The sequence below is a fragment of the Calypte anna genome, chromosome 6 (assembly GCF_003957555.1).
Source record: "Calypte anna isolate BGI_N300 chromosome 6, bCalAnn1_v1.p, whole genome shotgun sequence".
Classification (NCBI taxonomy): domain Eukaryota; kingdom Metazoa; phylum Chordata; class Aves; order Apodiformes; family Trochilidae; genus Calypte; species Calypte anna.
Genome location: NC_044252.1, coordinates 18,775,815 through 19,028,245, shown reverse-complemented (window position 1 = coordinate 19,028,245; position 252,431 = coordinate 18,775,815). Strand labels below are relative to the sequence as shown.

General features: G+C 38.1%; 6 protein-coding genes across 9 annotated transcripts; 4 read left to right on the top strand and 2 right to left on the bottom strand.

Annotated features, from left to right (window-relative positions):
• The first annotated feature begins 13,133 nt into the window (after nt 1-13,133).
• Nucleotides 13,134-19,462, top strand: SLC35G1 (solute carrier family 35 member G1). Its single transcript, XM_030453665.1, is given in 4 exon segments — nt 13,134-13,175; nt 13,177-13,411; nt 17,443-17,623; nt 17,875-19,462. Coding segments are annotated over 4 exon segments (1,218 nt in total). The 3' UTR covers nt 18,635-19,462.
• Nucleotides 19,463-32,708: 13,246 nt separating this feature from the next.
• Nucleotides 32,709-56,766, top strand: LOC115598521 (proline-rich protein 36-like). Its single transcript, XM_030453233.1, has 3 exons — nt 32,709-32,839; nt 35,195-36,427; nt 56,371-56,766. Exons 1-3 carry the CDS (start codon nt 32,709-32,711, stop codon nt 56,486-56,488), a joined length of 1,482 nt encoding a protein of 493 aa, XP_030309093.1. The 3' UTR covers nt 56,489-56,766.
• On the top strand, nt 56,742-181,585 carry PLCE1 (phospholipase C epsilon 1). Its single transcript, XM_030452952.1, is given in 35 exon segments — nt 56,742-57,970; nt 96,996-97,281; nt 124,639-124,955; nt 137,761-137,772; nt 137,774-137,857; nt 137,859-137,923; nt 139,652-139,682; nt 139,684-139,911; nt 140,589-140,797; nt 144,112-144,778; nt 145,202-145,384; nt 146,261-146,378; nt 146,784-146,943; nt 152,318-152,440; nt 152,522-152,658; nt 153,633-153,871; nt 154,822-154,883; nt 154,988-155,153; nt 156,946-157,053; nt 157,464-157,580; nt 157,663-157,821; nt 158,069-158,192; nt 161,799-161,923; nt 162,637-162,754; nt 168,027-168,158; nt 169,317-169,607; nt 170,383-170,546; nt 171,475-171,736; nt 172,635-172,753; nt 173,727-173,855; nt 174,598-174,807; nt 176,478-176,639; nt 176,799-177,017; nt 177,738-177,950; nt 179,329-181,585. Coding segments are annotated over 34 exon segments (6,894 nt in total). The 5' UTR covers nt 56,742-56,782; the 3' UTR covers nt 177,918-177,950; nt 179,329-181,585.
• A 1,215-nt stretch (nt 181,586-182,800) lies between these two features.
• On the bottom strand, nt 182,801-199,829 carry NOC3L (NOC3 like DNA replication regulator). The gene is made up of 21 exons (XM_030452951.1): nt 199,755-199,829; nt 198,125-198,332; nt 197,621-197,744; nt 196,221-196,378; nt 196,053-196,109; nt 195,050-195,180; nt 194,236-194,397; nt 193,408-193,501; nt 193,019-193,194; nt 192,671-192,799; nt 192,100-192,231; nt 191,650-191,730; nt 190,957-191,057; nt 190,434-190,506; nt 190,293-190,356; nt 190,135-190,206; nt 189,008-189,189; nt 188,632-188,760; nt 187,922-188,019; nt 186,008-186,092; nt 182,801-184,442 (listed from the first exon to the last, which is right to left on the bottom strand). Exons 1-21 carry the CDS (start codon nt 199,761-199,763, stop codon nt 184,314-184,316), a joined length of 2,394 nt encoding a protein of 797 aa, XP_030308811.1. The 5' UTR covers nt 199,764-199,829; the 3' UTR covers nt 182,801-184,313.
• Nucleotides 199,830-200,230: 401 nt separating this feature from the next.
• On the bottom strand, nt 200,231-244,111 carry TBC1D12 (TBC1 domain family member 12). Of its 4 annotated transcripts, none has more exons than XM_030453475.1 (14): nt 243,864-244,111; nt 227,902-228,025; nt 221,045-221,101; nt 214,766-214,881; nt 212,971-213,053; nt 211,362-211,479; nt 210,930-211,036; nt 210,220-210,300; nt 207,399-207,493; nt 206,605-206,676; nt 204,599-204,727; nt 204,172-204,281; nt 202,209-202,467; nt 200,231-201,952 (listed from the first exon to the last, which is right to left on the bottom strand). In XM_030453475.1, exons 4-14 carry the CDS (start codon nt 214,855-214,857, stop codon nt 201,884-201,886), a joined length of 1,215 nt encoding a protein of 404 aa, XP_030309335.1. In that variant the 5' UTR covers nt 214,858-214,881; nt 221,045-221,101; nt 227,902-228,025; nt 243,864-244,111; the 3' UTR covers nt 200,231-201,883. The 4 variants fall into 4 exon arrangements, with proteins under 4 accessions (XP_030309335.1, XP_030309331.1, XP_030309333.1 ...); XM_030453471.1 differs by lacking the exon at nt 243,864-244,111 and adding an exon at nt 242,191-243,020; XM_030453473.1 differs by lacking the exons at nt 204,599-204,727; nt 243,864-244,111 and adding an exon at nt 242,191-243,020.
• Nucleotides 243,246-250,450, top strand: FGFBP3 (fibroblast growth factor binding protein 3). The gene is made up of 2 exons (XM_030453230.1): nt 243,246-243,756; nt 249,945-250,450. Exons 1-2 carry the CDS (start codon nt 243,724-243,726, stop codon nt 250,377-250,379), a joined length of 468 nt encoding a protein of 155 aa, XP_030309090.1. The 5' UTR covers nt 243,246-243,723; the 3' UTR covers nt 250,380-250,450.
• The last annotated feature ends 1,981 nt before the right edge of the window (nt 250,451-252,431 follow it).

Sequence of the window (252,431 nt, the reverse complement as noted above, 5' to 3'; positions counted from 1 at the left end):
TGGCATGAAAATCTAATACAAACTCAAAGTTTAAATACTGTTTTATTTACATATAACTTGTGCCTCACTTGTGAGAAACCAGTTCTGCTTCTGAAGATCATTTGGTGCAGTTCTGGAAGAAAGCTCAAGTTGATTTTAGAAAACTTTGCATTTTACCTTAAGTTATAGAGTCTTGTGCTCCTGTGCCATATTTAAATTATACCCATGAATGCTGCATATGTTTATACACATTTCTCACAGTTCTAGCATTCACAGATGTTGATCAGCATATAAGACTTATCATACCATGCATGTCAGCTAGTCACACAACCTAATTCTGCAAATTGGCTGCTACCTGTGCTCATAGAGACCCCCAAAATGACAGAGCCTTTTGGTGCTGAGAGCACCTGCAGCAGAAAAGTTAGGAAAAGACATATAATGTGTATTTTTAGAAGCTACTCCCAAACAGTATACTTCTGTTATAAAAAATAGTGGGATTTTATATGAAATTTTATTTGAAAAGAGGAAAAAAATCCCATGTGAACAATGCTACTCTAATAAATTACATTTTCTGATGGATTTTTTTATCCATAGCTGCCTATGCTCTGGTTAGTATTTGGCTTAGTAACTACCTATTCCATAAATATTTACTGTGTGACCAGAAAGATTTTAAACTATGTTTCACAGTTGAAACTTCCCATTTTTTCTTAATAAATACTTTTCCAAAAACCATCTTGAGAAATCATCACTTACTTGACAGGTTTCCTTTATAATTGTTTAGCTTTTATATGAGCATGATTTCAAGCCTCACACGAAGCCAAATATCTTTTATTTTTTGTGCTGTCTGCACATCTGTGACTGATAACTCATTTTGTCCATTGCTACTTCAGTCTACCTTGCATGATAAAGAATGAGATGAAAAGTCAAGAACCAATCTCCAGTCTACCAGCAAATCACAAATTGTTTGCTACTTCATCTTGGTCTTGTTTCAGTCTTTTATTTAGGGTGCTGTTGAATTATGTGCACTGATTTCTCTGATTTCTCCCATTATACTTGCCCACAAACACTCTCTATCAAATTATGTAGATAATGGCTATGTAGTCTTCTCATTATGGACACATTAGGGACATCTGGCTGAGTTTAAGTGGAGTTGGATAACCATGCTAATCTCTTACCAACATTTATTTACAAACACTATACCCTAATATATTGCCTCACAATTGGATCTTGAGAAGGTCATATTTCATGGAATTTTATTTCAGAGCCAGCCAGCTACATGATAATTTTTCTGACTTAACCTATTCTGAAATAATGTGATGGCCCCATGGGAATTCACTGTTAACTCCTTGGTTTAAAGGAAGAAAAACCTGCAAGTGTGTCAGTCACAAGGATTTTATATTCCCAATACCTGGAATAGTGCCCACAGTACAAGGGAGGGTGGTAAGGGTAAAACTGCTTGCTGAAGTAAATAACTGTGCAATCAGTTTGGTTGTTCCTTCAGGAAATTTTACCAGTAGTCAAGCTCTAATGATTTGGGAAGTTCTTAATGCCTATGCCATTTTTGGAAGGTGAACTGAAAATACTGGATTTAAAAGACTGAATTTAACTCTGTTCTCTTGTGAAAATCCCTGTAGTCAATGTCTGTCAGGTAGAGATTCACAAGGACTACAGCTCGTTTCCTACTGTACAAGTATAGCACTCTACTGCACCACATAAAGAACTGGGGTATTTTTAGAAATGAACTCATAATCCTTAATGGAGGAGAGTGTAAAGTCTCATTAGGTGGCTCCCTATGCTGTTTCTTCCTAATTTCACACACTGGACATTTCACAGCGTCTCTGACCATAAGGGCATATTCTGTCCTGGTTCTCTTCTCAGTATTCCTTCTGGCATCAATGGAAGTCCCAGAAAAAAAAACTAAAATAGAACCTTTTATCATATGTACATTGCTACCTTTTAAATAGATTGTTTTTAAAAATCTACTTTCAGGAAAATCTGTTTCTTGTGGCTGACTGGTTGTGTTCTGTGGTTGTAATGGATTTTCTAAACTCCATAATAATTTTGTTTATGACTAAGTATGTAAAGTACTAGAAGTATTACAGAAAATGGTGCTGAAGGCTATTAATGGATGCTTCTGATCCTTGATGCTGCTTAGTCACATTAATATCTAAGACAGAAAACATTGGTAATGGATTTGTATTATATTCAGAACACTACTTCATGATGGTTTTAAAGAAACACAAATATAAAAGAATATGCACTATTCTTGGAAGGCTTATATAAAATACATTCAGAATGCCTAATATTACATCATGTGTACTTTTTTTTTCCTTTGTTGTAATGTCCAGGATTTGTTGGGTTTTTGTTCCTATTTGTTTTCCACTAAAAAAATATTTCAAAATACATGCTTCCTACTAAGTTTTCAGCAAGAAAAAACTCATTCTGTAAGGTAACAAACCAAACAGAAATAGGGACAAATTGTATTATTGGTTTGGAATAGCATTTTACTTATAACTTCTCATGATTCTCTTATTTTAATTCTTTATTTAATAACAGCCACTCAGAGTACACTTGAGGATGAGAAACAGTTATTAGCATAGTTAAGATGTTATATGCTTTGATATATTCTAGTCGGAAGCTAAGTTTCTAACAGCTGTATTTATGTACATGAGCATTACAATATATTGTGTTAATATTCAAGGGGAAATAAAGAATATCCAAAGGACACAAGGAACAAACAGTCCTCAGGCTGTTGTTGAACACTACTGATGATAGCACCCAGAGAAAGCAGAGAAGTCAGCATGCCAAAAATGCAGACAGAATATGAGGCCACAGCAAATCTGAAGAGCCCAGGGGTCTTCCCTTTTAAGGAAATATTTTTCTTACCATGAAACACGTAATGTGTTCCTTCACAGCAGACCCCTGAAAATCCATATGATCTGTCTCTTCTGGCCAAATATACCAAGAATCTTACAAATGTGGTATGCTACTATGATGATCTCAGTTTGTGGCAATTTATCCTTTTGACATCTTCCTATTACATCAGCTTTACCAATGATGACACCAATGTAGAGGTAAGCAGGCAACTGCCCACTGAATGGGCCAGGGCCCTGCATGGGCAGGGCAGAAGTTAAACCAGGTTCAGTGGATGAAAAATCCAAACCTACACCTCTAATGGACTCAGCTGTTAATGTCTCCCTTTCTGCCTAGCAGGTTTTCTCTCTGGTTTGTTAGTAAGTATTGCAAACACCTGCAGCTACCTTTCCTATGCCTGCAGGGCTTCTCCCCTCACCTTTACTGATCTGGAGACCTAAGCATGGTAGTAAAGCTATGCTTTAGAGTCCTATTGATTAGAGTGGCTAAGCATGTTTTTGTGGTCAGGAACTAACCAATAAATGTTGAGGAGTTTGATTCCTCAAGACCAAGCTTGGGTACACAGCCTGACTTATGCTAATGGCAACTTTTTTTCATTACTGGTGACTGAATTCTGAGGCCTGATGCCTTGTCTCTCTTTACAGCCCACTTTAACAAAGCGCTAGAAGGCCAGCATAACCCTATTCATATTCAAGAACTTTTCTGAAATTAACTGTAGCTGCAAAAACCTCCAGCATGCTATACAGTAGTGGCTGTGTATTTGTGCTTTGAAACTGAATTTCTCCAATCAGTTGTGTTAGTGTATTCTATCTTCAAATGTGTTATAGTAGAGAGCAATTTGACCCAAATATGCATATTTATGTTCATCTAACTGTGTATTTATTTTCCAAATAAATTGAAGTGGATGATGGCAATAATTAGACTACTTTTTCCAGTCTCCCATACCTCAAATTAGTTTTTGCATACCCAAAAGTTCTTTTCAACTCAGCCTTACTTTATGCTTCCTACTGAAATATTTCAATAGAAAAGGACTTTCTGACCCATTCTTACTTCCTGTTAGAAGGCCTGGATAGTGACAGCAGTATGTTAGCAAGTTGTCAACCTGCCCAGATGGTGAATATCCAAGAATGCTGAATGAGCTTCAGAATAAACAGGCTGATCTGCTAAGAATACACAGTCCTTCATTAAAAACCATTTATGTGCAAAAGAACAGAAAGTAACAAACAGTGTGTCTATTTTTATAAAACTTTGCAGAATAATCAGCAGTTTCAGACCAGTAAGATACTCATTTATATCTGGTTAAATATCAGAAATGATAATTGAAAATGGAAGGGTAAAATTTCAGGAGAAAGTAGGTAACTAAGCAAGTAGGTAACAGGACAGACTAGTGAAGTTCAGGGTGCAGAAATACAAAATATTATACACAGGAAAAAAACACTTGCAAGGTTTAAAATTAGCTCTAGAGAAGGACAACTTGACATGGTTGTGAGTAGATCAGCAAGACACTGATTTCAATATACGACTACAAGAAAAAGCAAATAATGTTACAAGATGTGCAGGACAGCAGGGAGAGCTCTTGTTGAGAGCAAGAACATGGCATTCAACAAAGACTCCTGCATGGATAAATTACATTAGAATTGTATTTCTGTATTTTAGTACTTAAAATAATTTCTAATTACTAGAGAAGGGGAGGTTCTTTGGACTTCTGTCAGAAGCATCTTGCTGGAGACATTTTGCTCAAGAGGACATCCAAGTAGCCGGATGATGAATGTGCTGCAGTGTGGCATTCCCTATTTTCAATCCTTTGAATCCTTCTCCATTGCTGAGAAATTAGCTCAGCTTTGCTGTTGAGTTTCACTAAGTGATATATATAAGATATACATATGAATTAGCCACTCAGAAACATTTACCATACCGAGAACACAAACACTGAAAAAATCTGGAAGATACCAGCAACATCTGGTTCAAGGGTGTTGACAATTAGAAAAGTCTAGCAAACTGTTCACAAACACTTGAAAATGTAGTTGCACAATTTTGGCTGGCTTCAGCTATGAAAGTCCTGACAGACATAGACTCCCTGGGGAAGAACAGAACTCAGTTCTTTTATAAGCTTATTATTAAAAGTTTAATATTAGAGTTGCAGAAATACCAGTTGCAAAGTACCTTAGAATTAACCAGGTAGTAATATTGTCTTGTGAGGTAGTGATTTCTAAAATACAAGAACAGATTGCCAATTTTGGAAACAAACAAACAAATAAAAACAAAAATTAAACAAACCAAACAAACAACAAAAACCCAAACCAAACCAAAACAAAAAACCCCAACCAAACAAAAAAACCACAAAGAAATTAACAACTCCAAATTTCACAATTTCCAAATAACTGTGAAATTGTAAAACCCTGTCCTGCTACCTTTTGTCCTCCATATACATCAATATAATGATCCTGCCCATTCGGGAAGAACACCAGTAAATCCATTGCTCCAGAGTGCAAAAACAGGAGAAGAAAAAACACAGAGCTGAAACAGAAACAATAGATTGTGATCAAGAAATCTGTTTAGTTTTGGAAGGTTTAATTGCACCCGTGAATGTCTAAATTGTCTGATATACAAAAAACTACTGAAAAGAGAACTTAACTTTAATGTTTACATTTGAATGCATTAGCTATCTGGATTATAAACTGCAAACACCAATAAAAATCCACTGCTTTTAAATAATCCATATGTGCTGGCATTAGTCCAGTCTTAAATCCTGTCTCAACCTTCTCCTGAGCACTATTTAAGATAACAATAACTCCTTCAAACTAAATTCACTTAAAGGCTGAGACCAAGAAAAAATAACTGGTACAGTAGCCGCTAGGAAAGCTCTGCCTTTCTACACAGGGTTCTGGAATACATCAAACTGCAGCAGCAGTACTACAATCATACTGTATTAACTTCAACCAAATAGGAAATAAGTATTTGTTCCAGAATTGCAAATAATTTCAGAATTTCTGCAGTTATAGGGAGAGCAGTGACACTATCAAAGGACCAAAGAATAAGAAAAAAGGAAGTTAATTTCAAGTATTTCACAGAAAATCCTAGTACTGGGCCGGTTGTGACTGCTGTCTACAAGTATGCATAAATGTAACTATGTGAAATCACAAATTAATCAGTTAATTCAACGATGTGAACATTCAGCTATGGTACAGTGATATCACTATATACATACAACCAGAGCCCTGTCAAGCCATTAAATTGCAAAGTCCTGTTTTCCTGTCTGAAAGTACCTTGCAGCCTTCCTTGTGCCTGTGCAAGAAGCACGCAGCCCAGAAGCTGCTCTTGGAAGGAGCGAGCAGACCTATGTGTGCCTCAACTGTGTTCCTTGAGTACAGCTTCAGACTGGAGGCACTCCTCCCAGAGACAAGGCCAACTCAGCAGGGTCTTGAGGACTACAGGTCCTGCATTTCGGAGCATTCCCAGTTTTGCTGGTATTTCAGAGGGAGTAGTCAGCTTGTGTGTCATCAAAATCAAGCTCACTTAGCGTCCACTTGCTGGGGTGCCAGGAACAGATTGCAGAGATCAACACACTGCAAAAGCTTGGTCAGCCCATTCCTTAGGGGCTGCCACGCTGGCACTGTTAGCAGGATCTGAGCTAGATGAGGTTATGGGGATGTAAAAATAACCATTTGGAGTTAGACCAGGGTTCACGTGCTCCAGTGCCCTTTCTACTTGGCCTGAAGAGATGCTTATAAAAAAAGAGTATGAGAATTAATGTACAAAGATTTCCCAGTATACCCTCTATGCCTTCAGCAATGGAGGCAAAGAAACTGTGCTTCCTGCCTTAAGGAAGTATTCCTGTGGAGAGCTCAATGCCCAGAATGAATACATCCTCCATGCATGGCAGCAGCAGGAGTTTCTACAGCGAGGAATGCTGCCCTGCGTTTCAGCTCCTGCAGGTAATAAAGCAGCACTAACTTCACTTCAAAACCAATGAAAACAGGACAGACTCCACTTATATCTGTTGCTCTGACAAATGGAAAGGATTTGTAACCCATAAAAACAAGTTAGAGTTGCATTTCAGATCGCTCTACCTTTTAATATACCGGTAGAAGCAAATCAAGAGGCTCAGTTGTCCTCACATGTTGCAACAAGATGAGAGGTGCACAGGCTGAATCATGGTAGTGCTTTGTAAATATCATATTTATTAAAAATACCATTCATATACAAATATATATATGTATCATAGAATCCCAATACACTAATACCGATCCATCACATGTAACAAGGTTATGTATGTGATACGTAATTTTTATTCTGGAGAAAAGTAGAATAATCTTTTTCACATAAGGCATATAAACAAATTCTTAATAATTCACAGGAATCATTAAGGAATAGGATTTTTTTCCACATTCATAGAAGACAGGAGTAAGGAGACCTGAAGAACAGCCTTCTTGACCTGAAGAGCATCCCCAGGCAGGTATCTTACAGAACTGAAACTGTACTGTGAAGAACCAAGAAATTCAGTCAATTGAAATAGTTCCCTCCCCTTCCACAAAGATAACCTACAATCAGTCATTCCTATTGATGAGAGAAACCCAAAACCAAACAGTTAAACTGACAGTGAAAAAATATAATTGAACAAAATATTTTATTTAAGCAGCTACAAATGCCATTTTATAACAAAACAAAACAAGTGTGAGCAATTTCTATTTTCCTGTACTCCATGGGAGCTCTAATACTCAATGACACTCAAGCTGTACTTCTGCTGTTTGATTTTTGTCCTGTATTGCCTGCCAGAAAAGAAATGTCTGGAAAACCACCATGAACTTCACAGTTATACAATTTTTTACTTGTCTTTTCTCTACACAGTGCTGACTGCTATGAAGAAGGAAGAAACTACTTCCCTTTGTTTACTACCAATTCTCTGAGTAATTTAGAAAATTTAGGTATTTCATTATTACATTATTTCTATTCTTAGCATGATGTGGAATCTTAACTGATACATGCTGTTCTTGAGTGGACACAAAATTATTAAAAAAAAGGAGAAAGACTCAGATAGCTGTTTTATTAAAATATTAAAATAAAAGAGAGGGGGGCTGCTTTGCTTTTTTTGTTTGTTCATTTTGTTTGTTTGTTTTTCCCAAGATATACTGGATTAACAGCCTTTTCAACATGCTTAAGGAGACCAAAAAAATTACATGATATTTTAAATTTAAGAATCATTAATTTAAGATCTGCATAAATTCTTCAGATGTTTATGTAAAATACAAGAAAGAAAACACTAAGCTTACAGTGTTCAGTGTATCTGGAAAATTATTTTTAATTCATCTTCTCATGAGTGCTAGCTAGGGAGACTTGGTTGCTCAGCAAACAGTAGTTAAGCCATGTGAAGATAGAAACAATGCTACATGACCTTTATGTGGCCAAAATCAGCTAAGCAGCACTTCTTTAACATAGGATTGAAAGCACACTAACAAGTATAGAAGCAGAATTTTAATATTGTCCTACTTACTCATTATTTTTCAGAAGTAAAAAAAAGAAAAAAAAAATTCCAGAAACCACAGAATTTTTGTGTTACATTCATTTTATCTGAATGTACTTGTCTTGATACCTTCAGTCTTCTGAACAGCAACTGCTAATAGAGCAATCTGGAAAAAAGCAGTAAAAAAAAGTCCCAGGATCTCTCCATTACTCTCACACTGTAATTTTAGGATTCCCTGTATTACAATGTTCTGGACTATTGCCTATTATTCTGGTACTATTCAGTACAACCACCAACTCAGGAGGAAGAAGACTGTGATACAGACCTGTGAACACACGCTTTGACACAAGATTAAACATTTGTACAACAGTTGTCTACATACAAGGGGAAGCAATTTATGGTGATGGTAAAGCTGAGTATCATTCACTGTCCACCTTAACAGGGAAGATGAAGAATACAGAACTCTTCTAGTACAGAAGATAGATATAAAAAAACATTAAGACATGCAATTGAATTCTGATGGAGCAGCAGCAGCTCAAACAGACCAGATCTTCACTGAGCTGTGAGACTACAATGGCTCATTCAGCCATTCAGTTCATAAACATTATTTTTTTAATTTATTCTCTTTTTACTGAGGATGACTGAACTGGAGCACACTGACCAGGGAGATGGTGCTGTCTCCATCCTTGGAGATATTGAGAACTGGGTTACAGGGACACAGTTCTGAACTCTCGCTGACCCTGCTTTGAGCAGTGGGGTTCAGACTAGACAACCTTTCAAGGCACCAGATATGCCCATTAGTGTCAGCTATTCTATGACTCCTAAACCACTCTAGTTTGATCAGAAGTTTGAATGAATGACCAGGACAATGAAACTCCTTGGTGCTGCAATAATCATCTGTTTTATGGCACTCAGGTGCAGAGGTAAACGATTATTACAATGCACTTAAGAGATGGATCCATTTCAGAAGCTGATAATTATCTTTTTTATTTTTTGTTAAACCTTTTCAGAAGGAAAGGAACATTCATTGTGTTACTTCCTTTGCACTAGCCTATATGAGTTTTAAGGAATTTATAGCTAGACAACATAATTCCCAAATTAAGATCTTAAAAATGGTTTTACAGAATTAGCATTTTTACAGAATAAAAGCCATCAATATGGATTTATTTTCATTCAAATCTTCTACTATTTTATAGCTTGAGCAGTACAAAACTGTGCTGACATAGCCATGTCAAGATCAAACTGAGATGTCACTAGAGTGTTCCAGGTGTAGAACCCAGAAATCCAGCCTTCGGCCTTTTCTGCCCAGGCTCTGCAGAGCCAGTGCTTATGGTAGGTCAGAAAAAGGAGAAGTAGTTCAGTTCCAGGGCTCCCTGGGTTTATAATATTTAGTTCTCACTAAATCTCTGAAAGGCTGTGGTATTTCAAAAAGCTTATTAGGATATCTCAGCTGTAGATGAAAGAAATTATGTGACAGTGGATAAAGTTCTTATAATCTCATAGAAAACTCCCACGGTTCTCCACATAACTCAGATAATCACTTTGTCATTTGCACCTGTTTCTGTTAAGAGTGTCTGAAAAGCCAGCAAGAGGAGCTGGAGACAGCACTTATAGGCAGGGAGATGGAAACCAAATACCAAGGCTCCCTCAGTAGGCATGCAGACCCAGACCAGTGACTCCTTACAGCACATTATTAAGTACCTGTCAGGTCTATGACTCAGTCTGGAATGAAGCACTGACAAAAACTGTATGCCTAAATTCTGGGTGAGGATGAGCAAAGTACCTAAGATAACTGTGTGGAGAGCTGTGACTATGCTGGAGAAGGTGGTGCTCTCTCTGTGTTTACAACAAACCAGAGAAATGCCATTCTAGATGGTGCTGCAGTTTCATTTTCAATGGCCAAATTGCTCTTGTTCACTAAAGCTTATGAACTTTGGACTTATGAATCTTACAAACTTTGAATCTTATGAATCTTATGAACTTTGGACTAAGGGAAGATACTAAAGGAAGTCCTTACTCCTCTGCTGTTGGTTGCAAGCTGATAATGTGCTGGAGAAGCAGCTAGTTCTGAGGCCACTATTACACAGATGAGGCTTAATCTGTACTCAAAAGGCCTGCATAAAACATTGACCTGTCACATTTATGCAGCTACTTAATTTTCCAATCTAGGGCAGCATGACTGCAAATTACATTTGTCTACTGGTTAGTTTGGGCAGCTGCAATTGCTCTGTCATTTTGGAAGTGCTCTCTTTAATCAGAGAAGAGAGTTGTATTTTACAAGCAGAACTTGGACGCTCTCAAGCTGAGACAAGCCTGGCAGTTTGACCAGGAGCAAACAGAACACTGTGTGTATCTTGGCATAAACAAACACTGCCTTTGGATATTGCCTTTCAGAGCCAGACATGGTGGTGGTGGGGAAGGAAGTGGAGGAGGTTGTTGCAATCTCTTTCAAACACTCTACAGTACGGTATTTGGCACTGTGGCACTCAAAACTTCAGGTTTCCTAATGGCAGAATTGCAAAAGAAATACATAATCTGCATATTTTAACAAAGTATATAAACAAATTTTGTTCAGTATCTGTACTATGGACTAAAATGAATGTCTCTTGTTTCCTTCACTGAAGTTAGCCAGCTGGCTCTGCCATTGCTGGGTAACTCACCTGATGACAGCAAAGACCACTCTGTGATGGTGTGTGCTCTGCAAGCCTGCTTCATGCTCACCTGCCAGGAGATGTGCCACTTCCCCCTGGGGACCTTGGGATTGCCACCCCAAAGTGGCTGGTGAGAGGCAGAATCTCTGCTGTCTTTCTCCAAAACTTCTCTGGGAAGGTACAGCTCTAACTGTGTGTTGGCAATTCATGGAACATGGACCTAAAAAAGCTGCCTTGTATTACAGAGGTGTGAGTTTCTTGGGAAAGCAGTGGGCTGTCAGGTGTATTTGCACTTCCTTCTCCTAAATCGAACCAAACTCTGAGGGACAGGGAAGTACATCAGGCAAAAGTAACTTATTGTTGTCATTCTCCCCTTTGCAGACATGCAGCTGCCATTGTATCTCCAGAGGAAAGACCTAAGCTAACCTAACCTAAGCTACCTAACCTTTTACTAAAATAGTAAAAGCTCAGTAAAGCTTTTTTGGACTTTGTGGAGAAGCATGCTGACTGGAGCTTTAAGAAAAGTAATTTATATCTAGTGAAACAAATATTTACTGGTTTTCTTTACAGCAAGAGGAGTTCAGATAACGTAAATCTTAAAAAGAATCTTGGTTTCAGCACAAACTTTTAAATGGATTTCTTTTCTCTAATAACTGATATAACATGTCTAATTTTTAGTTAAGAACAATTTACGTAATAATTCTGGTCATATTAATCAAGTGCTAGCTCTGAGATAATGAAATATTTATGGCCTCTGGTGTGTTAGCGTGAACTACAAAATGAGGCAGAGACAAGGAAAGCTTGAAATAGCTTTTATGAGGTAGCTTGAGGGAAAGCTTGAAATAGTTCGTGTGAAATAGTTTGTATTTACCATTTAGTACTCATTTTGTTGAAGCTGTACATTATATATTTCCCTTAAGAAATAAACACTAACTTATGCAGCTAAAAGATTAGTGATCATAAATCACTTAATTGAATAGAAATTCCTCCCCATTTTAACTATTGATAACAGCTTAACTTGCACAAAAAGGAAGAATTTTAGCATTTAAAATTTATTCTGCTTGTTTTTTTCTGCACTCCGGATGTGTAAAAAGTGGCTACTCCTTCACACTGTATTTCTTTGCACCAGCCCGCCTTTCAGATTCCCCTGCCCAAAGCCATAGGTGGCACTGGATTTTTTCAAGGAAAACGTGTCACCAGACGGTGGTAAAATGATTTTTGTACGCTACTAATAATCCTGTAAGGCTTTCCACATGCACACAGGATTACTAAATCGCCCATCAGGTTCCCATTTCCATTCTGACCTCTATGAACGCAGCTGGTGCAGGCAGCTTCCAGCGAGATGCTGCTGCCGCTGCTCACAGACACGGCAATTAAATGGTAATGGGCCCACTGAACGAAAGCCGAACTATTTAAGTCGGTAACGAGATTGGAACAGCAGGATTTCAAACTGTGACACAGAGTATGGAGAAGCTGTCATAAAAGCCTAATTAGCTCGGTGCAGATCCCGCCTAAGTAGCAGGCTGATAGCGGGTACTGTGCGGTTATCACTCCCATGCGCTCTAACAGTTACATACTTTTATTTCAGGCGCTCAGATGACACAACAACGCCCCGAAAGAAACTGCGCCATCATTTGCCAGTTTTATTTCCTTACAAGCTCACCACTTCGAAAGTTGGCCAGCAGCAGCCGCGCCTGCAGCCGCCCCGCCGACCAGCGCCCCCCTGGCGCCACCGGCCGCGCCTTTCGACTCCCAGCTGGGCCTGGGGCTAGGACCGGGACCGGCCCCGCTCCGCTTTCCGGCGAGATGAGAGCTCCCCCTCCCGAGGCTCGGTAGCCTCGCTTCTCCACGCCGCTTCCCGGCGCGGCTCAGGCCCCTCTCCCGGTCGAAGCTTTCCGCCTCCCGCGAGTTTTCCTCTCAAGGAGCCGCCGCAGTCTGAGAGGCTGCTGGGGAGAAGCTGGCAGGGCACTGCCTCCCGTCCCGGGAGGGGCGTTTGACTCCCTCTGGGCTTTCAGGCAGGGATCTGAACTGGGCTGAAGACCAGCAACCCGCCTCACTTCAGGTGGGGGCCCCGACCCGGTGGTGCCACCCCACCCCGCGGTGCACAGCGCCAGCGCTCCGGGGCGGGGGAAAGGAAGGAGCCGGGCGGTGCTGGGCGGGGGTACCGCATGCGCATGAGGCCAGGTGCTAGCCGGCCGGTGAGGAGCCGGTACCTCCCGCGGGCAGCACGGCGTCCTCATGGTGCCGTGTCAGGGCTCCGAGAGCGTCGCTGTTCCGGCAGCGTGCGGAAATGAGCCAGAGGTGCCGCTGAGCCGAGAGGACGGTGCGGGTACGGGGCAGCCTTGCCTGCGCCTGGATCCCGGCATGGAGGCGGCGGGCGCCGAAGAGCGCCGCGGTTGTGGCTGCTGCTCGGGCTTGTCCTGGCCGCGCTGCTGCAAGGCACCTGGTGAGGAGGGGGAGCCTAGCAAGCGGGGCAGGGGGGGCTGCGCTCTCCTGGATGGGCTGCCCGCTTTCGGGTTGACATTGCCGGCAGGGCGGAGGAAGAGGAGGCGACCCCGAGGGCAGCGGGGATCATCGCACGCGGCGGCGGGGCGCGGAGGGAGCTCGGGCGGCCTCAGAGCGCGCCCGGCACCTCTGCCCGCCCCGCCGCCGGTTGCTCGGGGCGTCAGGCTGTAGTCTGGCCGCCTCCGAGCCGTCCCCGGCTGTGGCGGCTCACAGCTGGTGCCCAGTGAGGGACATCGGTCCCCCTGCGAGGGATTCGGCTTCGCCGTCCTCATCCCTCTCCTCTTTACCGGACTAGCCGGCCCCTGGCGAAGAAACCGAGTAACGCGGGCGGGACGGGCAGCCCGGGTGCCCGTACCCATGCTCGCTTCAGGCCCGGGCTCGGCGCTCACTACCCGGGAGCGGGCGCAGCGCTCCGCTCACTCCTATGCCTAGGGGTGGGCTGCTCCTCGATCGCTTCTATGAGAGCTTCGGTAGCTTCTTTTCCCTCGGAAAAATAGAACTTATGTTGCTAGAGTTTTAAAGTAAGACTTGGCAGGTTTGGATAAAGGGAGTTGCCTTCTGGCAGTGTGAACTTCTGGCACTTTGAATGTGTTGTGAAGGGGTGAGAGTGCTGTTCAACAAGTCCATGTACTTGCAACTGTGACTTTCCTTGGTAATTCTTACCTTGCTTCAGTGTTAATGTTTGCTTTATTTTGTCTTAATCTGTTCTTCACTTGTTGGTCATTTTGAATTGTTAAAGCCACAAACGTACTGTGAAATACCCAATTTTTTTTGTAAGTTTAACATGGCTTTCTTTCAAAACATAAATGCTATCTCAAAGTAATTTTTGAAGTTACCTGAAGTACTTTAGCATGTGTAAATTTTAAACAACTTCAGTGAAAAATGTGTTTCTCATTAAACGTGGATTATAATTGACTTTCCAGCAGAAAGTGGATAAAATGGTGAACTTACTTAGCTAGTGACTGCAGAGAGGCCAGAGGAGAGATCATAAACTTCACCAGTGAAATTTGTGTTAGTATCACTTCTGAAGAAAACTTGGGAAAATAAAAACAGTGTTTGAAATCTTTGCATTTATACTTTGGTTTCTTTGGTAGTTTGTCTAGCAAAATGTTGATTGAGTCAATGGCTGGACTGTATGAATCATACCTTAGATCTTGTCTGCATGACCATGATTAGTTCATATGTAGGCTGTTTTGCTCCTGGTGCTTTCCTGAAATGTGAGAGACCTGATCTTCTGCTTCTTATGGTGTGAGGAATGGATCACCCTCTTCTGGCATTCCTGAAGGTGTGAGAGAATCATCTCACTGACCATCTTCCCATAGCCAATACTCTTTCCCCAAGACACATGTATGTGAGAAGTGTGATTTTCTTCACTGTATACATTTTGCAAATATAAAAACTGTTTGAAGAAAGCATGACATGAACGTGCAAACTAAAATAATATACTCAGAAAATGCTTTGCAGTGGGAAGTATTTGACTAGATTCCTGAAACAGGAGTGGAAGATTGTTTGAAAACTTTACATGTGAAGATGGTCAGGGAATAAAACCGGACAACCAAATTTTGAATCCGTAGCCACTCATAAAGAGAACTTGCGTACTACTTGAAACTCTGTTTTTAGAATGCTTCACTTTTTAAAAGCAGCATGAGTGCCTGAATAGTTTGTTGAAATTGGGCTAGCGTTTGGAGGCTTAATATTTTGTGGGGTGGGAATGTTATCTTGACCTAACTTCTCTTGACAACATATTTTGAAATAAGTACTCTTCAGAACTGTAATTCATTTTTTTGGTGGAAGAACTTGTACCATTTTATTTTTACAAGGAAATAAAACACTTTCTCATTTCACCGAGTATATTCTTTGGCGATATAAGATGTTGATGGCTTAAATTCTAGTATTACTGTTTCTGATCAGCTTGATATATTGGGTAGCTTACAAAAATTAGTTCCTTCTGTTTTTTCTTGGTTCCTTCAGATGCAAAGCTTAGTTCAGGGTACAAGACCCTTTCAGCTTACTTTGCTTCAATTTGCTTTGTTTTACCTTTCAACACTTCCATTATTTAGATTGGCTTCATTCTGTAGTAATCAGACAGGCTATCATGCCTGAAATAAAACTTAATAGTTCTGTTTGTTCTGTGTTCATCCATAAGCCAGCCTGGGTTTGGATTTCCCATTTCAGTTATAGGCCAGGCTGATTCTGCTTGCTTTAATATTGGACATGATGTTGATTTTGTAGTTCTGTTGTGTGACTGTGTGGATTAGGATGTTACGCAATTCAGGAATATTTTAAAAATCCACTCTGTTTCATAGTTGATAGATGTCCCAGTCCAGTGTTCAATTGTGTGAAGTTTTTATACTCACTTTTATGTAAGTTGCTGTTGCTAGATAGAAATATTTCACGTAGAAACTGTCATTCAGCTTCAGTGTGACAGGATTCCTTGAAAAGCAGGCTTTCTGCCTACTTTAAATTCTGGTTGCAATTATAAAACCTGGGCCTCTAAAACTACTAAAGCCAGAACCAATGCTGCACACAATGTATCAACCAAAGGCTCAGCTCTTGGGTGGAAATACGCAGTTTTTCAGCCTTGAGTGCTGATGTGAAGGAGGACCAAAATGGTTTGTGACAAGATTTATTAATTAAAAAAAAAAAAACAAACTAACCACACACCCAAATTTAAAAAAAAAACAAGCCTCAAAGCCATATTTAGTTGCTAAGCAACTCACAGCAGTGCCCTGATGATTGTTTTAGAGAATCTGTAAGGCTCATATGTTCCCACACTAATGTGAGATGAGGCACCCTTTTATCAAAACACTGCTTCAGGGACTTGGAGTTCTCCCTCTTATCTTTAGACTGTGTAGTAGAAGAAAAGGCAACTCCCCATTTTTACACAGGCAGAAAGAAAAGAGATAGTGAGGTAACACCCCACTCAAATTCTTAGATGGTTCCCTTTTTTGTGGTGTTCACCTATAGGTTCAGCGAAAAGACTGTTCCTCCTAAGGACCAAAGTAGTAACAAAAGGCTGGTTTCTTCCCAGACAGTGCTGAGGTCAGCAATTAACTCACTCTGCTTTTGGTTTGGTTTTGTTACTTGGTCTTTTTTTAGTAATTGAAGGTAGGGACTGGAATGAGGAAGATTATGTCCCTGAAGAGAGCCTGAGGCAATGGGGAAGCTTGAGTTAGAAACCATTGATTTGAGAAACCACTTCAGAAAGACAGTAGGACAAATAAACATAAGCTAAGGTAAAACTAAGGTCTTCATGGAACTCTGATAGGCCTGCTTAAAGTGCTGATACCTATGAAATTAATCACTTAAATTTCTTGCTTAAAAAGGTGTTTGTTTATTTGAAGAAAAGATTTAGATTCTTATAGCAAGTTGAAAGTGTTACATGAAATTTCTGCAGGTCTAGGCCAATTTAGTGTGATCTAGTGGCAAAGTAAATGTAAGGTATAACAAAAGTGAGGTCTGTGCAATTTTTATGTGTGTGTGCTTGTGAGAAAAGAAACAATAGGTTTTTATGAACCTTATTTAGCATAGTAAATAATCAGATGATTCTCAAGGTAATAAGTTTGTGTTTCAGTGTCTGACCGTGGACCACCTTGCAATTGGTTGCATTTATTGATCCTTGGGCAGTGGTCAGAATCATATGATTAGTCCTCTAGTGAATGGCCCAAATTAGTGAACAAGTCTGATGCCTCCAATAACTAAAGCCTAATAACTCATATAGAACTGTGAGAAGTTTGTATCCAAAGTGTTTGAGTTCATCTCTTATCTCCTGTTTTAAGAAAAAAAAAGGAAACCTGTGGTGGTCAGTGAAACTTAACTTCAAGGTAGGTCTGCTAAATATGTGTAGTATTTGAATCTGGTTTTTTTTGCCTCCCCTGTCCTCTACCACAAGAATAGCTTCAAATGTGTAGAGCTATCTGACCTGAGAAGTCTTCTAATAGATCATTATTAACTGGAATTTATCTGTTGCAGGAACAAAGAAGAAAGATGCATGTCCAGGACTTGGTCTGTTTTATACTGTACTGTCTGCCTTCCTCTTCTCAGTGGCTTCTTTGTTTCTTAAAAAAATAGAAGATGTACATTCAGTGGAAGTGAGTGCAATTCGATGTGTTTTCCAAATGGTGTTTGTACTTCCTGGTCTAATATACTACAAGTAAGTGTGGAAAATGTTTAAAGTTACTTCTTAGAAATGCACATAGAATTATCACTCAAATTATGTTGCAATATTATTTTAACTCAGACTTGTTTTGCTTTGTATTAGTTTTTAGTTTCTTAACAAAATTCAGAAAACTGAAAATCTTTGACTCCCTGGATTATAGAGGCTTCTACAGGGATTGTATCAAATGTATTGATTTTCCATGAAGTTATGCTCAGTAACATTAATGTGATATTTCTGTTTTTCAGAACAGGGTTTTTGGGACCAAAAGGTAAAAGAGTTTTTCTTTTCTTCCGAGGATTCCTTGGCTCTAGTGCAATGATTCTTCTCTACTATGCTTTTCAAGTCATGCCACTAGCTGATGCCACTGTCATAACTTTTAGCAGTCCTGTTTTCACATCGTTGCTGGCATGGATCTTTCTCAAAGAGAAATATAGTATTTGGGATCTTCTGTTTACTCTCTTCGCAATCACTGGAGTGATTCTAATTGCCAGACCACCATTTCTGTTTGGGTCAAATGTTGCGGGGATTGAAGGAAGTTACACAGATCACCTTAAAGGAACTATAGCAGCAATTATGAGCACAGTATCTGGAGCTTCCACTTTTGTTATAATAAGAAAGGTGGGAAAATCTGTACATTATTTTTTGTCAATTTGGTATTATGCAGTCATTGGTTTCATTGAATGTGTTATAGCATTATTTGTTATGAATGAATGGCGTCTGCCGTATTGTGGTAAAGATAGGGTTCTTCTAGTATTAATAGGCTTGTTAGGGTTAGGGGGTCAGATATTTCTCACAAAAGCTTTGCAAATAGAGAAAGCTGGACCTGTAGCCATAATGAAAACAATGGATATAGTGTTTGCTTTTATTTTTCAAATTCTTTTTCTCAATAATCCCCCACCTTGGTGGACTGTGGGTGGTGCCCTTTGTGTGGTAGCCAGTAGTTCCGGAACTGCCATCCGTAAGTGGCGACAGAGCTTGAAAAAAGCAAAGCAGAATGAAATTTAACAAGACAGACAGTAATACATTACAGAAACAAGTGATCTTGATATATATAAAAATATTTATTTTGATTTATTTTAAGTGTCATTTACCAAATTGTAGTACAAAGTCATATCAAATAACTTGATTTAAAAACAAAACAAGCAACCAAAACTGACGTTTCAACAACTGGTTAGGTCTATGCTTTTCTTTCTCATAGTTACGCATGCAATTATGAGAAGTAGAAAGATATTTAAAAGTGGCTTGCTTCCTATCAAAAGTGGACAATAGTTGTTTTTTGGGTTTTTTCCTAAAGTTTGTGATTCTCCACTTCTTAGACTCTTTATTCTGCTGAACAATGGAAATCAGTCTCCTAAACTAATTTAATGAATGATATTCTGTGCTTGGTTACCAGAGGGATTGCAGTGCAAAAGTTAGAAGGGAATGACAAATTAAAATCCTGTAGGCATCCAGCTTTTAGAGAACGGATAAAGCTTGCACATTTACAAGCTTTCTGATTTTTTTTTTTCCCCCCCCCACAGGAATGATGCCAAATGTTCTTTAAAATTTTGATTCTGAAAGAACAAAAGTATAGGTATTTCATCTTTCCAAGTAATATCTACTGAAAGCTAACACGGGGAAGTTATCTATTGGGGTTGCTTTCCTTTTTTAAAAAAACTAAGTTTTTGCACTTGCTTTACAGATACAATGAAACAACATAATCACCTTTATATTTTTTATGTGATTTTCCCAATAAACATTTCTTTAGTTGCTGTACTCTCAGTGTTGAGAGACTGTGTTAAATTGTATACCACTCATAAATTCTTGTGGTATGGAATGTTATGCTGTAGCTGCACTTTATTCTATGCAAAATATTATATTTTTAGGTATTTAATACAGGTTATTTTCAATGCTGCTTACCAACCTTTTTTCTGTATTCTTTTGTACAAAAAGCTCTTTTTGAGACCAAGTTTAAGTCGTCTTGGCCTTCATCAATTAAGGAGAAGCTTTACTGTAATTCCTCCTATTAAGTAATACAAGACTGCAGAGTAATTTCAGTTTCAAAGAAAATGCAGGTTGGCGAGGTCATGGCAGATATTCTACAGAACAGGTTTGAGGAGAGCTTCGTGGGAGTGTGAAGCTGTGCCTACACATTTCATGATGTGGAGGTGGCACTGGGGGCAGCTTCAGCCCCAGTTCTCCAGCTGGCCCTTTGAAATCTGCACTTAGTCACTTCTCTTACACATCATCTCACTTTATCTTGAAACCTACAAATACAAAGGAAAAAGGCTTATGTTATTGATCTTGGTGTCCTCAGTGTTTGAGGAGGAATGGGTGATTTTCCCAAATAGATACTTGAGATTATAAACTGGGGTTGTTTCTTCTGCTCAGCCATTACTGCAATTGAGCAACAGCTTTAATGGAAGGGAGGGAAAATAAACTGCATTTTTTTACTGCTTCACTTCATATTTGAATTGACACTTACCAAGGTGTGGTTCCAAAGCAGTTCAGATTGATGTAAACTTGGGATGTCAGCTAGTCCTGGTCCCTCTGTTGGCTTAGTGCTTGTGTTTCTGTGGTTCTGTGCTGAACTGGCCTAAGGGGTTGATCCAGCTATTTAACTTTTTAGTTAGGTTGTTGGAGAGGACAAAACCAGAGTAGTCTGGACTTGACAGTGTGAAAACATTAGGAAGGGGAATTAGATAACAGTTTAAATTCCAGCGGATGAATGCTGCTTTGACGTAATATGTGGATCCTTATACTGAAAAATCTTGAGGTCGTATGATTTCAGTGAGTTGTGTTTACACTTAGAGAACAGCAGGCTACTGAAGGAAAGATTTCTTCTCCTCAACACGTAAGTGCAGAAAATAAGCTCACCTGAAATCAGCACCCTGGTACAGTGGTTGGTAATTTTCTCTCAAGTTCTTGCAGAAACTCCTTTGATATACTTCCATACCTGTAGTGCCCAAACTTCCAGATGTTTCTTGGCTTTTTTTTTTTTTTTTTTTTCTTTGCCTGAACCTATAGGGTCTCCTTATGGAGTCCATGTGCTTATTTCTTTCAGCTGTTCCTTAACTCAATACTGAAGTTGTTAAAATTTCAAACTTGATTTTGATCCATCTTTTAGAGAGTTGTCTGGCTGGTGTGAGAATGAAGGACTTGACTAGGGTTTCTCTAGTCATGAGGCATGATGAGCTGGCTTCTGTAACTAGCTTTTCTTGATGATTTTGGGAACAGAAGACAATTTAAGCTATAAGGTTTTTTAACCACCTCAATTTAAAAAATTTTCTTCCACTCAAATGTAGGTTGAAAACCTAAATTGCAGTTGAAGAAAATGAAATTATGCAAGAACATGGTTACACTAAAATTCTTGTTTTCTTGATTCAAATTATTTCTTAGAATTTCTGTTAAGATGGTCAATATTTTTTTCCTCAAGATTCTAGCAATCTGAGAATCCAAAGCTAAACTGACTGAGCCTTGATTCTTGAAGATTCTGATTTTTCCTTTTTTTTTTCCCTTTTTTCATTTTTTTTTCTTTCCTCAGATTTTTACTTTGAAATCTTTTTCAGCTTATTAAGTATTAATAAAGCAAATTTCTCAGGGTCAAATGTTATTTTTTCTGAGCTTTGAGTCTGAAACACATTATTAATGTTTATCGCCTGTTAAGTGTCTCTTGAATTTCAATGTATTCAATGTACTTATTTCAGTAGATTCTGAATAGGAAGAGAGTTATTGGTTGTTCTGCACATAAACATAGGGTAAAAAATTCAGTTGTTACCGATGCATTACAAGCATATTTCTTATGTCCTTTACTATGCAAAACACTGTAAACATCTGTTGTCTCCAGTGGGACTTTATAGCCCTAAAGCCTTACCTACCTGATTGTACCTATGTGTTTTCACTGTGCAGCAATTTCTTTCAGGTTAAGTTGGTTGTTAAAATATGCTCTAAAACCTCTAAATAAATCTGCTCTAAGAATTTGACAAGCTCATTGTGGAAACAAGGGCAGTTTACACAGTTAAAATTTATTTCCTGCATTTATCTAACACCAGGCATGAAGTCACTACTGTGTAACAGCATTGGTGAAATAACTAGTTTAATGTGTCATTTTTCTTCTGAAATCTGAAACCAGGCTCTTTCCTGATTCCAAAATCTGTTCCTGTATGAGAGAGCTTGATGGCTTTTCCTGTAACTGAGAATGGCAAGATGGTTAATACTTCCCTTTATCATCATTTACTATAAACATTTCCTCCCTCTCTGACCCCTGCTACCCCCCATAGTATTTTCTCTTGAGCTTTTGTTCAAGGGCTGTCTGAAGAAAGTTTATTTCTAGAGATGCAGCCTCTTAAAAGTTTCTTTTGTAACTAGCAGTAGTTAATCAGAAGGAGTCTGTTTTTCAGTTCCATTAACTACAGTAACCATGTCCCATAAGGGCAGTAGAAGAACCATCTCTATGCATGTGTTCAGGGTTGGCAATGCTGACAACAGATGTGCAATGCTGACTTCACCAGGATATTGTGCTACCAATAGAATGTTTCTATCATTAAAACTGCCTGTCCATCCAAAGAAAAGTTGTGGCTTTATGTTCCTGCAGGTGCAGGTAACTTCAGGGTGGTATATACATAGACTTCTGTGGTGAAAAAACTTCTGTGTATCAGAATGAGTAGTTTCCTATGTTACATGAGTTACTGTTTGACAAAAAGGGGGTAAAAATACCTGTAGCATTAATTAAAGGATTTTCACTTTCATAGAATCATAGAATCATAGAATCCTTGGGGTTGGAAGGGACCTCGAAAGATCATCTAGTCCAACCCCCCCTGCCAGAGCAGGGCCACCTAGAGCACTTCGCATAGGAACGTGTCCAGGTGGGTTTTGAATGTCTCCAGTGAAGGAGACTCCACGACCCCCCTGGGCAGCCTGTTCCAGGGCTCTGTCACCCTTACAGGAAAAAAATTTTTCCGAATATTCAACTTGAACCTCCTGTGCTCCAATTTACACCCATTACCCCTTGTCCTATCACTGGTCACCACTGAGAAAAGCCTAACTCCATCTCCCTGACACTCACCCCTTACATATTTGAAAACATTGATGAGGTCACCCCTCAGTCTCCTTTTCTCCAAACTAAAGAGACCCAGCTCCCTCAGCCTTTCCTCATAAGGGAGATGTTCCACTCCCTTAATCATCTTAGTAGCTCTGCGCTGGACTCCTTCAAGCACTTCCCTGTCCTTCTTGAACTGAGGGGCCCAGAACTGGGCTTTGTCCTATATATTGTTAAATATATGTTGAATTATATGTTTTGTAGAAGTTACTGGCTTTGTTATGTAGTAGTATATTTTTATAAGCAATTCTTATATATTGAAATGTTAAGACTATTTTCTTAAGATATTTATATTAACCATTGCTAATAAAATGAGCTTGAAGAATTTAATCTCTGGTTTGCATTGGTTAGTAGAACATATTTGAATGTTGTGACTGCAAAATCTTTGTGAAAGAACTGTTAATCAAAGAGTCCTTATAGTTATGAACATGCCTCAAATTCTAATACTACTAACATGCTGTGACAATCAATATTTGTGCCTTACTACAAGCTGGAGAGGAAAAGCAGCTCAGTCAGCTTCCATACGACAATTTCTTCACTGGAAACACTGTAGCATTGACATGTCAGTAAAGTTAAATTTTCCTGTGCTCAAGTGGCAATTTGTTTTTGTGGTGTTTTTTGTTTGTTTGTTTATTTGTGTCTTTTCTATATGTCATGATTTGGATTCAGGCCTTGTCCCTTCTGTCATAAGGTGACACTGAATTGATCCCAGCGCTTTCCATTATCTAGTTTTTCAATAATTGCATTAATTTTTCACCAAGGAGGAAAAAGCAGAAGAAACTTCTCATTTGGAAAACTGTAGCAAATATTTAATTATTTGTGCAACAGTGCTTCCTCCTGCAATGCTGCCTGGATTTGTCAGAGCAGAAGAAAACAGGAACTGGGTGAGGGTACGAACCTCCTGAGAGCTTTGTGTGTGTAACGGATCTTTATTTCTTGGTGTCACTTAGCAATGTAGAGGGGAAAATCAATGAGGGAAGAAAGATAATAGGGAAATACTAGCATTGGACTGTCTATCCAGCACCCTTTTCTTCACCTTATGCACTCAAAAAAATTACTTACTGTAGGATGATCTGACACCATCTTTTTTCTTAGGGTCTAGAGTAAAGCAAAAAGTTCTTCCAACAGAGTTTACTGTGCCATGCACAGGCAGGAGAAAACTAACTGTGAAAGAATTTTATGGAGAAACTTTGTGACTTTTTCATGGTAATTCTGTAGGTTCTTTAGAAGAACTAAGTACCTAATAATAAAAACTTAAGCTTTAAGAGAAGTGTGCGGGAGAGCATCATCCAAACGCTTCTTGAGCTCAGGCAGGCTTAGTGCCCTAACTGCTTCCCTGGGGAGCCTGTTCCACTGCTCAACCACCCTCTGGGTGAAAAACTTTTTCCTTATATCTAATCTAAACTTCCCCAGCACATCTTTCTTCCATTCTCTCGGGTCCTATCATCACTCACCAGAGAGTGATCACTCACCAGATCACTCACTGCTCCTCCTCCTTCCCTGGTGAGGAAGCAGTAAGCTGCAATGAGGTCTCCCCTGTCTCCTCCAGGCTGGGCAGACCAAGTGCCTTTAGCTGCTCCTCATACAGCTTTCCCTCTAAGCCCTTCACCAGCCTCGGAGCCCTCTCCAGTGACTCTGTCCTTTTTGTACTGTGGTGCTCCAAATTGCACAGTACTCAAGATGGGGCTGCACCAGTGCAAAGTGGGACAACCACCTCCCTCAGCTGGCTGGCAGTGTGGTGCTTGATGAGCCCCAGGACTCAGTTGGCCCTTCTGTACTGAGCAAAATGAAAAAGAGATTTGAGTTTTTTGCCCTGCTGCTATAAATTGATTCTGTGGTCAGTGTGAAAGAGGTGGAAAGAAACCCCATGTTTTCTGGTCAGCAAGTGTGAAGTTTCATTTTTATCCTGTACTGTGATTGTTCTGTCAGCAGGTGGAGCTATGTTTCTGAATGTATTTCTTAATGCCTAAAACCTGTTAAAAATCCAACTCCACAATTAGATTATGGAAGTTACAAGACAGTGTGATGTACACTAAGTATCTAAATTTAAATAGGAGTCCAAATGCTATTGGAGCACTTAGATGACTAAAGAATCCTGCTCAGCATCCCCCTAAATAATCTCTTAAACTCTTTGATGGTTTAAACTGCATCTTCCACTCCCTTTCAGAGCAAAATACTCTAGAGGGTATGGAGGAGGAGTTTAACCATGCTCTGAAATGTTGTCAGCTTTCTGTTGCCCCAAAAGACTGAATTCAGCAAGCAAGGTGCGAGTGCCAACCATGACTGCCAGTGAATTGGGAGGGGATATTGTAAAAAATTAGGCAGCTCATCAGTAATGATATTGCAGGATAAGATATGGTCTGTACATCTAGCATATGTCCTAAGCATTCTTTGAAGCAAAATAAATGAAAAAAAAAAAAGGGGGGAGGGGGGGGGAGGGGAGGACCATAAGTACATGCTTGGTATTAAGTTATTTGCAGTAACTTGTGATGAGTTACGATGAATGTAGGCTAATATTTCTAATTTTGCACAGAAGTGGAGTATGTGTGCTGTCTGAACAGCTAATCAGCATGTTGGAACTATTGCCTTCTTTTTTTCTCCTGTGTGACCAGGGGATTTACAAAAATATTTTCTGATTTTTGTTTTGGGGCTGAGGTGAGACCTGTACATAGTCCTTGAGCAGGTTCTTGGTGCAGGTGCTGAGGTACTGAGGCCCTGCACATCTCGAAGCTCCTTATCCCCAGGACCCTACTGCCAAATATTTCCAATGCTGGGGTTTCCCAGCAACTGTGTTGCTCTGGTCACTAAAGCATAGGAGTATGGACAGGACCAGGTGTGCTGAAAGACTCTATGGTCAGACCAGCCAATTAAATGAGAAAGTCATGCAAGCTTTTTAGCATAGATGCACCATGCTTTAAGTCTGATAGATCTGTGTGTTATTCCAACTACAACTCAATGTAAGGAAGGGAAATACTAGAAAGGGCAGAGTTGATACATTTAGGTACTACAGTGAGCTAGAAAAAAAATACTTGCCAACCTGTTTTCCATTGGAAAGTTAACTGAAGGATAGGTGGTGTTCTATTTAATAGGAAGTACTGGACAGTTTTTGGGAAGCTAAGCAATGTTAAAGAAGAGAAATACCTTTCAAATATTAGTTGGAAAGGCTGTGTGGCAAGTCCTTTTTCTTATGCTATGAAGTGTACCATGAATCAGATATTAATATTTACTTTTTACTTTCCCATTTGTGATTAATTTCTTCAAACAAACTTTCCTTTATTTTACCGTAAAAACTTCTCAGTCACTATTGAGTTTTGATAAGGAAGTGAAGGGAAAAGATGTATCCTTTTATAAAGTAATCCTGACTGCATCATTTTTTCACTTTACCAGAAATATTTCATGCCAGCGTTTTTTAATAGATATCTGCTCAATGTCTTCATTAAACAACATCTTTATATGAAATAAATAAGGGCTTATTTTCTCCTTTTAGTAGTAACACACATAGGAATTTATTATGGAAACACTTAGCTGGTGTTTTTTACTCTTGACATATGGCAAAACATTTTATTAAATTATTAAAAATGGTGAGTGAAAAAGAAGTACTGCAATCTAAAATCTACCAGAGGACTACAAATACCAAAGTAGTCTTTTCTACCCCAGAAGGCTGGTTTGTGTGTGTAATTCATCTCACTAATCTGGTTTACATGCTGGAACCTTGCAGTTCAATAGTTCTTAATCTGAAATAAAGATGGGTAATATCAGTTGATGATGTTACCAGCATAGTTGGGCTATGTTATATTTGCAGGGAAGGAAGTGAGTTGGGACTTTAATTTTTTTTAAGCTATGCCAACTGTAAAATGTACAGATTAACCATATTTCCTGCAACAGCAAAACTTGTACCTTTTAATTTAAATGCCTACTGTGAATCATCTTGATGAACCCAACTTGGGAGAACAGCTTCATGTGTCTCAAGTTCACTATGAAAGGAAAGGAAGGGAAGGAAAGAAAAAGCCAAAGCATGGGGCAAAAAAAATCTTTGACTAGCAAGTACTCTTTAGCAAAACTGTCCCGATGAAGCCTTTCTGTGTGAATTGGTACAGATTTAAGGAGGAGAAGGGACAGTTTGTTCTCTGCTGATTATATAAGAATAACCTTGACGCTTTGTTGCTTTAGATTACAACTCGTATTCCAGGGTTAGCATGGAAGAAAATGGGAAAGCTAGTATTAGATGCAGTATTTTGTTTCTGTAATAGGCCTTCCTTGAAACCTGTAAACCTTGGTTTTGAGGTAATAGATGCTCTTTATGTTACTCTGTAACACTCTAAATGCCAACAGTTTTATCAACAAACTTATGTACTGTTCTCCTATGGAGACTATACTTGAGAATTTGATTCAGCTCTTTTACATTTTCTAGAGGACAGTATTCTCAAGTTTTGTGGTACCCACAGGTATTTTATAGCATGTTTTTCTAATTTGCCTTTTGTCTCCTTTTATTGGATATTTAGAGCCTCATTTACAGATTAAAACTTCCTGTGTCTTTACCAACTGGTTTCTTTTGTGAAAAGACAGATTTCCTCTATCATATGCTTAAAAATCTATTCCAAGTGGTAATTAATGAAAAAAAGCTTTATTTGCATTTCAATTTTCCCATGGTGCATTAGGAATTTCTAGGCAGAAGCATGAAGGGTAATGCTGCACTTTTAAAATTGCAGCCTAGTTCTCTTCAGGTTGATGGATCTTTTTAGGTCCCCTAATTTTGGTAGATATCCTAGCATGCTTACATACAACTTGCTGTGTCTACCTTCAGTTTATCAGTTGAGCCTAGACTGTCATCTGTCCAATGTGGAAGTGAAGGTGGATACTTGGGGGGGTGGGAGTATTGTGTATGCAATTAAAACCCACAGAAAAGGGAAATACAGTACTACAGGTTGGTCAGGACAAAGCAAACCAATCCTAATCCTGCATGCAGTGAAGATTAATATGGTTTGGAGATGATCTCTGTCAAATGTTCCCATCGATGGACTGTTCACTGGAAAGCCAGTAACATTTAAAACATGCTAGCAACTTATGAACTGGAAATCAGGAGGAGATACCAACGCTGCACTATCTTCAGAAATTGTAGGAAATTATGTTTTTGACAAATGGTGAATTACTTATTCAGTGTTGTCACCGTTTGAACAGGAGGAACTAAAGCAGGAGGGTTTCAGGCTCTGAGAGGGGTGGAACGCAAAGGGGGAGGAAGTAAGCCAAAAAAGGGGGTTGCTTTCAAATGTAAAATTAGAGAATGTAGCCTGTGTTCAGTGGTGGAAAAGATGGATCCTTCAGTGTATTAACTGTCAAATGCTTATTCCTGAGCTTTTTCTTTGACAGTATCAAATGTCAAAATAGTGGGCAAAGCAAGACCATTTGTTACATATCCAGAATTCATGTGCACTAGCAAATGCAAATCAAAGCTGGCAGAAAAAGTAGTAGTTGGTTGCCCATTGGAATGAACAGTCTGATCATACGTTTTCTTTAACAAATTGGCTTTTTTGTCAGAGCCAACAAACTAATGGTTTAAATACATATTGGAATCTACTTCAGTTCAATAGTTTTTTAATGAGAAAACCAAAGAGCAGCATGACATTGAAAAACTGAATTTGAAAAAGACATGAGGGGCTGGGCTCTTTTAACCACTATGTTGTGTAACCAAAAACCACCTTGATTTCCTGAACATTGTGTGAATTATGCTTTCTGTTTGGACACCATCCAGCTGCAAGTCAAATGAGGGATCCCCAAATGTGAGAGTGCTAAGGATGACATTGCCTGGGTGCTATATAACATGGGATGCAGGTAACTAACTCAAGATAATGCCTTCTAAGATTTAGTTCACAAATTGTCCAGCAAAAACTGCAGATCAATCTAACCCTGTGAATGACACTCCCAGTTTCAACTCTTCTTTCAACGTCATCAGCTACAATTTACTCTGCAGATTAACTTCCTTTTCCCTTTCTAATCACAGTTTGCTTAACAGTCACACAAACCCCTGTGTGTGTATCACCTTTTTCTAGAGTATTAATTCCCCAAGCCAGTTTTGGGTGCTGATTTTAAAGCACTCTTGTTCCCAAACTGCATTTTCCAAGAGCAGATGTAGCTATAGTAATCTTCCAGCTAGCTAGTGGTATTACTAGCAGACCAAAATGCATTACACATAAGGTTATTCCTCAAATTGTGTAAAATGTGTTCTTGCAGTTACTTGCACAAGGTGGGAGAATATAATATGAAACAAACACTTGATTGAGACATTCAGAGCATCTGAATCTGGCAATATGTTTTTACTAGATTGAACAATGAAAGTTGGCAGTTATTTAAACTCTACCCTAGCTGATAAAAATGATAAATTAGTAACATAAGCTTTTATAGCTGTAGCCTTTACTAGATAAAATTTAATGCCCCAACCTTAAACTGTAGTAAGCACAACCTCAATGTCTACTTTCAGGATGAGACAAATAATGCCAACATTATACAAAACTGTTCTGCAGCCTTTTTACATTAGTAATTTCAGCAACTAGAGTTTTTATTGGGAAGCTAGAAGTAGTTTGAATATGCTTGGCTTTTTTATAAGGTTTATAATGTTTCCTCTCAAGGAGTCTTAGAAGAATCTGGTAATACTGAGGTTAGTACTTTGCAACAGGTGTCAATTTCTGCAAAATGCATTTATATTCTGATATTATTAATGAAGGTTGAGTATTATAGACGTGTAAAAGTCTCATATTTTGATACTAAGATTGTATAGCATGAAGTAGGATTTGCTTTTTTTCAGTAATTAATTTTTTAATTATTTAAAGATTTTTTAAATTAAAGATTTTTTAAATTAAAGATTAATCTCAATCTTGACCTGATTATCATTCATCTACAGGCAAATTCTTTAAGAATATCAAGAGATATAGCACCAGAAAATCAAACAGCTGCAGACATTAAGCTTTTGTGTTTATATGCCATAATAGTTAACACATACAATGGCTATACTAAAAATACATGTTGTTTGTAGCACAAAAGACAAATTATATTAACGTCAGAGAGCAGAATTAAGTCCTAAAAGAAGGGCAGTTTATTGGAAAAAGCCAACAAATTTTTTGTCAGCTTTATGTGGTTCCTTTGCTACATCCTCCCTGTATTCAATAATTAAATGTTTTGATATGTGTGTATTACATTTTTCTGCAAAGTAATAATTTTTTGCCAAATATCACTGGAAAACACTAGAAGATTTTTACTTAAACTTTTTACATAGTGAGTACTATGAAACATTCAGCACAAAATGAAGTATGTTAATATTAACAGAAAAAATAGTCACCTACTTTTAAACTACACGTCTTCTAATATTGCCCACTGTGGTGGCACCCAGATTTTTCAGCTATTAAAAGAAAAATAAACAAATTTTTAATGTATCTTGTGACCTTAAGTGTTCTGGCTGGTTGCCTAAACAAATTCTTGGTTTGGTTGTGGAATTAAATTAAACATATATTATGGTAGGTTGGTAGTAAAGGAAATGAATGTTAAATTGATGCTGCTGACTGGTTGTTGTTTAGACATTGGTGTTAAGGACAATCAAAGTATTAAAGATTTTATTGTGTATTTGATGAACTCTAAATCAAAGACTATATGAGGAAACAAAACAGGCTTCTCAGTACATTTTAATTATGGCTGTATAACTTGATCTGAAATGTCAGTGTTTTATTACTTGCCACTTTAATATCATTTATATTTAAGTACTCGAACCCCCAAATTATCATAGGTTAATCCATTAATGGATATGTATTTCCTATCTGGTTTTTGGTTTTGTTTTTTTTTTTGGGGGGGGGAGTTGAGAATTAACAGAAAATAAGTTGTCGTATTCCATTTTATTTAATTTACTTACTTTGTTTACTTCATTCAACTACTAGTACTTTGACTTCCATTGTCCCTGAACTGTAATATGAAGTAAACAAGAGTTGTTCCTCCAATGTTCTGAAGACTTGTATTCTAATATAGTGTCTCTTTTTGACAAAATTGTGATGCAATAATGGTATAGCAAAAATCAGTAGTAAAAATACAGCTAAGTTACATGATGGGAATACAGCTGAGGCATAAAAGGCTTTCTTTAATTTGATCTGTATCAAGAGTTACTCCACTGAAGCATGACATTTGTCAGGCTAAAACTTGTATAGCCAAGAAAGTGATATTGTAATTTTTTTTCGTTGTAATTTTTTCATATTTATAATTATTTGTCCTTATCAGAAATCCTCTTTCTCAGAGAAGAATGTGGGGTTTACTCTAAAACCTTTTGAATCTCTTCCAAAGACTAATCGGAAGGCTACTAACTATTTGAAAATGGATCAGTTGATGTCAATTAAAAAACTCAGTTAAGTATTTCAGCTTATGAGGCTTTTTAGCAATTTTTAAATTTTTTTTACTTTATTTTTTTTCTTCTTAATTGAAAGCATAAAGTCTTTGAGCATGTTCATTAGGTTTTCAGAATTGCCTCCTTAACTGCTGGTGTTTCTCAGATAGGCAAAACCAGACTTCATATCAGGTAAAGTAACATTTAATGTGTAGTACATGTAGTACAGTAGGAAAGTTGATAGGACAGCAGGCTTGATAAGAAATCTTCAGTCCAGAGTTAATAATTCAAAAACAATTTCTGAAATTCAAGTAGTTTGCCTTCCATATGTTTATTATTTTGAATCAGTATAGATTGTACTGGTTCTGATTATTTATTTATCAAGCAATCACAATGAAATAAGTCTCAAAATTTTTCCCTTTACTAGAATACTAGTTTTCTTATCTGAAACTGTCTTTCTGTTAAAAATCTCATAGGGTAAAATAACCTTCTGATTAAAACAAAATCATGCTTTATAGAGAGGCATAAACTTCCCTGACAGAACAATTGCTACCAAGTGACCACAAGCTGTGCTTGTATAGAATGGTAATGAGTGTAATGGAAGAGATGAATTAATTGCAGATAAGGCCTATGTGCTCCTTCACAAGAATAATTACTATCCATTAGTAAATCTATGAGTATTTTGCTGTACTGGAACCAGAGTGGACTTAAGAAAACACAGTACTTATTTTCATGTGTTTCTAATTTTCTTTCAGACTTTCTGTTTGCCTGTGCACAAGCATGAATGCTTATCTTTAGTCCCAGCTGAAGGGTAAATTTTGGAGCAAACCCCAAGGATAAACCTTTTGGCTATTTTTTAAAATTAAAAGCATATTTTAAGTGTTTTAATGTAATTCATTAAATAAATAGTTTTAAAATATTGCTATAGAATACCACAATTAAAGCAAAATATTCCTTTACACGTGGTACCACAGTGTTTATGCAGATGATGTACAGTTCAGACTGCGTGTGGAGAAAAAAAGCCAGGTATTCTTGTGTACACTGTAGCTACTTTTTCTTCCTGATGTTGGGAAAACTGTACGAGTAAACTCGCATTTCTTCAGTTTCCCCATCTGTATAATGTGAATAATACCATCTTGCAGGAATGTGTGGAATTTATGATTTATGCATCACTCTGAAGTTCATCTTGAAATAATTTTTTTAACCCAAACTCCAGATAACATGGTCAGTAGAAGACTTAGCTGGTAAGAGCTAAAAGACAGATCCATATTTTTTGAAAGTAATTTATTTTTCTTTACCACAAATACTACATGGAAAATCCCAGGTCAGTGAAACTTAATATCTGAATACTCACCTTGTATGTTTATTTCTGTTGCTAGTGAATCTAGCAATGTGGTATATCTGAGCTGGATGTGTTGTCTTTCTATACGGTCAAGCCTGATGGAGTAGGGTACAGTGTGATGACTTCCAGCCACTTCTCATGAAAACATGGCAGACACTGCATTACAGTGAGAAAGAAAATAAAATTGAAGCACTCTCAAAGGACTTTCTGCTTGGCCAAGACTGTTAAAGAGGAATCTTGACCCACAAATCAAGTGCAGTGCAGCAAAGGATAATTTCTTCATCTGGATAGTGCTGAGGTTGTCATGCAGCTTAAAATTCACTTCTGCGTGGGAAGAACTCGAGCATGGGAGCCCCCAGCAGATGAAGTGGAGTCCTGGATGCTCACAAATGCCTGCACACTTCCCACACCTTGGGAGAAAATTAGTTTTGAAAGGTCAGTGACTTTTTTTGAGGGGAGTTATTTCTCTTGTGTGTACCACCAGGAAGAGGTCCCAAACTGATGAATCTTGCAGTAACAAAAGCAGATTCCTTGCATAACTATTTCAACAGGCAGCTTTCCAACCTGGCATCAAGGAAATTATGTTCTTCTCGAGTAAATCTGCTTGCAGCATCACAGAGGTTCATGTATTTCCGTTGGAATGGAAAGAATATGGCTAGTCTCAATCATAAATGTGTTAACTAAGTTGTAATTTCATCTTTCTTGTGATCTACGTATAACTTCTGACTTGTTTTTCAAGAAGGAAATCACATTGAAAACATTAAGTAGCAACTTACATAGTCAGATATATCTAGACATATTACTGCTTCATATTTATTTTTTTCTCAGCCTGCAGTGCATTTCAGGAATGAAATTTCTGAACTATCAATTGCACAAATACTCTTTAAGAAGACTGCAGTCCTGCAGCTTTGCACTCCTTGTAATATCTTCTTTCCTACAGTATTCAGAGAGGTAAATGTCATCCCAGAAAAAAATGAGCATCAAATTAATTACCACCTGTCATCTTTATATCTGACTTACAGCTTTCACATTGCTGTTTTTTATATCTTCCATCATCACACTGCTAAAAAAAACTTGCCATTAAAAATTCTTCCAGTATCCTCTTGAAACAAGGAAGTCTTCAATGTACACGTGGGGAGCTGGATCTCAGGATCCTTTCATCCTTAATGAAACAAATTTCTCAAGCATATTATTGATCCCTGATGTGTTAAATTGTCCCACTGACATGTGCCTGAAGTTAGACAAATGCCTAAGTTTTTTATTGCATCAGGGATACGGTGATTTCTCCAAATATTCCATTCTGTAAACCAAATCACTTTATTTTCAGTACAGGGTATTTTTATTGTTGGAGTTTTGCAAGCTGAAAAAAATAAAGCACAAATACCTAGTGAATGAAAATTTATATATATTTTCCACTGGAATGATGTGATAATAACTTTCCTGTACTCCAGTTCTGGAAAAGCAGAGAGAGACTGGAAAAAGCTTCCATGGAAGAGTTTCTGATGTGCTCGGAGGATAATTCATTGTCACTATTGCAGTGCTGAAAACTTACTGCATTATTTGTTATGAAATAGTTGCTATGCCTCTCTCTGACACTAACAAAATGTAAAGTACACTGAAGTATTATCAGCTGAATGTATGGGTCAGTATGCATAATACTGTATTGTGGCATTTTTATGGGGTACCATGTACAGTGAATGATACTGGGGCCACACTGGTGGCAAAGGGATTACTGCATTTTCTGATGGAACTGGATTTTATCCAATATGAACTGTATTTCAGTATAGAGTGATCAATATTACGAGTTAATTATATTAGTTCAGACTGGTCATTTCTCCTATCTCCTAAGCAATAAATCATCTTAATGCTACGCTGCTAAAACTATTAAGGTGCTTTACTATAATGAATGTATTTTCTCTCACTATTCTAATAATCAGAACCTGTAAGGCACTGAGAGAGTCAGCGTAGGTAAATGTAAAGCCAAGAAGTCAGCAGCCTCACCCAATTTATTAAACAACACTGCCCCCTCCCCCCCCCCAAATCTCCAAACATCCAACCAAAAAGCAAAAAAAAAAAACCCACAAAAAAACAAACCTAGCCAAACAAACCCCAACTCAAACAAAAAAACCCACCCAACCAAGCAAACAACCTTTTGGAAAATACTTAATATTGTAGACTTTCAGTGGATAACTTATTTTTTTATGTATTAGTTGAAGTGCTAATACACTTTCTCAGCATTGATTACTATCTACAGGGCATCAATACTATTGCACTTGTACTGCCCTCACAAAACAATTCTTGCCATGAGGTGTGGTGGTCGCTGAGATAAGAGAGTAGGATATATAGCAGTAGATCTGACTTCCAAACTTTCACATTTGCTCTTCCCTTCGAAAATAGTACAACAAATTCCTTGTACTGTAAGGCATTGAGTTAAATTAACTGTAAGTTTTACAACCCTGTAGTGGGACATCATCTCCACATACCTTAGTTACGAGAATTGGTGCCCTTCATATAAAAATGTCCGAAATAAACCTGTATTATTTATGGCCAAATTTCGCCTGTTTTGGGTTTTGGTTGTTTTTTTGTTTTAAAGAAGAAAAAAAAAAGATAAAAAAAAGATAATTCTTCCTTTCAAATCAAAGTTTAGGACACTGTTTTTCTTTTCGTTCTAAAGATGCATTGTACAAAGATGCACAGCTGAGTTCATCGAAATCGTATTTTTCCGTACCGCCGATGGAAACAGTGCAGCATTTCCAACCCCCTTCCCCAGCCTCCGCTCTCTCTTCCCAGAGATAATGGCTGGCAGCGGAGCACAGGGGAGAGCTTGTGGGCTGCGCTTCTCTACCCGCTCCTGAATCGAACCGTTGTTCCCCCTGCCGCAGTGGCGGAGCTGCTCGGCGGCAGCGCACCCCCGGTAACCCCCACCCCTCCTCCCCGCACCACCGCTGCTGCTGCCGCCGGCCGTCCGGGCGCGCGCGGGGGGCGCGGAGCGGCGGGTCGGGGGCGCGCGCTGACATTCCGATGCGGTGAGGCAGCCGCGTCCCGGCCCTCCCCCGCCCCGGCCCGCGCACGGCGATGGCGCTGGACCGGCTCCCGCAGCCGGGGACGGCTCCGTTCCTCAGCGGAGCGGAGGCGCGAGGCTGGGGCGCTTAGGCGAGCGGAGGTAGGACGACGTTCCGCGGAAAACTCCAGCAGGCAGCTTCCCACCAGGGGAGCGTGCGACCTGCGGCGGGACGGGACCCGGGGTGCGCTCGCTCGCTTCGGTGATCCCCTTTGCGGGCGTCGTCTGCTCTTTTATGAAGCAGTCAGGCACAGAGGGAACCGGGGAGGAGTTGGGGGGGGAAGCCTCTGGGTTTGTAGCTTAGGAGCACTGCTGCCGGCAGGGCGACCCGCCAAATCCGCACGACGTGGAGTTTGCTCAAACGCCGCCCGGCGCGACTGGAGCGGCGGTGGGCGGCTGCCACGGAGCACACGTTTCCCGAGGCGCCGGCAGACGCGGTGCTTCGGGCGCGGGGCCGGGCCTCGGCTGCCGAGGGGCTGCAACCCCAGCGTGCGTTTCACTCCCCATGCCCGCCTCTCTCCTATGCTTGTGCGAGCGCGGGGCTGCCGTCGGGCAAGACGAGGAGGAGCTGCTCTCAGCAGCCTCGCCCGCATCTCGCCTGTCTCGCGAGCAAGCACGTTCCCAGCGACCGATCCCGGGAGCGACCCTCCCGGGCCAGAAGTTTCCCCCCTGCCCCCACGCCACCGAGGAGGGGAGGTCCCGGGGGAACACCCCCCCGCGTTCTCTCTCCCAGCGGCTGACTCAGGCGGCCCCGCGGAACCTCCCTCCCTCCGTCCCTCCCGGCGGGGCGGTGCGCGCACCCAGGCCCCTCCCCGCCGAGGTAGGCGCCTCGCTCGCGGTGGTTGTGGAGCGCTAGCGAGTGGGGGTGGTCCTGTCCCGCGGATCTCTTCACCGCCGTGGCCCCGTCGCCGCTGGAGTCACCGGACGGCCACAGGAGGAGGATGTCGGGGGGACGCTGAAAGGTGCGTCCCCTGTTTGCCCCCGCCCGCCTTCACGGGCTTATTCTTCGACTCCTGAGCGAGACTGGCGCTTCTCTTAGGGGCTCCCGGGGCTCGGCCCCGGCATCTCCCGCCCCGGCGGGGAGCTGCCCTGTGCGGCGGTGCCCGAGGGCGGGCGTGGGCTCTGCGTTCGGCCATGTTCTGCAGTCCCGGGCCGCCGGCGGGAGGACGCCGTGGCCCCCGGTGCCCGTGCCCGACCCGCCTGACCTTTGGCTCGGGAATCCCCCTCTTTCCCCGGGAGGGGTTCAAGAAAGTCCCAAATGCAAAGCAAACCGGGTTGGGTTGCCCTTATTCCACATGCTGTAAATGATTATAAATTCTTCTTTATTATTATTTTTTTTTTTTACCTGTTATAATTGTACAAGCAGTTGTTACTTCTTTACATTAACGCCTGGCTAATTGTAATCTGACGAGCAGTGTAGCTCAGAAGAGATCTGGTGTTGGAAGGAGGCTCTGGTTCTAAGTGCCAGGGGTGCCTGTCTCTCCCCACTGTCTCGGCGAGCCCCTCTTGCGGGCTCTAAGCAGTCTCTGTGGGAGCTTGCGGGCCCAGGCACCCAGGCACGAAGGGCGAATGCATTCCTTCCAGCTCCAGACTTCTTTGGCGTGCTCAGTGAAGTGTGTTTGAGTTACAAAGACTCTAAGGCTGCAAACACTTAACAGAAGTAGTTTCACTCAAGTGTTTGTAGGATCAGAACCAAAGTGGCTGAACGTGATGCTTGTTGGTTCTGCTGCACGCTCTTGGGATGCCACCAGCATGGGTGATAAGCAGAAGAGCCTTTACAGGTGTCTGCGAACTAGGCTTCTGATAGAGAAATGTGTAAGAGCTGGGTAAAGTGGTGGAGAAATGCACAGAAGATCTGCAGGCAAAGGTTTCATAGCAAGGCACTTGTGAGAGGAGCAGAACTGGGCTTGCTGTTGTATTTATATGGAAAAAGTTTGCTAAATATTTAATTGCTTTACATTTTATATACCTGTGTATTTGAAATGGGGTCAGAGAACCTGCCAATTATGCAAAAGCCATTCAACAATTACTGTAAAGCATTGATCATTGTGTGGTTTTAGAAGACATGCGTTTCCAGCTACAAATAAACATCTTTAATCTGTGGCATCTCATCCTGTGAACTATCAATGGCAACCAACTGATGTTTGTGATACTTAGAAAAACAAAATGAAAAACACTTACACAAATCTGGGAGCAATGGAAGAAAGGGGTGAAAACAGAAACAGACATGACATTTTGTGTATTAGTAAATACTTCAGAGAAAAAAGCCCAAGTCCAAATGTCCAGTCTGTGCATAAATCACAAAGGATTACTACAATATTTTTTTAATAATCTAAATAGAATTTATTAATGTTCTGCCATATTGAGCTATTAATCTCATATACTATAATGTGATCATTCTTACCTTTAACTCATGGCTAAGAAATTTGTTATGAAAACTGTGACTACAGGCCAGGAAGTGTGGCTCCTGCCCTCTCGATTCATATTAATTTAATGTGATGCATCTTAACCTATGTAAGTGTGGTGTTAAGCCAGACTTCCTACAATTTAATAAGAAAAAAACAAAACAGAGGAAAACTTTAAGTTCAAGAAACTTGGAAACTCTACTGCAGAATAAAAAAACCCTGAAAAGTGTATTCACTGGAAATCTGGCAAGTTCATGAGAGAGATTAGAAAGTTGAAGTTTAGGACATAGGTAAAATGAGAAAAATAAATGTATTTAGGTTCAAAAGAATGTTGTGAAACAATTTGAGCACTCTTTGTAAGTACTTGTAGAAGTGAGTATGTCTTCTATCAAAGGGCTGTTCTTTTAAGAGAAGTATTGATATTAAGAACATTAAGATCCAGTGACTAGAACCTGTACTGAAATTGAGTACAGAAGCAAGGCACATTGAACACTGACAGTTGTCACTGTCACAAAGGATTGTGGTATACTTAGAATTGTCCAACACATTTAGCTCAAGTTAGTGGCTTTTTTTTGCAGAAGAGCAGCTGTAATTTAGCAATTGTTCTTGGATTGGAAAGAAGAATTAATTAAAGGAAGATGAGTTATAAAGGAGGCAGGAAGCAATTAATCTATTATTTCATTGTAAGTCCCTGATTTGCATATATACAAAAGTATTTCTTAAAGATTTTCTTCTTTTAAACCACTAAAGACTGCTTTGGAACAAAGGCTGTAGTTTTGTTTTCTCTTTGTACCATACCTACCACAAAAGGATATTGGCTGATGACTGTGAGCCCTACACTTTATAAATGGCAGTTACAATGTTACTAGCAATAATTCACAGCTTTTTTGTTTCCTGTATTTTTCGAAAACAGCAGTAATTGAAACATGGAAATGAATCAGGCAGCTCCAGCATGTAGATGCTTACTCTCATGCCTCAGTGCAGTTCCTTTTGAGTTACAGCTGTAATTTGATTATGCAGACAGCAGGTTAACAGCTCTCTGTACCTTTAGTATGCAATCTGATTAATTTTTAAACAATACTTTTCATCATGGCTTTTTTTTAAAAAGGGCACTAGCATGTTAACATGAAATAAATATTTTTCCTTAGGTTAATACCATCCCTTCTTGAGCCTTCTTAATCTAATTTAAAAGAGAGGTGTTGCACATGTACTTGAGGGCCTACATGACTAGCACACATTACACGAGAGCAGTCCAGCTTACTTTGTGTGCTGTTCTGTTTGTCTTGGCAAACCTATATGTAGATCTGCTTCTGGGTGGGGTTTCCATAGTCATTCTTCTGCCAGATATTGGTCATATTTCATACTTTGATTTTTTTTTTTTTTTTTTTTTTTTTTGAGCAAAATGCCCATCTGCTGAAATGAGACTTGTGTTTAAGAACTGAGGAGAAAGTTATTGTGGTTTTTCTTTGCATTTACTATATTGGGAGCTCTCTAATATTTTTTTTCTGTTTTTGAGACATTTCATTTTGATTTTATTTGAAACAATGGTATTAATTTGTAAATGTGTCACTGTGGGATCAAAGTCTGATCCTTGGCGTTTTCATATACTCTGTCATGGTGATATCTCTGTGCAGTCCCCTGGATTTCTGACTGTAGGAGAGGCTGTAGACAAGCTGCCTCTCTCTTTGATTCTGTAATTCATGTTAGTAATTTTAAGATAGGCCCAGTTATTTCTGAATAATCCAGCATGTTCAAACAAAAGCTAGATGTGCCATCAGTTACCAAAAACTGATATGCTACAGAAACTAGAAGGGATGATCTCAACTCTCCACCAGAATTATCTTTCTTTCAGAGTCCATGACATTACTCCAGTTTATCAAGTGTCAACGATTGTGCCCCAGGTAATATTAGCTCTCAGTGAATCACTTGAAGTAACAGGGACCCACACCTTGTGGAATATATGGCATGCCGCATGCAGCAGCCTTCTGTGTTCTTTACATCCAAAACTTACAAATGCCAGCATAATTTCGAGTATGGATGCAGTACAGGCTTGAATCTTGTTCAAGGAACTGTATTCCGTGGGCCAATGTATTTACAGTAATATTTCACTCACAGGAAGGCCAAGTAGTTTAAATAGGCTTTCAGCGCTGGGATACTTTTTATTCTACATTGCTATCAGTAAGTAATATTTAATAATTTGTAATGACATTTTCAGTGGAGCCACCTTGTGACAAAAATCAAATTGGATTTTTCTACTTGTTGTAACATTTCATTAGTAATTAAAAATTAAATACTTGGGTATTTTCAATATTCTTTATGTTACTCAGTTGAATGTGTTAAATGAGACACAAAAAGTGGAGATATGGAGTTCGAAGTCAGAGCTACCATTTCAAACATTTATTTTTGGGCTAATGGTTTTATTCTATTAGTATGCACAAGTGCTGCATAACTTGCATCTAAGAATAGTGTGTTTTCTTAAACAGATGACTCTCCAGTTGCATTGACCTTGCCTTGTGCAGTAGGACCTTGCTGTCTGCTGTTTTAGACAATGCTCTGATGTGAGACCTCTCCTCCCACAGTGTTTTCTCTGCCCATGCTACAGAATGCGGCAAGAATGCTGCTGCAGTGATCTCTGGTATTTGAGGTTTTTGTTACACTGCATCTTCTTTCTAACATTTTCATAATGCATTCCATGACTCACAAAACTCTCTTGCTTGGATTAGATTAATTTCTTTTTGTGTCAGTGCAAATTTCTTTTAGCAGTACTTGGGGAAACCCAACTTGGTTTCTCTTTGGAATTCAGCCAGATAAAGAGGTATCATGTAGCAGAGCAGCCACTGTTCTGTGCACTACCCAGAGTTTACATTAAAGAGCAACCTGTGGACTTCCTCTTGAGGAGCTTTCTTGGTGTGAATACCTCTTTTTGAGTTCCTTTAGGGTTGCTATGTTTGTTTTGGATTACAGCTATGTACCAAATTGCAAAAAGAAAATGGTTTTATTGAAAAATAAAACCTATACTTTAATATCCAGCCTGAATTGCTTCCTGAAGACACTGTTCTGGTTTTGGTCTCATTTTAGCTTTTGTCATCGTCTGACATTTTTCAGAGATCTATTTTCAGCCAGGTATTGTTCAGTTCAGGAAAGTATGTTAGAATGCATCTATAACAAGTTTGCTTCATTGGTGGGCAGAGTTTTCTAAGGATTGGTTAGGATTTTTCTGACTTTTACTAGAGGAAGTTATACTTTTGATGACTTTCAAATAGATGTTACGTGAGCATAAACTGAAAGCTGGTGGGAAATAATCTAGTTGCAGGTATTTCTTGCGAAAGCTTCGAGTTTCTGCTCACTCTGCACCCAGTTTTGTTCAACAAGCTTGTGGGATGAAGTAAAAGCAGAAGAATATCTATCCAGGGCTCCAGTCCCCTAGATTTCTGAATGCAGGAGAGGCTGTAAACAAGCTTCCTCTCTCTTTGATTCTGTAATTCATGTTTCCTCTGTAGCTACAGCATTGGCTGCTTTGCTGTCACATCTTGAGTTGCAAAGGTGTCAAAGGATATGTGGTATATAATGCTTCTTGAAGTCTTTTATATTGTGGTACTTCCATATTATTGTGATACATATTGCATTTTTTCAGATGAAAAATATGTCTTAATGTAGATTCTTTAGAGCCCTTGAAATTTTTCAGTGTACCTGTTATTTTTTAAATAGTCTGTCATTTTCCTTTCCCCCCCCTTCCCTGGCAATAACAAAGTGGAATGCAGTGTGACCTTTGCTTTGTTGTGATTGCAGGTTTTTTGTTTGTTTTTACTTTTCTTAGCAGTTTATTGATGAGACACTAATAGAAACAATAAAATCCAGCAGTTAGCTGTTTATGTTGGAAATATTGTCATCCTAATAACCAACCGAAATGTTGCTGATTTGAATATACATCTATTCCTATTCTGTGCTTTATTTCACATAGTATAAACACGATATTCTGTTTTGGTGTTGGGGGTGTTGTCTCTGTAGACATAGAAAGGAAATATGGAGAAACTTATTACAAAAATAATGGTTTCTTGTGTGTCATCAACTGAAACCTCCAGAATAATCCCATTTAGAAGCATTCTGAGTATCATTAGCCTGCATAAATAAAATATTCAGGTTCAATTATAGAGCTTTTTTCTTTATTTTTACAGGACAGATTTTGAATGTAGTTATCACTATTTCATTATCTGTCACTGTACAACAATTCCACCAAGTTATGCCATCAAATTAAATACACTGTTGTTTGGAGTAGTCTTCATATGACTATAAGTATGTAATGGGTACACTTAATGGTTCAGTTCTGCGTTTTGTTTTTGTTTGTTTTAAAAATATTCTGTCCTCCTTAAAGATACAGCTGTTGTAGGGAGGTAATTACTGCTTGGTGCTCCCTGCCCACCAGTAATTATTCCACTTTGGAATTTTCCTCTTGCTCTCAGGTCAGCTGTCATCTAGCAGAAGAGCTCAGTCATGTCTTCCCCCAGTGTTGTATGACAACTGAACTCTTCCTGAAAATGGAGAATTATTGTAATTTGCTGAAAAAAAAGGGAAAAGTTCACTGTTCTTCTTACCTAAGTATTAAAACTGTTGTCTGTAATCCTGACTCATATCTAAAATCAGTTCTTTTACTTCTATACCTTTGAAAATATGGGCTCTTCTGAGTACACCATGTTATAGAAACCAATATACCCTTCTTAAGTCTTGGGTATATGTTTAATGTAATATGCCCCTGTTACAGATTAAGTCAGGGAGTAGTTAACATGAAGGTGTTACCATGCAACTAATTAAGCAGAGATTTAGAAATGCCAGTTGCATGCATAGCATTGTCTCATATGTGAAAGGTTGAGAGGTTTCCCAACTTTGGAAAAGTCAAATGTTGACTTCTTGTAAGGAAAAGTAAACCTGGGATCTTCTGTACTGTGTCTGTTAGGGTTTTTCTGAATAGATTTTTCTTGCCTTTATTGAAAATTATATTAGCTTAGCCCAAATCCATGTGGCACTGGATGCTGTTCATTTCATTGGGTTGCTTATTCCATGTTGGCAGAAATATGATATGTGTAAACATACAGTTTTTGCTCTCCAGTTGTATTTAAATCTGCAATTAAAGCAGATTTCAGAGACTACACTACAATATTGGATTGCAGTACATAGTTGAACTAACTTACAGTATGAAACAGATTTTGATTTTTTTTTTTAATATGTGAAATTAAAAATCTGTGTTGGTTTTTTGGTTGTTTTTTTTTTTTTTTTTCCTAAGCCAGACTAGTGTTCTTGGTACTCAATCAAAAGACATTTGTAGGTGAAGATCTAGAATTTAAACTTGTTTGGGAATACAGTTCAATCCAGAAATGCACTACTCTGTTGTTTCCATTCCCATCTAGCTTTCCTGAAATAAAATGAAAGTTAAGTGTACCCTGCTATTAGAATGTTGTTATTAAAAATCTGGCTTTAGTGGCCAATTTTGATAAATGGTAAGAGTATATTGTTAATATTGTTCTTTCCTTTATGTGTTAAGCAGATATTGACAAATGCCAATCTAGTTGCACAGATTAAATTTGTTTATAATATACTTATGGAAATATTTTGGATTTCCAGTGAAGAAAAAATATTCTTATAAAATACATTTAGAGCCATGAGTAAGAGGGGTTTATAAGTCTCTTGAATTATTAAATGTGGAAGTGTTTTTAGTGGCCAGCTGAATTTTTTCGTTCCAACAAATTCTGAGCTATGGCAATTTTTTTTTTTTAACTGATTTTCCATCTCACTCATTTATGAACAGTTTTTTTGAGAATATTTTGCCTATTGTGATGCTCATGCAGCAAGTTCTGGAACTTTGCCTTCATACTTCTTATTTCTGTGTAATAGAAGATGTGTAGAAAAAATCAAAGATGTTTTGGGATATAAATGGTCCTTCCTAATAAAATTGTAGATATCTTTGCTAGAACCAGAAAAAAGAATGGTTAATTTGTGATAAATGGATGTTTACAGTTTAAGTACATTTTCATGGGTTATAGTCCTTCCAATCAAATGCATCCTGGCAGCATGCCAACAAAGTGATTTTATCATGAAACTGTACTGTCAGCACCAACCATTCAATGCATCAATTTCCAAATCCTTGTTATCCTTCCTTTTTTATGATTACTACTTTTACAAGTAGTAATTAGCTCTTGTTTTGATAACTAAATGGTCTGGTTTTAAAGCTGAATAATATGAATAATTGTATAATGGTACAACAAAGGGCTTCTAGAAAAACAGTACATTTTAGAAATTAATTCTCCGTAGTATTTGAACTGTGATTCTACTTTTGCATGCCAGGTTCATTAGTGGTTTGTAAAAATAATTCCCTAGACAGTAGGCTATAAAACTGGTCAGTGTTAAAATATGCAGTAACGTCTTTCAAATGGCTGTATAGTACTAGACTGCTCTGCCTGCCCAAATTCTCTTTCAAGGTGCAGATCGTAACATCTGGTTGGAGTTTTGCTACCTGATAGGCATAGGTATGCTAAGGATGCACAGACAGTAAACAGTTTTCATCAGGTCTTCACATCCACTACTCCAGAAGAAGCAAGTTTTTGTGTTTTCCTAAAGTTTGCAGATGTCATTCTACTTTTCCAACAAAGCTTACTTTCATGTTTGTGTCATCCCTTCATGTTGTTCCCTATACCCTTTTTTAATTGCATTATGCAAGTTGATACTGCATGGTTGCATACCTTTAAGGTTGATATCTTTACTGATGTAAAGGTTCATCCCTAACAGTCAGCTGCCCTGTTGTCTTGGTACATAGAGCTGCTTATTGAGGCTAAAGTATCTGAGGACAAAATATAACGTGCTGCACTTAGGCTGGCAGAACACAGTATTATCCTGTCTAACAGCTTTTGTGCAGCTCTGAACTTCATCTCAACCATGGACTTTAAAGTTGCATGGAGTTGATTTACAAGTTACAAGGAGAGCTGTAAAAATTGTTGAGGAAGGTGTGTGCACAGATTTAAAGGAGGGCAAAATTGTTTGGTGTAACAGCATTTGAGCTATGATAGCCAGTAAAGTATCTGATCTGTACATGAGTCTAAACTCATGTTCCTTCCTCCAGCTTGACATGATGCTCTGATTATTTTTCTTTGGTTTTATACTCCCATTCTCAGTCTGCTGTCAACTTTACTCTGTTCCCTTGAGCTCTGAGGATGCTTTCAAGAATAGCAGAAAGCCACAGAAAGCCACAAACAAAAAACCCTGTTCACTTGCTATTCTTGCTTGAATTTACATTTACCAAGGCTGTCCCAAATATTTCAGGTGCAGTAGGCTCCATGAAATTAATGGATAATTAAAAAAACCCAAATGTCCTGTTTTCCTGTCTGCTTGTTGGTCTTTCTTAACCATCTTGCTTACAGTAAAGCTCTATTCTGTTAGCAACAGTATGCATCCCAATAAAGATCTTAAAGTTTTAATTGAGACAGAGACTGTCTCAACTGTTGCAGCAAATGCAAAGAAAATTGGCCATGTTTCCTTCTACTTGCCTAAAAAGCATGAAAGCTGGGGCCCTTCCCCTCCCCTTTCACATTAAAAGGGAAGCTCTGATCTTTCTGTATACAATTTTTGCAAGTATTGTGAGCTTGTGTAGTTCAGTTTGGGCTTTTTCCTTTGATTATCAGTTTGCCTGTAATTTTTTTTCTTTAGTTACAGTCTTAAATATCATAGAATACCCATCTGTACAGTAATAGTTTTTATACGTGTGGCTTGCCTCTGTTATTATTTCTACTAAATCTAAAGACCTGCTTGCTTCATTTTTAAAAAATATACAGACTGTCATCTGTACTATTCATTGTGTGTTTGTGTGTAGCCACTTTGTCAGATGCTTTAGGAGGTCTACAGTAGATTTGGGTTTTAAAGGTAGACCTTGCCTTTTCTAAACTTAAATTTAGTTCTTCTGATTTGTTTTTTCTTAAAGGTAGGTGAAAAGGGAAAGCAATATTCAGTAGGTTATTTTTTTATTGCCTTGGAAGCAAATAAAAAGATATCTTGTACACACAGGGGCTCTGAGTGTGACATAGTCCTGGCTAAATTATTAGGAGTAGGTCTAAGGTAACTTAACAGTTCACAAGGTAAATTCATAATACAAGAAGTGTTCAAGTGTTTTAAAAAAAAATGCAACACACAAACAAAAACAACAAAACAAAACTAACCTTGAGAGTTTAAGGGGATGCCAATTGATTTGGAAAGAATGGAAATGACAAAGATACGCAGGAGTAGGATGTAACTGGTTTGAGGTGTGGCAGTTGCATTCCTGAGAAGACAGATAAACAATATTTGATTTGAAATCTGAAAGGACAGGTTAGTCTACTTTCATTTCCGTATGTTGGTTTTATTTGTTGTTTCTTCATGGGCCATAATATTATCCATGAGCTTTACTCTAGATGTATATGTACTATACTTTTTCCTACTCACCTCAGTCCTCTCACATGATTTGCTTCTTACTTGTTGGTTTTGTAACAGAAAGTGAAGTATGGGAAAGCTGTACCGTCGACATTAGAAACAAAAACCTCCATATAGTATGCAAGGTATTGGTTGGGAAAACAGAGCTTCCAATTGCCTATTGCATGCTCTAAGTTCTGGTACAGATGGTGATACCCTCACTGAGCTACAATTTTAAAACACTTTCTAGACATGTCATCAATGACCAGTTGTGGCAAGCCATTGATGCTCATTGCCTTAAAAGCTGTTTTGAAACAGTTCTGTGTTTTTACACTGTTTTGAAACATTACACAGGTTTTTGGTTGTACACAGAGCACTGTTGCTAGCATCAGCTGTTGTTTTGTTCCAAACTATTTAGATTGCGTGGACCGTGAGTTTTCATCACTGCTTTGTGTCTTAAAAGTCCTTAGGGATCTTTTCTTATGCCAGTTATTACCTCATAACTCAGCTGCCTGCTAAGGTCATTGTTGAGTGATCAGTCCTGCAGGTGAGCCTCCTGCATCTAGTCTATAGGTTTTTCCCCCAGTGGAATGAAGTCAGTGTTGTCATCTTGCCCAGGAGAAGTCTGATTACCAAGCCTATCACTGCTCATTATCTTTCAGTTTGCTTTCAGGACTGCCCCAGTAGTGTTCGATTCAGTATTTCAGAGTCTCTGCTTTTGGCCTTGCTGGTGAGATGCAAAAATCTCTGTTAATTGTGGTGTTTGGGTGTCACTTAATAATCAAATTTCCTCAACTTCTTTGCATCTTTCATGGTGATAACATGGATGTGGTTGAGGTGAGGCCAGAGATCTCCATTGTTGGGCACCAGGAGTATGAGCTGGGGGCAGAGGCTCTGTCACAGCCCACTCATGCTGAGAGCAGCACCAGTGGATGAGTTGGGTCTGGTGTTCTGACAGTCTGGTCAAAAGGTTGGGAGCAGCAAAGGACAGAGCCTGGGCCCAGAGCTGCCACTAACCATAGCTCAGCCCAGGACTGAGCTGAAATGGCTCCTGGGGCCATTGGTGGAGACTGCAGGTGGGGCTGGGTGTGGCAGTTAAGGACTTGGTGTCCTTGGGGCCCTGACACCCCCTCTGAGGGACATTTGTAATCACCCTGACCTGGGTTAACATCTCATATCACCATTGTTAGTTGCAGCACTGGTTGGCATCATCATGCCCAAGTACATTGCAGAAGACGGATTCGTTTCATCTTGCTTAACTGTTACAGCAGAAATAACCTTGAGCATTTCAGCATGCGTTTGCTGGTTCTTTATCTTTTACAGTCCTTTTGTGGTTGGGTCCTTTTGTGGTTGGGTTCTTTGCTTGTTTAATTGTGGTACTGATTGTTTCCTCTCTGGTCCCTTCTCTTCTCCACTCAATCTTATGTTATAGCTCAGGCAAACGTATGTGCTTCCTCCCTTCTAGGACTATCTTTTGCTAAATATAATGTTATTAAGTAATGTGATAGCAGCAGAGATGTACAACCACATGGATGCAAGCTAATCTTTCTGCTTGACTGAGAAAGTGTAGCCTATGCAATTAGTGCTTATTTTTGCATAATATGTTATTGCTGAGGCATATGAATATTCGAATGTATGCTTATCTAGTTTAGGGTAACACACCCCAACAAGATTCCTTCACAGCATTTTCAGATTTTAATGAAGCTGTATTGTTTGGAGACTAGCAGAGTTTCTGGCTCATACTGCTGCTTATGTCAAAATAAAAAAGGGTGTTCCAGAGAAGGAAGTGTCCTTTTCCAAATTATGACAGCATTTTTTAGCTGATTTGTTATGGAAATAGCTTTGCAAAGTCACGCTGTGTGTCTGTCTTTTCTTCCAACTTTTAACTTTGCCTCTAGCAATCAGATTTATTATGGAAGAGCAGATCTCAAAGTTACTAAAGACCCAACAGAGTTCATGCAAGTATTACTGAGGTGCAGCAGATAAGTCCTATAAATCATTCTGGCTCTGAAGAAGTTGCTCTGAGAGTTCATACATGAGCAGAGGGTCCAGATAGGAGAAAGTACTTAGTATTACCCAAACTGTAATAAAAGCTTCAGCTGGAACTGGCATCTCCTTAGACATCATGATTATTTAGAGTTCATTACTTCTAGAAGTAACTAAGGTATATAATGATTGGCTCATCTGTTCTGTTTCTTTTCAGTGTACCTTTAGCTGCTGAATATATGGACATTAAATATTCTCTGAAATACTTCCAGTAATTTTATCAAAAACTTCCTGGTGTTAAAATTGCACTTCATGTATTCAGATGAAAGTACAAGAACTTTTGAGAAATGCAGTAAACCTTCAGTAAGTGCTTTTTTGTGTAAGATAATATAGAATTAGCTTTTGCCACACTTTCTTATCCCAATTTACTAAATTGTTAAGACTGTGGTAGACTAAAAATCTGGGGCAAAGTCCCATCTTATCAAGGGAGCAGATTTTCATGTTTAGAATTCCAAGTTCTTACTATTCTTTAGTCAAGGAACTTGACCATACTTCCCAAGAGTGAATTGTTTTATGATGGCTGCACTTTGGTCACTTATTATTTTATCCCAAAAGAAACGATGCAGTCCAAATGCATAAGCATAAGCCACAGTTTCTTAACAGGAATCTCACAAGTAGTCAGAAATTCTAAAGGGTTATTTTCATAGTGACTCTGAAATGTAACCAAGAGAAGCAAGTAAATCTGCTTTTGCTCAGCAAGGATATTGATATTTATGGCAATTATTTTTAAGAACCTCAAATAAAGGACTGCCTAAATGTATCATAATCATATAAGGAAATGTGTTGATCTTCAGGTATGTTTCTCTTTCAAATAAGTTAAAATGTTTAGGAACTACAAGCGGAGCTTAAGGAACATGAAAGTTGTGAGTGTACAGCTCTCAGTGTCTGGCTCCATTTATCTTAGAAGATGTGATGGTGTATTATAAAAGAAGCCTCCTAATTTTGATGCTGCATGTATTTCCACCCTATTTATTTATTAAGGTTGAATTACTAGTATGCATAGTATTAATTACAATTATGCTTACAAGAGTTAAAAATCTTTCATTTAAAATTATGCCTTGAAATGTATTATGTTAGTAATGCTCTCTTATGGTAACATCATGAATATCTTGCGAGATGGTGAAAAAATAATTTGCAGTTCTGTGGTGGGCTGCTGTTTGCACATTTAATTGTGGGAAGAGCCAGCATTGGAGAGATTACTTCATGGCTTGAATGAGTCAGATGTCTCCCAGGGGATGATGTGGTTGAAAAAGGCATTGTAGGCAACAAAATGAATGTAGTATTGATTTGCTGCTACTTGTGTAGTGCTCCCTTCAGTGTCACAGTACTTAATATGTAGAAATGTTAGAATAGTAGTAGGATAGAAATTGTTTCATGTATTTTCAGGTATGCTTGATCAATGGGCTTCTTAAAATGACATCTTTCTCAAGCAGATAAGTAATTGCCTTCTAAGCAAAATGCCCTGTTTTTTTTGTCTTGCATTTTCTATTAGGTATGGTCATAATATGCAGATGAAATAGCAGATGTTCAAAAGAGAAAGTAAAAATAATAAAAGACTAAATATTATGATTCCTGAATGAGTGATATGAATAGGTCAGGAATGGGATACAAAGAAATGAAACAGTGGTGCAATGATTTAATGTTAGTCTTCAGCATTTGAAAGATTTTTCTTGGCTTTTCTAGAACTAAAGTGTTTCTAGAACTAAAGACTGACAACTGATTGAACACATGTTCACATACAGATTAGCTTTTCATTTTAATTTGAAACATATACTGAGGTTTCAGACTTTTGCAGTAATGACAGCTGAGCAGTAATACATATAGTATTACTCAAGTGGTATTTTTAATAGGATTACTGTGACTTAGCATAATATGAATAAAAGTGATATCTTGGGTTTGTAGAAGATAACCTGTAGTGATGTATGCACCTCTCCCATACCATCAGACATTTTAGTAGTCAGAAATATTTTTATTACAGGTTTGTTTTGTTCTCACCAGTGTGCCTAGTATTACAGCTAACACAGCCTACTGAGAGAAACGGAAATGAGGGAAGACTTGGGTGCTCGGATAAGAAAAATATCATGAGGAAGAACAGACAAGAAAAGGAACCTGAGGTGTTCTTGTTGCTCATTGTGTGACCTGGTTCAGAGTAGTTTCAAAATTTTGGCAAAGTGACAGGTTTTTTTATGGCAAGGTGCCATAACAGTTTGTTGAAATATGTCAGTGTGCCACTTAAAGTCCCTTAAAGACATTGTTTCTTGTTGGGCAGAAATGCTAGATGGGCTCAGAGGGAAAGGCTACCTCCCAGAGGTGCTTTGTTGTTAACTGGAGCTAATTAAGAAGGGGTTGCCAGGGGCAGAGATTCCTGCTAGAGAGACAAGGATTTATGCCTTGTGATGCTAAGCTGTCTGGTATTGTTTTAGGAGTAGGGAGGACGAGAGATGATGGTGAGAGGATATTTGGGAAATGTCTCTACTGTGAAGCTGAACAGTCAGTTACAAACCACTGAGCTAAGGCTTGGAGATCCTCTGAATTAGTCTTTTTTAATTGCAATGTTCAGATAAATAAATCTGATTTTATAGAAACTGATATGCTGGTTTCTATCACTGTTGAAGTTTGGATCCTAGATCAGGAGAAAAATATTGCTGGAAGGCGAAGGTGGTGGAGTGTGGTTGGCATGCTGTGAGGTTTGAACCACTTCCACTATTCTGGAAGGGTCAGTCTGCTGTAGCACTGGGCCAGTGGCTGACTGACTGAGGCATTAACTTCTCAAGGCTTGAAGCAACTGATTTAGATAAGCAGCATGCTTTTGTCAAGTTAGCATCTCTGAAAGCATCTTTTATAGGTGTAGTAGGAAGAGAATAGGATCAAAGCATGAAACACCAAACTCTGATAAGCCATTGTGAATCTGTGGTTGGATCATTTTTTTGCAATTGGTTTCCTACTTACTTCCCCTTTGCATTGAAGAACTTGTCTGGCTTTCCAATAATGTAATTTTTCCTGCTCACATACTGAGTTTATTTGTGGTAATGAATCTCTGAAGAGAGTGTGATAGAAACTAGAATGAAGGGAGTACACCCTCTTTAGTGGTGGTATTCGTGTGTAGTCCCAGGTTACTGTTGACATTTGAGAGTTGGAAACAGTTCATGTTTCAGATTGGCAGACTTTTGGTGTGGTAAGCAAGTCCTCAGAACAGTAATGTTTGTATATAAACATTCCATTTTGTATTAACATTTTGAGGCCACAGAAATGATTGGCAAATTACAGGAAATACATTAATTTGTGCTATGTTTTATTATTTATATTTGATGACAACAAGACTGAAATTGCAGCTTTCAGATAAGGTCACTGTGTGAAATTCAAGTAACTACTGAACAGAAAGTTTATTTAAACAGCTTATTGCTGATCAGGTCTAGAAAGAAAGAATGCAAGAACAGGCACTGACAGTAAGATAAATCCAGTCTGGGGTTCTTTCAGTGCATCTCCTCATAGAGAAAAGGAATTTCTGCAAAGAAAAAAGGTTTAGCTGGTATGTGGCAGTAGATTCAGATCCTGCCTGATGCAGTGATGATGAGGCAATTGAGAGGCTTCACCATCTGCAAATATTTGACACATAGTTTTGCATTGCTTGAGACATTTAATACTTGATCTAGTCTATAAAAAGCATATAAACTAGAAAAAAAATCAACTTGACAGGCTATATACATGCTGTAGTTCTTCAAGATTTTTTTTGTTGTAGAAATGCAGACACTGGTGGTAAATCTGAGGTTCTGCTCTATGATGCTCTATGAGAGATAAGTTGTTACAGTTTTCTTCTAACTGTTCAAATAGGGCTTGTGCACATCTTGAGAGATTCTTAAGAATCTGCCTATTTCCTCGTTATGGTTTGCCCATGGTTCTGTGGGCAGAAGAAAGGTTTAGAAAACTGATGATAGTACTTCTGTGGGTTAGTTTCCCAAGAATCTCTCATTGATTGCTTCTCCATTAGATGCTTTGTAAGTATTTATTAATCCAAATTATTACTAATTTTATTTGCTTGGGCTTTTTTTGTGTGCATGTGTGTGTGTGTTGAAATGTCTTTTGTTTGGGATAAATAGCCACTGAATAAGTAGCATATGGAATGAAAGTTGGAGAAATAGCTATAGATGTCCCAGGCCTTCACCAGGTTCCCTGGGAAGCTTCCATAGCATCCTACATCCTACATTTGCATTTGGCATCTCTGGCAGAAAGCCTCTTTTATAGATAATCACAATCTGTACCATGAAATCCATCCACTATGTGCCCCTCATGCAGTTGCTGCTCTTTCCCACAGTCCAGCCAACATCCTCAAATATTCATCTAATCATCTTTTCCTTGACACCCTAGAGTTGGAAGGCTTTCTGATGTACCACATTGTGTGATGGTTTTGATCCTTCATATACTTTTCCTTAGGCTAAATAATGGTGTAAATCTTAGCATACTGTATTTTTTTTCCTCTGAAGCAGAATTCCTGCTGATTTCAAAAGGAAATTACCTTGAGTAATTAATTACATGTTAAATTATACTGAATTAATACACTTCAGTAGTATTTGTTTATGTTGGGTGTTTTATGTAAACTGTTGTAGACTTGAATCCCAGATGGCTGGTGAAGAAGGAATTATTAAACATTAATTGTAATTCATACTTACTAAAACTAGTTTGCACTTTTAAGTCTTAAAGTGTACACAGCAGAGAAAAAAAAGAAGTAGATAAAAGAGTTTTGTGTCACATGCTTTCAGACTTACTACATTTGGTGAATATGTGTGCTGAAAGGCTGCCAGATTGGTTTTTTTTCATTATTTGTTTGCCTTTGTTGGCTGAACACTGCATTCAGGATGATTCACTAATGCTGGATCCAGTTTCTTTTATTTTTTTGTTTCCGGTATTGATAGAAAGAGCACATCACATTTCTGACATAACTTAAGCCTTGTAAAATGAAGCACTGTAGTTATTAGTGGATTTCTTCAGCTAATCTAGTGGCTTCAGCATGTGTTGAATACAGAGCAGGCTTAGCTGCCTAATTCATGTGCTTCTTTATTCAGATTTGACTGTGAATCATTGTGGCTTTAGCTAAATATGCACAAGGAAGAATATGATTTTTAAGAATTTCAGCTTTTTTAATATGCAGATACATATGTATATTTATATGAGGATACTGTATGAGGATCTAGGCTTTGGGTGCCCATATGCAGATACATAACTAAGAGAAACCACAGAAAATGATTGTTCTGCAATTTTACGGTATGTTACAAAATACTGTTTTATTGGTTGAGCTTGTGTTAACACTTCATAATGTACCTAATGAATTCCAGCAGTTTAATTAATATGCTGGGCACAGTGGATTGAAATTTGTTGATTACAGTGGAAAGCAGAGTCTGAGATGAATGTAATGGGGAACACATGAAACCTGTGTCATCTGTTCAGCAGAGCTGCAGCTTCAAATATTTTTGTGGTTGCCTGTAGATCACAGGCTCTGGTGTCATGGTTTTCACTTGCTATTTCATGAGATTTGAACATAATTGTAATTTAATTTGTATGTTCAAGGTGCATTTAAACACAATAACTAACATTATCTAGGCAGAAGCTACTATGGAGATGTGTGGTCCCTACCAGGCATTCCTAGTGTTTCCTACTTGTGGAAGAGGGTGACCATGTGGCCACAAGGTGAATCAATTAATTTGGATATAAAAAATTGTTTCCTGACAAATCAGCTGAATCTGCTTAGCTTTGTTGACTCATGATGGAGAAAAGGGAAATGGGGTCTGAAGATGAAGAGTGAGGGGAGAAGCAAGTCTGCCAGCTGTGGTGGCAGCTACCTGCTAGATTGATGTAGCTGAAGCATAAAATTACATTTAGAGATTGCAGAAATACATAAAGCAACATCAGCCACTTTTTCCACCCTTTCCCTTGCTGCTTGTTTTCTCCCTTGTAGTTTTGAAGCGCACGTTAGTAGAGTAATATATGAACTGGATTTGGAAAATAATCTATCTGTGAAGTAACTTGAGCAAAAAAAATTCTTGAGATGGATTAGTTCCCTATCATGTTGCAATGGTCATGAGAGGATGGGAACAGCTGGACATAAACAGGGATCTTCTTAAGCTGACATTGTTCTTGATGAGTTGGATTTCAAATATAGGCACAGATAGATAAGGAAGAGTAATGCTGGTAGAGAGAAATGGGAGAGCCTGTGGCCTCTGGAGTTGAGAAGAGAGGTGACCCACAAAAAATTTTTACTGATGTTGAAAATTTGAGATAAAGTTTCTAGAGAAAAGAAGAAGATACGAGAGAAGCAGTTTGGGGAGGATGCATGTAGTGAGTGTCCTCTCTAGTAAGGGAGAGGGGGGAGAATGATGTTGAAGGAAGTCCTTGCTTCAGAATGAGCTTTGTGGGCAGTCTCAGATATAAAGGAACCTCAGATTTTAGCAGCTTTCTGTTTATAGAAGGAAATCCATGATAGCATATTTTTAAAATTTCCTCCATAAATAACAGTGTAAAAACCAAGTTAATGTACATGGCCTGTTTTGTGATCTCAGATTTTTTGTGTGCTCTTAAAGTTGCATAATGGGGATGTCTTTTTTGCCTTGTGGATTAATGTTGTTTTGTAAGAATTTCAAATGGTGACCAGTAAATTCTTTGCAGTGATAATTCAGTCCTTTAATTTTCATTCCTGGTTTAGCAATATTACAGGGAGTACATTTATGAATGTATTTTGTTGGCTTGTATTTTCAATGGGTTGCCTAGAAGTTTTCTAATGCAAACAGGAAAGATGTATCAGTAGACTGAGATGTTCTGATGAATGAGTGAGATCCTTCAAAAATCATTATTGAGGGCTATTATTAATACATGTATTTTATCATTTTACATGGTTAATATAGCAACAAAGAAACCTCTGAAAAAGACAACAAATGAAAAACAGGTGCTTCTCCTTCTGGCTCCTCCTAGGTGTTTCTCCTTTGATCGTTACAATTGTAACATCTAACATATTACAATTGTAATGTGTGTAGATTTGGACTCAAAGGCACAGAATTGTAGAATCATAGAATTTTCAGGGATGGAAGGGACCTTTAAGATTGCCTAGTTCCAACCCCTCCTGTCATGGGCAGGAACACCTCCCACTAGATCAGGTTGCTCAGAGTCCTGTCCAGCCTGGCCTTAAAAACTTCCATGGATGAGGCTTCAACCACTTCTCTGGGCCACCTGTTCCCAGTATTTCAGCACCCTCATGGTGAAGAACTTCTTCCTAATATCTAAAATAAATCTACTCTCTAATTTGAAACCATTCCCCCTAGTCCTATTACTACCTGACATCCTAACAAGTCACTCACCAGCTTTCTTGTAAGCCCCTTCAGATTCTGGAAGGCTACAATAAGGTCTCCTCAGGGCCTTCTCCTCTCCAGACTGAATAAGCCCAATTCTCTCAGTCATATGGGAGGTGCTTCAGCCCTCTGATCATCCTCGTGGCCCTTCTCTGGACATGCTCCAGCATGTCCATGTCCCTCCTGTAAAAGGGGCTCCACAACTAGATGCAGGACTCCAGGTGGGGTCTCATGAGAGCAGAGTAGAGGTGGAAAATCACTTCCCTCGACCTGCTGGCCACGCTTCTCTTGATGCAGCCGAGGATCTGGATGGCTTTCTGGGCTGCAAATGAAATGCAGCAGAATGGTTGCTAGAAGAAACAAGGTGGAAGCAAATCTAGGTGGATTGCTTGCAGTTTTCTTCAAGTGTGTACTGGCAAAAAGTTACCTAAGCTGTTATCTGGGAATCTGAAGAGGATGGAAGACAGAGAAGAGGGTTGGGAAATGCAATTTCCCCAAAATTGTAAAGTGAGACTTTAGACTGCTTAAAATATATTTTTTTGAATTCTCCAGGTCTCAGCATAATTAACGTCTCTTATATTGTGCTCCTTCTCTTTATGTTAAAAAAAAATCCTTTCTATTGTAGCTGTGATGGTGGCTTTTGTTCAATGGATTCTCTACAATATATTTATATTTTTTTTTTCTACTTTACAGAAACCCAGCTTTTTGGATGCCCTTTGGGTGGGGAGATGCATCTTTGGTTTGGATTATGTGTTTGCTCATCTTCTGCAATCTGAGGCAACAGTGTGTGAAGTGTGCATGCTACATGTGACAGAAGAAACGAGCACAGAAACAAGGCAAATGGCTACATCATAAGAAGCTGATTTAAATATGTTTGTGTTTCATGCCACTAATCCAAGGCTGGGAAAGCCTAGTAGCCCAACTGTTAAAAAAATTACTTTGTTTTAAAACCCAGGTCAAAACCAACGAGTAGTCAGTTTATATTTTACCATGTGTTCCCTGATTATTTAGCACTGGATCTTTTATTACACTGAAATAATGGTGTGAGGATTGGTAGGCAGCATCCCACCTCCCCCTATTCCCCAACACACAGGACTGTGTCAAGATGACCTCTGAGGAAATGAGAGCATCTGTTCTTGTCTCTGTGGTAGAGGGTAAAGTGATACCTGCTCGGTCAGCTGGAGATGAAAATAGTGAAAATGCTTTGGACACCAGTGTTATAAAAAGACATACTGCCAGTTTGGGGAGGCAAACCACACGCACTCTCTCATACTTACACAGACTAGAAGAAGAAAGTCTTCAGGGCTCAGTGCCCAAAATATTCTCTCTGGCAAAAGAGCACTTGAGTAATGACAACAGTAATGAAAACTTCTGGGAGAGGAACAGCTCCATCCCTGATTCAGTGGAATCTCTTAACATTAACTGTGACATTGTACAGAAAAACTACAAGAGTAATATCCCATGCAGCCAGTTGTATAAATCTTGTGATCCCTTAGCAGGGGAAGAGGCACGCCTGGAAACTGGAATTCCTATTTCACTGGAAAGAGCCATGCTTGCTGAAATTCAGTTGAAAACAAATGGACCGTCATTGAGAAGCCAGACAGCAGTAAAAAAGAAAGACAGCAGTGATACTGACCAAGTGGCCTTTTTTCACTTTCATTGTTCTAGTGAAAGGAATATATCGGAGGCTTTGTGCAGTTTACACAACAGCTTCATTTTGGATGACTGCTTGCAGGCAGTAAGTGTTGGCAATGGTAACACCACTGGTTCTCCAGCTTGCACTTGCAGATTAATGGAGTTGACAAATAACTGTGAGAATGAAAACAGGCAGCAGTTGTATGAAGACACTTTAAAGGATAAATATTTATGTTTGGAAACAGCACCACGAAAGGTTAAATTGGCATGCTCAGGTCACAGCTTCTGTGGAAATAACTTCACTGGGAGAATGCCCTCAAAGCCCTTTCTGAGCCATTTTGAAGACTGTAATGATAACTGTGAAGAAGAGCTGGAAGAGGATTTTTTTAGAAACAAAAAGGAACGCTCTACTTTATTAATAAGACGTTTCTGTAAAAATGATAAAGAGGTTAAAAAATCGGTTTATACGGGAACGAGAGCAATTGTTAGGACTTTACCTTCAGGGCATATAGGAACTGCTGCTTGGAAGTATGTGGAGCAAAGGAGAAACAACAGTGGCTCGAAGCTTTCTAGGATTACAGCAGAACAGCTAACTGTAATTCAGCCCTTGATAAAACAAGAATTTAATTCCTTTTTTGAGACATCTTTATGGTATAAGGTAAGCTTTTCATAATATTTGGTCTTTGTTTTATAAACATTTCGATACCCTGCAGACCTTTTATATTGGAAAACAAAATTCAAAAAAATTGGGAAAAAAAGCCTTTGACTACTAAACAGTAAGTAACACTGAATAGGGTTGTTCACATAACTGTAATACTGAATAGGGTGCTTCACTTAACCACATTGAACCTCATGCTGAATACTTCTTTTTAGAAGAATGTACTCTTATCCTTTAAAAGTTATTTTAGATTAAAATAGGCATGGGCTAGAATGTTTAGATTTTATCTGTATAAAATGTGTAAATATATATGTATATATACACCTATATATACATGTATATGCATATATATCTATTTAAAATATAGAAGGGTACATATTTATACATAGATATATGTATAAATTTGTATCTAGAGAAATAATTTGTATTTAAGTATGGAATATACCTAGATACATGTATAAAAATATATACACATTTGTATTTTAGGTAGAAATGCATATAATATTTATATTTATACATGCATTAAAATACATGCATTAATATACATTATAGGAAAACATAGATGAATATATATATGTCATATATATGTCACATATATGTGTATAAAAACTTTTTTTTGATATATTATACTATAATAATTCCATGGAATATAGTCTATGAAATGCTAACTGGCAGTATTTTATCCCAGTGGAATATTTTGTAACTCTAAAAATGAAAGCTTAGTATTTTGCCTAACTTACTAATATTTAGAAAGCTTCTACACTTGCAAATAATTAAAAAGGAATTATAGTTGAATAACATATATTAATGTGTTGATATTGTCCTGATGTGTGTTCTCTTAAATTAGATAGTACAAAAGATTCTAAGTTCAGAATGAACTCATGAATGCATAAATAATTACTGTAGAAGTGACATATCACATCCTTAATAAATTATTTTAAGTAGTTAAAGATTTTCTTTGTTGGTAGAAATTAAATAGTTATTTATGGAATTTATAAAAAGAGATTTTGACCACTGATTTTTGAGGATTCATCTGAAATGTACCTACCACAAAAGAAAGGCCATCAGGTTGATCATAGCAGGAGAAAATCAAGAAGAGAAGAGCTTAGAAAAACAAGGACATGTGATATTTTTCTGTTAAAATGTGTGAATAAAGGATGGGAGAATAACCAGGGTGAAGGAGAGTGTGATGAGAAAAGCTGTGCTTATAAACTAGCCCTGAAAAAATGTAGGTCAAAAACTGGAAGGAATTTCTAGTAGTCAGTGCTCAGATGGCAACAGGGCTGATATGGAGTAAAATGTATTTATTTGTATAGAATCACAGAATCATTTAGGTTGGAATCACTTAGGTTTAAGATCATGGAGTCCAACTGTAAAATTGATGGAATGGATTATATGGAATTTCATCAATGAAACAGAAGAATGGTTTTGGTAATTGTGAGCTCCAATAATATCCTGATATCCTTCTAGAAATATTTTTCTTGCCTTTAAATAGTTGATTGAATAGTTCTATGGGTATATGAAAGTCATGTTTCTGTACTAGGTTGCAAAGCTTTGTTGTGCTCTTTACTATTGTGATATTCACTGCCCTGGTCAGTGAAGCATAAACTCACTGGTACAGCACGTGCCCTGCATGAGGGTCACCAGTGTCCACTGCTGCTGCATAATACTAAATGTATATAGGGTATCAGGACTTTTTTTGTAGTACACAGAAATACTCAGAAATAAATGTAATAAATACTCACTGAATAGTTATTTAGGTATGAAAAGTTCTGCCTACAAATGAACAAAAGATTAGCAGGCACAGTAAAGCAATCTGCATTACAATGCACAAAATGTTTCCACGTGGTTAAGGAAAGCTTAAAAACACATATTTCTAATCATTTATTCTTCTGAATGGTGACTGCAAAAGTTTTTTCTTATCAATCTCTAGTTAATTTTTTGATGTATATTATTCTTAGAATTATTTTTCTGTTAACTTCCAATATTATTTCTGCAGTAATATTTCTATGACTTATGTTACTTACTACATACTTCTATTACTTATTATTAGTGTTATAGATGTTTTTTACCCTAGAGAGCAACTCAGTGGATGTGACAAATATATGGACCTCTTGAGCATATGTGCTGGGTTAAAACAATGTAATGAATAGGGGACATTTGTAGGAAGATTTCATGCTAATAATCAAAGGAAGAAAGAGAAAGTAGTAAATGAATGTTGTAATTTGTTCTTTCTTTCCCCTTATCTCACTCTTTGAGCATGCATTCTGTTTGGAACAACTAAGTGAACAGTAGTTCCGTTCTTCAAGGGGAAAAAAACTTGGAGAAATTAAGTTTTCATAGCAGTACTGGTGTAACACGGAACAATAGAGACCTTTGTGTTTTAAGTTGGAAAATGTGGGTCTCATTTGTGCATATCCCTTACATAAAATTTCTAATGCTAATAAAGGAAAGGCATTGAACTGTTGTGTTACTGAATATTTTTTTTCCTTTTTTCTTTCCCTCCTGTGGCTTTGAATTATATAGAAAATACATTAAATATATTTTTAATGTAGCATACGACTATTATTTATAGATAGAAAGTCATAGAAGTATTACTGCAGAAACAATATTTGAAGTTAACAGAAAAATAATATGCACATTTAGGCTTTTTTGCTCTGAACTTAATGCATATTTTGTATGAAGAGAGAAAATTTTAATCTTGAATATTTTTTTCTAATTTTGCATGTAGTTTTTGCAGCTAAATACAGTGCAGTATTTGCCCTTATCAAGTGGATGTGTAACCTGGCTACTGATCTGTTGTATCTACGAATCAGAAATGTGCTTGTATCTGTTGGAGCAGTGCCCCTCACATTGGTACATGTTAATGGTGTTGTGAATACAAAGAATTTGTCACAGAAACCAATCGCCAAGTGCAAGCCTTGGTGTTGACTTTGCTTGGCCTGGCACAATGTTTCTGAAACTTGGGTTCAGCTCAGCTGCATCCTATTAGCAATCTCACTAATTGCAAAAGTCAGAGTTTCTGGAGTCCCCGAACTCTCTGTGTCAGTGAGATGTTAGGCTCATGGTGCTGAGGTATGCTTCTTATTTTCCTGATGTGATTGTGTTTCAGCAGTAGTGATTCTGTAATACAACAAAAGTAGACAGGTCCACTGGTGACTATAGCATTAAATTTGAGCAGCTCACTAGACTGCTGTGGGGGGATTCTCTCAAATCAGGTAAGTGACCTCAGGATTTCTAGAGGACAGCTGCAAAAACATAGTTGCAGTGCCTGGTAGGCAAATTCCTTCCTTAAGCTTACTTTGTAGGCATCAGTACCATCTTTGCTGTGTCATCACGTTCCTGATGCCAGTAGTTTCAGGTTTAAGAAGCAAGAATTCTACTGGCTTGTTAAACTCTGCTCAGATAGAAGTTTGCACGCTGATGTGTGCAGTATGTGTGTTTGCACACTCTTCACAGGTGCTAGGGAACTACTGAAATGCCAGATACTAATAAGGCACCAAATAAGAAATAATTCTTTGCCCCACATCTGTTTCAAGATAGAACAATTATTTTACTACAGGTTTTTCTTGTAGAAGTAGAAGAAGAAGAAAAAGTTAATTTAATGATTTGATATAGTAGTTCGCATCTGTTAGCATCAAGTATTTTTTCGATGTAGCATCTGTAATATTTTTATGATTCATGTGTGAAATCAATGTAATGCAAGGATTTGTAATTATACATAGCTAATACAAGGTGTCTTATATTCAGTTTGGTTTCCATAAAGTTTAGCTATAGTCAGTTGGGGGCATCTGTTAAGAAACAGCTAAGGAGAGAAAAAGTGAAAAAAAGTACTATCCTGGTTTATTAATATGATATATAAAATAGTCATCTTGGGTAATACTTTTAAAGAAACAGACAGACACAAATAGTTTTCATTTAATGGGTGGTATTTCTCTGGGTTTGTTTGTTTGTTTGTTTAGAATTTAGTATTGGTTCTGAATATATTCAGAATGAAAATCAGTATTTTGTAATTATTAGAAATTTTAAGTTTGATCCTACAGAGAGACTGATTTCCTCCACTCTGTTGTTGTCCCCCAGTACCTCTAGTCACTGTATCTTGATGTCACATTCTGTTCTGTTATTTCTGAAAATATGGGTACATGGAATATTTCAATTTCAGTTATGGAAATGATGTCTGCTTTGACAATTGCATTAAGTACAGGAGCACTTTACATGAAATGCTAACATACAGTTAGATTTCTGAACAAAGGAAGTGGTGCTGTAAATTCAGAACATTGCTTTGGTTGCTTTTCTCAGGTGTTGGGTTAATTGCAACCTTTTGTTTTCAATATTTTGTTAGAACTAACAGTATAACCCTGGTTTTAATCTCAGAATATCTTCAAAGATATAATTTTCCAGGATATTCAAACCATAATTTCTCTAACCAAGAGGCCTGTGTTGATTCTTAAGAAATGAAACAAAAATGTGAAAGCATCTGATTTACCCTCTCTGTTAATAGCAATAAACATAAAAAGTGGATGTGTTTCTGTGATCTGATTTGGTAGAACGGACACAAAACTTGGTAAAGTAGAAGCATGAACTTGTCTGGCAATAGGAGTCTTCCTAGTGAAGGTATCCTGACAGACTGAGAAATTCACAATCTGTGAAGGAGCCTAAAAGAAAAAAATTCTTACAGGCTTTCCCTTCTTGGTTCATTTTAATTGATTCTGTAGGAATTTCAGGTGTGGATCTCCCCTGATATCTTTCTTCTAGGATTGTGTGGTTTTCCCACAGGTTTTTCTTTTTTGCTCTTTATTTAAAATGATTGATTTCTTTAAATGGATTTTCACCTCCTATTTTTTATGCATACCTAAAATGTAACACTGTTCTTTATGCTAAAAGTTTATGCTATAGTTGTACTTATTATTTTTAAAGAAAAAGATAGTTTGTTATTCTGTGTTGTGGATCATAAACAGATTCGGGGGTGGATTTTTTTTTATTTTTATTTTTTCCATTTGAAATAAAATTTCTTTTCCAACATGCTGAAAGGGATTTACTGGGAAAAAAATGACAAAGCAAATGATCTGCAAGTGGTTGAGGTTTTCCTCTACTCAAACAGCATTTTAAAAAATCTGACTTTGCATGAGTATTTTGCCTGTGACTAATACTGCCATGGTTTTAGACATAAAGGTTTATATTCATATGTTAAAGGAGTTAATAGGTATGGATGAGCTGTTTTTTCTTTTAACTGGACCCCGTGGTTCTTGCTTTTTTGCATAAAATTTGCAGTCTTTTTGTTTAAAGAAAAACTAGAGAGCAAAATTGGCTATTTGGGAAAAAATCAGGGAAGCAAAAGAGAAGCCAAATAGGCATGAAATTATGTTTTCCCTTTAGTAAGTGCTGTAAAAGTGAATTGAACTTTGTTAAATGAAGCTCTATACTTGTATTTGCCTTCGGTTGAATCAATCCAATTTTAAAGGTTAGCTTTAAAAACAGAAATCTTATCCTCAGTCTGTAGAAGTACTTGGATTTATTACCATAATGAGCGAGTTAGAGATAAATACTTTGCATTATTTTGTATCTGTCTTGTAGCTTTAACTGCTTTAGACCAAATTATGAACAATAAGTTTTAGCAGTGAGCACACTTCAGTATTCAGAGCCAATAGTGTGGGAGTCTTGGCAAGAGCAATGTATCATGCCTTCACTTTTTCCATATTTTCTGACTTTCCTTCTAGTGACTGTTCATTAACTGTAAAGAACCATGGAGATCTGTTTTAGAAAAATCTCCCTGCAGCACATTAAAGAGTTCATTTTAGAGTGTTACAGTTGGACACACTTCTAAATTCTTTCTCATTTGAAAGTAAGTTATCTCCATTACCTGTTGAAAAGTTTGAGTTGTTTACTCTGGTATGAGTGAACAAAAACTGTGCTGCATAAAGATCAATCTGTTGGTGAGTGAATAATTAAAATACAAATTAATGAGGTTTCATAAATGTTTTAATTTATCTTGCTTTTCTATAACCCTTCAATGTCTTTTATAAAGAAGGTTTTCTGAAATGGAATAAACTTAGGTTGACAATACTTGGTAGGCATTTATCTTATTGGTATGAAATTTCAGGAAGGACTTAGAAGAAAAATCTCTGCTGTAAAGTTTATACTTACCACAATATTTAAGGCCCCCTCTGTGAGACATGAGGCCATTTGGTTTCTCTTATTTGTGAAACACATGGTTAGGAGCTGCTGGTCACAAAAAATTTTGCTTGAAAATGCAGACTGGGGACAGCTTGAGTAAAAAAAGGAATAACAATCAAACATAATTCAGCTGTTAGGTGCTGTCCATGTGCATTTGAGCTGGAGTATCAAGGGACAGGAGAGCTCTGAGGGTGCTCCCACACCAGCTAAAGCTGATTACATCAGTACAGCAGTTGGAACCAGTGTGACTCGGGGCAGTGTGACAGCATACAGGAATGTCAGAAGTGGAGAAGTTTGGAAACATAAACATTTCAATCCTGGCATTTGTAACTACTTTTTTTTTTTCCTTTTCCTTTCCTCCTTCTAGTAATTTCACTAGAAAATTAAATAGAAGCTATTCCTTCCCTATGAAACACATGTATCAGACAGTGCTTGCATTGCCATGCAAAAAGTGTGAAAGTCCAAATTTTAAAAATATTTTAAAGTGTTGTCATATAACAGTAATTTTTGAAGTGAGACTCACTTTTGAGGTGCACTCATCAATCCCTTACCTGAGTAAGAGAAAACAGTGTTGGATTTTTTGATTGGTTTGTTTTATGATTCTTATTTACAGATAGTGTTCTTCTCATTTTTATGAAGTTCAGAAAACTCTTTTAATCTCTGGAATTATTACACTTACTGTAAAACCTTAAGATTTCCTTAGTAAAGCAAATACTCAAATAGCTGCAGGTAAATTTGTTGTCACAGTATGGTAATCTGCAACAGTAGTGACAATGTTTATTTTTATCTTAAAATAAGCACATGCAGTTGTTGAAGAACTCTGAATAATCTTATTAACTCTTGTGAAAATAGATTACTTTTCTCTTTTTTTTTTCCTCATTATCTTTTCCAGTAACTGATCCAATGCCTGTTGAGTCTTGCCAGCATGTGGACTTTTGATCCTCAGTAAAAAATGTGAGCTTCTTTTAAGATAACTGAAAGTTATTCTTATGTACTCTTCATGATCAATTTTTAAAATCTTCATGACACTGTAAAAATTGTTTACTGAAAATCACAACAGATACAGACTTTCATTAGTAAAGTGTAGGCAAAACAAAGGGTGTATTATTAGCTGCTCTAGTTTCATGTTACAGCAGTCTTGGTTCTTAAAGGGTTTAGGAATTCCCTTCAAGTATTAGAGAACGGGTGAAATCCTGGTCATACTGTACCCTGTTTAAAATCTCCTATTAGGATAATGTTACTTGGAGCAGAAGAAGAAGCATGTGCAAAACGCAGCTATTGGCTTCATGGGAACAATAATTTTATGTTAGACATTTTAATGAAGAGATACATGCCAAACTTGCAGAGTTTTAAACCTATGGTTATAAACTAAAAATGTTGTCTATAAAAATATGTATAATAGATATAATCAGGTTGGATTATGAGCTTGATATATAAAACTTTCTTCAGTACCCTTCAGTTGCATAGGCTGTTTACTGTTCATGTTACCACACTGCTTACAAGCCCTACTTCTGGACTTGAATCTGTTATCCTTGCAGCTCTACAAACAAGTGATGATCTCATCTTTTCTATAGTCTTAGAAGCAGTTAGTTTTTACTGAGTTCACTCAGGTTTTGGAGAGGATAAACTTTGCCCAAATGCTCTCTTTATGCTTTTTTGCTAAGTATTCTTTCATCTCAGCAGGCTAAGTAGCTGTGCTGCATTGTTGTCTGCAAAAGAGACATATCCTGAGTTTCCAGGGGGGAAAAAAAAAAAGAAAAACATTTTTCTACTATTTTGCAGTTCAGACTGCAAATATTTCATAAAGTGAGAGTTACATGCATAAAAGCAAAGAGGTATGTAGCCAATCAACACCTAAATACTTCTAGGATGAATAAAGGTCTGAATGATAATTCTAAATAGTTTTTCTTCTAGGAGAAAGAAATGTATCTGAGCCATGGAGAATTGTTCTAAGTGTGATTGTGAGTGGGACCAAGAAAGAGACCCTGAGAGAAAATTGCCATCTGCCTTTTCAGGTTTAGAGTAGGAATTTCTCTTGAGTAACTTTGCAAGCTTAGAGCATGATGCTGCAGACCTGAGGCCATTATAGCTCTGACCCTGTGCATATGCAAGATATTTTACTTTTTATAAGTACATGGTTGCCATGGCAACAATACTGGACTTCCTGTCTTTTACAGTTTTGGGATTATGCTAGGTGGTTTGTGTGTGTAAAGGTAGATATTTTAAAGAGAAAGAATATTTCATGAATGTTCAGAATATTTATCTGTTAAGAAATTAACTTGCATCCTGGCTCACCTATGTATCCTTTTGAAACTTACCTTACTTAAAATGCAGTCAGGAAGAACTACAGGAATGTAAAATCTTTTGCAACATTAAGATTTCACTGTAATCTAATGGTGTACCGGCAGCATAAATTAGGCTTTGGTCTGTTAATACCAAGTCATTCAACAATGAGGCTCAACAGGTTGAGGCTGTAGAAAAGAAAGGTAGAGGTTATCAACAAGCAGGAAATACAACATGGGTCATATTTAAAACAGCAGTGTATTAATTTTTTTACTCTCTGGCAGTTCAGAAATAGAGGATTTTTGTTGCTTTCCTTTTTTTCCCTTTAACCAGCAGGTTGGAGGTGAGCTAAAATAACTCGAATGCTTCAATTGAACTACAAAGTTCTTTAGGTTTTCACCTTTAGAAGACACTGGTGAATCATTGTATGTTTGGTTTAGTTTGCACAGTGTTTCTTTGATCTAGCGGTTGTAAAGTTGGTGGGGTTTTGGGTTTTTGGTGTTGTTTTGGTTTTTTTTTTAACACATTTTTGTCACACTTTAGCTCTGACCAGCTGTTTCCTGTTTTTTTCTCCCAGTAGCTTAGCTGCTAAGGAGATAAATGCATCTTAAGTTTGTGTCTGAATTAAAATTACCTTTATGAAATGATAGGTTAAAGTAAGTAAGTTGGGCACCATTAAAAATAATGTATAGTGAAATTCAGAAAACAAAGTGTTGTTTGCTGTGCCTAGGTCTTTCATAGATTACAAAGCTTTTGCTACACAGGAAGCTCTTTTCATACCAGACAATTAATGTAGCATCGGAAACAGTAGGTGAAGTGGGGTTTGGGTGTGTGTGATGGAATTTTTTAAGCAGTTTCAAATTTTTGTGTTCATGTGAGAATATTTTGATTTATCAGATCTGCACTTCATATAACAATCTGACCATAACATCATATTTGTCCTGTTCAACCTCTCCTGCCTCCTCAGCTTTTGGACTGATTTGCATAGAGAATATGTTCATTTTTGTAGTAATAGAAAATATTTTTTAATTTTAGAACTGAATTTGTATATGTATGTTTGCAGAATAAAGCAGGGCAGTTTTACCAGGGAAGGTGGTTCATCTTTACCTGTCAGTTAGGACTGGCTTGTGCACTTTGTTTCTTTTTTGTTCATGGTGAACTTATTCCACATCCATATAGCAGCTATATTTCCTCCTGGATGCAGACAGCTTTCTTCAGGACCTTGAAATGAGTTATTTACTAACCTGAAAGGTATTTATCTATCTACTGTTTATCTATCTACTTTATGTAGAAGTAAGGAAAATATTGCACTCTGTTTTCAGGATTGAGGGTGTCACAGTGGAAGATTTTGGAAGGATCACTTATGCCTTCTTTTTTTATCCTAGTGTAACAGGCTGTTCTGTGGAATACAGCATCACCTGTCCCTTGCTTTGCTTTAGTCTTCCTGGTGACCGAAGTGGTGAGATCTTATTTAGTTTATGCTCTCTAGCATTATAGAAAGGCACCCAATCAGAGATGACTCTATAGGATGTCCTCTCTCACGGTCAGTGATCTGTGCTGGAATGAGGGCTTTAAATATTCCTATTAGTCCAGTTCCTATTAGTCCAGTGAGTAGCAGAGAAAGAGCTGGGGTTTTGTCTCTGGTGAAGGTCCCAGCACCTTCCAGCATGCATTAATTCCCCTAAGGTTCTCTATCCCTCAACTGGTTTTTGTTTTTACAGATTTATAGGCCTTATCCCATAACATGTTAAGAGCTCTACAGACTTACACAAATGCCAACCTTAACAGCATTTACCTCAGGTATTGTCCAGCTGTTGCTGTATGAAAAAGACTCGCCCCTGCATCTTGCACTGTACTCACTTCCCTATGGCTTTTCCAGGCTTCTTCTCCCCACATTCCTTTAGGGGAGAGTTCCCAAGTTCTATTCTCTCTTTTCTAGGTTCTGGACTTTGGGAATCTCCTTGGGGCTTCCCATTAAATTCTGTGAAGGGAGTACCAGACTGTTCCCCTCGCCACCTGGAAAACTTCTCTTTCATAACTCCTAAATAGTTTTGCTCTCTCTACTTCATGCCTATCAAAAGCTGTCTGTTCTTGTTCCCCAGTTCCAGCCCTGAATTTACCTTCACCTTGCTTTCTGTTCCCTAGACTGGTGGTCCTTATGGACCTTCTTTTATCCTTCAGAACAGACTTCTCAATGTATTTCTCTTTAGTTCTCTGTTACCAGATAATCTTTTTTCATGCTGTTTACCATCTCCTCTTCAGCTGAGTCTAATAATTAGAGCTGAAATTCCTTCTTCATGCAATTGTGTGCTCTTACTGAGCACTCCTGCTTCTATTAGCCTCACATCCAGCTTTGTTGAGCTCATACAAATTTACATGTGACATCTGCACCATTTCTAGTTATTTTGATTTTAGCTTTTTTTGGTCCTGTTCATTTCCATGTGCTTGTTTTGGGGATTTTTGTTCCAGTGAAGGTTAGTAAACAGCATTTAAACTTCACATTGGATGATTGATATGCACATTGTAGCATGAGACTTTTAGACTGAAACTGGCTTTCCAGTTTCCCACTTTTTAATTCAATAAAGGATGTGAAAATTGATTTAACAGTATTGGGCAGAATTTGCTAATGAGATATGAGAGGCAGTTAACAGAACTAGTGAAAAGGAGCCAGTGTTCTATGAAAAACTTGGAAGGAAAGTAAAAGAGAGAGTTGACAAAGAGCTCTTTGAGTTTTGGAACTTCAGCAATGTAGAGAGCAAAAGACAAGAACAAAATCTGATTTCCAAACCTAAACAAAACTAAAGGTTTTATTGTTTTTCTATGGACCTAAGACGTAAGTAAACCATTGCTAGTAGTATGGTGATTTTTATGTAAAAAGGATGCATTTTCAAGTAGAAATAAAAAGAAAATTAGAAGAATTTGGAAACAGATTGTTAGTCATCATTTGGTATCTAAATCATTATGAGCTGAGGCACACTGGCAAGGACTGATGTGACAAGGCCAAGCATGAGTGGCAGGGCTCAGAAATTGGGCTATTTTACTAGTTATTTTGATTTTAAATTAGGTGATGTTGTATAGATTTTTTTTCCTTCCCTTTCTTTTTTTTCCTGGGAATATTCTCTTCTGTGGAGAGTATCTGATGAAAATATCATGCAATTTAAAAAGTTCACATCTGCAAGCAGAATTAATGAGTCTCAAATCTGGTAAAATTCAGTTTCAAATTCTTATCTGCTGAATGAAATGAAAGAATTCATTGGAATTAAATTTAGTTTAGGAAAGCTTAGAATAGCTAAGTCTCTCAGAAGACTAAGATGAGACATATGGGGCTGCTTCCAGTTGGCGGCTGGTCACCAGCGGTGTCTCCCAGGGATCAGTGCTGGGCCCAGTCCTGTTCAATATCTTCATTGATGACTTGGATGAGGGGATTGAGTCCATCATCAGCAAGTTTGCTGATGACACCAAGTTGGGGAGAAGTGTTGATCAGCTGGAAGGCAGGAGGATTCTGCAGAGGGACCTGGACAGACTGGAGAGATGGGCTGACTCCAATGGGATGAGCTTCAACAAGGCCAAGTGCCGGGTCCTGCACTTTGGCCACAACAACCCCATGCAGCGCTACAGACTGGGGACAGAGTGGTTGGAGAGCAGCCAGGCAGAAAGGGACCTGGGAGTCTGGATTGACAGGAAGCTGAACATGAGCCAGCAGTGTGCCCAGGTGGCCAAGAAGGCCAATGGCATCCTGGCCTGTATCAGAAACAGCGTCACCAGCAGGTCCAAGGAGGTGATTCTGTCCCTATACTCAGCCCTGGTAAGGCCACACCTTGAGTACTGTGTCCAGTTCTGGGCCCCTCAGTTCAAGAAGGATATTGAGGTCCTCGAACAGGTCCAAAGGAGGGCAACCAAGCTGGTGAAGGGACTCGAACACAGATCCTATGAGGAGAGGCTGAGGGAGCTGGGGCTGTTCAGCCTGGAGAAGAGGAGGCTCAGGGGAGACCTCATTGCTCTCTACAACTACCTGAAAGGAGGATGGAGCCAGGCGGGGGTTGGTCTCTTTTCCCAGGCAACTCTCAGTAAGACAAGAGGGCATGGTCTTAAATTGTGTCGGGGGAAGTTCAGATTGGATATTAGAAAGAATTTTTTCACGGAAAGGGTGATCAGACATTGGAACGGGCTGCCTGGGGAGGTGGTGGACTCTTCGTCCCTGGAGACATTTAAAAAGCAACTCGATGTGGCACTCGGTGCCATAGTCTAGTGACTGTGTCGGTAACTGATCAAGGGTTGGACTCGATGATCTCTGAGGTCCCTTCCAACCCAGCCTATTCTATGATTCTATGATTCTATGATATCAGAAAATGATCCCCCAAAACAACAGGGAGATGATGTGAGAAAGCTTTCTTTGTACAGTAATTATCATTATACTTTTTTGAAGGTAAAATTCACGCTTCAGTATTAATAAACAAAATAAAATAATAGGTACAGTTTTTATATGCAGGCATGTAAATCAGGCACCAAAAATTTATGATTAGTCTTATGATTTTAGAGGTGCTGAATGCCTTGTATTTCTCATAGTCAGACCAGCAACATTTAGAAATCTCAAGGAATCACAGGTTTTATATTAGGAGTCCAATTTGAAGATTTAAACCCAAATTCCATTGAAACACTCTGAAAATGTTGGCAAGGTTTCTTTCTGTTTGACTACAATATCTGCATAACTGTCCTCACTGATTTCCAGTTCGACTTAACTAGCATAACACACACACACATATTAGTCAGATCATAGGTAAATGAGTATCTGATACAATACCTATAATGAAAAAAATCTTTGTCTTCCTGCAGTCCTCTTGACAATACACCTTCATTGGAGAGCCTGGACAAACAACAGCCATAGAAGAATCCTTATACAATATTTATGCTGACTCAGGTCTCTGCAAAGACAGTTTCACAGGTATAACTTACCTGGTAAAGCTGTATTAGCATCTCTTTGCTAGGAGAAAAAAAGGCTACAGTTTCAAAACAGGTCATAAATAACTGTATTGTAAATGTGGAAATTAATTAATTTTGCTGTACCTTGATTACACCACCTATCAATTTGTTGAAACTGTACACATTCTAAACTATTACTGAATTATGTACATCATAAGAAAAAAAGGAAAAATCTGATCTTCACCCACGTCACTTAAGTTTGACTGTATTTGAAGCACAATGTGAGGCATATGCCATCTGGTGGATAGTATTATTCATACAGTTTTGTATCTTGATACATTTAACCAGCAGCTTCTATTAATGTTTTTAATGCATTTCTGTTCTATAAAGCAATATAGCTTTTAATTTGCATTGGTAGTAGTTGTTTAGTTGGAAGTAAAGGGGAAAAAAAAACCCTGGAAACTGAATTCCTGTGTTACCTGAAAGACAAACATAATTCCAGACTTGGCTTTGGTGTAGGATTAGTGAACAGGATGCTTAGAATAAAAAACCCAAACCCGAGATGGATAAGTAACCATTTTCTTCCACTTCAGAATTCTAAATGTTTAAAAATTTTGCCAATTAGTCAAAGATCTTCTCTTCACACACCACCTCAATTGCTGCCTAAGTGCAGATTAGGCTCTCCTTGACATGGTCTTTGCAGTGGAACTGTCAATGTATATTGGTTCTGATGGAGAATTTGTTATGTCGGTGGGTAGTTTTTATTCTTTGCTCTTTTAGTGTACATAGAATCTAATAACTTCTTATCTACTGTAAGACTGATACATAAGCTTTCTCATTTTGTCTTTAAACTGATTGAGCCTCACATATTGAATTCTTTTGTTTCCTGAAGTCATTCTTACCATATTAGAAAATAATTATGTGTTTCATACTGTGATTTACTACAGATCTGATCAAATGAAAGCAAGTTTGTACTTAGAGTCTGAAAAGGAACGAATTATTCAAATACATTGTAATCAATGCAGGTGTGAAATGGAATTGTCATCACCAGGTTATGTTGCTATTCCATTAGCTACTGTAGCAGCAAGGAGAGAGCTGAAACACAACACAGTGGAAAAACCGAATCATTCTATTGCTTCTACATCCTCCTTATTTTGCAGGGCTAGTTCAGGTGTCTGCACTGTGCTGAAACACATTCCCAGCTCTGAAGGTTTATTAGTTTGGTCACAGTGCACCAACAAGATGGAGTTATAATTGCACATGGAAACATTCATGGTTAATTTTATTACTTGAAGTAACTACTTGGCTACTTCAGAAGTATTTAAAAAGAGTCTTGTTTACATTAAGTGGGCCTACAGTAGGATCAACAGACTTACTAGTTGTGACTCCAGACTTCATTGTGCTGGTATTCTAACCAATCTAACTGATTTATTTCTCAACATGCAAAGATAAATAATCTTTAAAAATCCAGAAGAACAAACATTCCCATTATCTGCAAAAATTACAGTTGAAATGTTTTTGCACTGTGGTGTAGAAGAGCTTTTTGTCTGAGCTAATCTGCTTTGGCACTTCTCTGTGTCAGATATTTCATGAGGGAGCAGCATGTACCAGCTCACCCTGTGTTTAGCTGTTCCACTGGTTGGGAAGCACCTGGTCAGTAAGGTAGTGCTAAAATGGCTACAGGTTTATACTTGTGACATGGGCTTGTATTCTTTCAGGAAGACTTGTTTGCTACATTGAGAGTAAATGACCTGTATTTTGCTATGTATCTTACTGTGTCTAAAATATTTCAGATGATTTTTTTAGGCTGAAAAATCACATAGCACTTCAAAAGGTTCAACAAACACTGGTATCTGAAGTTACTTTGAAAAGATCGTTTCCTGGCAATTTCTAAGCATTTTCCACATGCTGCTGTTGTGCTCTCATGAAATGCTGAATGAGCATATCATATGAAAAAAAATTTTTTTTTCCAGTGTGATTCAATGAAATGAGAAATGTAAGTGAATTCTGGCCCCAAACAGCCTAGAGATGGTTAAAACAAACAAACAAACAAACAAACAGAAAGTGAGGTGGGATAGATATGTTTTTCTAATGTTTGATGGATGGAGAGAAGTGTTTTAATGGTGTTTAAAAGGTATTCAAAGATTCCTTGAGGCAGTTTGTGGGGACTCCCATTTCCATTTTCATTGATAAGCTGAGCAGAATTTGTCTTGGTTTCATTTCCAGTTTCAGAGCGCAGTTAGGGAGGCAGTTCTGGTCTTTTTCACTGTAAAGGAACAAGCAGGAGAGACAGGCCTTTTCACAGACTTTATGATGTCCTGTATGTCAATTTGTCTAAATCTCACTTTTTATTTAGAAGAATATGATCCTTGGTTTATATGTCAAAAATTACTTCTCTGAGATTTGCACCCCCCACTATCAGTTTTGGGGTCTTTACATAATGGCTTAAGGTAGGGGCTTTGTGTTTTGCTGACTTATACAAACAATTCCTTGAGGTGATTTTTCCAATCATAGAGCCAACCTCCCTGACTTTCTTGTGCTTAAATGGCTTGAGAGAGAGAATATTTTCCTTTGGATAGTCTTATGTCGTGATAGTTATATTTTTATTAATATCAACAGACTTATTCTGTGCAAATTATCTGAATAGAAAAGATTTATTCCATTTGCTGAGTATCATTACTTAAATTATCCTCTGTGTTCACATACATATTTGAAAAACATTTAAATATCTCTATTTATAAAAATGTCTTTCTTGGCAAAATTATGAAAAGAAACTTTTTTTTGTGTAAAGGAAGTACAAAGACTAAATAAGATAGATTGTATAAAAGAAGAATTGAAAATATTTTTTTTCAATCTCCACTGCTATGCATTTCAAAAAGTCCAGGCTTTAAAGTAAAAATATTTACAAAAAGTTAGTCAAGCCACAGTACAGTCTATGATCTTCAAACTCATTGGAATGTTACTCCTCGAAGTCTTCACTGGCAGATTTTAAAATGTTGGAGTTCAGATTTCTTTTGGAAAAACCTGATTGCCCATTTTACTTTATACTAAGTTAATAAGATGGTGGGCAAAACTTTCTTACTTGTTTGCACTATTGGCATGGATGTAGAAAACCATTTTCCTACCAGCAGGTGGAATCAGATGAAAATCTGAACTATTAAACACGGCGTGTAGCTGAATGTTCTTGTTTTGCTAGAAGAAATCACCTGAGTAGCTCCAGTTTTCCAGTTTGCAAAGAAGTGCAGCTTTCTAAAGAAACCCACTTAACTCAGAAGAATGCAGATTAGGTGGATATAAAGTTAGCATTCATATTTTAAGAAAAGTATGGCTTTAATACTGGTTCCTTATGGACATTTTTGGATAGTACTTCTGGATAGATTAAAAATGTTCTATTTATTTGCCTCTGTCAGACTAACACTTTGTCTTCTTATAGTCAGGTTTTGGTATTTTTACTTTTCCTGAGTGAAAGAAAATCCTGTTACATATTAATATCCATAGCTATCCAGGGGGCAGTTTCTTCTGTTCAACAGAACCCTTTTCACAGAAGTTTAGAATTAAAATCTTCAGACTAAAAATACTGATCCATATAATGGGGGAAAAAAAAAAAAAAGGATGCCTAAAACGTAGGCATATGTGAGATTTGTATTTTATTTCATAAAACCATTCTGATAATTTTTCTACTTGTTTAGAACTAGATTTATTTTAGAATGAATTTCTTATGAAGAAAGTTGGCAAGACAGTTTCTCTTTTTTATGTGTCTTAGAAGCACTTCCCTTAGAATAGGGGAAAAAAGAAAAGGGAATGAGTATTTCTCAGTTACATTGTGTATATAAAGTTTTGGCGGTTTTGTTTCTTTGTTAATTTTATGTATAGTTATTAAGTTAACAGGATTGTTGTATTTGCATGTACTTTGAAAAATCTGAGTTTGTGCATAAAACTGTCTAAAAGTGACTGATTGATACACCAACTGATCTTTACCCAAACCATCAAAAGAGGTATGGAATCTCTTGTAAAGATCAGGCAGTAAAGAAAGGCTTCTCTTAGCTTTGTTATCATGCCAGTTGATGGAGAATTGTTCAGTAAAGACATACTGGAAAACTTAAGTTACAGGTTTTCCTTCAGATTCTCCTCTGAATACTTCTCATTTTGGAGATGTTATGTAGTTACATACCTATTTTCTCCACTTCTGCTTTGTTCGTAAAACTGTAGTAGTATTATGTACTGATTTTTATCCTCCTGGGCATTTTGGACAGTATGAATAAAATTCACCTACCCAGTACTTTTCAATAAGCATTTCAATAAATTTTAGAAATTAAGAAATATGCAGAAAAGAAAACATTAACATCTTTAGTGGTGGACATTCCTGTCAAGGCTTTAATGTACACTTTCCAGTTAGTCTTTGTCAGGAATAAAAAAATGCAAGTTAATCTTCAGTCTGTTTTTCTAAAATGGTCCCCTTAATTTTTTATTTCCTTCCTTTTTACCAGTGATTTTATGAACTAAAGACTTCCCATTTATGATCTGGGAGGAAATAATTTTTCAAGGGAATGTTTCTCTCCTTTCACTGAGGAGAAGCTTTCCAGGGATTTCCAGGGTTTGGATCAAATCATACAGAATATTTGTGATGGAAAGCATAGGTACTGGAGCTTGCAATGTAGCTCACACTTTCTCAGTGAAAGGACTGGTGTACTTGATGTATTGCAAATGTGTGTCCTGGTACAGATGCATGTTCCAAAAAGTCTAAGAAGCTAAAACCCTTTTAAACAAACTTGGACATATTTCATGAAAGGTATGTAGAACTTATAGCACCAGAGTTCTTCATCTGGGGTTTTCTGATTTGAGACAGATCTGGCAAAGAGACCAAATAAGATATGTTGGATGCTGTCTTTGTTGGCCCATTTCCCACCCCCACAGCCCCTTTTTGGTTTTCCCTCCAGGCTGTGTACTGTACCATTCCTTGCAGATGCATGGGCTCTCCAGTTCTATTCGTACAGAGAAGTAGAGATCTAATGTGATACATGTTTAATGATTTTTTGGAAGTAGAGTTGCTTCCCCCTGTAGCAGAAATTTTCTGCTCTTTGCTGTGTCAAAGCAGGTCATGGTGAAATTAAAGCTATTTTAGAATAGCTCTTAATTAAGAGGTCATATAGTCAGTCTTCCAACAGAGATGGGTTTGTTCTCTTTGGAAGGAGAACAAAGATGAGCAATAGTGCACCTTTCCCATTTTTTGAAGAAAATCCTGCAGCTGGAGCTAATGTCATCTTCTGCACCACATGTGCCACATGTGCTGGCACCATGAACTCTAAACCATCATTTCTCAGGCAATTTTCTGTGATTTGTTTACCTAAAATTCCTTGCCATTATTGAGAAAACATTACTTCTCTTACTTGGACTGGAAGAGCAACAAATAAGAAAAAAGCTTTTAATGTGGATTGAGGGAAAGAACATTATTCGTCTGTTGGATTGTGCAGATGAGTAGAGTTTCTTTTCATGCTATTAGGTCCATATGTCATGGCACTGAAAAATGCACAAAAAGTATTTAACAGTATTTGCTAACCTTGTGCAAAGACAAAGAGAGCAAGGTTGTCTTACTGGTGCCTGACTCCTGACTGCTTTAGGCCTGTCAGCACCTACTCGTGTCCTGACTGTGATACTTGGAGTTCCTGATGAGATTTTAGAAACAGCTCAAGCCTGAAAGCTTAAATGAATGTAAACTTGTCTGTCTCATTCTTCAGGTTTTTTTGCTTTGTTTTTTTTTTTTTCATGTGTAGAGAGGCACATTAGGGTGCTGTGAATTTCAATAGTTTGACAAGCCTGTTTGTGGAGACAGGAATATATTCAGGGCCATGGGGACATGGTGATCTTAAACTCAACTGATAGGAGAGCATTGCAAAATTATATGTGAAATTTAGATAGTGTTTTGATCATCTGCATGAACCCTAAGTTCCCAAAGAGGAAAGAGAATTTCATTGTTTATTTGCCAAAAGTGCATACTTAAAATGTATTTGAACAAATCTGTTGGATTTTTGTTTTGTTGGAACTGCCAAGAACAGATTGTCTGTCTTGAAGTATTTCTTTGCACAGTGGATCATGCTGCACATTAAAGAAGCTTAAAAGAATAAAGCAGTTTGTGTACTAGATGGTATCAAGGTTCACACTATTTGGATAATGATGTGATCAAAGACACTTAGAGTGAAGATTTTATTATGGACTACAAGAGTTAGGAATTTTCAGTTCAAATTATGACTTTCACACAGGTGCTTTGTTCTACAAACAATTTTCAAAGAACACTTTTGCAGCTATTGTAGAGTAAAATCTTTTAAAGAATGTGAACCATAGCAGCCTATAACAGATAGGTAAACCGTACGGATTCTAGAGCTGGTTAGCTAAATCCACTGTGTATTTGCATATTTTTAAGCCTTTTTTTTTTTTTTTAACTTCAGTTGGATTTCTTATCAATTACATTTTTTCCAAAACTTACTTACAAATCATTAATGTGTCCTTTAGAGTGTCCATAGGCTTGAAAACATCACTACTTTATGAACTAAACGCCTGCAGATGCCCACTAAATGCAAACAGACTTCAAATTTATTTTGGAGCAAGTTCTCTTGTAGTTAAGAAAAGCAATTAAATCTACGTATCTGAACTTGGTTATATTCCCTAGTTTGCTTATTTGGAATGATTGTTGTTGTCTGAATTCGCAGTGGGAATAAAAGCTGCCACTGGGACTGGAATTATTAAGTCAAGGTGGCATCTTTTCATTAATATCTCCCATGTAAAAGTGAGGCTACCTGCTGTAAATAAAGTGGTTTTAATGAGATAGGTTTGTCATGTAAGGTGTCCACTTTCTAAATATTAACAGGTAGAAAATCTGTAGGTGTTTCTGTTTCCAGTAAAATATTTAGCAGGCCAGTCAAGGAAGTTTTTTTTTGTAACTTGTAGTTGCAAGACTATCCCTTAATGATAAGGGATTTCTTTGAGGAGCTACTCTGTGTAATGCAAACTTTGGTGTGGTTAGAAGTGTATCCAGCACATTTTTGTAGGAGAGATATCTTTAAATATTTGGATGATATGTCTCTATCAAAGACTCTCAGTTTTGACAGGTTCTCTTCAACAGTTAACCAGTAACTAGAAAACAGAGTGGATGTACCTGCTACACTGTCATTCTACACACAAAACCAGTCATTATCAGGCATAAACTAGGCAAAGAGGAGACTACAGCTATCTCCCTAACTCATTTACCCACATAAACACTCTTTCCAGGTGTACTTTTTCTGTTGCCCTTTTGCTCACATGTCACTTACTTATCTTTCTGAATAACATAATGAAACTGATATATGTGGAAGAGGTGTTCACCCTGTCTTTTCATGCTTGGGAATTCCATATAAAGACTTCTGTTGTTATTGATACTATGCAAAAGCATTGTCTTCTAGACACAAATCCTTAGAGTAAAAAAGAAGCAAGTTTTAGAATACCTGGTGGTCATATTTTATCAAACAAAAATACGTTTTTGCTGGCAGTAGCAGGTAAGAAATTTCTTGTGACTTTCAGCTCTTGAGAAAGTAAGCTACAAGTTCGTGTTAGGGAATTTTGGGTACCCAAACAGGTGTTACAATGTCAAGGCAATACCTGATAATCAATGATTAGAGTTATCCCCCATTGTTTTTTCTAAGTAAATTCTCCACAGGTAGTTGTTGTGTTATATTTCATTATTTTCAGAAAAAGTAAAGGTAATGTAAAAAGATATAAAAAATGTATTCCAGAAGGTCATGTTCAACCTATACATGCATGTGATACTGTCTTTCCTTCCATTCTGAAAACTATTATAATAGATATTATATATATAATGAGAAATTATATTATATAATGAGAAAACTATTATAATACCAGAGCCAACAGTACTTTAAATGGCTGTAATGTACTGATCTTTGGAGCATTTTAATGACAAAGCATTGTGGATTTTGCAAATTTTTTAAAATAAAACTGAGCTATTTCATGCTATTTTTCTATCACTTGCTGTACGTGATGTTATATTTAATAGCGGTGGTTCTGAAAAGCATGATTAGTACAACAATATTAAAATTGTTTTGGTTTTTTTTCAGAAATAGTTGTATCTGTTTTATGTGGACAGGAGTAGTCATGAGCAGTGGCCTCTGCCCTGTACCCTTTTTCTGTAAATGTTGCTGGCTGGTAATTATTGTAAGAGCTGCTGAAGGAACCTTTTTAGGTTTTTCCTGATACTTGGATCTTTCACGTTATTTACTTTTTAAACACTCTAGCATACCTTTTCATAGTTTTTCTTCTGCATTAGTTTTTGCATAACTGTAAGGGAAGGTATTTTAAAGACAATAAAGGGCGAGTCATTATTTAAAAGATGTTTTCAGATGATGTGCAACCATCACTTTTGCTGCACTGTTTCTGCTACCCAGTGTCTTTCCTACTTTTACCTCTATCATCATTACCTCTAAGACATTTTTTTTTCTTCTGTGACCAGATATTCTCACCTATTGTTGCTTTTCAGTCAGTGTTTGTCCCCAGATGAAGTTATTCACGAGCAGTGTTTGAGGGTAAACTAAATAGTAACAAGACCTGCTTCAGAGATGTTAGCTCAGGTTGTAAGATAAGGATTTATTCAAGTTTATTTGAAGTGTGACCCACTTTAAGGAGTCTTCCTGAGGAATGTAAGTCCATGAAACCATAGAATACCCGATGTGCTTTTGTACTTCCTTGTTGGCTCCCTCATCCATAATCTGAAAGAAAATGGATATGTAAGGCTGCTTTTTTCAGTTTCTGCACTAGGAAAAGTTCTCTTTTCGTGTTCCTTTGTGAGTCTCTTAAAGTAGCATACAATCATCCTTGGAAATGTTGTTTGCAAAAATTACTTGTGGAATAGGCCTTTCCTTTCTAAATTGTGCCCCCTTGTGAAGCAATAGTGGGGTCACTGGAAGTGGACATGGCAGCATTGCAGCAGAGCAGTGTGCAGCAGCCTCAGCAGTAGGCTTGGGAACTGTTTCGAGAGGACAGTAATTAGAAATAATCTTCTTATGTTTATGTAATTTGGCTCCAAGTTTTCTTCCTATTAATCTGTATGTTTGCTGCAATAATACAATTGTATTATTAGCTTAGAGATGAGAAATCTAATGCGAGAAGGATTATTTTACCTTTACTCACAATGAGTTTACAATATGCCAATGACATGTTTTTCTGTACTTATAAACAAATTTTATAAATTACTTAATTGCTTACTGTAAAATGTTTTTTCTATAAGCTCATACAATAACAACAGTCTAAGGAAGTTCTTTCAGATAAATTTAGCACGCCATCATTTCATTTGTACTAATGTAAACACTAGTTCCAGTACATCAGCAAAATTAAATATTAAATATTTCAGATTTTATTATCTTTGTGGTTAAACTAAAATGCTTGCAGAGTTTTTAAAATGAGCAGATTTCCACTGACTGTCGGAAAACTGGGCTTGTAGGAGCTGCAGAGGTGAGGCAGCACCATGTGAAATGCAGCAACGGGATTAAGATTTGGCAATCTGCTTCTTTTTTTCTCCAGTTTCTTAGACAGTCCCTGCCTGAGCAGACTGTCATCTTCTAGTGCTGAAAGCTAACTTGCAGTTTCTGCTTGGTTCTGCTTATTTCAGTTTCTATACAATTTTGTTATTTTTCCAGCCTCTTGATGTGATATGGACATGGTGAAGCACAAGGGGAAAAGGTATGGTTCATGTAATATAAAATTTTTTTTTTTTTTTTTACTTTAGGAATAACAGGGAGGTTTTCCTTCTTCAGAAGGAAGAATATAATGCTGCAGGAAAACATATTCTTGGTATATTAAACAGGATATTTCTTACTGGAACATGCTTGGTTTTCAGTCAGTAGTTACCCTGCAGATTTAAGCAATCCCACAAACTTCTAAAATTCTGTGTTGTTTGTTTTTATTTAAATCAGGCATACCGCCTCTGGATGTTTTCTAGCTTACTGTGTTTATTATAAAGCCACTTACAGAATCCTTGTACTTAAGTTATAAAACTTGGTTAAACTGTCTACTTGTTTACTTAGAAACGGGTTCTAATTCTAAATAAGGTAATATAATTACAGGCTTTTCTTTTTCTTCCTTTTTTTTTTTTTTGTTAACATACTTAGATATAGTTAATGAAGTTGGCATTAAAGCCCCTCACTGCTACTGTAGACTAGTGAGTAAATATTGCTTGTACAGTGATGATTTATAGAAAATGCTTGCTACTTTTTATTACATTTTATTAAAAGCTTAAAGTGAATAGATAAATCTGGATTTTTTTCTTAATATTAATTAAGAATATAAATAAAAGCAAATTCTGTACCTATGACTTTAGCTAGTGTAATAAAAAGAAAAATGTTTAGTAGAAATACAGTCAGGATAATGTTTAATTATTATGTATGGTTTCATAACACTAAAAATAATGGTTTGCCTTCCTCTCCTATAATATGCATGTGAACTAAATTACAGGCAGCTCACTACACAGTAGTGGTGATAGTAAGAGAATTGGTTTCTTTTCTCAAACATATATTGTACTTCTAAATAGTAAAAAAAATAAATAAAAAAATACATATTATATATATTGAAAATTGCAGAATTTGACTGTACTGGACTAGTTTTCCAGTAAAGTACTATGTTTACAGTAAAGTACTATGAATCCAAGAACCTACTTGTAAAAATAATGTAATAATGTCTTTTTTTGTACCTAAACTGTGATGATCAATAAGAGTAAGTTGTGATGGTTATACCTAATGAACAGATGTTCTGTACCTCTGTGACAGTGTCTTATTTTCGTTACCAAAACCATCTTATTTTATGGAATAGTATTTGTTTCTATCCTTACTCCTTCTAAATTCTCTACTAATTTTGGGAGAGGCTGTGACTGAAGAAGTGTCATTTTTGTATGTTATTTTAATAATATTAAAATAGTGCCCAAACTTTCCTTCTTAAATTTTGATAAGCAACTAAACTTCCTTTATTGCTTAATTTTCTGTTTTCATGTGATCTTTGGTAGAGCAATCTTCATAAGCAGGTTTAATTTCAGAAGAATGTACTGGTACAGTTTGTAAAAGTAACTTTTAGAATATAAAGACTCAGTTTCTAAAAGGATTTACAAGTACATTTCTCATCTGGGAATTACTTTTTTTCACCACAGCGTTACCATTTTCTATGCTGCTGTGATAATAGGTTTGTATATTTTATGTAGATTGTGAGTTTTGGTGAAACCTCTTATTAAAAGCAGATGAAAACTTTACCTTCTGTGGGAACAGATTGTCCTTGATATGGTACTGAGAAAATACGGGTCTGGAAATTCTCTCTGCTTGTTTTTTCTGTACTAGAGTAAAGATCAATTAGATCTATATAACCTCAACAAAGTCCTCTTTTTCTGTTTTTTTATTCATTATGCCACCTGAAGTTTTTATCGTAGCACTATCTGAACAAAAAAGGGCTCCTTCTTATTCTCAGAATTATGCTACTGCAACAAAAATGCCCTCTAAAGATTTTTAACACTGTACTTATCAAATTAGGACTATTTGAGACTTCAGTGAAATGTTATCCTACTGCTGGAGTTTCATGGAAACATAGATTGCTTGTAGGGTTTCTTCTATGATAATTAATTAAAACAAGAGGGCAAGCAAGCATTTTTGATGGGGAGGTAACAAACCTCCATTTCAAATTATCTTCCCTTAAATATGTGAATATTTTAATAGGTTTGTGAAAACTTGGTGCACTTAATTTAAACAAACATTTATTCAGTTCTCCCAAAGCTACTGAAGGGCATTATTTCTCACTCAGATAACACTTTTGAAAAAGCTGAAAGAGAGTAAGATTTATCCTTTATTTTGAGTGGTTAAGCATATATATAGGTCACCTATGCATGTAATTCAGTGTCATATAATTGCAATTTATAAAAATGGTTGCACTGAGCAGAGTGGCTATGAATTTTGGTGTATATACAGCTGTTGTATATACAAAATTTAGTTGAAGCTAATGCTAAAGCAAAATAAATCTCATGGATGACTAAACTGTAGTCCCTGGGTCTGTAACAGTCCCCAGAGGAAAGTTAATTTAAAATATTTTTGTTCTGGTCTTAAGCCAGATGCCTTAAATTCTGAAGATCAAGCCTTAAGTGACATTCCACTCCAGTGGGAAAAAGAAAGGAGAATATGTACTTTGGTTCTGCAGAATTACATGTTCTTCATTAACAATTAAAAAGTGCAATTTAAATACTGAGTAAGGCTCTCTCATTCCCACTCCCTGTTTGGTCACTCTTTGTCATTCTCATTCTCTCTTAAAAGAAGTAGATTTACTTTAAAAACATCTTTACAGTGTGATGAAGGAATTAGAACTATTGAAAATATCAGAACATTACATTATCTATTTTGTGCATTTCAGGCAAATAGAACTGAACTAGAAGTACACTTGCTGGGTCATTTTACTGTGTTGAGATCTTGAAATTGGTTTACAAAACTTCATTTGGAGGCAGTGAACTCACCAGTTTTAATGTAATCATAGAAGCAATGTAATTTCCTCTTTTTAGATTTGCATGAAACTCAAAAACTCGAGTAAGAATTACTTCAGTAAATAGTTTTATTCTAGTATACAGGTGTATGGCCATTCGTGTGTATTGAATATCCATCCTCAAAATGATGCCATCAAGTAATAATATGATGTGAAATTTGAATATAGTGTATTCTGCAGGACAGCTGTTTTTTTTAAGGTAGCATTTAAACACACCAGCTGGACACAAGGAAAAGGGGATATGATTTCCTTAGGGTCACTGCATTGTGTATTACCTGTACAAGCTCTCTTATTTTACACTGGCCTAAACTTCAGATACATACATACATGCTATAGATAGAGCATCCTGAGCAGTAAATCACTTGGTATGAGTCATGCCATGCTGGATTTACCATGCTGGGGGGTTTTTTTTGTTTGTTTTTTTGGGTGTTTTGGGGGTTTTTTGGGTTTTTTTTTTGAGGCATGTTATTATATGCTAATATTATATGCGTCATTAAAAAAGTTGATTACCTATTTCTAGGTAATAAAAACCACAAACCCTTAAGGTAGAAAATGCCTCTATGTAGCACAAACTTATTTTGTTTCATGAAATCATGTTCTGTATCCTGACCTAGAAGTCTATTAAACAATTCAGTCATGAAAACTCTTGAGAATTTCCTGGCTTCTAAGTACTATCTAAAATAATCTTAAATTATTCATATGGCCCCATGACACCAACAGTTTAAGTACAAGCAAACAAATAGGCATGGTTTCAGCATCTACGAAATTAGCAAATGGGAAATAGATTTCCTGTACTAAGGAAAATGCTTCAAGTTGCTCTTTTATTAGCTATATGTCATGGGTAGGATGCATAAATTTTATGGCTAATAAAATGAAATACATTAATAATATGCCCACTGATCTTTACAACAATACCAATTACAATTGGTTATAAATGAAAATACTTCAAGATACAGCAAAGTTCTGTTGCTTTTCAAGTTTCTGAAGTACTTATGTTTCTGACTGTAGATCCAAACTGTAGACTGTTTCTGATAGATTCAGAAAGATCTGCTTTTGATTTAAATCCCCAATATACAGTACAATAAGGTCTCAATAGGAGTATGCTACAAATAATAGTGATTGTGTAAATATGAAGACGTTTTTATGACACGTACTTTGTCCTTGAGCTTTTGACAGGTTTACTGTAAGCGTGAGACCTTCATAAGCAATTCTAAATATTTCCTTTAGTTTATTTAGCAGGGATGTAACATTTCTCTATGTGAAAACTTAATTAATCACTGCTTTTTCTCTTCCAATTGATTAGGGTCATTTGACTTTTAATATCAAATATGGAGGCACAGAGACAGAGTAGACTGTATCCTTTCTGAATCAGTTATGTAAGTGTGCATAATGAAATAGTGCTTTAAGAGAATTGTAAAAGGCAGAGTTTTGAAGTAGTTATAGCAAAGTTCAGCAGATAGATCAGATTGTAGAAAGAGGGTGACAAACTGAACATCTAAGGGCTGATGAGATTTGATGTCTTCAACAGCTGTAGTTTTTAGGTGTTTTGTTCTGTTTTGTTGTTTTTTTTTTTATTTTCTGAAGATGGCATGTTGAAAGATCTTTTTATTGGTTTCCCCCCCCCATATTGTAGGTTAACCCTCTAATTTACTGTAATTTTGCAGTTCAGAAATATCCAGCTAAGGTCATCTTTCCGAGTATTTTAAAGTAATTAGTTCAGATGTGTGGGGATGCAGTTATTTTTAAATGTATGAGTTCTGTGGAACTCAAATGTTCTGTTTCCTCAAATGAGAAGATTATGGTTGTTAGCAAGATACAAAACCATACAGACTTCTGCCTGTATCTGATGTGTTTGGGATTTTTTGTTTGTTTGTTAGAGAAAATCTAGCTTCTCTAATTATTCATATAGAATAATTGTTGGGGGAAAAAAAAGACATTGGAAGTGAGCACTTGGGTTCTGCATTGAATATTCAACATTCACATGTCTTGAGTATGCCTGTCACATAGTCAGTTTTTCAGAAATGAAAAAAATGAACAGTGATGCCTGTTTGAAACCTTTAATGACTTAATCAAAATAAATGTCTACCTTTGAAGAAAGTTAGACTTTAAGTATTTATTATATAGACCTTGAAATGGCTTCTGTTAGTATTTCTCAATATTTCTTGCTTGCGTTTGGAAAGCTCATGGATTCATTTTATTAGAAGCATCCCACTGCAGTTTGAAGTTCCAAAGGCATACAAAAACCAGTGGAATTTACAATGAAAATGAGCCTCTATTGACTTGAAATTATTTGATCATGGCATATTTAATATTCTAACATTTAAGTGGTTTGACTGTGGATGAGGTCAGTCTGCTCTCTGACATGGAGTTTTCAAGCCAAATTACTGTTTATTCTAAGTAATGTACTTAGTTACAATAAAACTTCTCTACTGAAAAGCCAAATTGCTAGTCTTCTGTTTGAAATACTTCTTGTAGCACAACTGACAAGTTTTATATTAATGGAAAATCTTTGGGGTTTTGTCAGTGAAAGGTATCAAAAGTCATTATTAAATATATATTTTAAAAGTAATACAATTTTAGAACAAAAAGTATATGTGATGATCAGATGTTCAAATATGAGGCCCACATCAGACTAGTAAAACTATCATCTTTTCAATAAATAACAGTGTGCATTAGCTTATTAGTTATGTTTAGAATAGATAGTTCCTTTTAGAATAAAGTTGAAATAACACAGATGTTTGTATAGAGTATATTAAATTTAGTTACCAAGACATCAAATTGTTTTAAAGTGAATTTGTTGATAGAAGTTTGGAGCAAGTAAATAAGCACCCATTAAAAAAAAAAAAAAAAAAAAAAAAAAAGATTACTGGCTGCACAAGAAATTGACAAGAGTAGAAGAGTTAACAGAAATTTAGTTCAGAATACTACGTTGAGAAGTAGTAGAAAAAAATAAAAGTATGAGTTGAACTGAAGATATTAGCAAGAGAGCTTACTAATCAATTAGTAACTATTAAAACAAATATTTTTCACATACACTTCTGTGCCAACAGAAATAAAAATAGCTGACCCAGATGGCCAGAAAGTGATGTTTTTGGCCTTTTCTGGGAAAGAAACAGAAGTCTCACTGGCATGGACATTGTTTCATGTTATAGAATCATAGAATAATTTGGGTTGGAAGGGACTGCTAAAGATCATCTCATCCAACTCCCCTGTAGTAAGCAGGGACTCAAAGGTTGATCTGGTCAACTCAGAGCCTCATCAAGCCTCACCTTGGAGGCTTGTTGAAAATGTTGCTGAAAAGTTATGTGAGGAGCTCCTATGTTGTGTTTGGTGTCATCCTTTCATTTTCTCCTTAATCAAACTGAATTTTCAAGAACAGTTTTTCAAATGCCAGTTGTTGTCTTTTGTCAGCCTCCTTTTTAAGTCTGAAGATGATTCTTCTTAGTAGTTATCTTGATCTAAAGTGTATTACCTGCCATGAGAAGTAATGAGCACTGTTTTACTATTCCTTCTCCACTGGGACTGATAATTCTTTAAAAGTAGGAGTTACTGGGTGTGGACACACTGTGGTAAGTCTGTGGCTCATTTATATGGCACCACCTTTTATGTCTTCCAAATCTGTGAAGTCCATCTTCCCACTGGTAATGGCTTTTAAAATAATTAGTACTGTTACCTTACAGAAATTTAAAATTAGTAAGTAATATCAACAATGTTATATCAGAAACAAAACATTCCATTTCTGGTCGTAAGTAAATATGACTCTGAAATCCAATTTTTTTTTAAACTGTATCATCATTTTCTTATAAAACAAATGAAAAGACATGGGTCATGTACCAGAACTGCATGGGGATCGCTGATACATTTTCTGAGGAATGCTGAGTTACACAGGTTGCCTCTGCATGATGATGCTCATTAAATTCTGTTTCTGCTCCTTGAAATTATCTCATCCTCGACAGGATGCAGTTCATAAAAAATATTGGCTGGCGAGGTAATGCATATTCTGTAATTACAATTGAAGCTGTGGAAAGTTCACAGAACCTTGGTTAATTGATATTAATATTTGGGCACATCTGTGTTTGTTCACTCTTTTGGCAACCTTCCAGCTGCCACTGCTTCTGCTCCCCATGTTACCAGGCTGGACTCATCTGTTTTCTTGTGTGTCCTCTGCTGCTCTGTGCCTTGTTGCCTGGTTACATCTTACTGTGTAAAATTTGATACATGGCAAAAATTGCAGTTGAATATGTGAGGATCATTGCTCTGTAGCATGGTACTCTGTCTTGTACTCTGCAGCACTGGAAAGATATTCCTAATTTTTGAAGAGGTTGTGAACGTTTGGAAAACATCTGAAAACAAACATTCCAAGAAGTATACTGAGAAGACGCTTGGTGGAAGGGTGGCCAAAGGGGATAGGTCACTGCAGTGTATTGTCTGAGTTCTTAGAACCTGAAGATTATTTGTATCTGGACCTCCCACACTGCCTGTAACCACAGACTTTATTAGAAAAGCCATGTGAATTAGAGTTTATGGTGAATATACTAGAACAAGTGTTGACTCCTTTGATGAAGAGGTGCCTGAAGAGTACTGTTCTTCCCCTGTGATGTGCTGTTTCCTTTAGATGTGTAAGGGGACTGGACAGGCTCTGCTGCACACACCCCATCTGCCAGTCATACACACCCTGCCCCCAGGAGGGCAACTTCCTTTTGATTCAGTAAATTCATTCCTGTTGTAAGGAGAAAGTGGTAGTGTCTGTGCTAGATTGGATCTTGGCATGGGCCCTGCCTTGCAGATTCTGGGCATAACATAGGGTGTTTTCATTCCCTTTTTTTATCTTCTTAAATGCATTGAAATAATGTACAGAATGCAGAAAAAAATGCCTTACCTTATGCTAAAGGAAATAGAGTTCCTTTTTTTTTTTTTCTGTTACCTTTTGCTTCTGTTGTCTGTATTCAAAGCACCCTCAATGCAGTGACACTTAAGTTGTGTCTACCCCAGCATCTCCTCAGAAATCTTCCCCCTTTTTGGTGCTTCCACACTGCTCTGCTGCAGCAGTAAATAAACCTTTCCATTTCTTGCCTTCTGAAAGTGGTTGCTGATTTGCTTCTTTACAGTGTCCTAGACAAAAGACAAAAAATAGTTGTGAACCACACCACCATGAACATGCCTGAACCACACTATAGTAAATAGTGGATTTGTCAAAATCTGGGTAAAATTGTAGTGGTATTGATTACTGTGTGTATGTATCTTGAGCAAAGTTTTCTCCGTTGCATTGCCAAGACATCAGCATTCCTTGTATGTTTTGTGATACATGTCAGGTTGTACCATGGCACTGTGTTCTCTTATTTCCTAGGCATTTTTTCAAACGAAGCTTTTCTGCAGTCTAGGGATATTTTAAGGAATTTTTCCATTACAAAAATTAGCATCTCAGCAGTCAAGTTATTCTGTTTAAGTACCATGTGAAAATACATAGAGCAAGATACAATCAAATTGAGATGCAGAAAACACTGTTAACCCCTGATGTTCTGAACAGTGTTTGCACAATTACATATATTTCTGTAAATATACTGCAAACCTATGTCTATAGGTCCAACTTTTTTTGCTCCTGAGTTGCTACTGCAGCTCTGAGATTACCTGCATTGCAGATCTCCTGAGGCTGTTTGTCATCCTCACATACTGTAGTGGATGGTGAGCATGTCAAGCTGTGTCTAAAGAGTCCTTTACTGCCATTTCTTGAACACAAACGCAAACCTGCTCCAAATGGCTGTGTTCCAGTAAACTGGAACCATCACTTTCTATCACCTTCAGGTAATGACAGTTCTATCAGTTCAGGAAGGATATCGAGGTCCTGGAGCAGGTCCAAAGGAGGGCAACCAGGCTGGTGAAGGGACTCGAGCACAGACCCTATGAGGAGAGGATGAGGGAGCTGGGGCTGTTCAGCCTGGAGAAGAGGAGGCTCAGGGGAGACCTCATCGCTCTCTACAACTCCCTGAAAGGAGGTTGTAGCCAGGTGGGGGTTGGGCTCTTTTGCCAGATGACTTTCAACAAGACAAGAGGGCACGGTCTTAAGTTGTGCCAGGGGAAATTTAGGTTAGATATTAGAAAGAATTTCTTTACAGAGAGAGTGATCAAGCATTGGAATGCGCTGCCCAGGGAAGTAGTGGATTCTCCATCCCTGGAGCTATTTAAAAAGAGACTGGATGTGGCACTCAGTGTCATGGTCTAGCAACCACAACGGTGGTAAAAGGGTTGGACTCGATGATCTCTGAGGTCCCTTCCAACCCAGCCAATTCTATGATTCTATGATTCTGTGATTCTATTTCTCCTATGGGTAAGGCTGTGTGCAGGCTAAGTGGTAGGTGTCATTGCTGAACTGCTGTCAATTCAGTTTTGCAGGGCAGTTGTTGGCTTGCAGAGCCAGACAAATTGTTGGCTATGAAGATGGGCATCACGATAAATACATTTTTGTTTTATTTTCCTTTATTTTATTTTTATTTTAATCTGGGATGGCTCCTGATACTTTACGAATGGTGCCTGTTAGCCAAAAAAGATGGGTCATGTGATGCTGGGAGAGGATTTGTGGGAAGCTGCAAAACTGCAGTTACTTCCAGAGAGCTGTTTCCATTGTGTGCTTAGAGAGGAACTGTGCAATACAGTGTCTTGAGAAACACGGAATCAGGGAAACTTGGGATAGGTAGTGATTTCATGCAAATTTGAATGGCAGTACAATTTACTAAAGCATGTGGACAACTGTTTTTCATCATTCTCTTCATCATGAATAGTGAGTTAGGAATCGAATTTAATTGACCACAAATTTTATCCCATGCCCTACTTGCCCTGTAAAATATGAGAGCTTTGTAAGACATATCAAAGAATTTGATCAGCTGCCCTTGGTGTGTGCCACCAGGAAGATAATATTCTAACAGCCCACACGTCCAAATGTCCAACAGTCCAAATATATTTGTTTGTACAAAAAGTCTTATGTACTCCAGGCTGAAATATATTTAAAGCTCAGATTACTTCAGTTTCTCTAAAGGATTTCTAAAGGCCTCACTTACTTGGTTGCTAACATGGCAAAACAGCCCTGACTAAGCAGCCCTTTCTTCTGTTTGCAACATCACCTCTTTCAGATATTCAGCTTTGAATAACTCTGCATAACTGTTTGAGATAGGGAGCTCTACCATGTCTTTAGAATCTTAAATACATGGTAGAAGAAAGGACAGGTATATACACTATTCTAAACGTAACATAAAATGCATTTAGTATTTAATGTATTTCAGTTCTCATCAGTGATGTAATAAAAAATTTTTACAGCAAATTAATGCTTTAGAATCTCCATGAATTAGGTTTCCCATTTCCTGAAAATCAGAAAAGCATTAACAGCAAACTTGTGGCACCATGTTCTTTTTCTTCTATGAAAGTGATGTAGGGGTAATCAATGTTTGATCTTTCTGACTGCAGGAAATTTGTATTGATACACATTTGAACTGAGTACTTGGTCAGCTCCAGTCTCTGGTGCTGTTATTTTCTTTATTTTTTTTAAATGTAATTTTGTAGGTGTAACCCTTGGAATCCATAGTTAATGCATAAAATCAGGAAGGTTCTGTCCTAAAACAGATTAACTGTCATGAAACAGATAGATAAAATAAAGTTATCAAAAAATTATTGTAAATGTATCAATTTGTTGGGGGAAAAAAAAAAAAGGGCATTTGTTTATATTTGCAATTTTACCAAAGATTTGACTTTTTGCAGGGGAAGTTTGAATCATACTGAAGTTGCATACAAATGTTTGCTGCTGTTAAATGTGAAATATTTTTTCTTTTGGACATGCCTTTCATCTACATTTTCTTAATTTAGAAATTAATTATTTTTCAAAGTTTTAGTTGGTCACTTCAGTAGTAGCAATAGAAAGTATGGTAAAACCATTTTTACCGTAACTTTTAAAGTTTTCCTTTATGAAAAGAGGCTTTTTCTCTTGACATAGAAGACATAAATCAGTACAGAATTTGATTCCTTGCAGTCTCCTTAATCAGATTTTTTAGTGAATTTCTCTGCAGAGATGCCTGATCTTCCAGAGAGCACAGAGAGGAAGCTGATGAAGGAAGCCCTGTAATGAGATTCTGTGGTGCTGTAAGCAGTGAGCTTGTACCACCAAGGAAGCCTTCCCAGCAACGGGCCTCCTGGCCAGCACAGTGCTGAGAAATGAGGAATTTGTTGGGAGCTTGTGGAGGTCAGAATGCTGCAGTGCTTCCCTGGCACTGCCCTTCAGGGCTCTGTACCTGTCATGGTTACTGATAACTGGAAATGGAAAGTAAAGAAATGACTGTGTGCAGTAGTGCATATTTTTTTAAATGTGAACTAGTTTCAGAACAAGGTCACTAATTATTCGGTATTGATTTAGAAATTTGTATGTATTCACATGATCTGACTTTAATCCCAGATCAGTGGCAGACCTTTTTTCAGAGATTTCCTGATTTTCAGCATTCTGCAGATCCCAATTGACAGCTGTTTGTTCCAACGTATTTAAAAATAAGGTGGTTAGCAACTTAGCATTGTTTGGAGAATAATTGAGTGATTGGTTCTCTCATAATGAACTAGATCAAGGGATAAATGTTAAAAATTATTATGTCCAAAAAGACTTTTGCATTTTTAGCTAAAGAAATATGCCTTGGGCTATGGCATCGCTCTTGGATAATTTTGCATGATATTTTGAGATTGCTTAGATGAACAATTTTTCATCAATTAACAATTAGATGAATAATTTTTCAGTGTTGGGAAAAGTAATGTAGTAATAGAAATTTAATTTGGAATTATTTTTATTTCAACTTTTAAATAACACATTTTTTTCAAAAAGTGATAATAGTAAGGAGTAATGGGAGAGTACACTTTCATTTTCTTTTTAAAAAATCCCAACTGTGCAACTTCATTAGAAAAAACATGACAAGTGCTGGCTCTAGGTAGGCATTATCTTTACAAAAAAACATTTCTTAATGTATTCTGCATTTGTACTTCAGTGCTGATTTTGAAATATCGTGAACTAATCTCTGTGGGTATGGTCATAACCTGAATGAGATAAATCTGAGAAAACCCAGGATTCTTCAGAATATTATAGACTATCAGCATCACCTCTTCTTTAAATTTTATTGAATAATGCTCAGAAGCACAATGCTGGAGTGCCATTTCGGAAGACGTGAAACTGAAGTATTGACTGACTGCATCAATGCCTTATTCTTTTATTCAGAGCAAATTCTCCTTGTAGTTGTGTTTCTTCATTCAGCCCTCCCGCCCCCCAAGTTGATTTTATATGTTCCTTTCTTTCTGGCCAAAGTGCTTTTTGCATAGCAGATGCTGTTCTAATCCATGCTATAAATATTTGAATTGCTGTGTTGTTGAATAAATGCAGGTAAAAGTGGTTGGAGTGGTCTTTGGTCATGGACCTCCAAATGAGCACTGTTAGCTTCATTTGTTTGATATTCATGAGGGATTTCTTCTGGAAAACTTGCAGTGTCAAAAGAAAAAATCATCATCAGATTTACTCATTTTAATGATTTTTTTCTCAGAACAGAATGTATTTGGAAAGAGCGGCATTTTCTGTGATGTTTTTAATTCTGTTTAAACTCATATGTTCTCTAAAACCTTTGTGTTTTCAAAGGAGATGTTTAAGTGACCTTCAAGACTTAATGTCCTGAGAGTTATTACTTGTTAATATCCCATTCTGGTTTACAGTCATTTAAAGTTGCTTTGAGAACATGCAACAGATGAAGGCTTTGTGTTGCAGAAAGGATGTTCATGGGCTGTTGGCAGCCCTCCGTGACAGAAATTCTCTATAGGTAACCAGCCAGAAAATCAGACTGGAAAGCATAGTACCAGCTGAGCAGATCTATATATCTATATATCCATGAGTTTGGAGAGAGACTGGTCAGAAACAATGCTATGAATTTTTAAAGTCCCATTAGAGCCTACTTTCTACTATTGTTATAGCATAGTACCAATAAGTATATCTCTTTGTTGTTATTCTTTAAAATGAGCTCCAATATTCTTCATTATTATTGTCAAGTGAGAGAAATTAAGCCTGCTGCCAAATACTGAGAATCTTTGGTCTGTTCTTAATTCCAGTTTTTGGGTTTTGTATGAACCAAGCAGCTGCTAGATGCTTGGTGCAATTATAACGTCCCAGATTTTAAGCTAAATACCTGAGGCAGAAGAAATACGAAAAGGGAAACAACAGATTAGGAAACACGTACGTATAGGTTTAAGTAAGAAGCCAGAACAATTATTTTTATGGACTGCTATTTCCAGTTTGTATTTCCAGCACTGGTGAACTCCCACTTCATTTTGGGGGAATATCTGTCATAAACTATAATAATAATGCTAAGGCTGGCTATGATTTCTGCTACATTTATGTGGTAAACTCTAAATCTGGAACTCTGTAAGGCATGGAGTGCAAAAGGGAGTCAGTAGTAAAATGGCCTTGTGAATCATAGTTCTTTTGATGGGTAGCTGTCGGGTTTGTGCTCTGTTTTACTATTTTTTTTAACATGCATTTTGTATGAATTATAGCAATTCTTTGGCAGTGATATCAATCAGTTCAACTACATCTGCAAGGACGAACTGTAAGCCCTGGCTTGTCATCAACTTTTTTGTCTCCCAGGCAAGATCTTGTTTCCTCAGTTGTCTGATGTGATGTCACTGAAAGGTGATTTTCCCTTTTAGTTACCTGCGTGATATATTCCTACTCTGATTGTTTCAGTTTGAGTGGCTGATAAGAATACACATTGTAAGTCTGTGTTTTTTCATAACCTCATCTGTGTGCAGCAGAAAGAATACATTTAGAGCTTTAATACATCAAAGCAAACAGTATTTGAAAATATTACATGAAGTGCAGAGTCTTTGGAGACAGCTAGTGCCCTCAAGTCTACTTTATACAAAAGAGATGAACACCGTTATTCTGTGTATAGTCTCTCCAGCAAAACACTGTCGCCTATTTCTGTCAACAAGTGGTTTATTTGCTTTGGCAGCTGGAAGACATTTTAGTCGTGTATGCAACAGAATATGCCTTCTTAAGTTGCAGAACCCAATCTTAAAAATATTTTGGAAGGTACCTGCAGTTTTGAGAAATTAAATTATTTTCATTAACTAAATATTTTTTAAACAAGCTAAAAAGACTGATTATGTCTGCTGTGTGTGACACACACATAATCTGTGCATAAGGTTGACTATTTCAGGGAACACCTTTTGGAAAGGTGCGTTGGAAGCACAACCCACTGGTACTTGCAAACACCTGATGAAAAGAAGCACACTCTAACTGTGCATTTTCTTTCTGAATAAAGGTGGAGATGAGCAGTGTTTTTACTGACAGTCCAAGAGTCCATAAAGCTGTTAAATATCAAAGAGACAAAGACAGAGCCTCAAGTAAAGCTGTAATATTTCTAGAAGTCTCAGAATAACTAAATTTTGCAGGACAAGAAAAAAAAAGATAAAGATTGATACAACAGCATTTCACTGTGCAATGAATCACAGCAGCCATATTTCTTATGGAACTGATTTACTAAAGTCACAGTCAACATGTGCAAGATTTAAAAAAAATTAACATTGCTAATATGTCAGTGTTTTTTTCCAAATAACGTTATTACCTTACTAGTTAATAAGTTGGTATATTTTTAACAATTTTTTAATGTTTTCCCTAAGAAATTGTTAATACAAAAATTAAAACTAATTCAGTAGTTCACTCAAAGCTTCTGCTATTCTCAGTTTCTTTACCCAGATAAAAGAATTACATCATCATTCCCAGCTTCTGTTTGTGGACAGTCAGATGCCCCGTGGGAACGGGACATTTGAACCCTCCTCACTTACATGGCAGGGTAAATGCAGCTCTTGGGGCAGAAATGGGCATGTGTAGAGCTCCCTGTGACAGGAGCCATTTCCCTTCAGGTTCACACAGGTGGCCTGGTACGTGTCCTGAGGTGAGGGTGCCCGTGCCTCTGATGTGCTGTGCAGGGGCTGTGCCACAGTTTACTGTCACATATGGGCTTGCATCACAGCATTGCATGTGATTCTGCCATGTTACAGCTCTATTTTGTTTATTTGTGGGGAAGGATGGCAACAAGATATGAGGCATTAATCACAAAAAAAAAAAAAAAAAACCAAACAAAAAAACAACCCAAACAGTTGTGAATCCATCAGTTTATTTCTTGTGTACATCTAAGGACAGATGGGGAGCAGTCCCATGAAAATTGTCTCATCACCTGTACTGGTAACTTATAATGACCTTTCCCCTGATGAATTTTTGGTTTGGTAGTTTACACTTTGTAACTGGAAGCACAGGCAATTGAAACAAATTATTTATGGTAATCAGTAAGTCAGCATACAAGAATGCAGCAAATCTAGTCTCTCCTTGTACACTAAATGAAAAGATTTATCCCAGATTCTTACTTTGATCATTAGACTCTTAAATAAGCAAACATCACTTAGTTGCTAAGCTACAGACTGCAGTTCATTACTGAGTTAGCACAAATATTGGAAATAGAATGCTAAACCAATATTAGATAGAGGACCTGTGTGCTTAGGCTGGAACTAATGCAATGAACTTGACAACAGAACATTTTGAAAGACTGCTCACAGTCATTAAAACAATTTCTGTTTGCAAAAGCCCACTCTGCTCAGCAAGAAAAAGTAAACCCTGAGTAGATGTCTTTCTGCTACCGATATCTGTAAGATTTTACAGAAAGTACAATAGACTTAACAATCTTATAAATAATTTTGTGTGTCTGTTTTATTTTAAATGTTGGCTAGATGTATTGATGTGGCTTTTTGTTTGTCTGTTCGTTTAATGCTGATCCTTAAAACTGATTTTCATGAGAATGCTTTTAGCCATAGATTGAAAGCCAGAATGCCATTGTATTTAATAGCCTGTTCAGGAACCCAACTTAAAATCCTCACAAATCAGTTTTGGATTCATAGATATTTCTTGTTTAATGCAGTGTTTGAACACAGTGCCCTTTTGCAGTCTGTTGAACTTTGCAAGAAGTTGTGCTAGTTTGGAATGTTTTGATGCTCAGTTTATTATCTTAAGCAATTGAACTAACAGCTCATGCTTTTGTGTTCTTCACAGATCTTCAATACAGTGAGAGAAGAAGGAACAGAAGATATTTTTGAATATTTTTCTCATCTTCTGAGAAAGGTCCCAACACTTGATACAGACTGTATGTGCAAAGGTGATGGTTTTTGTGTAAAACCATGTAGAACAGGTGCTTGCTGTCAATATCGAGCCACTTCACAGAGGACTACACTCTCTAACTATATAACTGGTGCTTTACTCGAAGCAACTACATCATTAGGTGCAAGAAGTGGTCTTTTAAATATCTTTGGAGGATCAGCTGGAAGAACGAGGCTTAAAGGTAATGAAGATTTAATTTTTTTAACTGTCTCCTTTTAGTATAGGGTTTATTGCTCAATTCCTAATAGTGTTTAGTATCCTGTAGTTTCTGTACTCATATATGTAGTTATCAGATAAAGAAGATTTTAATGTTTTCAAAGATCTTCCTTTGCAATCATTTTGTGCCATAGTGACTAGCTGTGTTTGTTTAGTAAAGTAAAACTGCATGCAAAACTGGAAAGATTATTATTGCAGAACACTTCCATTTTTATTTATTTATTTAAGAAACATTCCTATCTGCATCCAAAGTTAATGCCTAGACCATTGTTGTTTCGTATAGGTTTTCTCATTACCAAGAACTCCTGCTCAAGGGCTGACTTGGTTCAGGACTTGAGAAAGGTGTATATATTCTTCTTGGTAATTATTGTTGTTATTTACTGTCATGAGCAGTAAATAGCTCAGGCTCACTGAAATCCTAATATATCTGTATCTTCTTGAAGAGCCTGAGCTCTGACTGCACACATGTACTCTACCAGCACACTTTGCACTAGTTTGGGGATCTCTGGGGTGCCTATTCTGTGTGCTGTATGCTTCTCTTGTTGTATTCTGAGCTCAAATAAGTGAGACCTTAAAGAAAAGTCAAAGATCTTGAGCCTGATTTTCAATTCCACAGACAACCTTTGAAGATAGAATAGATTTGATTTACTGTAGTGGTCTGGGTCTGACTTAAGATAGTGGTCTCTTTTGAGCAAGAGATGTGCTGCAGCTTTAGGATATTGACATTTTCTGGATGTGGGAGGTTCGTGTTTGGGTGTGTCATGGTGATGTAATGTATTTGAGAAATTACATGCATCAGTAACCAAAGATTTTGAGTTCTGTTTCACAATGTTATTGTGAAACATTAGAACTAGCAATGATCTGAAAAAAATTCTGAATTCAGAGCTGGGATTATATTTCATGGGTGTGTACTTCTAAAGAAAGAAACTTGTCCTGTCCATGCAGATTGATTTAAAAAAAGTTAATTTCAGCTGTTCAGCATCCTCTCTTGCTGATGGATTTAACTTCAACCATAAGGTAGTCTCATCTAAACCTGAGAATTTTCAACTAACACCAATAACAACTCAGTGTCAAATGCAGTGGAGGATTTATCACAGGATACAGCATGTCATCAGAACCCTTCACTTAGTAGTAGTTTGGAGGTGTTGAAAAGGGAGTATATTGATCCTGGAGTGGTTTAACAGTTGCAGCTTAACACTGGTAGGCAGCTAAGCACCACACTGCCACTCACTCCACCCCAGTGTCATGGGAGAGTTGGAAGGGTAAAAGTGTGAAAATTTGTGGATTGAGATAAAAATGGCTTGATAGATAAAGCAAAAGCTGTGTGTTGCAAGCAAAGCAAAATAAAGAATTTGTTTACTACTTCCCATCAGCAGGTATATATTTAGCTTTTTCCATGACAGCAGGGCTTCATCACATGTAATGGTTGCTTGGGAAGGCAAGCATATTGCTTTCCTCCTCTTTCCTCCAGTTTTTAGTGCTGAGCATGTTGTCATATAGCAGAGGATATCCCTTTGGTCAGCTGCCCTGTCTCTGTCCCCTCTCAGCCTCTGTGCACCCCCAGCCTACTTGCTTGCAGGGCAGCATGAGAAGCAGAAAAGACTTCGATGCTGTGTAAGTGCTTTTCAGGAACGACTGAAACATCCCTGTATTATTAACACTATTTTGATCATAAATCTAAAACATAGCACTACATGAGCTACTATGAAGCAAATTAACTCAGACTCAGCAAAACTTGTAGAACAGTGAAGATGATATTTCCATCAGCATTTGTGATTTGTAGGCCTCCAGAAATGGTTTAAACTGTTGCTCATTTTGTCAGATCACTACCAGGCTCTCTCAGACAAGACAGCAGTATAACTAAGCTATGATAAATATTTGCTTTGAGAGTCAGAGGTTATGAGTACCCATGTGGTAATTTCAGTGCTGTGCACTGCTCTGAATTAATATCAGCAACAGGAAATTAGCATTTCTTTACATGTATATTTTCATTGTTAGCTATCTACCTCTTGTTAAGATTAAGTTTCTTCATCTTGCTCAACCTGTTGAAGAATAGAGGGAGAACCCCTTCTCTCATTCTGTTTGTACTGTTTTGATCAAGAATACTAAATGTTTCTTATTACTGTTCTTCTCAAGCCTTGCCAGGATGGGTTTTCAAGTCTTAGTTTGCTTCTACAAAAACTTTGAGCATAGGTTCTCAGGTCTTTGTATTTATTTTATTTAATTTTAATTTTTTGTAGAACCTATATTACAGTTTTTCCTTGAAAATTGTACTTCAAAAAGTATTTGCTATGTAGTAAGATACCATAGTACAATTTGAGATCCAAGTGTAAAGGTCCTGATGGAAGTTCAGGAGAGCACTGATGTGATGTTAATTTATTTGTGATGTTAATTTATTTCAGAAAGAAATCATACACGTCTGGTTTGTGCAGGATAGTACAGTGTAAAGGCATGACCTGTTGCTGACTCATTCAGATCTGAAGAGGAGTATTCTCATGATGTGGAGAAATCCCCTATAGTAGTTGATTTGAAAACAATATAGGCAGCCCCAAAAATGTCCCTTTCTGGTGATGGCACTAGCTGATTTGGTGTTATTTTGAACATCATTGCACTGTACTTAACTATATAGATGTACCTCTGCCCAAAGGCAGCAATTACATTGATTACTTGAAATAAATAAAAGGAATCTCTACCGGATGGAAACATGAACACCAATAGTGACATAGGTGGAACTAGAATGCATTAGAAAAAAAAAAAAAAGATAAAACTCTTTTCATTTACCAATTAAAAAAAAAAGTCTAGTTTGTGCACAATCAGTGCACACATCAGTATGAGAGAGAATGAAGTTAAGTTTGTCTGGTAAGAAAGTTACAAGCCATTTAGAAAGTTCCAGCTCAGACCCATAGCTTAAATTAAGCCTGAAAGTGATGGAAAGCTGATCCACAGCTTTGCTACAAATTGAGCTTCAGTACAGACGTGTAACTGTGCACACAGTTCACATGGTTGTCAGCTCTAGAGTAATTATTACTGCACTTGGAATTATTTTCAAGACAGTTTTTAAAAAGCTTCAAAAGTGGAAGTGAACTTGTTTATTAATATCAGTCTGTATCAGCCAGTCTTGAAAAGATCTCAAGGGCTGTCAGATTAATGTTTGGAAGAGCTCTCTTGGACCAGACAGCATTCCACTACTTTTCTTTCAAAATGTTTGCAATTCCTGGAGATAAAGGTCAGAACTCTCTTTCATAATTTGTTTAAAGAGGAGCCCATTACTTTAATGGGGAGTGTCCTTCATGATTTAAGAGGAAGACTTCTCAAAAGCTTTATTTGTTCTGTAGTTAGGGATTTTATGTAAAACCAGGAATCCTGCAAACACAGAGTTCCTAATGCTGAGATAAACTCCTGCTTTTATGTCCCCCTAGCTCTAAGCATGTTGTGAGTTCTTCATGTTCGCTTCTTCAGCAGTTTTTAGTGACCTGAGCACTGAACCTTACAGCCACGCGTGGTCCAACTCCAGGAACTACTGTGCTAAGGTTTTGTTGCTCAGGACCCTGAATCCTCAGAGTCCTCAGGGCTAGAATGGTCTTGCTGGCAGATCAGCTGCCAGTGTTGTTAGTTCCAGAGAAGGCTTCAAAACGTGCCAGACCTCTGAAGCCAGAATTCCCAGTAATATGATCTGGGACTGAGAGTCTTTAGGAACTCATATAGGGCCTGCTCTGTAGGATACTCATCTTGGGTCTGGAATAGTGAGCCTGCAAGCTCTGCTTTTAGCTCACAGAGCTCTCAGGCTTCCAACTGAGGAGCTGTGACTTTGGTCCTGGTACAGTCTCTGGTCCAGGGACAGTCTGACCGTGGACCCTTGGGAACTGCAGATGCCTGCAATTCCCACAGCTGGTCAGTGACATCCACATCCTTGTCAGCATCTTTGTTACTACAGAGAATGTAATTTTCACCTACGAACACAGAAGACATTTCAACTGCACTGTTTTAGCACCTCTGTTTGTTACTCAGACTCTCTGGTTAGGAAAAAGTTTTTAGAATGTTTTTAATGGGATTTGGATTGAAACCAGATTTCCTCTCATAGAAAGGAAATCCTGTTTTTCAGCCTGTTCTGTTTCTTACAAATTGATTTTAATAGAAGTTTGTTCTTAGTTGTGATGGGCCAGAACTTTCACTGGAATTGGATTTGAAGAATCAATCATTGTCACAGTTCGTGTAGTGTTGACATTTTTGTGCAGAAAGTTAAAAAAAGTTTGAGTTGAGTCTTTTTTCATCTTAAAGAAGGAACTACAGTACGTGAAAAAGTTTGTGCTTTGTATTTGATGCCTATATCCAGAGTCATTGTTGGAAATAAACTTGAATCCTTCCTTCCCAGTCCCCTCCTTCCCCATTCTCTGTACAAGGATAACTCTTGTAGCATTGTAATCTAAGAAAATCAAAAGCTAAATAAAAAGAGGTGTCTGAGGATGAAGCAGGCTGCAAACATTTTGCTTCAGTATTCTTTTCACTTTTGTGTCTTTCAAATTTGTTCAGATTTGATGTCAGTTTCTTAAGTGATATAAACCACACTACGTCTTTGGTCACTCTTGTTCATCCAATTGTTAGTTTTAAAAGAAAACTTATTTTTTATGGAGAGTAATTAGTCTTTAGAAAAGAGAAAGGGGATTCTAGATACAGATAATTAATGCTTAAACTGTATATTATTGTTTATTATTTTAAAGGTCTGGACAGTTGTTTGAATGCCCCTTGTGAAAGTAATGTCCATGGGAACTTTTCAAGTGTACAATGGAACTTTCTTGGTATGTTTATGTTAGCATGTCAATCAGAAGCAAAAAAACCCCAAGGACCTCAAGCCTAAAGATGATTTGAGTCATCTTTAAAGATACTCTTTGTAGGAAATAAATTAGAAGAAAATCAACTTTTATGTTTTATTTATAAACAAACATTTTTTTTTGTGAAAGTCTAAGATACACTGTACAATTTTCTTCATAGAACCAAAACCATTATTTTTTTCTTTAGATTCTCAACTGTTTGCTTTTATATGGATCCTATACTGATGAGAATAATTAATCTATTATTTTGTAATTTTTTGGGGGGAGGTAGTGTTAATAAAATGGATACCTCTAAATAAAATTAGTTTTAAAATTCTATAATGTACCCCCATGGTGGTCCTTAAATTATATTTAACATGAGTTCTATAAAAATCTAAGCATGCTAGTTTTCAACATGAAATTGGGAACAACAATAAATTGTCATTCTGCCAACCAGGAAAGTATATGCTGGGATTGTCAATGAAAAAATAATGGTGTGTTGCATTGGCTGGGTGTCACAATCATTCCTCCAGTAGAGGATTTTCGGACAAGAGGTATATTCACGGTGTAAACAAAGGGAGTCCAAGTGTACTGCTCACGTTCCAGTTCCACAGGGATGGCTCTCTCAGGCTTCCTGGGGAAATGGAGAAAGCTTTCTTGTAGCAGTGTGATGTTTTTCCCCTCTTGTGTACTCCAGCAAACTTCATAACTAACTTTTCACCGATGTAGTCCTGCTGCTTGTAAAAGTGACATAAACTGCGTGTAGACAAGGCTAAGCCTAGAATGAGGAAAAGAAGTGATGAAAATGTCAGAGCCTGATACTAATGTCTGCTGGGATGAAGGCAGAGTTCTGGTGTCAGTGGAGTTCACTAACATGGATGCAGCTGGCAAGGCGCTGCTGTCTTTTTAAGTAGCTCTATTTGTAATTTCTTTACAGTTAATCACACTTCTGGAAGCCCTGAGGAGTTTTTCTTCTTTGCCTCTCAAAGAAACGTTTTTTGATTGTTGCCTAAGTCACGGCCCTTTGTCCTGCTAAAGCTGATGCTGTGTCCTTTTAGTACAGACTGTCGTGCAGAGTGCCTAGCAGTTGTAAAGGTAGAGCATTTGCTAATAAAGAAATTCATGTTGTGGTTTTCATAATGCTTCAGCTGAAGTTTCCTAAAACAAAACTAGCTCCATTTATTGCTTTTGGACTGTTTAAACAACACTGATATAAATATAACTTGTTCAAAAGCTTGTGTGAAGGCTAACTTATTTCTTAATATATTTTAAGACAAAATTCCAGCAGAATTTACGTCGCTCGTGTTTATAACCCAGCTGTCAAAATCAAATGCTTTTAGTCTTAGCAGGATGTATGCTTGTCTTTAATTTCTAAACTTCCTTCCCTCTGAGTCCCACTGTTTCAACCTTTATCTGGGGAGGTGGGTAACCTGACCTCTCAGTGAGCCAGCCAAATGCATGTCTTCTTCATGGCTTGCACAAGGCGTGTCAGTTGTGCATCTTGCCACAGTTTGTAGCTTTAAGCTGAGCAGCTGTTGCCTGACTCTTAGTTTGGACAAGTGCAGCCTGCAGGCTTTCTGGGCTATTGGCAGTACCTGCTTCTCTGGCATTATAGGAGGAACCTGAGATTCAATGGAAGACACGTTTTCTGGTAAGGTTTGCATTTCTGTGAGCCATAATACACCGTTCTGATTAAATGCAGGTCGTTAAAACAAGTGCTAGTTTTATTTTTGGAGTTAGAAGTAGATTGGATGAGGAGGAGAATTCTAATCTATTGCTGGATCTATAATGTCTGCATTTAATAACAGTGCTTTAAGGACACCTAAAACTTGCTAGGTAGAAAATTAAGTAGGGATTAATATAAAAAGTAGGAATTTAATAGTCCCCTCAGTCTTAAGTGTGTAATATGTATTTCAAATTCTTTGAAATAGAGTGTAATATAAATATTTATAGGTAGTTTAGGTATGCTTTGCATTTATTTGGTTCACATCTCAACTATTTGGTATCAAGTTATGTTGTGGGACTCCTTTGTTTCTTATATACAAAAATAAGTGGCTTGAAAAAAATGCTGGACAAAAGATGAATATCAAATATAAGAAAAGTTTTTTAAAGTACTAATTATTTCATTACCCTAAAGTTTGTAAGTTAATCAAGTGTTCAAGTTAGTAACATTTTTGAATGTAAATCCATTTTTGCTTTTTTTCTTTAACAAGCTTTTTTCTTGGATCTTCAGTAGAAAATTTCATAACTTGTAACTGATTTGTGTTCTGTTGATGCTTACGGTAGTTGGGTTTTTTTCCCCCTTTCTGGATGACATAAGTGCATAGCAGCATATAAAAGTGTTGCTACTAATTAGGCATAATTAACACTTTTTTTTTTCTTTTTCTTTTTTTTAAACAGGAATGTCTAGCTTGAACTAATGTTTGTAAAGTTTTACTCTGTGAAAGGAATGTCTTTTATATGCTAACCTTCCCATTTCCCTAATCTGTCTGTTAGCTAAATCTATGACAAGCATTCACCATATGAAGAGATAGTATCCCATTGCAACAGTAAGATAGTATTGGTCGTCAGCACCTTTATTTTCACCTCAGTGTTTTAGACAGCACCAAAAAAAAAAAAAAAAAAGCCCTGACATCAAGTATATCAGTATTAATTACAACATAAAGGTGTTTCCTAATCCCTTTTTTCAGTCTCCAATAACCAGTCTGAGATATCCATTAGGATTACAAGATATGGAGGTAAAATTATGATAGTTAATTTTAGAATTGTTAAAATTGTAGCTTCAGCTCTGACTCTGCCTTTGATAGGCTGATTTGTGATCTGAGGTAGAATTATACAACTGTTTTCTAGAAAATAAGCTGATATGAGAATTTTTTGCTAGTGAAGAATTTCTTTAGTTTTTATTTAAGGGACTTCAGATTGACATAGTGTTACAATGTTTGGAAATGGTTGTTATTAATAAAAATGATGGTTTTAATAGTTATGGAAAAAAAATCTTTAAATTACCAGTGAGATTTATCAAGGGCAAATAAAATATTTTGCCTACAAAATACTAAATGACAATGGAAGAACTAAAAATATCATTTGATTCTAAAATGGCCTGTAGCTGCTTCTTTTGAGTAATTTTAGGGGCTCTGCATAGTTTTACAATTATATATTTTTATCCTTCATTTCCCATTGACTTGGTGTGACTGATTTCATGCATTTTTTCAGCTTTCTTCATAAAGTCTGCAGACCTCTAGTAAGGGGATAGATATGATGTGGCTGCATTAGGTCTGTTCTCTTCCCTCCTCAGTCACCATTTCAGTGTCTTTCCTTTGATATTTTGGAGTAAGGCAAAGTTCCATAAGTTTGACTTAACCATGTTGCACAGTCAGAAGTGGTGTCTTCTGAAAGAAATTTGCTTTCAAGGAAAAAGAAATCTGAATAAATTATAATTTTGAATTCTTTTTAATGTGTTACTCTTAGATTTGAAGAAGACTTGATCTGAACGTGTTCACCTGTATTTTCTTGTTCAGAATTAAATTGCAAAGCTCTTCAAAGAAATTGAACAAAAAGTTCTTCAACAAAGGTTTCTATAATTGTAAATCAAAGTGGAGTAGTTATTAAAATGTGATAAGTATGACCTTTTCTAAAAATTTTTGTAATTAAAAAAAAAAAAATTGCTTTTCTACTGAGTTTCCAGAATTTCCTGATTGGAATTCAGAGGAATTTAGATGGGAAACATAGTTAATCTTTGTGCCCTGGTCCTGAAAATAGCTAAACCTGAAGATACTGAACTACCTGAGGATTTTTTTGACTATATGTAATTTTGTAGAATATTTGTAGGTAATGCTATCACTTGCTGCTACCTCCAGGTATGGAACTGCAGCCACTTGAACTTTATTGAGAGTTCCACGAATCTTAGAAGAGCATAATGTGGCAAACCTTCAAGTTTATTTTAATGTTCTCAATAAATTCTGAGCTTCTAGAATTTGTAGGGTGAAACTTGATAGATCTTTCTAGAGATCTTTAAAACCTATTTTTAATTGATTAATAAATCAAACAAAAATAGTGTTAATATTAATGCCATTAATAATAAAGCCAAAAAATGAGTACAGCAACTGATTTTCAACTTAACAAGATAAAAAATTGATTAATGTGGTCAGAAAAGAAAGCTTTTGCTATGTTTGCTGAGAACAGGTACCTGGCAGTATTTAGTCATGGTTTTTTTGTCAGTGTAGATACTTCCTTGACTGCGGAAATGTAATTAATATTTTATGAACTTATTTGTGCTGTCATATTTAAAGCACCATGGCACAGTTTTGTTATCATTTAAGCTTAATAGTGTCCTTAATTTGAGAGAGAAAGCGAATATTCAAAGTGCAGTTTTCTTTACGGTTTCAAAACTTTATAGTATGCTGTTCTGTAACTGCCACGAAGTAGAAAGGATCAAATTAAATCACACAGTTCCTTTCTACTTCATAGGTAAAGAGTTTCTGAATGTAAAACCTTCTGAAAGCTGTCAACAAACCATTCAGTTATGTGGATGGAACACAAAAGAGGTACTGGTTTCAGGTACTGGTTGTCCTGATGATGGTAGTAGCATTTTGCAGACAGGCTTAGTATTCATGAGGAAAAAACTTGAGGAATTTTCTATAATCGTATGTAGAGTGAATTGCTTTAAAGAATGATAGCAGGAAAATAATAAAATCTATTTTAAAATCCTGTATGCAGAGATACAGTAGGAACTGCGTCTGTAACTGGGATTACTATTTCCTTCCAAAAAAAAACCCCACATAATTTTTTGTTTTGTGCAAAGGAAAGAGACGACCCCCTGCCCCCCCAAAAAAACTTTTTAACATCACTAGGAAAAGGATAGTCTTGTTTTATCTATGTAGTTTAAAAGGAACGAATACAGATCATCTTCAGAATGAAAAATGATACTTTTATTTTGAGAATATGATTTTTGCAAAAGCATTCAACTGATTGGCTAGAACCTTTCGGCAAATATATTCATAAATGTCATAGTCACACAAGTATGAGATAATTTTGTCTAAGATTTTGTGCAGAGATTTGGCATTTAACATGCTCATTTTGTTTTCTCAGTTTAAAAACTGGCTGTCAGGAAAAAAAATATTTTAAAGGGAAGCAAAATTACTCCTACTCCATTACTTTTGTCTGCCATAATAAATGGAAGTTATGGTTACTTGTTTGATGATAGAATAAGATTAGTATTATTTTATTTCTTGGTAATAGGTACAATAACAAAATTGGAGTAATGAAGGTAACAGTTTTCTGACTCTCCTGGGCAGAAAATGGTATCACTTGTTACATTAGCTTGGAAAGACTGGTGAGAAAGAGCCTGCAAAAAAGCACCTGTGGGTTGCAGTGCATCACAAGCTGCCTCTTAGTTCAGTATGGCATGTGGAGGTAACATGTTTGCTTTTTACTGGAAGGCAAAAATAAATCAGTCAGATGTAAAAGCCATGCAGTAGTCCTCTTAGTGTTGTTGCTGACTGTACAGCTTCAAGCACTTTCTATAGAGAACAGTCCAGGACATGCATATTAACCTTCAGAAAGCTAATAATTACTGCAAGAAGAAAGTAAGCAGATGTCATTTGTCTACTGGGAAAGAAAGAAAAAGCAGATCTGAATAGCAAACACTGCAGGTATTGTGATAGAAGGGGATATGACAGAAGAAAGGCATCCACTCAAATTGAAGGACTTCTTCTAAATGTCTTGTGAAGAAAATGAGGAGGTGATATTGGCTGGTACAGAGTAGCAGGACAAAAGCAGCAAAGGTGATGAGAAGAGAGAGATGTGTGTGACTGAATACAGGGGGATGAATTTTGGAAAATTCTTATGGAAGAGGGAAAGCTGGAGAGGCAAAAAGCAATTTTGGTCATTACATGGATAATGGCATATGAAACTTTAAGGCAGGAGGGCAAACTAAGAGCATGTTGTTTGGGAAAATAAGACAACTCATTGAATTGCAAAGCCCAGTCTCCATGAAGACCTCTAGCTAGAGTCTGCCATCCTTTATGATGTCATTTACTTAAACCAGGTGTCTGTTTTAAGCTCATTGTTTGAAAGGCAGCAATGCTAATGTGCAGCCTTTGGAGGACATCTGAGAACTGTCATCCACATCCACAGATTTTTCCAGCAGTCAGTGACACTCACAGTCAAAGGGCAATGACTTATTTCTAGTTTGAGTTTGTCTGTCAGCAAGGACCAGCTGTTTGTTCCTTTTATGCCTTTTTTCTGTTGGATTCAAGTATCTAAAAATGGACGTATTTGCCCAGTCGGAGATGCATACATATGTACCACAGTCAAGTCACCTCTCAATTTGTACTGTATTGAACCAAAGTTAAGTGTGTCTGATCTACATCTCTTCCTCCCGTTCTCGCAATTCAAGCCTGGATTAATTTACCGCTCTCTTTTGCACCCTCTGTGGCTTGTCTTTTTCTTTAAAAACACTGAAAAACACTATGTTATTTGTGTCATGAGTGATTCATGTGAGGGGAACTTTTTGCCACCTCCCTTGTGAAACTTCATAGAAAACATTTGTTTTTAGTGTCCTTTATTTTTTTTTCAGAGTTGTTTTCTCTGGGAAAGCAGAACTCCATTCCATACAGAAGATCTACATTTCCTTTGTCTGGAATACTTCCTATTTCCAGTAGATCTAAAATATGTACAGTAATGTGACTACTTTTTGCTTCAGTATTGAAGTGACCCTTAATGGTTTGTAAAGTGCTGAACTGCCATGTAACAATCCTGGAATCATTTGGATTGGAAGGGACTGTGCCAGTCATTTAGTCCTACTCAGCTCAAAACAAGGTCAGGGTGTTTTCTTTTCCAAGTTGTTTTGTTTTCTTAGTATGTGAACAACATGGTTGACAAAGTTGGTCATAATTCCCTTTTAGACCTTAACCCCAGCACTGGTAGCAGTAAAGAGAACTCTTAATTTTTACAATGGTACTTTTGGAGAAGTAGTAAATTGCATTTGAAGCCTTCAGATTAAGGGAGTTATCTTAAAAACTGAAGATGTCTCAGAAAGTACTAATTTTGAATTTGTTTTTGGATAGCAAAATCATTAATTTTGAAAGTTTTCATGTTATGAAAGAACTGCAAACACCTTTTCCAGTATAATCTGCTAAAGCTGATGACAAAGACATATTCATTAAAAAGCCTTGTGCCTGTGTAGAAGAGCTTTTATGTAATAAGTGTATTAATCCTGTGAAAACCAAATACTTTCAGTTTTAGAACATAACTGGTTATACCAGTATAATATGTATAGCTATACTGTTGGCTTGAACACCACATTGTATAGCTGGATCTTGGTTAATTTACCTTACACTATTCCCTATACACTATTCACTATTACACTAATTACATGAACTAAACAAAAAAAATTATAGAATATAATTGCTTATAGCAGGATTTAGTCTAGCAAGACTATAATAGCAGTATACTGGTAGGCTGTAAAAAAGCTCACGTGGATAGATAAGTGTTTAAAGCATTTCTATTTTAAAGTGGGAAGAGGTAGTTGATATTGAGTTTAATTGTAGACATTGAAACCTCTACTATGAACTTAAGGTTGATTTACTAGTTTGTGTAGTCTGTTGTTTTACTTCTTTTGGCTTCTAGACGTGTGCCTGCTCTGCTCTCCAGTTTGTTTAATTCCACTAATCCCTCTATGGCTTAAACTTCCGAGTCATTGAACCAGTTTCAGTTCTAAGGCTAAATCACACAGGCTTCTCCACTCTGTAATTTAAATACATCTGAAGGAAAGAAAATATTTTCAACTGACTTCTCAGCAGTTCTTGTTCCTGTGCTGAGTGCTTTTTATTAAGCTACATAATGTTTTTGCTGTCTCAGTACTGTAGATTCTTTTTCAGACTTCACAGTTCTATTAAGCTTACCAGCATTTTCACTGAGATAGATGTGTGCTTGAACAACTTTTGAGGGCATCAGTGAATTTCAGCAGCCAACTTATTACTTTATTTGTTTTGTGTCTGTTGGCTGGTTAAATCTTGACTATCAGAATGAACTGCATTGTGAGAGCAAGGACAAACTGAATGGATATATCACAGAATGTCAGGGGTTGGAAAGAACCTCTGAAGATCATTGAGTCCAGCCCCCCTGCCAGAGCAGGATCAGAAATAAAGCAGATTACTCAGAAATGCATCAAGATGGGTCTTGAAAATCTCCAGAGAAGGAGACTCCACAACCTCTCCAGGGAGCCTGTCCCAGGGCTCTGTAGCTCTTACAGTAAAGAAATTCTTCCTCATGTTGAGATGGAACTTGCTGTGCTTTGTCTTGAATCCATTAATTCGATCCCCTCTCAGTCTTCCTTTCCAGATTAAAATGTCACAGGTCTCAGCCTTTCTTCATAAGGCAGCTGTTCCAGTCCCTTTATCACCTTCATAGCCCTCCTTTTTACTCTCTCAAGTACATCCCTGTCCCTCTTGAACAGGGGAGCCCAGAACTGGATGCTATACTCTAGGTGAGGTCTCACTGGGGCAGAGTAGAGGGGGAGAACTGCCTATGACTATTCATAAACCAAATATGCTATTAAGGCACGTTAAAAAAAGGTTGATGTAGCTAACTGCTAGATAATATTAAGACATTTCTATTAATTGTATTTTAAAACTCAAGGTTTAACAAATTGAGATATTAAGACATTCGCTGTAGTTTTTCAGAAAATCTGTCACATTCTTTGAGACCAGGCCCATGCCATTTACTATAATACTCTACAGTTCAACAAATAATTAAATATAATAAAGAAATAATTTGCACCACAGTCTTTGCATATATGGCTCTAGAAATAATTTAACTAAATAAATTACTTAAATGTATTGAATGTATTGAATCTGAATGTTAAGTTAGCAAAGAAGCAGTATCCAGAGATACTGGTTTATGTTCTGCTCTCCATTATGAGTGCTTCATATGAATCAATGCTTGTAGTTGAGTATATTTGGAGCATCTGAAAATCTTACACATATTTAGTTGATGTATAATCAACATGAATTTGAGGATTTATTTAAACGGATATTTTATAAATTCAAATACAGTTACATGTTTATTCTGACACAAAGTGCTTTCTGGTACATTTTCAAATGTTTTGTTTATATAGCTGTGTTTTTCTATAGTAAGGTTAAACTTGTATAGGAGCAGCAAAAGTTTCAAGAATTCCTAATAAGCTTAATTCTAGGTTACATTGCTGTGTTCCATGGAGATGAAATGATGACTCAGACTTTGCAGGCTTGTATATACAGGTGAAATTTCCCCGTGTTTGTTGTTATTTTGTATGTGTACTGATGAAGTTTTATCTGTACATGAAGAGTGCATGGTCACAGACTTTTTTTCTGAGAATATAACAGAGGAAGCTGGTTTACTAGCTCATCAAGAAATATGTATGGAAAGATTAAAGAGAGTAAGATACTGCAGTATATATGACATGTGAATGTTCAAACCAAATGGTATTGTAACATGAAAGATTAGATTTTTGTAGAAGCTTAACTTGTTACTAGACATAACATTTATTTTTTTAGGCATGTGTTTGAAATACTAATTATTTCTCCTGGAAAAGTATTTCTAATGGACACTAGGATACAGGCATACACACTAGGATACAAATTCATACAGGATACAGGTAATAATTTCACAAATAGAGAAATCCTTTTGACCGGTTATATAATCTCAAAAATTAATACATGTTTGCTGTGTTTCCATTTCTAGAATTCTTGGCTGTACTGTCAAGGAAAGCATGTTTGTCATAGTTGGACATGCTGACCATGAGAATCTGTTGCTAAAACATGTATGCAAATTGTGCTTTTGACCTGAGAAGTATCTAGCTCAGGGAGTTCTGTGATAACCCAGCTAAATGGCCTCTTACACAGAATTTTATGATTTACACTAAATCCTGGATTTGCCTCAGTAAATTCCATGTACAACTTGTAGCTCACTTGGTCTTGTTTGTATTGCATGGCAGTCTTGGCTCTCACTGGAGTTGGGAGATAGCCCTAGATAGATCCTTCAGTCAGCCACTGAAATTAAGTGACCTTACATTTGATGTGTTCTGTATGTCAGTGGAAGGACTTTGATTATATTGACTTGGATTTTCCTAAGTTTTATTTCTTTTTCCTCTGAAAATGCTTTTCAGCATCCTTTAAACTGGGCTTCAGGCAGTCTTTGTGATTTCAGAAACCTTGCTAAGAATAGCTGGATAGTAGCAATACTTTCTTAGAAGAAATAGTGGCATGCTATAATACTTAAATAACATCACAAGCATGTCTTACTATGATGGGAAGTTGTAGGATCATGTTAATCCTTTATAAAAATAGCATATGAATTTCCTTCAGCTTCCCATCACCCTCCCCCTGAGAAAAATGAGGTTCTTGAGGATGCCTGCTGTTGTAAACCTTTTGAAAGTTTTCTGGTAATTGGTGTAATTAGCTGTTTGCATTAAACAATACCTTTTAAATTTTTGAAATTACATTTTAAAATGAAGAATAGTTTCATTTAATTTTGTAAGCTCATTATGCAATCCCTTTCTTTACCCAGTAAATTTACATAAGGTCTTTACCAAGAAGATCTCATACTACACAGGAAACTTGCATTCAAAATGGAACTTAAGGAATCATGTGAGACCAGGGGTGACTAAGGTTTGCTGCTATTTTATGCAGACAGATTGGTTTCACCTGTCCCAGCTTAGAGGAAGCCAGTCTCCACACACACACACACACACACACACACACACACACACACACACAAAAGCTGAATTACTTCCCTTCTCAAACAGTGCTATGGCAAAAATTCGATTTTATTCCTCCCTGTTTACAGACTTTCTTTTTCTCAGTCTGAGCTCCTGAATTATAGTTTTAACCCTACATGAAAAAATGAATTTCTCTTTTTTTGTAGATTTACAGTAATCCAGTTTTAATAAATACTACATACTCACCAATGAGGTTTGAGAAATATCTGGAGGAGTAATACACTGTTCCTACCCTAATTCACCCCAAACTAAACAATAAATATGTCTTAGGAAAGCAGCCTATGCATTCTTTGCACTTTGTGTCTTGTAGTTCTAAACATGAGATATGCTCCAGGTGTCTTTGGCTGCCTGGGTTGGCAGATGCTCTTCAGAGGTGTGTATTTCCAACTCCTTGTATATTCAATATTGCAGGATGTACAAGGAAGAAACAAGTTATATTAGGTAATAATTTTTAGTTTGCTTTTAAGTTATTTGTTAAGTAATAAAATTTTAGAAGTTTTGAGACCACTTATAGAACCTACCCTATGGTATTGTCTGTTAGAGAGAGAAACCTGTTTCTAGATCTGTTTTTTCTTCATTTTTAAAATTGTTTTCTTTCTGCCTCTCTGTTGAAACCAATAAGCAGACTCTCATCAGTTGTTACAATGATTTTTAAACTGAAGTACCTTTTATACTGTCTCCAAATATTGTCCATTAAAAAGTACACATGCCTAACTCAATGACACTGTGCCTGTATAGTCCCACATGACTTTTGTGGTAGTTCATAAATGTGACTGTACTTTTACTGCCTTTGAAGAAGTCCACATTTAACTCTAAGCACAAGAGCAATATGAGAGTGATATATAGAATAAAAATTTAACTCCAGATACCAGGAAAAAATGTAAATAGTCTGTAGAATAGAATAATTCAAATACTTCAGTTGGAAGGGACCCAGAACCTATCCAGCCCAACTACAATAATAGCTAGCCTTAATTTCTAATGCAAATTTAAGAGATTGTACCTGTGTTTATCCGAGAATATGCATGTAAGGATTACAGAAAAAAAGATGGGCTCTGATTTTACCTCTGTGTTTTTGTGCACTCTGGATAGGATACAGATTAAATAATATTTTGAATGCAGAAACCAAACCTGGGGTTGCACAGCTCTGGAGGCAGAGGTAGATGACCATTGTGACAGCATTCTGTAAGATATGTGGGAGGAGCCATGAATATACTGCACAGCATCTCTGGTGACTAAAAATTCCAAGGGGGGTTTTGGCAGTTAATCATGTATTCATTTTCACATCTTAAATGTCCCACTCTCTTTTTGGCCAGTTCCAATAAATACTCTTTTAGTATGTCTTAAAATACTTCTATGCAATTTCTTTAATAATAAAGTGCAAGTGCTAAATGGTTGTGATTTAGGAATATTATCTTTGCCCTTCACACTTCCATCATTTTACTTCCAGTTCATAGTTCTTAATTTCTGCCATTTTTTTAAAAACATGTGTCCTTGGTTAATTTATTTATTTTTGTTGAGAGTGTCTTTTTATATTTTCCTCTACATAGTGTATTTTGAACTCAGAGGTAGAATTACTGCCCTGTAATAACTATTTCTGTATAGCAGAATGGAATTCACTTTGAAAATCACACTCTTTGTTAAGCATTTTTCTAATGTTGGTACCTTCTATAACAAGACAATAGTTTTGTGACATTACAAGACATTTTTGTGACAGATTTCTTACTATACCATGATACCTTCTCTGTATGTCATGGCATTTCTTTGTGTATGTTAAATTTATATTTTTGTTTAAATACAGGCACATTTCCTGGATTTAATTTTCATTTGAAATCAAAAAACCTTGGATATCAAATGGAATTACAACTGATACACTACTTTTTCCTGTGACAAAATTTTCTCATAAGGGAACATTCAGAGCATGCTGTTGAGTGAGTAACAGAACCATCACCAAAGCTAAGCAGCCAAGGTATAGATTGAAGGGTTTCTGCTGCAGAAGTTAAATTTGCATTATTCAGAGTGTAATATAAAATCAGTGAACAAGATTCCTTAGCAGATAAAAAGATACTTTGAATGCAAGTGCAACAGTATTTCCTGTTATTGGTTCTATTCTCTGTCCATTTTCTGTGTCATAATTATGTAGAGGACAGGTCTCAAAAAAGCTGGTGTTATGATCCGACTCTGCTTGAGTAACTGCTGAAAGCAGGCCATGGTTAGGAAACCTCTGCATTGATCAAACATATTCAAGTGTATTACATTCCTTTAAAATTCTTTCACTACTAAGCTTCAGGGCTTAAATCGGGAACATTTAATCAAGTGTTGTTGTTTTTACTGGATGTGACTTGGATTAATGCTGTTCCACTAATCAGTAAGAATAACAACCTTATGGAGCAGATTTGCCTCCTTTGGTTGATGTGGGAAATCTGGTACCACCTTTTCATACACTCAACAAGGATACTGAAGGGTCTCTAAGGGATGAATTAGGAGGAGTGGCTGAGGTCACTTGGGTTGTTCAGTTTGGAGGAGGCTGAGGGGTGACCTCAATGCAGTCTGTGGCTTCCTCATGAGGGGAAGAGGTGGGACTGGCACTGATCTCTTCACTCCTGTGACCAAAGACAGGGCTCAGGGATATGGTAGGAAGCTGAATTGGGGGAGGCTTAGGTTAGATATTAGGAAAAGGTTTTTCAACCAGAGGGCAGTTGAGCAGTGGAATAAGCTCCACAGGGAAATGGTCACAGCACCAACCTTGCCTGAGTTCAAGACGAGTTTGGATGACCCTCAGGCACATGGTGTGATTCTGGGGCTGCCCTACACTGGGTCAGGAGTTGGACTTGATGATCTTATGAATGCTATATTTTACTGTAACTGTGTTACATATAGAGTTTCAAGTTTAAAAAGTGCCTTGTACAAAAAATAAGATATGAAAAATCATGATCATAAGCCCCTACTTTAATGGTTCCCTTTTATTAGTTTTTATTTTATGTATTTCTAGCTTTGTTTTCCATAGGTATAGATGTATTCTCAAACAACATTTTTGTTTCACTTTTCTCCTGTTATCACTGTTCTATAACTGAGTTGTCTTATTCTGGAAAATTACTCTAATTTCTACTTCATGTAAATGAAAAAATTAAGTTTAATTTTGATCTGTCTGGGCCAAAATATATAAGTAGTGGTCCTCTGTTTGACTACTGGATATTTCTCTATTACAGACTTATCCCTAAGCTGTATCTGTATGTTTTAGTTATAGTTTAATTTTGTTCTGTCATTGCATAGACATCCCTTTGATTATGTAAGTGCTTTGTATCAATTTTTGAGGATGAGATTGTAGCTTGGGTTCTGATTCAGCTCACACAGAAACTAATTCATTTTGCAGTCAGAATTGAACAGTTCTTTTTCTGAACACTCTTCCAAAGTCAACTTATGAATCATCCCTTTTGACCATTTCTTTCTCATATGCTGGAATTCACTGAATAATTGATACATACATTTATTTAGCATTTGAACTTAACATTCCATTTGCTATGCTGCATTTATATCCAGTATTTTAAAAGGTCTAGAATACAGAGGCTGCATAGATGATCTTCCTGATGGTGTGTTGCTCAAGTCAAGATTCTGGTAGACTACTGCTGTGGCAGGCTTTAGAAGAAGGATTTGTGACATGTAATCTTCAGGAGACTGGTAAAGGAGGGGATCCATCAGGTGGGATTTCATTGCAGGAAAATAATGAAAAACCTGAAAATAGTTCAGCATCAAATGTAGTTAGCCACTTTACAACCTTTCCACTTATCTGTTACACTGTTGTATAAAGGTGTAGATTTACACATCAACTCTTATTTCCCTTAATTCTTTCACTCAGCCTTCATGATTACAGCTGCCTCTGGAGCAATAAGATCTTGATTCAGGCTGCAGCATTCCACAGCAAGACACACTGCATGTTGGTATGAAACAGCTTTTGAGATATAATTTTCAGCCAGCCAATTGGTCATTCACTATCTATCTACCAAATTTCTAATTAAACCTTCTGGCAGGTTTTCTGAAATCAGGATGTAATTTCAGGAACTATAGCAATAGGTGAAGTTCTCCTTAATAGCAGGGCCCAGGTGGCCTGCTGCCAAACATGTAGATTGAAAGCAGTAAGGATGCTTTTTGACAGTTGTGGATTGTGGATCTCTTCAGACTTTCAGCAGTACAAACTGATGATTTGTCTCTTCTTAGGGTCTATGAACATAACTATGTTCAGCTGAACTGTAACACTAGGTGCAGTTTGTAGCTGAGGTATCCATTTGCTATAGTGTCAGCCTTGGGGTCATTTGTTAAGGCACTGCCTTTGAAGCCTATTATTTCAGGTGCACAAGAAAAATATGCTGGCTGGGCTTTAACTCACAATATCACTCTTACACTCCAGTTATTCTGGAGGCATTGCCAGTCATCCTGTGTCTGCATGAGGATGCAGTCCTAGCTCTTTGGAAATGAATCAGGAAATCAGCATCAAGAGACAAAACTATGTTCTGAGATCTACTACTGTTTTTTAGAGTCAGAGTAACTGTTACAGTGCTTCTGTCTGTGTCTTCAGTTCTGGTGAGAACACAGCAGAAGCAAAACCATAAGATCTGTGTTATGGACAGGTCTGCGATAGCTTCTGTCAGCTGTAGCCAGGACCATCCAGAGCAGGAAATGGTTAAATGTGTTGACAGTATCTGGTAATTCAGAGATGAGCAGCCAAATTCTTCTCTTATATGTTCCAAAATACTTCTGTGAATGACTCAAGCTGGTGGAGTGGGATGCACTGGGATGCACTGCCAGGAGTGTGAGCTCCAATGCAGATGTGATTACACAGGACAGGGTGTAGCTGCACACTCGGGAAGGTGAGAGGCAGGTATGGCAGTGCCAGCTGGGGTGAACTGATGGTGATACTATAAATTCGTCCATATATTATATCAGTGCTCATATGTATTTCAGCCAGAATCTTCTAAATCCAACTGCAAACAGAGTTCAAATGGGTTTTCAAGTTCATACTTATGGGTAGGAACTTTTGAAAAATGTAAGGATTGCTATGTAATTGTTAAATGAAATTTAATATATTAATATTTCATGTTCATCTTCTTTAACACAACCTTAAAATATGGATGAACATTTCTCTGTGCATGGGTTTTATACTCTGTTGAAGGTGTTTATCCATAACTTTTGAGGTAAAAAAATAATTCTTTCCCATGCCTATACACCTCAGCTGGCCTTGTATGTCATTTGTTTAGTCAGATTTGTTTCAAGTCAGAAATTATATAGGCAGGTTGTGTCTCTAACTATACAATACTTTTCAGGGTTTTTTCTGGGATTTCATTTGACTGATGATGCTATAATTGCAAAAGCTAAAAAAGAGTGCACAGTTCAGAGTCTGGTTTTCAAACTCTGAACCCGTTACCATTTCCTAAAGCAAGAATCTATTTTTGGAGTAAGTAGTTGTTGTTACAAGAATTCCATATCTTTCCTTTTGCTGAATTCCAATATTCCAGTCAATCCATGAATCAGGATTTTGTAACATATAAATGCAATTTATTTCAGGTATACCCCAACATGACTACTACCATTTTCTTAAAAATCATGTCCAGAGGTTTCATAACTCTATTAAAAAAAAAATCTCAGTCTTGGTAGAAATACGTGTGTTACAGTTCCTTGTGATCTATTCCCACCAAAATTCTGTTCTACAGGCAATTTCTACTTCTTTCTTTTTTCCTTTGTACTGTATGAACTATTGATATTTTAACCTGGCCCAACTTCCCTCTGCTTCATCAGAGAAGATCACTTTCTCCAGTGTCTTGCTATTACCATGATAAAATTCATCTTAATCTAGCTGTGAAGTTTGCTGTTTCTATTCCAAACCTGAAAAAGACCTTGCAACCCCAGAGTGTGTCTGTAATATTACTTGGTCTACCAAAAGATTCAGACTCTGGCTATATCAGTCCTCTTCAAGTCATCATATGGGAATCTTCCTCTGCACAGAGTATTATTTTCTGCTTACTGATACTTATGCCTTACTGAACTCCAGTTTCATTTAATGCAAGTGCCCAGTAGCTTCAGATCTCCCCTTCTAATAATGTAAAATGCAAACTGATAGGCAGTTTGAAGAGGTAGCTCATATTGCTAGATTTAGGGATTTGGAGAGAGGAGATGTCTGTCTTCTGATTCTTTAGTTACTGGACTTGTAATGAAATTGGGAGAAGAAACGGGATCTATTTTCAGTGGTTTCTACAGTGAAGTTAAACTTGAGCTTGATCCTGTTCCGTGGCAAGCTTCCCACTGAGTTTAATATCAGACCCTTTGATACTATAGTGAGTTGTTTGCTGTAAAAATTGATAACAGTGAATTTATGTTCACTAAATGAGAGACGGATATGTTGTTAATTATTGAGAAGAGGAACAGGAAATTAACAAAACAAAAGCTTGTTGGTTATTGTGGAGATATGTTGTATCCAAGGGAGAGCAAAACAGTGCTATCCCAGTAGTGCTGATCTGTATCTAAAGCACTTGTATGCAATTAAGCTGTCATATATTACACACATAAGTGTATTCTGTGGGGAGGAGTTTATCATTGTATTTAGTTACCTTCTGTCTTTTATGGATTCTGCTTATTTTGCTCAAACCCAGTCCTGAATTTCTGCTTACAGAAAATTGATGGCAGCAGTCCAATATTTATATAATGTTGCATATTAAGATGTTATCTGTGTGCGTGACAAAATTTAATAAATAAGCACCTTTTAGTTTTGGCTTTACAAGAAATATAGTAAATGTACAGCTAAATTTTGCTTCTATTGTTAGGGTGCATCAGTTATGTCATACTTATTTTGCTTAGTTGAACATAAAAAAATGTGGAAAAAGTCCATGAATGATTACAGATAATTCACACTAACCTTCTAGCACTATTATTTTTCCTGGCTTTAATTGTAAGTTTCCTTGCATTTTTCTTTTAAGTGAATTCTCTGTTATTCATATACAAAAATACTGAATCAACCTCTTGCTAGCATGGCAATCACAAACTTAATATGGTTCAATTGAGAAACATATCAGAAAAAACCCTTCAGTTTTTCAAGACTGTCTTGAAACTTATCTGTATACACATAAAAAATGCACACACACACTTCTTATGTACTCACCTATTTTAAATTTTTTTTTCAGTATAGCTTTTATAGACCTTGTACATACATGTAAGATGGATGGACATGCTAAGTTTTAGACTAAGAAAGGCTAAATTAGTTTGAAGTTAATATATTAATAGAAGAACTCCTTAATGAACCTTGTAGAAAGGTTTTGAAAAGATTAAAATGAGTGATTCTTCAGACAGTGTCTTGTAAAATTCATGATGAGCCTGCGCTGAAGCAGGTGTTATGGGGTTTTCTCCCATTCTTATATTTTTCTTTTGTTAGAGAAGATGAGACTTGTTTATGCCACGTGTATCAGCAATCAACCCATGAGCTAAGCAGAAGTTATCTTGTTTTGTTTAATAAATCAGTGTTTGATATTTAAAAGATTAACTGCTTCAGCTGGTTAGCAGAAGGGCAAGCAAAGCTATCAATTCCAGCTACAGACAACTTGCAAATGAATAGCCAGGGTCCTAGTTTTCTTCTGCATTTAGCATTAAGTCATTTTTGTAGAGCACAAAGATTAATACTGTTTGCTGCAGCAGTAGCTAATTCTAGTGGAGATCGTATCCTGCCTTAAATCTAGCAATAAAATCTACTGTGACTTTGGCCTGAAAGCAGTTCAATTCTTCAAGCTAATTGAAGGACCTGGTCTTTCTTTGAAGTGGACAAAGGTATCATCTGTTTCCTGAAGAACATAAACTGAAAAAACAAAGCTGGAGGAATAATGGATGGGACTGTTTAGGAGCAGAAACAGTAGTGCAGGTTAGTTTCTGGCATGACAAATTAGAAAAGTTTTAGACATGAAAAAGAGGAAGATAAATAGTCCAGAAAATAAGGCTAGTTTAGTACAGGCAAATAAAAAGAGAGAAAGAAAAAGGAATAGACTTCTGTGCAGAATGTAAATTGCGGAGGGTAGTGATGCTGAGAGTGAGTATCCTGAGTATTCTGAGTATCCTGAATTATTTAAATAATCTTGACTTAGCTCAAACGAAATTATTTTCTTTTTGACAGCATCATTTTTCTGTTAAAAAGACTTCCTCACAGAAGATGATGCTGTCTCTTGGGTAGTTTCATTAAAGGCTTTTTACCAGAATGACATGAGCCATCAATGTGCACTTGCAGCCCAGAAAGCCAACCAGAACCTGGGCTGCATCAAAAGCAGCACAGACAGAGGGAGGTGATTCTCCCCCTCTGCTCTGTTCTTGTGAGACCCCACCTGGAGTACTGTGTCCAGTTCCGGAGTCCCCAACACAAGAAAGGCACAGAGCTCCTGGAATGTGTCCAGAGGAGAGACACAAAGATGATCAGAGGGCTGGGGCACATCACCTGTGAACATAGACTGAGGAAGTTGGGACTGTTCAGCCTGGAGAAGAGGAGGCTCCAAGGTGACCTTAAAGTGGCTCTCCAGTATCTGAAGGGGCCTACGAGAAAGCTGGGGTAGGGCTTTTTGCATGAGTGTGTAGCTAGGGGACAGGGGGCAATGGTTTAAAACTTGGAAAAGAGGAAATTTAGTTTTGACATAAGGAAAAAATTGTTTCCTGTGAGGGTAGTTAGATGCTGGAACAGGTTGGCCAAGGAAGCTGTGGCTGCTGCCTCCCTGGAGGTGTTCAAGGCCTGGTTGGATGGGGCCTTGGGCAACTTGATTTAGTGGGAGGTGTCCCTGCCCATGCAGGGAGCATTGGACTTAGATGATCTTTAAGGTCCCTTCCAGCCCTTAGCATTCTATGATTCTGTGGAAATCCCTACATCACCTTTCTGCTGGACTTGATCAATGTACAGTCAGTCTAGTAAAATAAAATCCAAGTGAATATTCCTAGTAGTTTCTGTCAGACCAGAGACACACTGTGGAGCCATCTTCTTACCTTTGATCACGTAAGTGTTTTGAGCCTTGTTCTTAGATGTAAGAGGCTGTAGTAATTGGAGCCTAAAGGGTGATTATACTTAGGCAAGGCAGAGTGAAATAGGATCAACAGTGCCCTAGCATTCAATGTCAATTTTTGAGGTTTTTGAGCACAGCTGAAGTTCTGAGACAATGTTCAATGTAGATCTGTTGAAGGTGTGAATGTGGGTAAAGATCATAATGGAGAAGGTAAACTGTTGAGTGCACCACTAAATCTCAAGCAAGCAGTGTATTGGGGAACAGCTCAACTTCACTCGCGTGTTATCTTTCTTACATCAGTCTCTACATGACTGGGCACTTCTTACAGAGTTAATGCCTTTCTTTCCTGCTGTGTTGATAGAGACAAGGTGTTCTGTACTTATTACAGACTGTTGACTTTGCAAAGCATTGCATTGTCTATGCAAGACAGCCATTGCTGTCTTGGCTTCTGTGTTGTGATCACCTGCAACTGAGCCATGATCTCTGCTGATCCAACTCTCCTTTTCTGACCTCTGCCCTCTCCAGAGCTCAGATCTTCCTGACAGCTGCTGGTGCTTGGGATGTGTTAGTTGCTTTCTGGGAGTGCATCTTCAGGTGTAGTTTCATCTGAAAAGGATCCAGTTTCTGTGCACTGAGACTGTAAACAAAAACACGATCAGTGAAGATGCTTTGGACATCTGTCACAGTTTAACACAAAAGTGTATTTGTAATCTAAAATAAATTGACAATATAGGCACAACTTGTGTGCAGCCTCAGTTTCAGTAGTGAGGTGCAATGGAGTCTTGTACAGGCTTTAGTTTCTCTGCCTTCTGGCTGGCTGGGCATCCCGAGAAGAACTGCCATGGATGGGGAGTCAGGGAGGCACTGGGACTTCTAGGGAGCAGGTGGATGTCAGTGGATGTTTGCATCATGCCTTCCACATTCTCCCCTTCTCTGAGATAACATTGCTTGTGGCAGTGACAGTTCAGTCTGTATGTGCAAAGCAATCTGCAAGTATACAATTTTTGTAATATAAAAGGAACATATTTTGCATAATTTTTATTTTGTGTAAGTCTTGTTCTGTTGCAAAGTCAAGTACCGTGCAACTGAGCTTCAAGAGCTTTTTCTTACAAAACCATTCAGCATTGTTCTGCATGGATTGCAATAGAAAACAGAATTGAAGTCTCATGAACAATCAAAGCAAACAAGACTAAAAGGGAGCTCAGAAACTCCCAGGGCTTCACCTGCTGCCCAAAACAAGAGCAACACCATGGTGTTCTTAACTCTCTTCCCACCCCTCAGTCTTCGTTGCAAAAGTTTCTTGGCATCTGCAGATACTGGACAGCACTACTTCACTATCCTTAAAGTTATACCTATCCCCACTGTGTAACCAGGATATTGCTTGTTGCAAATCAAGTCCATTACTTTTTTCCTCCCCAGTCTAGGTATAGAAATGATTACTCTTTATGGCTCTTCCGGAAGCCTTTTATGTATTGGAGTATTCCTCAACAGGTTCTGTTAGCTCAAAGGTTTTATTTAGGGCTGCTATAATTTATCTTTTCACTTTTAGTGGAATGATTAAGGAAAGGAAGTCTTCTGTCTTCTTAACTTCCCACCAATTGACAATTGAATTTGCATAAAATGAGTGTCACAAGAGAAATCTCATGCATCAAATTGTGTTTATTATAAGAGGATGAGTTGTAATCACTCATTATAAACTTGGTGGGGGTTTTTAAAGATCAGAAAGAATACTTGCCCCCTCTATGAAATGAGAGTGATAAAAAATTGAAGCAAAGGATACATCTGTAATGTACCTCTGTAATGTGTCCAAAAATCTCTAAAAACATATTGTGATGCAGTGCAAAAAATTAAACTGCTTTTACTGGGAAGAAAGAGTGCAGAGTATAAAACTATGACTGTTCCTGAAAAAATATGGTCAGAGACTCCATTCTAAGCTTATCTAGTCAGAAGACTCATACTCAGTGTTTTGGAATCATTTTGTTGATGTTTCAGGCTTCCCACGAAGTCTTACAAAACTTGACTTCTTCCTTCTTAGGAAAAGGTTTTGGTTTTCTTTCAAGGGACATAACTGCAAAACAAATATAAAACTACCATGAATCTTTTGTAGTAATGGATAAAGCATGCATACTCCCAAATACATGCATTCCAGAGGGACGAAGAAGGTTTCCTAACTTTGGATATTTACTTTCACTATGGAGCGAGCTCTGATAAATTGTATCTATAGCAAGAGAATATAAAGAAAATGAAAAAAAGTGCTGACTACATGGGTTTTATGTGATCATTCTACATTATTTCTTGTGCTTGTACAGTCCTGACACCCCAGTAAAGGCCTCCAGCTCCTCTGTGCTGTGGACTCATATGGAGGCAAAATAGAGCCATACCTTGCCAGATGATCCTTTTATTTGAAGTCTTTACAAGAGGGCAAGTGACTGAAGCAGACTTTTGGATAAGTCAGGAAGCAAGCATGTTTTTCTTGGTATCTTAACAATTTCAGAGGCCCTGGTTACCATCTCTCTGGCTAAACCATATGTAGTTTTATAGACATGTGCAGAAAGACCTCCAACTGAAAGAACCTATGAGATAGTTTATATAGAAAGTAGTTATGCTACTTTCTATAGTGTACTGCTGAATAAATGAATGCACAATTTCACAGAACAAAAAGAACAACTTGTCTTGCTTTTGTATGACTCAGTCCACAGAGTTCAAGGCAAAACATGCTAAATTTTGTATTTGTTTTGTTTTAGAACGTCAAGCGTGTACATCTATGGCCAGCTCCAGTGTCCTTCCTTCCAATGTGGCTGGGATCAGCAAAGAGCTGATAGAATTGCAACACCTCATCCAGTTCCCAGAGGAGGTTGCCAGCATTCTGACCGAGCAGGAGCAGGAGCTCTACCGGAAAGTCTTACCCATTGACTACCTCTGCTTTTTGACTAGGGATCTGGGTAATGCTGACTATCAAAGCAAACTGCCCGCTATTAAAGCTTCCATATCTGCTACTATTCTTGCTTCCCCAAATGGTGAACATAATGCTGTAGAAGATCTTGTGACGAGGTTTAATGAGGTAAGAGAAAACTTTTTAATTACTTTTCATAGGGTTTTTAGCTAACTTGTGAGTTAGTTGTTTCCTTAATTGCTCAGAGCTGAAATTCACGTAATGGCAAATCTTTAAAACATAAGTTAAGATGAGCAGGGGATTTAGCTAAATAACTTCCAAGGAATTTAATAGCAGTTATATAACTAATTTGCTCAGTGAGTTTGAAAAACTACAAACTAAGTTCTTCTTGCACAAAAGTAAACAGGAAGAAAAAATTATGGACTTGTGCTTCTTTGGATTCATAATGACAGTATGGGGTATACTTTCGGTCAGTTTATTATTTTGTTCAGGAGCTGGAGTTTTTGTAAATTTTTTTTTTTTTTTTGTAGACTAAGCATGATCTTAGGAGTCAGCACAGAAGTATTTATTTTGTATAATATAGCTACACTAATCTGCACTCTTTAATTATTTATTTAATCACTGTGTGTCTTGAATGTTGTCACACAAAGAACTGTCACATGGCATGACAAGTTTTCATCAGCCAAACTGTGAGTTCTTTACCCAGCTTTTAGTTTATTTTTAGTAAGGTGATCTTCTGGTGAGTTACTATAAAATTGATCAAGGATTAAGAAAACTGTAAAAAATAATCCACCCCAAAAACCCAACCCAAAGCAAAACAAACAAAAAAACCCCCCTAAATAAACCCTCAGGTTTTAGCTTCAGAAAAATGGGAAGATTTCTTTCTTTGTTTTTTAGTGTGAACCAAATGCAGTGTTAGTGGTCTTTAGATTCACAGAAGTGGAATAAATGAGGATAGGATCTTTTACTTCATTATCCTCTGCATTCTTGCACTTTACTAAGAGATGAAAGTTCTGCAGGTATCAAAAAGAGCACAATATGAAATAGATACAGCAGAATATGTATTAACCTCCCTCTAGTGAACTTCCTGCTCCCTGAGCAAATAAGAATTACTTACTGAATATTTAGCATGTTTTGAAGGGTCCCTTTTTTATTGCATATGTAATTTAAATATTAAATAGTGTGAACTTTTTGGCTTCCCTTACCCAATTCTATTACGGTAACATAAAATAAAAGTTGAAATTGGAATATTCAGTCTTCAGAGGGAACCTCAAAGTTGTTTAAATTAGCTTTAGTTACTGTATTTAGAAAAATACTGTGGCTGGTGTATAGCTGGAGAGGACTCTAGTTCCTGAACCATCTCGGGTCCTTTTCCTCTGGTATTTCTCTTACGGGGATCACGATAGAAAGAACAGTAGGAAGCAGGTGAAGTGGTCAAGCTCCAGTATGACTTGGTGAGGACCAATGCCAGAGTGGTTTGCTGGCCAGTTTGCAGTTTGCTGCTCAAATTAGGTTGACTGTCAGGTGGTCTGATGCTGAACAGTCAGAGGATAGAAGGGCAAGCAGGCAGACTATTCCATGTCTATGAAAACTGTAATATTAAAGTACCCTTTTGGTACAACAGTCAACATTACCTTTCAGTGCTAGAGGTTTGTGACTTCACAGTTTTTGTAATCTAGCATTACTCTTTTGGTAATGCTGTAAAGATAATTTTTCATATAGTTTGACTTAAGTCCTGAATATCTTGTGCATAGATTATGTAATATTTAGTGCAATGGATTATTTTAAGTATAATGTGGAATATCTTTTTTTGAACATAATTTTCATATGTTTAAATGGAGTTATTTTACAGTATTTACTGCTTGTAAATAAACTATTTTGCTATCAGGTTTATCTTATGATGAAGTATATCAGTAGCCATAGCCAGTCACAGGCATGAACTTTCAAAATGTTGTTCGTAAAAGGCAAAAAAATGTTTGTGCATAGAATCATGCTTTTGTTGGCAAAAGTCAGGGAGCACTTGCTGATTTTTTTTGGCTTTGCCTATAGAAATACTGAAGTGTATTTATAATGTGGGCGCCAGGATGACTTTTAGGATGACAGGCTTCTGATACATAGCAGGAAAAAAACTTCATGCCATTGCATTATTCTGTTAAATGAACATTTACAGTATATAATTTTCCATCAAACAGTATGCTTTTTAGTTATTCTTCTGAATTTTGCTACACATTAATGAGGAGCATCTTTTAACACTGGTTTAAAACGACAGTCAATAATTCCTATTTTGTTACAGAGGAACTTCTTTATTTAATAGAAAGAATATTGGCATTTTCATGGAAGCTTTGGTTGAAAGGGGGCTGCAGGACTATTATAAATTAAATTAAGGTTTAAAACAAACGAAGATTAAAATATTTTGATATTATTAAAAGATCTTCTAAAAGTGAGTTTAAGTGAAAAGTAAGTAAAAAAATTGGTCTTAATAGGGCAGATTTTACAAGTATTGTTTACTGTTTAAATTTCAGTAGCTCCCAGAAACCCTCTTTCATTACTGAAGCTGCAAACTCCCATTGACTGCAGAGTGCAAATTCAGGCACTAGATACTGGGAAACAGCACATGGTTCCCTTATGCTTTAAATATCTTTGCATTACAAAACTGCTTTCTCGATGTGAATGATTTGAATGTTGGGAACTATTTATATCCTTGATTTAAATGCGAGATAAGCAGCTTAAGTGTTTCAGAGAGCTCCTTTGTTACTGTCTTTGAGGCAAGGTTTCCACAGTCTGCTTACACCATGCCTGAAGAGCCACACACTTTGGTTTTAACCTGCAGAAATCTGAACGTAGCTCTCATAATGTCAGGATCTGCTCCGGGTGTCAGTGGCCTGAGGCCTCTGTCATGGGAGAGGAGCCATTTGTTTGCATCTGGGAGCTGTGATAACTTTTCACCTTGCACTTTTTTTCAGGGGTTTAGTGACTGTTTTGACCTTAAATTCAAGGGTACAGCAAGAACTCTATTGCAATCGGAGATATCTTTATATGTTACAGGTACTGGATGAAAGTAATAACTGAGTGGGCTTTGTGTCTGATATATGAAGGTCTTAAAAAATACATGATGCAGATGGGAAATAGATTACCTTTATTAGTTTTCACAAAAGGTGGAAATGACAGCACTGTAGATCCTCTTCATGTATTCTTTCTTTTTTCACTTTCAGTGAAAAAAATGTAGTAGCGTAAGTAGTGTAAAGACATGAAATATGGAAAGCACAGATTAAAGCTACTGTCAAACACTCCATGGATAGTAGCACAAACATGTTAGCTGGCAAATCCTGTACTGCTGGCACTTGGAAGCAGAAACTGCTGTTGTTTAAAAGAGCATGGTTGTGGCTTAGACCTGACATGCAGTTACTAGAGGGTATTCAGGAATTATTAATTTCCCTTTGTCTTTCCTTGTCGTGGGTTTCCATGTATCAGCTTTTTCCTTGCTGTGTTGATTAATGTAGCTGCTGTGACAAGGAGCTTGAACACCCAGTGATTCATTTCAAAAATACATTGTGAAAAAGGTCAGTCATGAATGATCTGCTCAAGTCCCACAAAGTGGGATGTCTCAAGGATTTACTGTCTCTGATGGAGTTTCAGGCACACAGAAGTTCATGTGACATATAGTCCAGTCACTAAAGATTTATAATACTTACAGCTATAGACATGATTTTTCAGGCATTGCTTCTCTAGAGGTACTATAGAAAGATGATAGTCATGGTGCAGATTGCCACTGCAGCTTAAATAATTCTGTAATGCTGCTACAGAAAGCCTGGCCATGAGTGTTCATAAAACTAAAGTTAAATTATAAGATAATTAAAAAATCAGAGGAGTTTTCAACACAGGGTAGGTGCAGTAGCCTTGAAAAAAAATAAAAGTTAAGTTATGGGAGCCACAGAAGGATGAGAAATGCATAACAAAGTTATCACCGAATCACTAGGACTGCATGCTACACTACATTCTACAGAAAGACTAGAGATTATTATGTAATAATTGTCAGGTATTTAATGAGGAGAGAAGAACTGAGAGAAATTGTAACATGCTCCTAGTGACTTTGAAATTCACATATTTCAGAATTAATGAAAATAAATAAATATTATTAAGAAGAAATACATCCTGTTGATCTGCAAACAACAAGGTGCTAATTCCTGCATAAAGAACAGGTCAAATCAATCAATCAGTTTGTTGGAGTACTATAATAGTGTGGCATCAAATACTGAAAAACAAACAAGGAATTTCATTGGATTTAGAAAAAAAGGAGAGAAAGTTACAGTGTTCACCTGGCCCTACAGCTTTTCTATGCACAACATGTGCTATCTTAGACATCTAAATATATCCAAAATGAAAATTTTATTTATGAGGGATGTTCTTTTATAATCCTGTGATTAAAGAGCAACTTTTTTTTCAGTTGTTCCTTAATCCTGAAGTTTAGAACAGATTTAACAAATACACACATTCCAGAGAAGCTAAAGTACAAAAAAAATTACTGCTACGCTTTGGGGCTCCAGATATGCTCTTGAAGTTCCATTGATCCAATGGCCATCCTCATTTTCTAGGATGTTTCAGCTGTTATAAGGTTTCTGTGTTTTGACCTGTTGTGTCTGTACTGTATAGAAAACTTATCAAAACTTCTTCAATATTTCAGAAGACTTTTAAAGGAAAAACTGAAAACGTGAAAGAATTTTGGTTTTTATGTAATGAATTGTAGCACTAGGCTCAATTGTAAAAAATTGAGCACTAGAATGAATGGATCCTTGCATTTTTTTTCTCTCACTTTCTTCTTGGAACAGCCTGAGGTTTCAAATGGTCTCAGAAAAAGGGAATGATTCTTCTGTCCCTTTAATCTATTTGACCTGAAATTCTGTGTTACACATCTTGTTCCCATAAGTTGTCTGTTTCCTCACCTGTTGTTATCAGTTGCTCTGTTACTTCTTCTAAGTGTGTTGGAGAGAATGGTTCAGATAGTCTGAATCCATTTGATTCAAATTTTCATGGCAGGTGACTAAATAAGATTTGATAAAACCAGTTTGCTACAACATTGTAAGTTTGTTCCAATTCAGTTTTCATTGCCAGAAGACAGTTAGGGAACTCTTCAATTCAATGCATTTTTCCTGTATTATTAAAAAAATGTATAGCTCCAAACTTGTAAGTGTTGCAAAATAGGAATTGACAGATCTTAAAATCTTTTTTCAGGTAGAAAAGAATCTTTCTGTATATTGTAAGGATGCATAGTGTATATATATATACACACACACATGTATATATACATATTATATATCTATAATATGTATATATTATATATGTATATGTGTAAGCCAGATGCATTGAAGAAAACACTGCATCTGTTACATGTGTCAGTTTATAGAAAGTAGCTTGGATTCAGTTATTAGTTTAGATTTGCAGGAGTGGGAGGAGGAAAGGCACCTGTAGATTTTTCAAATATTCTTAAACATTTGAGCTTTTTAGATTATTTTTTAACTGAAGTTATATTGTAGCCTTTGCCACATGTACATGTATAATTAAAGAAGATATTTTACTATGCATTGAAGATTTTGGACTACATGCATTCGGTATCACTAGCTATAAATAAAGCCCATAGTCATTCAAAGTTTGATTAAAAATGTAGCTATATGATAGTGATACTTGGGCACAACGTGTACTCATCACTGAGACACAGCTGGTATTTCATTTGCTTCTAATAATATCAAATTGATCATAGAGTCATGCAAGAGCATGCAGTGGGTCAAACTAAAGACAGATATGCTTTCTTGTTACTCAGAGTAATTAAAATCTGCTTGGGAGATTTAAAATCTAACATGGGAGAAGGAAAGTGAAATGTGGTAACAAACATCCAGCTTTGCAAAACTGTTGGCTTTTGGAGTCTCTTAAGATTGTGCACTAAAGATAATAGTAACAGCAGTGATAGAAGTGATAAAACCTAACAGAACACTGACTACCAGAAGCTTATTTTGCATAGATTTATAAAAACTGTGGGAGCAAACTGTCCAGGAGACTCAGAGTTAGAGCTCTGGTAGCTGGGAAGAGATGAGGAAAATGGTACCTGTGATTTAGGTACTGGAGAACTGTAATAACATACTTCTTCTCCATCTCTCCTTTTTGCCTGCTGTGTTCTTTGTCTTCTTCATTTGATTTTTCTTTGATTGCTCTATGGTATTATGAGTGCCCTGCTTTTTTAGTTCAAGTGCCCTGTGGTCCCTTCCCAGGATCGTATCTGTATGATATGTCATCATCTTCCTGGGCACCTCTTTCTTTTTCTGAATTGTTACCCTCCAAGACTCTTACATAGTTGGTTTTTTTCACTCCCATCCAGTGTTCTACCTCTTGTCAGCAAACCAGCCACAGAAACACAAGTTCAATGTACATATTGCAAACATTGATGTTTATATAAACATAAAATACATTTTGAAAATATGTAAGCATTGCTTTATATAAGCATGAAGGGATTCTTCTGTAACTTGATCTTTCTGACCACAGATTCAAGTAAAAGAAAAGAAATAAAAACTTAAAATGAAGCATTTAATTTTCCATGGTGAAATATTGCATACAAAGCAATTGTGATGTCTTAGATTGAAAGCTGCACCAGACTGAAAGACCATTGAAACAGTTATGTGAAGGTAGTCCTACTTAAAACTGGAAATGCAAAATAAGAAGTTCAATATATAAGATGGTATTTTGAGAGACTGATTTGCCAAAAAATAAGCTAAAAGGGTAAAAATGTTTGAACTGCTCCAGTGTAGCACTGCTACTGGCTGGGTTGGTTTCAACATTCACTGTCATTCTTAAAGTCAGTAAAGCTGATTAAAAATATGCCTATTTAGGATACTAAGTTATAGTGATAGAATTATTTTTAATTGTTTAAATTTTTAAGTTTTCTTTAGTGTTCATTCAAAGCAGAAATTTCATCTCTCACTAACAAAACAGAGAAAAATTTCATTTTACTGAAATTATGGAATGTAAATAAATATTGTGCCCTGTCTCCTAGTTCATAATTTTTCTGCAATGCCTAAATGGATTTGCCTTGATGCTTTTAAAAAGATTGTGTTTGTACAAATATCAAACTGTTTCCAGTCCTTGTTTGGAATAGTGTTTTAATGAGATTTAAAATGGTAAATGGTCTTTGTAAGGTTATATAATTTCACTGAAGCATATAAAGTGAACCATCTGTTCATAAGATCATGCAATTTAAAATACCTAGAGTTAATAAATGCATCTGAAAATTATGTTGCATATTATAGCAAAATAAAAAAAAATTAGTAATGAAACTTTAGTAAAAATCATATGAAGTAAAAAAGTTCTGTGTCATATACTGTGATCCTTATATTCATCAGTATTCATTGATGGGTTTGTGCACAGTAAGCAATGCCCAAGAACACGTGTAGCCAGCTGTTAGTGCTAATGCTACATACTCGTAGTGTTTTAACAAGCCTCATAAATATGAATCTGACTCTTACATGTTTATAAGAATAATATCCCTCAGCAACACTTTGTGGAATGACTTTGTCGTGTTGTGAAAAATGGATTTTAATTTTTTTTTAACAAATCAAAGTACACTGATACACTAAGAATTCGACTTCTTAAACATGAGAATGTTTTTGCCTCTTGACACAAATACTGAATGATATCTGATGGGGATTAATATTCTACATAGATTATTCATGTTCTTCCAATTTTATTTAAATTCTATCAAATAAAATCATTGCAACCAGAACAGCCTGGTTAAATGGGTTAAAGATTGTCATGCTTATTCCTCACTTACCTGGAAAAAGCAACTTCTTGTTCTTTATTCAGAAATCTCTCGTGCACATACTTCGTTTTGTCAGTGTTAAAATCTTTCTTGCTTTCTTCTGTAGGCAGTAGTAAAATCTCCAGCAATTTATTATAGAAAGTTATCCATAACTAATATATGTATGTTAGGTGTTAGAGAAGGTTTGTACTATAATCTTACTTTGTGGTAAGGCAAAGGATTTTGTTTTCTTGTGGGCAATGGCAAATGTTGAGCTTCAGGAAGACAGACACCTCTGAAAGCTGCATCTCTCAAGTATTGTGAAGTTGCTAAAAAATATAATATAAAAATAGAAGACATAATTTCTTTCATCTAGTATCACCAATGGATGTAGCTTGGGAACTGCTGCAAAAGCTTTATAAACTTAAAAGCAAAGGAATGAATGTAAAGCAGTACAGCTGACAAAACACTGAGCTTCACAGGTACAAATTGTGAATGTCCTCCCTAAATACCACTTGTATTTACATTCTTAGAGAGGATAAACAAATTAATTCCCATTAAGAAAAAATTCAGAGTACATTCTCTAGTAGCTATATAAAGGTAAATTTAGGGATACAGATAATAATTCAACATGAGTTTGGATTGTTTCATCCTGTGTTCTGCCTGGAGTTGCAGTAACATTGCATCGTTAGATGACCACATGGTTAGAGGTCCCTTCCAACCCCAGCCATTCTATGATTCTATGTTTCTAAATGGTAACCAATCCAGTAGTTTAAACTTGTAAGGTCATGTGCCATACATTAAGGATGAAGTTCTATCATGAGTGTCTCTTTTATATCCTTCATATGTATATCCTTCATATTCTCTTAGTAACTGCAGCTGAATATCAGTAGATATATAGTATATAGTACTAGTTTATATATATATATATATATATAAAATACATCTATCTATCTATATATTTAGATAGATGTATAATAGTAATCTGATCCTGCCCCTGACAAATTGGAGATTTTTTTCTGGCATGTAGAAATTACTTTAAATCAATGTTATATCAGTAATTAGGCAGTAAAAACATAGTCTCATGTTCATTTTTGAATGTTTTTCATGTTTAGAAGTTCAGGGTGGGTTTATTTATTTTTGTTGGAAGTTTTAAAAATTGTATTTGTACTCCTAATTCTGACAGTTAAGTTCTCTATTTAATTGACTTTTTAAAAATATACAATTGAGAAGACAGTTCTGAAAATCAGAAGAGAAATCTCTGGAGTCTTCTGGGAATGGGATGTCCTGAAAAAGAAGGGCTTATCTACTATAAATAAAAATGTATTGCTCTACAATTGTGAAAAATTACAAATTAAGTCGAAACATGAATGGGTCTCAGTCAGTGGCTAAAAAATAGTCACAGTATATTTGAAGATTAATGCTGAGGTGTAATAACCCTTTCCCAAATGCATTAGCAATATTTAAGTAGAGATTATTTGAAAACTTTTATTAAAGCCTAAAAGACTTAATAAAAAATTATTTTAAAAATAGATTTTTATGCAGTTAAATGGTAATAGGCAATTTAAAGATAATTTCAAAAAACCCTAAGCCTATACAGATCTTTTTTGTTATACTGTGCTTGGGATCATTGCTCAGCTACAAACTGCATTGCCAGGACATCTGGTGTAGGTCCTGTGTGCCCTCTGAAAATTCCTGATGCTGCTTTACAATATTTCCAAACTCAGTTTAGCACAGTGTTGTGAGCTCTTCTCTGTACTAGTTCCCCAGAAAATATTTAAATATTAACCAAGTATATATATTTTTTTGTTTGTTTGTTTGCTGCTATTAATATGCATTAGTCCTGAAGTACACTCATTTTTGTCCTTCTGAATGAAAAGACGGATGTTATTATCAACTCAAGTGGATTGAGTTTCAGTTTATGACTTGGGTCTTGCAATCATGTGGATTAAAGTAATGAAGCCAGGATACATTTTCTCATACTTTTCAGACTCATCAGCAGTGCAGCGGAAATCTAATTATAGATTTGCTGTGATGATATCTGTTCTGAAGGGAGTTTAAAATGAGTTCTGTAAACAGAACTATGCAAGTCGAGTGTGAAAGAAGAAAACTAAGGCAACAAGGATTGAGATGTTGGTGCGTGGAGTGCAGTCTGACATAAGAGTGATACCTTACACAAGAACTTGGTCCAGAAAGCATTACTCTTCATGCTGATGAATATGCGCAGTGTATTTTGATCTTCTTGGCAAGGCTGCTGTTGTGCAGTCTTTTGGCTGGGGTGTGCTCTTTCGGGTCCCCTGGCTAGGTAGCTCATACAGTGCCAGTATGGCAAAACCCTCACACTGATGTGGTGACAGCCTGATAACCAGGCTGCTGACTACCTGATGGTGCTTCATCCTCAGGTGTGATGCACCTGGGAAGGTAGCTCTGCAAGCCATCTGGGAATGAATTGCTGGAAGTGGAGGTACTGTTCTGTATCCAGCTAGCTGAAGAGTTCATCAGTCACTGCCTGCTTCTAGCCAGGATGGAGCCTCCATTTGCTCTGTTCACCCTGCTGGAAGATCCCTCTTGGAGGTAGAGATTTTGCACCTTGTTTTAGTGAGAGAGAAACTGTGCTACTCCAGAATACTCTCTGTGCTGCTTGTTTGATGAAGTGCAAACCCCAGGGTGATTTCCATATTCACCAAGAAAGAAATATATATACAGAGTTACTCTCTTCATTTCTTTCATGTGAGGTACATCTAGTTCAGGTGTATACAGCCAACATCTGAGGAATCCCAATTCTGAACTTCTGTTTGAATGAAGATCCTGCAAAATTATTCCTTGAGCACCATCTGTGCAGAGGAAGCTTTATGCATCCCTGGCAGCAAACATGAGTTTATGCATTACCAGGTGTTTCAGGGATCCTGGGAGCTCTGGTCATTTCAGGATGTTAATGATTCTTATGGAGGCATTCCTTTGAGTATAAATATTCTGGACTGCTCATAAATCTGTCAATAAATCACCAAATACAATGGTATGTTTGTAGAGTATTGTTTAATTAGTTTATCTTTTAATTAATAAACTTAAGTTTCCTCTAAGTTGTCAAATGTGATGTTTTCTGAAAATATCAGTCCTTTCAATTTATCCACATTTCAGTGGAATTTGTACATTGTTCATTTTAGCTTTGGCCATTACAAACAATTATCTCAAGTTAATGCCATGCACAATCTATTTCAATATGTATGTATTTAGGATATTGTTCTTCATGATAAAGTTATTGAATACATCAATACATTCTGCCTGGGCAGAATAAAATATTCAGGGAGTTCAGAGCTGGGGAGTGACCTCAGTCAGCAGACATTCAGCTTTGATTATCTGCTCATTTAAAGCCTTCTGATTCTAATATATCTCCCACCTTCAAAATTTCTGTGATAAAAACACTCTATTTAAATTGAAAACTAATTAATTCTGCTTATTAGTTCTGTGTTTCTTAGCTGGACTCCAGGGTCATGTTTAATTTTGGGGAAATGCCCTCTCAGTTCTGTTATCTGGCTGAATTCTCCTCCCTTTCCATCTGTCTTTGCTGAAAAAGCTAAGAGGAGAAAAGTTTTGCAGATGTTGGGCACAGCACTCAGCAGTAACTTTGCTGAATGAAATGAAACAGCTTTCATTTATAGCTCCTTCCTCTGCTCCCTCCTTTCTGACATTACTGTTGCATTTTAATCACCCCTGTTGTAGTCTCAGACTGTTGAGACCTTCCAAAAAAATCAGTATTGGGGTGCCAAACTGTTACACTTTTAGAGAAGCCCTTAATCTCCCTTTCAGAGTGTGTGATGAGTTCAGATTAATCAACAAACACTGAATAATTAATAGAAAAACTTTATGGAGAGCTGATGCTATTCAGAGCTGCCAGGAAGGTCAGTTTATACACCTGGTTTCTGAGTTTTTAAACATTTTAAAACATGTTTTTCTACTCTTCCTGTAAGTCTATTCTTGTCCTGCAAGAACAGTGAAAATAAATGTCATGTGAGACCACTGCCTTTTGCACCCTTGTTTTATTCTTACCTATACACATTCCAGCTTGTGGCTGCAAATGAGATGTATAATTTTTTGTTTGCTTTTACAGTGTTTGTCCATCATAACTCTTTAGAGCTGTTCTAAACTCTATTAAAAAAAAATCAACAAGAAGCTATCCTAGTTGCAAGGCCTGCTTCTTACTGGGGAGTTTCTTTATCATTGCATCTTTACTACTTTAAAACAAATTAAACCAAATCTCAGATTAAAACCAATTTGTTTAAAATTATGATTTTCTTTAAAATGCTTAAATTCTTCAGACCAGAGGATAGAACTTCTCTGTGTCAGTAAACAAATCATGTTTTATTGCTTGCCAGGTGTTTACACAATGGCAAAAATCAAGTCCGCAGGGAATCATATTGAAAAAGGGAACGGTTTGGTTTAAATTAGGTTTCCATGTGAAATATACTTTTTATGGATGTTGTGGGAACATAAACAGGAAAGAAAATCTGCACATTGTTAAAGTGAAGGTTTGATTTTGCTTGCTTAAATGCAGACAGAGTCATGTACTAAGTTAATTTCTGATTCTGGCATAATTAGTCACCAAACAGAAATTGGTAGTATTGTCACACTTCAGAAGGTGTAGGTTTTTTGTTTACTCACTTGGGATCTTGCCAGTGAATAATGTGGACTATTTTAAATGTTCAGTGCATATAGGAATTAGCAAATTTGTATGTAAACTAGAATTACCAGCTTTGTGAAATTAAGTAAAAATAAAAATTCCAATTTATGAACTATCCATTCCATTAATAACAAGGGTTAGAGGAACAAGGGTTATTCCGCATGAGGCTGAGATTTTAAGCTATGTTAATGGAAAATTACACTGCAGATCTCTGGCAGCATTAGAAATCAGTCCTGGCTTAAGCTGGTCATTTCTTGTGGCCTGAATGTAAATCCAGAGTATCTTACTATACCGGGATCAGTAGCTTTTTCTTTAATATAAATATTTCTAGAATAGTTAATGTTTTAGCTACTGTAACGTGAGTGTGTCTGTGTGTAAGGTGTGTTGCAGTGCTTGTGTAATTTGGCCATGAATGTATGAGCAGAATTTTGACTTGATACCACCCATCTTGTCCATCAAGTGTGTGCCAAGTGACATTTCTTTGGCTGACTGTGCTGTCCATTTTATTTTACAAGGTGAGCTCATGGTGTTACCTGGCTGATCCTGACTGCAGGTTCTATGGAGGAGAAACGAGAAGTCTTCTCATATTTAGTACATGTGGCAAAATGCTGGCTGGAATATGGGCAACTACAATGCTGTATTGGAATTTCTGGCAGGCTAAGGTACTGGCACACTTTTGTTAAATGGATTTTCAGTGGTAGATTACACTACAGCTTCTGTTAAGCAAATGTCTCTGGAAGAACAAGGGACTAAAGAAAAATCCATGCCTAAATCACATCATCCCACCCTGTGAACTTTCTAGTAATCCCTTTGGTAAAATGAGCATAATAAAACCCATTTTTTCCAAAATGTGCTGGAGACACCATCAGGTTTCCTGTGTACATACTAATGTGTTTACATTAGAAAACGTACTTTTTTTTGTTTGTTTTTTTAAATGGACATTTTAATGTGAAAAGAAGATTCAAAAGCAACTGTAGATTATCTATAATCAACTAAAACTTGGGATTGTAAATTTTCAGAACACAAGTGAAATATAATCATGGTAATTGTTCTAAAACGGTCAAGTCACTGTAAAAAAAAACCAAAACCATAACAACACAAAGCAACAAAAGCCCCAAAAACCAAACATGCAGCTAAACCTCTTTTTAATCTCCTCTAAATTTACTTGCACTGATTGATTTTGGGATCTCGTGCTGCCATGGTCTTGTGCTACATGGAGTATCACAGTTACAGGCAGCTTCTTGCTGGGTTTCCTGCAGAATGTGGGTTTCTTTGGGGTCCAGTTACTTTACACAGGCAGTTAAGTGGCAGCAAATTGCACTGCACAGCGAAGAGTTAAGATCAGATTTGCTCTGACTCTCCCTGTGTATCTTATTTTTCTAAACAAAGCTTTAAAGTGGTTCAGTAAGGATTCTCACTGAGCTATTTGTTTATATTTTTGGTATATAAAGCACATTTTAAATACTCATAGACATGGGAAGACTTTTTGAGCAGAATGCATCCACAGTCTCCAAGCCATGTAAGTCATGAGGAAAAGCAAACTAAATTAAAAGCTTAATTTTATCTGTAATGTATCTGCACAACACAAGAGAGAAGAGGAAGATTTAGTAACTGTTTAGCAGTGTTTCCGGACAGGGACAGAAGATATCCTACTGGTAGAGAGACCTTGGGTCCCTCTGGGGCCAGGTGTGGTTAGAAAGGCCATCCCCTTGCACCGAGACACAGCTCAGAGAGTGAGAGACCTCCCAGTGATACCTGGAGTCCTCAGGGAGCATCAGGGGTTATTTCTGTTCAAAATCAAAGGATTCTTTTCATCTACAGCACTGCACTGCTGCCTGAGGCTGGAGCATGGCCCTGATTTATTTACTTTCATGAAAATAGATAATTTGTTTTGTGAGTGAAATAGGAAAAAAATCAATGCAAATTATATTAAATTTATTTTTTATAAAAAATGTTTTGCTAACCTAGAGATTCTTCATAATACAACTAAAGGGATTTGTAAAAAAATCCCTGGTTTTGCCAGGGTTTATTCTTTATGCCATTTCCTTAATCTTTTTTGATTTCTTCCCAGGCCATTATACATTTAAGGCAATGATAGTGAAAATGTTAGAAAGGCCTACTTGTGTATTTTATGCAGCTGGGTTTTTTATTAAAATATTGGACTTCAGTAGATCAGATTGCTTGTTCCTGCTTTTTAGTTTTGTTGTTTAATAATTTAGAGAGGGGAAATGGTCTACTAAGGAGAATTTCGTAAAAAATGATGACCTTGGGTTTCATTAAGTCATTTCTGAGTGATGATGATAATTTCCTCTATTGCATATACGCAACAAGTGTTGAAGCTTAATTTTAAATGGTTTTTATGGTTTTAATTTTTTAATAAAATATTGAAATCTCTTTTTGCAATAGGTCAAGAAAAGTTCTAAAAATGTGGCAATTTAATGGACCAGTCTGATATTGAAACCATGCGCAGTCTGAAGGATGCAATGGCACAACACGAGTCGTCATCTGAATACAGAAAAGTGATCAACCGGGCACTCAATATTCCAGGCTGCAAAGTGGTTCCTTTCTGTGGTGTATTTTTAAAAGAGCTTTGTGAAGTTCTAGATGGAGTATCAAGCCTCATCAGGCTCTGTCCACGATATAACTCCCAGGATGAAACATTAGAGGTAAATGAGATTGATATTCCAAGACATCATGTTCATAGCCATCCAGTGCTTATATTTTTTTATATGAAGGCATAATCTAATAAAAATTTTTGTAACCAGACTGTTACCAGACTTTTCCAAGGACTTCAATTTAATTCCTGTAATTACTGCAGCAATTCAGATTCAGTTGTTTATACCTCGTTCAATATCAGAATACTGAGAAATTAGCATTAGTACCAAACGATCATGTTTATCTTTTAAATCAAGTTTAAGTATGTAAATCTTTAATGATGTAACCGTTGTCTCTTAAATACTCTGACCTTCACTTTAACTCTTTGGGCATTAAAAGGTTTTCAGTTCCTTAAGAATGAATTCAGAAACTCAGTGAATCAAGATTATCCTCTATGAAAAGAAGCAATTTTTTTTTTAATAATTTTTATAAGTTTTATAATTTTGTTTTTAAAAGAAAAATGCCCTTGTTACATGAAAAGATTAAGACTAAAGCTTTTTAAAACTCTGCAGGAGTCATTGTGGCTTACAGTAATTTATGCAATGATTAGGTCAGTTTAGGAGTGGATGTACGAAGTTTATAGGAATTGTATGCTAAATATTCATTATTCTTGTAAAAGAACTTCCAGTAAGAAGTAGATGACACAATATTCTATTTATTATTTTACTGATCTTTTAGATATCTCTAGTTTGTTTCAGATTACAGCGGACAGGATAATTTCTTGCAACGTGTAGGCCAAGATGGTTTAAATAATCCAGAAAAAGAATCAACAGCAAACAGTATCTTTCAAACTATTCGGAGCTGCAATCGCAGTTTGGAATCTGAAGAGGGTGAAGATAATTTTAGTGAAGGGAGCAATTCAAGAAAAAACTCTTTGAAGGACAGAAACCGGTACCAGTAAGTCTCTTTTTTTTTTTTTCCTTTTTTCTATCATTAACTATATATTTCATTTTTTCTATCTTTAATTTCCTATTACCATGGCTAACTTTTAGTAATAAGGGTGGCTTTAAAATCTTCCCTTGTCTCTTCTTCCCCCCACTAGAGTTATGTTAAGTATCTGATACACAATGCTTGGTAACTCTGTATAGTTACATTTTCCTCATGATGTAATTATTTCTTCTCACAATAAGGGGTAAATCCTTTTCATCTTACACAGAGAACTGTAAAAACCCACAGTTATGTTTACCATTTTGATCTTATGGTGACAAGAATAGCACCAGGACATATCTGTTATCAGAGCTCTGAACATAATATTCTGTATGCTTGGGAAGTGTTCTAGCCTCTTCAAAATAAAGGTTATTTTTTATCCCTTAAAAGACCTCTTTTTTTTAAGGACATGTTCATTCAAAGCTTTTAACTTATGTTCAGAAAACATTTGTCAGGTCAGTAAACATTTTGAATTTTCAGGTTGCTGTAGTCCAGCTTTTTAACACAGAAGTTTCAGTACTTGTGCCCCAAGTACAAGCAGAGTGTACAGTAATCTCAGACGTTCAATTTGAAGTCCTGGATATTCTGTACTATTCACCTGCAAGAAATATGGTAAATGCAAAGTTTAAGGCTATGCTTGATCTTCTAGACAGTTGCTTTTCATCGAAGTTGCAGCTCATATAGACATAGGTGGGTCAGTTTTACACTAACTGTGTTGGAGTAATTTCAAATTAAGTAACAGAACTATACTGTTCAAGGGTGAAGTGCTGTAAAAGTACATGAGGACTTGCGATGAAAGAGCATAGTTAGGTCACTGCTTGAGGTATTTTATTGATAACGTATCAGAAATACCCATGTGTTCAGAAGTATCCAACATATTTTAGCTACTTACACAAAAAAAATTAATAAGTGGACTTGCCTGGAAAGGAACTTACCATCTTCCTGTTTCAAAATGCATTTATTTCATTAACATTCATTTCTAAATTTCATTTCAAATAAATAATAATTTTCCTGAGAGAATGGTTTCTAACAGAATTAATCACATCTGGTTTCAGTTGGCTTCTGCAAAGTAGAGCAGTAGATTAAGCCAAGAAAGACAGTCCTACTACTGTCCATTTCTGTTGTCTCTTAACTTTAATTCAAATGCTTTCTCCCAAGAAATCAAAATCAGCTTGAAACTCACAATCAGCATTTCACTGGGATGAACAAAAGAGAACAATATGGAGAAAATTCTCTGTGTTGTGTGTTTATGGTAAAAAGTTCCTGGTAAATTATTTATTTATGCTTTATATTTAAATATAATCTATTAAATTCCATAGCTAATTAAAGTAGGAATTAAATGCAAAAAAAACCCTCCTAATTTGACACCTGAAATGAAAGTTTAAAAATTTAAGTGTGGCAAAAACTGCCAGATAGGTAAAGTTAGATGTTTCCTAGTTCAGGTTAGCAATTACTCATTTATTAGTAGATTACTCATTTTTATTTACTTTTAAGGCTTTAGAGTAAATACCTTTTAAAAAACTAGGGGAAACCAAGTTTTTTCCTTTTTGCATCCCATGCAGTTTTCCTCTCTAAAACTCTAACCTGTTTTAATGTTTCCTTTATCCTTTCTTTTCATTCCCTTGCATCTCAGTTCAGCACATACAAAGAAACCTTCTGATTCAGTCCATGTTCTGTGTGTTCCCAGTAACTGAAAGCTGTGTTGCTTTTGGCAGCTCCTGTCTGAGGTTATGTTTCTGCATAGGATTACATGTGTGCATGCTTGGCTTACCTGCTTCTTGCATGATTTAAACCTCAGCATGTGAAATACAGCATCAACAAACCTCTGTCATTTCTGTCTCCACTGTACTAGACTTCTCCAGCCCTGTATATCCAGTCCCAGAACACATTTTCTAGCATTTTTGCAGAGACTTACTTGATTGTTTTGAGGGCATGGGGACAAATTGCTGCTTTAGTTGTTTTAGTTTAACTTGAAGATCATAATCTTGTGTAATACAGGTAAATATTTTGATGTACATGTGTCTGGGAAGTCTCTAGAAAGACAGTTTATACCAGCTCAGTTACCTTTATTTGTAGGAAGATTTAAGGAAATAGAGCTGCAGTTAATGCTGATAGAGTTACTCTGCCTTTGTTTGTCAGTCCCTTCACGACAAGCAATAAATCTTCAGCCTGTTGGCCACTTTTAGCTAAATTTGGCAGAGAAGCAGAAGCAGTCTCACTGATTAATACATTCATAAATGAATTTTTAGAACTGATGCTTGGAACACAGGAAAAATTCAAATTAATTACTGTCTTGGGGAGAGAAGAGATTGAAAAATTTTAATAGTTATTGGTGCTGTTTAGGAGTGTATGTGACTTGGAACAAAGTCTTTGCTCAGCTGGTAGGACATGGGCAGGAGCTGAGGGTACTGTAGCAATGGGAAGGAAAAGCACTGAGGGTATAGGGACAGCACGTTGTGAACAATATACAGATGAAACTTTTGCATTTTTCTGGCCCTTTTACTTAGGAAAATGTGCATAATTAGTTCTTCTGAACACGGAACACTTTGCTCTTTTTTATGTTTATTAAAGCACTGCCAAAATACGGAATGTTTGTTCATTCATACGTGCTACAAGCTTCTACAGTACTTCATTTATTAGTTCAATATTGCTTCTCTGTATCTATAAGTTATGGTAGAATTTTTCCAAAATTTTGGTTGCTGCATGCAAGTTTCATGTTAATATGTTCCTTAAGTAAAATTCAATTTTCTAATGGAAAGTATCCAATAAAGTTCTCACTGCTTTCTGATGAGAAAGACATGTATTTTACAAGTATGAACCAGAAAAATGTATCATATGAAAGGTCTGCACATTAAATCAGTAATGGAACAGAGATTAGAAGTCCTGTCTTCAATACACTTAATCCTGCTAACATTTTCCGTAAACGGTACTTGATATTTTAACTGAAGCAACCTTATGCTGTGTATTTAGAAACTGGAATTACTTGGCCTTAAGACTGAAATGGAAGCTTTTTTATGTAATTTAATGTTTGGAAAGTTTTAAGAATATATAATTATATTGTTACAGAAATTGTAATTGTTTGTAGCATTAGCTATTAATTATTTCAAAATTGCTATAACATAAATTGTAATGCTGTAAAAGCTACAGATGTCCCTCTAAGTCCAGATTACATAGTGATGATAGCATACTTTTAATTTAAACTGTGTCAGAAAATGTATTTATCAGTCATAGCCCAATCAGCATATATATCACCAAATATGTCTCTTACCTTTGTTCACCTACAGATTTATTATCGGAGATCTTTCAGATTCTGAAACTGATATATTTGAGCAGTTGAAGGAATGGGACACAAGTTCAACAGAAGAGCAACAAAAGGCTTTTTGCCATGGGATAGAGCTCATTCCCTGGTATGTGTTATCTATCAGGGCAGATGTCCATCAGTTCATGCAGCAAGGGGCAACTGTCATTCATTATGACCAGGAGACACATCTGTCAGCACGTTGCTTTCTTCAGCTTCAGCCTGACAATAGTACTTTGACTTGGACAAAACCCACAACCATTTGTCCTGCAAATGCTAAGGCAAAACTGAGTGTGCTGGGCAATACTGCTGATCTTGGTAAATACCAGTTTCTTGGTAATACTGGACTGGTGGAAGGTTTTTTGGACTTGTTTTCAGCCAAGGCTGTATATATGGGACACTCTGGCATTGATATGCACACTGTGTGTGTTCAAAATAAACTTTGTAATATGTCCCTTGAAGAAAATGGTATAACACTACTATATGGACTTCAGACTACTGATAATAAGTTGCTGCACTTTGTTGCTCCAAAATACACTGCCAGAATGCTGTATGATGGATTGCTGGAATTGACTAAAGCTGTAAGAAAAATGAGGAAATTCCCTGATCAAAGACTACAGTGGCTTCGGAAGCAGTATGTCAGCCTTTACCAGGTAAAAGACATAATTTTGTGTGAGAAAACTTCAAAGATGTCAAAAACTTAACGTAATGCAATTAGTTTCTGTTATAGGTAGGGTAAGCTTAAAGATAAGTACCAAAGCTCCAACTTCGTGACATGGCTTAAGTGAACAGGGTCTCATTCTCCGCATACTTAATGTTCTGTCAAACTTTGCATGTTTTTTGTACACTGAAGTGATTGTACTTGAAAAGAGTGCTGAAATACTGAGTGATGAGAGTTAGGGCCAAAAGAAAGTGGCAAAATAGCAAATAAATAGCCCTTTGGTATTTATGTGGTAATTAAAAATTGACTATTCTTGACCTTTTGTCTTTGGTCCCTTAGAGATATCCGTATTATAGCTTAAGAAAATGTGTCTGTTTTATTCTCTCTGTTTTGTTAACAATGATAATTTTTATAGGAGGATGGAAGGTTTGAAGGTCCAACGTTGGCTCAGGCTGTTGAACTGTTTGGAGGCAGACGATGGAGTGCAAGAAACACAAGCACAGGAACTCTCACCAAAAGCACCGAGAAACCAAATGTCCAGAGAAACAACACTCTGGGAATAAGCACTGCTAAGAAAAAGAAGAAAGTACTCATGAGGGTAAAATACTTTGTTATTCCTATATGTTGTTGCTTATCTGGCTGATTTGTTTCCTTGCTACAGTTATTGTATAGCTAGATGTATTCTGAACCAGAGAATATAAGTTGGATGATAATTTTAGAAGTCTGTTTTGCTGTTTTGAGTTTTTGGGCTTATTGTTTTCCATTGACTTGGGTATCTTTTCTGATGCTTGAAGTATTCACAGGACATGTGAATGCTGAGGCTAGCAGAAGAGGACAGCATCTTGTTAAGACTTTTAGGTGCTACCTTGGTAGGAAGGTAAAATATTGATAAAAATATTAAACTGCAAAATGATGTTTGGAGGCTAGTCAGTTTCTTTGCTATTTTTTGTTCTTATGTCCCCAAAAACATCACCACAGTTAATCTGTCTCAAGTTAGCATGCATTTTTATCTTATGTGGCTGACAGAAGCACTGAATGTTGTCTGGCAGTCTCCTCTCTTTTTCTGGACTCAACCACTTTCAGCAATAGGTAGGAGAGAAGAAAACACAGGGACTGGCAGATCTGTGCTATCCACATGTTCTGGTGGGCAGACAGGAGAGACCCTCACATGGCAAGATCCACCCTGTACACCAGCAGAATAGTATACAACGAGCTGCATCATGTTAGAGAGGTGTAGTCACTGACATCTTCTTTCAAACTGAGGTAACACCTAATGGTCCCACTCTTGATTATGTATCCTGTTTAAATTGTCTCTTTCCTACTTAGGTGGTTTCACTGGAAGTACAGGTATCAGCCTTACAAAAGTGTTTCAGGAGGAATAGCTGATTTATCTCATGGTTTTGTTACAGATTGCAGTGTCAAAGAATGGTAGTGGTTAATAAAATGGGGTTTTTATGGTGCTCTGTATCTATAGGGTGAAAGTGGAGAAGCCACTGATGATGAAATGGCAACTCGGAAGGCAAAAAGCTGTAAGGAATATCGTAATAGGAGTGGTTCAGATCCTCAAGATATTGATGAACAAGAAGAACCAGGTAGGTACATTGCTTCAGTAATGAAAAATCCCTGAGAGTTTTTACACAGAAATATTATACAGAAATATTCTATGGTTTTAAAAATACATTTGTGATATAAAACTACTTTTAGAATTAAAACTCCAAAGGCTGTAAACTTTAAAATTAGTTTCTGGTTTTGTTCATGTTTTTTTAATTTCATTTTAATAGCACTTCTCTTCCATTCAGATGAAATTGGAATATAAGTGTTGTTCAGAATGGGTCTTTTTCACTGGCTTGGGACAAATGTAGAATGCCTTTTGTGCCTTACTACATGTTAGTGAATTGTGATATGGACATGAAAACATGGACATGCAGTTTTATTGGGCTAGATTTTTATTGGGCTAGATGTTGTAATTGTGCTGCAAACATTTGTTTTCTTCATAGATCAAAATATTATTATTAATGCTTCTCCATCTAACAACCTGCCATCAAGGAGAGCACACTCTCTGACAGCATCTGGATCTCCTAATTTAGGAGCTACAGTATCTTCACCAGCAAGACCAGTGTCCTCTCCTGTAATGTCTTTGAGCAAGAGTCAGTCTAGGTAAGGACAAAATCATTGCTTAACAAGTAATTGTTAATTATCTTAAGTTGTGGTTTTTATGTCAGACTGGTGAAATCTGACAAAAACAGTACCAGAAAGGTCGTTAGCCTTTTGATAGACATGGAAAACATATTGTGACACAACACAGAACATTTTAGCAGAAATACCATAAATATGTGTCTATGGCTTTGTAGCAAGTCCCTGAGCAGAATACTTCAGTCTGTTATGGAAGCAGACAGGAATGCAGTTCCAGAGTTACATAAATACAGTTTGAATCTCTCCAGATCTTCTCCAAAACATAGATACCTTCTGAATCATGAAAGTCAACAGAAATGCTATAGATGTTTGAACAGAAGTTCTGAGGTTTCTCAGCACAAGTCATTTCTACCTGGGGGAGTATTAACTTTTGCTGATATTCTTGGTGGTGTAGTACTGTATCAGGTAACTGGAGAAACAGATTTGAAATTTTTATCTTACAGCCTCTCCTCAAACATACATCCTTTTTATGTCACTTACACAGCGTGAACCACATTCTGTGGTTGTGTGTTGACATAGTACACTAATGTATTAATTCTGGTAATGGTAATAATGGTTGTCAACATGTCAGGGATGTGTCTGGTACTTTATCACATAAAAGAAGATGGTCTCAACAAGGGCCTTGCAGTGCCTATAAACAGAATGAATACTGAGATATGGTTATGAGTGATGGTAAACAATGGAAGAGGTTTACAGCTGCTGGTAGAGCATGATTTTTGTAGAGACATGTCTTGTGTAGTGGTTTATGTTGTATATTTCGGGGATTTTAAAATGTAAAACAATTGGGTTTGACAATAGATGAAGAATAGTGGAGTCCCTAGTGAACATCTGTAGTTGTCTTATAAGCTTCTTATTTCAACACTGCTTTCTGAGATTCTTCCTGTATTCTTTACTTTTTGTTCTTCACTGTCATTCACAACCATGGGAGTGAACATACCAGACTAGGATTTATCTCTCTAAAACATTCCTCTTATTTTTTTTAAGGATTGTAACTGCTTTCCTCTAAACTGAGGAAATACTGCTTTACTCTGGTAAATGCTTCTCTGGTTTGCAGATCTGCTTTTTGCTCCCTATGCCAAAATAATTATTGTTCTCTAACAGAGTTAAAAGGCTCAATGGAGACACATGTTCCCAGGGAAGGGCAGCTAAGTTTCTTTAAATCCTCTCAGTCTTGCATTTACAGACAGATCCCTGCACAGCTTAGTACTGTGGTCTCCTGAATTATGTCAGGTTTTCCCTGGCATAGTGTCTGGAAACTCCATAGCGTTGTTTGGTAGAAGCTCTCTCCAGTTTGATACCACCCTGTTTGCTAGACTTTGCCCAGCATACAGCTGTGTGAGGAAATCTTCCTCAGAGCAGCATACGTGTTTTACCATTGCCTTGACCCAGTTTTTCATGAGCCATTAAAAGACTTGGAGCACTGGAAGAGAGTTTTATAAAGAGGTATTTACCCTTTGACCCTTAACAGGCCTGAGATTGGGCTCTCCAATTTTCAAGTGTGGACAATTCACAATGCACAGAAAGAAAGAAAATCTGTAGTGCCTCAGATGTGATCAGTAAGTCTAAGCTATCAAATAGTTGGCTTTCTGCTGCAGAGTCCTGTGATCATTCACCCTGTATGTAATTTAATTCATTCCTGGCATTTCCTTAGATTAAACCACCTGGTTGCTTCCCAGATGGAATTTAGGTGCAGTTCTGGGAATATTTGCTCCAGAGATTTCTGGAATTAGATAGTATGGATGGATATCTTACTCGATCTCAAACAACATACTGTCTTGTAGGGGACATGCCCAGCCAGGATTGTATCTTCAGGCAGTCCACCCACTGTCATGGCAGGTTCTGTCGCTTTGTGCTCCATTAAACAAATTGCAGCCTGTCAGGCCATATGCAACAGTTTATTTTGGCTACTTCACATAGAACACACACCAGAAATTAAAATGATGTCTTGGAGACATGCAACCACCTGGGGGACCAAAGCAGACCTGAGCCAATTGCTGGGCAGTGCAGAGCAATGTGAAGCTGAGCCTTTCTGCCCCACTCGGAAGAAGTGGCAGGATGGGTGCCTTAGCAGTACAAATATCACTAGAGGAGCAGACTGGGGCAGTTATCAACATGGTTTGTAATAGGTTCCGTATAAGTATTTTGGAAGAATTTTTTCACTGTGAGGGTGACAGAGCACTGGCACAGGCCTGCCCAGGGAGGTTGTGGAGTCTGTTCCTGGAAACCTTCAAAGCCCAGCTGGACACGTTCCTGTGCGGCCTTCTGTAGGTGACCCTGCTCTGGCAGGGGGGGTTGGACTACATGATCTTTCAAGGTCCCTTACAACCCTAATTTTCTATGATTCTATGATTCTATGTATACACTGAGTGACATATTCTTGTTGGAAGGTGCTGCTCTGAACAATAGTGAGACATAAGCAAAGTAATTTTGGGAACCCACAAGGCTGAACATAGACATCTTACATTTATTCTTGCTCCATTTTTGTTGTTAATTGTGCAGTTTCATAAAAACCAACTTAGCTACTTAGTTATCTTCAACTAGTTCTGTCAGATACATCATAAATTGAGATAAAATGAAGTATTTTTCTAAAGTAACAGAAAGTTGGAACGACCTCGACAATTAAATAACCTAGGAAATAGAGGATCCACTGGGGGTGCTTGCATGTATTTGTATAGTTTTGCACAGATTAGAGCCAGTAGAGTTTATTAATTCAGATTAGCATCTGGATTTGGATTTAAGCATTAACAGGGTTGATAGTTGGAGGCGGTGCTGGACATGAGCTATCTGTGCACATCAAGTTAGTTCATGATAGTTGGAGGCAGTGCTGGACATGAGCTATCTGTGCACATCAAGTTAGTTCATGATCCCTCACAGAACTTAGTGGGGACCAAAGGGTCCCACCAGGCTGCTCAGCACAGAAAGCTTAGCTGGTAACAAATGATTGTTGGCTGCTGTATAGCAGCTAGGAGGAGGACAGATAGAGAGATTCTAGACTTTTTATCTTTCTCTTGCCATGTAATATGTGCATTAACTTTCCCTGACCAGTCACTTACATCAATGTCTCCATCAAGTAAGAAGTGCTAAATAAAAATAATTTCTTAAAGTGAAAATAAGAATCTAAATAATGATAACAATTTAAAAAGAATAGACCTGGCTATCTTTGTTGTACATTTTAAATAAAAATAATTCTTACAGGTAGAGAATGAAAAATGGGGGCTTTACATATTTATAATTCACAACCTTGATATTCCTGACCTCCTTTCAAATAATTTACACTGAGAATAAATCCCTTTACAATGTATATGCACAGATAATTTCCAAATTCAGGTAGCCTGCAGCTGTCTTCTGTTATTCTCTCAAAGCAGATGTGCATCCAGCAAATTTCCAAGCTCTTGGGAATCTAGTGCTGCCTGTAAGGTGAAGGAAGCAGGGGAAAGGGGGGTAACACCACTGGGAAACAGGTAACAGATTATGGAAAATTGGAGATGAGGGCTTATTTGTGAAGAGCAAGTAAACTGCCTCTTGTTAGCTGTAGTGTATAAAGGTATAATACAGACTGCTACTAATTAGTTTTGGTTGTTGGATGTAGTGGGGTTTCCTTGGGGTTTTGGGCTCTAAGAACCTGTATTTATTACCTATGGAATAATTGTGTAAGATACTAGTTAGTGATCAGATCCTGTGAAATGCTGAGCATTGTCATCTGATGCTGGTCTTCCATTTGATACTCAACATTCCTAGTCTGTTTTTTTGAGTCAAGAGACCTTCCTCATTGTGGTTTATTATTCTTGTCTGATAAAAATGTTAGGAATTATTTTAGCTGAAAATTTATATGCAGTGTGTCAGTACTTGCCATAGTGATGCCAAACAATCTGAACATAATCAGCTGAAGTAGATGGTATTTTTGAATACTCTGAAATCACGTTCTGTTTTCAATAGCATGTATCTGTCCAAGGCCAGGAGTGAACTGAGGAATCCGATCTAGCATATTTATGTTAGTAGTCATCTGCTTGCAGCAAGTAGACAGGACAACAAGCTGGTCCTGATGTGTTTTTCCATCACAGCTGGTGGAACTGTTTGTACTGAACCTGGTGGCAGAATTTATAAATTAATGGATTTGTAGGTTTTGACACTACAAAGCAATAAAGTCTGATACACAGTCACTTAGCCTGATATTTTGAAACAAATACTGTAACTTCTGAATTAGCTACAGTCCGAACTAGACAGTTCTTGATATTTGTGCTGACTGCTTAGATCCCTCCCTTTTCAGGATGCTGGTGCTGGAAGATCCTGTTCCTGCAGTGTGTGTTCATTGGTGTTTATGCCCAGGAAGGGAATCAAGAGTGTGGCCCATCTTGCTGTCATCATTATAAATTAGTACATGGAATTCACTTGGGACTTGTTCCCATTGCTCAAGGAATAGTTCAGGTCGGGGTCAAACTAAACTTATGCTGCAGCAGCCTAAATGTTCTGGGATATGGCTTTTGGAAATGTACTGGTTCTGCTTCAAAAACTTTGCTCAGCTGCACAACTTAGAGTAAAAATTGCATTTATAAGGAAAGTGTCTGGGCTTGATATTACTAAGTCAACTAAAATAATTAGCACCAAATAGCTAGTTGTTTCTGTGATAATTTTCTGCCTTTGCTCTTGAGAAACTTGAATCTGCTTTCTTTCCTTCATCCCATGACACTGAAAGGAGGAAATCCATAGCATCTAGAAGGAAATAGCCATCAAAATCTCCTGGCCAATCCTAAAGCAGGGAACTGTAGCTTGACTTGTCTGTGAGGTATCTGATGATAATTTATAACTGGGAAGTATTTGGGAAACTCCAGGGCTGGCAAACAATGGGGATTGAGTGCCAGGAAAAGGGAAGGATTATTCTTCATAAAATCTGCGCCTTTTATGCTCCCAGATACAGGAAACCTCAGGTGCACAGGGAAAATACTTGGTTTTCTTTCTTATTCATTCAGATGTTTTGACAGCACTGAGCTTTAAGGAATTCTACATCTCTTTATTTTTCCCTTAGCAAATCTTCAGTAAACCTCATAAAAAGTCTGTGCTGCAAGAATACTGGCATTGTTTTCATTAAAGGGAAAATGAGAATGCTTTCACTTGTGCCATTTCCATTAGGGCCTTTTGCACATTGTCTTCAGGGAGAAGAGTAGTTGCAGTAAAACTATCATTATTCATCTTGTAAGATACTGTTTTGTTTGCTTCTTCCAGATATTGATAGTAAATACATTAAGGAGAGCATAAATAAAGTGTTGCTGCAGTAATGTGTAATATTTCAATGACTGGAAATGTAACATAACCAAACTACAGCAGTCTCTTTCTGATTTAGCACATGGAGCAGCAGTAGCTGGCATGGCCGTGTTAAAGGAGGAATGAAGGGGTTTCAGAATTTCATGGTGTCTGATAGTAACATGACTTTTGTGGAATTTGTAGAGCTCTTCAAATCTTTCAGGTAAAATATTTTTATTCTGTACTGATCTCATTCATCCAAGTTTAAAAGAGTAAAAATTGAACTTTTCAACTCTTTTTGCAGTGTCCGTAGCCGCAAGGATCTGAAAGACCTTTTTGATATCTATGCTGTGCCTTGCAATCGATCTGGTTTAGAGCCTGCTCCTCTTTACACTAATTTGAAGATTGATGAAAATACCAGTGGATTCCAGCCTGATTTAGGTTTGTTAAAGAGGAAAATATCACTGTTGAACTGCTGAGCAGCTTCTGTTATTGGCCTTAAGAAAGTGTTCCAGTCAGTCTCATAAAGAACAAATAAATAAATAAACTATCAATTATGAGTCTATGTAGAGGATTGCTGCTGTACCTCCACTAATACCTGGTTAGCACAACATAAGACAGGTGCTTTGTTGAGAAATGGAGGAGAGGAAAAGTGTTATAAAACTTCACATTAGCCAGATATATTTGTAAACAGTTCAGGAGAGGCATAAAACTTGTTGCTCAGTGACTGGGCCCAACACAGGGATTTATGTCTGGTTGCAGAAGCTCTGGGAGGGCAAAAATACTGAATACGTGTCGGGGGAAGAAATGAGGAGGCTGTGCTCTTTGTCTCATTTGGTTTTTTCCTGTGTGTTTTACTAGTAGATCTGCTTTATGTAGGACAAAGGGTAAGGAAACCTCTGTCCCCCTTTACATTCCCCAGTTATCATAATCTAACTCTGGAGCTCTGTGCACATTTAAAGAAAACAGTATTTCTGCCAAGCAGTCTGTGGGGAGGGTACAGTACAAGTAGCATATGGGACTAGAAGATAAATGGTGATCACACAGGAAGGACATAGGGTTGTACACAGTGAAGGAAAGGCTGTATGTGATGGTGAGAGGGAGCAGGAGTGTCCTGAGGGACAAGTGTGTGAGAGGCTGTGAATCCATGTTAAAGGTTTCAGAATTTCATTTATTGTAATTTAGCACATACAGTCTACTCATAATGTTTTCAAACACACTTAATACTCTTTCTTCCACTAGTGAGCAGAAACAAAATGAGTTTGTTCTGATTTACTATGTCAGTGCTAAAGTAGTCAGAAATTAATGTGTATTGTATATAAAATTCTGTGCAATGTATAATGTATAATACACAAAATTACATAACTTATGTTTATATTTCTGTGTTTTGTTTGGTTTTGTTTTTTTCTATTAAGATCTGCTGACCAGGAATGTTTCAGACCTTGGTTTGTTCATTAAGAGCAGGCAGCAGCTGTCAGATAACCAGAGACAAATATCTGATGCTATTGCTGCTGCCAGTATCGTAACCAATGGTACTGGAGTTGAAAGCACCTCACTAGGAATATTTGGAGTGGGAATCCAGCAGCTAAATGACTTCCTCGTGAACTGTCAAGGAGAACACTGCACTTATGATGAAATTCTCAGTATTATCCAGGTCTGTTACACAAACATCTTGCAATTCCTTCCACTTGAACTCTTGTTACTTCTGTTTTTCCTGCCAGCATTGTCCACCTTGTATTCAGGATAACATGGATATGTCCCTTCACACTGATCTCGCTATAGTTGACTTGAATTTAAAATTTAATACTTGATGGTGGGGTATACAGTTGTGCAGATGTCCATAAAAATGTCTATTAAAAAAAAGCATGCAAATAACAGTTTTATAGGCTACTCAGAAGGAACATCACCACTTCATAAAGAATTCATGACAGTGAATTGTTTTCTTCTTGTCTGTGACCACCTTTGAGGGAGCTTAATCCTACTTTGGAACCATTTCCATGTTATGTTTATTCTTTAATAAAAAACTTCCCTGAGCAAGCATGGACATCTTATTTCCTTATATACAGTGACTGAAGTGATGAGAAATTAAAACATTTTTAATTCCTCCAAACATGTATACTCCAAAGTTAAGTTAGCAGCTAACAAAGGCTAAAAATTTTGAATTTCAGCTGTCTATACGTAATGTAAAATTGCAAACTTTAAAAGGCAGATATTGTAAAGAAACATCATGATAGCACACTGCAAGTCTCTTTAATTCAAGGTGATGGTGTGTTGTGTTTACGAACAAAAATAGGAGAAAGGTGCCTAATTATGGATCCTTTTCAATTTCAGCTTAATGTACTAACTTGGCTTTGGTCCGGGGGTTGGATTAGATGACCTCCCAACATCCTTTCCAGCCTGGATGTTTCTTTGATTTAGTAATAAGTTTAATGTGCTTATTTAGTGATTTGTAAAATATGTAAAAGCATACTTCAGACATCTATTTTATCCCAAAAAAGAATGGTTTTAGTTAGTTCACTGTGCAAACTACATCATGAAAATATGAGAAAGTTGTATTTGTAGAAACTGTAATTATACATCTCTTAAACTTCTTCCTCCCTATAGAAATTTGAACCAAGTGTGAACATGTGCCAGCAGGGGTTGCTGTCTTTTGAAGGATTTGCAAGGTAATTTATATATACGTATAAACCGATTAAACCACTGTATCAATGCTTGAATGACAGTCACAAAATACTCAGCATAAAATCTCCTCACATTTTCTCATGTCTAGATTTTTGATGGATAAAGACAACTTTGCCTCCAAAAATGATGAGTCACAAGAAAATGCTGAGGACTTGAACTTTCCGCTGTCGTATTACTACATCGAGTCTTCACACAATACTTACCTTACTGGCCACCAGCTTAAAGGGGAGTCCTCGGTAGAGCTCTACAGCCAGGTATGCAGGATTGGATCACTGTGTGGTTTTCAACATGAATTTGTTTGTATAACTGTAGAGTCACAGAAGTGTGACCTTTTTCCTTTGAAAGTCTAAATATCCTAAACCCCTGCTTGGAAAACGCTGGAAAACATGATGTGTGGGAAAGCTGCCTGTAAGCACAGTTGTGCTCAAATGCCTTTTCTAAGGCAAAAAAAAAAAAAAAAAAAAAAAGGGTTTTGTTTGAGATTCATAGCATTTAGACACCAGTCAGTCTGACCCAACCTACTAAAATTAGACTTTCCCACAGGAAAGACTGATCCAATATTTTAGTTTATTCAGATGTCAGAAACACCGCTCAAACACTGTACATTGCACTGCAAAGATAAATTTCATATGGAACTATAACTTCTAAAAACATTACCTCTAGGAATATTTTATGGGTTTTGGGCTTTATGCCTGATTGGTGATAATCAGGAAAAGAGCAGTTTCTCCGTAGGGATTTTGGTGCTGTATTTGTTTGTATATGTGTGTATATATACACAATATATACCATATGTATATGTGTGTGTGTGTTTGGCAAATGTCAGAGAAAGTATCAAACTTCCTGTAAGTAGTGTTTTTATTGTCTTAAGTGATCATGACTCACTATTGAGAAGTGCTCATCAGCTGCTCTGCTTTAAAGTTACAAGACAGGGGGTGAGGTGGTTAGGAAAGCCCAAATAACGTGACAGCATTGAGTAAGCAAATCGCAAAGGAGGTTCCTGTGGTAGCACTGCACAGTGATGTGAGTATTGGGAATAGATGGGAAGTGAGACAGAGCTCAGCTGGCTCAAAAATTTGCATGATGCAGAAGAGCTTCTTCCTGTCACTCAAGTAGTTGTCCCCAGAAGTGAAGGAGCACTTTGTTCTGGCTCAGTGTGCCTGGCTCTCACAGAAGTGCTGGTGTGCCAGCTATGGACACAACTGCCTGAAATCTACTTATTCAGGTTTGAATAGGAGAAGAATTTTTTTCTTCATTTGTAGGCGGTTTTGTAGAAATGGTTCTGATTGTTGGGATTTTTGTTTTCAGTTAAATACATAATTGTAATTAAGAGAACTCTTTCAATGATAGGCATGCTAAATATTGATAGCAATAGTAAGCTGGGCTGTCAACAGACAGGTTAGCTTATCTTTCCCTCCATCCTTCCTCTTCGCTTTCTTCAGTGGTTTTCTAGTGGTTTTCTAGGGCTATCTTAAATAAATAAATGGGTGGATGAATGGATGGCTGTAAAGCATCTTAAAAGCATTAAATAAGATGTTTTGGCACATCTCCATTCTAACTATCCTCATTGAAGTAGTAAATAAGACATTACTTTCAGAGTTACACTACTTAAAAAAATAACAACAACAAAAAGAACTTTCAAACAAATTGCAGATGTTGTGCCCATAAGCTGTCATGATAGCAACCTGGAATAATTTGTCATGTTGCTTTATAGCTGCTTTTGCAGGTAGAAATATGGAAATGTTCTCTCCCTCAGAACATTTAGCTGAAGAGCCACTTTCTGTGTATTACATGTGTCCTGAATTTCCAAGCTCTATGATACTTGTAAGAACACAAATGCTTCTTTATTTACCATTTTTTTTTCTCAACATAGGGAATGCAGTTAGGTGGTGGCTGTAGCTGCTGTGGGCTTTTTACCAGTCAGAGATTGCTCTCTCCAACACTTCTGCTGGATCACTGGTCTTTCATTTAGCTCTGCAATGTCTGTCTTCTGTTTTGATGTGTGAGACTGTGGCTTATATGTCTTTACAGTGTTCAATTGTATTATAGATTCTTTTACAAGGCTGCAGAAGTGTAGAACTGGACTGCTGGGATGGCGATGATGGAATGCCTATCATTTATCATGGACACACTCTTACCACTAAGATCTCTTTTAAGGTATGCCAGTAATTGCACATAGAAACAAAAAATTAGAAGAAAATAAGTAACTGTTTCTCTAATGAAGAAAAAATCAGCCTACTAGAGAGGTACAAATTCTAATGAGCTAAATCCTAATAGTATATTAACTGGGGAATATGTCAGATATGAAATCCTCAATTGTAAACATTATACTTTTCAAATTACTCTTTGTAGCATATGTACAATAATTTTAATGTTATTGTCTATGTAACTAATGTAAGTAGCTGTTACTAGGTCTCTTGTAGCAAGATACTGGGTTAATCTGTTGGAGCTTGTGAAAGCAGCTTGTGAAATTTTTATTCTTAGAGGGGACCTCTCTCCTTTTAACTAGCAGCAGTTTAACTGAATGCTGCAAAATAATCACGTTCCTTCAATGATCTCTCCCACAGGAGGTAGTTGAAGCTATTGATCGCAATGCATTTATCACCTCAGAAATGCCAATTATCATATCAATAGAAAACCACTGTTCATTGCCTCAGCAACGCAAGATGGCTGAAATTTTCAAGGTAGGGAATAAAACGTGGTAAATTATTCTAAGCACATACCTGGGGATTTCCCATAGTTTATCAGATGTTCTTGATATTTCAGAGTGTATTTGGAGATAAACTGGTTACAAAATTTTTGTTTGAGAGTGACTTTTCTGATGATCCCATGCTTCCTTCACCTGGCCAACTGAAAAGAAAAATCCTGCTGAAAAACAAGAAGCTGAAAGCCCATCAAACACCAGTGGATATTTTGAAACAAAAGGTAAAGTTCTTTCTTAATAGCAAGCAGTGAGACCTAACTTAGAAATAATTAATTTGTGTTCATAGTAGTGTGATTAGCACCACATGCCCTAGGTGATAAACATAAATGAGGTTTCACTCTGAGGCTATAACATTTGCTGTTCATGTTTGCTGTGAAATAGTGATGTGCATTGAGTATGTGTGTGATGAGAAAAAATTTTTTTTTAAAATAATACTTGCCAGTATTGGAATGCATGGTTCTTTTGTAGGCTCACCAGCTGGCACATATGCAGGCACAGGCTAGCAATGGTGTTAACAACACTACACCTACCAATGAAGAGGAAGAAGATGAAGAGGATGAATATGACTATGACTATGAATCTCTCTCCGATGGTAACAATATGTATTTATTTATTACAGTGCTCTTGTTAGACCTGTAGCAATAAGGCATGTAAATATTCTAGATCATGAATGATGTAGACAAGCTGATCTTTCCTTGTGACAGGGAAATGTACTAAATGTCTTTGGGGGCACTGTGGAGCATTAGTCTGTAATACTGTGAAAGAAATTGGACCATGCAGAGGACTTGTCTGTAACTGTTGAGTGTATTGATAAATTGTAGTCCTTATGAATTATTTATATAATGAAAAAAATCACTGTATCCTGAGTGTACTCTACATTACCTGTATTGTCTTTCAAAAGGAGTTTAGACACCTAAAATCCTGAAATTCCCAACAGGTTTAGCCCTTGCATCTGCATGACTGCCACTATGTTCACCTAAGATGCAGATTCTCCAAATTTCTCCTCAGTTACTCTCTAATCTCAGACCCCAGAAGTACCTATCTCAGTTGCAGTTTCAGCATTAGCTGTTCACTTCAGGAAGCTTCACTTCATGAAGCTCTTCATTTCAGAAGCCACTGAGCCCCTGGCTTGTTCAATAACAATGGCTTTAGCTGCTCAGTCTAAAAATGGCAGGGCATTACTTGCCTGGCAAGTTCATGTGTCCATGCTTCAGCTATACTAGACTTCAGGAACTGGCACTTTAGTATAAATCCACCTCTAGGAGCAGTTTATAGGTAGGGCATAATGAATAGCATGTTAGAAGTGATAAAAAATACTGCAGTTAGTAACTTCCACTGTTTCATTAGCTCTGCAGTTCAGATAGATGTGTTTGATTCAACTACAGAAGATGAACAGAATGTGCCACACTCTCACTGAGTTAGCTGAGGTGATGTCATTCATCTTATTTTACTTCTCTTGCCATGGTGGAGGGCTGGTAGATTCTGATAGAGCAAACAACTGGAGTCAGAAACATTTAATCCTCTCAAATTTTCTCAGAGGACATTTGTGAAAACCCCCATGCATAGATTGAGCATGGTGGATTACTCATTATTTTTAATTGGTAATTTTTGAGACAGTATCAAAGTAGATCACAGTGCAATGAGACAGCAGTGATAGTACAAGTGATAACAAGCTCTTTGCATAGTTAAATGCTGCACCATTGTTAAACTCCATAGATGGGTCACAAAACTGACCAAAACAGTTACAAAATGTGCTTCAATGTGGATAAACATAAGGTATTACATTTGGGGCAAAACCCATAAGCCTTACTTGTATTATACTGAGCAATAGCAATATCAGTTTGGAAGATCATAGAATTGCTGCAAGTTCTCTGAAATCCTCAGTTTGGTGTGCAGTGACAAAAGATGATGATCATCAGGAGCAGAGCTGAAAACAAACCTTTTTGCTTCTGTGTAAAACCTTGATGTGCCACACTTGACTTCTGTGTGCAATTCTTGCCTCCAGGTCTTGAGACAGATATGGTGGAGTTGAGGAGGGAGTGTGGTGGTGGCCTTGTGTGAGTCTGAAAAGGCTGCAATTCTCAGCTGGTAGAGAAGAGGACTGAGGGGTGAACTTGAAGCAGATTTACTAAATCATGAAGTGGTGGATAAGGGGAGTGCAGGACTGTTACTCATTAGGTCTAGGAAGTGCTCAGTGAACCAAGTGGAAGATCAGTCTAAACCAGAGATAAAATAAAGTGTTTCTTTCTGCAGCCAGTAGCAAACTTTTGGAATTTTCTGCCATGGGAAATTGAGGGGGCAAACAGTGTCAGCAGATTGAAAAAAAGGATTAGATAAATTCATGGACAGGTTGACAAGGAAATGCTAAGGTAGAAATGTACCTTCCAGCATCCAGCACCCTGGAGGTGTTTAAAGATGTGTGCATGTAGTGTTTAGGGCCATGATTTTGCACTGGACTCGATAGAATTAAGTTCATGGTTGGACTTCATGATCTTACAGGTCTTTTTCAACCAGAATGTTTCTGTGATCTCTAATATTCAGGAACTGTGGATGTTGGTATAGAACATGTTGGGGAAATAGACCATGAGTTAGTGGCTGGATGCTCTTTTTAGACAGCAGATTCTGCTGCCACTATCAGAAAGAATGCTGAGCTAAGTGGACCATTGGTCTGATGCAGCTGGGATTGTCACTCATTGAACCTTTAAGTCTAATGGTTACCTGTTTCAGTTTTAGGCACCATGTTAAGAGAAGATGCAAATCTTGAGCATGTCCTGCAGCACAGGACTTCTTTCTGGTTGATCTCTTATTTGCATTACTTGCTTCTGTGTTTATCTTTAAAATTCATGAATGTAGTTCAGGACCTGACATTGCTTGTGGATAGCAATATTATTTATGCTAGTGCGAAAATTTATGACTTTTGTGCCAGTGTTGCCTTCAGTTGTGTTTTGCTAGAAAACTGGCCTTCCCATCTACCTGGGAATACTCCCTCTGTGGGACAAGGTGGAAACAGTTTAAAAGTAAAGTGCTGTGAAAAGCTTAGATCTTTTTTAAGAGACTTGCCAGGAAAATACTGCAAGCTAACTGCAGATGTTTGAGCAGTGTTGTAGTTAAGAGAAGGCTGGAGAAGTCTGAAGCTAGCAGGAAACATTCACACCTTCTGATACATGGAGGAATCTGGGGCATGGTTTACTGCTTTATCACAATGATCATTCGTTTGGATCTTTAATTATGCTAATATTTTGTCAAGAATAAACTAAATAGTGGTCTGTTACTTTTTAAAGTATCTTCAGTTTGATTTTTCTTACTTATACATTAGGTTTATGTAAGGCTAATGATTTTACAACTGGCAATTTTCATTTCTCTGGCTGCAAATCTTAATTTCCTTTACTCTTATTCCCTCTCTGACTCCATTTCCCTGTAGCTGATGTCCTTAATGCTTCTCCTGCTCCTAACAGCCAGGAAGGTAAAGGCCACTTGGTTGTGCATTTTAACTGCATGAAATCAGCACTGCATCTCCAGCCTGTTAAATGTGACAGTGTGACTATGTGGTTTCTACTTCATATTAAAAGTTCAATCAGAAGTTTTTATGTGCCACTGTTAACTGGTCAGGAACTGTTAGAAGGCTGCATGTGTGACACTGGTTATGCATTAAAAAAATATGGTCAAAGCATCAGGAATTAAATAAAACCATTCCTTTTGTGACTGTTACAGTATTTTGGTCCAGAAAGACCAAATTTGTAGGCATGTTATTCTCTGATAAATATGCAGTTTTGAAGAAAAGCTATATATATAAAAAATATCCATGGTGAATGTAAGGATCCTTGCCAAAACTTCCCATACAAAGATGTTACATCTTTGATGTGATTGATTGTGTTTGGACTTGAGCAATTTGTGGTTGTTCAGGAATATCAGTTGTTTTCAGATGCACGGCAAGCTTCATTCATTAGATGGTTTTTGTTTAAGTATCTTCTGAGCACAAAAGGATGGGCTTTAAAAGAAGTGCAATATATTAAGCAAAGCCAAGCATTAAATTTTCGAAGTAGAAAGTTACTACTAAAAGAGAATGCTTTGACCACTAAATGCATTATTTTGGCATCTTGTTAAGATACCTAGGATTGACCAGAAATATTGTTAATTCAAATTAAATTACTAGTGAAAATTGTTTGCTTTATGTTTATTAAATCTCATTAATTTTTAGATAACATTCTTGAAGACCGACCTGAGAATAAGCTATCAAGTGATAAACTGCAGTTTGAATATAATGAAGAGACTGCCAAACGAATAAAGAAGGCTGATTGTACTACTTATAATAATAAAGGAAAGGTAGTTCTGTTTTTGCCTTCTTTCTTCTCAGCCACGCTTTATTATGTAACCATATATGATATGGAATATGATCGCATATGTTATGATTTGAGTGGTTTAGGTAGCTGGGACATCAGACACCGGCCATAGTGAAGAAAAATAGCAGAAAATCTGTTAACACACTAGAGAAAATACATTAAATAAAGCAAACATAATGTTCAAGAAAAGTCCTCAGAGTATACAAGTATATACAATCTGACTGAAAATTTTAACTGGCTTTGCTCTCAATGAAAGAATTCATTGAAGCTGGATCCAGAAGTTTATTTAGATATCTAACTTCTGTTAAAATCAATGACAATGAAGATTTCATCTGAATCTTCAGCATCTTGTTGTATCTAAATAACCTTAAAATACTGCACTTTAATGTCAGGTAGCCACGTTACCTGTTGTTAAATCATCTGACAGCTAAGCCAGTGCATTGCTGTTTAGTAAATTGTAGTTTCTCGTGAACATGTCTGGGTTTTTTCTAAACGTTTGGAGAACTGACCCTGATGGAGGCCTTTGCACACTAGCGCAGTATCAGTACCTGGTAATGATGATCTCACATGGAGCTGTGTTAGATGAAGACAGCAAACCATATAGGAAGAATGAGATAAAGGACCTAGGTAAGATATACAAGAGTACTTTCAAATACAGTAGTTTTATTATTATGTGTTCTTGGACTTGTCACTTAGGTTTACGACATGGAACTCGGTGAAGAATTCTATCTTCCACAAAATAAGAAAGAAAGCAGGCAGATAGCCCCAGAGCTATCAGATCTTGTAATTTACTGTCAGGCTGTAAAGTTCCCTGGTGAGTACAATGCCCTGTTTTACTGTTTTAAGCTTTCTAATTCTTGGAGACATTATGCTTATGTTTTGAATTAGTTAGGACAAGCATTTTCAAACTGAAATAGTCAGGGAGCTTTTTTCTTAGTGATTTGGTAGTCTACATAGTACTAACTCCTGGCTGAGTAGCAGCATTCATAAATTATGTGAAGACACATTGTTTGTCGTATTAAAATGTTTACAGAAGTGAAATTTGCCAGTCTTTACAACTAAGACAACTGCTTCATTGCCAAATGACAGAAAACAGAGAGCTTACATGTCCATGTAAGGTCCTACTGTATTAGAAAGGGAAATATTCTTAAAACCTTGCTTGTCACATTTAAGTGATCTCAGATCACCGTGTTTCACCTTTTCCTGCAGCTACATCTTCTGTTCTTTCCTAAGTGGATATGAGGGGAGCCATTTGGGAGATAAACCAGCTTTTTCATGGGGTGGGTGAGGGCAGGTAGTTGTACACACACACATTCCTTATGGAAGGGGTTAAGGAAGTATGAGGCTCCTCTTTTGTGCAGTAGGAAGAATAATGTTTGCAGAGGAAAAGGAGAGGGAATAACTGAAGAGGAGATCACTGATAGTTGCTTGTTCATTACTGAAACATGAGGTTGAGTATGTTTTGGCTCACACTGTGTACATAAATAGTTTTAAATTGAGAATTTATTGTTTATTGATGTGTTTAATGTTCTGAATGAAAAATCTGCTTTTTAATGTAATTGTTCTCTGTGGAAAAGTTAGCAATTCTGCCAAATCATGATCTTAAGCAAACCGAACTATAATCAGAATAGAGAAGCTATCCAAACATTAAATGGTGTCAAATTGGTAAGATAAACAGGCTGAAAAATGGAGAGACATTCTTTCATAAGCTTCTTTAACTCTAGGAACTGTAGGTGTCACTTGTAAAAATAACCTCTAAAAATTCAAATCTGATACTCTTTTTAATGAAATCTGCAATAATCTTTCAAATAAAATATTTTCTTTTAAATAATGATAACCAAGTTTAAACAGACATAGCGAAAGTTGTTCCAAGCATTTTGCCACACAAAAGTTCTGATGTTCTATGAGAACTTAAAAATACTTTGTTTTTTAATGTAATTTCAGTTAGAAAGAAACACTTGCTTTCCTTATTGGATTTCCTCTTTCTTTAAAGAGGACATGAAAAGAGCAGTTAAGAAAGTGAGTTCCTTTCACACATGAAGCTATAGTATTAGTTTTCCAACAAACTTTGTCTCCTCAAGACAAATGCTGCCTTCTCTGTGAGATGCATATACTTCCTTGGCCACTGTGGATACCTGTGCTTAGCTAGAGGGCACAGACATGATCCACTGCCATACCCCAGTATTGTCTATTAATAATAAGAACAAGGCTGGTAGATCAATGACTCTGTAGCTGTATTGACCGTGTTCCTACCAAACTCAGAAAATGCAAGAATTTTGGGAGTAGGAAGGACAGAATTCATCTCAGTGGCTGACCAGTGGTGTAAATATTCTTTTTCTCCTTTCCTCATAAATGTCTGTTTTTACAGTTTCCTATGTCTCTGAGTGTGAATCACTGGTTTGTGACTAAAAAAAAAAAAAAAATGGACAGGCACCATGGACTTCTTAACTACTGAGTAACACAGAATTCCCAAAGTGTTGTCTGGTCAAACCAATTTATCATGTGGAGAAAATAACATTCCTTTTTTATAAAATGTCTGGTGGCAAGGAACCCACCACAGCTCTTGTTGTTTCAGTGGTTTCAGTTCAAAGCTTGCTTAGCTTTAATTTCAGTCTGTTTGATATCATCATACCATTATCTAAGAGGATGAAGGTCTGTTCTTTTGGGTCACCCAAGATGAGGGTAGTGAAGCATTCTTGAGCACAGTAATGCTATAGCCCCCTGGCACATGGTTTGTTGCCTTGATGCCGAGAATCTTTAGTGAGTAGAGAAAGTTGAGTATATAAAAATAGGACATGCACAATAAAGCATGACCTGACCACCATGAAATTCAGTTGCCATCTCCATTGTATCAGACTATTTGCCCCAGTGGTATCACTTTTCAAGAAATTAAAGTGAGCTTAAAAAAGAACACCCTACATAGATACTGTAAATTCTTTTTTCAGGAGTTTGAAAATTTCAAAATTTCTGCAAATAATCTCCAAACTCACAGACTACCTGGCTGTTGATCCGAAACACGTGGTGAGGAGGCAATTGTTACAGTTTTAACATCTTACTTTAGATGGTTAGAATAGGAAGGGCAGGGAAGTTTTTCATCCTTGGGATTAATTACATAACAGCTGTGGTTACCCCTCACACAGGGGATGAGCCCAGAATTTTATAACTCAATGTGCATAGCATAGAGGTTGTAGGGAAATGGAAAACATTTGCTCTGTCATGTTAGGATGATAGCATTGTCTTGGTTTTAGCCTGGATGATAACAAAGGACCACAGGGCTGCTCATTCCCCCATCCCCATTATGGGATGGTGAGGAGGAAATCTCCCTAGAACCTCCCGGGTCAGGACAAAGGCTGTGAGGTTTTCACTCACCCATTACACTCATGGGCAAAACAGGCTCAGACCTGGGGGAAAAGTCTGTTTAATTTATCATTAATCAAATCAGAACAGGGCAAAAAGAAAACACAAAGCAGAGCTTAAATACTTCACCCCACCCCTCCCTTCTTCTCAAGCCCAAATTTCTTTGTTCTCAGTACCTCTACATCCTTCCCCCAGTGGCACAGGGGAACAGGGAGTGGAGTTTGCAGTCCAGATGTCACAGGTTGTTTCCTGCTGCTCCTTCCTCCTCACGGAGAAGGATTCCTCACAGTCCTTCCCTATTCCAACATGGGGTCCCTCCCACACAAACCCCTCCAACACGAGTCCCTCCCACAAGGCATGATCCCTCAGGAGCAAACTGCTCCAGCGCGAGCGGCCCACAGAGCCCATGGCTTCAGAAACAGATCCACAGCATCTGCTCCGTGATCCTCCTCAGGCTGCAGGTCCACAGCTGCTCCACTAGAATTCCACACAGGCTGGCCAGGTCCACAACACCTGCACCACCGTGGTCTTTCAGGGTCTGCTTCATCGTGCTCCTCTGTGGGTGCAGGGGACAGGCTGCTGTCTAACCATGGGACGTAGGGAAAAGTCTCTTCAGGCACTTCCTCCTCCTTCCTCACCAGCCTTGATCTCTCTGCTCAGGCATTGCTCTCCTCCAGTGGTGTTCTCTCTTCTGGCTTTCTCTTTCTACACGTTGCTTTCTCTCACCTCCCCCTTCTCCTCTGCCCTGCTCTTAACAATCTGAATCTCCCCTTCTTGAATATGTTAATTGCAGAGGTGAAAATCTTTGTGTTCACTGATGGCCTACCGGCATCCTGGAGCAGGGAGAGCTATTCAGCTGCTTACGTGAGCCATCTTTAGGGGAGGGGACCCATTCCCTGCTACCAAAAATGTCACCACATCAACCCAGAACAAGGATCTATCTTCAGTATGGTGGGATCTAAGCTGGCCCTACTTCAATGAGAGAGTTGGACCAGATGACTACCAGATCCTTGCCAACCTGCATTACTTCATGAATTTGTGATTGCATGAATAGATGATGCTGTATTTTGGATTCAGGTTTAAATGGGGGTGAAAAAATGGAGCTTGCCTCTGGGAGGAGACATGTCACGTGCAAAGCGTGGCCATGGGAAAAGACTGAAGAAGGCTCCCAGCTGCAGCTTACCCAGTGACCATGACATTGGGTGCAGTTGACCCTAGAGTGTATTGTCATTGCTCTCTGGTTATTTGTGTGGTTGGTCTGTTCCTTAGTTAGGCTCTGTCCACAACAGGATTTTGACACCTGGATCTTGCCTGCCAAAATCCACTTGATCTATTGAAAACTGGGATTAAATAGTGCTGGAAGCACACTGTGCATAACTCCTCATTCTTCTAGTCAGTTCAAATTCCTTGATCTCAGCTTCTACCGTATTCTGTGGTTCATGTGTATGCCTTGGCCCAAAGAGACAGTATGTCTCCAACACCAAAACCATTTATGTACATCCTAAATTTCACTAACCCAAGCAGTTCCATTGAAACTATCAGGATAATTTTTACTTAATGCATATAGACATGTCATAGATGAGGGACCTGAAAATTTCCAGCTGTGGACAGACTTCACTGGAAGAGTCCAATCTATCCTCTGTGTTATTTACATTTATAGTTGAAATATTAGTATTAAAATAAGAACTTTCTTTAGTCACATGAATTCACAAAGGTCATTTTATGAGTCACGGGCAAGTAATGCTGTATTTGTTTTGTTATACTTTATATCAGAATGTATCTTGGGTCTCTGAGAGCATCCCATACCTCAGAGCTATGGGTATCAGAATGACTACTTTGTTTTTAATTAAAAAAATTAAACTAAACTATTTTTAATTTTAAAAGATTAATAATTTTAATTTTGGTCTGCCATGTGCCCTTTCCAAGTTAATAGAAAGAAACTGACCTTGAGGAGGATTAAGTATGTTTACTTCACTGAGTAGAAGTAGTAGATCATGGTTTTAATGATTATTTTGCTGGAATGAATATGTTTGAATAATAACTATACTAGAGCTTTCCAGCTCCACTTCTGGTACATATTGGCCATTAAATGCTTAATGGATTTTGTACACCTTCCATATTTTGCATCACTGAAATAAAAATTCTAAACAGGAGATAACTCTGAAAACATTTTGAAGCTAAACTATTTAACAAGCAGTATTTGGATTTTTCCTTTACATTACATCTTTAAATAATATTTTTGCATTTATTTAGTTATGCAGCTTTCCTATCCTAAGTTAACCCCGTTTTATTCTCTTTACTGTACAAATCTATTGTTACTTGAGAAAGTATTTTTAAAAATTATTCTAGGGATTAATATATTGGGACTGTTAGTCTAGAATATTTTTTGTATTAATTAGGACCAATTGGTAATTTGAAACAGAGCCACTGCCTTCCTTTAGCCAAAAAGTAAAATGGAGAAAGTTGTATCAGAGATAACTATGCATCTGTTTTGCTTCATATAACTTTTTATATACAATATATATAAATATTCATAATACAGACATATATAAAGGCATGTATGTATGTAAATATGTTAAAATTAAATTATGGAGAAAAATACAGAGCTTGCCCTGTGTGCTATATAACAGGAGCATTCATGTCTTAAAAATAATGTAAAATGTGATGGAAAATGTCATGCCCTCTTGGTCATGTTTTTTGGCTCATGTATTTTATATTTATGGGAACAGGCTTGTCAACTCTAAACCCATCTGGCTCTAGCAGAGGAAAAGAAAGAAAAAGCAGGAAGTCCATTTTTGGCAACAATCCTGGCAGGCTGAGCCCTGGGGAGTCAGCTGCTCTTGCCAAAGCATCTGGAAAAGGTAAAGTTAGCATCTTCTTTCACCAGTCACATGGAATGACCCTGTAATCCAACACATGTAGCAGACCAAGTTGTTAAAGATCAAATACTTCACAATGTGTAAGATGTTGGACTTTGGAATGTTTTTTCACTAGCACAACAGCTATTACAATAACACTATTATAACTCAAGTGTTTAGTATGGAGTATTAAAAAGAATTACTTGCTCAGGAATGTGAAGGCCCTAATTCATAAATTATTCAAATCTAACACACATTTTACCTAATGTATCTTAAAGTTTGTATTTTAAAAGCTATGAATTAATATTTCCAAAGTACAAATGGAAAGTCGGACTGTTGGGCTGCATCCAGAACAGGATTTTTAGTGTCTGAAGCAGAACTTAAGTTGCCTAAAATTCAGCCAAGTCCAAACATGTAATTGTGTAAACTCCCATGTTCCACCTTGGAAGTACTTGGACTCTGCTGGTCATTCAGTTTGTGAACTTGGAAATTGTACTTCTGAGGATGAACAGATGTAAAGAAATGAAGTACAGAAAAAGTTCTGGAGTAGGGGGTCTAAGACCCAGATCTCCTGCCTTTTAAGCAAATGCCATAAACAGAAAGTTACACTTGCAAAGTTGTACACTTCCTTGTGCTTCTTTTCTGCCTCAAAGAATGTTGCATTTCTTTAAGCCCAAGGGCATGGCTGCAGCAGACAGGTTAGATTCCCCTATAGAGGCCAGCATCCTAGAAATGAAGAAGCCTGGCACTTAATCCTCTAGGATGTAAATAAGCTGGCTTTGTACTCTGTAGTCACTCTAGACTGTTTGGAGACTTATCAGATGGGTTGCAATCTTGCCTCCCTTGCTTATGTAAAGTGTAAAAGTAAAAAAAATGGATTTTTTTTCAGGCAAATTCCAGTTAAGTATTTATTTATGAAAATGGCTGTTAGCACATCTAATCACAGCATCATTTCAGCACTTAATCATTGTTTCCTCTCATGGATTGTTCTTACTGTATAAGAAGGAATGTTCCACTTAGTGTACTGACTAATGTAATTTTCCAGGATCACCTTTTTCTACCATAGCCAAAGTATACACACACATTTCACTAGAAATCTGGGAATTCTTGGAGTCTCCGTGTCTGCAGCTGAAAGTTGAAGGCACTATTTTAATTTTCCAGGTCCTTTTGATGTGATGCGGCCAAACTGGGAAGATCCTTGCTCTCCTTACAACTCTCCAGCTTCTCTCAGTGCTATTATAAGGACACCCAAGTGCTATCACATCTCCTCCCTGAATGAGAACGCAGCCAAGCGGCTGTGCAGGCGCTACTCTCAGAAGCTGATCCAGCACACCACCTGCCAACTTCTGAGGACCTACCCTGCTGCCACACGCATTGACTCCTCAAATCCCCATCCACTCATCTTCTGGCTTCATGGTGTTCAGCTTGTGGCTCTGAACTACCAAACAGATGGTACGGGTATTGAACATACATTTTAATACATTTTAGATGTAAAATTGGTTCTTGATCTGTTGATTTGTGTTTGATATTTGCTTTTACCTGCTATTACAAGAGGATATTCCTGTCTGTGCACTCCAGCAGGTTCATAACATGACAAGCTGGTCCCTGAGAGTAGTGATCCCGGAGTTCAGGAGCTTTATGCCAATGCAGCAGATCTCCTGGTAGCACAGAAGAGCATGGACAACAACACTTAGCATTTTTGTTGTTATTTTATTGATGAAGGTTGTTTTTTCCTCAGGTTCAAGTAGCTATTTTCCCTTTCTGGTAATTCAAGTATAAAAAGCGAGTGAACTACTTTTTACTTAGAAGTGCCACTCTGGATGCTGGTTTAATGTCGATCAAAACATTTTATGGCCATTTTCTCTCCTAGTTCGTGCTCCCTCACCCTTTACATCACTGATTCTTCAGGTCATCTACAAAGCTAAACAGTCAGTTCTTTTTCATTCAGGAGAAATACCTAGAACCTTCTCAGAGAAGAGATGTAGGCAAGCCCTACAGTTGCATAATGGCAATAGAAAGGGACAGATGTGACTGAACTGTTCTTATAATGTTTTATAATGAAGTATTGTATACATAAATTACAGCTGTCTCAGAAAACCAAGAATGAACCAATAGTACACCATTAAATTTAAAGGACAACATCCTTAAAATGTCTTTCTCTTCACTGTTAAGAATTTTTCTCTTGTTTGGTTGCTGTTTGTCAGTTTTTGCTGCCTTACTTTTACAGATCTTCCTCTGCAACTTAACGCAGCGATGTTTGAGGCTAATGGTGGTTGTGGATATGTTTTGAAACCTCCTGTTCTTTGGGATAAAAATTGTTCCATGTACCAGCAGTTTCGTCCGCTAGAAAGAGATCTTGATAACAAGGAGCCAGCAATATATTCTTTAACAGTAAGTACATTCAAAGGGAATTTCTCTCAGCCAAACAAATAGAAGTAGACAATGTTTAACTACAGTCTTTCACCAGCGTTACAGTCATGCTTCTGTATGAAAAGATTTAACCTTTAGTTCTTGCTTGTACTTCTGAAGGTTAGCATAACTGAAACAAATTGGAAGGAGAAGGAGCACATTTTTAACCTTTTTTTTTTTATATTACTATTTTTTTAACTCTTTTTATTGACTGGTTTGTATCCATAGTTACTTTCGCTGTTTCTTTCTACAATATTTGTTGAAAACCAGTCCTGAAAGCATTTTCCCTGGGACTACACAAGTGTGTGAAACTTTGTATGTGTCTGGATGTTTCCCGTGTTTGTGAGCACCTGCACAGCTACACAAATAACCATTATGAAAAGCTGTACTGAATATTAAGAAAATATATTTTTTAAAGTTATTTAGTAAGATATATAATGCATGGACTTATGGCTAAAAAAATGTATTCTGAGAAGCTGCTCCCTCGCGGGAAATGTTTCTGAAAAGGGAGATTTAAGAATCAAAAGTCTCCCAGGTGCAGTAATTTCACACCTAACTCTTGTGCATGCCAGAACGAGCCAGTTGTCAGTGGTCACTGCCATCACCCCAGAGTAATGGAGAAGAAAATCTGTTTCTTTTTGCCCATGTTACTGGTACATTCCTTCTGGATTACATGCTCATGATGTATAGTACATTTTTTTCAGAGGAAAGATACCATAGCAATGGCATGGGGGGTGTTGAAGCAGCTCTGCTTCAGAAGTTACTGCCCTGGCAATTACAAGGGGAGTGTTGTAAATAAATCAGTATGCTAACAAACTGTGCTCAGGAATGTGATAAACAATATTTGGCTCAGAATCATAGCATAGAGCTACTCCACTTATTGGTTTCTCTGTGTACTCCTTGGCTTCAGATTGTGTCTGGACAGAACGTCTGCCCCAGCAATAGCACGGGCAGTCCCTGCATTGAAGTGGATGTGCTGGGGATGCCTCTGGACAGCTGCCATTTCCGGACAAAGCCCATTCATCGCAACACTCTCAACCCCATGTGGAATGAACAGTTCCTTTTCCGGGTTCACTTTGAAGATTTGGTCTTTCTTCGGTTTGCAGTGGTTGAAAATAACAGCTCAGCTGTAACAGCTCAGAGAATCATTCCCCTGAAAGCTCTAAAAAGAGGTACACCTCTTTGTAGTGACACATTATGCCAAAATGGTCCATCAGATTCCTGGACTGAATCCTGCTGGAGGGATATTTTTAAGCAGGTGGTTGCATTTCTGTAAGGGAGACAGGGAGCAAATATCAAACATCATACTTCACCCTGGTGGTGATCGACTCCCTCGGTACTGGAGACTGCCCCAGTGTCATGTGAACAGTCTGATCGTGTGCTGTTGCAGAGACTGGGGCATCTTGTATGCAGTTGCTCTGATCCTGAGCTGTGGCTGTGAGGTTGTGTTCACCTTGAACACTCCCTTAGGAAGCGTGGAGTGGTTTCACTCCCTGCCCATCCTTTGCTCAAGAAACTGTTGTAGTTGGTGATCACTGGGGAGAGGGGGATAGCACTTGAATTCTTGCAGCAGGAGAAGTGAAGGAAGGGTAAAAAAAGGAGAGAGATGAGGAAGTGTCATTAATTCTGACAGCTGGGGAGGGTGTTTCTGTATTGCCAGCAGCTCTTCAGCAGGATGGTAAAAAAAGTTCCATGCCATGCAACATACTGCTTCACGCCACGGTCATACCAGAAACCAGTCTCAGCATATGAGGAGATCTGGCCATAGACATGCATTTTCCCAGTGAGAATTTGTCCTTGTTTCATTCATATTCTAATATTTACCTTTTTCATGTGTAAATATGTTGAATATTATGGTAAAAGAAAGGCAACTCTAGGAGCCACTCAGCAGTTCATAGCATTTGGGTTACATTATTGTACAAACAGTGTTAATGCAGTGTTATTACAGTGCTTTTAATTCTATATGTTTGGCAACTGTAGCTATAAATACAGCAAATCTGAGTTTTTAATTTATGAGATTTGTGTCCTAGAATGTGGCAAAGTACTTACAAAAGAGTTTTTTCTCTTTAGGCTACAGACATGTCCAGCTCCATAACCTGCACAATGAAGCATTAGAAATTTCTAGTTTGTTCATAAACAGTCGAAGAATGGAAGAAAGTTCTTCTGGAAACACTCTACCTGCATCTCTGGTAATTTAAATATCTTTTTTGTGAGTGCCATGTATCCTTGTTTTAATGACTACTATGGTCTGGTCTGTTCAAAGACGTTAGCCCCTAAACCTGCACATTTTTCAGAAATATCTCACTGCCTAATTCTTTTGGGCTTTGGTCAAAGTATGGCTCTCACACCTGGCTGAAACTCTGGCAGGGTAAATCTCTGAAGTCTGGCTTTTGGTGCATTTAGGTATAGTGTGAGAAATGGAAGAGTGTGGTTGAACAGTAAGGTTCAGAGCTGCCTCATGCATTCCTTTATGCTTGAATCATAAGCAATGCACTGAGGACAAAGGGCATACCTATTTGTGTGTGTGTGCATATAGGCTTATATGTACAAATATGTACACATATAGATGTGTAATTTATATATGACAATAGGGATGGATGGATGGATGTTAATGTTAAATTACCTGAATTATATGTGTTTTAGTAACTTTTAGCAGGTGTATTGTAATTATGCTGATTCATCAAGTGTTAGTTAAAACTTCATGAGTTATTGTGTACAACAAATGTGTTGCAAATGTTACTCTCCTGTGAGATAATGTATCTTGGTGAATTACTAGTGCAGGAAGGAAGAACATCAGTGGTTTGGAGAGTAAAATACAGCTGGATTTTACATACACTGAATCCAAAGAGTCTGAGCTCAGCTAGAATGCAGATAGGGAGTGTTGGAGGTCTCCCCTTTTTTCAGTGGCAATTTATGTACCCTCACTGGAAAACTTCCTTCTTTCTCTTCAGCTTCAAGGTAGGGTGGGTTGGGTCTTTTGGGGAGTCAGTTTGTTGGGTTGTATTTTTTAATGCCTTCATCAGTAGTGTAAGAGACATATATTAGCTGAATGGCTGTGTCCTGTCAACTTCCTTACAATTGGTTTGGTTTCTTTTAAGAATGAAAATAAAATAACATGCCTGTGTTAAAGCATTCAGTAACCTGTGAATGTTATCTGAACAGTTCTTTAGCATGGGGGAAAGGAAAACTCCTGTGACTTACAAAGTGACAATTCATGGAATTCCAGGCCCAGAGCCTTTCACTGTTTTTAATGTAAGTGGGGGGACCACAGCTGCACAGCTTCTCAATCAGGTGAGTTGCCCATGACCTGCAGACTAATGAATTCTCTTTCATGTCATTCTGGACATTCATCTCCTGGTATTTCTCACACACAAGGTCATTGGAGTTCATTTGTCACAGCAATGAGGTGCTTCAGAAATGTTTACTGTGGAATTAATTGTATTGCAAGCACATTGTTGTCAGTGAAATTTTTGCAATCTTGGCTTCAAAGAATAGATTTATAATCTTAGGATATATTCCCTAGTAGTGTTTTCATATTTGGTTTTATGCAGATGAGGAAGGCAATCCTCTTGACTGACAGAGGCAGTGGGCTGTACTTACAAGGGCAAACATTTCTGCAAACAATTCTTTGAACTTGAGCACCACAGGAGTTCAGAGTAAAAGTTAGAGGGCTAAGTTCATGAGTAGAAAAAGCAGTTAATTCAACAGGGATTGTTATTCTAGCAGTGGGAAAAGACTTAACTGTCCTGGGATTATGAATAAATTGTCTGGGCAGCCAAACAGGACAGAAATAGGCTTAAATAGTACTGCCTTGTCTGGAATAGATGAACAGCTTGGCTAGGCTAAAGAGACAGTACATTACCCTGGAGTAAAATATCTGAATAACAAATAGCCCATCAGAAGTCTTGCCTACACTATCAGAATAGTTATTGATTCTTAAAGCTCCTTTATTCATTCTCATTTGTAACTACTAATTATGCAGTGTTTATATTTAGCATTCTAATTGCTGTTTGCTTATTGTGGTCTGTCTTAGCTCTTGGCTACCACAAAAGGCACTGAGTCATGTGCTTCAGACTATTTTCTGATGGAAGAGAAAAGTTTTATATCTAAAGAAAAGAATGAATGCAAAAAACCACCATTCCAGAGAGTAATTTCTCCTGAAGAAGGGCTGGTGCAGCTTCTGAACAGTTGGTTCCCAGAAGAAGGATATGTTGGAAGGATTCTCTTTAAAACTCGAGAGGAAGTAAGTCTGTTTTAGATAAATTGTTATTTACAAAGGAGCTAAAAATAGCTGTTAGGATCAGGAAACAAAAGGGTGCAGTGTTTGTTTCACTGCTTGGTGAGTAATGTCAGTTCTGTGTACACCATTTAAAACCAAACATAACTCCTGAGTGAGCACAAGACTTTATGCACCTGTGTGACCACTCAGCTCAAAAATCAGCTATGTGATGTTTAATCATTATCACTTCTCAACAGTTCAGTGCCACGAGCTGACTGTTCTAACTGATCTAATTGGATGTAAATCTAGATTTGATGTGATAAAGGGTAACAGTTAATACTGAAGGGTCATAGATAACAGAACTCTAGATTACAGTTATCAGGCAGTGTAGATGTCAGCAATTTATCCTCTGTTCAGAAATATTAGGAAGGATTTTAATATTGAAAAACTCAAACTCTGAAAGGATGATTGCATTATCAATGATAGCCTAAAATAGCTTGAAAATATGCTAGTGCCCCCCCAAAAAAGCACGAGGAAGACCCTTATCGATCCCATTAATTTTCAGAGGCACTTCCTTTGGTCAGTTCAGCATATAATAATGCTTGCTAAGCCTGAACACGGTGCTGTAATGTACACACAAATTATACATAAACAAATAACAGCAATCCTCTGGGATTCTTTAAATTAAAAACTATGTTTTCAACTTATTGTTGTGACATAACCTTTGATCAAGCTTCAATTCGACAAATTACTGATATATTAGACAAATAAGTGTTTTGTTTTCCTTCAATCCTAGTATTTGGAGCAAAAGTTACTAGGTAGAAATTTGCTTGTGGAAATAGTAGCCTACGTAAGTGAGTTGACTGCAACGCTTACTTAACTAGTAAGTGTATGCAACCACAAATGTGTCCCTGCCAAACCCCTTTATTTCATAAAACATGGGTTGAACTCTCAGTACATGTGAAAATTATGCTGTAGTTTTTTTCTATGATGTGAGTACCTCAAAGCAGTAACTGCAATTTTGAGTCTTTTTGCAGATAGCAGCCCAGATCTTGGGAGCTAGAAATGAAGCTGCAAATTTGCAAGGAAAAATGGAGTGGGTGCATTTGCAGGGTGTGATAAACAGCCCATGTTCACAGCTCATGAGTTCAAGCTATGTTACAAGGGGCTGGAAAGAAATACATTACCTGAGAGAAGCACAGGGAGGAATTCTGTCTAAAATCTGCAGTAGTCTGAAAAAGGTCAGAGAAGCTGCCTTCTGCTTGGTCCACAGGAAAATATTCAGTCAGACTTCTGATCTTTAAATTATTTTGGCTTTAGTGCAGACACAAGGAGAGGACACTTTCCACCATCTCCCATCTTTAGGCCATTATATGACAAGACATAGTTTTGCATACATAAGGAAATAAGGGATTTAAGTGAATATTTTTGTGTAATGTGGTACTATGCATATGACTCCATACTTTGCCTATTATGAAAGGTATTTCAGGCACTTTCAGATTTTAGAAACACAGGTATTTAGTTTTAGCAATAGTGGCTTATCAAAACTCATTTATTATAGTATACAGATTTGAATTTAATGGAGCTCAGGCAGCAGAAGTCTTGAATCTTCATGTGATAAAAATCTTCTCTATGCACCAGCAATTAGCTTCCTCTCTGAAGTAAATTAATTTGTCTCTCCTTTTTTTCTGTAGAATTTAAATGAGAGAAACATCTTTCAAGAAGCAAAGGAAGATGCAGCCATCAGCTCTGAGGATGACAGTTTCTTTGTTCAAGTACATGATGTTTCCCCAGAGCAACCACGCACGGTCATCAAAGCTCCCCGCTTGAGCACAGCACAGGATGTCATACAGCAGGTAAGCAGCATGGCCAGTTAGTGGGACTGTCACTTGTAGGGTGAAGTTACAGTTCACAGATGGTAAGGCAGGGTTTTGTTCTCAGCACTGGCTGAGGAATCAATTTAGTAACCTGAATCTGAGGGAATGACTTTTTTTCTCTTTTTTTTTTTTTCTCAGACTCTTTCCAAAGCCAAATACTCCTACAGCATTTTAAGCAATCCAAATCCAAGTGATTATGTGCTCTTGGAAGAGGTGACAAAAGAGCCAGCAAACAAAAAGTCCTCAACATCTAAACCCTCTCAGAGGATTCTATCTGATCAAGAGTGTGTGTTTCAGGCCCAAAGCAAGTGGAAGGGTGCAGGAAAATTTATCCTTAAACTCAAAGAACAAGTTCAGGTAAAAGATTAAATATTTTGCAGCAGCTTTTCTAAATGATAATGATCAGCTTGAGGGGAATCTACTTCCAGTGGGAGGCTGGGTGGGAAGAAAAGACTACAGGAAAAAAAAATCCTTTTTACTAAGCACTTTTGTCTTTGCAAAACTGCATCAGTTACATCCAGCAACACAATTCCTTCACAGCCTGCAAATCCCATGACAACCATTATCTCTCGTTACCAACTTTCTTCTTTTCACAATCTTCTGGCTGTGCATGCCATGATCCCAAATCGTAGTAAAGCAGGACTTTTCAAATGGGCAGTACTTTAACTGTGAGAATAAAGTCCTCTTTATTTTTGCCCAGTGAAAAAGCCTTCTGTTGCTTTATTCTAGGCTCTGGAAAACAGCAGTCATGAAGTACGTGCCTGCTGGGAGAAGGAGCTGTGTTCTTTCCAGCAGACGCCATCAATCTACAGCAGTTCTTTCTTTACAGTAACATAAGCACAGATTTTTACAAACTTTTAACCAAATTTGCTAAATGTATCTCTGAGAGTACAGAATTTTCAATTAAATTTGTTCAGATCAGAAGAATGTGCTCGGGTATGAAGTAACAGCTGCACTGCAGTTCAAAAGGGAGGCCAGCTTAGAAGTATGTTTGGTGGTTTCATATTAATTCTCTATTTCACAGCTATCAAACAGTCTGTTAAACCACTTCTGTTGTCTGATTTACTTCTTTTATAGGCAGTAAGAGATGACAAAAGAAAAGGCATTTCCTTTACAAATGAACTCAAGAAGTTAACCAAGTCAAGTAAGCAGTATCGGGGATTTGTATCACCACCTCAGCAGGTCTTGCCGGATGGCTCACATTGCAAGGATGAAAGATCTGCCTGCAGTATGAATTTTAGTGACATTGTGGAGTAATAACCACCACTGCCTACAGTACAGTCTGTTCAGGTATGAGATATTGATTCTAACTATAAACAATCATTTAATAATAGATTTACAGAGTATTTTTTTTCAAAGTTATTGTTGGTTAAACCATACTTAGGTACAAGGGACTGGCAGAAAGATCCGTAAAAGCCTTAAACATTATTTTGCCCATGCACAGTAAGTTATTCATTATGACATTTGATACAATGAATCAGAATGGTGTGTGAAGGCTGGAGTTCCATCCACTTTCTCTGCCCATTTGAAAAAAAAACCATAATATTGCATCCTTGCTGATATAATTGTATGCATTTTAATCCACTGTGTTTAATTAATGATGCCCTGTTCCCTTTTTGCTCTAGGCCAAGGTAAATAGAAGTATCCAGTAGAGGTTTTGTTTTTATTAAATGTATATTATAAAACCATCAGGATTGACAATCTCCTTGTTAGCTAAAATATCATAGAATCATAGAATCATAGAATCCTAGGGGTTAGAAGGGACCTCGAAAGATCATCTAGTCCAACCCCCCCTGCCAGAGCAGGGCCACCTAGAGCACTTCGCATAGGAACGTGTCCAGACGGGTTTTGAATGTCTCCAGTGAAGGAGACTCCACGACCCCCCTGGGCAGCCTGTTCCAGGGCTCTGTCACCCTTACAGGAAAAAAATTTTTTCGAATATTCAACTTGAACCTCCTATATGTTTATATATTTATATATTTATTTATTTATATTTATTTATATATTTATTTATTTATATTTATTTATATGTTTATATATAAAATATGTTTATAGTTTGTTAGTTTCTCTCTAGCAATTCTGCCAGAAATTTTTAAACATTTTTATTGTCCTTTCTGTGTCTCTTCCATTTCTTTCATCCTGCTTGACTTAAGCCAAAAAATGATACACATATCACTGTCCTGTTCACACAGAGATAATTCATGCACTATGTACTGTGCCCATCTGCCATGCTCACTGAGGCACATTAACCAGGTATTTGCACAGTGCTGCTACAGCACTGAGGTGTCACATGAAGTCACAGCTCATGGTAAATGAAGAAATCTCTCTCACTGTTGTGAATCCCATCTAACACATGGCCAGTGTAAGATTACAGTTTTCTTTCCACGTGCATCTTGTTATTAAAGCATTAGTTGACATGCATTGCCACACTACTGCAAAATCATTAAATTAACAATTCAAATAATATTTTTATTTGCAGAATATTTCAAATATGCACAAATGTGATACCTAGGCTATTGTAAAAACCCTAAATCATCAAAACAATCTGAATTAAGAAAAGCAAAATAAATTAAGAAAATACCCTATTCACATTCCTTCTCCATTTATTCCTTCATTTCTTTGAAAACTGGAACTGATACAACTGAATCCTTCTGCAATGCCTTTGCAGGAACCTGCTGCCATCTGAACTGGTCAGCAGTTGTGTGCCCTGTGCTAAAGGATGCTTAATCCAGACAATGCTACTGGATTAACATTCAGAATCTGGGAATCCTAAACAGGATGTCGTAGATTGGAAAGATGCCTGCCAGCTGTCAGAAGATTCTCCTCTCACCCTATCTTCACATCTGCAGATCCTTGATAGGCAGATGAAGAAGTTTCCTTGGACTATGTGTTGTAAGCAATCATGTGTCATTGCCCTTTTCTTTTTAAACAAGAGATAATTTTAGATCGTTACCTCTAGGGAAACTGAAGGTAGAGAACCAGATTGTTCTTTCATGTGTATTATATTAAAATAATGCACTTTTACTTTAAGATTCTGTTAAACACTGTGTTAAGTGATTGTAAAGAGATTTAAATATACTGTAACTTCCTTTGCAGATCTGTTTACTTTGGTGACTATGCACAAAATGCTCGAATTATTTATGGTTTATCTACTTTAACAAAATAATGTACAATAGCTAAAATGCACCTAACTGGTAGTGATACTTTGACAAGGAACAACATTTTCTTCTTATAAATTCTAGGTTTGTGTTTAAAGAATATTTATTACCATGTTCCAAAGTACCTGCCACTGTATAATATATTTATCATATGCTACTTTTTAGAAAATGCAGAATTTTTACCTCTTCCTAGATTTAGAGGAAGAATTGTTTGAACATTTCTGGTTGTTTCTTTTCAGCACAAAATGTGTAATACCCCAATTGACCAATACTTATAACAATGCATTGATAAATGTAATTAGAATTTCAAAATTTTGAATTTAAAGTACATTTTTCCATAGTCAGGAAATGTCTTTTTACATGTCTATTAAACCCAGAAAGTATAAAGAACACTAATTCTTGAATTTTTTTTTATATAGAAACACCATTGTAAAGGTCTGTTTGCTGAATTCATCTTTTGATACTTAGTTGTGGTTGTCTCTTTTTTCCTCTATGGGAGTTACTCATGTTCTTAGTTAAAATAATCCATACCAACTACAGAGGTACAAATGAAACAGCTGCTGAAGTCAGTCATCCCTTTGATTTCCCACAAGAATTGTCTGTGTGGTGAATAAATTTCTCTGCACATGTTTTATCTCCTACAGCAACCCCTGAACAAAGCATTTCAATTACTTGTGACTAACTCAAGAATATGGGGGTGATTCATGCACTCAGTTTTTCCACATCAGCTTTAGCACACAAAATGCTGCTGCTGCTAAGAGAGAAGCAAAGAGTAAAACAGCAGAATAACTAAGAGGAGTTTTACTTCTGGCAGTGCAAGGATGAGAGGGAAAGAAGTTACAGACTAGTTCTGTGACAACCAACATCCCCCTCTAATTATTAGAAAATACAGGAAAGCAAAATTTGGCATATAAACAAGACGACAGAACACACTTTTTTAACCAGAAGCTGTGAAGTCGTTCACTACGGGGAATACTTTTATAAGTAGTCATTACCAAAGCAAAAAGTGCCCTCTTGAGGTCATTTCCAGCTTCCAGGGAAAATAACCAGACACAGTCAGATTTCCCCAGGGTGTATCCTCCCAGAGACCATGCACTTCCAGCTATCTTATCTCAAAGCAATCATGATACAATTAAAAAATAAAAAAATAATAATAATAAAAAAAACCCACGCCCAACCACCTCCTAGCTCAGCCACTTCACACCTGGACTGTGAATCTGCACTACAAATATTATCTGCAGAGCCAGCCCCTGTACGAATGGGCCCCTCCCTGCCCTGCAGCACATGCATCATACAAGACTGATATTGAGTAAAATGTTAGTGACAACTTTCCCATAGGTTTGTATGCATAGGTTGCTTTGGAATACTTAGGAATTATTGGGAAATACACCAACCTCCTGCACAGTTCAACTAATACAACTTTTTCTTTCGTTTTGTTTTTTTTAATGTTAGTTTCATTCTCTCTGTTACTTTAACACAGCAGCATTTTAACATCACTAAGCATTTTTTCTTTTCATTGGTGTTTTCCCACACCTGTTTGGGTTTTGGTTTTTTCTTGTATTTGGCAGCACTGAGAATAACATTCTTAATGTCACCTGTAGCATCATAGTAGCCTGGCAGGAATACTTGCTAATGTACATATATTAACTTATTTTAATTTTAGATATTGGAGAACATTGGGGTCAAGTTTTGATGGTCAAATATGGTACATTCTGGGGTAAAAGGAATACAGTATCCTTCCCTTTGTGTTTCAAGTATCCCAATGATGAAAATACAACACTACTTGAAGCATTAAACAAGGTTTTTTGTAACTACTGTAAAAGCCCAGTTAAACAGATTTCATGTGCTGAGTTATTTCTGTAAATAGGAAAGTTTAGTCTGCTTAGCTGTACATTTTATTTCTACTAGAATACCTGTCCACACATTCCTGTGTCAAGAATGACAAAATAACTTCATCCCTTTCCTGTGCTTTTAGCTGGACATGAACACCAACTAGGAAACCACATTCATTACATTAAAAATTATTTACAGAAACCATCTTCCAGGATAAAGTTTGAAAGAAAGGAATGTAAATAATCAACACCTTCCAGAAATACAGTCTCTGAGTGGTAGCAGGCCTTATGCTGAACAGTTTACAGGTGGAAATCTCATGTTCTTTTGCCTATTGGCAAAAATACAGAAGTGTTTTATTCCGGATTATTTTAAAAGTACTGTTACTTTTTCTACCATTTTCTTGTATTTGCCTTGTGTAGCATGTGCTGCTTCAGTGATGTGACTGTATGGGATCCTGGCCACATTGCAGTGCGACTCCATTTGCAGGAACAGGGGCACACCAGGATCCTTCCTATTGCCTGAAGGGTTTCCTGTTTCTATCTTACTAAACCTAAGTTTAGCTTTTAGAAAAATAAAAAATACTACATCAGTTTTAATTTTTAAAACCTAGTCATTGTTTTATTGCTATAAATATTACTAAATGAAGTATCTCCTACCCCCATCTTTAGAAAAGTCATATGCTTCTAGAACTCTTGTGCTTTCAAGAATTAAAGACTTTAACATGGAAATACCTAAATATTTCAAGCACACATTCTCTTACATTCATGCTTTGTCTTTATAAAAGAACTTGCTTTACATTTCAGTGAAAGGCTGAGTCTGCATCTTCTGAAACTGAACTGTTTGTTCTGCTCAAGCTCTCTGAATGCTTCAGCTGTCATCTGTTTTTCATCACTAGCTGTTACTAGTCCACTATAAACCAGTTTACTTTTAGGGTAGCCCACTACATGTAATAACAGTGGTGGTTTTTTTCCTGTCTGTGATAACTATTTTGCAATTTCAAGTGATAGACATTTGGCAGAGTTAGCAAATTAGACACAAAAATCAAGAGCAGTAAATAGATTTTGCTCCAAAATCTAAGATATTTCAGACAGACTTAGCTGTACAGTTGTCTTCCTCTGCCTCTTCCAGCATGTCCAAGTATTCTGACAATGCAACATAGCTATGTGCCAGTCTTTATAATGTTTGAAAACTATGTGAAATGAACAATTTAAAAAGTGACTTTTTCCTCCTGGACTATTTTCTCTCTGCTGACTTGAAGAATTAATTAAATTGTATCTGTATATGTTGTAAAAAAAAAAATAAATGGTTTAGGATGCTGACTCTTTGCTTTTACCTTTCTCAATTGAAAAAATTATTGACAAATACCCTCCTTTCAAGAATTTAAATCACATCCATAGCTGTAAACACTTAAAAAGTCAAAAGCTGTGGGAATGGCAACATAGACAGAAACAGATACGTGACCATCCCCATGTATTACATCAGATACATCAGATGTATTGCCTACACCCTTATGTAGGCAGTTTTGTAATCTACATAATAATGTATGTATTTTTTAATACACTGATAGATGTTTATTTAAAAAATGTTTGTGAATTTATGTTTTAACTACTTGAAACTTGGTGAAATAATCTGATTAAAAATAAAATTATGTATTAGAATAAATTACTTATAAAGCTATGTAAGAACTATAAATCTGGATAAAGGACTAAATACCCTAGAGGCAAAGAAATTTTTTCTGATTATTTTAAGGATAATGAGTGATGTGTACAAAAGCTTTTCAGTTCTTACAATATGTACCACTATTACATCAGCTGAATGCTACAAAATGTTTCAGCTGCCAGGCAGGGACAGCCCACCATGCTCCCCTGTAGAATGGAATTCATATAAAGCCAATACCATTTTTAAAGTTATTTCATGTATTTTACTTATGCAAAGCCAACAGTTAGTTGAAAATGGAATCTAAACCAACCAGGCAATAACTAATATTTGGGGAATAAAGATTAAAAACAAAAATTTAAATTATTGCTTTGAATTTGTCCAGTAGCCTTGTCAGTGATGGTTTGCTGAAGACACTGTTGTAGAGCATTTGATCATTATGATATTTCAGAACTTGAATTCAGTAAACCTCAGTTTGCTCATACCAAGATTCATCAAAGGGAATAAAAACCCCACCAAATGCAAAATAATTTTAAAACAAGATAAATGCTTAGGAGATATCAGAAGAAAAGCAGAAAAAATGCAATATATACTTCAAAAGTCTAGGTATCTTAAATATCAAAGTGAATATTGTATTAAAATTTCCAGAATATTTATTAACTTATCAACACAACCCACTGATTTCTTCAGAAACACATATGTCTATATTATGCTATAAAAATTAGAAAATATATAAACAGAAATAGTACAATGCATGGTTGAAAATAATTTTTACATGGGTCTCTCCTGAAGATGTGACCATTCATTGTGGTTACTGAGCCTTAAAAACATGGGCTCAGTAACTCAGTGGAGAGACCTGTGTGAAAAACTGCTGTTGCCTTTTTTTTGTATGCTTCTATATTCAAAGAAAAGCCAACTTGAATTCCTTTAATAATGAGTGAAAATTTCCTTCAGCCAATCTTTCTCCATAATTAAGAAACCATCTGAACACGACTGATGGATACATTCATGACAAAGATGGTTTCAAGTGTTTAGCAAAATCCAGGGTTTTGTGAACAGGAGTCTCACTGATGTGCTGCTGAAGCTGTTTGTTTAGCTCTTCATCTATAAATGAATCCATTTGGGAGAATATATCCTGAAAATTAAAAATATTAGTTGAATTACTAAACAAGGCCAATATGTGTTTTCTTTGAATAGCTTAAATTAGCAGTTCTGTTCCCCATGCCCCCAGTCATCCAGACCCATGCAGCTGGCAGCTCAATGACCTGGCCTCAGTAGTTCCCTTTGGCCAGCTCCTAGTGCTGTCAGGCAGCCCTTTGTCAGCTCATGGGCTTGGTGAGGATTTTTTTGTTTTGTTGTAAACTGGGCTTTAGAATACCTGCTACACACAACCACAGCTTCCAGCTCTGAATCAGCTTACACACTGCCTCCTGTTCAACTCACCTTATAAAAATCAGCCAACTGGGGAAAGCAGTAATGCTGACACCAGTGGAATGCCCTTACCCTATCTCATGAAGTCCCTTGTGGCTGCAGCCAGACCCGAAGCCCACCGGTCCTTCCTGCTGCTTAGATGGGGAAACTCCTGCACATGATTTATACCTCCCTATTGAAGTCTTAACACTCACATAGCCAAGTACTTCACATGCTCTGGGATGAATGAGAGAGGAAGAAAACTCCAGTTCAGAGCTTCTGTCAGCAGGGTAGAAGAGCTGACCATGCAAGCATGGAACACAGGGAAACACAGGACAGAAGAGAGTAAAACCCAGGCAGTGTCAAAATTTGTTAAATGAGCCAAACAGCCACGGAGTAGCCAAGGTGCCAAATTTTCCCAGTTATGTCCATTATAACCACTTATGGACAGTTTATTCTCTGTTACCTTCCTCCTCCTTTGCTCCTACTACCTTGAACAGCTTGTGCACATCCTTATTGAAGCAGTACTAAAACTCTTTCCTATCTGCTGTTTTCAGCCTTGTTCTGTCAGAGCTGCTACTGTAACACTCAGACAGAACAGGCACCTCAAGAAGTCATTGTAAATGGACAGAATAAGCAAGTGAAGTAAGTGCAAATACATTTTCAGAACTTGCTTCTCTAAAATGGGGGGGGTGGGTGGGGAAAAAAGGCCACACCATTCACCTGACATTTAATGGAGACTGACCTCTGGAACACATCCATTGCTAAGGATCTAAAGAGTGTTCACCATTTTCTCCTCTTTATGCCTTAGCTCTTTGTTCTCTTCACACTTACACTTTAAAGCTATAAACTGACACTCATGAGGCTCACTATCCTTCTACATACAGAATCAAAGGCCCTGGAAATCCAGCTGTCCTGCCAGTTTCCCATCCTGGGGAAGAGAGCTGGCTTTTTACTACTGCTTTGTGAACATTCACATTCATCATTACAGAAAAGGGACAAGAAATCTGCACAATAAAGTGCAATAGATAAGTATAATAGTAGCTTCCATATTCATCTTGCTCCATTAACTGATGTTACGAGAGTGGAACTATGCAGAGAGCTTCTTTCTTTATAGTCAGTGCTATCTTATGCCAGATAAAGAAAAAAAGAAAATACTTGGCATAGAAAGTACAGAAACTGAACTAAATGTGGTAATGCCTGGGCACTGTATAGTGAGCCAGCAGACACAGGTACAGGTTAGAGTGGTAGATCATGTGCTTACAAAAGGATCAAGAGATGAGATGGTACCTTTTTTCTGGCTGTTACTGATGCAACAGGAGGATTAAAGGTCATTCCTCTCATACTGTATGCCTCAAAAAGCTCCACAGCAGGCCTATAATAAAACACACCATGGAAGAAAGAATTAGAATAATATACCACCAAAGCAAGAGCAGCTTCTCCCATGTGTACACACACCACTGAAACACTCCACCATGCTTTAAGAGAACTTAAGAGTAATGAGCATTACCTGGAAAAGATGGGAAGCCAAAAGCTGGCGAACAATGCCAAGTAAAATCAAGTAAAATGTGTCTAACTACTCAGCTGGGGAAAAGAAGAAATGAGAGACAAGAAAACTGTTCTGTTGTTTTGCCAGTGCTTCAAGCAGCCACTGCTTGCCCTGTACATATTTGAAAAAGTAAAAAAAAAAATGTGGATAAAGGTTATCTAGCTGATACAATCTGCCTGAGTTGCCAACAGTTCCTTACCAAAGGCTTTTATGAAAACTAAGCAGCCATCAGAGAACAGGGTAGTTCATGACATGGGAAAAGAACCAATTAAAAGGAAACATAGGACAGGAGTCTTATGATCAGCTTCTTCATTAGTATCAGAAGATACTATGGACTTCACAAGATCTGTGCCCGGACCTGTGTCTTTCAACAAACTCAAAAATGAGCTGGAGAGTTTCAGGTTATTTGCAGCAGCAAGAATGAGCTAGCTGTCTGTGAAGAACTGCAGATAGACTGTATGAGATGGTCAGTAAAATGGCAAATGGAATTTAGTGGAGAAAACAAAACAACATAGAGAAAAGCAATCTCAGCATCACATAAAAACTAATGGCTCTAGGCTGACCACAATCATCTAGGGAAAAGAGTATTTTTGTTATGACAGATGGTCAAGGGATTGTGACCTTCATGCTGTTTGGAGCTGGAAAGAAACAAGAACAGCAAATAGTTACATAAGTGCATAAATTCACAGATCACCTACATTTCAAATATTGTATCTGAGGCTTCAGTTTACTCATCTTGAAATATCTGAACTGGTTTAAGTTCAGGAACAGGCAGCAACAATGATGAAAAGTATGGAACAGCTCCTACCTGGGACAGATCTCCTCAGTGTGAAGAGATGGTAGAGGGAGGCACAATATGGTAAGAGGTCTACCAAGTCATGTGAGGCACACAAAGAATGTATTAGCACACACTGTTCATTTTACTTCCCAGAGCAAGAACCAGGAACAGTGAAACGATGTGTGCTGGCACCAGGTCCAAAACAAAAGAAGGCATGTCTTGGCATAATGAATGGAACTCATAATGGTCATGGAACCCTTACCAAACAACACTGTATTTGCAAAATGTATGCTTTGGTGCATGGGACATTGAACAGTTCCATTAACAGGTACTATACACAGAATGTTACCAAGTTCAGGAAACCCACTGGGCTGAAACCAGTCAGATAGGACACTGCTCAGAGCATGTCTCTTACATGCTTCCTGTTTTCCCCTGGGGCACCTGCTCACAGCTACTTCTGAAGACTGGATACTGAACTAGATGCCTAGGCTGGACAAGGCATAAGTTTAGGCTTATTGATCTATGGACCTCACACTGTAACTTGGTTTCCAGTTTACACTGGACAACCATGGTTCAGTGATCTTGATTCATATTCAAGGCTGCTGAGGCAGAAATTTTGCTCCCGTGGGAAAAGAGCACACTGGACTTTGACATTTTTATCCTTGTCACAGTTTGGCAACATGCCTCAAAATCAAAAGAAAAAAAAAAAAAAAAAAAAAAAGCAGCAGCAAACATTCTGTACTGGCAGAAGAAGAACAAAGCAACTGAGTTTAAAGAACAGTATCTTACAGTTTCATGGGAATTCCTTTAATATAGTATGAGCAGCAGCTACTTTTCAGGGCACTATATTTAAAAATAGAACTCTCTGATAACTCACCTTTGACTCAAATCAAGTGAAAGAGCTCCTGAGCCTTCAGTTGGAGCTCCAGCAATAAGGTGAGTTGCAAATTTCTGCACTGTTGGATGATAGTGTCTCTGAAAAAAAGGACAAAAGAAGGCAGTTGACTGAGGGATAGCGGATAATGTTTTCATCTATGAATTTCTATTTCAATTACATTGAAAGATCTGCTTTTGCTTTTGAAAGAGAAACTGAACAGCCCAAAATCAGTCAGTTTCCAGAAGTTAAGAAAATGAGAACACCCAGTCATAAATTTACTGTGTAGTATGTCATGCTGTGAGCATAACTCACCACATTTAGTCTAATTCCTACTCCCAGAAGGCAGGAAGCCCTCCTCAAGCCCCAGACTCTAAACCATGGCTGGAATGACAGATCAAATTGTCTTTGCTCCCCAAAGAAGGGCTGGACTGCAAGAGAACTTAACGGACTGAAAAAGCCTTTCAAGGAGTCTTTATTAAAAAACCTGCAATAAGATCCTTTCTGGTATTAACATACACAACAAGAAACATCCTGGTTTGAGCTCATTCGTTCTCTACACCACTGTGCTGCTCATCCTCTGTATGAAATGTGGGCCAGATTTGACTGATAAGCCTGAAGACCTCTGCCCTCTATTTTTGTAAAATATATAAACATTTAGCAGGTATTTACTGTTGACTCTTGCTTTTCAAATCACTCAGCTACTCACTAACCTGTAGTAAATGCAGCTCCCACAGAGCTGTGTTCTGAGCATTGCAATGCTCTGGTTCATCTAATTCTGGGAGATAAACTCCACTGCCTTGAGATTCATTGTCTAGTAAGAGATCCATCTTTGGGAATGTCTGCAAAACACACACACGCAAAAAAAAAACCAAACCAAGAACTGAGTTCTTTATATTACACATCAAATTATAACATGGTTATGTTCAGGATTCATTCCCTGTTTTTCAGTATCAGCAGTGTTTAAGGATACTCTGTTTACATCATTCTTGCTTAAGATGCTTCAAAATATTTTGCATAAAATCAATTTGTCAAAAAAATCAGTATGATTTAACCAGTGAGCTAAAAATTTGAACAAATAAAACTTACTTGCATTAATATCCTATTTGTTGCCAAGATCCCAACACTGGAGTTTGGAAGTACATGAAGAGCAAGTGTGGAAAGTCGCTTTAGGAAAGCAAGAGCTCGTTGCTGTGAAACTTGCTTTCTCCTCTTGGCAAACATGACATCCATGCACTGGAGCACAATCCCTATATCATCATTGGTACGACCTCAAAAGCAGAATTTCATACAAAGATTAAAAAAAACATTTTGAGGAAAATGCAGCTAAGCATTATACCACTACCAGAACGTGAGAAACAGCATAAAAGGTAAGTGTTCAAACAGCACTAACACCATACTGACATATCCATTCTTCTTTGGTAAAAATAGTCCAAGTTTCAACAGAAAACCAGAAAAAATCACTGTTTCTGTGCTCCTAAGAAAATGTCTGTTCCACTGAATATGTCTACACATTAGAAACAATGCTAAACTGTAAGTGCACTTGTTACATCACCTTTTATAAATTGTTAAATGGTACAAAGATTTGCTCTTTTAGCCATCTAGAATCATAGAATGTCTTTTCTCAGTCTTTCCTACTCAGTGAATACCAAATTATGAAGCTAATTAAAGTTATGTCAATTTCAAACTTTTTAAAGTCTTTTTTCATAACCGGTTCAGCTTCTCAGCATTATGAGAAAATTTAATTAGAAAATTAGAGCATCAGAATTATAAAAATCATAAACATAAACCAGGTATTTTTAAAAACTGAAATAGAAATAATTTTTAAAGTTATTTTAGAAAAGGAGATATTTTTCTCTATTAGAAAAAGAATTAGGTAAAAAATAAAAGAATTTTTAAACTGCCACTGGAAGAACAATCACAAGAAAGTAAAAAAAACTGAGGACGGGATAAATGCTTATCCAAGATCACCTACTTGGCATTTTCTAATCACATAACATGATTAAAATCTGTTACCATGTATTGCAATAATACTTTTGTATTTGTTTTGCAGTAGTGGAATGACAAAAAAAAAAGTAGATCAAAAGAGACAGTAATCTTTTCAGAACTCAGATACCTTAAAACATCTACAGTTTATTAACAGTATATTAAGGCCATGATACCAATAGTAATAAACATTATCTGGGTAAACATGGAAAATAAGAATTTGGTGTTACCTGCATGTAAGCTGAACAGTGTCTTGTAAAGATGTGTGTAGAATTTCATCGGATCAATGTTAAGAACATCACCTATTAACATAATCCCAAATAAACACATTTACTCCATTAATTTATCAGACAGTATTAAACAAAGTCTGCTTTTAAAGATCTCTTACCTTGACCAGAGAGTATATGAAAAGCACTGAGAATGCAATGAAGATTCTCTCGATAGCTTAAGCCCTAAGAATACAAAACTGATTAAGTACATAAAGCAACAAAATTTCAAGAAAACTGTAATAAAAGTAAGCACAACTTACCCCAGATGTAATAAGAGAATGAAGAACAATCAACAGGTCATCAAAAAATTCCACATTTATGAGATGAGCAAACCTTGAATCAAAGAGATTTTCATTTTGAAACTACAGACATTCTGCAAACTCAGCTTAAAGCATTTTAATTACCAAAATCTCAACTTAAACCAGCTAAATCACACACCTATTATCTCCATAAAGATGGATGATTCAGCCCCTAACTGCTACTCACAGCTTCCCTGTAGCATAAGAAACATGCTCATGTCCTTCAGGAAGTAATCAGACAAAACAGTGGAATCACATCACACCCTGATGGGTTTGCATCACATCAATTCTATCATGGGAAACTTCAATCACTTTGAAATGCTTTTACAAGTAGGTGAAAACTTCAATAGTGAAACAGAAGTTCAACAAATTTGTATGGGCAGTCTTCTCTTGCTGCTTATAAAATCCCTTTCAAAGACAAAAATCCCTTCAGTGCTTTATGTCTTTTCTAATATACATAAAAGAAGATGGACTTAGTTCTTACTTTGCAAGACCTTCTAGTACAGATGGCAAAAGTGGAGACTTCTGAGCTTTCTTCAAGATTCTAAAGTAAGTTACAAATACAATATTCAAGGTCTCTGTGTGCTGAAGGAAAGAAAACAAAATAAAATAATTAAGCATGGAAATCAGACATTTCTACTTCACTTAAACTCAATTGACAGTGCTTCTGTCTGTCCAAGCCTGCCCTCAGGCCTTCCAAACCAGCCCTGGCACTGCCATCTCTGCTGCTCTTATGCTGAAAAGCTCAAATCCTGCTCTCCTGCCCTTTACTCTGTCCCCTCACCCTCACCTAGCTGAACAGCCTCACTTCCCCTCACTCCATGTCAGCCACACCTCCTTTGCCTGAAGGTAAAGGTAAGAGGCTGGTAACAACCATTACTGAGTCATATGAAACAGGAATGGGGCACCTGAAAGGCATATGTCCATGGACATAAATCCCTTCCTGTGTGGGGAATAGAAGGAAATAGGAATGGATAATTTGGTTTTTCTGGGTAAACTGAGAGGGCTTGGTTCACTAAAACCTAGACCTCTGCACTGGCAAAATGTTTGTAAGCCACCAACATTATCTAGAGGTGTGGAAAGCTAACAGGTAGGGATGGAGGGGAGACACTTGGTTACAAAAGGGTTAGGAGCTGCTTCTTTACAAAAATAAGAAAATAATCAATACATTACTTACCAGTTTCAGCTTTTTTTCTTTACTTTCTGAAGCTTCAGCTTCCAAGAGTTCTCGTTCCAGTTTCTCTTCTGCTTTCTTCCACTGAAAACATACAGTTCATATTAAGACAAGTGCCATGTTTCCAACCAGCCTAGATATCCAGGTTCCAAAGAAACCCAGAGAGAAAATTTTTCTATGTCTGGTGAGCTGCTAAAGTCCTCCTGTGATTCTACAAGGCACCAAACCTGGATATATTCCTTCCTATCAGAAACAACCAATCCATTACCAACACCAGAAAGATAAAAACATTAGGAAGATAATCAAATTCCCTGTAGAACCTAATAAATATACAAGTCCAACCAAACACTAATCACCAATGCTGAGAGTTAACAATGGCAACAGGAGAAATGTTGAAGAACAAATTGCTACATAAAGTCACTGAAGGAAAGCATGAGAAAGCACTCCTCATACCTTTCTTTGCATTCTTGAAAGATTTTTTCTTTTCTCTTTGTAAGTCATGAACTTCTTCTTTGGTGCAATATCTTCGGAATCCTTTTGTAATTCTACTTCCTTAATTCTTAAGTGAAGAAATACTTTTAAGACCTATTATAAAATAACATAAATAAAATGAAAGATGATCCACAACAGAGGAACAGAGAGGGTATGAATTCCATTCAGGCTGGTGGTCTTTGCTTGTCAAAAGTTTACTCTCCTCCTGTCCTGTTCCTTCATATCTGTATCTTTCACCCGTGCCCCCAGTTCCTTCCTGTCAATTTCCATTCATTATCCCATTTGCCTCTCTCACTTCAAGGTTCCCTGCCTGACTTAAGCCATGTTTCTTTCAAGCACTGATCTCCTTTCCAGTCTCCTTCCCTGTATCTCTCTAACCCTCTGGCTCAGCTCACCCCTAATTTGCCAGTGTTTTGACAGAGTGAGGAGATTCTGCTTGTCTGTAGCCAGCAGCTACTCTTAACTTGAAGGTCTAGATTATTTTAAACCATTGAAAAAAGCAAATTGTGTAGTACAACAGAAGGACTCTTACCTCAGGTCTAACATTGTAATTCCTACCCCTCACAAGGCCAGAAATGACCTTAACGACACCGAGTGAAGCATAGCCCAACTTGTCTTGTTTGAAGAGCTTCTTAACTGCCTCAAAGCACAGTTCAGAAATCTGAAAAGTGAATTCAAACAAAATCTTCAGTAAAGCCAAGTCTACCACAACAGCTAAGAGGTAATACCAAAGGTACTGACTAATTAGAAAGTGGACACAGCCTGTAAAAGAGCCAAAAGATATGGCCACAATATATCTGGATATTTTGGAACGAAGATCAGAAAGAGATTTCTTTTTATGCAAAGTAAGAACTCTTTCCCTAATCAGGAAATCACTTACCATTTTTGATGTATCATTCATGAGTGGAACAATGAGAACAATAATGTTGTTGTGGAAGTTGAAGTGGGGTAGGGCCACAAGTAGCTCACACAAACACTTCACTGCAATCTCTGCTAGACCCTTATATGCTTTTAATGAGATGACATTGCTTTTCTTCAGCTTCCTCTGTTTCCAATCTGCACAAAATACTGGTTTTAGTGATTACTGTTCAGAATGTAGGGAAGCTCCTAAATATTTATATTTTTAGTTACTGCAGGCATTCTCCCACACCTTTATATGAAACAGCACTTGCAGAAAAGTCAGCAGTTAGCAGTCAATCAGAGGAGGTTAAATGTGATTCTGCAGACAATTTTGCATTTACTACAAACAAAGGAAAGTGTTGACTGTACCTTTAATTGTTTGTTCCAGATTTTCCAAGTAAAATTTATACTGGCTCACAAGGCCTTCTTCAAATTCTCTCAGTTTCTGGGTTTCTTTTTTAACCTGTAAACATATTACACATGAAATTTGCTTTGAAGAGCAAAATTATCCAGAACCTAAAGGTTTAAAACTAATTATGAGATACTGAAATTGTTTTTTCTTCTAGACATTCCTAGAAATGTATTAAAAGGAAAACATTTCTATGCAATTCTCTATATATTCTTGTGCTCAAAGAGCCTTTCCCAGGTAGGCTGATTCCATTTATAGGTACTGAAGTTAAATTTGTAACTAGATGCTGCTTAAAAGCCATGACTCAATACTCAAGAGACTTTTTAAAGAATTGGTTAAAAACCAGGTCAAGAAAACAAATTATTCTGTATTTGTTCAGCAAATTATTGAACACATTCCATAGAAATCTCTGCCAGTTAGGTGACCATGTTGTCTAATTTGCTTTGCCTCCCTTCAGATCCCCTGTGACACACAACACCCTCTTATGCCCAGGGTCATGATGAAAGTCATGCAGGTTTGGTATGCTACTTTCATATACTATTTTTCCCCCTTCATTACCACCAGCATGTTACCTACTTATTGAAGGAAGTACGTAAGAATTAAGGGTTTAAAACACAGCCCTCTGGTCCTGAAAGTGCTACAGTTTCAAAATTTCCATAAGCACTTGTGTTTTTGTCACCCTTCACTCAAAACTAAATTCATTTAAATCAAATCAGTATTCATATTTTGCATAAATTAAAAAATACTGCACTTCTCACAATACAGTACAAATACATTTGGTATTTTACCTTGGTAGCCTTTTCTGCTTCAGTCAGAGGACGAATTTTGTAGGAAGGAGCAATATCTTTGAATATCTCCATCAAAGAAACCATGACCAGCTTCCGAACAATCACAGCCACATTAGGATCCTGTTCCATCAGCATAGCCCTTAGCTCCTTCAGCTTTTTAATCTGATTGAGAGGCAGATGAAGTCAGATGAAGATCACCCATAAACCAATGTACAAGCACAATGTAAATTTCAGCAAAAGTTGGCCACATGCAACATGCCTCATTTTTAAATACTAGAAAGAGAAAAAAACCTAACTCATCAGTTACACAGACTCTACCTAACACTGCTTATAAAGAGCCAAGAAATGCTGGACAGCCCAGAAAAATCTTTATCATGGGATCATTCAAACTACCCTGCTATTTCAGGGTTGCAGAGAAATATAACAAACTACTGGCATAACATGAAATATTGAGAACTATGAGATACAACCCTGAAATCAAAACCTAAATAAGACCCATGCTTAATGAGGAAGGTAGTATGAACAAGAAATATAGCAGACAGTATTATTAGTAAACCCCCAAGTATTCAGAGGGACAAATTATAACTGGACAGAGCAAACACAGTCATCTGGATCCTCATCTGATTCAAATTCTTTGTGCCAACCTATGGCAGCAGTTTCACTACTTGCCCCCCCCCCAAGAAGTGATACAACACACATATTTTTATACTCACTTTTCTGCTTTTGCCAATGTTTGGTCACCTCAGCTCTTAATTTATTGACTTACAGCACAACACAGGCACACATACATGGATATTAAGTAATCACTACCTACATTGTTGTCTGGCTCACACAGAATGGCTGATGCTAAGTTAGCTATGTGCATCTTTCTTTCCTGCAGCTTTTGTCTCCTTTGAGCAGCCATTTCCTCAGGGGAGAGAACAGGCAGGGGTTCTTCATCAAAGTCTAGAACAAGGTGTGAGTCAGAAAGGAGGGTCACTAAGAAAATCACTTAACAAATCCCATATTGCAAATTACAGTTCTAGACACTGCATTTCAGATGGGTACTTTGGTAACACCACACTGGAGTAACACATGAAGTTCCACAGTAAAAGAAGCTTTAATAATGACCTTGCTAGAGCTTATATCAACCCAGAAATTAATTTTTGCTTCACTCTAAAATCTTAATGCTAGCAAAAGAAATGGAACAAATGTTTTTTGAATCTGCAAATACTATTCCTTAGGTACCTTGGGAACATGAAGCCTCAACATATGACCCTAATGCTCTGAAATTTGCAGCAAATTATTCACCCATCACTTTTTTAAAAAAATACAATTGTTTTATTTGCACTTTCTGAGTATTATTTTGCTACAAGTATGTACTTCCTCATCTTTAGGTTTTATCTGCAGGTTTTATTTAGAGAATAATGTCCCAGGAGTGGCAGATTTACAATTGTAACCATTACTGGAATATGATTCTTAACTGGACAGCATGCTGCAGACTGAAATCTACATTTCTTTGTATTCTGATGTTTTCATTAAAAAATTTCAAAGATGGACACTCAAAACCCTATAGAAGTCTTTGTCCTGAACTGTATTTCAAAACAGTTTCCAAAGCCAGCTGTTCCTCAGGTCCTGGCTCCAAACATGTAAGAAAGCAAGTTCTCTTTCACTCTTATGCTTTGGGGGCAACATGGTAATAAACATATTCAAAACCACTCTAAGCAAAATACTCTTCAACTACAAACTTCCTTAGGGAACAGAAAAATACTCTTCAGATATGTCAGTGATACGAGAAAACAAACAAACAAAAAAAAAACCCCATGGTGTTTTATTACCCTCTGCTTCCTCCATTTCTTCTGTTTCCTCCTCTTCATCCTGTGCAACACCGAGAACTGCAAAAATAGAGTGTCTAGTGTCAAGCACGTAATAAACAATGTAGGACTTTAAAAGAATGAATTATACACAACTTGGCTATTATACTGATTCTGGAATCTTTGTCTTACCAGGCTTTTCCATAGTTTGGGGAATAATGCCACTTTTGTCTTTGATGGGGAGCAGATGGATGAGTTCTTTTTGTGGTTCAGTCTGCATACGCCTTGGCACCTTCTCATATTTGTCAATCACACTTTCATATTTTCGTTTTTTGATATGAACAGGTTCACTAAAAAATAAAAGGCAAGCTAAATCAATTAGCCATTTGATTAGACATGAACCTTGTATGACAGTGTACTAGCTGGATTAAGTGTCTGCACACAGAAAAATTAAAAAAAATCTGATCTTAAGTGGAATGTTTGAGTGTGCTCACCATTCACTGCACCAGTCCCACTCAATCAGACTATGTTAATGTGGATCTGTACAGGATCTTTGAATACAGGACAGTACAGTGCTTCCCATCTCCTCCATATGGGAAACTAAATGTGAAATGAGCAAAGACAAAATGAGATTTTGTTAATCTGACAGGTCAGACAATTTCGTGAATTTTGAGATGTTGGCGTATGAATGTAAACACACATATATATGCATGTGAAAATGCTTGCACTGATTCTGAATTTACAAAAAAAAATTGATTAAATGGTGTATCCACTTATACTTCAGGCATACTGTGAAGTGTGTTAATCCATTCATCTTATTAAAATCTAAAAGCCAGGGATAAAAAACCTTATAGTGGCTTTCTAGTATCTGAATGGGGGGCTACAAGAAAGCTGGGGTAGGATTTTTTGCATGGGTGTGTAGTGAGAGGACAAGGGGTAATGGTTTAAAATTTGAAGAGGGAAGATCTAGGTTAGATATTAGGAAAAAATTCTTTCTTGACAAGGTGGTGAAACACTGATCAAGCTGCCCAGAGAAGCTGTGGATGCTCCCTCCCTGGAGCATCCCTGTTAAAGGCCAGTCTGCAGGGGCCCTTGAGCAACCTGATCTAATGAAAAGTGTCCCTGCCCATGCAGGGGCTTGGAACTAGATGATCTTTAAGGTGCCCTCCAACCCAAACAACTCTGTGATTCCAAGAACCACACTGTTGAAGCCACATGGTCTGTCTTATAACACTCGTTTTGTTCATGCAAGGGACAGAGTTCCAACTACGGACACCTGACAGATTCAAAGCTCTGGCCTTTCTTCAAGCATTTCTTCCAGTTGAAGAATGCTGCTCATCTCACAGCCAGGAACTTCATGGGCAGAAACACTGTGCAGAAACAGTACCCTGAAGGTCAAGCAGAGCAGGTGAATGTACCTACCAACACATTAATACTGAATGTACTGACAGATTAAGGAAACATGAAACTGTAACTGTAAAGAAACACCAGACTGAAAGTGACCTGATGTATGTATTACATTCCTTATTAATTACACATTAACCATACAAAGCTAAATTAGTATGAGAAGTAGACATCACAACAACACTCACTTAGAAGAGAGATCTCTGGTTAAAAAGGATGCATTCTGAGCCAAATCCTCCATTAATTTTAAGTCATCTTCATCCATCATGTCCAGTGGAAGTGCTTCTTCTTCCTCTTCTTCCCATTTTTTACCTGGTTTAGAAGACACGTACTGATTAAGATTCTGTATGTATACTCAAACTTGAAAAGCTAATTTTTGAGACCATTTTACACCTTACTTCAACCTTAAGCTCACCAACTTTCAAGCAGTCTTCTGTTACTCCAGAAAACTGCCCCCTTTTTTGTGACATCGAATAATAATTAAAGCAAACAGGCTTCTACCATCTACAATGGTCAGATCTTGTTGCCAGAATGGCTACATATTATGCTTTTCAAAACTCTCCTTTTCTTTAAACAAGAACAGCAGTTATTTGTACACAGAAAATGTAACACTGTTTTCTTGATACATAATTTCACAACATGAAGGAGCAGGACTCCTTTTTGCTTACAAAAATAACCAAGTAAACACTTACCAACTTGTTTTTTCTTGCATTCTTCCAAAGGAAAAGGTTTTCTAGAGATAGCATCTCTGACAGCCTCCCTTAGCTTCTTTTGTTCCTTTCGATACTTCTTAGCAGCACTCTGCTGCTTGTACTGTTTATTCTTTAATTTGTTGTCAAGCTTTATTTTACTAGTTCTCAGTAACTTACGAAAGCTGGGAACACGTTTTGTGTTTTTTCTCTAGGAAAAAAACAGAAAACCACAGGTAACTGACTTGTAAAGTTTTGTAGTTCATAAAATTTACTTCAACATTTCAGATCTCTTCAGTTCATATTTCTGTCAGAGTTGAAGAAGGTGTTTCTTTCAAGTGGCACCACCAGTTAGCTCCAAATTGATCCAACTGTGTTAAATTTTGGAGGGAAGAAAGACCTGTGAAGGAGGTTCCACAGGAACCTTGACAATTCTTTTTTATTAAACCCTACATCTGCCACTTTTTGACACACGAATGCTAAAAGTATGATAAACGAATCTCTAAGGCACAGTTCTGTGCACTGTTACCAAGCACTGCCTCCTCTCTTTAGGGTCTCACCCAGCACTCAGTGTTAGGAGGCCACAGCCTCAGGTAAATGTCCTGTGAACACACTTCCCCAGGCTGAGCTCTGGCTCCCTCCTGCCCCGAACTCCCTGAGCAGTAACTGCAGGGAGGTGATGAGGCTGCCCCCTGATGCAGAAGCTGCGTACATGTCATGGGTGAGAAAACTCAGGGACCCACGGTGTTCATGAAGAAAGAGAACTCGGGGAAAGCCCAGCACAGAAGAACACAGACATCCTGTGCCAAGAGTGAGAGATGGTCCCAGGAGTGTTCAGGCTGGAAATGGAGGCAGCATAGCTTACCTACAGATGGGCACAGGACGGCAAGAGCTGCCGAGGGAAAACAGGCCACTGTACTAGTTCGGGGGCATGGGTGTCCCTTTGGTAAGGGGACAGGTGGCTGGATCGCGGGCTCACTCCAATTAGGATTTTTTTGCTAGTTCACCTTCAACCTTTTTAGATTTGATTAGTGGGAAAGCGCTGAAGAGACAGAAGCACCCCTGCCGCTTGTCCCTGTGCTGTACACTCGGTACCGTCAGTCAGAACAGGTACGGACAGAGCCATCCCAGCCCCACGGCAGCTCAGACCCCGCTGAGCTCTCCCGGTGACCCCTCTCCGCCCAGGGCACCTGGGCCGAACACGCTGCAGAGCACTTGCTCTCTGTTGCAGCTCTGACCCCACGCTCCGCAGGGTAATGAACAATTCTGATCCATTTCAGAGAGGCGAGAGCCCAAGCTGTGCTCTGCCGGAGACCGCCCGCTGCCCGCTCGGGGCACACCGCGCATTACCTCCCGCCGCTTCGCCGTGCTCGCAGTCCCAGGACCGCGCAGCACCGGCCCGGCCCGGCCGGAGGGGCGGCGCTGCCACCACAGGAAGCTCCCGCCCCTCCCCTGCACCGAGGAGCCCGCGCGGTAGCACAGAGGCCTCCCAGCCTCGGCCGGGCCGCCGCCGTGCCGGCCCAGCCAGGCGCGCCCCGGTGCCGCAGTGGGGGCAGCGGGGGGCCCGGGCACCGCTTCCCCGTCCCGTTCCGTCCCGCCCAGCCCCGTCCCCGCCCTCCCCGAAGGCTCCTACCGGCTTCATGTCGGCGGCGCGGAGCCCCGGCGGCGGCTGCGAGAGGCGGCGGAGGGGGCGGGGCCAGGCACAGCCCTTCCCCCCGCGCGGGGCTGCAGCGCCCTCTGGCGGCGAAAGGCGGCAGCCGTTCGTGAGGGGCGGGCAGCTCCCCCTCCATCTTCCGCATTTATTTATTTATTCATTTATTTATTTAATCACTTATTTATTGTATCTTTTACTCTAAAGCTCCACCCTCTGCTCCGCACCAAAACACTGCCACCGGGGGCACAGTATCCGCCTTCGAGCTCATCCCGGAATCTCAAAAAGAAGAAAGCTGAGCTCACAGCTCAGCCGCAGGGGCAGCGCTCTCCCCCCGGCAACCCCTGGCCCCATCTCAGAAACAACTTAGAGAGGAACTTTAAAAAAAGAAGAAACAACAAGCAAGCAAACAAAAGCAAACAAAAAACCAAAAAAACCGCAGAACAAAAAAAGAGCACACCTCTGCAGTAAGTTTTATTTACACAGGAATTGTTACTAGTGGTCTTAAAGGAAGGCTTATTCCTTCTATTTACAGTTATATACAGATTTATAGTTGAAAAGTAAGAAAACTGTACAAGATAACACAAAAATGACAAATTGGATCCAATTAAAGTAGTGAATACATAAGTTAAGAAAAATCTGACATTTAAATTTCAAATTGTAATGTTATGAGTAGCATATATGTAGTTTTTAAAACAGATAGCAATGTAAGTTACACACTAACTCTTTACCCCAATGATGTAGACTCTGCTTCTTAAACACCAACTGGAAGCCTCCTGCACTTAAAATACATAATGGTAATTTTTGACTTGATTTCCACAGAGGGACGAGTTACAAAAACCCACATGGAAGGAATTTATTTACATTAAATATTAGCAAAAATGGACCAAGAGAGTGCAAGCGCTCCTCACCTGCAGTGCTATCCATTTTAAATTTCCATCCCCTACAATCAACAAGTTGTTATACAGAATCTCTGAGAACAGGACATGTTTGAAAATATCTGCTGTGACTCAAAATATGACTTTATGTCTCACAGTTAAAAATTAAAGAACTAAGTATCACTAAGTCAAATGCTTTTTAGATTTCAGTATTGCACACTAATAAAATAAGTTTCAAAAATTATTCTGTGCATTATTCCGAAATGTTAAAAGTGGCTGCTGCTTTGACAACGCAGTCTACAAATACTTTTGCCACAGTCTAGTGTTCATTAGTACATACAAGTAGTTCTTCATTGGAAGTGTCTCAACAAAATAAAACTTCTGGTGGCAAAACCCTTTCACAGAATACCCACTCCATTTTTAATAACCAATACACCAAAACAAACGGTTAACACCACTTACTTTGAAAGCTGTACACTCTAAAAATAATGGCCTTGATCTTACCACTGTTCAAAATTCAGATGATTTTTGCTCCAACTTTGGGCACAATACTTCTACAGTTCCTGAGTTGATTACATTTGCCCAGACTGAAGAATGAAGCTGCAACTTAAAAAAACCAAAACAAAAAACAACAACAACAAAAAATCCCCGAACAAACAAAAAACCCACAACCAAAGAAACCCCAAACAAGTAAGACAATACCCCTTCCCAATTTTTTACCATGTTGTACATAAACATACCAAACAACCTTACTTGGTCCTCAATACTTTCAAATGGTTAATTTTGGAGGTAATACTTGTACCAAAGCATTTGGTTTGGATAGCAGTTTTGGGGCCTTAAGATTCAGCATTTCCCTCACCCCCCCAAAAAAGTGCCTTTGTGGTATTTGTAAAAAACATTATGTCTCAAAATTTCTTTTTAAAGTACCAACAGAAGTTATTACAAATGTTTATTGCATTGAGCTAATTCTTTTAAAGTATTAAATATGAACTCCTCCACTACTTAGTTTCACAGGTTTTAGTGTTCTGTGTGAAAACAAATCTTCCCAAGATGAAAGCTAATACTGGCAAAAGGGTGAAGATTTCATTAGTTCATTACTCCACTGAGAGCTGTGTAGGTTTCCCATCTCATTTTCATATTTTCTCCAGTGCTTTTCCACACAGAAGTGAGGTGAAAGCTCCTTTGTCAACAAGTGGTATTCCACATTCTCAGCTGACCTCAGTGTTATGAGTATTAGCTTTTCAGTGTTGGGCTATGGTTCTTGTCCCCTTCTTTGCTGTCCTTCATCAATGAGGCAAACACCTGGAAAGGTAAGTGATCTAATGAATATAAAAACAGTCTTATGAAAAGATTAATATTAACCACCACAACATTAGCACGGAGATAATTTCTAGGTGGGGGACACTAGAAAGGAAGTACACACTGCTCAGAAGTCAGACATGCCACATGAAGTAGTCACCACGAGAAGTGCCTCATATACTCACATACTTACAAGTTTGGTTTTACAAATATATATATATATATGCATGATATATATGTCCCTCTCCAAGAAACTCACCTGTGCCCATTTTTTGTTACTATTCTGCATCTGAATAGCTGCAATACAACTAAAAAGCTTTTCTGATGTAATGTCTTCTGGAAGTTTTGTTAGAAACTGTGCTATATGAATAAAGTCCATCTGTAAGAGAATATCTTCATATAACCGAAGGATTCCTAATCCTGTCCTAAACAAAAATTCTTCTCCATCTCTACAGAAAACATCCCAGACACGGCAGGCTAGATCAAGTGGTAAAGACTTGCTGTAGAGTGTAAAAATCCTACAAATGAGAAAAAAAAAGGAACAGTTATGACTTCAACCTATTTCAGAAAGATGAAAACACAACTTCATTTAAATCTCGGCTATATAAGCCACGAGTGAGCAGATAACAGTTTTCCTGTTATTTTTTCTGTATTTCAAAGAGTCACAAATCTATAGCTTCTGAAGTCAGAACTGGTACTCTGAAATCTCTCTCTCTTCATGCTATAGGAAATCCTCCACTTGAAAGTCACCTTTAGGAATCTGGCTAGAGAATAAAGCACATATACTGCATATAAATATACAAGTTATGACTTAGGCAACTAAGACCGTAACTGTGTAACTGTGTAACTGTGTAAGGCTACATCCCACTAACGAGTATTCAGTAACTACATTTCTGTGATACATTTTGAATTTCTATTCATGTTAAAAATCACAAAAATACAAAGGCAGTCACTGTTCTGTTCTTACTGGGAAGAATCCAACTGCATTTCTTATTGCCAGGCTTATTTTTAAAAACCATTTTTTATACACAGGCACAGAGTTCAGTCTGTTGTATGCACTGTACTGTAGAACCGCTACCATAAATTTGTAATGGTTCCTTTGATACAAAACACAGTGTTCTCTCCATTTGCCCATTATACCTGTTGGTAAGAATATCAATTACCTCAGAATCCTCCTTACTGCAGACTACCAAAACCTCTTCTAACTGTCCCTTTTACAAGAGAAGCACTCTTTATTCTCATGGCCAACTTTGGAATATGCAAAGGAATACAGCTTAATTTCTCACAGGTAACTGGAAGCAGAATATTCCAGCACTTTGTACAGCAGCACCAAGTCCACAACAGAGACACTGCTCTTGATCTGCCTGAGCTATCAGGACCTGCAGCACCCTCCTGACCCAAGGCTGCTATTGTATAACCTGCTCCTGATGAGACTTGCTACTTACTGACAAACTGCATCTCAGAGATCAAGTTCTTCATTCCCTAATACTCAGATGAGATCAGGTTTTTGTCTTATTTAATTTTAGCCAATCCATTTTACTCTATTAGAAACTTTTCAACCATATAATAATCCTATATGAAGTACATCCTTATACACACACCCTAATGAATAGGAATTTCATATCTGGCAGCACTACACACACTTCAAGGATAATGCATTACTGTCTTCCATTAGAGGCACCTAACATCATTTGGTACTTTCAGCTTTAGGACACTCATTACCTCAAAACATGCACTGTATTTCCAAGTTTATCCCTTCCCAAGCCAGGTCCTAAATTTCATTCTCCTTTTGCTTTGAATTCTATATTCTTATATTAATTATTTTTTCAGCAGCTGATTATGTTAATGTCATCAAGTGACTTAAAATTTGTCATAAGAAAACTACTCTGTAGTAGCCTCCTCTTTTCTACGTCACACATAGCTGAGTCCTGCCTGCAGCAACAAGAAGAGAAACACAGCATTCACACACTCCTGTGTCTCCTTCCTATCTGAATAGATGTCAGTGATTCCAGATCATAAAACTTGAATCCTGCCAGCTGCCAGAGGAACTGCAGTTGCACAAAACAGTTTACCACGATTCCACAAGACCTAGGAAGCTGAGGCACACAAACATCTACTGATTGCTTCTTTTTTATGCAGTATTTCTATTGCTGAAAATCCTACAGCAAAATGGAAAGTTCCAACACTTGTGAAGTTAGATTTGCTATGTTCTCTGAACTCACCAGTCTATCAAATATATGTCTGGAGTAAGACTGTATGATTTGAAATGAAGAAACAATTTGGGAAGATTCTCTTCAAAGAATACTTCAAAGGCTGCAAAGTATTTCAGCATCTGTAGAGACAGTAAAGCACCTCATAAATAGCCATCAAAAGAATGTTGAGTTGTAAAGTAACATAGAAAGCCCTACACCAAGAATTAAGGATATCAACATGGCAAACTGAGGCTTCTTAGAACAAATACAACAATGAAGTGTTTCCAGAGGAAAACAAATCAACACCAGGATGTTCTATGCCTTAGAATTTAGTATTCCCAGTTTTGTAACCACAGGTTAAAGTTCCCAGTGGGACAAAAGGAAGTCATCAATAAATCAACTGTACTTCAAGTCATAAGAATGTTAAAAGTTCAAAACTGGAAAACTCTGTGCATACCATGCTGTGATCCACACGGAAAAAGGCCAGCTGGCATGGCTTGTTTAGAAGGTTAGCAAAGGCAATGAAAGCATCTGCTTCTTCCAGATTGAGAATGAGTACAGCAGCAATGAAGGACATCCCTTGTACCTTCAAGTGGGAAAAGCATTTGGTAAATTATAGGTGAGTAGTTTCAGTACATCTTATACCTTTGGAAATGCAATTGTTCATTCTGCAATATATCAAATATGATTGCATAACATTTCCAGATGAGTAGAAACAATACAGAAAAGTATTTTTTATTTGCATGCAATCAATTTGATTTCAGCAAGACACACAGTGTTCCTCAGATGCTGATGTTTTTTAAAAGTCTGATGGAAGTTCTGGGAGGTCTCATGATCACAAGTCCTTGGAACTTGGAATTCAAGAAAGTTAAAACCACACAGGCTGGAGGCAGAGCTCATGAGAGACAAAACTTGGCCTTAAGCTCATTGTTAAGTTATGGGAAAAGAAGTTATGGAGGAAAACTTCACATATGGGACAGTTTAGACCCTGACAGATATGTTGGAACTGAGACAAATCCTGTTTCAGAACAGTCAATACACATCTTTCCACTTGCCAAATACTATTTGTTCAAATACATGAAATTACTTTGAAGTGGTGTGCTACAAAGCAAGTTTACATTTTTCCATGATTATTCTCCAATTAAAAAAAAACACTTTAGCATGCAATAGTGAACATTATTCCTGTAGTTGTTTACTGATTATGTGAATATCATTATACTAAAAATAATCTTATCCATTTCAGCTGCAACTAGGTATGATTATTCTTTTGTTTCCAGGCATTTAAGCTGCCTGTTCCTCAACTGAAAAATGCACCCAATATTTTAATGAAGTAGGGAGACAAGTTTTGGTACACACCAAAAACAGCCCAGCAGCATTCCATTTCTGTGGGACAGTTGGGTGTGGAAATCAGATTACATTACATTTACTGCCATACTACCTTTTTTTAAAAGTGCATGATCAGAAATATCCAGCCTAGCTGTGATTGTTGTTACCTTTTCCTAATGAAAAAGAGAAGACTTATCCATGAAAAATTACTTTTAAAGCTCCACCCTGGAAACAAGCAAACTCAGAACCTGCAGTTCGTAATACTCTTATAATACTGTCTTAATTAACAGTATGGGCAGGACTCCAAAATTAGGTCACAGATGACAGAATTCAGGGCTAAAAATACTGGAATGTGAAAAACCAACTAGATATTTATGCCAAGTCCCAGGCATGTCTGATTTACAGAGTAAAAGACACCCTATGCTGAATAATGCTTGGTTGCATGGATCAGACCTAAAACTCTTCAAGTTCTTTAAAGCCCAGAAGCAATTAGAGCTTGTGAAAGGTGTTCCTAGCTACCCACAGAACAAAGAAAGAAAAAGAAGAAAAAAGCATCTATTCATTATTCAACTGCTTCTGTAAACTGACACAGTTCAGAGATGTTTGGCTGGGCTGTTTGCAGGGGTTTTGGTTTTATGGGTTGTTTTTTAAACAAAATAATGTTTGATTTAAACAATCATATCTTCATTGAGCTCAGATGGAGAAATTGATCTTTGAAAACAAGAGTCAATAAGAGTTTCTGGATTTCAGGATGTGTGGTAGTGAAGCAGAGGATCAGCACAGAAATGGTAGCAGTGGGACAGACCAGGCTAAATGCTCATTGAGAGTCATTTAGATTTCTGTGAAGATGGTGTGAGTCTGTCAGCACTATAATGCCTTGCAAACACATTCATTCAAAATTCTACATGCTAGCTAGATAGCATACCCATCCTTAATATTCAGTATATTTTCAGCTATTTAATTATCTCTAAGAATTACTATTATGGTAACTGCTATGAAATGAGTAAGTGCTAAAGTGGAATCCATTTTAAGTGCAAGTAGCATGAAGTTTAGATAACCTCCTTATTCAGTGTACTGTAATACATGACACCTTAAGCTTATTTCCCATGTTATAAACATTTTACAGCAAATACTTACATATCCCACATCTGGTCTGTAACACGTATATGCTCCTAAAACACTGTGCAGAAGATCATGATAAGGACCACCCTAACCCAAGGGGAGAGAGAAGGGAGGAAAAGAGGGGGGAAAAAAAGGTTTTTTTCAAATATCACTTTATAAATATAGGAAGGTAAAAACCTAATATTTTAATATGCAAGCAAGCCAGTGAATTATTGCTTTGTTCACATCTAGAATAATACCAGTTTTTACTAAGAGCATTACCAGGTATAATTTTGAGATGTTAAAGAAAAAGTAACAGACCAATTAGCTTAAGAAATAATTCAGTGATAATCAGTAGATTATAAAAAATTAGGATATCTGGTAGACACATCCAGGTTGTTTTTTCCTTTTCAGAGACAGTGGATGTTTTAACTCTTCATAACACAAGTAACATTACAAAATGGCATTTTATATACAAGTGTATGCATATATTATATCAAAAATCATAAAAGCCTGACGATGTATACCAAAACACATCAAGATTTCTGTAGAAGAAATGAGAATATTCTCATTTTTGCATATAATTTCAGAAATATTAATAGAAAACACATGCAATTTTTCCAGGAGAAAAAGCCTTATAGTCCCTACTTTATTCTAATTTTAAAAAAAAAGATTACTATTTGCTGTTGTATGTAGAAAATAATTTTACTTTTGTTGTTTTGTACAAACAACTTCCAACAACTGTTCCATATTTAGTCAGCTAGGTTTCTTTTCTTGTTTAACTATTCGGAAGCTTAAAGCTGTCATAACTGAAGTTACAGAAATCTCACCTTCTGGAAAATATACAGGGATGGAAATGTGCGTGATATATCCAACTTAATTAGCTCCAGACTGGCCTCACGATCAGCAACAGATGCACCTACATCTGCAAACAAAACCAATACTTACTAAAACTAACAGATAAATTGTACAGACCTCAGAAGAAAACTGCTATAGGCTCATAAAGACTTTAAGGATCTAAGTTACAATTCTTGGAGTATGCTTCTACAGTGCTTCAAGAGCTAAAACTGCACACTGATACCTGGTATATGGCATCAACTCTAAGAAGTGAGGGAAACTATCAGTAATCTGTCTATTAATTCTTTATTCACCTCATACAACTTTACACTGTTCAGACTGAAAACTAACAGGTTAACTTCTAAACTTCTACTTCTGTATAACACTCTCTCCGGGCCCTGCACTCTCTAGAATTTGAACTTTGCCCAGCCCAGTCATTGAAACCCCATTTTCTATCTTATCTTCTGTTGTAACTTCAGTTACTGAGTCTGTGCAAGACCAGAGTGAGAGAACTGCTCTTGAGGTAGATGGGATCTAGTGGGATATGAATTTTCAAATCTTTGATTCCTAATTGGCTCTTTCAAGGAGTGGAGAGCAGTTCTTCACCTGTGAAGTCAGGCGTATTACTTTTGACGTCACTCATGTCTCTCTTTTGAAGCTCTTCTCATGTCTCACTTTTACTGAAGGTAACTAAAATATACAAACTTCAAAAAGTTTCCAGAATTGACCACACAATTATGATCTAAAGAAGTTACATTACTTCTGAGCTCTCATTAACGTTCATTTGACTCAGATTTTTTTGTATCCCTAGGAGTGGCATTCCTCGAATGGCAGGAGAAAAGGCAAGCATTCACTCAAGAAAGTCCAGAAAAAATTCAGCTGGCCCTTGGGTTTTCTCTATCCTATCCTTCACATGGAAGCATGATGCAAATACTAGTGATAGGAGAAAAATACATGAAGTCACTTGGAAAAAAGGCTCTTTCAGAGGTCTTAAACCAGTCAAGAGCCAGCTGGGAAGCAGAAGATAGCAGAATTTGAGGAATAGGCTAAACAGAACCTGCTCTACTGCAGTCTGGAAAGCAGCAGTTTCTTCCTGTCCCCCTAAAACTAAGATGGCTGCATTCAGCCATGAGTGGTGCTGCTGCAGGCTGTGCTAGGGGAGTTTGGGAGAAAGAAAGCAATTATAATTACAAATAAAGCATACACAGGCCAAATATAAAAAGCTCAATAACTGCTGCTTAATCCCCCCTTTCTCCTTCAAAAGAATATTAATAGGATAATTTGGGATAGTTTCATTTGGGACCATATCCATTTCAAAGGATATTCCCAAGAAAGATTACAATGTATGCTACAGAGCATGAGAAACTCTGGATTTATACCAAGAAATCCAGTTCAAGTCCAAACAAGGAGCTGGGGGTCTTTTGAAGAGTTCTGGCAAACAACACATCTCTTAATGAATGTCTTGAAAACACAAAAAAATACTTCTCATGCTTTAAATTGGTCAAAAAAGTGTTAAGATATTTGAAAAGGAAAACCCTCAGAACTAGTCAAATATGTTAAAATGAGCCTAAAATAATTATCTTCCAGACGTTGCTACATTGGTAATTAGTAAAAAGCACAGAGGGCTGGCTTGCTTTTTAAGCAGAGATTAACATTCCTTTACTCAAAGTTTTCTGTTATTACTACGTTTTCCAGAATATATGACACAATCAAATTGGACCCTTCCCCATTCCATTCCCATCCAGAAACTACTGCCTTTCCAAAATAAACAAACTACCTTAGCCTTCCCCCCCCGTCAGCCAACATCCCCACAAGAGAACAAATGAAATGCCACGTCACAAACCAGGGCAGTGTGTTTGATGGATAAACAGAATTTACAGTCTGTACACACACAATTTTCTTACGCAACTTTCAGATGAGCCTAAAGACCCCCAAAACTTACAGACACAGTAGTCAATTAGTTAGGACAGACTATGGCAAGTGCAAACAAAAAAGTACTTATTCCATTACAAAGGCATTTTTTCTTCCCCCCCACCAGATAAACCAAACCAAACCAAAACCAAAAAAAAAAACCTGCTCAACAAAAATAGTTATTTCACAGCAGCTGGTACTGACAAGCATTATGTAAGAGGGCAATTTAAAAAGTAACTGTTAACAACACAAGGAGTTCATGTTTTATAACAAGGATATATCCTTAAAACCACCATATAACCATATAACGGATATAACCATTATAAACATCATTGCTATTTTTAACGGGAAAAATAGTCACATGAGAGAGCAGTATGCCAGTACTTATACTCCATTACACAAATAAGTGTGCTGGCATCTTCAATTAATAGATTATGGAGAGGCCTTCTGGGCTACCAAGGAACCCAAGTGGGTTCCAAAGTGTGTAGTGTGTTACATATTCATCACCTTCTGATTCTACAATCAATATACAGAGAATAATCTCCTTCTTTCCAAAATTGTGGAATACCAAAATAAGAACCATCTAAGCAGAGTTAAGCAACAGCACACACTCTACTTCAATTTTCCGTTTCTTCTCTTTATATTTCACCTAAAACCCAGAAAAAACCTCATTAATTTGAAAGTGAACTAGCACCCACAGTATTTCAATGCATCTATCCTTGATATTTAGTAAACACTGTTAAGCTCTTCACTGAGTTGTTATAAAACCCCAAAAATTTAAATAGGGAATGGCACAGAGCATTTTAGCAAGTATTCCTAATGCTGCAGTTTAAGATGAACTTGTGAGAGTTTCTGGGTTTGTAAAGGCAAATAGGAGGCTGTCAAGCATTCAGGAGATCTCACCTTCTATGTCATTTTCACAACTTGTCTCACTGAAGCTTTTCCATCTCTCCTTAGCTCTCGACAAGAAGATTTCATAAAGTTCTGCAAGAAAACAAAACAAAACCAACAACAAAAAGAGACATGTAAGAAAAACAACCACCAAAATAAAAGCATTTGAAAATAAGTATTTGCTGCCTTGGTTTTGTTGCTCAGTTTAATTTTAAACACCGAGGACAGGGGAATAACCACTGGAGTACCACTATACAGTTTTATAGTGTGCATTGTGTTATAATTTTGTGGTGAATATGCAAAGTACAAGACCAAAATCATGCCAAAAAATTCAGATTTTTATTTTTGTCAATGGACTACAATGCTTTTGGTTCATCAAAACCCTTACTTATGAAATAAAGCAATTCCCCCTTTCCATCCCTAAAGACAGCAAAGCTAAAAATTTGCCAATTTTACACGTAAAAATTATTTTCTGGGGGACTGCTACCTTAACCCTTGTAAGACTAAAATGGTTTTGTAAGTAGGTTTTGAAACTTGTTTCCATAATTCAATAATTTATTATGATGTCTAATTGTAAAAACCAAATTATTCCTAAGATTGTGAAATACAGTTCTTCAAAAAGTAAAATATACCCTCATTTACGTTTTTTTAACTCAAGTTTAAATGTGTCTTTGAAAGTAACCAATTCATTTTGCACTAAAACATGATCTGTTAAGACATACCAGGAGTGATATTTAATTCATTTCCCACAGCTAGACTCCAAACTTTCCCACGTACACTCGGTGGTAGTCCCTGCCACCACAGCTCTCGAACTCTTCGGGTAGCACGCCTAAGGAAGGGAAGTAACACAAATATATACGCAATATACTGCATACCTTGTTGTCTAAAACCATTAGGCAGCTTAAAAGCAAAATAATATACTGTTTCCCAAATGAATATTGTAAGATCTCTGCTTATGCTACAGTCCCATTAAAACACTAAGCTCACAGAAAGCACATAAAATGTTGTTCTGTAATGACTTCTCACTATATTATGGCAACAAATTTGACTTCTTGACAAAACAGAAAGGAAAAGGAAAATAAGATATGTGGTTTCTTGGTTTCTAGAGGAAAAATAAACCAGCCTTGTATCATGTATACAACAGTTCTACTCACATGCCTTCCCAGTTAGGCAGTATTTCATTGACCCAAATCACCATAGCACTTGCGATATTCTCTTCTTGCTTGAAACGCTCTCTCATTATTTTTTTTCTTTTATGTGCTTCTTTAATTTCTGTTAAACATAACATGTTAATAATTCTGTATTAGTCTATATAAATTATTAGGTAAATATTCTGGCTATTATGTAATAATTTTGATGATGTCTGAAAGATATCAAGGGTGAATTTCTGTTGATTGTAGGAGTATTTCTCAGGAAAGGTTTTCACTTTAGCTATTTTTAAGTATTCAAATACAGAGCAATTTAGACAAGCTAAAATCTAGCTAGAAAACAGCATTCTTTCCTGCATTACACAGACTAAGAAGCAAGCACATCATCAGCACTGGTCTTCCTGTCATTAATGTCACAACATGTTCTACAAAAACCTGTTACTTAGACTAATCAGCAACAATTATAGGTAAAATTATTATTCAAAAGTGCAAGTCTACATCCACTTAAATTTTACTGAAACTTCTACCTAGAAGGATTATGTATTCTTTTCTGGAAAGAGGATCTACAGATCTGAGATAAAGCCACATGCTGAAAAAAAGAGGAGTTTTCTTTCTGCCTTCTCTTATAAAAGGATCATTTGTAGATTCCTTTTATTTAAGGAAAAAAAAAAAAAAAAAAAAAGCAATGCTATCCTGGCATCACTAAGATCCACAGTAAAATTGCAAGATTTTTTTCTCTTTATGGATGCATTAGATACATCAACAGAGTAACGTGTGTAGTAATTGTTTCAATTGTTTATTTACTGACACTCACTACAGATGGCCAGCCCTCCACAGATGCAGTTAGAGAACAAGAACCAAAGATCACACCTTACAAGATGCACAGCAAGAGAGGGGTGAAATGAGTTGTCAGATGCCTTGGATTTCCTATTACATCTTTGAACTAAGCTGCCACAGATCCATAGAGGCTCAGTCTCTGACAGTAGAGATGCTTGCAGAAGCTTGCATCTCTGACAGTAGCCCAAGTAAAACATGCAGCACAGATTCTTAAAATAGCTTATTCCCTGAATACTAGGCACAAGACTACAGAAGTCCTTTCAACAACTATTCATAGACTGACATAGTACCAGATGCTACAGATAAGTGTACTTTAAAGAACAGATCTAGAGGGACTAAGAAGGTTCATACAGGTGCAGCTGGTTGGAAAAAAAACCAGTTTTTATTGGTCTTCACACTGGAATTGATCGCAATTTCCTGAAAAAACACATCTTTAAGCAATCATCTTTATTATACTTTGGTTCTCAGTAGCAACTACAGCAACCTAGCTTTACAAAAAGAGCCAAAGTACCCAGAAAGTATGTAGCTATCACATTACACGAGTAGTTTTATCAAGTTTCTACTTATTAAGTAAAAACTTAAACTGACTTCTGAATCTTGTAATGTTCACTGTGATGGAATAAGAAAAGAATTTAATGATTATGTTTTAAACTGTGTGTACATATGTACCAGGGAATAACCTGGATGTTAAACAAGGTTGTTTACTATGCCTACTATCCAGAAATCACTGTATTTGCTGCACAGTTAAAAATAAAGTGATCAGTAACAGTTAACATACCTCGTTTTTTTGCCTCTGCCACCATCTCATCATATTCTTGTCGGTGACGTAAAGCCTCCTCCACTGATTTGGCAGGAAGATTTCTGAAAACAAGTTGATCCTGAATTCAATACACACAAATGACATTCTGAACCATTTCAAAGCAGGTTTTAATTTGGCTTTTATCTAAGGTGAGGTTGTCACACTACCAGCAGCAGTAGAGGACTACCAGATGTCTACTGTTTCTGCTTATTAGTTCTCCTACAGCTCCCTCCAACGCTGGGTTATTATTTTTGTTGAACATCTGGAATGATGCTCAAATGAAGTCTGCATGAACTGACAACAGGGGAAAAAAAAGATATTCCATATAACTGAGTATTCCAATGCATCATCATTAAATACACTTGCATATCAGCACTCCATTTGTTCATATGAAACCTATAGTGATGTATTTTGAACAACAGGTAAATGTTCATATTCCTAACAGTTAGATCTTTAAAACTCCCACAAGTTATAATAGAATCTTCATCCCACAAAATGAAGAAAGGGTAGATCTCCATTGATGTCAGAGCTATAGCTAAGGAAGCTTGCTGGAGGACTATAAGCTTCATGATTTTAATATTTTAAAAAATATGTATATTCAAGGATGTGGCAACACATTAAACACTTGAGCTGACACTCAAATCTGAAACAAGTGGAAGTGACATTTGTAAAAACATACCTACATTACTCTGGGAAATATGACTTTTTAGAAGTACAGAGACTCATCACAAACCAGTTAGTGCATATTTTACTCTTCCAACAATAAAAGAAATACTGCATTTACGAAAAGATAATAATAGTAATCTGTAACTCCATTTAGGATATTTGTCATAGTGTTGAATGAGATTATATACCATTAGAGACAATTTCAAAGAAAAAACTTTTTGTTCTATCTTCTTTTCCTAGTTGAAATTGGTTAGAGCAAACATTTAACAGTGCCCTCACAAGCTTCTTAATGTGCAATTTGAAAACTTTTGCTTGTTTGCCTTTCTGGCAGAATGTGTTCCTAGTCAGCAAGTCCTCCTCTTTCCTTCAAATTGATGAAAACTGTATAGCTGAAAATACTGACCAAATTATTACTAATTTTTCAGTACTTTTTTGTTTGTACTTAATACAGTTTTTGTTGCATCATCATCTGCTATTTCCTTGCTTTCAGCTATAGTTCTAAGGAGGAAAAAACATAACTGGTCCAGCAGCAAGGAACAGTTTCAGGTAACACTGTAATCTTGGTTCTAACAAAGCACTGAACTGTAGCTGCCAGATACAGAATGAGCATTCAGCATTTGTGACTGGAAAATATTTCCTGTATTTCCAAGGCAATTCTTACCACTCCTGCTGTTAACCACATAATGCTTTTTTTCTCAAAGACTCTTCTGGTAAACCGAGTGACAACTACCACAGTAAAGTCTTCTCGACTGGTACAGGAAATTAGGTTTCCAGAATGAGGGAAGGAGAAGTGAGTGTGCACTAAGATGGCAGGGAAGAAATCCACAGAATTCTCTGGGAATTTATCTGATTAAGGATACCCACAACACTATCACAGGCAGCTATGATACACAGTAGATAACAGACTGGTGGTCCCACTACAGCAAGACAGAATTTCTCATATAGGCTATAATTTACTTCAAAGATTCTTCTGGGACTATTTCTTAGGCGATTATTTCAGATGAAATAATCCAGTAATACTTTTGTGCAAGACTTGTGAAGTTTAGCTCATCAGAAACACAATTAATAAATTCAGTCACCTTCAGGTGCACAGCAGAATTGTACTTACGCTGGTCGATCCTCCAGAATCAGAGCAGTAGTTGAAAGTGGTTCAAATTCAATATTTTTACGCCTTCCTGCTGGGGCTGGAGGTTTATACATTCTGCCCGTCCGTGCTTCATATTCCTAAATTATATTATTGTTTAAAATTAATATTCAGCCTTGAGCATCACTGATTAATAAACACAATTTCACTGGTTTAATAGTAATAATAAGCATAATATAACTTAACACTTTTTATTAATGTTAAAATATGTAATATTGAATGATTTAAGACAAGAAGGAGCTAACATTACAAGTCGAAACTATAGCAGGACAGTGCAGCTTTCCAGGACTGCTAAGTAAAGACAGATGAGAAAGCAATTTCTTGTATCAACACAATCTTTGATTTATTCTAGTTCAATATTACTACTGAACATCCAAGGATCAGTAACTATTAGGAAAGCTATATAATCTTCACAAACTAATTAGTGCACTGGTATATTTAAGTAATCTGTGAAGCTAAGCAAGAAAAAACACCATTTCTTCCTTTGATACTAGCCATCCTATAGATCTGGTACCCCTCACCTTTCTGAAGACTTTAGCAAGACCCACATTCTCCAGAACTATCTACACAAGACTTGGGTGACAGAATGCCAGTATTTATCATTAGAAGTCTGTTTTACATTATTTCTTTCTCACATGTAACCTACTTAGGAAAATATTTGAAAGCTTTTAATACACAGAAGATACTGAGGAGGAAAGAATTCCATTCCTTTTTCCACAGAGAAACTCAATAAAACAAATATGAGACAGTCTTTATTTACGAAAAAGGCTAGACAGAGACAGATGAAAACCTCAAATTTCATGTTCCCTCTTCTTTAGCCTCTGTAAATACAATTTTACTGCCAAGTTACTGGGAAACTCATTCTTACAATCCAGAAAAGGTTATCTGTGAGAAGACTTCCAGCTTATTCCTAAACCAAATTATCTTGTGGGTTCATGATCTTCTTAAGAACGAACACCAAATACTCACTTCTCTGCAAGTCTTCTACATGCATTCAACATACAGTCAAACACACAATACAAAGAGTGAAAAGAAGAAAAAAAATCATTTTCTTAAGTGAAGAAATTAAAAGTACTTGAGTCATGTACTTGCACAGAACACACAGCTCTATTCTTAAATACAACCAAGTGAGATCTAACTTGTACAAATTTTTTTCTTATCTAAAGACAGTTTGTTCTTCTACATCTGTAGCTTTAATAATTACATAAACTCAATCTCAGATTAACCATTTTACATTTAAGTCAGCAAAAATACAGACCAATTATTAATTAGGTCATGTATCTGCTCAAACATCATCTTCTCTACAAAGTGCTCCCAAATCAATCTCATACATATCACACAGCTTCTTGTACACATTAGCTCCCTTGGAGAGAAACAAAAGGCTTTACACATTCATTGTTCATTGGTAGCATTACAGAAACAGAGCTGACAACCTTAAAGCTATTGCATAGCTTAAAAGTTCAGTTCATGGTTGAAGTCCAGAAAGTCAAATGGGAAAAGACCTCTTACAAACACAACAATGCAGCCTCCCATTTCCAGAGAAGGCACAAAGTTTCTGCCTAACACTAAGGTGGTTAAAATCTTTATGCTCAACAGCCTCCTCACCCTATCCACCCCAACAAGCTCTAGCAAAACTTTCCTTCATATTGACCATAAAACATTAAATGATCCCAAAAGTATAATCTCAATGAAGTCATATTAATCTCAAGAGGAAGTTATCACAGACTCACTGAGGATGGAAGGAACCTCTGGAGATGATCTAATCCAACCTCCCTGCTTAAAGCAAGGTGAGCTACAGCAGGTTGCATAGGGCCTTGGCCAGCCTGTTTTTAATACCTCCAAGGATGGAGACTCCACTTTTGCTAGGCAGAGGCACCTGCTATTCTTAAGTGATTTCCTATCCAAGTATTAGCAGGCACAACTTGTTTGCCTCAGAAATCATGGATCAGGTGTGTTCACAGTAGTAAGGCCATATGCATCATATGCCACTACACTTTTCAGATCCTGAAGAGTTATGTGGATTTCTTGCCCTTTTGTTTTTCTCATTTGTGGGAATCAGAAGAAAATTAGTTTGACTGTCAAAAAAAAGGTGATTGCACCTCCACAAAACAAACTAAGTAATGCCTTTGAATATTCTCAAGTGTTTCTCTTCTACCCGAAATTCTTCAGATAACCTTTCAGCTCTCCACCCTTTGAACCCATGTCATACCCTGTGTACCAAGTAACTCGTTTCCTTGGCACTCTGGAAAGACATGCAAAAACCTGGAGCAACCAGCCTACTACTTCAACTAGAGGAGAAGAAAAGAAAAGCCCAAATATGCACCTTGTACAGAAAAAGAGGGAGGAACTGCTTGCTGTCATAGTTTATACATGCATCCACCCTAAAAATCTCATTTTTGTGAACGCAGCGACTTAAAAGTTAGTAGCCAACTGTTCTTAGAAATATTTAGAACTAATATTTAGAACTAAGCCTCTGATCAAGAACAGTAACTACACAAATTTCCTAGAAAAAATTCCTTTCCTGAAACGTAACTCTAAAGACAAATTTTGATCAACAATAATACACACCAAACATCATCTGGCACATTCAAATTAATACCTTGAACAATGGACATACAGGACTGGTAGAGTTTTGTTGTAATTCATACAAGTATGGAAAAAAAAAAAAAAAAGGAAAAAAAAATGAAAAACCCCAACATTGACTATGTGAACGAATACACGTGTTCTTAAGCAGTGACATATTTCATTCCATCCAAAGCTACAGAAACACTGCAGGGGCTCCTGCCATGCCTTGTACGTCAGGCTTATCCAGCACATTCTTAAATTAGGAATGCATTTTGAGGTAGCAGCAGGAGGTGAGCATCCAGGCTGCCTGCGGCACAGTAGCAATGCCATCTCTCATACTCTTGGTATAAGTTCTGATTTACTTTTTCACTTCTCAGTATTTTCTAAGTGGATCCACAGAATGAAGTTCATTTATGAGTCAGAGACAATGAAGCTCAAACAGCACCAACCTTTTCAATATTCTTGCACACCTAATTTGTACAGAAGATGAATTAAAAAAGAAAAAACTAGCACAACACTGCAAGATGAACATTAGAAATGAAGCCATTCTCGCCTTATTACAGGCAACATATTTGAATGGTGCTAGTGTTTCTGGCTAGCATACATGCTAAAACTATTTCCAAAACAGAGAGAAAAAAAATATATATATTTCCACAAAAAAACAGAACTTATCACCCAACTGTGTTTCTGGAATTGAGCACACTTCATAAGCAGCTGTTTTTTGCAAGAGAAGAACACATGAATAGAGAGGGAAAACTGTTAAGCATTACTAGGATGAGTTACAGCAGAGACCAAAATAGACTCAGACTCTTCCATGGCTGTACATTCCCCAAGATTAAATATATGCCCAAATATAAAAACTTGACAATGGAAGATGATCTTCCTCAAGCAAAGCCCATGCTCCAGGAAGATTAGATCCCAGAACCATTAGACATGCATGAAACTCAGTTTGTACAACTAAAATATTCTTTTTTGTCTGGTATATCCAAATTCTTGGCACAGAATAAAAAGCTTGAGCTGACATAACATTTCACTTAAAAAGATTGAGCTAATATTCTTCCAATAACAAGGTACAGCCACAATTTTACATTGCATGTCTTGTCAAATAGTTAACATGAAGGGCATATGCCAGAGGACAGAACAGCTGACAGCTAAAGTTCAAGACTGTTGGCATTTTTTAAAAAAATAATTTTGGAAGTGTCATACATATGAATCCAGTGGCATAAGGAACACTGTTTAAAATTTATTACAGTGTATCGGGTACTTATTAAAAGTTACAGAACATTTCACAATCCTAAAATAAATGAAGTAAAACAAAAAAACTCATCTTCAGTAGAAAGTAAAAATAATTATTTCCTTATTAAGGCTGGAACTGCATCTCCTCCCATCTACTGCCAGTAACCTACCAGTTAACAGGCTAAACACATGTTTTTCCTGGAAAGCACTGGGACAATATACTGAAGAGCACTTTGATATGTGGAAGGGCTTGTATTTCTGGTATTTATTCCTACAGAAATACAGAGAAGCCTAGTAACCCATGAGCAGGTAAATAGGGCTGAGGAAAAAAAGACCTCTGCTTAGAGATTGCCTTAGTGCTTAGTAAAAATAAAAATAACCCAAATTATTATTTAAAAAAAAAAAAAAGAAACAACCAAAACCAAACAAGCCTAACAAAACAAAAACAAAACAACCAACCCACACACAGAACAACAACACAACCCTGATGTTTTAAACAAAAAAGAATAAACCTAAAGAGGTCTTTATTGATATCTTCACGGAAAACCCACAAAACTGGAGTTTCTTTCACCTTTACTCAGAAGAACCGTACAGGACAGTCAGACCACTCAGCTTTTTTAGATATCTCTAAACAGTGCTGGATTGAACTAATATATGCATAATTGCCCATAGCTGCTGCTTCCAGCATCTAAGCAAAGCAACTTACAGAAAGGAAAACCAGCTGCATCACAGTGTTCCAAAATCATTAGTTGACCTTAAGCAGGGTATACTTGTGGGGATACCCTATTTAACTAAATGTGCATACACAAGCAATAAAGCTTTGAAGAAATAAATACAGACCATGAAATTTAACATACACCTTGCTGAGATAAGTTTTGATCTACTTAGGATTCAACAAAAAATATGAACTCCCAGAAATCAGTGATCAAAGCCTTGGATTACAAGGATTGTGGAAGTCCTCACAGACTTGAAAGCAGCAATTATACAGATTAAGCACCACAGAGCCAGTTATGTTTGAGGTATGCCGGAGGAAAGTGACCTAATGGGCGACACTGAATCAACAAAACATGCACCCTGTGTATGACAGTTTCTTCTAACATGCTTTACTCCTTCCAGCTTCTAAGCCTGATACTGAAACAGGTTTTATTCAATCAATTATGACACCTGTAACACCTTAAAAAAACTAACAGAAAATTTATGTGAGAAGAATTTCCACTAATGCAAAAAGATTTCCTCCTGTCATCATGTGTCTCTTTCCCCAGCTTAATAGTAAAATTGCTCAACTAGCACTGGTTACAAGGTGATTATAAACAAAGAAGAGCTTACAGCAGATTAGATCTCACTGAAAAATTCTATGAGTCATACATTTTCTCAGAACTAAGAATGCCAGGTGCTATCAGAACAGACAGAATAGTAAATTCTTTCTTAACTTTCAGGTGATACAGGAAGAGCCAATATTGAAGGAGGGGGAAATACAAATCTTCCCACAACACAAGAGAACAATCAAACAGACACTCGAGTTTCTAGGTCAACCTTCCACAGTAATGCCATCTTCACTGGTGATGCCATCCATCTTCAGTTGTTCATTTACTTTTTTTTTTCCTCAAACAGACATTTAACAAGTTGCACTGAGTTGCATCTTTTGTTGTTATTGAAAAAGCATGAAACCAGGGGCTTCTGGGCCCAGTAAAGAAGAACTGAGAGTGGCTGGACCAGGTAACATGAACCACAGGTATCATGTATCAACTAGCAGTCAAGTTTCACCAAGGCAAGGTAACAGTCCACAGAACTAAAACGCCAACTTGTACTACTTCTGTTTAGCAAAGAGTGTGGGATTACATAGAAAGTCTTCAAAGTAGCAGGCATGTGCATCAGACCAGCTTCAGAAATACACCAGTCACATCACATAGACATAAAAGCATATGACAAGTTTCAACAGCCACACTGTTCTAGGTTTCCAGTTTCATCTTGGAAATAGCAATTAAAAGCATCTGGTATTCAGAAGTGCCACTGTTAATAGCTTGTATGACTTCGTGAAAGGAAAAAAAAAAAAGACTCTAGGATATCAGTTTTCCAAGCTAATACAGGGCACTCAAAAATATAACAAATTAAGCCTTTTAGCAACTTTTACCATTAAGAAAGGGGGCACAGCAAACATAGCAAGTAAACTACCATCAAGCTCTAGCATTACCTATTTCTTACTATTCAAGAACATGCAATATAAACAATAATAAACAATAAAGCTATCACTTTAAGTTGTTAGTGAATTCATGTGCAAAGTTTTAATTTTTTAATTTTACTAATGATATCTAATGAGCTGATGGTTAGTGCCATAAAATAGTCATGCTACTGAAAATGTGATGCTTGTTCTATTTTGATGCGTGCTACACAGTCCCATGCAAGGCATTGACAACTAGAAAAAATATATATTAAATTTCATACCCCTGTGTTTAATAGACTGAGAGCAGATATTGACGCAAGACTGCCAGAACTGTCATCCTAATGAGAAAAACAGAAGCAAAACCTTAGTGAATAAATGAAGGTAAAGACCATTACAATATAGAAACATGCAAGCCAAAATTTAAATTCACATGTAGAGTATTTATACTTCAGGTTTGAAGAAACACAAGTGTGTTGCATATTTGATTCCCCAGTCTTCAAAATATACCAAGACACATACAAAGACTTTCCACTTGTGCAAGATGTGTATAAACAGCTATTGGGACTATTTTTATGTTTTAATTAAAGCTTTCTATTTTCTACAACGAGCACCTCTGCCAGAAGGAAGATCTTCCATGGCATGTCTTGAGTGCATGAGAAAAGGCATTTCCTGATACACCATCTCTCCCCAGTCCACATCACCCACTGAAGTTATACTTATTTAAACACTAACCTTGGAAGATAACTGTTAAAAATGAAGGAAGAAAACATTGTCTATAGGCTGACACAGAAAACAGAAACTGTTTCTCTAAAAATTAATCTTGAAGACCTGACTTTCCTTCAGCTCATCTTAGACTGCATCCAACACCCACTTAGTCCTTTACCAATAAGCTAGTTAGCTTTAGAGCTTCAATTGAATACTTAAGAACAGTACTTACACTGTGAAGAAAGGCAAAAGAAACATAACTGGGCTTGGATAAGCATTCACCAAGAAACAAAATATTAGGGTAACTTATAATGTAACTTCCACATAAAGTGTTTGAGTTTTTCTATTTAGTATGAGGGAGTAGAAAATATGACTTAGAGTAGGCCTAGAGTCCCCCTCCCTCCCCCACCATGTCATAATTCATATTTCTAAATTGAAAGCTAAAAAGTGAACTAAACCTCAACAACAACCTCATGTGAGCTAAGATACATTTGTAACACTTTGAGAAACAGTCACTTAAATTAAAAGTGAGATACTGGAGCAAGGCAAACAAAATGGGCATACAAAAAAGCCCATAAAACCACAGCTCAGTAGGTTGCCATTCAAAAATCAAAGCTGGTTTTCTAATAGACAAGCCAAGCTTAAAGGCAGTGTGGGGAAAAAAAGACACAGCTGTTGCTTTTAAGCACTGGATTACAGTACCTGGAAGGAAGAAAATAAGCTTTTTATCAAAGCTTCAACATTATTTCTGAACATAACTGCACTTTTCCTTTACCACATATTCCCCAGACTAATAAAAAGCATTTTAAAGGCTTTATTCTCCCTTGCCACATTATTTTTCCCTTTCCAGTACTGAAGTACCATGCGAGAATCAGAAGGATATGGCTTACATAAAAAAAAAACAACACACACACCAAAAAAAAAAACCTAAAACCAAAACACTTTAAAAAAGTCACCAAAAGACAGTCTTCACCACATCAATCTTTTTGCTAAATCCTATCCTTTCAGAATCTGATACAGCCCACCTATATTATGATTTTGCTATTGCAGCACCACAAATTCCCAGGGGTTAAGTCTGCTAAACCTGCAGAAGCTCACTTTTAAAGAGTGAGCTTATTTTTATCTGTGCCATGCTTTGCTAAACCGATTCAAAAGCCCAATAGAGGGGGAACCATCCCATCAAAAAGAGGATCCAGAAGACCATGAGAAATTCTAGTTTCCTGGTACCAAAGCAAATCAAAGGCAATCCTATAATTTTTACTAGCTTAAGATTTTTTATATTTTTTTTGTTTCCCCAAAACACAAGAACAAAAATGAGAACATGTACAATGCTTATGCTTTATTTTTCCAAGCTTAAGGAAGAGAAAGCTTCCTTGTCAAAGCAGCTACTAGGAGCTGAACTGTGTTTCACATACTCAACGTAAACAAAAGAAGAGGCATTTGTCTCACAGAGGTCCTACCATTTTCCTTACCATTTTTGTAATTGCCAAAATCTAGAATACTGGAGAAGGCTTTTGGAAGACTAACATCTTGTCTTCTCTCTAGCACAGCATTTTACTGACTCTATGCATGACTGCAAAGATGACAGACACTTCTTGAGAATCCAACAGCTACAGTGTCTACAGAGAAAACCAGCAGTTTCTCACTCTGCCAGTAGATGAACTGATATTCAGGTGTCACATGTTCCTTCCAAGACCCAATAACCAACTACTTCTGGTCTGTCTGGTTTAAAGGCAGTTTGTTACCCACATATTTCTACCTACATCTTCTAAACAGGAACATCTTGCCTTTCTTTGCTCTCCAGCAGTAGTACAAGACAAGCCAGCATGACTCCTGTGTAGATTACTATCTGCTTAAGAACCACTCCTATGAAAAAGCATCTAACCCTGTATTTACCTACTTCCAGATACTCAAATCCTTAGATTTGTTGACAAACAGATACACTTTTAAAGAACTAGATTTATGCACTGTTGAACAGAAAAGATAGGAGGGAAGAGTTAATATTGCAAGTTGAAAGGGTCTGAGCAGTATGAAAACTGATTCAAAATCCATCTGTTCCTCTGAAAAGAAACATCCAACAAGTCTTGTCCCTGGGAGACTATGGGAATTGTGCTGATTAAGTGAATACAATTTCTCCACTAGATTTCAGGGCGGAGATAACAACATCAGACAAATATGCAAGCAATAACTCTATTTTCTTAACCCTCGAGTAAAGTATTTTTTAACTTTTTTTTTCAGAGGTTAGTTGTAGGACAGTGACTAAGTCATCAAAATCAGAGTCAGTACTTAATGGACTGTCTAAAGTTAATACCTTCCATTTTGTACACAAGATGACAACTTTTGAAAAACATAGCTTTATTTCTGATTAAGCAATCATTTCTAAACCACTGCAGGCTTTTCATAGCATGTCAGATTTAAATGGAAAGAAGTTCTTCCCCCTCCTTATTAAAGGCCGTCACTGACAGTACTTTGTTAAAGCTACTGATAAAGTGAATTTGGTGTTTTACTTTACCTTCCCATGTGTATTTCCATATTCTGAGCTTACTTTAATTCAGGCATATTAAGAAAAAAACCCCACGACACTGCTTTAAACAAATCAAGAAAAAGTATTCAAGACTGTTTTAATAAAAAGAGCTAAACTTGATGAATTGATATTCAGCATCATCTTGAGATGCTCATTTCCTTAACTATAAGCACAAAAAATCAAGCTTGCATTTTTCAACAGAAATAGGCATTTGAAGTCAATACAAACCAGAATATTATACATCAAGCCACAAGTTGGTTTCTGCTTTAAATGTTTCTCAATTATTTCAGCGTCTGATTTAAAACAGATTTTGGTTCAGAATGAAAAGAATTCAACAGACTGATCATTAATGACCACATACTTTTTATAATAACTGGTTTTATTACACACAGTTCATGAAAGAAAGCACACTTCCTAAAACCATCGAATGCATTTGGCATTTGCAATCCTAAGGAGCTGCTATTTTTCCTTTTTAAAAAAACAGTAAAGGAAGGAAGCCCAGAGGAGGGAGATGTCCAGCAAAAGAGTTGGCCTCAATCACATCCTGCTTGGGCAGCTCTAAATCCAAGGAGAGCCGAGCCTGCCAGCAGCTGTGAGCAGGGAGATGCAGCTGCCAAGAACTTTCAACCTCTGACCCAGTTCCAGCTCCAGCATCTTGCCCAAAGCACCCTGATGGCAGCACGGCTGCCAGGACTCTGCCACCTCCTCAGCCAGGCAAACCCTGCAGGCAGCTTTTTGACTCAAGTACTTATCTTCTTTTAGATATGCTAAGAAACATGCAAATAAATTATTTACAGTTATACTCATTAAACTGTCTCTGAAGGCACAGCTGACTAGCAACGTTGTCTGAAAAATGTCTGAAACAGTATCCCCAGATAAGTTTCCAGCTTCTCTTGGAAGTTACTTAAGATGCCAGAACCACTGTGGGATTTCTCTGAGGGACAGGGACTGCAAGCCCACAGCCAGTCATTCAAATGTAATTATCAATTCACTACCTCAACCTTAACAAAACAAAACTAACACAGGAGGATTCCATCAGTCAGGGTAGAAAGTGGGCATGTGACCTCTACCATGATTTTACTATACATCTACAACAATGCTTTTTTTTTCTTGTTTAGTATTAGGAAAGTCCTTTAAGCTTAACAGTATTGCCATAAAGCAAGTATTATCCTTACCTAAAAGACTTCCTCCTCCTACTAATTATGAAGTTTTTCCTGTCATGAGTTAATTATTCACGCAAAAAGGTTTCTTAAGAACCCATCCTTCATCTGAAGGATGCTGACTCATTACTAAGCTTCCTTAATCAAGGGTTTATTTGCAGCCCTTCAAAGCTGGCCACTGGCATCAGTAGTCACTGAACTTTCGCCCACGGAGAATGGGTTGCTGAGAACAGTTCAGAAACAGCAAGTTTTGTTGCTAATAAACTACCATAACTCTCTCACAGGCAGCTTTCCTACAGCTTAAGCCCATTCTACTTGCAGTCTTAACACTTAGAGGCTCATTTTACATAAGCTGGTAAGCAGAAAGTAGCTATTATCCTGACCACAGATAGTTTAAAAAAAAGACTGGGAAAAAAAATGCAAGTTGTGTGTTTCATATCTCACTTGATCCCCTGACTATAATTTAGAAAGTCAAAGTGGAAGTCTGAGATACTCCATGTAGGATATGAAGTATTCTGCCAGGTGTACAGAATTATTTGTGAACAGAAAATATTAAGAGTCAATACTTCTATAAACTTCATGACCTCATTACTGAATTCTTGCCTATATTCTTTTCACTCACACTGACACAGTGAGGAATTTAGTCTGGGGACTTCTGTCAGTACCTCAAAAGCAAAGATACTATTTTCCATTGAACTCCAATGAGTGTATGTTCATTCTAACCCACTGCCAGCTTAGTGAATTTGAAAGATTTTAAGAAAACAAACCTTTGACTTTTCTTCAAAAGCTCAAGGAGCTATACAGTAAATTTTAAACACACATGCAAGACATTTGGAAATACATTAAATATGGAGACTTTAGGGTCACCTTTCAATTTAAGAATTCTCAGGTATTGTAGATGTAATTCTGTGCATAGCATATAATCTATCTGGATTGCCCTGTATATCTTAGCTCATGATGCTTTACCTAAAGACCATGCAAGCTTTAGCTAAATTAGAACCTAAAAATATTAGCTATTAGTGGCACATTATTCAAGATTATATAAATCTAATAGTGACCCTAATCTGGCAGCCATTATAACACAAACCACATGACTAGTAGCAAGTACCAACTCAATCACGTTTCAAGACAATACACTGTTTTAATAAATTTTTTTACTGCCACTTCAGATAAGTTTAAAAAAAGAGAAACAATACAGTTTAAAAGAAAACCAGTCATGGTAGGACAACAGAATAAGAAAATAAAGATTATTTCTGCAGATTATGACTTGGTCTCCAGAAGAAACATCTTTGTTACTTAAAATAGGAAGCAGATTACTGATAGCATTGTCCACACTCTCCATCTCTTAGGATGAAAGATCCATCTGGATTTTTACAACACTATTTAATTAGCAGAAGGCCAACAGCATTATCTGCAAGTAAACTAAGAAAGAACACTTACTCTATCTCACCCAAAAAAGGAAACTGTATAAATAAGGAAAAATTTTAAATGTTAAAAGAGTACCCCGTTTACTTCAAAGTAAATAGCACTTGCTGCAATCTCGTAATTTTCCTACAATGTTTCATTCTGTGACAAGTCCCTTGACACAGAAGTCCTTCAAAACTAAACTCTTGTTTTTCACTTTGGTTATTCTCAAAAGACTCTCATCCACAAAGCTCTTTCTAGAAGATGGCTGAACACTGCTTGGTTTGCAGCCATTTGCACCTCCCAAATACATCAGCTGATATGGAATTTGAGAAAGCCTCTCTCAAGAGATTCAAATTACTATTTTCATCAAAACAAGGGACATTTCTTAGGTCAACAAAACTTTCAACTCCAGGATCACATGTTAACATTGAGTTAATGATATGTTACCAATTGCTCATCTTTAGAGACTATGCCATTTTATTATAATTTTATCAAATTAAAGACAGATTTCACAGGAATGAACATACAGAAGTGCAACTTGGTAGCTGGGGAAGGAAATCAGAATTACCTTTCTGTAGTACCCCAGTAACTCCGAACCACGTTCAACTTACAGCATTATTTTGAAACAAAATACCTTGAGTTAAAAGTCTAAAACAAGACTATGGATTTCAGTATTCTAAGCAATTTGTCATGAGTTATCCAGATAGCAAGTCATCCAGGCAAGGAGGATTATGAAAAGAAGACTTAGATTTAAAAATAAAATAAAACCACACAAACTATCAAAAAACCCACATTAAAAAAAAACAAACAACAAACAGTTTTGTAATACTAAAATGGCCAAGAATGCTTTAAGAGGATAAATTTTACTAGATTATTTTACTAGATTAACACAGACTAGATGAACATATATGTTTTACTAGGTTAGCATAGACTTTGAAGAAAAATGGAATATACAAGTAAGACTATGGTTTTATTGCTAAACAGGTAAATGAATTTCATAAAGGAAGCTTAGAGTACAATCTCTTTAACACAAAAAAACCCAACCCTGTAGCATATCATGTTGTAAATGGTAAAATTTTACAGCAAGTTTTAATAGAAGTTCTGATGTTTTGACCCAAACAACTTCAGTGTTTTATGACCATGTAAGCACTGGGGTGTACTGAGTAACCCACTAGGTAATCATAAAACCCAGACTCCTTCTCAGTAACTACTATTCTTTAGACAAAGCCCCAGAAGAGTCTTCCTGGTACACTCTATGCTTGGATAGGAACAATGTGAAGCAGTAGAGAACTGCATTAATTTTGACAAATCTTGTATCTAGAGCTGTGTGATGTCTCCTTACCTGTTGAATAATTTTGGAATCTTTTGGAAGGTTTTCTCTGGGTGGGACTTTTCCAAACAACTTCCAACCAGGAGCGCTTTGGACAGCAGGCTTGAGTTCCTTTGTCCTTTTAGTGAAAAAGTTTCTGAAAAGAGAGGAAGGTTTTCTTTTTGTTTATTGTAAGCATATAAACAAATTATAGTTGTATCCATTCACATTTCTTTAAACCAAGTCTGAGATTTACTGCTCAAAAAAATGCAGTGTGCTACCTTAGCTTTTTCCTGTACTTTGAGATAATGAACTTGAAGTGCAGCAGATTTCATCACAGGTGCCTCAATGCAAACTTTTTTTACTTAGCACACAGTTTCATCTCTGAATTCTAAGCTATTTAATACAATATCAGAACTCTCTAAGTAATATCAGGCATTTTCCTAAATATAAGTTAACAGCATGCAACAGCTCTCTGACCTCCATTTCGGGTTTGGGTTAGCATATCTGGAGACTGAAAACAGACAGAAATCACTGTGTAACTTAGAGATTTAATAAAGATACTTCTAGAATTTTTTTCAATGTTTACACCTTCAACTTTCAGAACATGGACTAGAAAGTAAAGGAACATGCACTCAGCTTCAGTTTAGCAAACAACCTTTGCCAGTGCCTAAAGCAATTACACCCAAACAAGCAGATGACATTGCTCTGTTACTTCTTAGAAAGCCAACCATCACAAGATCATATTAGCAAGCATTTGCCTAGATAAAAGGCTGTGCTATTCGACTCAAATCACAAGCTCCCACAGAGCATGCTATGTACAAGTGCTTTGAAAATTGAAGGAGTGCACTTATTCTTAATATTTGAAAATTACCTTCCAGAAACTCACGAAAAACAGATGGCTTCAAAGTTAAGCAGTCTGTAAGCACCTCAGGATGCTTACAAGTTGACCTCTGAGCAAACAGAATATGGAGCACTTTCACTGGAAGATGTTTCTGTGCAGTGCTAACTGGCTAATTTACTTTCTTCTGGAAAGACACCTGCAGATTTCTTCACTTACTGAAGTTACTCTATTTTTAAAAATAAATTTCTTCTCAAATTGAATGCATTTACATTTGTACCCAGAGAGCAGTCCCTTGCCTTTGACTAGATAGAAGTATCCACACTTCAGCTGCTGCAATCTGGCTAAGGGGTGCACACTTGCACTTGTAACTCCAGTGCTGCCAGGGTCTGTGGCCACACAGCAAAGCTTTACAATTAGGAGCTGTTAATTTTTAGCATGTATAGCTTTAGAATACAAACCATCTTCTCAGCTCCCAGAATGTTTTTTTGTTATTTGGGAAACAAGCAAATGCCTGTTCCAAAAATCCCTTCTGTGCAAGCCTGTGAATAGACTCTACAGATACTTGTGTGTAGTTGAAGATGTAGCCACCAGTAAACTGTAGAGGTAGATGATGAGTCAGTGTGAAAGTCTCCCAAGAACTGGTATGCCCAAAACTAGCAGTCCTGCTAAGACTAACAGCATCTGCTATTGGCAGGCAGGAAGTATGGGATTACATTCACACCTGACGAAAGGCAGAGTGCCTTGAGATTACTTTTTTTTTTAATACCCACGTAGAAACTATTGCTGCATCAGTACATCCCTCCACTTCTGTGGAGGGCTCTCAGCTGTTGTTCCAACCCAGTGAGTAAGAATCTTTGGGAATAACTGCTTGGACTCTATGAATATTTACCTGTCACTCATAGAATCAAGCTGCTGCTGTTAATATAAGCTTAACTGATAGAAGCATTAGTTTTGACTCTTGTACCCCACAACTCTCTCTCCATCAGGGAAACCTGCAGAATATTAGTCCATCCCTGTGGAAGCAAAGCAAGCACCTGCAGCACCAAACCAGCTGTTTCTGACACATGACCTGGAAGGGAGGGCTGATGAAAAAGCCAAGCCATGGGACTGTCCTCAGTCAATCCCAGACTGCAAACCATTAGTGAAAGGAACAGGTTAATCCATAATAGAAAAAGAGATGCAAAAACTGTGCTTACATATTTAGCAAAGGCTCATTTCCCAAATACAGGACACCCTTCCCAGTACTTTGCATTGTCTTCAAGAGAGTAGGTGTGTTCAAAGAATCATCAAGCAAACAACACAAAGTGTCCTGAAGGCCAGCATGTCACTAAATCCTACTCTCTTGCCATTAAAACTGCAACTAATGCAGTGGCTAAATTTGAAACTGGATTTGTAGCCATTTTTTTTCCCCAAAAGCAGGTATACAGGAAGATAATTCTGAAGTACCTTTTTTTAATATACAAAATAGATAACACATTCTGACTTCACCAATAGCAATAACCATTCAGTCTGTGCTCATGCTACAGAATACCACCAAGATTAACAGGCAGTTCAGCTCCATTGCTTGTAGCATTCATGGAAGCTGAAAAGATGTGTGCCTTGAACATCAACAGCAATCTGTCACTGCTTCAAAGATGGTTTATGATTAACCAGGAAGCTGGCAGATTTTAACAGGAAAAACACGTTTTAATTACTATTTCTGTACAAAGGATTTAGGCATGATCATGGGTCTTAAAAGATTTGATTTTTTTTTTACTATTTTTATAATATAAGCAAGACTGTCCATAACACAGTCCCCACCACAATGAAACTTGGGATTTTTAAAAAATATTCTTTGCTGCACTGAATTAAGCAAAGGCTTGTTTTGCTTGCATTGAATGCTCAAGTGAAAATATACCATTTTACTTCTGTTGAGTAGATATTCATTGAAGTCAGTTTCTTGTGAAGGCAAAAAAGCTGGTAAAACTTACTATCACATCAACCTCACACTGGGATGCTAATCCAAGAGAAAGTAATGGGAGGTTTACAAATAAGCTCTGCTGAAAATGGGAGGACACTTGTAATACATTGTTTTGGTATCTAATAGTATCATGTCTGATGTGTTGTTGACAACAGTAAAGCCTTACAAAAGCCCTGCTAAGGAACAGCATCAGTGAACGCTTACAAGTTGCATTCACAGAATTACAGGAAGCATACTAAGGCTTTTATATTTGTTATATTTCTTAGCTTCATGAGTTTCACTGGTCACAGAAAAAGTCATCCACTGAGACGGACTGAAAAGTCGGTAACATTTTGGTACAGGATCTCAAAAGCCATGTGAAAACTTCAAAATTACTTAAAAAGAAGCCTGTGCTTCAGAACTGAAAAATGCTTTCTGTTGAAAAGACCTGTGGGATAAAAGTATTAAATGAGTTCACTGAATGAAGCTCTAGCTTACAACAGCCCAGTGGAAAAGTTGCAAGTTTTTTTTCCGATGCCAGTTTTATGTACACTGGAACTCATATTAACACTCAAGTGACATTCAAAAATGTTTCAGCAGGTGCAGCGAGGAGCTTGAAAAGTACCTGAAATGCTGCAGACTACAAAGACATCACTGGCACATACCAACACATCTATTATCAACACTGAATTACAGTAAACTATAGGCTCTCATGATTACACAACTACAACAGCTGTAGTAACAGCTACAAGTAGCAGTTCTCTTACTTAACAACACAGCTTGAACTGTTCCTGACCATACTGATGGCACAGTAATACAAAGATGTTAACCATTTATTATTAATGTGTGTCATTCATGTGATGCTCTAGTAACACAATTGCTTGCTTCCACTCTGCTTTAGCTTCAAAAATAACTTCTTAGTTGCTGTTTAAATAAATCAGTGAATTCTAAATGCAGTTAGAATTGAGTCTCAGAAAGGGATAGGCAGAACTTGATATTTTAAATGGGATATTTATTTTTTTTTTACTTTGGGGTTTTGGCTTCACTTCCTCCACCACAAAATCCAAACACAGAACTTTTTTCCACTTTTTGAGCTAGCCATAAGCCAACCCAAAAGAGTGGCAGATTTCCAAGTTTTAGAGGATGTTAGTGGAAAATACCAGAGACAATTACTGCAGGTTTGATCTTAAAATTCATCCAACACTTGACTAGATACTAGGCTGACACATTTTCACAAGAGCCACTCAAAGAAAGCTAAAGTGCTTTGAGTAGCAACAACCATGAACACTGGGGTCTGTAGAAAAGTCACCAGGCTGGATATAGCTTCAGTACTCTGCCTCTAGGTATAAGTGATTCACCTCTCCACAAGACCAAGTAGTCTTGTGATAGACTTCAGTTTGACCAAAACCAAACTCAAACCTAGTTTCAAGGTAGGTGTCAATTTGCTACAGTACTTCCAAGGATACACATAGAGATCTTTCCCTTCTACAACTCCACTGCATGCCAGTAACAACAGGCTGTAAATATTTCACTGTGCATCCCAACAAAACCTGAAGTCGCTTTCTTTCCCACTAAAATTGGACACCCTAGGGTTTCTAGTCATAACTTTGAGCCTCAAAAGAGCCTCCTAGAAGAATCATCTCTGATGAGTCATGGTTCTGATGTTGTTGAAATATAGTACTGCATTATTGGAAGCAAACAATGGTATTTTACTTTTCCTTTTCCCCTAAAATTCCCATTTGAGTCCAGTGTTCTTAATAGTAACACTTAGAAACAGCATTCACAAGCCTTAGTCCTTCACTTCAAAACATAGTACAGATCCTGACTTGTCTTTTCACTCATTCCATCACACCACAGCCAGTAGTCTTAAAACCCATATATTCCACAATATGTGTTAAGTGCAAGCCCCAGCTTGGAATTCTACAAGACTAGAGGAAGTCCTTCTGTAGCACAGGAACTAATTCTAAACTGCTAGAGAATCAGGATCATGAAATTAAGCTAGAACCACAAAGGAAAAATAAAACAGTAACTTAGAAATCTGTGAAATGCAACTAAGCTGCAAAATGGGAAACTAAAATACAGTCCTGTTGTGCATTAGGTACATTTAATGCGATTGTCTAGAAAACCATCCTAACTGCTTAGCCAGTGAGTCTAGTAATGCAGTTTTGAGGAGACTTTTTAAAGGAATGGGAAAGTCAAAGAGAATTGGGCAGACAAAGCAGACAGGTGTCTTAATAGGGCTGTGCCTCCTCCACATGGAAGGAAATGTTGCAGGATCATTCTGTTTATTAGGTGTTAAAGAAATCATTAGAATTCCACCTTCAGCTTCACCTGCTCAGCTGCTTTTAGTTATTTAAATGCAAATTTCAAGTGCTGGAAAGTGAAAGTTGGATGCTACACCTGAGCCATTTAAGGTATCATTAGGATGCATATTAAAATGAGCCTACTTGTCTCCAATTTGAAAATCCTGCATTATGAATAACGGCAAAAATGAAGTGGTATCAACTAGTGAGACAAGGCCATGGTCTCATAAGAGAGCATAAAGCATGTGATCATCATTCTAACTTGTATGACTTTTCCTCTCAGAATCACAAAGGCTTAGAGGGGAAATCCAGCATGGAGTTAATGCTACAAAGGAGCATCAAGTTGGAAAAAAAAACAACGCTAAGTTTTCTGTTTGTCTTAAATAGAGTTTTAAAAATGCAATTAAAAACCACTGTAAATTGCCTTCCTCTGCAATACCTACAGCACATTTTTTTTAAAAATTCATCTCTTCCAGTAAAGTCTCAGTATTTGTAATAGGAATATGTAATAACATAACTCATTAAAACCTGTATATGCGTTATGATACTATTGATTTTACATCTCTGGAAAGGTTACGAGTTCTGCTCGTCCACAGTCTGCTCTCCCTATGCTAATTTTTACATAGGCTTCCTAGGCATATACAAGAGGTCTAAGGTTAAAATTTGTTGACATTTGAATTAGCTGAAAGACAAACAGATAAGGAAACTACTTATGTACCTAGTAACCTTTATCCAGAGAGCTGTATCTGTAAGGAGTAAGAACAAGTATGTTCAAGGAATTGTTATAGATGCTTTTTTACAGTATAGCATTGAAATTATTCATTTTTACTTAAAACATACTTTCAAAACATTTTGCATAATTTCTGAAGACCTCTGCAAACCTGCAATTCCATATTCCTTCATGACAGGCTGAGTACATAACAAGAATTTTTACTTTTATTTTGGCATGTTACCACGTGTAAAATGCAAAAGCTTATTAAGAACAAAACAGAATTCTTCATATTCAAATCATGTCATTAAAGTCTGACGTGCAACCACTTGGAAATATCAGAAAAAAAAGTTGCTTGATTATAGACAATTAGGTCCTCTGCTTTAAACAAGACTTTTCCATAACTTACATACAAAAACAAATCCAACTCAAGTCTAAGCATAAATAATAAATCATTAAAAGGAAATTAAACTTTTTATTAGCCACTTACAAAGCTTGCAGAGCAACAAAAGTAGGATTCTATTTCTACATTTTTAACTGCTTGTATGCAGTGGAACATGTAGAGAAACAAGATAAACCAGGTGCCTCGAGTTGCCAAAGAGTGGGTGTGAGTCCACCTGTGCCTGGTTAGGGCAGGCCCCCTGTTACCAGGGGGCCAATAAAGGTGGAAGACACACCCACAGAGAGGAAGCTCACTCTGGTGCGAGGCAATGGAGAGGCCAGCAGCTCGTTGAGCCTCAGGAGCAAGAAAGGCTCCTCCCGCTACAGGAACATTTGTAGGAACTGATTAAAAGGCATCCAGGAAGTTAAAACTTATGTTCAGAGTGCACAGAATAATTCTTTTAGACCAATGGATGTCCCTGTTATTTTATATTTTAATTGCATGATATTGCCCATGACCTATTTGCTCACTTACACATGCTCAGAAGTGTTTTCCAGTCATTGTTATGGCTGGAAAGGTGAAACAAACATAAACAGTAAGAGCAAATACCCCCTATTTTACAAATATACTTTTGAACTCATCTTTAGTCTCACATTTCAACCTTAATTTGTAAATTAGCATGCAAGTATTTTTAGGTTTGGTTTAAAATTATGAACATGGAGATTTAGAACAAAACACTAATAAATTCAGAGCTTATTACACACTCTATATTTTTAGCTTCAATAAAATAAAACCACATTGGCCCATTGTGATTCAATACATTTATATAACTGCTGTGAGCAGAGGTTTACAAGCTCTACCTTATAATGGAGGAGAGGTGACCCAACTGATTTTACAGTTCACATCTTCTACCACCTTGCTACTAGAAGCTAGACACTAGCTTCTCTTTATATTTTGTTACCCCTAAACACAGATCTATTACAGGATGCTTCTATTTTCAGCACCCTGTAGCAGTCTCCTCTTTCCACATCAAAGCAACCTGAAGAGTATACCAAACCACCCTTTCCAAAGCACCTTCAACATAATACTCCAAAACTGCAGTCTTCTAAGTGATAAACAAGCAGTTTTTTTATTTCCCCCTCCTCCCACCAAAACATAAAACAACAGGGAAAAAAATCCTAACCAGAAGAACATGCATCTTTAGCAAGACAAAGCTTGCAGGTTCTTCCGGGGGAAGTTCAGATTGGATATTAGAAAGAATTTTTTCACGGAAAGGGTGATCAGACATTGGAACGGGCTGCCTGGGGAGGTGGTGGACTCCTCGTCCCTGGAGACATTTAAAAAGCGACTCGATATGGCACTCAGTGCCATGGTCTAGTGACTGTGGCGGTAGTTGATCAAGGGTTGGACTCGATGATCTCTGAGGTCCCTTCCAACCTAGCCTATTCTATGATTCTATGATTCATTTTTTTTAAATTGATCTGTTACATTTCCATTTATATCAGCAGCCAACTAAAGCCTCAGCTACAATTAGGTATATCTGAAAATCTAGTGAACTGTCAAGGAGGAGTTGCTAAGGATGGATAGACAGGAAAAAAAAGGAAGGGTTTGGCCTCCTAGAGAGGATATAAGGATTAATAGAACCATTATGAACTGAAGACTCAATTAGATCAACCCTACTACGCAAGCTACCTGTCCAAAGTTGCTTTACAAACTCTGTTGGCAAAACAGTTTTACTACAGGTACACAAACACCTGGAAAGTTTGAAGAGTTGAAAGTATTCAGCAGTATTACAGAACACTCTGTACAGAACACTTACATAAATAGTATTTAACAGTCTACATTATACTCTTAACAAAGAACTGTTGCACAGGTCAGATTTACAAACAAGCTCAAGCATTCCAAAACATATGTAAACAAGCAGACACACTTAAATTTCAGAATGCTCAAGTACAAAAAAAATAGTAAAGGAAGATAAGCAGTGCGGTCTCACCTTTATTTGCAGACTAAGTTAAAGCAGAGATCCATGCCAACTTACTGTATAATCTTCATAATCATCAAGCAGTTCAGCAGCTATTTTGACACTACATCAAACACTATGGTCTATCTTCTGTAATGATAACCAAATGTCACTTGCCCACAGAATCTAAACCAAAATCCTAGAGCATAGCTAGAAGAGAATTTCTACCAGTTGACTATAGATGTTTTGCTGTCTCTTCCATGTCCAGGAATATTTACTCCAGAAAAGCTGCAGCTAGTTAACTAACATCATACTCCAAGTAAAACAACACTACATGAGTAAGAGCTCTTCATCCCAAACATGCACACAATGGCCAAGCTGTTTCAGGGTCACTAAAGGAAAGCTCATTTCTCTTCTGTGCAGTCACATCCTACACTTCCTTCTGCTGCACCAATTCCAAGAGTCTCCATGCCTTGCAAGACAATTCAACTCACAAATCCCACTAAAAAATCATCCACATTTTTTCACTCCGCAGCTTAGTGAGCTACAGCAGCTCTCAGAGGATCAAATAAATACCAGAAGCAGGAAAGAGACATTCCCTTTGTTTCCTGACAACAGCGAATTCTTCAATCAGCTCAGCAAGATCCCACGAAAGTAAAACCTAATGAAAGAAACTACCTAAAACTGCTCTAGTAGGAAAAAAAGTTAACAGCTTTATCAAGACAGTCACTATACCTATAGTCCAAATGTTCCTAGATGAGATAAAGTTTCAAGAAAAAGGTGAGAAAGATTTCCAGCCTTTGACACAGCCTACAAGTCTGTGAACTGTAAGCTGAAACATAGAGCAGTTTTATTTTGAAGACTCCCAAGCACTGGCGATGCTTACTACTCCGACAAGCCTGGTAAAACCTCTTAATATTTTTCTCTTCTTCCAGACACGGTGCCTGTTGACTGCTATATAATGTAGTACTACAAAGTACTACAGCACCACTTTCGTAGCCACTCAGTGTACCAGGTTTCTGCTGCTGTTAGCAATCCATAATGTATTTTGTGCCATTGCTTCAGTCATAAATTGTAGAAATATTATGAAACACAAGAATGCATCTTTGATCTGTTAAAGAGCTGATGTTACTATGGCAGAGCACAATTCCTTTCAGTTTTGCCTGATGGTTTCATGTTTTACAAAGCAAGAAAAAAACTTCCCAGCGTACCACTCAGTGGCCTACAGAATCTGAGGAACAGGAAGAAACTTGCAAAATGCTATGTTTATAACCACAAAGAATCATTTGGTTTGGAAAAAACCTTTAGTATCATCAAGTCCACTTTAAGACTATCAAATCTAACTGTAAACCTAACACTGCCAAGTCCCATTATTAAACTATGTCCCTAAGCACCACATTTACATATCTTTTCAATGTCTCCCAAGATAGTGGCTCAAGATCTTCACTGGGCAGTCTGTTCCAGTGCCTGACAACTCTTTCAGAGAATAAACTTTTCCTAATATCCAATCTGAACCTGCCCACATGCAACTTGAGGCTGTTTCCTCTTGTCCTGTTACTTGGGAGAAGAGACATACCCACCCCACAACAGCCTCCTTTCAGGTAGTTGCAGAAAGTGATAGGTCATAGAATGGTTTGGATTGGAAATGATCTTCCACTAGACCAGACTGCTTAAAGCCCCATCCACTGTATCTTTTAACACCTCCAGGCAGAGGGCATGCATAGCTTCCCCGAACAACCTGTTCCAGCATCTCACCACCCTCACAGTCTTCCCTCAGCTTCCTTTTCTCCAGACCAAACAACCCTGGTTCCCTTAGCCACTCAAAGCAGAGACACTTTGTGCTCTGGAATCTCCATTTTTTTTCCTGTTTCGTAGCTAGCAACAATCTAAAATACCTTTGGCAGCTCTAGGTTTTTTTTTTTTAAAGCATTCTGGCATCCAGCATAGTGGACTGTTGCTTGACTTCCTTATCGCCCAGCAGCAGGACAGATAAGATCCTACATTAATGGATACTCTAGGCTATTGAAGTAACATAGACAGGTCTGAGCTCCACAAGGTCTGAGACCTGGACAGGCCCAAGCTTCCCCTGCTCTAGAAAGCAGAAGAGCAAGGATCAACAATTGTGCCTGCTGTTCTTCAAGCACAAGATGTGAAGTACAAACACCCTTTCCCTATAGCATCCGAGTGCCTTGAACCAGACCTCATGACGGAGGTGGCAAGCATGAGTTTGCTGAGTTCTGCAGAGGCAGAAGGACCATGGATCTACCTTTCTGTCTTTCTCCTTAATTCTAGACAATCCCCTAGCTTGCCTATAGCCTGCCTTCAGGAAATTTAAGATCAACAGAATTGCCTCAGGCATGGGGAGCCAAGACAGCAACTTTTATTACACTACTGGATCAGTATAGACTCTCTCAAGTAGTTCTCAAGAAAGCAATGGAAACTGAACAGGATTTCTTCATAATAAAGAAGTACCTTCGAAAAGGATGGAGAAAAACTGCAAAAATTTTCCTCTCATAGGTTATAGGTTATGTTTACAGTTGGGAGGAAAGGAATTGACAAGAACACCTCTCTGAGTGTCTGGCTCTCAGAAGTTCTGAAAGAATATACTCATTTATGACCACAAAAACTGATTTTCTACTAATTGAAGCCTTAAGTTCACCCACACAACATACACATCTCTTGCACTACTACCCTAATGCCAGGTCAGAAGTAATAAGCTCTGCAGGCGATTTGCACAGCTGGCTGGTTTCTGCAAATACATAACCAAATCAGCATGTCTCTTTTGCAGCTTCTCATCCACTAACACCCCCAAGTCCTCCTCCTCAAGGCTGTTCTCAACCCACTCTCTACCCAACCTGTATTTGTGCTTGGGATTGACCCAATCCAGGTGCATTTAGTCTTGTTTAACTTCATGACACCGATATGGGCCCACTTACCAATCCTGTCAAGGTCCCTCTGGATGGCATCCCTTCCATCCAGCAGGTCAACCACAGCACAGTTTGATGTCAGCAAACCTACTGAGGGTGCACTCAATCCCACTGTCCATGTCTCCAACAAAGATGTTAAACAGCACTGGTCCTACTACCAACCCCTGAGGAACACCACTTGCCACTGTTCTGCATTTGGACATAGAGCTGTTGACCTCAACTCTTTGAGTGCAACCATCCAGCCAAGTCCTTATCCACTGAGTGGACCATCCACCAAATCCATTTCCTTCCAATTTTGAGACCAGTTTGTGAGGGGCAGTGCTGAACATTTTACACAAGTCCAGGTAGGTGACATCATTCGCTCTTCCCTCGTCCACCAATGCTGTGACCACATTGTAAAAGGGCCACCAAATCTGTCAAGCATGGTTTGCCCTTGGTGAAGCCATGTTGGTTGCCACCAACCATTTCCACATTTGCCCTGTGCCTTAAGAATAAGACTAAAAACATACAAGAAACATTTTTTTTATAAGCATATATATGCCAACCACCAAATATATGTTTACAGCCCCTTATACCTATTGCTCACAGCATGCTCTTTGCTATTTTGGGGGGAAAATTTGTTAATTATTGAGAAAAATATTTGGTAAAATGGTGCTTTATTTAGTAGCACAGCAAGCTTTGAATCCAGGAATGAGAAACTTTGCCAACCACCAGGTAACTAAATTTATCTAGTAAATTAAAAGTTCAGAAAGGAACATCTACACAAGCTGAGAAAATGTTGAGTACATACATGCAGAACTGTGAGGAGTAACACATCTTTAAATGAGGATAAGAATCACCATGGCTTTATCTCAGCTCTGGAATACTCATTGCTGCTTGCCTGTTTTGGTTTACTGTTCTGCTCTCTATTTGCTGCTTTGAGGAATAAGGTACACTGGAATTAAGGTTATTATCATGGCTTTAACTCAACTGTTCACACATTCCTGCTCACTGAACCATTCTGTACCTAAAAGCAATCCACTGGGGCTCCCCAAAAGCAATCCACTAACCCAAGAACAAGACTATAGCCTTTATAAGCTGCTATATAAGACCCCAAATAGTAAGAACAGCGCCTAAACATGACTTTATTATGAATCATACACAGCAGTACAAAGCAGTGACAGGTGACTTTTAAGAAGCCACCTAGTGCTCTGACCATAACAGTAGCACAGTGGGGACAAGTGACCATAGGTCATGCAATTTTCCTTGCCACAGCACTCCACTCCACATACCTCTGCTTCACTTGAGGCATCCCACTTCACATGCCGAGAGAAACAAAGAGGTAGAACAAAAAGACAGCAAAACCAATTATTATTCAGTTAAAAGTTGTTAGCATTGATTTGACAGGTTTAATAACTTGGAACAATACAACTTACTATCCTAGTGCCAAATCCTATACCTAGTAACTTACCTGAATAAAAAAAAAATAAATTTCAATCATTGATGTAAACTTTTCCATGATCCTAGAATAATTATTACTGACCATCTCAAGGGCACAGCCTCTCATCTTCTCACAGAGCCCAGGTAAGATGCTGCTGTAGACAGCTGCTCACTTTTTCCCTTACCTCACCTCATTGGCTTCTCTGGTTCAGTGAAATGAAGACAGACAATTAACACAGATGATTGCAAAGAACTGCAATGCAGGCCAGTCTGATAACTGAAGAGTTGGGAACAAGCAGCTGGAAACAGCAGCCTCCTAACCTAGATCTGCCATGACTGAACAGTTTGTCTGACTGGGCAATTATAACAATGAAGCTTTCAACTGAAGTCAGCAAGAATTTCTCCCTTGCCTTCTCTCAGTTTTTAATTACAAAACTGTCTCTAGCAAATCCTTTTTTTCACTAGCTTTTGCCAGAATAGAAGCAATTAAGTTTTTTCCTAGTATTATCCAAGCCTTCACTGAAAATAGCAAATATTATTTCATATTGACAACAACTTCTACTATACTCCAAATTCTGTCTTTTCTATGATGAAAATTCTCCAGAATTTCATTGAACTTTCTCTCTGGGACACAAAGCATCAAGTACCAACATTACTGGTCAAAGTGTTCAAGCAACGAAACATCAGGAAAGTCATATACTTCAGTCCACATAATATTTTAAGGGGGAAAGAGCAGAGGGGAAGGACACTAAAAGGAAACAGTGGGAACAGAGGTACCTCTCTCAACCTATCCTTGAGCAAAGTGGAGGAATCAAATTTAACCTGCAAGTTCCACTATCCTTACCCTCAGGCAGGAATCCCTCTCTCCCTTTCTTTAGGGTTGGCTGAAGTAGGCTATTTCTCAGTTCGGGATATTGCCCTGATACCAAACCTCTCCTACATCAACTCTTCAGTTAATCTTACTCTGTGTTCTCAAAACAGGGACCCACTGTGCTTAAAGAGTGACTGTTACAAATAACCATAACCCAAGTTTTGGGGAATCAATTAAAAAAAAACCTGTTAGAAATTTGAAAATTAAACTCCACTCTTCAAACATAATAGAAATAACATAGAATATGCTACAACCTAAAGTTAGGATGCATCTCCTATGTAATAAGCCAGAGTGAGAAATGCTTTGATAATGAAGCTGGATATCCTGAAGTTTATGGTTTTGAGCAAGAAACTTAACAGAAGGCAAATTAATTAGAGCACAATGCCTAGCCCTTGAAGCTTTCCCGACCATGCTTTGAATAAGCTTTGAATAAGCTGTATGTGCACTGTCAACCAGTAGCTAAAGCTTTGGGAGCTTTCACAACTTCCACGATGATTCTCAGAATCACCTGAAAATAGCTTCCAATACCAAGAATTTTCACCTTCTAATTCCCAAGCAGTTTAATCAGTACCACTGTGTTCATTCAGACAATAAAATACTCTGGCAAATTCTAGTTTGAAGTACAAGTAGTTTGTAGCAGTGTAAGTTATCTTTATCGCGTTATCCTCACGTCAAACTCCAAGCCTCTCTCCTGCTGTAGCAATAATTACTTGGTGGCAAAAGCGCCCATCGAGGCTGGAATCGCCCATCGTTTCACCAGCAGTAGCACACAAGCGACGCCGAGACACGGTCCTTCAGACAACCCTAGCACACCCCGCAGAGACCCTACGGACCTGAGCCCCCGTCGTCAGCGCGCCCGGCCCGCCGGGTCCCACTGGGCATCCCCTCCCTCGGCCCAGACTCGGGGCCGGACGCTGTCGGGGGCGCCGGTACCGACCCCGCCGCCGCCGCCGCCCTCTCTCCTTTACCTGGTGAAGAATTCGGCAAAGCTGCTGCCGGCGGCGGCGATGCCCGCCCGCCGGGCCCTCTCCATCGGCTCCTGCGGAGACGCCGGGACCGCGGGCGCTGTCCCTCCGTGGGGCAGGTGCTCCGGGGCGCTGCGGCGGCGATTCACCTCGTAGGTGTTACGGGAGTTAAGGTTCACGTCCGTGAAGCCGAGGGGCAGGGCAGCGGGCTCCGCCCGGCCCCGGGAGGTCCGCACGCCAGGGGCAGGATGCGCCCGGCTGCCGGCGTCGTCCCCCAGGCCGAAGGGCGGCGGGGGACTGGTGGCCACCGCCCCCCCTCCCCGCTCCGCCTCGCTCCGCAGCCGGCAGCTCCTCAGCGGCTCTTCCAAGGCGGTTCCCGCGGGGCCGCCGCCGACCCCCGGGCCGGGCGGGCAGGGGAGGAAGCCCCCGTTGTGCAGTTTCGCTTCCTCCTCTCCCGGCTCATCCCGCCCCGGCTCGGCCCGTCCTGCCCGAGGAGACGGGGGCAGCGGCGGCTCCTGCGGCGGCAGGAGCAGGAAGCCGACGTCCCCGTTGGTCATCCTCCCGCAGGGGCCCACGGAGTAGGCGGCCCCGTTGGCGGGCTTCTCCGGGCAGCGCTTCCCCCCGGCCGGGGCGCCGGGGCCGAGCGCCGCCAGGTACTGCTGCAGCAGCCGCTCCTGCCCTGACCCCGGCCCTCCGCTCCTCCGGCTCAGGCCCCGGCTCCCATCCCGTTCCTCGTCTTCCTCCTCCTCCGCCTCCTCCGCCGCCGCCTCCTGCCGGCCCGCGGGAAGCACGGCTGCGCTGCCCGGAGCTCCGGCATCGTCCGGCCCCACCATTTGCCGCCGCGGAGCCCCGGGGATGCCAGCGGCGCAGCGGGTCGGGGGCGCGGCCCCCCCGGGGCGGCGGGGGCCTAGGGGGCGAGGTGCGCGCCTTCCTCCGCACCGGCGGCGCCGGGAGCGCTGGCAGCCGGAGCCGCTCAGCGCCTGGGACCGGGACCGCGGCCTCGGCAGGGGGGGGCAGCGGGCCCGCCTCGCGCAGGCGCTGACGGCGGCCCTTCCCCCGGGAAAGCCACCATAGAGAGGCAGGGCAGGAAGAGCGGCGCCGCGCGGCCCGCCCTCCCCGGCGCGACTACATCCGGGACCATAGAGATGCCAACGAGACAGGATCTTCCCCGCCAGAGCGGCGCCTCGGAGGCCGCTCGCCCCGCCCCGTCACCGTACTCACAGTAAAGCCTCACCGCGCGGAGCACGCCCCGCGTTCCGCCGCCGCTACGGGAAAGCCCAGCCCGGTGCAGAGTGAGCACTCACCGCCTGCTCGCTCCTGCTGGGGTAGCACAAGTCTGCAGGATCCCCTCTGGCTGCCCCGGCACCCGGGCACGCTTCGGGCACGCCGCTGCCACCCGCCAGAGGGTCGGTAGCGGGACGCACACCGCACAACCGCGCACCGGTGTTACCTTTCCTTCTCCCCTCCGTACCTCCTCTCCGCACCTACGGACCCTTCGGCACCCTGCACGGCGAGGCCGTGCACGGGGTTGCGGCCATGGAAAGGACACCGGAGCCTACGGGTGGTACCGCCAGGACGTGTCACCGTTGACCTTTTTTTCTAAGGCGTAACAATAATAAAGAGACGTTTGACGTGTTGCGAGGGGTGCCCGGTACTAAAGATCAAGGTGTGCTTACGGGAGGCGAGGCAGGACGGGGAAGGTGGCAGCGTCGCAGAGACGGGGCCGGGCGGAGACCGGCGGGCACCCGAGAGGGCTGCGACGGCGCGGCCCGATAAGTGCAGTCCCGGACCCCGGAGCGAGGTGGGCTCTGAGGAGAACGGTGGAGGACCCGCGGAGCCCCGACAGCGCTGTACCTGCGGGGACGGGCGGCAGAGGAGTCACCCGCTGAACCGCAGCGGAACGGAGATCGGGGTCAGCGGCGTTCGTCACCCAGAGCCGCGCCAGCGCCTTGACCGGGAGGGGAGCGGGAGCGAGCGCAGAGCTGCGGGAAGGGGCACGGAGCGACAAAGGGTCGCGGCACCTCGGAAGGGGATAACCGGTCCCGTGTCCGTGTCCCGTCCCGGGTAGGAAGGGGAGAGGAAGCAGGGGCGGGGTGGGATCGCGAGCCGGCGAAAGGGCACAGCACGGCAGCCCCCGCAGCCTGCCCCAAGGAGCGGCCGCAGAGGACGGGACGGGCAGGGCAGCGCCCGGCCTGGGTGTCTGAGCAGGCAGAACGTCCTGGAGCTTCTGGGATAAATGAGAAAGGGAGAAGAGAGAAATAGGATGGGTGCTTTGAAATCATGGAATGAATGTACTCTACAGCAGTGATGGGATCTCAAAACTCCTCGGGATAACACTGGGGAGGTGCATGGAGGACCTGAGGGCAGGTGGCAGCACCCGTGTTTCCTACCACATCTCTCAGAAGAAAAAACAATTAAGTCCCCTATACCTAGTGAATAAGGGAAGGCAAAAGTCATATCTAAAAGAAAGGGTGAAGAGGTTACTCAAAACGCTAAGCCCAAAGTTGTTAAAAATAATTTTCTTTATATAAGAGATCTGGTAATGAGAAGCAAAGAGAATGTTCCTATTTACACAAATCATCACAAGACTGTTTTGGCTTGGGCTATCTACCATGCTAGATACAATGGCCTAAGCTCCAGCCAGCCTTCCTCTCTTCTTTATTTATGTTTTCAAGGAAAAGAATAACAAATTTGTTGAGGAGACAAGTAATCCACATCTGTGCCATTAATTTCTACAGATTGGTGAGATATACTTACTTTTACATATGGCTGCTGTAGACAGACTTCATGGAGCCCTAGTAGGGAGGCCAAGAGATGCCAAGTCCAAGCTTAGATTCATCCTTCGTGTTTCAAAATACTTTTACTGGTCCCCAAGACAGAAGTTCTCTCAAGGGCAAGTTACTTCACTTGAAATTTTTCTAAGTTCATCTGCATTATATACAGAAGGAAAGCACAGGCCACACACAGACAAGGGGCATTCTCCTAGGAAGAGTGAGAGAGGAAGCTTTGGGGATAGATGCAAAACATTTACAGGGATTCAAGGCAGAACTAGACAAGTGCTTGGCTGAGAGATCTGGAAAGGTGCAGTCAGAGCATGACACTGCTCAGAGGTTTCAGGGACTGTCTCCATTGTTTCAAAGTTGAGGCCACTGAGACAGAGGCTGTACAGCTGCCTGTGTTCTTGGGGATACTCAGACATTTTCCTAACAGTGGCAAGAACCCCCAACCTCTAGTTTAGAGGCAGGATATTGGGCTGAGCAGACCTTTAGTGTCATGGGACTGACCTTTCTTATGTTCTTATGTAAGTTCCTTTGCTCAACTCCAATTGCTGTCTGCAGCTCTAAAAACAGACACTCTGCAGTTCTGGAAATTATAAACAAGGAAACTGTCAATTTTTGATTTGTTCCCAAGTGTTAAGAAACAACACTGCTCTTAAAAAACCACCCCAAAATCTGTACAAAAATATAGGCCTATGCCCATCACTAGGTTCTCCTTTTCAAATAACAAGTAGCAAGGCCACAGGTACTAGTTTACCTCTTACACCAACCAATCCTGGTAACTAAAATACACATTTAATAGTTACACATACAACCACTATGTAGCTGTTGGTTTTCCTGTGCTGTTTAACTACTTCTATGATTACAATACAGAATGGCTTCCTCAAATCAATATGCTGGAGCAATTGCACTCTAGGGTTCTCAAAACCACAGATTCTCTTCTGTTTTGAATGTAGCTGTGGTCTTTGGCAGTTTGCTCCAGAGGTTCTCCTTTGGGCTACTTTGGCAAACACATTTTTGCCCCCTCACTGATACCAGTTTGCACTTTTTAATACAAAGACTGGACCAAATCTTACAAAAAAACCTAACTTACAATTAATTAAGATGTTAGGAGACTCAGTGTTTGCTGATTCCTGCACACTGCAAGCTTCTCCTTAGCACAGTTCTCATGCTGCAGTCCTACTCTGCTTGTGGAACAAACATGCTGTACACCTGTATTAAGATAATTCAGCATGTGGTGCTTTGCTTATGTGTGCTTATGCTTGCTATGGTTGAAAGAGTACCAAAACCTTCCTGAGCACTGCAGTGGAGTAAGCTGCATTTGCCCTTGCTCTGCCATGAGGCTAGAAGGCTCTTGAGGTTATTGACAGTCACTGACTTTCCTTATAGGTAACCTCCATGCTGCCTGCTGCCAGATTGGTCTATGGAGATGACATACCTATGTAGAGATTTCTGTTGCTCTCTGGATATCACCATCAAGATACTGAAAAAACTGCTAGCATTTCCCAATATTCCTAGTTTAAATGTCACTAAACTCATAGGGACAGAAATTTACCAAGAAATCAAGCTTATCTGAAACCAGGTTAAGATAGAAACAATCAGAAGTTTTTATCATCGCATCCAAAGAGATTTAATTACACTGCTTCTTAATAAACCAGAATACAGGAAAAAAACCCAAACAAACAAAATCACAAAACCCCACTATGATCCAAAAGGCTTTTGCTTTCCTCTTTCTATCTAGCTAATCAACTAGACATCTAATCCACAGGCACTGTCCACCTGGGTGCCAGAAACCTCAGGTGTTGTTCAGAGACACTGTGAGTTTTATCTTTCTTTTTTCTTCATAGCTACCCTTTGGGAATCACCAAAGCCCCATAGGTGCAAGCTGGCAGAGAGCAGGCAGGAATGAAGCAGGAGAAAGAGATGAGGGTGAAGGAAGCTTCTTTCTACTGAGCTGAACCCAATGTATTGTGCTATTCCTGTGAGTATTCGTGTTCACTTGGAATTTGGGTTAGAATCTGGATTGGAGTCCAAAATGCAATATAGCCCAGCATATCCACAATTCCTTCCCGTTTCGTCTCCTTGCAGGAGTTGCACAGTAGGCAGACCCTTTATTTCATTTATTTACATGAACAAGCCCATTAACTCTTCAGAGATTTGTTTCAGGCTCCCTGCAGATACATGGCAAGTATCTCTGTCACAGTGCACACTTTGATTATGTTTTCAAAGACAATTCCATAACCAGCTGAATTTTAGAACTATAAAGGCTATGTGCTAAGCTGAGAGGAATGAGAAGTCAAAACTGCAAGCACAGAACAAAAGGACACAGTGGCTTTGGTAATGTAAGAACAATCTTCCCCACCCCTGCCATCCCTATGAGAAACAAGGCAAAAAATTGTAGCATGTGAGGGTAAATTGTTACAGAAGTAATGAGTATCAAAGACTTAACATCTCCTTTACTGGAAAAGATGATTCACAACCATGGAGAAAAATGTGTGTGTAAACACAGGTACCAGTAGAACACAGGGAAGGCTAGGGAGGATAAAATTACTATTTTCATTCAATTCCTGCACAACAATAATTTATATGAGATTTAAAGTAAACTTGTCCAAATCAAACAGTAACAGAAAACATTAATTAGAACACAGTAACCTTTCCCTCCAAATCTGATACCTGATAACATTTTGTAAAAGCAATCCCAAACATATTAGACAGTTCCATTTTGCATTGCATAACTGATAGCAAGAATGTGGAAAATGGGAAATGATCTCTGTATTACTATATGGCAATTACAGGTGATCAGAACTTAGTCTGAAAGAAACTGCAGGGTTTGGTGGACTAATAAGCTAAGGCACATGATGTGCCTTATGCTCAATGGAGCCACAGAGGGTCTTAAAAGTTACAATGCAGTTCTTTATGATGCCTCATGGTACCCACAGCCCTAGATTAGATGCCAAGATTCCTCCTTCCTCATGGGAAGCCCTCAGCACCCATGAAAGGGATTTATACAATCCAGAATGCTGAGCAAGGAGCCATGGACTACTAACAGCCAACTGAGCCTTGTCCTTAAGAGACAGTCCAAGACAACTCCAAGATAGGAGATACCAGCTTCTACTTGAGATTCGTAGTCTCCTCAACTGTTTTATTTCCTTCGCATGACACTCTCCCCCTGGTACTTCCCATCCTCTCCCAGTAACCAAATAGAGAGAGCAATGTCCCCAAGCTCTAAGTATGAAATGCAGCAGGAGATGGGAGATCTATCTGAAAAGCCTCCCTGCTTCCCTGAGTTGGAAAAAGGACTCTCCATCCCACCTCTTCTTCAGCATTCTCTCAGTCTCTGCAGAAGTCTTTCATTTTTAGGACAGATTGCACAGACAAATGGGTCAATTTCAGCCTCTCTCTCCTTCACTGAATCCTACTGAACATTGTTTGTACAAAACAGAACAGCCCCATGAGGAAAGATTAGCAGGATATGGTACCCCAAATACCTGGGAGTAACAGGCACTTTTTGGGATGTTTTGCTAGACTGTCCCCTGGGGGATTTGAGTGTATCTGGACCTCGTTAATAGCATCTCCAGAAGTCTGTGGCAGCTAAGGGGACAGCCTGGGCTCTTCTGCAAGTGCCTTGGGTGAGGAGTGTCTCTCCTGTGTGGTGCTGGGCTCAGCGTCCTGAGCAGGGACACACTTCTGCTGGCCTGCTACTGGAGAGACAGAGGGGCTGCTGGTAACTCGAGGGCTTATTGTCTTTGAGCTTAGTAAGAGTGTCAGTGATAAGTAGTATGGAACAAATGTGCAAAGTACATCACCCGTGAAACTGGAGCACATGAATTTTGAGAGCCTAATTCCACTCAGAGATTTCTGAAACTGGTGTCTGATCTCCCAGCCCCAAACATACAGTAACATGAAAATCACGGCCTAAAACTTGAATATTTTTTCCCAACATATGCTCCCTATATGGAAGCCTGCCTCCACATTAACAAAAAAAATAACCATCTCAGAACAACTCGCACTGATGCCTTACTTCTGAGAGCAGGTTGTCTTTTTATGCCTTCAATCTATCAATTGAAAAGGAAAATAGATAAATCTATTTGCATCCACCAGAGCCCTCCTCCGCTCTCGGCACGGCCGCTACTGTTCGACTCAGCACTCAGACCCCCCTCCCTCAGCATCACATGCTTTGGCGGTACCGCCGTGCAGTGTGTTTTCCTCGAACAAAAGGGGAAGGGGTTGTCTGGAAACTTCCCGCAAGTCGGTGCCGTCGGGGCACAGAGCTCCAGCATCTTCCCACGCGGTGGCCCGGGGAGGGGCGTCAGCGGGGGCAGCCCACGGCCATTGATAACCCCGGGTCCCGCCGCTGGAGCCTGCAGACGGCCCTGGGCACTTCCACTCACTCCACAGCATACCGTGAGTGCCCTCGGGACAGAGAGGAAAATACTGGGAGACGCTGGGGGGAAACCGTGTCGGGGGGGAAACGACGGGGCTTTAGGAGAGAGCTTTGCCGGGAGCCGGGTCCGGCTGCCGAGCCGCGGCCGCTCGCTGCATTGGCCGGCGGGTGCAGGCTCTCTGTTCAGATTGCCTCGGGGTTTCGGCTTCCCGGCTGAGGTGGTGCAGGGGCTCCACCGCCTTCGGCGGTCCGGCAGCGGAGCCGGGGGAGGGACGGGAGGGAAACAAGGTAAAAGCTCCGGGGGTTGCGAACTTGGAGGAACGAGCTCTCGCTGTGCCCCTTCGCCGGAACAAACCCCACCAGGCTCAGCCTGGCGCGACCCTGGCTCTGTGCGCCCACCCACCAGCCAGTGCCCGTGTCTCTGCAGAACGCGGAGGATGCGGCGGACCGGCGGGCCCCGTGCTGGGACTCTCCGTCGCTGAGGCACCGGAGAAGGCTCCTGCGGCGCCGAGGAGATGAGGCTGCCCCTAGCCCTGCTGGCCCTGTTTGCCCTGGGAGCCGCCGGCGCCGGCGGGACGGGCGGGGAGGCGGCGCAGACGGGGCGGTTTTCCACGCCGGAGCAGCACCGGTGCAGCTGGGAGCTGCGCTCGGCGGCGGGGGCCAGCGAGCTGCGGCTGAGCTGCCGGACGCCGGCGGGCGGCGGGGCACGGAGCTGCGCCTACCGCGGGGAGCCGCGGCTCTGTCCCGCATACGGCGTCCGCAGCCGCCGGTACTGGCGGCAGGTTCTGGGCCGGCTGCGGCGGCGGCGACACCCCTGCGACCCGGGCGGGCCTCTCAGCGCCCGCCTCTGCGGACCTGGCCGGGCTCCTTCCGAAGCACAGCTCCGCCTGGCCCCAGGTTTTGGCACCGACCTCGGCACCTCACCGCCGTCCGCTACCGCGGGGCCGCCCATTGGGGACCCCACGGAGACCTACTGCGGCGAGCGGTGGCATTCCCTGTGCAGCTTCTTCGTCGGCTTCTGGGAGGGCTGAACCACCCCCGCCGGTCTCCCACCCAGCCCTGCCTGCCCTCGCCCCTCTGCCACTCCATCCCTCAGCTTTGTCAGCTTTTTTTTCCCCTCCAATAAAATGGTAACAATTTTATGAGAAGCAGCTCAGGTAACTCCTTTCTCATCCAAGCCCTGTGTTACCTCCAGGACTGTTACGTTGCTCAACAATGTGTCTGACATCTCAGCTAACTGAAGAAAGAGCATCTAGAGACAGTTCATGCGTCTGAGTATATTAAAGCTTTTCAAAGGACAGGAACACCAAGAGACACAGAGTGGTGATGTAAGAAAGTCGTTTTTCTAGGGGTGAAGACAGGGCTGAGGTGTTAAAAAGTTGATCCACTTACTGATACACAATTCTGTGGTGTATGCTAGTAAGGAAAGCTCAGGTTTTCCTCATTTTTGATTTATCTCCTTTAGACACATCTTACTCAGATTCTGCAAAAATAGATTAAAAAAATTTTTTTTTAAAATTGTGATTTCTACAGCCCATACCCAACTGTGCTCCAACAGCTGCTCTGCCCAGTGCAGCTGTGGAGAAAGTTGGGTTGCATTTCAGGTGACGTGGGTAGAACCTTGTCCCCTCATTCACAAAAAAGGAGCTTCTGAGAAGTTACCCGTGACAAATCCGGAGCAATACCTGTCTGCAGAAAGGTGTTTGATTAAGGCTTACATTAATTTAATTGTTCACAGAAATAGCTCAAAATTACCCTGGCAGTGACTTAGAGGGCTGCTTCTCATACATTATTCCTAAAGAACGTTTGGGTGCATCAGCAGACCAACCACAGAGGAGTGGTTTCCCAGCAGCAGCACACCACCCATTGTGGTTCCCTTACACAGGGTGGACCAGTGATTAAACATCACATCCCTGACAGGTGCAGTAAAACAACAAGATAAACCAGGGATAAAGCGGACAGGGCAATGTAAAAATAACCCCCAGTGCCCCTCGGACAAGAGGGTTCAAAGGAGCAGACACATCAGGAAGCACCAACTATATTTGTATATTTTCTTTTTAGTCTGGATAATTATTTGGGCAAGCAGCTGGGCTAGAAGAGGAAACAAGCATTGCTTTAAGAAGGCTTGGGGTCTCTGCCTCATCAGCTCTCTGCCATGGGAAAATACACCTCTGCCAAAGAATCACGGATGAGAGAGTGCTCAGCCATGTCATAAATATTCCTATGAAGCATTATTTAGCTTGCTGGATTACAGAATTTCACTCTCCTACATAAGGCAAAAGGTAAAAATGTTTTGCAAAAGTTTGAACTTCACAGCTCAGCTATTGGCAAGCTTAGTAGGACAAAGTGTTATTCAGGCTCACAGGTAAGCACAGCAGCTCTATGGATGCAACTAAGCTAAATCAGAATTTTAATTAGTTTAAATTGAACTTAACACAGATGAGAGAGCAAGCTTCTGATTTACAGCCCTTGCAACTTGGATGCTTAAAATCTGGCAAAGTAACAAGTAGCGTTCACTTTCCTTAAGGCAGGTTCATAACATAATTGTTCAATCAGTGAATTTGAAACTGATGAAGTAGTGCCCAGGGACAAAGTCAGTGCTGGTTTTGAAATTATTTTTTAAAAGCTGACCTACAAAGTATTCAGAAGGGTTATAGAATGAGAGCTGCTTATTGATAATCTTAAATGTGACCTCTTCAGACAGCCTCAAAATGCACCCAACCTAACATGCTTGAAGAAAGTAATATGGAAACAGCCAACAAAAGCACCAAAACAGAACCATTGTTTATGTAGCTCTGCAATTGTACCTTCACAATCTGTTCTTTAGCCTTCCTTTTGCACAAGTAACTTCTATGTTTAATAGAGGAGTTGAACCCCTTGCTTGCAGACCTGGTTGATATTACCAAGTGCCACAGACACACAGGTGTATGGTCACAGTGCATGCAAGGGGTGAGAGGAAGGCAGCCACCAGCATGCCTTCTCTGTAAACCAGGCTTCCTTGCCTCCTGCAGGCACTTTTAGGTGCACATGGTCCTAAGGAGCTCCGGATGACTGCCTGGGACTGGGAGCACTTGCAGACTTTT

What these genes read in the sequence shown, in the direction of transcription:
- LOC115598521 (XM_030453233.1), top strand. Translation starts at nt 32,709, where the DNA reads ATGCAGCTTAAAATTCACTTCTGCGTGGGAAGAACTCGAGCATGGGAG. An exon ending in GAGAAAATTAGTTTTGAAAG is followed by an intron (nt 32,840 to 35,194) that starts GTCAGTGACTTT and finishes CTCTCTTCCCAG; the next exon opens with AGATAATGGCTGGCAGCGGA. An exon ending in TGTCGGGGGGACGCTGAAAG is followed by an intron (nt 36,428 to 56,370) that starts GTGCGTCCCCTG and finishes TCTACTTTACAG; the next exon opens with AAACCCAGCTTTTTGGATGC.
- NOC3L (XM_030452951.1), bottom strand. An exon ending in ACCAGAGATCTCTCTTCTAA is followed by an intron (nt 196,379 to 197,620) that starts GTGAGTGTTGTT and finishes TTTATTTTTTAG; the next exon opens with TGAACCTGTTCATATCAAAA. An exon ending in TTTCAAGAATGCAAAGAAAG is followed by an intron (nt 191,731 to 192,099) that starts GTATGAGGAGTG and finishes GTATGTTTTCAG; the next exon opens with TGGAAGAAAGCAGAAGAGAA.
- TBC1D12 (XM_030453471.1), bottom strand. Translation starts at nt 243,020, where the DNA reads ATGGTGGGGCCGGACGATGCCGGAGCTCCGGGCAGCGCAGCCGTGCTT. An exon ending in TCCGTGTGGATCACAGCATG is followed by an intron (nt 204,282 to 204,598) that starts GTATGCACAGAG and finishes CTGTCTCTACAG; the next exon opens with ATGCTGAAATACTTTGCAGC. An exon ending in GTAACAAAAAATGGGCACAG is followed by an intron (nt 201,953 to 202,208) that starts GTGAGTTTCTTG and finishes TTACCTTTCCAG; the next exon opens with GTGTTTGCCTCATTGATGAA.
- FGFBP3 (XM_030453230.1), top strand. Translation starts at nt 243,724, where the DNA reads ATGGAAAGGACACCGGAGCCTACGGGTGGTACC. An exon ending in CGGAGCCTACGGGTGGTACC is followed by an intron (nt 243,757 to 249,944) that starts GCCAGGACGTGT and finishes GAGGCGGCGCAG; the next exon opens with ACGGGGCGGTTTTCCACGCC.